Below are 288,358 nucleotides of genomic sequence, written 5' to 3' on the forward strand. Positions count from 1 at the left end.
TATTTCTAACCCATGATTTATAAGATATCTTTCCCAGTTCTAAAACTGAAATTCTGAGGTGTGTTATAATATTTAAGGAAAGTCAAATTCATAGCTAAGATCTACTTAAATTTCCTGTGAGTATAAAGCCAAAGAAAGATAGTAGTTGTCCGCAGTTAGAGGTAAGCACAGGATCTATTTAATAGAGGAGGAGTAGCATGAAACAATTCTTTAGGGAACTGGAATTATTCAGTATCAGCGGTAAATCCAAGAATCTGGTCATGTGTAAAACTCATAGGACTACAAGTAAGTACATAAACAAATATGTTCACAGCAGAACCATTCACAAAAATAAAAAAGTAGAAAATAGTCTAAATTTTTGTCAGTGAATGAACATATACACACATAATATAATGGATCAGTACTCAGTTAAAAAGTCTTCTATGCTTTTAGCCACAAAACTGCTCCCTGACATCCACATCTGCTTTCTCTCTATGAATTTCTCTGTTTTGGAAATTTTATATAAATAGAATCATACAACATTTGACTTTTTCTATCTGGCTTCTCTTAATATATTTTCAGGGTTCATCCATGTTGTTCCATGATCAGTACTCATTTCTTTTTATAGCTGCTAGTCTAAACAGTGTTGTGGGTAAAAGCAATAGAAGACTTTTTAATAGTCTCCAGCCTCAGGAAACTTAGAAACTACCGGCAGAGATTATGCATATATCAAAAAAGAATATACATATTTGATATGTGAGAAGGACCATATTCTAATTCTCATTTGCCAGTAGTTCTCAGAACCATGTGTGGACCTCTTTAAAAAAATCTTCAGGTTATCCTACATGGAGTTCATTCTCAATCTTCTATGATAGGTTTTTGGATGTATGAATCTTCTGGTTTGTTTTAAAGCTCTACAAGGTGATTTTGAGGTACAGCTTTAGTTACCAAAACACTGATTAGTTCTCTTATTTTCACATTTGACTTTTCAAAAGTCCTTTGCAGTTTGGGGTTGTAATGAGAAAAGCTGTTATGAACATTTTTTGTGCAAGTGTTTTGGAGAAGATATGTACATATTTCTGTTGAAATATATATCAGATTGAATTTATACATCATAAGATGGGGATATGTAGCTTTATTAGATTCTGTCACATTATTTTATAAAGTGATTGTAACAATTTTCACCCTAAAAGCTACATAGGAATGGTTAACCACTGAGCCCCATCCCCAGCCCATATTTTTATATTTTATTTAGAGACAGAGTTTTGCAGAATTGCTAAGTCCCTTATTAAGTTGCTGAGGTTGGCCTTGAACTTGAAATCCTCCTGCCTCAGCTTCTAGAGCCACTGAGATTAAGGCATGCCCCACTGTGCCTGAAAAATAATTAAATTTTTAAATGGGCAAAAGAGTTGGGCCCTTTACACTTTTACAGAAGATATATAAATGGCAAATAAAAAATAAATCAACTCAACACTAGGCATCAAGGAACAGCAAATGAAAATTACAATGAGATGCCATTTCACACCCAAAGGACTCACTAAAATTAAAAGACGGATAATAAGTGATAATTGAATTTTCATAAATACTGCTCACAGCAGCATTAGTCATTACAACACCAAACTAAAAAGGATACAAATATTCATCAATGATAGTGTGGGTAGGTGAACTATACATAATAGTAGGTAAATATATACATAATATGTGTTCTGTAAGACATAATAGTCTCCCAAACTGGAAATAATCCAGACAACCAACTGATACAGGGATAAACACATTTTGCTATATCAATATAATGAAATAAAAAGCAATGAGCTGGGGCTGGAGTTGTGACTCAGTGATAGAGCACCTGCCTAGTATGTGTGAGGCCTTGGGTTCAATTCTCAGCACTGAATATAAAAATGAATAAAATAAAGGTTTGTCAACACCTAAAAAAAAATTTTTTTTTTTTTTTTAAAAAGCAATGAGGGCGCCCTTGGGGAGGGGTAAGGAATTCAGTGATGTTCTCGTGACTGGAAACTCAATTTCAGCAGGGAGTCTCCCATACACCCAACACAGGATGTTGCCCAGGCTGGCCTCAGATTTGCCATCCTCCTGCCTCAGCCTCCCTAGTAACTGGGATTACAGATAGGTACCACTGTGCTCTGTGATTCTTTCTTTTTTTTTTTCCTTTACCCCTTTGATAAACTATCTCCAAATAATGTTACAATCTGAGGTACCTGGAGTTAAGTTGCCAACATGTTTGTTTGTTTATGCCAGAAATTGAACCCAGGGGCACTGGACTACTGAGCCACATCCCTAGGCTGTTTTATTTTTTTATTCTTAGGGTCTTAGGATCTTGCTAAGTTGCTGAGGCTGGCTTTGAACTTGCAATCCTCCTGCCTCACCCTCCTGAGCTGCTGGGATTACAGGCATATGCCTGATTCAACATATGTTTTTGAGAGATATAATTCAGTCCATGACAAGGATGTTCTAGTCACTATTAGTGTGAGTAGATTACCTCAAAATTTACTGACTTAAATCCACCATTTTAACATGTTGACACATTCAACATGTAATTCAGGAACTCAGACAAGGCATGGTGAGGATCTTGTCCTGCCTCGTGATGTCTTGGGCATTATTTGATGCTGAAGATGACTAGACGCTCGGGGCTGGAATCATCTGGTTGCATTTTTCACTCAGATGTCTGGTTGCGGATGATGCTGATGTCAGCTGGGACTTCAGTCAGGGCTGTAGATAGGGCAACTACTTGTGGGCCTTTCCTTGTGGTCAGGCTCCAGGCAGCCTCAGGCCATTGGGACTTATTATGTGTCAGCTTTGCTTCCAAAGGGAATGTTTTGGCAAGCAGGGGGTGGAAGCTAGACCACCTCTCATGACCAAGCACTGGGAGTTGTTGTTTTACTTCCTCTTCTTGCTTTTTTTTTTTTTTTTTTTGTACTGGAAATTGAACCCAGGGGTGTTTTTTAACCACAGAGCTACACCCCTTGCCCTTTTTAATTTTTTGAGACAGAGTCTTGCTACATTGTTGAGGCTGCCCTTGAATTTTCAATCCTCCTGCCTCAGCCTCCTGAGTCACTGAGATTGCAGGTGTGCACCACCACTCCTGGCCAAACTACTTCTACCACCTTCCACTGGCTAGAAGGGCAAAGGGGACAGGAACTTAACTCTACCTCTTGAAAGTGTAGTAAATGGTCTAGAAGAGTATGTCAAGTGGAAGATATCACAGCCATCTTCAGAAAAAGCAATCTGTCTCAAGTGATGGGCCTGACTTCATTACAAATCAAACTATTTCAGATCAGACTCCTTAGCTTTGACTCCCATTACCAAACGATCCATTCCTCACAGCTTCTGTTCCTATTGAGGGTGAAGTAAAGTAGAAACTTTGTTATCATCCCCGATGACAGCATGCTGTACCAGCATGCATCAGCGTACGGTTGTAGATTAAAAACCACTACTTAATGAAGCACTGGAGAGACTGTGAGGAAAACAAGAAGCAGAATACATCCTTCCTAAGGAGCAGAGGATCCAGAGCTTTAGTGTCCAGGGATTTGTTGGACATTTACTCTGCACCAGGACAATCATTTGTTGAGAATTCAAAGTTGAAGAATGCAGTGTGAATAGTGGCTAAAACCATGAGGGTTTGTCAGCTTTGATCACCATCAAGATCGTATCATTCCCTAGAATTGGTTCCTGCTTTATAGTTTAAGGCTAAAAATATGACCATGGCACTCTTGACAATGAATTTGGCAGTTTCTGAGAAAGTTAAAGAAGCATCACTACCAATCCCATTCCTAGATGTATCCAGGTGAAGCAAAAACCTGTGTCCACACAAATGCCTGCTTGTAAGTATTTATTAAAGTTTTATTAATAATCTTCATGAACTGGAAACAACCCTAATGTCCCACAGATAAGGAATGGATAAACAAATAGTGGTGCATACACACAGTGAAATACTATTCAGCAGCAAGAATGAGGAAGTACTGACATATGCACAATGGTTGATCATGCATGTGCTAAGTGAACATATATGACATTATAAGATGAAACCTTAAGGACATAAAACTGATCAGTGGTTGCAGGGGCTGGGTGTGGAGTAAGAGCTCATTTCCAATGGTCATTGGGGGAAATTTTGTGGGTGACAAGGTAAATTCTGTACCTTGATTTGTATGGCTGCACACACCTGTCGACATTTGTCAAAAGTTGCAGAAATACACAATAAAAATGATAAATTAAAAAAAAAAAGCAATGAGCTGCTAAAACAAGCAGTAACATGGATGAATCTCAAAAAAATGCTGATGAGTGAAATAAACAGTCATAAAAGAGTATTTAAGATTTCATTTACATGAAATTTTAGAATAGGCAAAATTAATCCATAATGACAGAAAACAGACCAGAGATTTTCTGCAGGGTGGAAGGGTAGTCAGGGTGGTAACTGACTATAAATGGGTATACAGGAACTTTTGGGAGTGACACAAAGTTCTATATTACCCATTACAGTAGTCATTATACAGCTGTACACAGTGATCAACAATTCATATAAGTATATTGCTTTAAAATGTACCAGGGATTTGTCTCAGGTAAGGTCATAAATGCAGATGCAGACACACAGAAATGATCATAAGGAAGGAAGACATTTAAACTCAAATTTCTCTAGAAAGAAGAGGCATATCACCCCATACTTAGCCACATAGGGAAGTACCACAGTAGGTTAGGAAGAGTCAGGTAAATGTGGCAAGGCCCTCTACTTTGGTTTTCATGGGAAAGAATGGACAGGGCAAGTAAGAAAACTGAGCAGGTTTAGGATTGGCTAGCTTGAATAATTTCAGTGGTCACCAGGGTATACAGATTACCTGGTTGCTTGATATCTGGCCTAGCAGTGACTACAGGAGCAGGGCAGTGGCCCAGACATGTAAGGAGATATAGTTGGGGGACAGGGCTCTAGATAGGTTGTTTGCATGTGAAAGGCATCTTTTGCTATCTCTAGGAATTAGCTTGTAGAAGGAACAGTCTCCAGGACAGGCAAGGCTCCAGATGTCAAAACATTGGAAAAGCAGAAAATAAGAGGGCATGATTAATACATATGTTCTTAAAAAGTTACAGCTTGTCAAATGTATTGTATTTTAATAAAGTTGATTTAAAAAGAAAAATAAATTTTAAGAACAAAGATATATCAAAAACTAATTAACTAAAAAAGGTAACCAGGACACCCCACCCTGCCCCCAAAAATTACTAGTTTTTTTTTAAAGAGAGAGAGAGAGAGAGAGAGAGAGAGAATTTTTTTAATTTTTTTTTTTTTTTTTAGTTTTCGGCAGACCCAATATATGTGGTGCTGAGGATCGAACCCGGGCCCCACGCATGCCAGGTGAGCGCGCTACCGCTTGAGCCACATCCTCAGCCCTAAAATTTCTAGTTTTAAAAGGAAAAGAACCAAAAACAGTTCTAATTTTCTAAAATGGAAACATGAGTTAAATCTGCAATTACTGCAGGATATGAATTTTACTAATTAAAAACTCAAAAGTGGTCAGTAAGATTTGGTTTTTCTTTTCAGGTGCTTTTCTACATTTTATGCAATTATCAATGGGCCCTGTACTCCTAGAGCATCTAGCTGAAGGTGTCATCTTTCCTCTTATTTTCTTGTCCAGTCATTCTAATCCCCAGCTGCACATTCAAGTGTGATATAAATGGTCTGGAGGAAGGCCCAGGCATCAGAATATTTTAAAGCTTCCTGATCGGTTTGTTTTGGTTTGTTTTATTGTGTTTTTTGTTGGTTTGTCTGTTTTTTTGTTTTTCTGTTTTTGGTGCTGGGGATTCGTACATGCTAATCACCTGCTCTATAACTGAGTTCACTCCTAGCCCCTTTACATTTTTATAAGGCACACTAGTTTCCATAGACCCACGACAAAAGTTAAAAAAAAAAAAAAGAATTAAAAAACTAGAGGTCTTAAAATGAATAACCAAATATTTCCCTCTTATAGAAAAGTATATAATTCAAAGCACAAGTGATAGGCTTCCAGCCAACTGATCTGAAAAGAAATTACTTGGCCCAAACTATTAATACCATTGGACTGGCTTCTAAGACTCTGAAGACAATGAATTTCCCTCCTACTCTGGAGCCTTGAAACTACAACCCAGAAAACACATCATGTAAGCTCCTATTATAATCTCTCATATATATCCCTTGTCACATATGGAAGAGTTTCTCTACTAGAATACATATAAGGGAACATGTATGAGTCAGAATAGACTAGGATATACTATGGTAAAGACAGGAAGAAAAAGAAGGAAAGTGAAAGGAAGGGTAATAAGGAAAGAAAGAATCCAAACAGTAGCTGAACACATAAAATTTCCTTCCCACCTCAGGTCTAATTTAATAAGCCCAGTTGCTGCAGCATCCTTCTAAAAGGTGAGTTAAGAATGTGGGCTGTTTTTTTCTTTTTTCTTTTCTTTTTTTTGAGAGAGAGAATATCTTTTTCGTAGATGGACACAACATAATGCCTTTTTATTTATTTTATTTTTTTATGTGGTGCTGAGAATCGAACCCGGGTCCTATGCGTGCTAGGCGAGTGGTCTACCGCTGAGCCACAATCCCAGCCCAAGAATGTGGGCTGTTTTGATAGATGGTAGCATACCAAGCTTCAGTCCAGAAAAAATACAGGTAAATGTTATTTATAGCTAACCAGCCACAATAGTAACATGGTCATGTCTGAATATAAGAGGTGGGAAATAGGGAAAGGAACATGAAAATTCATTGAGAAGTTAACTGCCTTCGAATTGGAACTGGTGGGCCACAGGATATGGGCATTTTCTATTTCATTAAGTGATGCCAGTTTACTTTCCAAAAAGGCTGTCCCATGAAGATTTTAAGAGGGTTCTCACTGTTCCACATTCAAGTTAAAATCTGGTACCATCCAAATTTGGTGCCTTTGACAAACTTACATCAATTTGTTTGCATGTTTCTCTTTCCCTAACTATGTTGGCTGTGGTTTTAATAGATACTCTTATCTATCAAACATGACCTAAACATTACAAGATTAAGGAAATTCCATAATTTTATCATAAATGGGAGCTGAATTTTATCAAATGAATCTGCATCAATCAACTAATCTGTTTTTTTCTTTTAATAAATAATAAAAGCAATTAATACACAATTCAATATGCCAGATATTAAAAGTGCTTTACTTATGCTAATTCACTTAATTCTTCCAACAAATTGGTGAAGTATTATTTCATTAACTAGATAAGGAAACTGAGATATACATATTTAATTACTTGCCCCAAGTTGTACCAGTTAACAAAACTAGCATTCAAGACAAATCAAGATGTAGGTTCTTAATTTTCTGTATTAATCCATTTTCTGTTGGTAATAACACAATATCATAGTCTGAGTACATTATAAAGAGAAAAGGCTTACTTGTTCAAGGTTCTGGACAAAGGGCAAGGGGCTGAATTTAGTGCTGGCCTGCTTGGTGACAGAGTCGCAAGGCAGTGAAGGCCATCCTCAAGATAAGAGATAGGGAGCACACAAGTGAGTCTTCTCTCTTTTATAAAGTCATCAGTATTCAAAATGGCTCCTTGTTAACTTTATCTAATCCTAAATTACCAAATGCCATAACTCTAAACACCACATTTAGATTACGTTGCCATCCTCTAATATCTCAAAGTGGGGATTAAACTCCACTATCAATCTGAAGAGACAAAATACATTCAAACCACAGCAGGTTCCATCTCTCGCTACCCATCAGGCTTTCAGAAATTGCTCAGTTCCCTCATCTGTTTTATAGGGATAATATTACCTACCTTTTAGAGTTGTTTTAAAAATTAAATGAATTAACATACCTGAAGTCCTTAAAGTTCTTCCCAACACATAAGCAATAAATAGTTTGCTATGAAAATTAATAGCATTCTTTTATCTTTTCATTTTGGCTTATCTGTAAAAATGTTCCATTTTTATTCTTAATATTATTTATCTAAACTCCATTTCTTTTTCTTTATAGTTTTTTATCAGGTTCAATATATCTCAAAGAAAGTTTTCAGTTTTTTATTCTCTCTACTGTATACTTGTTTTTTATTTGGTTAATTTTGGCTCTTAGCTCTACCACTTCTATTTTTGAGCAGTTTTATTCTGTTTTCCCTTTTCTAACTCCTTAAGTAGAACACTCAACTCACTGAACTTAGAACCCTTCCACTTCTTTTAATAAACAGTACAAAAATTTCACTGTCAGTAAGATTTCAGCTACACATCAAGTTTTGCAACATTATAATTATTATAATTTAATTCTAATTGTTTCTGAATTCCATTTACTGTTTCTTCTCCTTTAATTCATATGCTATTTTTCCAACTGTTCTATGAAAAGGAAGAAAAAGATCCAAGTTTCTGCCAACTGCCAAGGTCAGATTTCTATATATGTTAATTATGTCAAATAAGTGTGTTGTTTTGTTTTTAAAATATTTTTTATTCATAAATAGTTCTCCTTTTTGATCTTCAATAGTTAAGAGAGATAAAACCCCCTACAATAATAGTGGGCATGAATACAATTTTTGCTTTACATATTTTTAAAACAGTTACATATTTGTAACTTTATGGTGAATTATACCTTTTGTCATTTCATTTACCATTAATAATTTTTTTGGTTTTAAATCTGTTTTATTTGATATGAGTGGAGGTAGACTCAGCTTTCTTTTGGTTATTTGTATAGGTATCTTCTCCTAATCTTTTGTTTTCAATCTTTCCATACTTGCATTTGTATATCCTAGGGATTTATGTATTTTTTTAACAGCAGCTATGCAGCAGTTTATTTTTTCCAGCCTACCAACTTAGTGTTAATATGATTTTTACTATGCTGAAATTTATTTCTACTATCTTCTTCTGCTGCTTTGCCCTTGTTCTGTGACTTCTATTTCTATATTCTTTTGACTAATATTTCTCTAGTCCATTCTCCTCTATTCATATCATTGCAAAGTTCATATCATTGCCCCTTGGTACTCACAGAGAATTGATCCAGGGTCCCCTTCAGATACCAAAATCCAAGGATACTTAAGTCCCTTTGTAAAAGGATACAGAATTTGCATGTAACCTACTGCACATTCTCTTATATACTTTAAATCATCTCTAGACTACATAAAATACCTAATAAATATAAATATTATGGAAATAATTAAAATACTGAAAAAAGTCTATACATGATCAGTACAGACATTTTTTTTCAAATATTTTCAATCCATGATTGGTTGAATCCATAAATGTGGAACACATAGATATGAAGGACTGACTGTAGGTACTCTTCCCCCTACCTGCACCCCCGATACTGGGGAGTGAACCCAAAAGCTCTTAACCACTGAGCAGCCCTTTAATTTGAGACAAGTCTCACTAAATGCTAAGGCTGGCTTTGAACTTGAGATCCTCCTGCCTCAGCCTCCAGAGCCACTAAGATTACAGGCATGCACCACTGTGCCCAGCTGACTGTACTGTAACCTTGAAAATTTTAATGTGCAGACTTTATGCTTTTAAGTTAATATTCTTATCTTCCTATCTATCAAAAGATAAAGAAACTTTAGAATGGTTTAATTCTACTTCATTCGCTCCACCTCAGCCTCATACATGTTCTTTACCATTTCTTTTTGTATCTCAAACATTTTTCTAATAATACATTCCCTCTCCTTCTGTCTTAAGAACATACATGAGGGCATGCATGTATATATACATACACACACAAGCTATTTTTTCCTAACTCTCAAATAAGCTCCACTAGATATCAATTCTAGGTTGACTGTGGTTGTCTAAGGCTAGGAGAAGATGGATGACAGAAAATAGGGTTATTGGGAGTTACTACTGATCAGTATAATTGCTGAGTTATATGGTAGCTCCATGTTTAAAAATTTGAATAAATACCAAGTTATTTTCCAAAGAATCCACTGAATATCGTTGTGGTGCTAAGAAAAAATATCAACCTAAAATTGGCATCTAGTAAAACCTGTTTCCTTTTTAGATGATGAAAATGCTCTAAAATCGATTGGGGTGTTGTTGGTTTGCACAACTTTGTGAACAACTAAAAACAACTGAATTAAACACTTTGGAAGAATTGTATGGTATGTGAATTATATCACAATAAAGCTTTGTTTATTTTTAAAGCAGGCATGTTTTGTTTTCATTCTTTCCATACCTGCATTTATGTATCTTAGGGATTTATTTATTTTTTTAACAGCAGCTATATAGCTGAAGTTTATTTTTTCCAGCCTACCAAATTAGTGCAGGCATAAGAAATGAATGATACCACTTATACTAACTGCAGTTTTATTAGCTACTTTTAAAATTGAAGGTCACAGAGCTAAAATTATAGTCAACAGAATCACAATAGCTTGCAAACATCATTACTTCCCAAACTTCCAGGCACTATCTATTGTTTCAAAAATTTCTTAATATTGTATTCTCTACTATGTGGACCTAACTAATTTTTCACAAATACTATATTCATGCCAATCTATATTCCCAAAATTCCTTGAATGTACCTATGATTTTCCACCTTTATACTCTGCTCATATTGTTCCCAACCACTGCTGTTCTTTCCTTATCTGAATGTCTAAATCATAACTTTTCTCCCTCTAGCTAAAAAAAATCTATCCTGATTTGACTATAGCACTTCATACTTTTTTTTTTTTTTTTTTTTTTTGGTACCAAGAACTGAACGCAGAGGCACTTTGCCACTGAGCTACATCCAGCCCTTTTTATATTTTATTTTGAGACAAGGTCTTACTAAGTTTCTTAGGGCCTTTGAACTTGAGATCCTCCTGCCTCAGGTTCTCCAGCCTCTGGGATTACATGCAGGCTTCACTGCACCCAGCAGCAGTTCACACATTCTGACACTTCAGTTTCTTTACCATAATACATTTTACCTCATGTATTAGGCTTTGAGTTTCTTAGCATCTATCTTTTTTCATCTTCATATCTAAGTTTGACAAAATGCTTTTAAAATGGTAAATCTGAGACTGGGGTAGTGGCTCAGTGGTAAAGTGCTCACCTAGCATGTGTGAGGTACTGGGTTTGATCCTCAGCACCACATTAAAAAAATAAATAAAGGTATTTAGTTGTTCATCTACAACTAAAAAAATTGTTAAAAATATGAAAAAGAAAATGGTAAATCTGTAAAATTGCACTATTTACTGCAGTCAAAGCAAAACTGATGTCACGGCATACTTTTGCATGGTTTACATAAAAAGGTCTGGTTTCATTTATATTCTCTACATGGTTGAGGATAAATATATTGGAATTAAATGTGGAATTTGACATACATACAATCTGTATTACATAATATACTGAAGAAGGTAATCTGTATATAGCTTGGGAACTATCACATAGCATACACTCCTCCTAACATAGAAATGTTGAAGAGAAACTATCAAAGTATTTAATACTTGACTACCATAATACAAATATACAGGAGGGCTGGGGTTGTAGCTCAGTGGTTGAATGCTTGCCTTGCATATGTGAGGCACTGGGTTTGATCCTCAGCACCACATAAATAAATAAAACAGATATTGTGTCCATCTACAACTAAAAAAATATTTAAAATAAAGAATACTCATAGGAGCCCTCTTCTTACAGGAAACAGTTAAAAATAACCTTTAAATTGGAAGTAATTCCCAATCAATAACAGAATACATTTTTGTATATTCCCACAACAAACCATCACACAGCAACAATTACTATGGACAAATTTGAAACACATGGAAGAGGGCAAACACAAGAGGAAGTACATGATTATAATATGATCTCATTTACACAGTTAAACAGAAAAAACTAACCTACAGTGTTAAGAAGTCATGAGCTGGGGTTGTGGTTCAGTGATAGAGCACTCGCCTAGCACATGCAAGGCTCTGGGTTTGATCCTCAGCACCACATAAAAATAAATAAATAAAATAAAGGTATAAAAAATCGCAAAAGAAATACATGCTTTTGGGGAAAAAATAAAAAAATAAATTTAAAAAAAAGAAGTCAAGATAATGGTTGCCTTGGAGAGAGGTGAGGGAAGGCTAAAAAAGGAATGAGATAGGCTTCTAGGATACTGGCAATGTTTCTACATCTGGGTACTGATTACATAAGTGTTTTTACTTTGAGAAAATACACTGAGGAATATGTTTATGATTATACACTTTCTTGAATACATGTTTATATTTTAACAAAGTATACTTTAAAAAGAGGAGGAGCTGGGGCTGGGGCTCCAAGGTAGAGCACTCGTCTACCATGTGCGAGGCCCTGGGTCAATCCTCAGCACCACATAAAAATAAGCAAAATAAAGGCATTGTATTAAAAAGAAAAAAAAAAAAGAGGAGGAATCAAATAACAGCAATGGGATAAATTAAAGAAAAAATAAACTATTATAAAATATTTGGAACCTGCTGCTGTTTCCTCTTACAATTGTCAGTTGAACTTGCTAATTTGCATCCCCTTTGAATTCTTTCTAGGCCTTGAAAGGCTCTGTAGCTCAAAACCAAAGCAACCATCTCTGCAATCCAGTTTTTATGATATTGGAAAGATTACATTATGTTGGCTTAAGTTTCATGAGGTAAATGCAGAATAGAGAATAAAGGACAATTCAATTAATTATTTAAAAATACACTAATTCAAAATTACCATTAAGTCTTACGTAAAATGGAGGAGGGAATATTCAGGTAGAAAGATATATAAATGGCTATTCATTGTAGTATTATTTTTTAACAGCTTACGCATGGAAAACAACCAAATTATCAATTAAAAGTTTGTTAAAAAACTATTATACCCATGCAATAGATTACTCTTGTAGCTGTTAAAAAGAATGAAGAAGGGCTAAGGGTAGAGCTCAGGGCTAAAGTGTGCAAGGCCTTGGGTTCAATCTCTAGCACTGAATAAAAAAAAAAAAAGTGAAGATTATCTCTATATATTGATAGAGTGATCTCTATTATCTATTAAATTAAAAAAAGGAAAGTATAAAATAATTTTAATGAATACTATCTTTTCCATAAGAATGGGGAGATGATAATATTTACTAACATTTTCAAAAAGAAATAATGAAAATGAAAATTAAATAAAAATGGTTAGTACGGTGAGGAAGAAAACGAGAGGAGACAGGAATAGAGGCTAGAATTACTAGGTTTATTTTGATTCAAAGTTTTGATGTTAGAATTATATATGTTTTAAAAATTAAAACAAAAAGCTGTCACAGAAAAAATTACAAAATATTATATATTCTATTCATTTGATGACTTAACTACACAGGAAAGAATTATTTCAAGAGGCTTTAGAACAAAGGATAGAAACTAAAACCAAAAAAGCATTTCAATGATACAAACTACATCCAATGGTTTTACAGCAAGTAATAACACTGGTAGTGTTATTCTGAAACTATTACATATGTTATAAAATACACCAGTAAGTAAGTACAGTGCTGTTAGAAAACAAGATTTTTAGCAGAGGAAACAGAAATAAGACGTTTTAAAAGTCAAATTTAATCACTATAAAATTTAATTGGAATTGAAAATATCAGTAGTTGCTTTTTAATTTTTAGAACAATAAAAATATGTCTTAGCTTTGTCCTCTGAAAAGACCTAGGAATAATGATAACCAGTGACAATAATGAAAACCTCTAGAATATAGGGAATGGTCACTAAGTACTACTAGTGCCAAAAGGAGGTGGGATCATTGGGGAAAAAAAACAAAACAAAAATAAACATCTGGGCTAGGGAGATAGCTCAATTGGTAGAGTGCTTGCCTCGCATGCACAAGATCCTGCATTCAATCCCCAGAACCACAAAAAAATAAATAAATAAATAAACATCAACCAAAAAAAAAAATCTCACTGGTAATCTCTAAAGGTTGCTAGAACACCAAGTCATTATTTTGAAAAATTGGTAAATAAAAATACTGCCTCTCCTTCAAAAACTAATTTTAGAAAAAGACAATTAGCAAATAATTTGCTTACCCTAATGAAATACTATAATAGAGATCTCAAAGTTTAGCCCCCACACAAGCAACATTAGCACTAACTAAAAAACTTGTCAGACATACAAGTTCTTAGGGATGGAGCCAATCATTCTGAGGTTTTCCAGACCTCTAGCTAATTCTGATGCATACTAAAGTTTGAAAATCACTGACAGAATTAATTTAATAATTATCAGTGGTGGCTAAAACGATTAAGTGAAAGGATGATGGCCAACCTTACAATGAAGGGGATCAGGATACCATCACCTGAACCTATTCCTACCGATCAATCTTAGAACCACTAAAAATGGGACAACCTGAGATTATGTGCTTCCTGTTGAAATGTAATACCAACTTAAAAGCACCAACAATGAAGCAGTCTTGGGAAAAAACAACAAACAAAACTATCTGAATACAATCAAGCCTCTAAATCTAACTTCCAATGAAAACAATAATAATGATGATGATGATGATGAAGAAAAGATGAAGAGAGAACATACCATGAGGAGGAAATAATAGCCAAATCCAAATTATAGAACATTTTACAGTCAAATGAATATGATAAACCTTATTAGGATCCTACTTGAAACATCCAACTATAAAGAAATATTTCTAACACAATCTGGGAAAACTTGGCATGAACTAATTATTAAATATTAAACAATGTTCATTTTTAAACATTTTTTAGAGACTCATAGTCACATAGTTAAAAGTGAAAAGACAGAGGATGTTTACAATTTGCTTTAACACACTTCAACAACAACAAAACAAACCCATAAATGGTATTCATATTTTGAATAAAGTGGGGAAATGAATTAAACAAAAATCAAAAAATGCTGATGTTTGTGATATCTGGCTAATGGTAAATGTTATTGTATACTTCCTTTACTTTTCTACTTGAAACTTTTTATAATAAAAAGCATTCAAGATTTTCAGGAAATCAACATTAAAGTGCACTGATTCAAATCCCACTGAAATGACAGAAAATGATATACATCTATATGTCTTTTTAAAAAAAATGAGTGTAGAATATACAATTCCAATAAATATTTGAAAGATGAAAACTAGCAACTGATTTTTCAAAAACAAAACTAACAAACTAAATGTCTATATGGGAGCATCAATGCTGAACCAAAGGATTCCTCCCCTCAGAACACTTGGGAAGCAAAGACCTTGGAATGTGGAGGAGCCGCACAACTACAAAAGTTTACATATTATTAAACAACAGGTTAAACTAGAATTTAATCCTTAAAAGGAATTTGAGGAAGCTACGCAGTATTACTGAAAAGTGTCTTTCCACCTAATGAGATAATCTGGCAATTTCTTAGTTTTGTATCTTTGGTTCAATAAAAATATCTCAAAATATTATGTGACCACTTGATACTGAGTCTGGATTTCTATATAATAAATCCTTCTGCCAAATGCAGGAGTTGCAGACTTCACCAGTGGAAAACATGAAGCAAATAAGTAAGTAAAACAGTCCTGGTGTGGGAGCATTTTTGTATAGGAGTTCTGTCTTAATGAAAGTGTCAGAATAGTAACTATACTCCTAGTTATAGTATCTTCCCTTCAAAAAAAAAAATGTATATACACGTGTGTGTGTGTGTATATATATATGTGTGTGTTTATATATACATTATACACACACATTTATTTATTTTAGTTGTTGATGGATTTTTAAATTCATTTATTTACATGCTGTGCTGAGGATTGAAACCAGTGCCTCATACACGCTAGGCAAATGTTCTACCACTGAGCCACAATCCCAGCCCCCTATAGTATCTTCTGAGAGAACCTGCCAACTGCTTCTGAGCAATAATTTTGGCATTATTTGCTATCTGCCTTCTGATATATCTCCTCAACCAAAAAAGAAGAGGCTACATGATTAAACAAAACAAGAGATTGTTGGTTATACTGGAGTCTTAATCTGGGAGCCAAAACCTTAACAAGTAATCTCTTGATCATTAAACTACATGTTTTCCCTAAAAAGTATGTAGTTTTTCCAACAAAATTTTATTGGGAGTTACGTTATTGTGGATTAAACTGAAATGAATAGGTGGAGATGTTATTTAATGCCATGCTGTACTAGATATGGAAAGACTTGCAGATTTAAATTACAGTTCTTGTTATAACTTCTAAAAAATACTGTGAATTTATCAAACTGCATATGAATTAAGTTTTGTTTTTTTAAATTTTTTGTTTGTTTTTTAGTTACTAGGGATTAAACCCAGGGTTCTCTGCCACTGAAATATACCCCAAGCCTTTTTTATTTTTTAAGACAGGTTGTTGAACTTGGCCTCAAATTTGCAATCCTCCTGCCTCAGTCTCCTGAGAACCTGGTATTACAGGTATGTGCCACCACAACCAGCTCAGGTTTTAATATAATTTGTAATGGATGGATGAGGCTGCCCATTGTAGCACTTCCTTCTTTGGATTCTCAGGCATGGTTTGGCAGTGCAAGAAATCTACCTTACAAACTGAATAAAAAGTAAACGCATGGGCAAAGTCCATATACTATGAAGTTTGCCTTCTCTGTTTTCTCCATCAACCCTCCCTTTACACAAAATAGAAGTGTTTTCTCTTTGGAAAGTGCCCAACACCAGAATCAAGCTTTAAAATTTCTGAGAAAAAGGTTGAGACACAGTTTGAAAATGAGAGATGATTAATTGAGGAGAGAGGGAGAGAGAAACTTGAAGGATGACAGTGGACTGAATCTGACATAACTTTCTTACGTACATATATGAATACACCACAGTGAATCTCTACATCATGTTCAACTACAAGACTGGGATCTTAATTAGAATAATATATAATCCAAGTTTGTACAAACATGTCAAAAAATACTTTACTGCCCTTGCTCTTGGATAGGCAGAATTAATATTATCAAAATGACCACATTACCAAAAGCACTATACAGATTTTAATGCAATTCCGATGACATTCCTCATAGAAATAGAAAAAGCAATCATGAAATTCATCTGGAAAAATAAGAGACCCAGAATAGCTAAAGCAATCCTTAGAAGGAAGAGTGCAGCAGGTGGCATCACTATACTAGACCTTAAACTATAGCATAATAGTAACATGGTATTGGCATGATACTGGCACCAAAACAGACTGGTAGACCAATGGTACAGAATAGAGGACACAGAGACTAACCCACAAAACTACAGTTATCTTATATTAGACAAAGATGCCAAGAACATGCATTGGAGAAAAGATAGCCTCTATAACAAATGGTGCTGGGAAAACTGGAAATCCATAAGCAACAAAATGAGATTAAACTCCTATCTTTCACCATGCACAAAACTCAACTCAAAATGGATCAAGGACTTAGGAATACAACCAGAGACCCTGCGTCTAATAGAAGAAAAAGTAGGCCCTAATCTCTATCTTGTGAGATTAAGCACCAACTTCCTTATTAAGACTCCTGTGGCACAAGAATTAAAATCAGAATCAATAAATGGGATGGGCTCAAACTAAAAAGCTTCTTCTCAGCAAAAGAAAACAATCTGTGAGGTGAATAGAGAGCCTACATCTTGGGAGCAAATCTTTACCCCTCACACATCAGATAGAGCACTAATCACTAGGGTATATAAAGAACTCAAAAAGCTAAACACCAAAAAAACAAATAACCCAATCAATAAATGGGCCTGAAGAGACACTTCTCAGAAGATGATGTACAATCAATCAACAAACACATGAAAAAAATGTTTATTATAACTAGCAATGAGAGAAATGCAAATTAAAACCACTCTAAGATTTCAACTCAAGTCAGAATGGCAGCTATTATGCACACAAACAACAATGGATGCAGGGAAAAAGGTACACTCATACACTGCTGGTTGGACTGCAAATTGGTGCAGCCAATATGGAAAGCAATATGGAGATTTCTTGGAAAATTGGGAATGGAACAACCATTTGAGCCAGCTGTCCCTCTCCTCGATCTATACCTAAAGGACTTAAAAACAGCATACTATAAGGATACAGCCACATCAATGTTTATAGCAGCACAATTCACAATAGCTAAACTGTGGAACCAACTTAGATGCCCTTCAATAGATGAATGGAGAAAAAAAATGTGGCATATATACACAATGAAATATTACTCAGCAATAAAAGAGAATAAAATCATGGCATTTGCAGGTAATAGATGGAGTTAGAGAAGATAATGCTAAGTGAAGTTAGCCAATCCCAAAAAACGAAATGCCGAATTTTTCTTTGATATAAGGAGGCTGATTCATAGTGGGATAGGGAGCAGGAGCATGGGAAGAATAGATGAACTCTAGATAGGGCAGAGGAGTTGGAGGGGAAGGGACGGGGCATGGGGTAATTAATGATGGTGGAATGTGATGATCATTACTATCCAAAGTACATGTATGAAGACATGAATTGGTGTGAATATACTATGTATACAACCAGAGATAGGAAAAAACTGTGCTCTACATATGTAATAAGAATTATAATGCATTCTGCTGTCATATATAAATAAAAAAATTTACATAAAAAGAATATACTTTACTGACATGTACAACTAAAAAGAATAAATTTTTAAAAAAGAGAAGCTTAAAGGATCAATTTAAGAGGCTAGCCCTGAAATCTCTTAAATAATATAAGTTCCAGAAAGGAGATGAAATTAAATCATGTAAGAAAATTTCCCAGAACTAAAGTATCTTCAGATTGAAAGGCCCAGCAAGGATCAGCAAATGAATTTTAAAAACAAACAAACAAAAAAGCCCTCCAACAACAAAATATGCACATGAGGGGGGGGGGGTGTGGCTCAGTGGTAGGGTGCTCGCCTAGCACATATGAGGCCCTGGGTTCGATCCTCAACACCACAAAAAAATAAAATTAAATTAAAATAAAGGTCTTGTGTCCAACTACAACTAAAAAATAATTTTAAAAAATGCATACCACTCTGAAATTCCAAATAAAGATAAAAAGAAAACAGAAAATTCCAAAAAGCTTCTTGGGATGTAGAGCTGTATCTTTGCACTTCTCCAATACAATCCTGGAAGCAAGAAGACAATGGAACAATTTCTTCAAATTTCTGAGTTAAAACGATTCTTAATCTAGAATTCTGTAACTACCAGACTGTCAACCAAGCACAAAAATAGAATAAAGACACTTTTAGACTTGCAAAATCAGTTTTAAGAACAGAGGAGGTTTCCAGATGCTGTGGATTTCTTTTCATTTTGAACACTCTGGGTCCTTGGATCTTATAAGTGGACCTTATGGGGAACTGGAGTAACAACTTAATCTAGCTTTTTATATAATATAAATATAATATTACAAGAATTAGTATAAAAATCATACTTTTGAAGTTCCATCAACACTCTTATTTGACTCACCTCATTAATTTCATAATCTGTAGTTTTTTTGTTAAAAAGGAAATCTTTAAAGATTATATAACAGACCACAAAAGGGTAGGAAAACAGGTCAAAAAGCCTCAGAGAACCTAAAAGCTGCATCCTCCAAATGCAACCATAACTGTACAAACTGAAATGGTTCATTATCCACATGTTCTTTTTTTAAAAAAAAGAATTTATATGTATTTATTTATGAATATATTATTTGTAGATGGACACAATACCTTCATTTATTTATTTATTTTCATGGTGTGGAGGATTGAACCCATGTCTCACACCTGCAAGGCAAGTGCTCTACCACTGAGCCAAAAGCCCGATCCACATGTTCTTGACACCAGTTCTGCCATTGTAACTACTAGGATTACACTAGAGAGAAACATGAAAGGAGACAACCACATTTGGAGAGACATGGAATAAAATGCTATTATGATCAGAGACACTCAATGTTGTTTTCACGTAAGCAGGTCCTTAGGGCTCTGGCTATGTCCCTAAGGAGGTCCGTTAAAATACTGTTCCAGTTCCCTATAAGGTCCTCTTAATCACACAAGACCTAAGGACCCAGAATGTTCAAAAGGAAAAGAGATCCCACAGCACCTGGCAAACTCCTGTGTTCTTAAAACTGTCATTATCAAAAACAATCCATTATTTTTTTTAAAAAATTATTTTTAGTTGTGGTTATACACAACACCTTTTATTTATTTTTTTTATGTGGTGCTAAGGATTGAACCCAGGGCCTTGCACGTGCTAGACAAGTGCTCTACCACTGAGCCACAACCCCAGCCCAACAATCCATTATTTATTCATTCTTTTTGGCAAATAAACAATATGTCAGGGAAGATAACGACTCATGCACATACCCACTAATTATACTAAGTATTAAGAGGGTATAAATGGAGAATACAACTTATTCTGGAAAACGAGGCCATCCTTGCAATCTTAAAAAAAGAAAAATTAAGATAATGAAATTATCCTTTACATTGGCAAACGATGTTTTTTAAAAATCCTGCTTAAATTAGTCATTAAATGAATAGTTTTAGGAAAATAACCCCAAACAGGTTTGTTAAATCAACTTCTTCAATTTAGTGAACTGTTTTTATTTGTCCATTCTTCAAATATTTAGCTACTGTCTTCTTTGAGCCAGGCACCAGAAACACAACACTGAACAAATTAGATAGAGGCTCTGCCCTTATGGAACTTAAAACCTACTGAAAGAATATGAATACATAAAATTGCAGTGGCATACACCTGTAATCCCAGCCACTTGGCAGATTGAGGCATGAAGACTGAAAATTCAAGGTCAACCTGGGCAATTTATCGCAATCCTGTCTCGAAAGAAAATTAAAAAGTTGGGGATATAACTCAGTGGTAAAGCACTTGCCTAGCATATGTAAGGCCATGGGTTCAATTCCCAGTATGGGGAAATAGATGTGACAGGTTGGGGATGTGGCTCAGTGGTACACTGCTTGCCTAGGATACATGATGTCCGAGCCTCTTTTCCCACTGCCACACACCCCAAAAACAAAACAAAAACTGCCACAGCAAGGAAATACTGAAAAAATACAGGTTATATTAGAGTTTTAAAGAAAAGACATATTGTAGCCATAGCATTCCAGATAAACACATATTCCTGCAAATACATGGACCAGACTGTTTTCATGAAACAAATCATCCAAATCAGACTCCACATCCAAAAGAAAACTAGAACAAGGAGAACCCAGAGGATGAGAGAGGATAGGAATTCTAACACCCATCATCCCATTTAGTTTTCAAAACAACTCTGTGAAGATAGATGCAATAAATACTAGGACTATCTTTCCAGTATTTAGCACCCAACTCAAACCAGCATTTTGTAAGAGATTACCCTCACACTCAGAGCTAGGGTATATTACCACAATCAGAGTAACTCCAACCCCCTTGCCACACTAACTTAGGCCTAAACCAATCAGTGATCATGAGTAAATTCAGTGCTGAAGTGGGTTATGAACCACTTCAATCTAATGTATGAAATATGATATGTCAAGAGCTTTGTAATGTTGTGAACAACCAATAAAAAAAAAAAATAAAAAAAATAAAAGCCAAGGAAAAAAAAAGAAAAAAAATTCAGTGCTGATACAAGCAGCACAGAAATTGGGGCTTTTGTTGGAAATCCTGGAGTAGTCTCCTGAATGAAATGATATGACAAAGGAGATCTAGATGTACTATATCTAGAATTTCAAAATAAGAGAATAAAGCCTGAGGACTCAGTTGAGTGCCAGAACTCAGTTTTGAAAATCAAACAGTCTAATTTCAGAACCAAGAGGCACAAACACCCCCCACTCTGTACTGCACCCTCCACTACATAATGCTTCCCAAAGTTATATATAAACACTGCTAAGACAAGAATCTGAACACATGTCCAACATATCATCTACAACTTTACAGAACGATGATATGTCAAGCTGAGGAGTTTAGACTCTGTTAAGAATTTGACTTTTTTTTTTTCAAGTATGAAGTGTTTGGGGTGTTTGGTAAAGATCAATTTAAAGGTTGTTACAACAGATTAAGAATCCCGCCTTTATGTAAAATTGTGGATGTGTAACTGACGTGATTCTGCAATCTGCATTTGGGGTAAAATTGGGGGTTCATAACCCACTTCAATCTAATGTATGAAGTATGATATGTCAAGAGCTTTGTAATGTTGTGAACAACCAATAAAAATAAAAAAAAATAAAAGAATCCCGCCTACAGCCAGGCACTGGTGCATGCCCGTAATCCCAGGTGCATGGGACTCTGAGGTAAAAGGATGGCCAGCTTTAGCAATTTAGCAAGGAGTGACTGTCTCAAAATAAAAATTTAAAAGGGGCTGGGGATGTGGCTCAATAGAAGAGCACACCCCTGGGGTTCAATCCTCAGACCCACACATGCACACACTCACAGAGACCAAAAAAAAACACACATAAAAATTCTCTCTTACAGACACTATGAACAGATATTTCTAAAGAATATAACAAAAATACAGAAATCGTTTTTGAACAAAACATGAATTTCAAAAAAAATTTTCAAAAAAATTTTAAACAATCCTTTTCATACATACTGCACTTATTACATTTACACAATCATTTCCATTGGAAAGCAACCTAACAGAAAAAGCATAGCTTCTCCTAGAAAGCACCTTCTTTGCCAAATTATTTAAATGACAAATAAATTACTATTTCAATTCTATAAGTACTTGAAAAAACATCCTTCCTATGATATCTTTCAAATTCATTTCTCTCTCCAGAAGCTTAGGTAAGACAAGTCCATAGATATCCGTGAGGTAAGAGTTCTAAGAGTGAAGAAAGGTGTGGGGACTGGGGACATAGCTCAGTTGGCAGAGTGCTTGCCTTGCATGCACAAGGCCCTGGGTTCAATCTCCAGTACCACCAAAAAAAAGAAAGAAAAGAAAGAAAGGTGTGGTCCTTGGACATCTTTTCTAATGGAATAACCATGAAAGGATATATTGAAAGGTCCCTATGTGACTTCTTTATCAAAACTATCTCCCTCCTAGAATCCGAATAGGGCTTATCACCAATGGGTCTCCTTGATTACTGCAGGAAATGCCTTCTTTTAAAAACAAATTTTTGTAGTTGTAGATGAATAGCATGACTTTGTTTTGTTTATTTTTATGTGATGCTAAGAATTGAACCCAGTGCCTCAAACATGTTAGGCAAGTGCTCGGCCACTGAGCTATAGCCCCAGCCCCCAGGAAGTGCCTCTTAAGAGACTGAGTTAAGTTTGTTGTCAATGTCTTAACTGTGCCCATACCTGATTTAACAACTTAACCTGACTAGAACAAAACAAACAAAAATGAAAGAAAACCATGGTAACCTGGAATAAAAAGTAAATTTTAGTCTATTCAAAAACCTTGGTTAGCCTGTAATTCTAGAGGCTTGGGAGAATGAGGCAGGAGGATTGCAAGTTCAAAGCCAGCCCCAGCAATTTAGCAAAGCATTAAGCAACTTGGTGAGAACTTGTCTCAAAAAAAAAAAAAAAAAAAAAGGAGGGGGGGGGGCAGTGGCAGTGGTTAAGTATCCCTGGGTTCAATCCCTGATACAAAAAAACAAAATAAAACAAAAGGGGCTGGAGCTGGAGTTCAGTGGCAAAGCACTTGCCTAGCACGTGTGAGGCGCTGGGTTCCATCCTTGGCACCACATAAAAATAAACAAAGGTATATTGTCCATCTACAACTACAGAAAAAAAATTAAAACAACCCCCCCCCCCAAAACCAAAAGCAAACAAACAAAAAAACCTGGATTACTTTCAAAGATGCTGAACATAACCATAGGCAAATGTAAATTAAAGCCACAGGAAAATACCACTATAGCCCCTCTAATGGCTATAATCAAGACTCAAAAATGATTAAAATAGTAAATGTTATATTACATGTTTCTTACCACAATAAAAATTTTATTTAATCTTTTTAAAAGACCAATAAAATACTGGAGAGACTATGGAGCAACTGTAAGTTTTATACACCAGGAATATAAAATAGAACAACTATTGTGGAAGAGTTTGATAATTTTTTTTAAAAAGTCAGACACAATACCTAGTATATGATCCTGAAATCTTATTCCTAGCTATCTGCCCAAAAGAAATAAGAATATATATTTCCAAAGAAATATTTGTACACAAATATTCACAGAATTGATAATAATAGACCAAATATGAAAACAAATATGCTCCAACAAATGAATGCACAAACAATTTTGGATATATTAACACAATTAAATACAGTGGAATACCATTCAACAATAAAAGGGGTGGGTGGGCCCACTAATAAATGCAATAATGTGGAAAAACTTCAAAATCATCATTTTGGAGGGGAAATAAATCAGACACATAACAGAAGATTATACTCATATATAATTCTAGAAAAGACAAAACTAATAACAGAAAGCAGGTAAGTTATTAAGCTGGGTGAATAAGGATTAAAGGCTGACTGAAAAGAAGGATGAGGAACCTAGCATGGCCCTATGTATAAAGGTGGCTGTATAACCAATGTGATCCTGCAATCTGTACAGGTGGGAAAAATAAGATTACGTACCCCATTTGAATCAAATGTATGATATGTCAAGATCATTGTAATGTTTTGAGCAACTAATAAAAAATTTTAAAAAAAGAAGGATGAGGGAACAATCTGAGTGATAGAAGTGAGCTAAAACTCACTGGGGTAGTAGGTACAATAAAACCTCACAAAATTGTACTCATAAAATGTATTTATATTCTATTGTATATGAATTATAGCTCATTGAAATAAATAAAAAAGATCTGGTTGATAAGAAGTCACTGTCTATGTGATGTTAACCAGTGTTCTCATTTTTTCCACATGTGCACATCTTATTTTTATAACAATTGCTTCTATGAGGTACTGCAGTAATTGGGCTTCCATGAAAAAGGCTTATGTATTAGCTATACTGCTACTTGCCCTATCTCACATGGTTGTTGTGAAACATCAGATGAGAAAGTTTTTTGGCAACTGTAAAGTATTACACAACTATACAGCAGACTTTACATTTAAAAAAACAGACACAAAATGTTTTCACATCAGTGATTTGAGACCCTTGTAAACCTGGGTATCCAAAGTCAGTCTTTGCTCTGAAACAGGAAACAATTGCCTATTTAAATGTGAACTTTTAAGTATCCCGGTAGAACCTGCTTCCTATTGTCTCATGAGTTACTGGATATCTGTGTAGTAGACTGCACTTTATTATCTAGATTGCACTTTCATTTTTCAAAAGAAAAACTCTAAAGAAATGTTTAACGAAAGGCAGGTGAGTATGGCAAGACATTCACTTTCCAGTGGAAAAGATCAAAACCTAAGAAAACTGTCTTTGACTAAGTAAACACTTTCCAAAATGTTTGCAATAGGAATTTTTCTTCCTCTAAAAGTCAGTTAAATTTCTTTCCATTTAATATTACAATTACACATATTTATTGAATGGTTCCTGATGTGAGCTGCATTAAGAGGATGAATAGGAGTATTAAACCTTTAAAACCATTGTGGTACACAATCATTGCAACTTTTACCTGTTGTAAAATTTGACAGATTCTCTTTTTTCCTATTACTATTGGACAACTGGGCTTTTTGCTATCCTTCCAATTAAGTGATAGCTGACATTTGGCCTAGTTCTGTTTGCAAGTTTCCACACTGCAATAAGCATGAAGGCATTTTGGAAGACATACAATTATCTTCTTCAAATGTAGTTTCACCGCTAAATTTTACCTTGAATCCGACCATCCTAAAAAGTTATTCTGCCAGCAACAGGTACAGCAACCAAAATTTAACAAAGTCTATATATCACAAAATATTTCGCTATCGTTTTCAATTTTTAAAGACTCCTTTTCGGTTAAGAGTTTCAAGGGTTTGTAAAATTCCACCAATTCTAACGCCAGACTTCACTTGATTTAGTCCTACTTCAGTCTTGTCAGTAGTAACTCTAAACTCTTAGGTTTCACATTTCTCCTTCGATAACATTAAGGTCGCTCAGTCCGCTCCAATTTTAGTTTCCAAGAAACCTGAAAGAACGGCACCTTGCCCACTCGCGCCTCCAGTCCTTTCTATACTCCGAAGGTTGGCCAAACGTGCTGCTCACTCCACAAAGCCAACCGAGCTGGAAGACAGCTGCCAGAGGGCGACTGGTCACGGGGAGGAGGGGAGAAAACTCCTCGGCCCGGAGGACCACGGCTGAGGTCCAATCCAGCCCGCGCCCAACTCTCCTCGCAGCCAGGAAGGCGTGTGGACCCAATAGCTCAGGCCGCGGAGCTCAGCCCGAAGCTGGAGAGCCGCGCGTGGCTGCGGGCAAGAAGTAAACAAACCACCCGAGAAAGGGGGAAGGGGCAACGACTAGGGGTGCGGTAAGGGGGTAGGACCTCCAACACCCGCGTACAAGTCAGCAACTGACCCCACCCCACCACGGACCAGGACCCGACTCAGCGCGAAGCTGCCGCATCGGCCTGAACACCAAAGGCCCCAACACCCATAGAACCCACAAGCCAACGCTCCGCGCCCCCCACCCCGCAGCCCTACCTGAACGCGCAATCCGAGTCCCGGGCGTCTCGGCCGGGCGCGCCCAGCCCGTTCCTCTTACTGAAAAGCTTCTGGAACAGAGTAGGGGCCATGCTAGCCACCACCAGGCCGGGGTCGCTAGGCTGGGTGCTTGCTAGGCCCCCGATCCTAGAGCTGCCCCGCCACCCCCATGGGTGCCTCAGTCATATGACAGAAATTAGTCACTTCAAACGGCCACGGCGCGCGGGGCGGGGCGCGAAGCAAAGCCGGCGTTCATTGGCTGGCAGTGAGCCGCATCACGTGGCGGAGCGCGGAACGGGGGGGAGACGGGGGCAGGGGGCGGAGCCGGTTCCGATAGGCTAGCTGGCGGATCCCATCACGCGGCAGCTTAGGGGGCGGGGCGTGCGCTGTGGGGGGGGGAGAGGACCCCAAGGTGGTTGGAATGCGGGGAGAAAGCGCTTCAGGTTCAGATCCCCGACGAAGCTGTCAGCAACTAGGGCTACGGCGGGAACGCGCAGGATCGATGCCAGTGACAAAGACGCACCCAGGACATGGGCGCTTAGGGAACCACATTCAACCGACCGTCCCCAGCCCGACCCTGGTTCTACGACATCACACCTTTATCCGGTGGCCTGTAGAGCAGAGAAGGCGCCGTGACCTGAGCGAACCCAGGACCCTAGGCTCGCCCATAGTCAACCCGGTGGCCATTAGAGATTTAGACTGAGCGGGATTCCGCAGAGCCGGGCTTAGGGGCACTGGGGAGGATCCTGCCAGGACTGCCGTCCCAGTCATGGCTAACAGAAAAGAAGTCCAGGGACTCCCGCAGCCGCTCTAGTTTCCTTTACAGAGTCTAGAACTCTCACTGGAAATTAGCCTCTGAAAAGAGAGAGTGATTGGAGTCTCAGGAGTTAGGCTACGTTTCACTAGTAACCAACAAAATCACAAGGAAAACCAACGGAGGCAAGAAGCCTGTAGAAGACATCTATGTATGAATATCTAAACCCTTAGGTTAACTATTTAGAATTTTAGGAGCTTGCAACGCTTGCTCGAAGGGCCTGGGTTTGATCCCCAGCACTGAAAACAACAACAACAACATATTTGGGCAGAGTAGGGAGGAACAGTCAGATTAGAACTTCACAAAATTAAAAGTATATCTTAATGTCTTAATGTCTCCGTGTGGGGAAAGGAGGAACTATAGAATTGAAACAAATGACAGGGGAGAAAATTGCTCCCCCCCACCGCCAAAAAAAAAAAAAAAAGGAGTCGTCTTATTAAACCCCGAGAGTTAAAATATATCAGGGTTCAAATCGAACGAGTCTTACACATTGTTAGCACCCCATCCATTTACCTACTCCCTGCTTTGGCACAGGAATTTGGTACAATGGGATGCAATTCCAATGGGATGCAATGTGAATGTCTGGAAAAGTACTGGTATGTGTTTGGAAGGCTGGATAAACATGCTTTTCTAAGAATTTCATTTAACCAGGCATATAAACCTAATTTTCTTTAAGCGTCTGATTTGCAGCTAAAATTTAAGCTATTAAAAAAATGGCTCTAACATAAAAAACTAATTGGCAAAATTTATATCTCAATGATGAATTGAGGTAAAATGTTAAGATTTTTTTTAAAAGCACTAACTATAGTTGATTAAGAAGTGAGTGTTGTGTTTTTATTCCACAAACATTAAGTTCTAGACACTAGGGATCCAAAGTAAATAACAACAACAACCAAAAAAAAAAAAAAAACCCTAACTTTCTAGGTGAGAAGACAGTAAGTAAGGTAATTTCACATAGTGATTAGTGCTGTGAAATTAATAAAAACTATGCAGTGAAATAAGAGCTTGGAAGGCGGGGTTGGTAGCACAAGTCTGTAATCCCAGTGGATTGGGAGGCTAAAGCAAAAGGATCGCCAAGTTCAAAGCCAGCCTCAGCAACTTAGTGAGACCCTGTCTCAAAATTTAAAAATGAAACAGTCTGGGGATGTGGCTCCAGGAGTTCAATCCTTGCAGGGGAAGGGGAAGGGAAGGTTTTTCTGAGGTAGGGAAGTTAAAATTCATTCAAAGGTCCTCCATAGGTTGCCTAAATTTCAAGGTAATGCAGGCTCAAAATAGCAGAATTACATTGCTTATACATTTCAGATAATCCTCTGGACTCTGATGTCAAAGCTGAAAAAATTTTTAATAAGGTAAAATAACTACATTTTTTCACAAAATGTTTGAATATGAAATGAAAATTTTATAAACAATAAAGTCCATGAAGTTTTTAAAAACAAAAAATTATACATCCTATCAATGAAGCAATCATGGGGAAATTTTGTTTTCACACTAGCACATTCCTCTAAGTGAGTACAAGTAGAAATAGGTTAAAGCTTTCTTATATAGGGGGCAAAACAATAAGTACTAATGGCTGTCCATTGGCTGGGACAAAGAAGGTTACTTCCAGGTCTCCTTAGAAGGAAGTTTGCAAATAACAACAACCTTGTGTATTTTCATCTTGGGAAAAAATTACTTCATGGGTAATAATTGATATTAATAGTCAGGGAAAGAACATCACTGCTTGCATAAGAGTTACTTTAATATTTTCTAATCATGTAATAGTTGCTTTTCTGTAGTCTCAGTCTTGGAAGGTACAGAGAGAAACAAATTCATTTAACATTCATCACATTTTCCCTATATTGCAGAATATTACTAAAATCACAGAATTCGCTGAAATGATACAAAGTTATAACAAAAAACAACTACACTTAAAATTTTATATATTTTCAAGTTCAGTATCAATGTATATTATCTCTTTTTCCCTTCTACTTAGTATATTTCACAAAGAAGCTGAGGTGTCTTGAAGTTTAAGGCATCAGCCAGGAGAAAATTAAGAAAGACAAAAAATTGTTGTCTACTCATTAATGTTGTTATATGAATGTGAAACAGTTGAGTTACAAATAGACATAAGGCCTGCACTATCACTCAAGAACAGAAGATTTAGTCTTCCCCAATCCCCAACAGCATATGGTCTCTTTCACCTACTTCAAAGATCATCCTCCTGAAAATATAAAAGTTGGATGACTGAACCACATCACCAGCCCTTTTATTTTTTTATATTTTGAGACAGAGTCTCACTAAGTTGTTTAGGGCCTTACTAAGTTGATGAGGCTAGCCTTGAATTTTCAATCCTCCTGCCTCAGCATCCCAGGTTGCTGGGATTATAGGTGTGCACCATGGTACCCAGCTGTCAGTGAGTTTAAAATAGGACAAAGACATGATCCAATTTATGATTTTACTCTGGCTATTCTGTAGAAAGGAATTATAACAGATTAAGAATGGAAGCAGAGAAACCAAATTGGTAGTCCCCTATATCTTAAGGGAGAATAGTGGCTAATGAGTTAGAGATATAATTCTAATTGGAAAGAAAAAAACAAGTATGATTCCTATGTTTTTGCCTTCAGCAGTTTATGCCATTTACAGATTTTAAAAAAGAGAGAGAGACTAGGGAAGGGGCTGGGGTTATGGTTCAGTGGTAAAGTGTTTGCCTCACATATATGAAGCAGTGGGTTCGATCCTCAGCACCAATTAAAAATTAATTAAGTAATTAATTACGGACTATTCCCTGAGGACCTTAAAAGAGCGCACTATAGGGATACGGCTGCATCAATGATTATAGCGGCACAATTCACAATAGCTAGACTGTGGAACCAACCTAGATGCCCTTCAATAGATGAATGGATAAAAAAAATGTGGCATCTATACACAATGGAATATTATGCAGCACTAAGAAATGACAAAATCATAGAATTTGCAGGGAAATGGATGGCATTAGAGCAGATTATGCTAAGTGAAGCTAGCCAAGCCCTAAAAAACAAATGCCAAATGTCTGCTTTGATATAAAGAGAACAACTAAGAACAGAACAGGAAGGAAGAGCATGTGGAAAAGACTACAGTAAACAAAGACGAATGGGGGGAGAGAAACGGAGAGAGAAGGGAAAGCATATGGAAATGGTAGGAGACCTTCAAGGATACATAAAATTATAAGAGGCTATGAGGGGCAAGGGGGAGAGAAAAAAAAGGGAGAGAATTGAACAACAGCAGGGGAGATAGAGAGGGAAGATGGGAGGGGAGGGGAGGGGAGGGGGGATAGTAGGGGATAGGAAAGGTAGCAGAATACAACAGACACTAATATGGCATTATGTAAAAATGTGAATATGTAACAGATGTGATTCTGCAATCTATATTTGGGGTGAAAATGGGAGTTCAAAACACAATTTGAGTCTAATGTATGAAAGATGATATATCATGAGCTATGTAATGCTTTAAATAATCAATAAAAAATTTTAAAAAAAGTAATTAATTAATTAACAGTATGGTGTCATTCTACAACTAAAAATATATTTTAAAAAGGACTAAGGAAAATACAGGTTTAAAAAGGAAATTTTTAATTTTCCATACTGTGTATGGAAAAATTAAATTTGTATTGTCTATTAAATATCTGATGTGGAGATTTCAAGTAGAGTATATGGAGGAAGCCAGAATTGGAAAGAGGAATTTGAGAGGCATCACTCATATATATAATTTAAAATAATGCAATGGATCATTTCCTAAAGAGAATATATGTATATAGAAAACAATCAAGGATTACAACTCAAGAGGACAATACTTATAGGACTAGAAGGACTCAAAACAGAAGAATGAGAGGGCGCAGCAGTATGATTTAAAAAAAAAAAAATGACCCTGAAAGGATGAATGGGTTAACCATGTTGAATGCTGCTGAAAATTTAAGTGTTCATTACATTTGTCAATATGGAAATCTTGACAACAGTTTCAATGAAGTGATTAGAGCAAAAGGTATTGTGACCATCTACAACTAAAAAGAAAAAAAGTCTTTAAAAAATACTAAATGAACTGTAGATAGGGCAAAGGGAAAAGGGGAGGGAGAGGAAGTGAGGGGGAATAGGGGTAGGAAAGATGGTGGAATGCAATGGTCATCATTACCCTAGGTACATGTGTGAAGACACGAAGGATGTGCCTCTACTTTGTGTACAACCAGAGATATGAAAAATTGTGTTCTATATGTGTAATATGAATTGTAATGCATTTTGGTGTACTATATAACAAAATAAAAATTTTTTAAAAGGCAGAAAGGAAATGGTAACGCAAGCGTAGAAAATGTGTCTGCTGAGTTGAAGCGCAAAGAAGAAACAGGAAAAGGGAAATGTTCTTTTTTTTGAAGATTTTTTTTTAGTTGTAGATGGATACAATACTTTTATTTTATTTAGTTATTTATTTAATGTGGTGCTGAGAATTGAACTCAGTGCCTCACATATGCGGTGATACCAGAGAATTTTAAAAAAATATTTATTCTTAAGGATTAGGGGGATACAATATCTTTATTTTACATTTATGTGGTGCTGAGGATCGAACCCAGTGCCTTGTGCATGCTAGGCAAGCACTCTACCATTGAGCCACAACCCCAGCCCGATACCAGAGAATTTTGTATACTAATAGAAATCATCTAACAGAGACTGAAAATTAGCTACCTACTATGTTCCAGGTTCTAAGAATACAATAATTAATAATACAATAATTAACAAGACAGTCCTTGCCCTTAAGGAACAACAAATCAATAACAAGTTATTGCAAGTTATTAAAAGGTTATAAAAGAAGGTCTTTTATATAATGGCACACTTCTATGACAAACCCTCTTTTAAAAATATTTTTTAAACAGTATGCTTAATGTGTGTGTCTCAGCTGTGCAAGAATCTGGAAATACAATAAAGAAGAGATATAATTTCTGCATTCAAGGAGCTAACAGTCTAGGAAGATAAATAAAACAAGATTTACGCAAGACACGGTGGTGTATGCCTATAATCCCAGCAGTCAGGAGGCTGAGGGAGAAGGATCACAGGTTCAAAGCTTTCAGCAACCTAGCAAGGCTCTAAGGAACTTAACAAGACCCTGTCTCAAAATAAAAAATAAAAAGGTTGGGGAAGTGGCTCAGTGGTTAAGATCCCCTGGGTTCAATCCCTGGTACCAAAACAACAACAACAGCAAAAACAAACAAACAAACAAAAAACAAACAGGATTTATATATATATATATATATATATATATATATATATATATATATATATATATATATATATATTCCCATATATCTCACCCTGTCCAGGTAAATACTTGGACAGCGTGATATAATTAAGAAAGTGATATAGCTAGGATTGGAAGGTAGAACTATTTTAGTATTTTTGTTTCATAGAGTTGGAATTGGCACTCAAAGTTTAGAGGTGGAGGATATAAATTCAGTATGACTAAGAGGAGGAAAAGTAGAAGCCTGCTAGCTGGCAGACATTAGAAGTCCAAAGAGGATACCTGTTGGCAAATCCTAGGAGGTTGTACTCTTTAGACCTGAGAGTAGGCCTCAGAAGTCTTAAAGTAAACCTCTCTAGATAAGCATAAAAAAGGGGCTTATCTCTCTGGAGAGAGGATCTTCACAGTTTCCATCACATTTTCTAAGTGTACTCCTTTATTATGGCCTATAACAAATGAAACTTAATTTTTAAGCATTTAAAATTATATTTTCAAATTATGCCTTATAAAAATAATCTCAGATGTCCTCTCTTAAAAATCCAGTTCAAAAATGCATGAAAGGTTTGTCATTTCCATTTTTAAAATTTTAAATAGAGTGGGTCTCTCTCATCATGGTTTGTTCAATTATGAATAGCCTCAGAGGTCTTAGGCTATTAACAGTAAGCTGTTTGTGACTCGGTGATTTCGTCTAGCATATTATATATGAAGAATTATGTGTTTATATAAACAATAAAAGGGTGTGATACCCAGAGTTTCTAGTTTATCTTCAACCTGTCCTGCTCTGCTATTTGTTTCTAACTTGCATTTAAAATATTTAATCAGCTTACATCTTAAATCCTTCTAAGAATCCAGATAAGCTATCATTCTTTACCTGCTTATGGACATGTTTTCTATAAGAAAGACTTATGGGAAAGACTATGTTTTATGCTTTGTCACCCTCCCCCATCAACACACACCTACATACATGTATGTACATGCACACATACAGCCAGGCTTCAACTTTTCTTCTCCATTGACACTGTCCTGAAGGCTACCAACAACCTTCTACCCTGCTGCCCTAAGGGTACTCTGCCACTGAGCTACATCCCCAGCCCTTTTTTATCTTTTGAGACAGTTCTCACCAAGTTTTCCAGGCTGGTCTCAAACTTGTGATCCTCTTGCCTCAGCCTTCCAAGTTGCAGGGATTATAGGCATGCATCACCACCACACCTGGACGTTAGCAACCTTCTGGTTTCTTTCTCTTTTTTTGTACCAGGGATTGAACACTGAGCTATATATACTCAGTCTATTTTTTATTTTGAGACAGGGTGTCTCTAAGTTGCTTAGGGCCTTGCTAAGTTGCTGAGGCTGGCTTTGAACTTGCAATTCTCCTGCCTCAGCCTCCCAAATTGCTGGGATTATAGGCATGTGCCACAATGCCAGCTCCACCAACCTTCTTGACATTAATCTAAGAGGTATTTTTCAGTTTTCATCTTGCCCAACTTCTTCCAGCTAATGATATTGCAAACTTCCTGAAAGCCTCCAGGAAGGAGTAATGTCTCTGAAATTGTTTTTCAGGCTTTTATCTCATCTCTAGTACTCTCTTCCATTTCTTTCTGAAGACTACTTTTTCTCTCAGTCTTGATACTTCTTGGGATTCTGTTCTAGGGATTCTTCTAGTGCAATGAAAACTTGCCCTGTGTGATTTCATAAACCTGTGGCTTTAGTTACCACCTCTGTGCAAAGTGATTCCAAATTTTTGTCTCTAACTATCATGGTTACTGGTCATAGACGTGTGGGATGACTTCTCCTACATCCTTCCATTACCTTCTAAATCCATCCTGTATGGATTTTAAATATTCAGGCCATATGATTTAGGATCAATCTTACTATTAGTAGGTTAAGTCAGTTAACGTTAGCCCTCCCAAGGTTGTCATATTGGTTGTTTCAGGGATGGGTCCAAGACCTAAAATTATGCTATTAGTTTAATTATCAGAGCTTTTTCTTAGAATGCCGGTACATAGACTTTTTCCTTATTCTTTTGGAGGATAAAGAAAGTCATCTTTTGTCCACAGTTGAAGGTTCTGCCTAGGCATAGAATCTACACAGAGAAATTAGAGATGGGATAAGCAACTGAATTCTTAGACTTTGAGTCAGAGCTCATGCTTAGCATGCACAAGGCCCTGGGTTCAATCCTTAGCACCAAAAAACAAAAGAAACTAAGTTTTTGATACCATTGGTGTTGTAGTCCCTAGGTAACTATTCGTTTACTTTGTCTAGTTATGAGAACTGATTTCATTCTTTGTTTTTGCAATCAAGACATTTCTAAAATTTCCTACATCATAGTTACAATGCCTTATAATTGCCTAGGGAATAAGAAATGAAATAAATAAATAAATATATATGAAATGAAATAAATAAATAAATATATTTATTTATTTATTTATTTATTTCATTTCTTATTCCCTTACTGCTTATCACAGTTCTGCCTGCAACCAAGAGTTGCTGACTTAATTGAGTACTAATTTATAATATAGGTCTAAACTTTATACTAGTTTATAATATAGGTCTAAACTTTATACTAGTCTGAACCGTTAATCTTCTCTTCTACATTTCCTCACAATGTTTCCATATTTCACTGCTAGATGAAATCACAGAGTCACAAACAGCTTACTGTTAATGGCCTAAAGTCTTGTCAAATCACTTACAAGAATATCTTGCTAGGACTCCTGTTTTTAAAAAATACTGTATAGGTTAGTTAACCTTAATTAATTCATATATTTTATGATTTTCTTTGATACTGACATAGCTTTGAAAATTTGATTCTTATTTATTTTTTTATGTATAATAATATTAGTAAAATGATCAGAGTTAAAGTCTCACCAACAGCTAGTTATACCATTGTATTCTGATCACTATGTAAGATTGCTGAAGTCTAGGAAGGCATTGTTGAGATGCCACAAACTGTGTTACCAGAAAAATAATAATGGTAATCTTACAGATAGTACTAGCTAAGGAAGGTTGTTTGGGAGTGAGCTAAAATATAACTTAGTGTATGACTGGCTGTATATATTATATATTCACTGCTTCAGCAAATTTTGAGTATAGAGTTTCTTTCAGTCAGACCTGAAATTAAGTCTCTCACTCATGTGGTTTCAATTAAGTTCTGTTAAAAATAGCTTGTAAAATAAGCATTTTCATTTTTAGCACTTTAACAACTTTACTACTTTTAATCCATAGGAAGGATAAACTTTGGAGAGAAAACAGTCAAAGGAAGCTACATAATTCCTTGGTGCTGGTTCTTCATAAATAGTAAATTTGTCTATTTTAGTGTACAGTCTTCAAATATCAGCTCTTTGATTCTTCTTTTACAATACAAATAAAAATATTTAAGAAACATATGGGAAGAATGTTTCTTTTCTTAACTGACTAAAAGCAAACAACAAGAACCACAATAGAATTTCTACACAGAGATATACCACAAATAATTAGAGAATTTAAAAAATTTAATTTCATATTTCAGGTAGGCATTCTGCTTTTATTGACTTTGACTTCACATTCATATCTTCAGAGTAGTGAAAATTCAGCCGCAGCTATTATATCCTGCCATTTGTTTTTATTATAATATCTAGAGAGAAAATATAACAATAGATTACTTCATTAGGAATCAAGTGTCCAGTAGTTATTTGTAACCAATTCCTGGGGTGCAAGCTCTTGAAGTCTAGGTGGCTCTAGTTTCACCCCATCAAGCCTTAGGAAACAAATGAAAAGATCATTAACAACAACAGAAAGAATAATATCTGGCTATCTCTTCCTGGGTATAATGGGGGAAGTTCTCTTTGGAGACACAAGGAGATCTACTCAATAACATTTGGAAGAAAGCCCAATAAAGATTGCTCTCAATAGCCATCATAGGTTCTCAACCCTAATCCCTAAACTGGAAGAACTGACCCAGCTGTGCTTCTCATTTCATCCTCCTCAGCCACCACATTCTCCCATGTACCCTTCCTTTGCATTTCCCCACTCTTTTGCAATTGAACCCAGATTTTCCCCATACATAGGACTCTAGGGCCTATTTCCCCATATCTTATATCAGGAACTCCAGGATGGAGCAGCTTTATCTATTTCCCATTGCCACTTTTACATTATGATACACTTCATCCCCTGACCTAACCAGTACATATCAATGGTTCTGAAATTTGGTTATATCTTAGAATTAAATTTTAAAAATTTGGATATTTAGGACATACTCCATACCAATTACATAAGAATCTCTGGGTAAGGGAACCAAATATCAAGACAATCAGGAAATTTTAATGGGCAGCTAAGTTGTGGACCTATTTATCTTTGCTACTCAAAGTGGGGTTCAGGGACCAGTAACATTAACATCATCCTGAATATTGTTAGAAATATTGACTCTTAAGTGTCCTATTCTAAAGCTACTACACCAAAATCTCCATCTTAAGATCTTCCAGTGAATAACAAGTCAGTTAAAATTGAAAGAAGAAAAGTAAAAAGAAAAAAGAACTATTTCAAAAAAACAAAACTAAATAAAAATTTAAAAAACTTTTAAAAAGTTGGACTCTGCTACCCTTTGCTCCTTCTAGTTATTTTTAATAACATTAGACACTGTCTATTCACTTATTAAAGGCTTTGTTCATAGTCATCATCTCCATACCAGTTTCTGGGTTACTTATCAATAGTAATCAACTCACCCAACATTCTAATCTCACCTACTTTTCACCTTCCCAAACTTTACTTATATAACCAAGGCTATGAACTTTATTCTCTCCTGTCATAATCTAGAATGTATCATTTCTGAAACTTTACAATACTAGAGACCTGGGGATCATCTTTTAATTATCCTTCTTCCTTACTACCCCACTTCAGTGCCTAAGTCACTAAGCCCTGTTATTTTTATGAACAATTTTTTTAAGTTTAGATTGTTTCTCAAACTTCAACTCCTGAATAAGGTTGCTGAAGCAATGACATGAAAATGTGCATTATTTATATATTTCTTATGTGATCTGAGTACTACCCTTTGAAATATGCTAGCTCAGATTTTTATTTTCTCAACTTTGTTCATGAAAATCTTTGTAAAATTTTCACCTGGACTTTCTATTTCCTGGTCATTTCTTTCTAAATCACCTCCACATTTCTTGCCATAATAATCAAATAAAAAAGTAAATTTGACCAAGATAAAAAGAAAAAATCAACATGGCATAGAGCATTCTCCATCATCTGCCCCTGATTTCTACTCAAGACTCATTTCTCAGAAAGTACAGTGTCCACCTGGGCCAAACATAACTAATTTCCACCTTTTATCTGAGGATGCTTTAAGTCACCATTCCTTTTTTTCTTTTCCTTGGTCCTTCTTCTAAGAAGGCCTATGCTCAGGATGTCCCTGTGGTCCTCAGTTCATCTTTTTTTTAATATTTTTTCTTTTTTAGTTCTTGGCGGACACAACATCTTTGTTTGTATGTGGTGCTGAGGATCGAACCCAGGCCACACGCATGCCAGGCAAGCGCGCTACCGCTTGAGCCACATCCCCAGACCCTCAGTTCATCTTCTAGAGGATTTCTCATCTTTCATGTGTATCCCAGCAGAGTCCACATATATCTCTATTAAAGCACATATACTTCATTGAACTTGTTTAAACATCTGTTTCCTCAATAGAATTATAAAGTTTCTGAAGAGAATAACTATATAATTAATTCAAAATGACCAACAAGTAAATGCATCTAGTTCAGGATTTAATAAATGTTAGCTGAATGAATGAACCAACTACAGAACTTCATCTTTTCATTCATTACCTACCTAACAACAAAACACCAGGCTTAAAAGCCTCCATCCATGATGTCAAACTAGTTGGATTTTCTTTCCTCCAAGGAACTAACTAGCACATTTCATTGTATTTGTACTAGATCAAGGTTCTATGTCAAACTATACACACTTACCTGATGTAGTCTTTATATGAGATAGCATAACCAAATTTGCCATGAAGTACAATAACCACTCAACATATTTTAAGCTTTTAACTATCTAATAAAAGCCAAGGAACAGTTTTCAAAAGAGAAAGTATGATAGATTTGAGGAATCAACCTCACCAATAGAAGCAAATCATAATTATTGAATAATTAGTGGTTATTATATTTTACATAGACTATCTCTAATCCTCACAACAATTCTATAAGAACTACCATTGTATTAATTTAACAGGTAGCAAGCTAAAATTAAAAATATTTCAGTAATTTGCTCATGTTATAGATCTACGATTTAAATTAGGGATGCCCTATTAAGTGATTTCTACTACTATCTCCCAGATATTTGACTGGAACTATTCTCACTTCATTTGTCCTGTTCCTATGTGATTATTTCTGTCTGGTATTATTATCTAAAAGTCAACCTTCTATCTAAAAATACATGTTTCTAGTTAAAGGATAAAGGTGTCCTCCCCTGGGTTCCTATAGTATCTAATTCTGATTTTGTCATCCAATTACTGGCAGGCTCAGAATTTGGGCAAATAACTTATCAACTTGGTCATTTTGTTATGTATAATGAAAAAAACAGAGTAGATAATTATTATAATTAATAGTTCTCAAATTTTAATAACTATTTGAATCACTTTGAGTTCCACATATTTTAGAATCCTGTACCTTATCTTTAGATATTGTAGTTTATCAAGTCTGCAATTCTCGATACAGGTAGTCAGAGGACCGCACATTGAGATATCTAGTATTGGGTTGATTATATTTGACATTTTCTAAGGCCTCTTCTATCTGGCTGTCACCATTTTCATACTCCTTCTTACCACACCACCTCCTCTATCACCTCTCTTGTTTTACTCTCACCAATTTTTTTCTTTAATTAGCACAATGTCAGCCATTAATGAATAAGTGGCATACTGAACAGGGTCCTAGACCATCACAAGTGAGCTGCAGTCCTGATTAGATTACTGCCAAACTAGCTAAAACTTTAAATGCCAGTACTAAAAATAGGCCATTGCATATTTAAAATAACATGATCACAAGGTAGCTTGGGGCTTTGCTATTTTTACTAAAGGAAAGGCACAAACAAGTGGTCAAAGGTTGAAAGGGAATTACTTAAGTGAGGAGGCTGCTGTTACAGAGAAAGCCTAGAGAGAAGCCAAGGGGTGGCAGCATTAGTTCAACATTCTTCAGGGGGGTCTCTATGTGAATTACATTAAAAACTTTGATTGGAACACTCTAAAGAACCTCCCAGATCCTTTTTGGTATTGATTTTTTACATAATTATACCAAGAATACTGACAATATCTGATGTCATAAATAAGTATGACAGGTCAAAAAGATGAAATTAAAAGTTTTCTACTTTTAACTTTTATTAACATATTACATCTATAAAAAAGTACACATATGTGTACTATTAAAGGATTTTCACAAATGTTACACATCTATATAACCAGCACCCAGATAATGAAACAGAACATTACCAACACCCTGAAATCCCCCCTAATAATTTCTTCCAGTTAATACTCACTTCAACTCTCACTTCAACCACAATCCTGGTTTCTGTTATAGTTTAGTTTTGCCTTGTTTACACTACATAAATATAAATAATATTAAATGCACTCTTACTGTGACTGGCATCTTATATAAAATTCATATGAGTCAACATTTAACAGATGCATTTAACAGTTTATTGTTGATTCACACTGCTATATAGCACTCCAATATATGAATATAAAGTTTATCCATTTTACTTGATGTACTTGTAGATAGTTTTCAGATTGGGACTATCAATGCATAGTGAACATTCTAGTATATACCTGTTGTTGAACATATGTACACATTATTTCTAGGTATATTCCTAGAAGTAGAATTGCCAGGTCACTGAGGGGCAGTATTGCATCTTAGTGAAATTTCTAGGGGTCTGTGGTATAAGAGATACCTTCTACAGTAAAGGATAAATTCTTTTTTTAAAAACCTTTATTTATTTTTTTAATCTGGTGCTGAGGATTGAACCTAGTGCCTCACACATGTTAGGCAGGCACTCTTACCACTGAACCACAACCCCAGCCCAAGGATATATTTTTGCATCTGGCCCTTCCTAAAATCAAAAAAGAGGCATAATACCTAGTTGGTTTTATAGATTTTAGAGCCAACAGCTATCTCATTTGAGTGTGCTACTTCAGCCCATTTACTAAGTAACCTGAAAAGCTGCTAGATTTCACAGGAGGCTCAGGACAAGAGAAGGTTCCACAACTGGTCCAGACTATTGTTTAAGACTCTGGCACTTGCACTATATGGTCCAACAGATCCAATGATGCTTGAAGTGTCTGTGACAGATAGAGATGTTATTTGGAGTCTTTGTCAGGTCTCTATAGTTGAGTCACATCTATAGAGTGTGGATTCTAAGGATTTTGGAATAAAGTCCTGCCAACCTAATTGGGTAACTACTCTCCTTTTGAGAAACAGTGTTTGACATATTAGTTGGCCTTAACCATGGGCCACCAAGTTACCATGTGACTACTATGTGCTACCTGACCCTCTAAGCCCTAAAGTTGGTATGAAGATCAGGACTTTGTTATCAAATGAAAGTGATATATATATATACAAACATTGGGGTTAAACATGTACTGAAGTAAGTTATGTGAAAAAGTAGCCTAAAGTGCCCAAGCCTGTGCTTTAGCTAGGTTACCTTCTCGCTCCCAGCCTGAATTTATGCTGACATGGGGAGTTCTCTAGGATCAGTTAACTAAGGAAGACAAAGCTCAGGTTTGGTTTACAGGTTTTTCTGCCCATCTCTGGGACATATCTCAAAGAAACTGGAGAAGAAAAATTCTCCCAGTGGGCAGAACATTGAGTAGTACATCTGATTATTTGCTTTGCTGGAAGGAGAAATGGCCAGATGTTAGGTTATATATTGATTTCAGAAATAGTAACCTATGGTTTGGTTGGATGACCAGGAGTTTAGAAGAAGCATGACTGGAAAATTAGTGACAAGAACATTTGAGAAGAGGCACTGGATAAACCTCTCTGAATGTTCAAAAAAAAAGTAAAGATAACTGTGTTCCATACATATGCACACCAAAAGGTGACCTCAGCAGAGGAGGGTTTAAAGAATCAAGTGGTTAGGATAGCCAGTTCTTGGGCTGCAGTTGTGGCTCAATGGTAGAGTGCTTGTCTTGAATGTGTGAGGCACTGGGTTCAATTCTCAGTACCACATATAAATAAAACAATAAAGGTCCATCAACAACTAAAATAAATAAATAAATAAAATTTTAAATTTAAAAAAAAGGATAGCCAGTTCTTTTGTCTACCAGTCTCTTTCCCCAGCAACTTCTGTCAGAATAAGGATAGTGAAAGAGACTGACTGATATCTTCTCTACTTCACAGCACATAAACTAAGTGGCCATGGTGGCAGGGATGGAAATTTTTTTATATGGCCTACAACACAGACTTCCATTTACCAAGGTCAACCTGGGTACAGTCACTACACAGTGCCCAATCTGACAGCAGCAGAGACCAACAATGAGTTCCTAATATGGGACTATTTCTTAGAGTGATCAGTCAGTAACCTGGTATCAGGTTGATTATATTTGATAGTTTCTATCATGGAAGGGGAAATATTTTGTTTTTACTACAATAAACACTCTGGATATGGATCCCTCCCACCCCAACAATGCTTCTACCAAAACTACCACCATGAATTTATGGAATGCCTTACCCACTCTTAGGGTATTACATACAATATTGATTCTGACCAATGAACTACACAGCAAAAGAAGTAAAGAAATGGGTCAATGTTCATGGTATTATCTAGTCTTACTATGTTCCTGAACATGCTAAAGCAGCTAGCCTAACAAGAGCTGTGGAATGGCCTTTCAAAGGTTTATTAAATAGCACATTTAGGTAGCAATAACTTGGAAGACTGGGGCAAAGTTCTCCAAGGGCTGTATTTTCTCATATGGTACACTTTCTCCCAAAGCCAGGAATAAAGGAGTGGACATAAAAGTGGTACCACTCATTATTACTCCTGATGACCACTAGAAAAACTTTCTTTCTGTTTCTGTGACTTTATACTTTTCTGGCTTAAAGGTCTTAGTTTCAAAGGGAAAATCCTTTCATCACGAGACATAGAACTGAAAGTTAAAGACATCTACCAGCCACTTTAGGCTCATAGTCAACAGGCCAATGTGGGATTTATACAATTGTATGGAGTAATTGATCTGGACAGTATGGGAAAATTTGATTACTACTTCACAATGGCAATAAGAAAGAACACGTCTGGAATATACGAGATCCTTTAGAGTGTCTCTTAAGATTACCATGCTCTGTGGTTAAGATTAATCCAATGTGGGCAGGACAACTAATGACCCAGACCCATCAAGAATGAAGGACCATAAAGCCCAATCACCTGAGGCAGTGGGAATATGGAATGGGTAGTGGGAGAAATTAGTTAATACCAATTATAATCACATGACTAGTTAAGCAAATATGTTTGTTTTCTTTTTCCTCTTACCATCTTAACATATAACATAAATATATTACCAATGACTTTTAATCACAGTTTTAAAATCATAGGATAGTATAGGGTTATCAAAGAGAAAAATAAACATCACCCAGTGACTTTGGATTCTCTTCTGGGGAAAGAACTATGTAAGGCAGCTGTATCATGTTAGGCAGAAGTATGAGTAAAGTCTTTGTTACTGAAAATTGAATATGGTTAAGATGTATATGAATGCATATTTGACAAGGGTTGAATTGCAATGGTTACTTGTATAAGACAACTTGGCTAGTCTATTTTATACAACTACTCAATAAAATAATAATTTAAATATTGCTATGAAGGTATGTTATAGATATGGTTAGCATCTATAATATTGATAATGGGGGTAGACCTCATCCAATCAGCTTAAAGGCCTTAAGAGCAAAAGCAAAATTGAGGTTCTTCTGTAAAAGAAATCTGCTTAAAGAATACACCATCAGTTTCTGCAGAAGTTCCAATCTGCCAGCCTATCCTATAATTTTCAGGTTTGTCCAGATATACTCCATAACTATGTAAGTCAATTCTTTAAAATAAATCTCTTTATATAAACATGTACATTTCTATGTATATATATAAATAAATATGTATATGTGATATACAGAGATGTGTGTGTGTGTGTGTGTGTGTGTGTGTGTGTGTGTGTGTTGAGAGTCAGAACACAACAAAAATACAGAAGAAAGGTAAATTCACTCTCTTACGGAGGTGGGATCCCCATCTATTCCTGGCCTCAGATACCAGAACTCTATGTTCACAGACTTTGGGATTTGTACCTGCAGCCCTCAGCTTTTCATGTTTTTGGCTGAGAGTTATACCATTGATTCCCTTAGCTGGCAGAACTTCAGACTTTGACTCAGCTACACCACTGGCTTCCCTGACTTTCCAGCCTGCTCTCAAAAGCATGTAAAACAATTCCCATAAATATCCCCTCCCATATACCTATATATTTCTCTATGTATCTATTTCTGTATCTTTCTCTACCTCTATCTATCTACTTACCTATCTCCTATTAGTTCTGTTTTTTTTTTTGAGAACCCTAACTAATACAAGTGTATTAAGGGTTCAATGAGTAGAACTGAATTAAGTATCCAAGGAACTTATTAAAAAAGAGAGGTCTGGGCTGGGCACAGTGGTGCATGCCTGTAATCCCAGTGACTCAGAAGGCTGAGAGAGGAGGATTGCAAGTTCAAACCCAGCCTCAGCAAGTTAGTGAGGCCCTAGGCAACTCAGTGAGACCCTATCTCTAATAAAATATAAAAAAGGGCTAGGGATGCAACTCAGTGGATAAGTACCCCGGGTTTGATCCCTGGTACCGAGAGAGAGAGAGAGAGAGAGAGAGAGAGAGAGAGAGAGAGAGAGAGAGCGCGCGCGCGCGCGAGCGATCTCTGTGGACTTAGAAAATGCTCAAAGCAGGTACCGTGGAGGAAATGAGGACAAAAATAAAGAGTGGACAGCTTGGATGAATTGAAGTTCTACATAATACATTAAATTCCATTTGCTTCACTGGCTGCTTGCTCACAAAAGTTTCCAAAGTTCCATTGAGTAGACACATTCAGGAGAATACAACAAACAAACAAACAAATTTGAAGTTTAAATGCTGCGAAGGATTGAATTCCTCTTCACCAATTGGTAGATCTTAAAACAAATTGCAAACACTTTTAATCTCAGAGTCTTAAATAAGGTAACAGTACATATCCTATCAAACCTGAAATAGTGAAAAATAAATGAGATGATAAAGTTCTTAGTATAGTGCCTTTCACAGAGGAAATATTCAACCAATGTTAGGTGAATGTAAAAACTTTTTCATATGCTACTAAAATGAAACCTAAACAACATGAAATTCCAAATTGTTACAAGAGGAAGTAGCCTAGATAAGTCAATGTCATAAGCTAACTTTTTCAAATGTTAAATTATTTGCCTTTAAAAAATATTTTAATCAAGTACCTGACCAGGCTTTTATAATTTTACCATTTGCCTTTTGTTTAAGAACATTCTGATTACAATTTATAACCAATGAAAAAACAATGAAAAATTTTTTATGTAATCCAGATTATTATATATGCTTTGCAATCATAGTACAGTACCTTGAGTAATATCTTTAGGAGGAGAATGTTTCTTATTTACAGTAACACCTTTATTTTTCATTTGTCTAGTTCCTGGTGATGCCCTAATAATACAACAAATTTCTGATGTATCTGAAGGAATCTGAAAAGGAAAAAAAACAGTTATTACATAATTAATCCAGGTACCTTTCTTTTATGTTACTTTATTTCAAATACAAATAGTCTCAATATCCATATTCCATAGATATTAATAATAGCAAGCATTTATTTAATGTTTACTCCAGACACTAATTGTTTCGAAAATATTTGCTCATTTAATACAAGACCTAAGCAAGACAGATTGTTATTCCTCTTTTACAATGAAGAAATTTAATTTCAGAGAGACTGGATGACTTATGCAATATAGAGAATAAGTAAAGGTGGAGTTGAAATTCAAGCACTCAAAATGGGAAAGTCTGCATGATTTAATGAGTTAAAATACAACTTTAAATTTAATTCTGAGTCAAACACTAGATTCCTTGACCTTTCAATTCGGGCAGTTTTGACAATTTCCCATCAAGAAGTCTATGGAATAAATAAATACCATATTTTTTAGAAGTGGCATATCTTATTTGTTAGAACTCAGAAGAAAATATATATATATATATATATATATATATATATATATATATAATCAAAGTTTTCTCTTATTTTAATTAAAGTCTATTTTAACTAAAGCACTTCGATTATAAAATTTATTCTGTGGTAGATATCTGGTGTTTTCCTGCTTATTTCCCATTGTCTGGCATTTAGAAGAATCTACCCGGTCTACCAAGCTGCACTCTACCCCTTTCTTATAAATCAGGTGAAGTTGATAATACTTCTGAGTTTCACAGTGCCTGCAAGACCCAACCTAGCCAATGAACATATTCCATGCCCCTGAGAGTTTGGGGCTCAGACAAGAGCACTATAAATGGACCAGTAGGAAGACTGAGATTCTGGCACCGAGCAAGAATACTTAAGATGGCTAAAGTGCTTCCAGATTGATATCCAGCCCTTGCTATAGCTATTGTAGTAGAAACAGACACATCCTATTAGCAGGACGGGATCCCCAATTTAGGTTGACAGGATTCTAACCAAATAAGTTCACATAAGTAAATAAGTAGGGTTAGGGTCAGGGTCAGAATTGGATTCATCTCCTCCAAAATTTTATTACAATGACAATAAAAGAAGCACCAAACTTATGAGAACTCAAGCTACCAAGTATAAGACTGTATATCAAACAATGGATTTCAGCCCATAGAATATCAGTTGTTGGAACTATCAAATTAGAATAGAACAGCAATGTATGAAACTAAAAAATCAACAACTGAGATATCTAGGATGAATAACCAACAAGAGACTATCAGGAATTAAAAGCAGATTTGAGGACTGGAATTGTGGTTCAGTGGTAGAGCGCTTGCCTAGCATGTGTGAGGCACTGGGTTCAATCCTCAGCACCACATAAAAAAATAAATTAAATAAAGGTATTGTATCCATCTACAACTAAAAAAACACTTAACAAAAGCAGATTTGAAGAAGAAACAATGAGAAATATTTGAAATGAAAAACAAAATTATTGAAATAAAAAATTCAATGGAAGACTTAAGCAGCAGAATGAACACAATGAAGAGAGAATTATTGAAAAAAATACCCAGAAGATGATAAATAAATAAAAAATGTTAAATAAAGGGTAAAAAGATGTAGATAATGGAATTAGGCCTAACCTATGCTAACTAGCATTTCAGAGAAAATAAAATAGATCATACAGAAGCTGGAAAGAAGGATCTGACTTAAAAAATGTTCTAAGGTCCTTGTACTTTTCAGCAACAAAAGTGAGTTACTGTTTAATTCTTTAGACTTTACTAACTTAAATATAGCTAGTAAATTTTCAAGAGTAATCATGATGTAAAACAAAATGGAGAGTTTAAATTCCAAACCCATAGGGGGAGAAGTGGAATAAAGAATACTGAAAACTTTTTTTAGTGTACCAAAAATTGTTAAGGAAAAGGAGTTATACCAAAAAAAAAAAGACAAAAAACAAATAAAAAACAAAGACGATAGAAACAAGTCCAAATACAGCAACAATCACAATACATGTCAGTGGACTAAACTTTAGAGTTAAAAGACGGAGATTGTAAGACTAGAGTGAAAATCCAGCTATTTACAAGAGACTGACCCAAAACAAAAGGAGGTGATAAAGTTAAAAATAAAAGAACAGAAAAAATATATACCAAGAAAATACAAAGAGAAAAGTAGGGTAACGATATTTGTTCAAGACAAAAAACAGAATTGAAAACAAAAGAAAACATTATTAGGAACAAAGAGGCTTGCTAAAGAATAAAAAGAAGGACAAGTCACAAGAAAACTATAACTGTTTAAAATGAACCTGGAGCCAATAAAATAGCTTCAAAATATACAAAGCAAAAATTTAAAGGCCCACAGAAGGAATCTAACAAATCTCCCATCATTATAGTGCTTAATTTCAACACATTACTCTTTCTTATTGATCACTTAAATAGATGAAATAAAGAAAATATTTTAAAAATTGGAAAACAGAATTAACAAGTTTAATTCAGAGAAACTTCACACATCAACAATTATAAAATAAATATTATTTTCAAATATAGTAAACATTTAATAAAAATCAATCAAGAAATAGGCCATAATACACCTGTCAAAAATTTCAAAGGACCCCTCCTCCCATGTACAGACCACCTGCTCTGATCACAATGTAATTAAATTAGAAGTGAACAATAAGCATAAATAAAAAGTTTTCATATACTTAGAATTTTTAAAAGTTCACATTTCTAAGGAATTCTTTGGTTAAAAATGAAATCATAATGGAATTTAAAAATACTTAAGTAGTACAGAAATGATAACATATCAAACTTGTTGGTTACAATTAAATAAGCATTGAAAGACATGTAAGGTAAATCCAATGAAAATATAAGAAGTCAGTAAAGGTAAGGGCAGGAATCAATAAAATACAAGGTAAAGATATAAAGGATATTAATAATCCCATAGATTTATTCTTTGAAAAAGACTAAGAAAATGAACAAAACTATGATAAGACTAATTTTTAAAGACAGGAGAAATATTTAGAATGAAAAGAGGTCATGGATATGAGATACACTAAGATTAAAAATAGAAGACTATAGACAACTTTTATTAATTGATTTGAATACATTTTATAAAATGTATCAATTCCTAGGAATAATTAACTTTCTAAAATTGAAGAAGAAACAGAGATTTGATAGAACACTACAGATAAATTAAATATAGGATTACAAATCTTCCCACAAATAAAACACCAGGCCCAGATGGACATGTACTAATAAACTTTAAATTATAGATAATTTTGATCTTACATAGATTTTTCTTAAGAATAGAAATAGACAATAGTTCTAACTTCATTCCATAAACCCAATACCTGTAATCCTAAAACCAGACAAGAAAATCACTGGGAATAATCATTTAGAAACATAGATAGAAAAATTTTGAGCAAGATAATAATTAACTAAATCTACTAATTATATCTTCCTACCTAGGTAGGTAGATATCATGACCAACACTAAAAAATCACCAGGCATGGTAGTGCAAACTTATAACCCAGCTGTTCAGGAAGCTGAGGAAGAAGGTTTGCAAGTTCAAGGCCAGCATGGGCAATTTAGCAAAACCCAATCTCAAAATAAAAAAGGGCTGAGGATGTAGTTCTATGGTAGAGTGACCCTGGGTTTACTTCCCGGTATTGCAAATTTTTTAATCAGCTAATTTATTTCACCTCATTAATAGGTTAAAAGATGAAAAGTAATTTTAATTATCTTAATAGATATAGAAAATCATTTAATTTAAAAAATAATATTTTTTTGATTATTCACTTCATAGAAAACTAGAAAAATAGAGAAAGTTCTTAATCTAGTAAAGGTGGGAGATAACAATGCACTCCTTGATCTTGCCATTTCAGTGAGGCCAATGTGACTTTTCTTCTGAGTAAGTAATGAATGTCATTCCCAGGCAGGAATATTTAATTACCAAGGTAAAAAGGCCTTTCAGTACTAGCTAGCTTGCTTGCTTTTTCCTTTTTCTTTCCCTTTCTCTCTTGGCAATATTTAAGATTGAACCCAGGAGCACTCTACCACTGAGCAACATTTGTAGCCCCTCCAGCCACCACCACCCCCATTTACTTACTAACTTACTTATTTATTTTGAGAAACAAGGTCTCACTAAACTGCCGAGGATGGCTTTGAATTTGTGATTCTCATCCCTCAGCCTCTCGAGTGGTTTACAAAATGATTTCTGGTAACATTCAAAATGGTAGCTATTCTGTCAGATACAGCAAGTTGGGGTCTTAGTCCACTCAATGGAAGGACAGTATAAGAAAGAAATTCTGTTGGTTTAGACACTAAAAATTTTCAAGTTGTTTACTACCATAGCTTAATGTAAGTTGTAATTTGCAAAGACTTTAATCTTAATGGTGAAACTTTGTAAATAATTTCACTTATGATCCCAAATAAGAACTATTTTACACTAGAGGTCCCATCCAGGACAATAAGGCACAAATCTCATGGAAGAAACAAACTTGCCATTATTTATAGATGATATGACTGTCTACACAGAAGATCCAAAGGAATATATAGACAAATATTGGCAATATTGAAAAGTAGCAGGGTTGCTGGCTATGCACAAATACATACAAATTGATTGTATCTCTACCCCATCAACAAACACTTAGAAAATAGAATTTATAAAAAGGAATAATTTATAAAAGCATCAAATAATATAAAGTTCCTTGAAATATACCTAACAAAAATTTTAAGATCATTCTAGTTAAAATGATAGAACTCTATTGAAAAATATTAATAAACACCCAAACAAATGAGGATATATATATCCACAATCTTAAATATGAATATATATCCATATGTTATATATATAACATATTTATAAATATTACACATATTATATATATATATATATATATATATATATATATATATATATATATATATATACACACACACACACACACACACACACCATGTTCACAGATTTAGTAATTATGTTAAATTTGAAAAATAAAAAGTGAAGTAGAGGAATCAATGACACAAGCGTCAGGATGGTAGTTACTTATTGGGTAGGATAAATGGAATCATGTGAAGTTCTTTGGATTTTTTAGGGGGGTTATTTTTAATGTACTGTTAAATGGTCTAAGTGGTAGGCATAAAGGTGTTCATCTATTTTTTTCATTAAGCTATGAAAATTCTCTTTTGTATGAATGCTATACTTATATAAATAGAAAGCCATCATATTCTAAGTTCTTCTTTCTTGCAATGGTTCCATCTCAAGCAAAAGACTACAGGATTTTTCTCAGGGAAAGGTATATAACAGATCATTTCCTCTCTGAAGAACTTCCAGCAGTTGAAGGTGGACGTTTCATGAAAAAATAGTTGGATTAAGTGAAACTGTATGTTTATTGGACACTGAGACTCCCAGCCCTAAGAGACCTTTATCCTCCAGGCAAGGGACTAAAACATTCTGCTCTCAATAGTCCAAAGATCTAATGTTGCTAACAAAAGTAAAAGTTTCAGCCTTATTATTCCACAGTGAATCTAACAGTTGACAAGCCCTACTAATTATCTAGACTGTCCAGTCAGCCTTTTACATCCACAATCTTAAATATGAATATATCCATATAAGTTATATATATATATATATATATATATATATATGTATATATGTATATATATAACATATTTATAAGTATTACTATATATTCATATATGTTTATATATATATAGGAGGAATATTTGGAATGAAAATAAAATTCATATAATGGAGAAAATATATGTGAGAAGAAAGGTGGGGAAGAATAAGAAGAAAAAAGAGGAGAAAGAGAAGAAGGAAATGGAGGAAGAAGTGGGTAAGGGAAGAAAGAAGGGAGAGAAGGATGAAAGGAAGAATAGATCTTGGAGGAAACAGATACTACTCTAGCAAAGAAAAGAGCAAGATTAACTGTATTAAATTAAAAGATAGTTACATTAAGACAACCAGAAAACAAACAAAAGAACAAAAAGAAGATAAAAGAACAAGAAGCATAATATCCAAATAATAGGTGATGAAAGGAGTGAACACAGGAGTAGAAGAGGGAGAGGAAAAGAAATTATTGATGAAAAAATATCATCAGGGGCAGGAAGATGGTGAAATAGAGGAGGTCCTGTTTCTGGCTCCTCTGTGGATGAAACCAAGAAAGCAGACAGGCAGTTTCTCCACAAGGTCTCCCCTAGACAGAACATAACATCTCAGAGAGTGTGAGAAGACCCCTATACAGTGGATTCTTGCAGAAATCACCAGCGCTGCAACAACCCGTGCAGAATATCAGAGCCTCTGGGATCGAATAAGTCTCCAGACTCTGGACCCAAAGCCTGCAGTTCTAGCTCACCCACGGCTCACAAGCGGCTTAGCAGAACCACCTATCAGCACCTCTGCAGAACTCCAGACTGCGCTCTGGTCCCACATAGGTCACTCGGTTGTTGTATATCCACAGCACAAGGCCATCGCCCAGCTCCCCCCACCCCACCAGACACCCTGGCACTGGAAGCAGACCAACTACATCTTGGAAAACCTTCCTCGCCATTTTTTGGTGGGTGTGGCTATCAGATCAGATCACCATCTGAGCAGGTACCTGATTTCCAATTCTTCCCCCTCCCCAACAGCATTAACTTGGCACAGTGACCACCCAACACAAAAACAGCTCTCAGCTGGACAGGAGTACAGTGCGAACAGGGTGGGGTCCACCTGGTGTGAGTCTGGGGATGAGAGGTTGCACAGTTGGAACCTGATAAGTAAAAGAGGGGAGGGGACTAAAGTCTGGAGCATAACAGAGAGATTAGGATCTGGGAAATCTCCAGACAAGAGAGGGAGATGATACTGGGGGCTCAAGTCAGACTAGTGGTCTCAAAAAAAGACCGGAGAGGTGCTATTTCCCTGCTGGGACTGGTGGGTGGCACTTCCCACTTCCAGACCCTCCACAACAGGTCTAGTCTTCTCACCCTGGTTACCTACACCATCCTGAGGGCATAGTCACCAGCTTAAAACAGACAACTCCACCTACTGGATGAGAAGAGAAGCAGGAAAGAAACGAGAATTTTTTTTTTCTCTTCTTCCTCTTCAATCCTTCTATCCTCTGGCCCTCACATCCTCAACATATGTAAAACCAAGAACTTTGTATGAAATAGGACTTAGAGGACTGAGTCATCTGACTAATATAATATAGAGGAATTGCATAAGCCCTTTTAATTTTCTTTTTTTCTTTCTTTCGTTTTTCTTTCTTCTTTCTTCACCCTCCAAATTATACTATTTTTACATCCTGAATTTTTCTAAATACATATGTGTGTTTGTTTTATGTACTCTACTGTTTTATGTACTCTTACTGGGATAGAGGAAGGCATAGAGATACAAACCGTAATTATCTACCCCAAATTACTTCCTATCTATTCTCCTGCTACTAATCCTTATCACCAGATTTCTCTTTCACATTTCCTATGATATATTAACTCTATACCCTCACATCTTTTCCCCTCAGCATATTGTCCTATGCCTGACCCGCAGTTCATTGTCCACTGCCGGAAACTGTAAACCTTTTTTATGAAACTACTTATTATATTTTAAATAATAATTGAATCCAACATTTCTGGACATTGAGACTAAACTGCAAATGTCTTAATAACAACAATGTATTCGTAGGAGATGGATTGTTGATTTTGGGATCTGTTAACATTGTCCTTCCCCACAAAAGAGAGATCTTGGAACCCTACAAAAGCACTAAAAATCTATAGGGTAAAAACAATAACACACCACATCCACAGAGCTAGAATCCTTTCACATGAGCAACATGAAAAAATAAGGGAAGAAAGTACCACAAATCAAGACACCACATCATTAGAAGCATTGGCAGCTATAGCAGGAAACATGACAGAGAAAGATTTCAGGATATACATGGTTAAAATATTTTGAGATCTGAAAAACATAAAAGAACAAATACAGGCAATGAAAGATTACTTTGACAATGAGCTACATAAACAAATCCAAAAAGCAAAAGATCACCTCAACAGGGAGATAGAGGCTCTACAAAAACAAAAACAAAACAGAAATCCTTGAAATGAAAGAAATAATAAACCAAATTAAAAACTCAAATGAAAGCATCACCACCACAGTAGACCACTTAGAAGACAGGACATCAGACAATGAGGATAAAGTAAATCATCTTGAAAAAAACATAGAACACACAGTGAAAATGATAAGAAATGACAAGCAGAACATTCAAGAAATATGGGATAACATAAAAAGATTTAAGAGTTACTGGGATAGAGGAAGGCATAGAGATATAAACCAAAGGAATGAACAATCTATTCAATGAAATGATGTCAGAAAACTTTCCAAACATAAGAATGAATTGGAAATCCAAATTCAAGAACCCTACAGGACGCCAAATGTACAAAATCACAACAGATCCACACCAAGGCACATTATAATAAAAATGCCCAATACAGACCAAGGAGAGAATTTTAAAAACCACAAGAGAAAGGAATCAGATTACATATAAGGGAAAACCAATTATGATAATGGCAGATTTTTCAACACAGACCCTGAAAGCTAGTAGAACCTGGAACAACATATATCAAGCTCTGAAAGATAATGGGTGCCAATCAAAAATCTTGTATCCAGCAAAATTAAGCTTTAGATTTGAAGATGAAATACAATTCTTCAACAACAAACAAAAGTTAAAAAGAATTTATAGCTAGAAAACCGGCACTATAAAACATCCTTGGCAAAATATTTCATGAAGAAAAAATAGGGCTGGGGATGTGGCTCAAGCGATAGCGTTCTTGCCTGGCATGTGCGCGGCGCTGGGTTTGATCCTCAGCACCACATACAAATAAAGATGTTGTGTCCGCCGAAAACTAAACAATAAATACTAAAAAATTTAAAAAAAGAAAAAATAGCAATGAAAATCAGCAGAGAGGTAGTACACTAAAGAAAAAACTATCAAAGAGGGAAGCCAATTCAAGTAAAATAACAAAAATGAACAAATATGGATGGAAATACAAACCATGTCTCAATAGTAACCCTAAATGTTAATGGTTTAAACTCACCAATCAAAAGACATAGGCTAGCAGATTTGATTAAAAAAAAAAAGACCCAACAATATGCTGCCTCCAGGAGACTCATCTGATAGGAAAAGACATCCACAGACTGAAGGTGAAAGGTTAGGAAAAATCATACCACTCACACGGAGTGTGGAAGTAAGCAGGGGTTTCCACACTCCATTAAAGTAGACTTCAAGCCAAGGTTAATCAAACGGGATAAAGACGGACATTACATACTGCTGAAGGAAAGCATACACCAACAAGACATAACAATCCTAAATATATATATGCCCCAAACAATGCTGCAGCTATATTCATCAAACAAACTCTTCTCAAGTTCAAGAGTCAAATTGACCAAAACCCAATTAATTGTCGGTGACTTTAACACACCTCTCTCACCACTGGATAGATCTTCCAAACAAAAGTTGAGTAAAGTGGGGCTGGAGTTGTGGCTCAGTGGTAGAGCGCTTGCCTAGCACACGCAAGGTCCTGAGTTCGATCCTCAGCACCATATAAAAATGAACAAATGAAGCAAAGACATTGTGTCCAACTACAACTAAAAAATAAATATTAAAAGTTGAGTAAAGAAACTATAGATCTCAATAACTAAAACTTAACTGACATATATATAGAATATTTCAACCTGCATCAAGTGGATACCATTTCTTCTCAGCAGCACATGGATCCTTCTCTAAAATAGACCATATACTCTGCCAAAAAGCAACTCTTAGCAAATACAAAAAAGTAGAGATACTACCATGCATTTTATCAGATCATAATGGAATGAAATTGGAAATCAATCACAAAATAAAAAATAAAAATTTCTACATCACCTGGAGACTAAACAATATGCTACAGAATGAACAATGGGTCACAAAAGACACCAAGGAGGAGATTAAAAAATTCTTAGATGTAAATGAGAACAAAGACACAACATATTGAAATCTCTGGGACACTATGAAAGCAGTACTAAGAGGAAAATTCATTGCATGGAGTTCATTCCTTAAAAAAAGAAAAAGTCAACAAATAAATGACCTCACACTACATCTCAAAGCCCTAGAAAAAGAAGAACAAGCCAGCAGCAAAAGCAGTAGAAGGCAAGAAATAATTAAAAATTAGAGCTGAAATCAATGAAATTGAAACAAAAGAAACAATTGAACAAATTGACAAAACTAAAAGTTGGTTCTTTAAAAAAATAAATAAAATTGACAGACCCTTAGCCACGCTAACGAAGAGAAGGAGAGAGAGAACTCAAATTACCAGCATTTGTGATGAAAAAGGTAATATCACAACAAACACTACAGAAATACAGAGGATAATTAGAAATTATTTTGAAATCTTATACTCCAATAAAATAGAAGACATTGAAGGCATCAACAAATTTCTTAAGCCATACGATTTGCCCAGACTGAGTCATGAAGATATACACAATTTAAACAGACCAATACCATGTGAAGATACACTTTATTCTCAGCAGCACATACATCCTTCTCTAAAATAGACCATATACTCTGCCACAAAGCAATTCTTAGCAAATACAAAAAAGTAGAGATACTACCATGCATTTTATCAGATCATAATGGAATAAAATTGGAAATCAATCACAAAATAAAAAAAGCCATCAAAAGCTTATCAACCAAGAAAAGCCCAGGACTGGATGGATACACAGCTGAGTTCTACAAGACCTTTAAAGAAGAACTAATACTCCTCAATTACTTTCAGGAAATAGAAAAAGAGGGAGTAATTCCAAACTCATTGTATGAGGCCAATATCACTCTGATCCCAAAACCAGGCAAAGACACATTAAAGAAAGAAAACTTCAGACCAATATCTCTAATGAACATAGATGCAAAAATTCTCAATAAAATTCTGGCAAATTGAATACAAAAACATATCAAAAAGATTATGCACCATGATCAAATGGGATTTATCCCATGAATGCAAGATTGGTTAAAAGTATGGAAATCAATAAAGGTAATTCATCACATCAATAGACTTAAAGATAATAATCATATGATCATCTCAATAGACACAGAAAAAGCATTTAACAAAATACAGCACCCCTTTATGTTCAAAACACTAGAAAAACTAGGGATAAAGGAACATATCTCAACATCATAAAGGCTATCTACACTAAGCCTCAGGCCAACATCATTCTAAATGGAGAAAAATTGAAGGCATTCCCTCTAAAAGCAGGAACAAGACAGGTATGCCCTCTTTCACCACTTCTATTCAACTTAGTTCTTGAAACACTGGCCAGAGCAATTAGACGGTCAAAAGAAATCAAAGGGACATATATAGCAAAAGAAGAACTTAAATTAGCACTATTTGCTGACAATGATTCTATACCTAGAAGACCCAAAAAACTCCACCAGAAAACTTCTAGAACTAGTAAATGAATTCAGCAAAGTAGCAGGATATAAAAAACACCCATAAAAAAGGCATTTCTGTATATCAGTGACAAAGCCTCTGAGAAGGAAATGAGGAAAACTACCCCAATTCACATAATCTCAAAAAAAATAAGATACTTGGCAATCAACTTAATGAAAGAAGTGAAATATCTATACAATGAAAACTACAGAACCCTAAATAGAGAAAAGATGAAAAGATCTACCTTGCTCTTGGATAGGCAGAATTGATATTATCAAAATTACCATACTACCAAACGCATTGTACAGATTTAATGCAATTCCGATCAAAATCCCAATAGAAATAGAAAAAGCAATCACGAAATTCATCTGGAAAAATAAGAGACCCAGAATAGCTAAAGCAATCCTTAGCAGGAAGAGAGAAGCAGGTGGCATCAGTGTATAAGAAGTTAAACTATACTACAGAGAAATAGTAACAAAAACAGCATGGTATTGGCACCAAAACAGACTGGTAGACCAATGGTACAGAATAGAGGACACTAACCCACAAAATTACAATTATCTTATATTAGACAAAGGTGCCAAAAACGTGCACTGGAGAAAAGACAGCATCTTCAACAAATGGTGCTGGGAAAACTGGAGATCCATATGCAACAAAAAGAAATTAAACCCCATGCACAAAACTTAACTCAAAATGGATCAAGGACCTAAGAATTAAACCAGAAACTCTGCATCTAATAGAAGAAAAGTAGGCCCTAATCTTCATCATGTGGGATTAGGCCCCAACTTCCTTAATAAGACTCCAATAGCATAAGAATTAAAACCAAGAATAAATGGGATGGAATTAAACTAAAAAGTTTCTTCTCAGCAAAAGAAACAATCTGTGAGGTGAACAGAGATCCTACCTCCTGGGAGCAAATTTTTATCCTTCACACATCAGATAGAGCACTAATCTCTAGGATATATAAAGAACTCACAAAGCTAAGCACCGAAAAAACAAATAACCCAGTCAACAAATGAGGCAAGGACCTGAACAGACACTTCTCAGAAGAGGATATACAATCAATCAACAAATATATGAAAAAATGCTCATCATCTCTAGCAATCAGAGAAATGCAAATCAAAACTACTCTAAGATATCATCTCACTCCAGTCAGAATGACAGCTATTATGAAGACAAACAACAATAAGTGTTGGTGAGGATATGGGGGAAAAGGTACACTCATACATTGCTGGTGGGACTGCAGATTGGTGCAGCCAATGTGAAAAGCAGTATGGAGATTTCTTGGAAATCTGGGAATGCAACAACCATTTGACCCAGCTATCCCTCTCCTCAGACTATACCGAAATGACTTAAAAACAAGCATACTATAGGGACACAGCCACATCAATGTTTACAGCAGCACAATTCACAATAGCTACACTGTGGAGCCAACCTAGATGCTCTTCAGTAGATGAATGGATTAAAAATGTGGCATATATACACAATGGAATTTTACTCAGTAATAAAAGATAATAAAATCATGGCAGTTTCAGGTAAATGAATGGCCTTGGAGAAGATATTGCTAAGTGAAGTTAGCCAATCCCAAAAAAACAAATGCGGAATGTTTTCCCTGATATAAGGAGGCTGACACATAGTGGGGTAGGGAGGGGAAAAATGGAAGGAATAGATGAATTCTAGATAGGAAAGAAGGGTTGGAGGGACAGGGAGGAGGCAGGGGAGTACCAAGGATGGTGGAATGTGATGGACATCATTATCCAAAGTACATGTATGAAGACATGAACTGGGTGTCAACCTACTTTATATACAGAGATATGAAAAAATGTGGTATATATGTGTAATAATAATTGTAATGCAAAAAAGTACATGTATAAAGACATGAATTGGCTTGAACATGCTTTATATACAAAGATATGAAAAACTGTGGTCTATATGTGTAATAAATTGTAATGCATTCTGCTGTCATGTACTTAAAAATAAAATCAATTAAACAAAAAACTAAAAAATAATATCAATTAAATGATCTGAAAAATTTTGTGAAACCTAAGTGCATATTTTTCCAGAATTAAAGAACTCACCGTATTCTAGAACAATACATGGAAAAAGATCCATATGAAGGCACATTATCATGAAATTTCAGAACACAAGGTCAAGGAGAAAATTCTTTTGTCTTCCACAGAGTAATAGTTTGTCATTAATTAAAGACTAGGAATTGGGGCTGGGGTTTTGGCTCAGTAGTAGATTGCTTGCCTGGTGTGGGTGAGGCCCTGGGTTTGATCCTCAGCACCACATAAAAATAAATAAATAAAATAAAGGTATTGTGTCCACCTAAACTAAAAAAATACTTAAAAAAAAAGACTAGGCATCAACATGACTTCTCAAAATACCACCACAAGAAGCTAGAACTACAATCAAGTTATGCTGGAAAAATTCTAAAGAAAATAATTTCTGCCTAAACTATCAACCAAATAGGAAGATGAAATAAAAACAGTTTCAGTAATGAAAGGTCTCAATTTCTATGTAAGGTACTCTTTCACGGGAAGCTAGTGGGAGTATTAGCTCCTCTAAAGTAAGGGAAAAATAAAAAGCTATAGGAGAAACAGGAGATTAGCAAAGGAAATCCCCAGGATGATGGGACAGGGAAATCCCAGGATGATAACTGTTCCTGAAGTACAGAGGGAAACAGTATACTCTATTAGATCTAGGCAGAAGATTCCAGGAGAAACTTCTTTAGTGTTCAATCCCTAGTACCAAAATGTAAATAAATTAGAAAAAAATATAAAATCAATCAATTAATCAGGAGTGTGGTATTTCCATCTTTGTTCTTCTTTCTCAACATTGCTTTAACTATTTGGAGGCTTTGGTGTTCCATGTGAATTTTAAGATTACTTTTTCTATTTCTGCAAAAATGCCATAGGAATTTATAAAGAATGTATGAAATCTTAGATTGCTTTGATATTTGGATATTTCAACAATATTAATTCTTCCAATCTATAAAATGTGATATCTTTCCATTTATATGTCTTCTTCAATTTCTTTCATGAATAGCTCATAACTTTCAGTGCATAGAGTTTTACTTCTTTGGTTTCGATTTATTTCTGAGAATTTTGTTCTTTTTGGTGCTATTATAAATGGAATTATCTTCATGATTTATTTTTCGAGTAGCTCACTGTTCATGTATTGAAGTATGACTGATTTTCAAACATTGATTTGACATCCTGTAATATTATTGCTGAATTAATTAGTTCTAACAGTTTTTTAGTGGAATCTCAGAAGTTTTTAATGTATAAGATCATGTTATCTGCAAACAGAAACAAGTTAACTCCTTCCTTTCCAACCTAGATATCTTTGATTTCTTTTTGCTTCCTCATTGCTCTGGTTAGGATTTCTGGCACTATGCTAAATAGAGGTACCAAGAGTGGGGCACACTTGTCTTATTCCTGATCTTAGAGGAAATACATCCAGTTTCCCCACTCAACATTAGGTTAGCTTGGGTTTAGCATATTTGCCCTTTCTGTTGTTATTGAGGTACATTCTAATTTATCAGCAATTTTTTTTATCAGGAAAGACTGTCAAATTTTGTCATATAGTTTTTGCTCTTCACTCTGTTGAAATATCACATTAATTGATTTTTTTTATAATGGCTCATCCTCCACCCCTGGCAAAAATTTCTTTTGATCATGGTATATTAAATGTGCTGTTGAACTTTGCTGGAATTATGTTGAGGATTTTTGCATCTATACCTCATCTTAAAAATTGGATTATAATTTATTTTCTCATAGTGTCTTTATGTGGCTTTAGTAGGAGAGTAATGTTGGCCTCAAAAAATGAGTTTGGAAGTGTGTCCTCCTCCACAATACTTTGGAATACTTTGATAAGGATTGACTTTGCTTCTTGGAAATATTCAGTTCAATTTATTCATGAAGACATCTAGTCCTGGACTTTTGTTTATAAGTATTAAATTACTGATTCAAACTCTGTATTTGTCATTGGTCTATTGAGATTTTCTATATCTTCATGATAGAGTCTTTGAAGGTTATAAATTTATAGAAATTATTTCTTCTAGGTTATCCAAATCATTGTACTTGTTGTCTTCTTATGCTGCTTTATATCTCTGAGCTATCAATTACAATGCCTCCATTTTATTTATAATTTTGAGTCCTTTCTCTTTTTTTCTCAGCCTAACTAAAGTTTGTGTAATTTTACCATTTAATTAAAACAAGTATTAGTTTATTGAACTTTCCTATTGTCTTATACTCTCCTTTTCATTTACTTCCATTCTAAACTCTATTTTTCTTCCCTTTTTCTAACTTTGGACTTAGTTCTTTTTTGAGTTCCTTGAAGTGTGGAGAAGGTTGTTAACTTGAGAATGTTCATTTTACCTCACGTAGACATATCACTATTATTTTCCACCTAGAATTATTTTACAGCATCTAATAAGTTTTGGTATGTTGTTTCCATTTTTGTTTGTCTAGCATAATTTTTAACTTTCTTTCTGTTTTTTTTTGTCCCATTGGTTGTTTAGGACTGCTCTGCTTAATTTCCATATATTTGTGAATATTCAAAAAATTCATTTCTAGTGATTTCTAGTTTTATACCACTGCTGTCAGAAAAGATATTTGAGATTATTCCAATCTTTTAAAATCTGTTGAGATTTATTTTGTAGTCTGACATGATCTATTCTGGAGTGTGCCCTTGTGAAGAATATGCTGCTGTTAGGCAAAAAGGTCCTGTATATATCTGTTAGTATTAAGTCCACTATATTTGCTTACTGATTTGTCTGGATGTTCTTCCATAGTTGAAAGTCAAGTCTACTATTATTGTACTGCTATTCCTCCCTTCAGTTCTTTTTAAAAAAATTTATTCTAATTAATTATGCATGACAGTGCAATGTATTTTGACACATTGTATACAAATGGAGCAGAACCTCTCATTTCTCTGGCAGAGTCACACTTGTCGTGCAATCATACATGTATAAAGGGCAATAATGACTATCTTATTCCACCAACCTTCCTACCCCTACACACCCTCCACTCCTCTCTGAGCACTCCAATGTTCCTCCATTATTCCCTACCCCCTGCAATTATGGATCAGCATCCTTTTATCAGAGATTTAGGGGTTTTAGGGGGTTGGCTTATTTCACTTAGCATGATATTCTCCAGCTCCATCTATTTACCTGCAAATGCCATAATTTCATTCTTTTTAAGGCTGAGTAATATTCCCTTGTGTATATGTACCACAGTTTCTTTATCCATTCATCTACTGAAGTGCACCTAGGTTGGTTCCATAGTTTAGCTATTGTGAATTGAGCTGCTGTAAACATTGATGTGGCTGCATCAATGTAGTATGCTGATTTTAAGTCCTTTGGATACAAACCAAGGAGTGGGATAGTTGGGTCAAATAGTGGTTCCTTTCCAAGTTTTATGAGGAATCTCCATACTGCTTTCCTGAGCAGTTGCACCAATTTGCCATCCCACCAGCAATGTATGAGTGTACTTTTCCCCCACATCCTTGCCAACACTTATTATTACTTGTATCTTGATAATTGCCTTTCTGACTGGAGTGATATGAAATCAGAGTAGTTTTGATTTGCATTTCTCTAATTGTTAGAGATAATTTTTTTCATATATTTATTAATTGATTGCATTTATTCTTTTGAGAAGTGTCTGTTCAGTTCCTTAGCCATTTATTGAATGGGTTTTTTTTGTTTGTTTGTTTTGGGGTTTTTTTGCTGTTAAGTTTTTTGAGTTCTTTATATATCCTGAAGATTAGCGCTCAGAGGTGTATGTGGTAAAAATTTTCTCCCATTCTATAGGCTTTCTCTTCATGTTGTTTTCTTTCGTGAGAAGTTTGAATCCATCCCATTTATTGATTTTTGATTTTAGTTCTTGCACTTTAGGAGTCTTGTTAAGGAAGTCAGACCCTTAGCCAACATGATGAAGATTTGGGCCTACTTTTTCTTCTGTTATTTTCCAACTTAGAATTATTTTACAGCATCTGATAAGTTTTGATATGTTGTTTCCATTTTTGAAACAGGGTATTATGTGATTACTTTTTATTTATCTTTTGTGTATCTACCTAATTTTTAAATACCTTTTTAAAAATTTATTTATACGTAGTGCTAAGGATCGAACCCAGTTCCTCACACATGCCAGGCAAGTGCTCTACCACTGAGCCACAACACCAGCCCCTCTCCTCTAATTTTTTTTTCTTTGTGGTTACCATGGGTCTTATATAAAACATCATATATGTATAATATTCTGTTTTAAAATTGGTAATAATATAACTTGAATCATTTTATAATTCTACAGTTTTCCTCCCTGCCTTCATAGCTTTTGATGTCACATTTTACAACTTTTTATATTGTGTATTCACTGATAAATTATTTCAATGATGCTTTTTTTTTAAAGAGAGAGTGAGAGAGGAGAGAGAGAGAGAGAGAGAGAGAGAGAGAGAGAGAGAGAGAGAGAGAGATTTTTAATATTTATTTTTTAGTTCTCGGCGGACACAACATCTTTGTTGGTATGTGGTGCTGAGGATCGAACCCGGGCCGCACGCATGCCAGGCGAGCGCACTACCGCTTGAGCTACATCCCCAGCCCAACGATGCTTATTTTTTAATAATCTTCTGTTTATACTGGAGTTAAGTGATTTATATACAATCCACATTAATAGAATATTTGGAATTTATCAGTGACTTTTACATTTTAGTATATATTCAGATTGTTAATTTGTCTCTATTTTAACTTGAAGAATTCATTTTAGCATTTCTGGTGGGAGCCTTGTGTTGAACTCCAACAATCTTTGACAGGAAATATTTTTGTCTTTACATTTCTAAATAACAGCTTTTCCAGATACAGTATTCTTAGTTGGCAGTTTTTTTTCTTCTTCTTCTTTCAGCATTTTGCTTACAACATCCCATTTCCTCTTGGCTTGCAAGGTTTCTTTTTTTTCTTTTATTGGTACATTATCATAATATGGTAATAGTTGGATTTATTTCGACAAACTAATACATGCACGGAATTTACTCCATTTCAGTCCACGGTGGACCCATGTTCCCTTCCTTCCTCCCTTCTCCTATTCTCCTTCCATTTTCTCAACTGGGTTCAATCCTGGTAGCAATGACACACATCCCCAGCCATTTTTATTATTTATTTTGAAATGGGGTCTTGCTAAGTTACTTAGGGCATCACTAAGTTGCTAAAGCTGGCTTTGAACATCTTCCTGCCTTAGCCTCCTGAACAAGGATATTATAGGTGTGCACCACTCTGCCTGGTAGTATTATGGCCATTGTGACAATATTAATTCTGCCTATCCAAGAGCACGGCAGGTCTTTGTATCTTCAAAGGTCTTCAATTTCTTTTTTCAGAACTCTATAATTCTCCTTGAATAGGTTACTCATTTCCTTGGTTAGATTAATTCCCAAGTATTTTTATTATTTTGAAGTTATTGTGAATGGAATAGTTCTCATGATTTCTTTCTTGACAGAATCACTATTAGAGTATAGGAAAGCTGTTGATTTTTGAATGTTGATCTTGTATTCTGCTACTTATCTCAAGTCAGTTATTGACTCTTCTAGTCTTCTAGTGTTTTTTTTTTCAGGCCCTTCTAGATAAAGTATCATGTTATCTCCAGAGATAATTTGACATCTTCTTTTCCTATTTGTATCCCTTTTTCTTCTCTTGCCTGATTGATCTGGCTTCATTTTCAAGAACTATGTTGAATCAGAATAGTGATTGTTGGGCTGGGGATGTGGCTCAAGTGGTAGCGCGCTTGCCTACCAGGTTCGATCCTCAGCACCACATACAAACAAAGATGTCCACCAAATACTAAAAAAAAATAAAATAAATATTAAAATTCTCTCTCTCTCTCTAAAAAAAAAAAGAATAGTGACTGTGTACATCCTTGTCTTCTTCCTGACTTCAGAGGAACTGCTTTCTGTTTTATTTATTATCTGTTGTTTTGGGTTTGTCATATATACCCTTTATAATGTTAAGGTAAGTTTCTTCTATTCCTAGTTTCTTTAGTATTTTTACATGAATGGATGACAGATTTTATCAAGGGCCTTTTCTGCATCTATTGAAATAAAATGATTGTATGATTCTTGTCCTTAATTCCATTTATTTGGCATATAATATTTATTGATTTGCATATGTTGAACCAACATTGCATCCCTGGAACAAAACCCACTTGATTTGGTGTATTATCTTCTTGATTTTTTTTTTTTTGGAAGCAGAGATTGAACCCAGGAATGCTTAACCACTGATCAACATCCCCAGCCTTTCTTATTTACTTATTTATTTATTTTAATTTTTTTAGTCGTAGTTGGACACAATACCTTTATTTTATTCATTTATTTTTATGTGGTGCTGAGGATCAAACCCAGTGCCTCACACATGCTAGCGAGTGCTCTACCACTGAGCCACAACCCCAGCCCTTTATTTTTTATTTTAAGACAGGGTCTTGCTAAGTGCTTACAGCCTCACCAAGTTGCTTACAGCCTTGCCAAATTGCTGAGGCTGGCTTTGAACTTGTGATCCTCCTACTTCAGCCTCCTAAGACACTGGAATTACAGGTGTTACACCACTGTGCCCAGCTCTTGATGTGTTTTTGAATGCAGTTTGCTAATAATTATTTTTTATTCTAATTAGTTATATGATATCAGAATGCAATTCAATTCATATTACACAAAGGGCACAATTTTTCATGTCTCTGGTTGAACACAAAGTAGAGTCATACTATTTGTGTTTTCATACATGTACTCAGGGTAATGATGTCTGTCTCATTATACTGTCTTTCCAATCCCCATGCTCCCTCCCTTCGCCTCCCTCCCCCTTTGCCCTATCTAAAGTTTGTCTATTCCTCCCATGATATCCTCCATTCCCATTGTGAATCAGCATCCTTATATCAGAGAAGACATTCAGCATTTTTTTGGGGGGATTGGCTTACTTCACTTGGCATTATATTCTCCAACTCCATCCATTTATCTGCAAATGCCATGATTTTATTCTCTTTTAATGCTGAGTAATATTCCATTGTGTATATATACCACATTTTCTTTATACATTCATCTACTGAAGGGCATCTAGGTTGGATCCACAATTTAGCTATTGTGAATTGTACTGCTATAAACATTGATGTGGCTGTGTCTTGGTAGTATGCTTTTTAAAAGTCCTTTGGATATAAACTGAGGAGTGGGATAGCTGGGTCAAATGGTGGTTCCATTCCTAGCTTTCCAAGGAATCTCTATAATTCTTTCCATATTGGTTGCACCAATTTGAAGTCCCACCAGCAATATAAGAGTGTGCCCTTTTCCCCACACCCTTGCCTTGTTTGTATTCTTAATACTACTATTCTGACTGGAGTGAGAGGAAATCTTGAATAGTTTTGATTTGCATTTCTCTAATTGCTAGAGATGTTGAACATTTGCATATATTTGTTGATTGATTGTACATCATCTTCTGAGAAATGTCTGTTCAGTTCCTTGGCCCATTTACTTATTGGGTTATTTGGATTTTTGGTGTTAAGATTTTTGAGTTCTTTATATATCTTAGAGATTAGTACTCTATTTGATGTGCATGTGATAAAAATTTGCTTCCAAAATGTATGCTCTCTATTCATCTCACTGATTCTTTCTTTTGCTGAGAAGCTTTTGAGTTTGAATCCACCCCATTTATTGATTCTTAATTTTAATTCTTGAGTTACAGGAATCTTATTAAGGAAGTAGAGGCCTAAACCAACATGATGTAGATCTGGCCCTTTTTCTTTTATTAGATGCAGGGTCTCTGGTTTATTTCCTAGGTTACTGATCCACTTTGAATTGAGTTTTGTGCATGATGAGAGATAGGGGTTTAATTTCATTTTGTTGCATATGGATTTCCAGTTTTCATAGCACCATTTGTTGAAGAGGCTATCTTTTCTCCAATATATGTTTTTGGAGACTTTGTCTAATATAAGATAACTGTATTTATGTGGGTTTGTCTCTATGTTCTCTATTCTGTACCACTGGTCTACCAGTCTATTTTGATGCCAGTACCATGTCGTTTTTGTTATTATAGCTCTGTGTTATCATTTAAGGTCTGGTATAGTGATGCCACCTGCTTCATTCTTCTTGCTAAGGATTTTGGTTTTGCTAATAATTATTAAGAATTTTGACATCTATGTTCATCATGGATATTGGTTTGTGGGGATTTTTCCCCTTGATATGTCTTTGTCTGGTTTTGATATCAGGTTTATACTGGCTTTACAGAATGTATTTGGGATGTCCTTTTCCTTTCAATTTCATGGAATAATTTGAGAAAGACTGGGGTTAGTTCTTTTAAGGTCTGGTAGAATTCAGCTGAGAATCCATCTATCCTGGGCTTTTCTTTGTTGGAAGGCTTTTAGTTGCTGTTTCAATTTCATTGCTTGATATTGGTCTGTTTAGAATTTCTATATCTTCCTAGTTCAATTTGGACAAGTCATATGTTTCTAGAAATTTGTCAATGAGTGGGGCTAGTTTGTGTGTGGAGTGAGTTTCACTGCTCTTGGCTTAGTTCCGAGTGATGCTTAGCAACAGGATCTCTATTCTGTGAATCTTAAGTGTCTCAATCACTTCCCAGCCTCTCACAGAGAATGTTGAAGCTGGGGGTGGAGGTATGAGTGCAAGGAATAGTAATAATATTAGCAACCAATGTACAACCTTAAAATAAATGTCCAGTGTCTACTTTGACTTTTATAACACTAATTACCACCTGTATAGGAGTAGTAGGGTCAGTGTTTAACAACAAGACCAAAAATAAACAACCATAAACTTGTTAAGACATTAAATAGAAGGTGTTTACTATGCTACCCACTGTATTAATAAACACAACAACATGAATGAGACAGGAATTACGTAAACTATATAATTTCTTAAGTGAATTGTGAATAAGGTGGGAAAGCAAGCAAAAGTTAGATATATTTAAAAAGTGAACACAGGATAAGCAGGAGTTAAGTAACAGATGATGGCTATAAAGAAGGAGAAGTAACAAATAATTAAAAATAATATAAGAAAGAGAGGAAGAAGGAACAAGAACATTTGGCCATTATTTTGCCCCAAAGCAAGGTAAAATAAATAAACAACCAAGGCTAAATAATAAACCAGAGAAGAAGGAAGCAATTAAAATGAAAGTGAAATTATGTGAAAAAAGGGGCTGGGGTTTTGGCTCAGCCTTAGAGTGCTTGTCTAGCACATGTGAGCCCTGAGTTCAATCCTCAGCACCACATAAAAATAAATTATAAAATGAAGGTTAAGAAAAACTATGTGAAAAAAATGTGTAGAGAAATACATGGAAGTCTGATGTCTTTGTGTTTTTCATCAACCTGCCAGCCACTGTGGCCAGAAACCAAAGCTGGTTGTTGTAGCTCTCAGCTTCCCATCTCCCAGTATAGGATCGTATAGACTTCAGAATGCTGAAAAATGATGTATTTCCACAGTGGGGCTGGTGCAGAGTTCTAAATTGTGAATTCCAGCAGTTGGAATTTAGTCTTGGTTGACCTTTGGAACTCTGTCAGTGAATATTTAAGGTTTGATTCACACACCCCTGTTGCTGAGGATCTCTACTGGACATTTGGGTTACAGCGGTCTTCTGAAAATTCCACTATTAGGGTGAGGAGTCTAAACCTCCACAGGTCTCACGTTCACTGCCATGGATGTGAACTACTCAGGATCAGACTTGGAGTGCAGACATATCTGTCTGGCCAGTTATTGGAGTCTTCCCCGTAGCCATATGGGATACCAGCAATAAAAGACAGTTTTCTTTCTGTCCAGTATTCCACTGTCCTTGGCACAAATTTCTCTGTCTGTTTCAATCATGCTGGCCCAGTTCCACTCTGGACCCCATATTGGGGACTGCTGTGTCAGGCTGGCACTTTCTTTATGAATTCCCTGTCTCCCACTTCTGTTCACTGTTGTGTGGTCACTTAAAAATTGTTCCCACTGCTGTGGTGACTCTGGTTCCTAATGGACTATCTGATGTGGGACGAGTGATTATTGTTGCTTTTTATTCAACAACTTCCCCTATCATCTCTGGGTCCATTAAGATCAGCCTCCCTCTCTGTTCCACAGGTTCCCCCAAACCAATTTTATTTGTATGCTTTTCTCTCTTTCTGCCTGTGCTATCCCTCCGCTCTGCTGTGGGTTGGTGGCTCTGCTGGTGCTGCTGCCACTGGTGCATCTCTAACACATTATTTCTTTCAAAGCTTCCAACTTTCTGTGTCTTTATAATTTTTCTATTGTCTAACATTTAATTTCAGTGAATTTCCTCAGTTATCCACCTCACTGAGAAGCAGTCTTCCTGCTTTTAAAATACTGAGCTGAGGACCATATGGGAAGTGCATTCTTCCTCTAATACACGATCTTCTCCAACTCCTGTCTTGCAAGATTTCTGTTGAGAAGTTCAGTGATAGGCTTGTGAGGGTTTCCTTGTATACAAAAAGTCTGTTTTCTCTTTCTGCTTTCAACATTCTCTCTGTTGACAACTTGACTGCAATGTATCTTGGGGAATTCTACCTTGGGTTGGTCTTTTTTCTGGGATCCTTTGATAATAGACACTAATGCACAGATACACAGATAACAAAGAATAAGGCAAACACGATACTACCAAAGTAATCTAATAAAACTCCAGTAACTGACCCCACAAAAATGAAGATCTATGAAATGCCTGGAAAATAATTAAAAATAATTATTTTTAAGGAGGCCCAATGAGATGCAATAAAGCACAGATGAATAATTAAACAAAATTAGTAAAACAAAGCATAAACAATATTAGAAGTTTAATAAAGAAACAGAAAGCATAAAAGTGAAATTCTGGAAATGGAGAATATAAAAATGGAGCTGAAGAATTCTATATAGAGCTTAAATCATGCAAAAAAAAGGATTCATGAGTCCAGGACAGGTTATTTGAAATTAGCCAATTAGAGGAAAAAAAGAAATAAAGAATGAAAAAAATGAAGACAGCTTGAGGAAACACCATTAAGTCATATAAATACTTAAATTTTGGGAGTCCTAGAGGATGAGAGAGAAAGATTGGGGGGTAGGCCAGAAACCTCATATAAAGAAATTCTGACTAAAAACCCCATCCTGAGGAGGGATCTAGACATCCAGATTTCTGAAGCTCAAAAGATCCAAAAGAAGATCAATCCAAAGAATTCTCTGAAATACAAATTAGTACTCTTTGAGATAGCTGACATGACGTTATATCATAAAATACTACGTAACTAAAATATTTTTAAAATTATTGAAAATTTAAAATATCACTGCCAAAATACAAAATTCAGAAAAAGATAATTCTCAAAGGAGAGTATCTTCTTTCACAGATGGTATAAAAGGAAAATAAAGATCAAGTCATTTCTTAAGTTCCTTGTTCCTTCTTCTAGGCCCATCAGCTCAGTACTGTTGGGGTAAGTAAAATTTATCTCTCAAAAATTTTGTACTTCTGTCTTCAAATTAATACTTGTGCTGTTTTACTGCATCACCCTCAAATATTTGTTATAATTTTCACCTAAAGGATTTTATATTCATTTTATTGAATTCAGGGAATACTTCAGTTTTTGGCACCTCAATGTCCTCTGTTATTCTGGGCAACATTAATACCCATGTAAACACCTCTCTTTTCAGCTGTTTGGCCACCTTCAATTTCATCGAGGTTAATTTGAATTTCACTTGAGCTATTCCTTTCCATGGTCACATTCTGCTTTTGTCACTAGTCAGAAGTGCTTTAACTTAAGAAAAATAAAATTAAATTATTTCAGTCTCTGATATTTCTAGCTTTTTCACTCTTTCACCTGGCTTTCATATCTGTCCTTTGATCTCCTAAGTATTAACTGCTTTACACATCAGTCCCCTATCCTACCTATGCTTTTTTCTCTTTCCAATTTAGATAATGTGGTTCATAATTTTAAGCACTCTCTTGTCAGTAACCTCAATTATTTTTACCTTTTGTCCTCCAAACCAACCTGAAGCCAAAATATTATTACAGATCCAAACAGTTCTCCTTTCCTCATGTGTTCATGACTACTGAGGGTTACTAGAAAAAAAATTAACAGATTCAAAATTTTCTGCTTCTGCCAAGATAAAATAAAAAGGAATAGATTTATCCTTTTGATTGAGGCAATCAAAATAAACCAGACAAAATATATAAAACAACAATTTTCAAGAAACTGAATATCAGACAATTAAGGACAATAATCTCAAAGAGTTAGAAAACAAAGTGGGCCTTACAGCTGCTCCAACATTGCCTTAAGAGAATTTCCAGGCTATAGTCTAATGAGGGTGAATTAAGGCAGAGACAAACAGACTCCATGCCTTGAGAAAATGGAGCCCATGGGCTGGGTAAACTAAGGCAGCTTGGATTATAGGACAGAATAATACGGGAAAGAGCTGAGCAGAGAGAGAAGGTCAGCAACATGTAGAGGGTTCCCTTTTATGGATCAGGGCATGCTTTATGGGACAACCTGAGGACAGGAAAAAAGCCATCTGAAAAGATTTGGAAGATTAGCACTGGTGCTGACACAGGAGGGAGAAAAGTGCTTATTCCCACAAGCCAGACTGGGAAACCTCGTAATTCATAAAATATTGAGTTGAAAATTCTCAGGAAGGTCATACTTTAGTCATGGGGAATAACTGTTGTAGATTGAACAACTGCAGATCTAATAAACCTTAAAGGAAAAACCTGAAAGAATTAAATAGTTTTAAACTTTCTTTCAGAACAAAGCTCAAAAAGATATGAATAAATACAAAATTATCCATTAATGATTAGAATCTAATCAAAGATTGCCATGCAGGAAAAGAAGCAGAAAAACATGACCAAAAATCAATTAATAATTGACCTCAGAGTAGACATGAATGATAAAATGATCATAGAAGGACATTAAAACAGCTAGTTTAATATTCTGTGTGTTTGAAAAGTTAAATAGAGACGTGAAAGACAAAAAAGACTTAAAATTATTTTCTGGGACTGAAAACTATAAGATGAAAAATACACTGAAAGGGTTTGACATCATACTGAACACTATAAAAGAAATTATTTGTGAACTTTAAAACTATCCAAAATAAAAAACATGAGAGAAAATATATTTTTTAAGTGAAAAGAATATCAATATCAGAAAAGACATTTTAATTTTAAGGTAGAGTTGCTGAAAACTTCCCAAACTTGACTGTAAGGAAGCGGGGGGGGGGGGAAGGAGGGGGGGGAGGGAGAGAGGAGGGAGATACTAGTAGCTAAAGAAACTGAAGTATAAAAAATATGCAGAAAGTTACACCAAGATGTATCATAATCAAATTACTCAAAAGTACTAAAAAAGGAAAAATCTTAAAATCAGAGAAAAAAAATAAATGTTTATGTGCTAGGGAACAAAGATAAGGATGATGCTAGATTTCTTGGGCAACATTTTTTTTTTGGAAGTAGGGATTGAACACAGGGGTGCTTAACCACTGAGCCACACCTCCTGCCCTTTTTATATTTTATTTAGAGACAGGTTCTCACCAAGTTGCTTAGGGCCTTGCTAAATTGCTGAGGCTGGCTTTGAAGCTGCAACCCTCCTGCCTCAGCCTCCCGATTACAGGCATGTGCCCTTGAACCTCACTAGGGCAACATTTTTTAAGTATTTTTTTTTAATTATCAGCCTGGAAATCTACATCTAGTACAACTGTATTAGTTGGCTTTTCATTGCTGAGACCAAAATACACAACAAGAACAACTTGGAGAAGAAGGTTATTTTGGGCTTATGGGTTGAGGAGGTTCTTTCTGTCAATTGACTCTTGAAAAAAAAAAAAGAGAGAGAGAGGAGAGATAGACAGATAGGGGGAGAGAGAGAGAATTTTTTTAATATTTATTTTTTAGTTTTCGGTGAACAAAACATCTTTGTTTGTGTGTGGTGCTGAGGATGGAACCTGGGCCGCACGCATGCCAGGCGAGCTCACTACTGCTTGAGCCACATCCCCAGCCCCTGTCAATTGACTCTTATTGTTCTGGGCCCAAGGTAACTCAGGACATCATGACAGAAGGGCATTGAGGAGAAAAGCTACTCAGCTCCTGACAGCCAGGAAGGGGAGGAGAGGAGAGGAGAAAAGGAAAGAAAGAAAAAAGTAGAGAGAGGAGACGAGGGGAGGGGAGAGTAGGGGAATGAAGGGAGGGGGAAGGGGAAGAAGACAGAAAGTGTGTGCAAGAGAAAATGCAAGGAGCCAGAAACAAAATAATCCTCAAGGATACACTCCCAGTGACCTATTTCCTCCAGTCATACTCTACCTGCCTGCCATTACCATACAGTAGTTCTTTCAAATTATTACCAATCAAATGGATTAATCCACTGTGAGGTTACTGTGCTTGTAATCTAATCACTTTACCTCTGAACATTTCTGCACTGCTCAACACATCATCTTTTGGGCAGACGCCTTGTATTCAAAACATAACAACAATAATTTTCAAAGATGAAAGCAAAACCAAAGACTTTTTAGTTATAAAAAGCAGAAAGAACTAGCTATTAGTGTAGCCAAAGTATAAGAAATGTTAAAGAAAGTCCCTTAGGGAGAAAAAAAATAATACCAAATAAAAATCTGGGTCTACAGAGAGGAATAAAGAATACTACAAAAGTAATTACTAAGGTAAATACATAGTTTTTTTCATATTAAAAACTTTTAAAAATTTAGTTCTTTAATCAGAATAACAACAATGTTTTGTGGTGTTTATTACATATATAAAATTGGGCTGGGGATGTGGTTCAAGCGGTAGCGTGCTCACCTGGCATGCATGGGGCGCTGGGTTCGATCCTCAGCTCCCTGCGCATGCCAGGTGAATGCACTATCGCTAAAAAAAAAATATCTCTCTCCCTCTCTCTCTAAAAAAAAAAAAGTAAAATTATCTCTGTTCACACTTGATATAATTCATATGTTGAAATTCTAAAGATTCCATTAAAAATCTGTTAGAATAAACACATTTAGCAACATAGCAGGCTATAAAGTCACCATAAAAATTAGTTGCACTTCAAAACATACTACAAAACTACAAAAGTATTATTAGAATTAACCAAAGAAGTTATACAAAGACTTACATAATGAAAACAACAAAACATTAGTGAAAGAAACCTGAGATGATAATAAATGGAAACACATTCCATGTTCATGGATTAGAAGACTTAATATTGTTAAAGTGTCATTATTATCCAAAGTGATCTACAGATTCAATGTAATTCCTATTAAAATCCAAAAGCATTTTTTGTAGAAACAGAAAAATTCATTCTAAAATTCATATGGAACCTCAAGGGACCCCCAAAAGCCAAAACAATTCTGAGAAAGAACAAAAAAGCAAGAGGACTTCAAAACATACTACAAAACTACAATAACCCAAACAGTATGGTGCTGGCATAAAGACAGACATATAGTCATGCCTGTAATTGCAGTAACTAGGGAGACTGAGGCAGGAGGATTGCAAGTTTGAGACCAGTCTAAGCAACTTAGTGAGACTCTGCTCAAAATAAAAAAGAGCTCAGTATGTAGGTGAATGACAAAGAGCCCGTGGGTTCAATCTCCAATACATCCCCCTCAAAAAAAGATACACACACAGACCTATGAAATAGGGAAGACTGGAAATAAGCCTTGCATTTATGTTTGAGTGATGTTTGTTTGTTTCTTGGTTTGTTGATTTGTTTTGGTACTGGGGAGTGAACCCAGGAGCACTGGGGAATGAACCCACTAAGCCACATTCTTAGATCTTTTTTATTCTAAGACACAGTCTTGCTAAATTGCTGAAGGCCTTGCTAAGTTGCTGAGGCTATCTTTGAAACTGAGAGTTCTACCTCAGCTTCCTGAGTCACTGGGATTACAGGTGTGCACCACCACACCCAGCTGTTTGAATGATTTTTTAATAGACCTTTATTTTATTTTATATGTGATCCTGAGAATTGAACCCAGGGCCGCACATGTCTTAGGCAAGTGCTCTACCACTGAGCCACATCTCCAGCCCTGTTTGAATGATTTTTGACAAGGGTACCAAGTCTACTCAATGGAAAAAATAATCTCTTCATAAACAGCTAGTAAAATTGAATATCCATATGTAAAATAATTAAGTCAGACTAACATCATACACAAAAATTAATTCAAATAGATCAAATACTTAAATGTAAGTCTTAAAAACAACAAAACTGAAGAGACAAGGAAAAGACTTTATGACATTTGATTTAGCAATGATTTCCTGCATATGACACCAAAGGCACAAACTACAAAAGAAAAAATAAACAAATTAGACTTCAAGAAATTTAAAACCTTTTGCTCATCAAAAGATTCTGTCAGCAAAATAAAAAGGAAACACACAGAACTAAAGAAATGTTCGGAAATTTGATAAGGGGTTCTTTCTTCTTTAGACACATGTAAATGATGTTACCCTTAACTGAATTAATAGATTCCTCCAAGTAACTCATATACAAAATATCTCATATACAAAATAGAACAATAATTTTTTCAGTAATTGCAGAAAAAATTGAAAATGTTACCTCATTTGAAGAATTTGACACAGGAACAATTTCATCTGAGTTTACATAATTGCTGATATTTGGAAAGAGTTCTTCAAAAGGTGCCTTTTGTACTGAAGACAAATTAATCTATAAAAGATTATGTTACTGTTTCAGAGAGGTTTCAAAAACAATTATTTCTAAGCAATTAAAATAAAGTTATAAATACTATCTTATTGGAAGCATTTTCTTATGAACTTAACAAATGAACAATTTTATCTGAATGAATATAATTACCAACTTTTGGCATGCTTAAGATTATGTTACTCTTGATTTAAACTTATTTTCAAACAAGAATCTTTATTTGCTATACTATACTTTTCCCCATTAATTTGTTCAATAAATATTCATCAAACGCTTACTAAGTGAAATTTGATGACCTGGCAACAGTACCTTATGGACACTTCTACTCCTAGGTATATATACCAAAGAGAAATAAAAAGATGTCCACACAAAAGCTTTTACACAAGTATTTATAAAAACATTATTTTTAATAGTCATAGATGGAAACAACTAAAAACTAAAACTTCCATTAACACAATTTTTATCAATACAATGGAATATTACTCAGTCAGGAAAAGGAATGAAATACTGAAACATGCCGGTATATGGATGAAACCTAAAAATATTATGCTAAATGAATTAGTCACAAAAGATAATATATTATATAATTCCATTTATATGAAATGTCCAGAACAAGGAAACCTACAAATACAGAGGGCAGAGAAATGGTGTGGGAAAGCAAGGGGATGTTACGTAAAGGAAATGAGGTGTCTTTTTTGAGGTGATAAAAAATGTTCTAAAAGTGATTGTGGGAATGATAGCACATATCTATACATATACTAAAATCTACTGAATAACAAATTTAAAAAAATATTTATTTTTTAGTTATAGGTGGACACCTTATCTTTATTTTATATTTATGTGGTGCTGAGGATCGAGCCCAGTGCCTCACGCACGTTAGGCGAGCGCTCTACCTCTGAGCCACAATCCTAGCCCTGAATAACACATTTTAAATAAGTGAATTGTAGTTTGTGCATTATTGCTCAAACTGATTTTCTTAAATATTTTTTAGCTGTAGTTGGACATAATACCTTTATTTACTTATTTATTTTTTAATGTGGTGCTGAGGATCAAACCCAGTGCCTCGCATGTGATAGGCAAGCACTATACTGCTGAGATACCACCCCAGCCCCTGCTTTTTTAAAGAGCCCACTAAAAAAAGTGTTAAACATACAGTTATCATATGAGCTAGCAATTCTATGACTTCCAGATATATACTCAACACAAATGAAAACATATACTCATAAAACATACATAAATGTTCATAACAATATTATTCATGATAGATAATAAGTTAAAATAGCCGAAATGCCCATAAACTAAATCAGTAAAAAAAATGTGATATATATCCAGAGACTGTGATATTATTTGATGAAAGAAAAGGAATGAAGTACTGAAAAATGCCATAATATAGATGAATTTTAAAACATTATGCCAAGTAAAAGTGGCCAGGCATAAAAGGCCACATTTTCCATGACTCCATGAATTAATATCTAGAAAGGGCAAATGTATAAAAGACAATAAATTAGAAGCTTCTAGACAGTCCCTAGCAGCTAAAGGGAAAGATGGGGGAATAAGGAGTAACTGCTAAAATGTGGTAATAAAATGAATTACATTGAATTATATTATAGGGATGGTTGTATCACAACTATGCTTAAAAACACAATTATATACATTATAGCATGGTAAATTTCATAAAATGTGAATTATAGTTTTTAAAGATTTTGGCATTTATAAAATTGACACTAATTTAGTCTTATAAGGAAAATTCATTTTGGGTACATTTATTCCTCATCTACACATTCTCTCTCTCCCTCCCCCTGTTCCTCTCTCTCTCTTTCTCGTTGATACTGGGGATCTAACCCAGGTGTACTTTACCACTAAGCTGTATTCCCAGCCCTTTTTAAATTTTTTTATTTTGAGACAGGGTCTCACTAAGTTGCTGAGGCTGGCCTTGAACTTTGCAATCCTTCTGTCTCAGCTTCCCAAGTCACTAGGATTACAGGAGTGGGCCACCATGCCTGGCTCACGTACACATTTTTTTTTATTTTTTATTTTTATTTTTTTTTTTTTTAAAGAGAGAGGGGAGAGAGAGAGAGAGAATTTTTAATATTTATTTTTCAGTTCTCGGCGGACACAACATCTTTGTTGGTATGTGGTGCTGAGGATCGAACCCGGGCCACACGCATGCCAGGCGAGCGCGCTACCGCTTGAGCCACATCCCCAGCCCCACATTTTTTTTTTTAAGTTGTAGATGGATACAATACCTTTATTTTATTTATTTATTTTTATGTGGTGTTGAGGATCTCACCCAGTGCCTCACACATGGTAGGCAAGTACTTTATCACTGAATATCAACCAAGAATAAATTTTAAAAATAAAACACTCATTTTCTGAAAAACAAATTACTTTTTAGAACATTAGAAAAACTGTGAGCAGAGTATTATCAAAACCCTTTCCTCTAGCATGATCTTTAACTATGTTCCCCTAGGAGCCTGTTAAGAGTAAGAATGTCAACTCTGTTACTAGGCAGCATTACTTATGGTAAAAATGATATCTGATCATGAACTTGTATGTCTGAGACAAACTACAGATGCAGTACGAATAATAAATACTATAAAAGATGCCATGGGTTTTTCTGGGAGCTGCAACTCTTATAATTAGGCATGTCTCTGTGGAGACCTGAGAAGCTACCCATGTATTTTGTTATAAAAGATACTGTCTCATTCCCTTGACCAGAGCTGTCCCCATACTGCTATATAAACTGCTACATCAAATTTTTGGTGGTTATTTTACTATTGAAGATTGAACTCAGGGGCACTCAACCACTGAGCCACATCCCCAGCGTTTGTTTTTTCTTTGTATTTTATTTAGAGACAGGGTCTCACTGAGTTACTTAGTGCCTTGCTAAGTTGCTAAGGCTGGCTTTGAACTTGCAATCCTCCTGCCTTAGCTTCCCAAGCCACTGGGATTAAAGACGTACGCCATCACTCCCAGCTTTACTCAGACTTTGGTTAGGACTGCTACCATTGTGGAGAAACACCTGCTGCTGCCCTGCTAGCAAGCTGTATTTCTATTGCTCAGTTGTACCTAAGAAGAACATATTAGGTAATAGCTAAATTTATAAAACTGTTAGAGGTAAACATAGGATAAAGACTTCATGACATTAAATTTGGTAATTTTTCCGATAGAACACCCAAAACACAGGCCAACAAAGGACAAAGTTGATTAATTGGACTGCATCAAAATGAAAAATATTTGTGCATCAAAGAACACTATCAACAGAATAAAAAGGCAACTCATGCAATGAGAAAAATATTTTCAAACCATATATCCAATAATGGGTAAAATCCAAAATATACAAAGAATTCCTACAACTGAACAATGAACAACCTGATTTAAAAATAAACAAAGGATTTTCTTCTGTTTTGTTTTTTAAATTTTTTGTAGTTGTAGATGGACAGCATGCCTTTATTGTATTTGTTTTATGTGGTGCTAGGGATCAAACCCAGTGTTTCACACGTGCTAGGCAAACGCTCTGCCACTGAGCCACTATCCCAGCCCATGACAAGAGAGTTGAACAGATATTTCTTCAAAGAAGATATACAAATGATCAATAAACAAATGAAAAGATGCTAAATATTAATAATCTTTAGGAAAATGCAAATCCAAAGCAGAATGAAATTCTATCTCATACCCATAAGGTTAGCTATTATAAAACACACACACACACATACATACACACACACACAGCAGGAAAAAAGAAGTGTTGGTAGGAATGTGGAGAAATTAGAACCCTTGTGTACCAGTAATGGAATTGTAAAATAATATAGACATATGGAAAACAGTGTGGTTGATACTCAAAATATTAAAAATCAAATTACTACATAATCCAGAAATATTCCTTCTGAACAGGTACCCAAATGGGACTCAAATGGATATATGTACATTCAGGTTCATAGTAGCATTATTGACAATAGCCAAGGGCAGAAGCAAAACAAGTGTTCATTGATGCATGAATGGATAAACAAAATGTGATATGTATATACAATGGAATATTACTCAGCTTTAAGTAGGGAAAAATTTCTGACATAGTCTACCACACAGGTGAACCTGAAGACATTATGCTAAGTAAAATAATTCAGTCACATAAGGACAAATATTGATGGGTACAGTGGCACATGCCTATAGTTCTATAGAGTTGAGGTAGAAGGATCACCTGAGCCTAGAAGTTTGAGGCCAGCCTGGGCAACATAGCAAGACCCCATCTCCAAAATCAAACAAGAGAACAAATAGTTTATGAATCCTATATGAGGTACTAGAGTAGTCAAGTTTATATAGACAAAAAGTAGAATGGTGGTTGCCAGGGGCCAAGCAAGAAACAGGGAATTACTGTGTAATTGGTATGAAGTTTCAGTTTTGCAAGATGAAAAAGGTTCTAGAGATGGATGGTGGCAATTACTGTACAACAATGTGAACTTACTTGAACTATTTACTTAATCATTCTTATCAGCTCAATTCACAATAGCTAAGCTATGGAACCAACCTAGGTGCCCTTCAGCAGATAAATGAATAAAGAAAATGTAGTACATATATACAATGGAATATTACTCAGTCATAAAGTATGATATTATGGCATTTGCCAGTAAATGGATGGAACTAGAGACAATCATGTTAAGTGAAATAAGCCAATCCCAAAAAACAAAGGCCAAATGTTCTCTTTGATATGCAGATGCTAACTCTCAACAGGTGGGGAGGTTCACTGGATTGGATAGGGGGCGTGTAGGGAGAAGGGATGGGGAATGGGAAAGGGAAAGATAGTAGAATGAATTGAACATTACATTCCTATGTTCATACATGAATACACAACCATTGTAAATCCATATCATGTATAACCACAAAAATGTGAAGTTGTACTTTATGTATATATGATATATCAAAACACATTCTACTGTCATGTATAACTAAAAAGAATTAAAAAATTAATAAAATAAATCATGCTTAAAATTCTAAATTTTATGTTACATATAGTTTACAATAGAAAGTATAATTCTGGTTGATAATATAGCATTCTAAGCTTTCTCCTTTACATATATAAGCAGGATATAGAGCATTTTCAATGAAAGCATGTTTTGCAACAGAATAATATAGATATTATTCTCTATAGGTAATATTCCTCTGGTGTGACAAAAATAGAAGAATGGGGAGAGGAGGAGCCAGAAAATTGATTCCACAAGTGCCAAATGCTAATACTTACCATGAAATCAGCTGTCTCTGAAGATGGAGTACTTGTTAACAGGCCTCTGCTTTTCTTATCAGGAGTACTTGAATTTGTTTTCTATAAATGTTTATAAAATAGGGGATTGAATAGTAAAAAACAAAACCAAACCATTTTAGTATAGTAAAATCAAAATTTAAAGTTAGTAGACTAGATCATAATGTGTAATACCAATAAAATCTTTAATTTGCTAATTAAATTTTAAACCATTTGAAGGAAACAAAAGAATTTCCTGGCTTGAGCTAGGTTGTTCAATTTCCAAGAGAACTCTATATGGCATGACAACCATATGGGAATACTTTAGTTGGGATTACTATTAATTTAGGAAGAGAAGCTAATTAGAGTGGTGAATTAGTAAACAGTCCTTTGGTTACCTTTGTTAACTGCTGAAAAAGTATTTCACATTCAGTGAAATTTGTTTAATTTCTAGTATATTATTATATTTTTTGTGAAAAAATATTATAAATTATTCCTGAAACTGTTAAAACATTTAAGTAGTAGCAAGGATAATTGGTTTAAAATATATGTTTAAATGTAAATAGATACTTTCATTGATAGAACATCAAAGTTAAAAAAATTATAAAATACTATGCAGATTCATTTTCTATTTCTTAAAGATGCAAAGGCAGACAAACAGGTGAACCAAGTAAAAAAGTCTAAAAGAGCAAGGAAAGAAAGGAAGACATTAAGATTCAAGAGCTAAAGAGAGTGAGAAGAGGAGGGAGGGCCTGAGAATAAGAGAGGGAGGAGAAGAGGGAAGTGGTGAGAGGGAAGGAAGAGAGGAAAGGAGGAGGAAATGGAAAAGACAGAAAGATTGAAAGAAAGAAGGAGGGAAAGAGAAGAGACAGACACCAACAGACTGGGATCAGAAAGAGATGAAGAGACAGCCCCAGATGGAGGGCAGCAGGGAGAATACCTAGACTATGGATAGGAAGGAGAGAGGGAGCTCGAAGCTGAAAGAGAACACAGGACATCAGACACAAAGAAGCAAGCATGAAGGCAGAGCTGAAACAGGAAGTTTTATTTCTAGCAATCAACTGCTTTTCCAACCTTCGAGTTCCAAGAAACAATCAAGTCCTGATAAATCTCACTTTTGGGGTTCGTGACTATTATTTGATGCCAAGTCTGGAACCCAAACTCAGAGATAAAACTTGAAAATCGTAAGATTTTGTGATAGGTTTCCCTTTCCTTATCTTTTCTATCACTCTTCTGTCTTAAAATCTCTTAAACTAGTTGTCAGTTCCAAACATAACCAAGAATAGAATATAGGGAAAGTTTTTATGAAAAAAATTTAACAATATGGGCTGGGGATGTGGCTCAAGCGGTAGCGCGCTCGCCTGGCATGCGTGCGGCCCAGGTTCGATCCTCAGCACCACATACAAACAAAGATGTTGTGTCCGCCGAAAACTAAAAGAATAAATAAATATTAAAAATTCTCTCTCACTCTCTCTCCTCTCTCACTCTCTCTTTAAAAAAAAAAAAATTAACAATATATTTACCTGGAGAATATGCCAGCTTTCTAATTTAGCAGCTATGTAATATTTAATTTATTCATCTAAACTATGAAGATTACTCTGAGATTTGTGAACAAGTATCATAAATAATATATGTAAAGAGAACTTGTGGGGTTTAGAGAGTAAGAGAGACTCAGTGATAGCTATCATCATCATTGCAGCAAACTTGGAGGTGCTTTGCTCAGATCTCCTTGAACATAGAACCTGCTGTTACAATGCAAGAAGTGCATTTGGCTGATATCCTCCAGCTGCAATATCTTAGGATCTATTTCACTTGCAAGCTGAGGCCCCCATTTTCTCTGGCCATCTCCAGCCAGTGTCTAGCAGCCAATACATACTTTTGTAATGCAAAATCTTTGCTCCAGAATTCTTCATTGGGTGAGCTTTTATCACATTTGCATTGAGGACAAAGGCTATCACTGCCCAATCCTGATTCCTCCTGCTTTTTTTCCTTAGGTATTACCCTCTCCAATAAGCCACTTGAATGCTTAATTCTGTCTCAGTATCAGTTTCCCATTGGTCTCTATGACACAACTGTCAACTGTCAGTTCAATCTCAAAAATATCAGCCTGTATATAGCTGTAACTATACAGCTTTCTTATATTTCTCTCTCAGTTTGTTTTAAAACTATGCATTTCTAAATCTTCACAATCAAATTTTTTCTTTTTTAGTCTTCTTAACAATTATGAATTAATAAAACATTAGTAAACTCAACTCAAAGTGAATCTAGGACCTAAGCATTAGATCAGAGACCCTGCACCCAACAGAAGAAAATGTAGGCCCAAATCTACATCATGTTGGCTTAGGAACTGACCTCCTTAAAAGGTTCCTAAAGCACGGAGTAAAATCAAGAATGAACAAAGGGGATAAAATCAAACTAAAAAGCTTCTTCATAGCAAAGGAAACAAGTATGTGAAGAGAGGACTGGGGTTGTGGCTCAGTGATGGAGCTCTTGCCTGACACATGTGAGGCACTGGGTGTGACCCTCAGCACCACATGGAGACAAATAAGTAGAATAAAGGTATTTTGTCCATCTACAATTAAAAAAAAAAAGGTTGTAAAGAGAGACCCTACAGAATGAGAGAAAATCTTTGCCTTCTGCACCTTAGATACAGCATTAATCTCCAAGAACTCAAAAAACTTAACACCAAAAAAACAAATAACCCCATCAATAAATGGGCTAAGGAACTGAACAGACACTTCACAGAAAAATAAATATGATCCATCAACAAATATATGAAAAAATGTTCAACATCTCTAGCAATTAGAGAAATACAAATTAAAACTATACTGAGATTTCATCTCACTCCAATCAGAATGGGAATGATCAAGAATACAAGTAACTATGGGCTGGGGATGTGGCTCAAGCGGTAGCTCTCTCTCTCTATTTTAATTTTTTTTAAAGAGAGAGTGAGAGAGGAGAGTGAGTGAGAGAGAGAATTTTTAATATTTATTTTTTCTTTTAGTTCTCGGCGGACACAACATCTTTGTTGGTATGTGGTGCTGAGGATCGAACCCAGGCCGCACGCATGCCAGGCGAGCGCGCTACCGCTTGAGCCACATCCTCAGCCCCTCTGTCTCTTAAAAAAAAAAAAAGAATACAAGTAACTCAGCTGGGGTTGTGGCTCAGTGGTAGAGTGCTCGCCTAACACATGTGGGGCACTGGGTTAGATCCTCAGCACCACATAAAAATGAAATAAGGATATTGTGTCTACCACCTACAATTAAAAACTAAATATTAAAAAAAAGAATACAAATAACAAATGTTGATGAGGATGTGGGAAAAAGGATTCACTCATATACTGCTAGTGGCACTGCAAATTGGTGCAACCACTATGGAAAGTAGTATCGAGATTCCTCAGAAAACTTGGAATAGAACCACCATTTGACCCATTTACCCCATTCCTCAATTTATACCCCCAAATCAGCATACTAAAATGATGCTGCCACATCAATGTTTATAGCAGCTCAATTCACAATATATAAATATGGAACCAACCTAGGTGCCCCTTCAAAAGATGAATGAATAAAGAAAATGTGGTATATATACACAATGGAATATTAAATAATATTAAAGAGGAATGAAATTATGGTATTTGTGGTAAATGGATGGAACTAGAGACCATCATGCTAAGTCAAATAAGCCAATCTCAAAAAACCAAAGGCCTAATGTTCACTGATATATGGATGCTAACTCACAATAAGGTTGGGGGGAGGGAAGAATAGAAATACTTTGGATTAGACAAAGGGTAATGAAAGGAAGGGAGGAGGAATGGGAATAGGAAGGATAGTAAAAGGTATCAGATGTGACTTTCCTATGTTCATATATGAAGACATGACTAATGTAATTCCATATCGTACAACCAAAAGAATGGGAAGTTTTACTTCATATATGTATGTCAAAATATATTCTACTGTCATGTATAACTAAAAAGAACAAATTTTTAAAAAATACTAGTGCTTACCAGTATGGGCTCCAGGGGCTTCGGCAGCAGAACTCTAGTAACTGATCTACTTTCACTGCTTTCAGGAACAGACCTATGGTGGGATAATGGAACCTTGTTTTTTAGATGATGAGCGTTTAACTTTGTTTGAATATTTTTATCTCTATCTTCAGAATCGTTTTCAGCCTGAAAAAAAATTCATAATTATGAAATACATTTCACAGAGCTCTAAAAACGTTTCTAGTACCTCTAAGGTGTCCTATTATTCCTTCAAATTGAAAAATAAAGATTTAAACTTAAAGACTGTTTTAGTTAGTTTTTTAGCCACTATGACTAAAAGACTGGGTAAAAACCATTTCAGAGGAGAAAAAGTTTATTTGGCACTAAAGGTTTCAGAGGCCTCAATCATAGACAGCTGACTCCATTGCTTTGGGCATAAGGGAAGGAAGAACATCACAGTGGCAGGGAGCAGAGGAGGAAAGCAGCTAAAGACATGGCAATCATGTCACTCAATCAGAGCACTCTGCTTACCAGGGACAAAAATATAATTCCAAAGTCATGCCCTCAGTGACCTACCTCCTACATGCATACCCTACCTGCCTCCAATTACCACTAGTTAATTCATATCAATGGTTTGATCCATTGATTAGGTTACAACTCTCACAATCCAAACATTCCACCTCTGAACAATCCTTGGATTGTCTCATACATGAGCTTTTGGGGGACACCTCATACCTAAACCATAAGAAAGATAAATGATTTTCCAGGAAAAATGATTTATTCTATATATTTGAGTAAAAAAATCTGTTGAAAGACAAACTAATTTGAAATACTCAGCTCTAAAAATTTCCCTACCATTTTAAGAAAACATTTCCCAACAGTGTTATATGGAAATAAAACAAATGATATTGAGCTCTGTTTATCCATATTTAAAATTAAACTTTGGTGAAAATACTAAATGTATTTTATTATATAAAACTCAGCATTTAAGAAAACAAAAGTCCACTTAACGTCAGGAAACTGCAACTATAACAAAGTATGTTGTTTTGTTAACTCATACCTGCACTGAAAACCGGAGACTGTTCAATGACTGCTCATCCTTTGTAACTTGTCTTTTGTTTTCAAGATATATTTTTAATATTATTCAAAATTTAGGGGGCAATTAGTGAAGTATTCAATGGCTTCAACTAACTTCTTAAAGATTTCACAACTTGAAAACAGATTTTTTTCTCTCATTTCTGCCATTGTTCCAAGCAACTCCATCCACTAAGTATGAAACATATCCAATTGGCCTCTCAATTCCTTGACTTCTTTACTTCAAATAACCTATTCCCCTCATGCCACTTCAGTCACTTTATGATCAAACCTCAATCCTTACCTTCAACAGATACTAAAGAATCACAAATTCAAATAACTTCCTATATACTTCCAATCCTGTTCAAGTGTCTTTATGGAACATTTACCCCTCATTAAAATCTCCAACTCACTGATCTTATTATTCAGTCTGCACCCATTGGCCTTCTCTCGTCTTCTTTCCTGACGAGCTACCACTATCTATCATTATAATTATATGTTATCCTCCATCTATCACATAAAACTAACAAATATTCAACCCACAATGCACCCTAACATCTATAACCTCTATACCTTCAGTACAACAGAGTGTTAGGGAAAGCTGTACAATTTGGACCATCAATATAACCACAAATTCAAAAAGCCACAGACAAGTAATTCTATTGCACTTTCCTAGCTTCTTTTTACTTAAACCTCTGCCTTCTTTCCTATGTCACTCTCAGCAGACAATCTTGGCCCATACTTTCCTGAAATAATAGTAGCTAATCAAGAGGAAACCATCACTCAGGACTTAAAATTTTCAGGGCTTGGCACAAAATGTGTGGCCCTTATTAAAATTTATTAAGAATTACCAGAAAGTAACAGTAGAGTATTAAATTAAGCATGAAGTCCTGCTAAATGCAAAGTTAGTCCCTCCATCTGCAAAATCACCACAATGAAAATATCTCCCTTCTTTTAAAGGCCAGTTCCTATGTATGTATTCTGGATCCATGTCTCCTTATCTTTTCAAGGTCTTTTCCATATAATAATAAAGGGAAGTTTTGTGATCTTTAAAAACTATTTTATATATCATAAAATTCATCAATTTAAAGTATAAAATTCAGTGTCATTAAGATATGTACAGGGTTATACAACCATTACTACAATCTAATTATAGAACATTTCTGTCCCATGAAAGAAGCCTCAGATAAATAGCAGTCAATTCCCATTCTGCTACTAACAGCCTTAATAAATGTGGACTAACATTTTTTAAAATTTATTTATTTATTTTAAATATTTATTTTTCAGTTTTCGGTGGACACAACATCTTTGTTTGTATGTGGTGCTGAGGATCGAACCCAGGCCGCACGCATGCCAGGCGAGAGCGCCACCGCTTGAGCCACATCCCCAGCCCGACTAACATTTTTAAAGTTCAGACATATTATAGCATGTATTGATGCTTCATTTGTTTTACTTGCAGAATAATATCTTATTGCATGACATACTTTATTTATCTACTTATCAGGAGATGGGCATTTGAGTTGTTTCTACTTTGGGCTATTATGAATAATGCTTCTGTGAACATTTACATACAAGTTTTTGTGATGATATATGTTTTTATTCCTCTTGGATTGGAAGCTTAACAAATAGAATTGCTGGATCAATATTTAAGATATTGAAGAACTGCCAAACTGTTTTCCAAACTGGCTATGCTATTTCACATTCACAGTAAGATGTATGAAGATTCCAATTTCTCCACATTCTTGCTAATATTTGTTATTATGTCTTTTTATCATGCTCATCTTAGTGGACATGAAGTAATATATCATTGGGTTTGATTTGCATTTCCTAATGTCTAATGACATGATATTGAACATCATTTCATGTGCTTGTTTGGCCACTGGAGAATACCAGGGCAGTATATATACATCAAAATCCCATGGATAGGGCTGGGGTTGTACCTCACTGCTAGAGCACTTGCCTCACATGTGTGAGGCACTGGGTTTGAACCTCAGCACCAGATAAAATAAATAAATAAATAAAATAAAGACATTTTGTCCATCTACAACTAAAAAAATATATTTTTTAAAATCCCATGGATAGGCAGGTATGGTGGTGTATAACTTTAATCTTAGCAACTAGGGAGGCAGAGACAGGAGGATCACATGTTTGAGGCCAGACTCAGCAATTTAGTGAGGCCCTAAACAACTTAGCAAGTCCCTGTCTCAAAATAAAACACAAAGGGCTGGGATTGTGGCTCAGCGGTAGAGGGCTCGCCTCACATGTGTGAGACCCTGGGTTCGGTCCCCAGCACCACATAAAAATAAATAAATAAAATAAAGGTATTGTGTCCAACTACAACTAAAAAATAAATATTTTAAAAAAATAAAAAATAAAACACAAAAAGGGCTGAGGATGTAGTTCAGTTTAAAATGCCTTTTGGGGGCTGGGTTTGTGTCTGAGTGGTAGAATGCTCGCCTAGCACATGTGAGGCTCTGGGTTTGATCCTCAGCAACACATAAAAATAAATAAATAAAATAAAGGTCCATCAACATCTAAAAACAAAATTAAATTTTCAAAAGTTCCCTTGGGTTCCATCCCCAGTACCAAAAAAAAAAAAAAAAAAAAAAAATCCCAGGTATATCCAAGAAGAGTCATCTACTCTGAGTCTAGCTTTTTTTTGGCAGGAGTATACTGGGGATTAAACTCAGGGGCACTTGGCCACTGAGCCACATCCTTGGCCCTATTTTGTATTTTATTTAGAGACAAGGTCTCATGAGTTGCTTAGTGCTTCACTTTTGCTGAGGCTGGCTTTGAACACGTGATCCTCCAGTCTCAGCCTCCCAAGCTGTTGGGATATCAAGCGTGCACCACCATACCCGGCTGTAAGTCTAGCTTTTGAGAAGAGGCAGAACACACATGGCATAAATATGGCACAAATGCAAGATGTGAGTTTAAATTACAATATGTTTGATTTATATAGAAGTAAGTGTGTGTGTGTGTGTGTGTGTGTGTGTGTGTGTGTGTGTGAGAGAGAGAGAGAGAGAGAGAGAGAGAGAGAGAGAGAGAGCATGAGCGAGAGAACAAGGCAGGGAGAAAGGGAGGAGCAGGAGAATGCAGGGGCAAGAGAAAGAGAGACAGAGAAATATATATTAGTACAGGTTGAAATTAAGTATGTGTGGAAATAGAACAAAGACAGGTGACCATAAGGAAGTCAGGAAAAAAGAATGTAGAAAGTATGGGGAAGATTCTTAAAAATTACTCTATGCTAAAGAAGTAGAATTTAGGCTAAGTTAACTAGATCTCTAAACTATGGGGAGCACCAGTTGCCTACTAGGTTGGGTTAATCCAACTATGCCCTCTTCCTCCTTTCCATCATTCTCATTAGCCCTGAAAAATGATCTATATATGCCATCTTAAAAAGTAAAACTTCCTGTGACTCTGCCGTTCCATCCAGTTACTGTTCTTTTTCTCTAATTCCCTTCAGAGTCAAGCTTCATACATAACTGTTACTTGCCTGTCTTTTCTAACTCTTTAACCTAATCCAGTATTGTTTGGCCCCATTAGTCCACTAAAATTGTTCTTGCTAATGTCATCATTTTCCTTTACGATTCTAAATGAAATTGATCATTCTTTTAAATTAGTGAACTTTGGGACTTAGGAAGATGGCAGAAGAGAGCTAGGTAGCTGGTTCTCATCTCCTCATAACACAGAAAGGAGGAAATGAAGGAAAAGCAGAATTAGGATGTGAGTGACAAAATAAATGCTCTGTTTATTTTTGTAATATTACAAAGTCTGAAATCTGTAGACATTGGGAGATAAGTTTAACAGAGTAGAAAATAAACTGAGTTCCCTAACCCTGAACCTAAAACTGAGGATGAGAAGAGGGGAGCAGACATTCTCTTAAGCTCACCCACTTAAAAACAGTTGGAAAGTCAGACAAAATTTAAAGCCTGACAGTAACAGAAGAGTCCTTAAAACAGTGCAGACAGCTTAAAACAAAGTTATGAAAAAAAAAAACCTGAGCAAAGGGTCCATAGTCACCTTGTGGGGCCCTCAATCAACCACTTATCCCCTTAAATCAAAACCGTGTCTTCCAGCACTCAGACAGCTGCAAATCAAACCACAAGAAAGTCCCCTGCAGTGGGACCTCTTAAGAATCAGGCCAGAAAGAACTTCTACAAGGATCACTACTAGCTGAAAATGACTGAAACCCCCTCGCCATCTGGCTCACTATGAACCAAGGAAACTAATGGGCTAGCATGGGACTGTGTGGGGAAGTATGCCGAGCCCCACTCAGCTCTGCAACTCAGTCAAGGGGGGAAAACTCTGTGCAGTGTCCACTTGACATAGGAAGAGTCAGTGATGAAGCAGTTTTGGCCCTCAACAAAGTAAAGCAAAGTTATCAGGTCCTGACCACTGATTCTGGGGGGAAGCACCTTGGGAAGCCTAGGGACAGTCCCCAGACCCATGGGGCTGTAACCAGAGGGAAGATGCCTGAATGTCCAGTGATAGAGACCCAGTGGGAAGGGGCTGATCCTGGCCTTAACTGGTACACAGCCTGACCCATGATCACAACTGGCAAGTGACAGGGCACTATTTGTATACCTGCATCAGAATTAGTAAACAGAGGGAATCAATGCCCACCATTCACAACCTGGGACAATGGAAACTAGAGTTCAGGTGAATGACCTGAGACCTTTCACTACAGTACTTCAGAGAGAAGCAAAGGCCAGGGGAATTCTTCTGTATCACAGAACGCCCACAGAAACCCACAACCAGAATTCCTGTACTCACAGACAGCTACCAGGATTTTCACCCCCTTGAAAAGAATTCTCTAGAGGAGAGCAGGTACACAGTGACCCTCAATAATCACAGGGACACTTCAGACCCTGAATCCTGAACTCCTGGACACTATAAAAACTGCCAACCCACAACACTGTATCCTTCAAGCAGTCAGCTGCAATCCCCTGAGCTGACAAACCAGAAGCTGCTGGTAAGAGGTTCATAGCGACTAAGGAATTGGCTCCTGTGACCCTGCAACTCAGGAGAGATCCAAAACCAAAGGATGGACATCTGCTAAATATCCAAACCCCAATGAAATAAAAACTAAGATTCAACAAGAATTTTCTTCACCTTGACATGGTTTTCTATAAACAACTCCAATGTCAACTTTGATCATACAAATAACTATAACTTGAACAATAATTCTTATTCCAATAGCCAAAGTTGTAACTTCAACCCATTTGAATGTAAGTCATCTAATGGTTTAAAACATTAATTAGAATCAATCTTATCTTTGTTTTCCTAGCTCTAGTTTACACTTGCTCCTCTTATCCCCATGCATCCTCTTGCATTACCCACTATTACCTCAAATAACAAACATTGATCTATTTCTCCTTCTACCTTGGTGTAAATTATCTTTTTAAATCTTCCCTCCCCCACTTTCTCTCTTTTTCCCCTCTCTTTTTTGTTCAGTCTTTCTTTCTCCCACTTTCAGCCCTCACTTAAGGTTATAATAAGTTTACTAAATTTAACAACTAATTTTTTGACCTATTCCAAAACTTTAATATAGGTTTATATCTGAATTTGAGGAACTGTAGGGAACAAATGCAACATGTTTTTGTTTCTTATAAGGTTGAATAGAATGAGGCTTGGCTCTGAAGTAACTATAATAAACAAGGCTCAGTGGCATCTCTTAAAGCAGTGCTGATACTGGAATCAGCAGAGGTCACATATTGACTTAAAATATCATTATCTAGAGATTCACCCAACACAGAGCTCCTAAGAAAAAGAAGCTCATAAAGTAGTCCTTTATTTAAAAGAAGTCAGAACTATACAGATAGATGGATAGATATACAAACAAAATGAAAAAGCAAGGGAACAAACCATCTCAAACAGCCCATAATGCTCAAAAACAGACTTCATTGATACCACAGTGGAGGAAATGTCAGAGAAGAAATTTAGAAAGTTCATAGTCAAACTGTTCTATGAACTAAAAGAAGATGTAAGGAGTGAAATCAGAGAGTAAATACAGGAAGGGAAAGATCACTTCAATGAAGAGAGATTATGAAAAAGAACCAAATGAAATACTTGAAATGAAAGAATCAATAAACCAAATTAAAAATTTAATAGAAAGCACCATTGATAGATTAGACAAATTTGAAGACAGATTTTTTTAGGCCTTTAAGACAAAGTATATAACCTTGAAATAAAACTGACCAGTAGAAAAGATGTTAAGAGACGATGAACAGAATATTCAAGAAATCTGGGATAATATTAAAAGGTAAAATTTTGGTGAAATTTGGGATAGATAATAGTTCTGAAATACAAACTAAAGGAATGCACAATCTTTTCAGTGAAATAATATCAGAAAAATTGCCAAATCTTAAGAATGAAATGGAAATTTCATACAGGACTCCAAATACACAAAATCACAGTAGATCCACCCAAGAAACATTATTATAAAAATGCCTAACATAGAGATTCAGGATAGAATTTTAAAAGATGCAAGAGAAAAACAACTGGTCACATTTAGAGGCAAATTAATCTGGATTTCAACTGATTTCTCAATCCAGACCCTAAAAGCCAGGAAGGCTTAGAATAATATATAATAAGCTCTGACAGAAAATGGATGCAAACCAAGAATACTATATGCAGCAAAATTAAGCTTCAGAATTGAAGATGAAATAAAAACCTTCCATGAAAACAAAGCTAAAAGAGTTCATAACAGAAAGGCTGAACTATAAAACAGACTCAATAAAATATTTCATGAAGAACAAATGAAAAATTAAAATTAAAATCATCATAGGGAAAAATTACAACAGAATAATAGTCAATTAAAGGAGAAAAAAGTCCAACATTAGAAATAAAATGGCAGAAAATATAAATTATTTCTCAATAACGTTGAATGTAAATTGTCTAAACTCTTCAATCAAAAGACAAAAGTTCTTTCAATCATGAAGTTGGCAGATGGGATTAAAAAATAAGACCAAACAATATACATCTGCAAGAGACTCACCTCACAAGCAAAGTCATCCACAGATTCAAGATGAAAGAATGAATAGGAACAAATATACCTTTCATATGGGTCTCATAAACAAGCAGAGAATGGTATTCTCATATAACATAATGTAGACTTCAAGGCAAGATTAATTGGAAGAGGCAAATAAGATCATTTCTTACTGCTCAAGAGAACCATACATCAATAAGTTATAATGATCATAAATATGCCCCAAATAATAGAGCATCTATGTACATCAAACAAACCTTTCTCTATATTATGAATCAAGCAGACCGCAATAGAATTATACTGGGAACTTTAACATGCCTCTCTTACCACTGGATAGATCATCAAAACAAAAACTAAGTAAATATTCCACAGAACTAAAAAATACAATTAATAACATGGTCCCACCAGACATCTATAGAATATTTCTTCCATCAAAACTGAATTCACATTCTTCTTAACAGCACATTGAACATTTTCTAAAATAGACCATACTTCAGGTTACAAAGCAAATCTTAGCAAATATAAAAATAGAGATAAAACCTTGTATTCTATCACATCATAATAAAATGGAATTAGAAATCAACAATAAGATAAATTACAGAAACTAACACCTAGAGATTAAACAACACAGTTTTGAATGATGAATGAGTTGCAGAAGAAATCAGGAGATAAATTAAAAAATTCTTAAAGGTAAATAAGAATAGTGATACAACACATAAAAACCTCTGAGACAGTATGAAGAAAGTTTTAGAGGAAAGTTCATAGCACTGAGTTCATACATTAAAAGAATAGAAAGATTTCAAATAAATAATCTAACATTACATCTCAAGGCCCAAAAAAGGAAGAACAAACCAACACCAAAATAATAGAAAATAGGAAATAATTAAAATCAGAGCCAAAATCAATGAAATTGAGATTTAAGAACATAACAAAATATCAACAAAACATAGTTGGCTTTTTTGAAAGGATAAAACAAAGCTGATAAACCCTTAGCCAAACTAACCAAAAGAAACAGGGGAAAAAAACTAACATTATCAAAATCTTAGATGGAAAAAGTGAACATCACCACAGACACTACAGAAATCCAGAGGATCATCAAAAACTATTTTGAAAATTTATACTCCAATAAGCTAGAAAATCTTGAAGATATTCCAAGAGGAATATGACCTGCCTAAATTTAACCAAGAGGATCTATAAAATTTAAACAGATCAATTTCAAGTAATGAAATTAAAACAGCTATCAAAAGTCTTCCAACGAAGAAAAGCCCAGGATAGGATGGATTCTCAGCCGAGTTCTACCAAAATCTCAAGGAAGAATTAATACCAATCTTCCTCAAATTATTCCATGAAATAGAAGAAGAGAGAACACTGCCAGACTCATTCTATGAAGCCAGTATCACCCTCATTCTAAAATCAGACAAAGACATCAAGGAAAGAAAGCTTCATATCCTTGATGAAAATAGATGTAAAATTTCTTAATATTGGCAAATTGCATAGAAAACAAAACATTAAAAAGATAGTGCACCATAATCAAATTGGTTTCATCCCAGGGATGCAAGGTTGGTTCAACATATGGAAATCAATAAATGTAATTCTCCACATAACTGGACTTGAAGACAAGAATTACATGATTATATCAATAGATGCAGAAAAAGCATTTGATGCTTAGCTTTTTTAGTTCTTTATATACCCCAGAGATTAGTGCTCTATCTGATGTGTGAGGGATAAAAATTTGGTCCCAAGATGTAGGCTCTCTATTCACCTCACAGATTGTTTATTTTGCTGAGAAGAAACTTTTCAGTGTGAGTCCATCCCATTTATTGAATTTTGGTTTTAATTCTTGCGCTATAGGAGACTTATTAAGGAGTATTATTAAGTCTCACATGATGAAGATTAAGGCCTATTTTTTCTTTCTATTAGACGCAGAGTCTCTAGTTTAATTCCTTGATCCTGATCATGGCATTTGCCGGTAAATGGATAGAGTTGGAGAAGATACTGCTAAGTGAAGTTAGCCAATCCCAAAAAACAAATGTCAAATGTTTTCTCTGATATAAGGAGGCTGATTCATAGTGGGGTAGGGAGGGAGAGCATGGGAGGAATAGATGAACTCTAGAAAGGGCAGAGAAGTGGGAGGGGAAGGGATGGGGCAGGGGATTAGCAAGAATGGTGGAATGTGATAGACATCATTATCCAAAGAACATGTATGAAGACATAAATTGGTATGAACATACTTTATAAGATATGAAAAATGTTCTCTCTATATATGTGTGTAATAAGAATTGTAATGCATTCTGCTGTCATTTATTTTTTTTAAATCAATTAAAAATCTTAAAAAAAGAAAAGAGCTGGGTGAAAAACATTACCAGCCACTGAATCAAGGGAAAATCTGGCTTTTTCAAATTGAAAAGGATTCTCAATGTAAGATAAATATTGAAAATATGTTCCCTGAATTCATATTTAAAGAAAAAGCATTTGACAAGGTTCAACATCAATTCATGTTTAAAACAGTAGAAAAGCTGGTGATAGAAGGAACTTACCTCAACATTGTAAAGGCTACATATTACAAACCCAAGGCCAACATCATTCTGAATGGAGACAAACTGAAATCATTTCCTCTAAAAATAGGAACAAAACAGGTATTCCCACTTTCACCATTCTTATTCAACATAGTTCTTGAAACTCTATCCATAGCAATTAGGCAAGAGAAGGTAATTAAAGGGATACAAATAGGAAAAGAAGAGCTCAAATGATGGATGTTTGCCAATGACATGATCCTATATTTAGAAGACTCCAAAAACTTCACCTGAAGACTTCTGGAGCTCATAAATTATTTCAGCAAAGTATCAGGATACAATATAACACACACAAATTAACTGTATTCCTATACTCTAGTGATGAATCTGCTAAAAAATAAATTAGACACACCATAACATTAACAATAGCTTCACAGAAAGTGAAGAATCAATCTAACAACTATCAATTTAACAATCTAATCAACTTAGGAATCAATCTAACAAAAGATGTGAAGGGCCTCTACAATGAAAACTATAGAACACTAAAGAAAGAAATTGAAAAAGACCTTAGAAGATGGAAAGATCTCCCATGTTCTTGGATAGGCAAAAATTAATATTGCCAAAATGCCCATACTATTAAAGTGCTATACAGATTTAATACTCTTCCTATCGAAATGATATAAAAATCAGATATGATATTCATTTGGAAAAAAAATAAGAGACCCCAGAATAGCCAAAGCAATCTGTAGCAAGAAAAAGCAAAGCAGGAGGCATCATAATGCCAGACCTCAAATTATACTACAGAGCTACAATAACAAAAAACAGAATGGTACTTGCACCAAAGCAGGCATGAAGACCAGTGGAATAAAGTAGAAGACACAGAGAAACACCCACATAAATATAGCTGATACTAGACAAAGGTGTCAAAAACATATGTTGGAGAAAAGATAGCCTTTTAAACAAATAGTGCAGAGAAAACTGGAAATCCATATGTAAAAGAGTGAAATTTAACCCCTATCTCTCACCCTGCAAAAAACTCATTTCAAAGTAGATCAAATAACTAGGAATCAGATCAGAAATTCTACATCCACTAGAAGAAAATGTAGACTCAATATTCTAACATGTTGGCTCAGAAACCAACTTCCTCAACAAGACTCCTAAAGTATAAGAAGTAAAATCAAAACCCAATAAATGGGATGGCATCAAATTAAAAAGCTTCTTCACAGCAAGAGAAACAATTAAGAGCATGAAGACAAAGCCAATAGAATGGTAGAATATCTTTGCTCCCTGCTCCTCAGATAGGGCATTAATATCCAGGATATACAAAGACCTCAAAAAAAAAAAACTTAACAAAAAAACCCCAAATAATCCAATCCATAAATGGATAAAGGAACTAAACAAATGCTTAACAAAAGAAGAAATACAAATGGTCAACAAATATATGAAAAGATGTTCAACATCTCTTGCAATTAGAGAAATGCAAATTAAAACTATACTGAGATTTCATCTTACTCCACTCAGAATGGCAATTATCAGGAATACAGCTATCAATAAATGTTGGCAAGGATGTGAGAGAAAATGTACAATCATTCTTTTTTGATGGGACTGCAAATTGGGAGTTCAACCAGTCTGAAAAGCAATATGCTGATTGCTCAAAAAAACAGAAATGGAGCTACCATATGACCCAGCTATCCCACTCCTCAGCATCTATCCAAAGGATTTTAAATCAACATACTACCATGATGCAGCCATATCAATATTTATCACAGCACAATTCACAATAGCCAAGCTATGGAGCCAACCTAGGTGCCTTTCAACGGATGAATGAATAAAGAAATGTGGTGTATATATACAAAATGGAGTATTGCTCAGCCATAAAAAAAAAAAGAACGACTTTATGGCATTTGCCGGCAAGTGGATGGAACTTGAAACTATCTTGCTGTGTGAAATAAGCCAATCCCCAAAAGTCAAAGGTAGAAAGTTTTCTGTGATATGTAGAACCTAATCCAAAAGAAGGGGGAAGGATCAAAAAAAGAGAATAGAAGAAAAATCAGTAGAGTACACAAAGGGTAATGAAGGGAAGAGAGGAGGGAGGTGATAAAGACAGTAGAATGAATCTGACCTAAATTTCCATATACCCTATATGAATACACCACAGTAAATCCGATTGTGATGCCAATCCACAAGACACTAATTTAAAAAAAACTGTAAGTAAAATAGAAGAAAGATAAGTAGAGTACAAGGAAAGAAGCAGGAGGAGAAAGGAGGAAGGGAAGGAGGAATACTGGGGACTGAATTAGAACACATTATATTCTGTGTTTTTATAATTATGTCAAAATGAATTCTATTGTCATAAATAACTAAATAGAACCAATTAAAAATATTTGAGTGTGGGCTGGGGTTATGGCTCAGTGGTAGAGTGCTTGCCTAGCATGTGCAAGGTGCTGGGTTCAATCCTCAGCACCACATAAAAATAAATAAAATAAAGGTATTATATCCAACCACAACTAAAAATATATTGTAAAAAAAATATTTGAGGGTGAGGAGGGGATACGGGGGCAGGAGAGATGGTGGAATGAGATGGACATCATTACCCTAGGTACATGTATGATTACACATATGGTGCGACACTACATCACGTAAAACCAGAGAAATGAAAAGTTGTGCTGCAATTGTGTACAATAAATCAAAATGCATTCTGCTGTCATATACTAATTAAAATAAATAAATTAATGAAAAATTTGAAAAGACATTTCATAACAGAAGATACATAAATGACCAATAAGTATATGAAAAATGTTTACCATTTCCAGTTGTCAGAAAAATGCATAGTCAAGCCACAGTGAGGGATTACCTCAACTTACTTGAATGGCAAAAGTTAAAAAGACGAACAGTGTCAAGTGTTGGTAAGGATGGCAAGCAGCTGGAATCCTTGGATGCTGATGATGGGAATGCAGAGTGGAACACATTATGGTAATGTCTATAAGATGAATATAATTTTGCCATGCAACTTAGCAATCCAAGACACAAATTCTTGGTGTCTGTTGAGGAGCTATGAAATGTCCATACATGCTTTTATGTGCATGTTCTCATTAGTCTCATTAGTACTATTCATAGTATTTCCAACCAAACACAACCTGATCGAGGTGTATCTGTGTTATGGAATACTACTCAACAATAACAAGAACAAAATATTAATACATGAAAACATCTGTTGAATTTAAGAAAACTTTGAAAAGTCAAACTGTAGTAAAGAGGTCAAACTCCAAAGACTAAAGGCTGCCTGAATCATTTAATGAAATTTTATAATTGGTAAAAACTAGTGATAGGAAGAAAATCAATGACTCCCTAACCTTGGAGTTCGTTGATTGCATTAATTACAAAGGAGTCCCAGAAAAATTTGCCAGTGTGGTGGTGATGTTTTTTAAGTAATGAAGGTGGGCTGGGATTGTGGCTCAAAGGTAGAGCACTTGCCTAGCATGTGCGGGGGCCCTATGTTCGATCCTCAGCACCACATAAAAATAAATGAATGGAATAAAGGTATAAAAAAAAGTAATGAAGGTAACAAGGTTTATGCAGTTACAAAACTTAATCACTCGACAGCTATATGACCCATAAATTATTGTAATTAGTTTGTAAAAAAAGTATACATTGTACTGTAATAAAGTAAAAATGTTTAAAAAACAAAAAATTAATGCATTTTATTTTTAGGAATAGTTTTGGATTCATAGCAAAACTGAGCAGAAGTTTAGAGTTCTCACATATTTGTTCCCATGTATGTAAACCCCTTTCACTGTCCACATCTTGCACAACAGCAATATGACAGTTATAATCAGTACTCTGAGATATCATTATTATCTAAAGTTCATAATTTACCTTAAGGTTCATTCTTAGTGTTTGTTCTCTTGGTTTTGACAAATGTATAACATGTGTTCGCCATATAGCATCATACAGAATAGTTTGCCCTAAAAAATCTTCTATATATCTATTCAACCCTACCTTCTCCAACCATTGTCAACCATTAATATTTTTATTGTCTCCATAGTTTTGCCTTTTCAAGAATATCATATAGGATTGGAGGAAGATGGCGGCGAAAAGAATGCATCACCCCCGTGTACCGTGTCACTGCGCAGGTGAATAACGAGTTAGAACGGCCAAAAGCTATCTTGTTAGGAATTTCCAGCAAAATTGGGGTGCACCGAAACCTAGAGGAAGGATTTCCAGCACCCGAGGATCAATTATTGGGGCTCAGTCGCAAGTGAATAGTGCGCCTGGAGATTCAGGCTGATTGATCATCGGCCCGCCCTGCAGCTAGAAACTGCGGCGCGCTGAGAAACTGCGTGCCAGCAACACAGAGAAATGGTGCTTCGGATTCTGTGGGGACCTGCCAACTGTGCCCTCACTGTACTTCAGGCTGAGTTCTGGGTTTGAGACCGGGGAGAGAAATAGTCCAGGGTCTGTCCTTCACACTGGACAACCCACCAAGGAAGCCAGCAGCCACCATCTTGGAGAGCTGACGACACCATCACCAGTTTCCAACAGATCGAAACAAGTTCAGCGATAGAACAGGTGTGTGGCATTTAGCCCTTCTCACATACAGCAGGGAAATCGCATAAAATCTCTCCCCGGCTTTTCGGGGGCATGAATATCAGAGTGAGCATGAATAGAGGCGTGGGGAGAGGTAAAGGCACCTGACCTCCAACTCCCCCCTCCCACCAGCAGCGAAAATGAAACCTGTCTCACCAGCTCTTGGAGGAGGGGCTATCGGAGGGAATCAAAACAATAAGGGGCCGGTTCCCAATAGCCTCGCTCCACATCCAGGAAACTGCAGGTCCAGAGTGTAGCTTGAACTGCAGAGAGGTATCACACTGGGGAAGGCCTGTCTGGCAGGAGAAGCGAGGAGACTAGAGTCCAGGAATAAACCTAAGCTAACAGGTTTTAAGAGACACCAGAGGGGGAAGGAGGGAGCGGCCTCACACGGATTGTTTCCTATGCCAGAGGGCAAAATCTTGGCCCGGAAGGCACAGCACAACTGACTGGAAGTGAAGAAAATAGAAACCTAACAGTGCCTTTTTTTTTTTTAATTTTAATTTTTTTCTTTTTTTAATTGTAATTTTTATTTTATTGCATTTTATTGTTTTTTATCATTTCTTTTTCTTTTCTATTCTTTTCTCTTTCTTTCTTCTCTCCCTCTTTCTTTCTTGGTTTGCTTCCTTACCTTTTTCCCATCTTTACTCTTAAGCATGACCACCCAGACTACGTATAATTTACTAAATGCAAATAGATGAATACTACGAGTCGGTCTATAGTCCGCCTAAGCCCTTAACTACCCCCAACTACTCCTGTCTATTCTCTTGTTAATATCCGCCTGCATTTGAGCAACCCCCCAAAGAAGCTAACATATACCTCCATACCATCAAATAGCCCAACCTTAACATAAAATCCTAAGTTCAAACCTCAATTCTCTATATGCCATCAAAATCTGTAGGCCCTTAATGAAACTAGTGAATTTACCTTAAATCACAATTAAATCCAACATCTCTAAACATTGTCTCCCAACACAAAGGAGAGATATTGGAACTATAAAAACCAAAATAAATTTAAATGAGAAAACAGAAACACAGCAGTCAAACGAAGATGGAAAGTAACGTGAGCACCATAAAAAACAAGGGAAAAAAGGATTACAAACAATGCAGGACAACTTAAATTCACAGGAGAACCTAGAGGCATCAGAAAAATGGACAAAGAAAGAACTCAAGGCATACCTAACTAAGATGGAACGGAATCTTAGAAAAGACATAAGACAGCAAGTCCAATCAATGAAAGTATACTTTGAAAACGAATTACATAAGCAAATTCAAATGGCAAAGAATGAGCTCTACCAGGAGATAGAGATTTTTAAAAAAATCAAACAGTAATCCTAGAAATGCAGGAAACCATAAACCAAATTAAAAACTCAAACGAGAATATTACAAATAGACTAGATCAAATACAAGTCAGAACATCAGATAATGAAGACAAAGTTTATCAACTTGAAAAGAATATAGTCAACACAGAAAGGATGCTAAGAAATCACCAGCAATCCATCCAAGAGATATGGGATATCATAAAAAAACCAAACGTGACAGTCATTGGGATAGAAGAAGGTGTAGAGGTTCAAACAAAAGGAATGAACAATCTATTGAATGAAATAAACTTAGAAAACTTCCCAGATATGAAAGATGGAATGGATTGCCAAATCCTGGAAGCCTACAAGACCCCAAACATACAAAACTGTAATAGACCAACTCCAAGACACAAAATTATGAAGATATCCAACATACAGAACAAGGAGAGAATATTAAAAGCTACGAGAGAAAGGAGGCAGATTACATTTAGGGGTAAACCAATTAGGTTAACGGCTGATTTTTCATCACCAGACGTTGAAAGCGAGAAGATCCTGGAACAACGCATTTCAAACACTGAAAAATAATGGATTCCAACCAAGAATACTGTATCCAGCAAAATTAAGCTTCATATTTGACAATGAAATTAAAATATTTCATGATAAACAAAAGTTAAAAGAATTCGCAGCCAGAAAACCAGCAATGCAAGGGATTTTGAGCAAAATACTACAAGAAGAGGAATGGAAAAACAGCACCCAAAACTAACAGTGGGAGGTAACTCAGTAAAGGGGAAAAAATAAAATAACCAAAGAGGAAAAACTATCCATATTAAAATAAATAAGCATGACTGGAAGTACAAACCATATATCAATAGTAACCCTACATGTTAATGGCTTAAATTCACCAATCAAGAGACACAGGCTAGTAACCTGGATTAAAAAAACAGATCCAACAATATGCTGCCTTCAGGAAACTCATATGATAGGAAAAGACATACACAGGCTAAAGATGAAAGGTTGGGAAAAATCATACCACTTACGTGGTCCTTTGAAGCAAGCAGGAGTGGCCATACTCATGTCGAATAAAATCAACTTCAAACCTAAGTTAATCAAAAGGGATAAAAAAGGACACTATATACTGTTAAAAGGAACCATCCACCAACAAGACATAACAATTATCAATATGTATGCACCAAACAATGGTGCTACAACGTTCATAAAACAAATTCTCCTCAAGTTCAAGAGTCAAATAGACCACAACACAATAATTATGGGTGACTTCAACACACCGCGCTCTCCATTGGACAGATCCTCCAGACAAAAGCTGAATAAAGAAACTATAGAACTCAATAACAGAATCAATAACCTAGATTTAACCGACATATATAGAATATATCAATCATCATCAAGTGGATACACATTCTTCTCAGCAGCACACGGATCCTTCTCAAAGATAGACCATATATTATGCCATAGGGCAACTCTTAGTAAATATAAAGGTGTGGTGATAATACCATGCATCTTATCTGATCATAATGGAATGAAACTGGAAATCAATGATAAAAGAAGGAAGGAAAAATCCTGCATCACCTGGAAAATGAACAATATGTTACCGAATGATCAATGGGTTACAGAAGACATAAAGGAGGAAATCAAAAAATTCTTAGATATAAATGAAAATACAGACACAACATATCAGAATCTATGGGACACAATGAAAGCAGCTTTAAAAGCAAAATTCATTGCCTGGAGTTCATTCCTCAAAAAAAGAAAAAACCAACAAATAAATGAACTCACACTTCATCTCAAAAGCCTAGAAAAGGAAGAGCAAAACAACAGCAAATGTAGTAGAAGGCAAGAAATAATTAAAATCAGAGCGGAAATCAATGAAATTGAAACAAAACCATTGAAAAAATTGATAAAACTAAAAGTTGTTTGTTCGAAAAAATAAATAAGATAGACAGACCCTTAGCCATGCTAACGAAGAGAAGAAGAGAGAGAACTCAAATTACTAACATACGGGATGAAAAAAGGCAATATCACAACGGACACTACAGAAATACAGAAGATAATTAGAAATTACTTTGAAACCCTATATTCCAATAAAATAGAAGATAGTGAAGACATCGATAAATTTCTTAAGTCATATGATTTGCCCAGATTGAGTCAGGAAGATACACACAATTTAAACAGACCAATAACAAACGAGGCAATAGAAGAAGCCATCAAAAGACTACCAACGAGATGGGGAAGATGGCGGCTAAGGGAGTGCAACTCCCCAGTGCGCTGCGCCACTGTGAGGGATAAAGACGTGGTGAAACGGCTGAAGGCTACCTTGGTGGGAATCCCCAGTGAAATTGAGGTGCTCCAGAATCTAGAGAACAGACTTCCAGCGCGCGGGATTCGGCTGCAGGGGCTTGGTCACAGGCGATTTCCCCCGCACGGAGAGAAGCAGTGCCTGACGGCGGCCGCCCCGCAGATGAAGTCTGGGACGCGCCCTGGATGATCGGCGGCGAGGTTCCAGAGCGGGATTGCAGCGAAGCGGATTCTGGGGCTCCTGCCAGTGGCGCACTGGCCGCGCTGAGTGCTGAGTTCCAGCCTTGAAACAGAGGAGAGAACCGGTCCAGTTCGATACCAGACACCGGTCGGAAAACGGAGGAAGACAGCAGCCGCCAACATGGAGAGCTGATGCAATCATCCCTGTTTTCTACTGATCTCAGCTCATTCAACTACGGAACAGGTGATTCCAGGCTGGTATTTGCCTGCGTCGCGCAGACAGATCGCCCAGGCTTGGGACGGGAATACCTAAGGAGAATACTCTTCGGGCTTCACCCATGGCAAGGCGGGCGCCGGACTTTGAGCGGCCAGATTCTAGTTCCCCGGGTTGCTTTGGTCCAGGGCGGGAGATCCGTCGGGGACTCCGGGCGGAGGCCAGTTACAGGGGGACTGTGCGCTGAGGGGCGGCGTGGCTCGGGCTACCGGAACAGTTTGGCCCGAGGCTAGGGAGCCCGAGGGAACTGTGTCTTTGACCCTGCCCCTGGCTCAGCGTACACTGAGCTGGGAGAGATTGGAGCTGCCAAGCTCGGGCTCCCGGGGCCGTCTGGGCCTGAGGCTGGGGTTCCTCTGTGGAGCCTGCACCTAGCAGAGTGAGGCAGGGATCGGAGAGGCTGGGTTCTGGCTCCCGTGGCGGTTTGAGCCCAGGGCCGCGGAGCCTGCGGGGACCGCGAGCTGAGGCCAGCCTCAAGTGAAACTTGTGACGAGGGGCAGCGAGACTCTGTCTCCTGGAACAGTTTTGGCCTGAAGCTGGGGAACCCGTGGGAAGTGCGTCTTAGACTCTGCCCACAGCGGAGCGTGCACCGAGCAGGGAGAGTCTGGTGCGGCCAGGCTTGGGCTCCCGGGACTGCTTTGGCCTGGGTTTGGGGAACCCGCGGCGGTTGCTCTGAGGAGCCTACGCCTAGCAGAACGTGGCGGGGATCGGAGAGACCGGCTCCTGGCTCCCGAAGCGGCTCAGGCTCAGGGTTGGAGATCCTACAGGGTCTGCCTCTTGGTCCGGGTCCTGCTGGGTGCTGCGGGGGCCCGGGGGGCAGAGTGGAGCTGCCTCCTGCGCCCAGAGCAGGCTAAGGGTCCCGCCGGTGTGGTATCACGACACCCCAACTGCAGCTGGGGCCGAGGAGAGTAGCCGCCCACGCCTGGAACAGGACCAGCGACCAGACGGCAGGGTAGCCAAGTCAACCCACTTGGAGTGGAGGCAGTGAAGAGCTGCCGTCTGATCCTGCAGGGTAGGCAGTCCTACGTCCCACTGGCAGGACAGGCTCGGCAGCCTGCCAGTGTGGTGGACGAGTAGCATCAAGGCAGTCACGTCACACTGGTTGGAGTGGGGGTTGAACAGAGCCGCCGTCAGCGTCCGGAAGGAGCCCAGAGACCCGTTGGAGAGGCAGTTAGGTACCCCCACTGGGAGTGGGGGTTGAGCAGAACTGCCGCCCAGGCCCGCAGGGTGGGCAGATCTGAGACCCACCGGCGGAACAGGTTTGGAGGCCGACCAGCGTGGTAGACACGTCGCATCAATTGGAGTAGGGGTGGAGAAGAGCTGCTGCCCACGTCCGGATCAGGACCAACGATCCGAGGACGTGGTAGGAACGTCACCGCAATTGGAGTGGGAGAAGAGTAGAGCAGCCACCCGTGCCCGCAGGGCGGGCAGACCTACGACCAACCAGCGTAGTGGATAGATCACCCTGATTAGAGGAGGAGCACAACCACTACCCGCCCTACAAGAGAGATATCCCAACTATACAAGAGCAATATAAATAAACAGGGGGAAAAATTTCAAAAACACAACAGTTCCACCAAGCAGAAAGAAACGCAAGCAATATGAAAAGACAAGGAAAGAAAGGACCACAAGCATTGCAGGTCAACTCAACTCTAGAAGAGGTAATAGCTGCAACAGATGGAATGTCAGATAAAGAGTTCAGGATATACATGCTTCAGATGATCTGGACTCTCAAGGAAGACATGAGACAGCAAAATCAGACAATGAAAGATCATATTGACAAGGAACTACAGAAACAAATCCAGGAAGTAAAAGATCAATTTCACAGGGAGTTAGAAGTAATAAAAAACAAACAAATAGAAATCCTAGAAATGCAGGAAGCAATAAACCAACTTAAAACCTCAATTGACAATACTACCAGCAGAATAGATCACTTAGAAGATAGAACATCAGACAATGAAGACAAAGTATTTCAACTTGAGAAGAACATAGACAATTCAGCAAGAATGCTAAGAAACCATGAACAGAACATTCAAGAATTATGGGATAATATTAAAAGACCAAACTTAAGAGTCATTGGGATACAGGAGGGCACAGAGCTCCAAACCAGAGGAATGAACAATCTATTCAATGAAATAATTCGAGAAAACTTCCCAGACTTGAAGAATGAAACAGAATCCCATATCCTAGAAGCCTACAGGACGCCGAAAGTGCAAAATCATAAGAGATCCACACCTAGACACATTATAATGAAGATGCCCAACATACAGAATAAGGAGAGAATTTTAAAAGCTACAAGAGAAAGAAAGCAGATTACATTTAGGGGCAAACCAATCAGGATAACAGCTGATCTCTCAACACAGACTCTGAAAGCTAGAAGATCCTGGAATAACATTTTTCAAACACTGAAAGAAAATGGGCTCCAACCAAGAATCGTGTATCCGGCGAAATTAAGCTTCAGGATGGAAGATGAAATTAAAACCTTTCACGATAAACAAAAGTTAAAAGAATTCGCAGCTAGAAAACCAGCTCTCCAAAAAATCCTTGGCAAAACATTACAGGAAGAGGAAACTGAAAATAACATTGACAACCATCAGTGGGAGGTAGGACAGTAAAGGGGGGAAAGTAATCAAGGAGGAAAACTATCAGGTTTAGTAACATAAATAAACAAATATGACTGGAGGAACAAACCAAATCTCAATAATAACCCTAAATGTTAATGGCTTAAACTCACCAATTAAGAGACACAGGCTAGTCGAATGGATCACAAAACAAGATCCAACAATATGTTGCCTACAGGAGACGCATTTGATAGGAAAAGATATACATAGACTGAAAGTGAAAGGCTGGGAAAAATCATTCCACTCATATGGACTGCGGAAACAAGCAGGAGTGTCCATACTCATATCAAACAAAATAGATTTCAAGCCAAAGTTAATCAAAAAGGATAAAGAGGGACACTGCATACTGCTCAAGGGAACCATACACCAACAAGACATAACAATCATAAATATATATGCCCCAAACAACGGTGCAGCTATGTTCATCAAGCAAACTCTTCTCAAGTACAAGAGTCTAATAGACCACCATACAATAATCATGGGAGACTTCAACACACCTCTCTCACCACTGGACAGATCTTCCAAACAAAAGTTAAATAAGGAAACTATAGAACTCAACAACACAATTAACAACTTAGACCTAATTGACATATATAGAATATACCACCCAACATCAAGTAGTTACACTTTTTTCTCAGCAGCACATGGATCCTTCACAAAAATAGATCATATATTATGTCACAGGGCAACTCTTAGACAATATAAAGGAGTAGAAATAATACCATGCATCGTATCTTATCATAATGGAATGAAACTGAAAATCAACGATAAAAGAAGGAAGGAAAAATCATGCATCACTTGGAGAATGAACAATAGGTTACTGAATGATCAATGGGTTATAGAAGACATTAAAGAGGAAATTAAAAACTTCTTAGAGTTAAATGAAATCACAGACACAACATATCGGAATCTATGGGACACATTGAAAGCAGTTCTAAGAGGAAAATTCATTGCTTGGAGCGCATTCCTTAAAAAAAGAAAAAACCAACAAATAAACGATCTCATATATCATCTCAAAATCCTAGAAAAAGAAGAGCAAAACAACAGCAAAAGAAGTAGAAGGCAAGAAATAATTAAAATCAGAGCTGAAATTAATGAAATCGAAACAAAAGAAACAATTGAAAAAATTGACAAAACCAAAAGCTGGTTCTTTGAAAAAATAAATAAGATCGACAGACCCTTAGCCATGCTAACGAAGAGAAGAAGAGAGAGAACCCAAATTACTAGCATACGGGATGAAAAAGGCAATATCACAACAGACACTTCAGAAATACAGAAGATAATCAGAAATTACTTTGAATCCTTATACTCCAACAAAATAGAAGATAGTGAAGGTATCGATAAATTTCTTAAGTCATATGATCTGCCCAGATTGAGTCAGGAAGATATAGACAGCCTAAACAGACCAATAACAATAGAGGAAATAGAAGAAACCATCAAAAGACTACCAACTAAGAAAAGCCCAGGACCGGACGGGTATACAGCAGAGTTTTACAAAACCTTTAAAGGGGAACTAACACCAATACTTTTCAAGCTATTTCAGGAAATAGAAAAAGAGGGAGAACTTCCAAAGACATTCTACGAGGCCAACATCACCCTGATACCTAAACCAGACAGAGACACTTCAAGGAAAGAAAACTACAGACCAATATCTCTAATGAACCTAGATGCAAAAATCCTCAATAAAATTCTGGCGAATCGGATTCAAAATCGCATCAAAAAAATTATACACCATGATCAAGTAGGATTCATCCCTGGGATGCAAGGCTGGTTCAATATACGAAAATCAATAAATGTTATACACCACATCAATAGACTTAAAAATAAGAACCATATGATCATCTCGATAGATGCAGAAAAAGCATTCGACAAAGTACAGCATCCCTTTATGTTCAAAACTCTAGAAAAATTAGGGATAACAGGATCATACCTCAACATTGTTAAAGCAATCTATGATAAGCCACAGGCCAGCATCATTCTGAATGGAGAAAAATTGAAGGCATTCCCTCTAAGATCTGGTACAAGACAGGGATGCCCTCTCTCACCACTTCTGTTCAACATAGTCCTCGAAACACTGGCCAGAGCAATTAGACAGACGAAAGAAATTAAAGGCATAAAAATAGGAAAAGAAGAACTTAAATTATCACTATTTGCAGATGATATGATTCTATACCTAACAGACCCAAAAGGGTCTAAAAAGAAACTATTAGAGTTAATAAATGAATTCAGCAAAGTGGCAGGATATAAAATCAACACACATAAATCAAATGCATTCCTGTATATCAGCGACAAATCCTCTGAAACGGAAATGAGGACAACTACTCCATTCACAATATCCCCCCAAAAAATAAAATACCTGGGAATCAACCTAACAAAAGAGGTGAAAGACCTATACAAGGAAAACTACAGAACCCTAAAAAGAGACATAGAAGAAGACCTCAGAAGATGGAAAAATATACCCTGTTCATGGATAGGCAGAACTAACATCATCAAAATGGCGATATTACCAAAAGTTCTCTATAAGTTCAATGCTATCCCAATCAGAATCCCAACAGCATTTCTTGTAGAAATAGATAAAAGAATCATGAAATTCATATGGAATAATAAAAGACCCAGAATAGCAAAAACAATGCTAAGCAGGAAGTGTGAATCAGGTGGTATAGCGATACCAGACTTCAAACTATACTACAGAGCAATAGTCGCAAAAACAGCATGGTACTGGTACCAAAACAGGCGAGTGGACCAATGGTACAGAATAGAAGACACAGTAACCAATCCACAAAACTACAACTATCTTATATTTGATAAAGGGGCTAAAAGCATGCAATGGAGGAAGGATAGCATCTTCAACAAATGGTGCTGGGAAAACTGGAAATCCATTTGCATCAAAATGAATCTGAATCCCTTTCTCTCGCCATGCACAAAAGTTAACTCAAAATGGATTAAGGAGCTCGATATTAAATCAGAGACACGGCGTCTGATAGAAGAGAAAGTCGGCTATGATCTACATACTGTGGGGTCAGGCTCCAAATTCCTCAATAGGACACCCATAGCGCAAGAGTTAACAACCAGAATCAACAAATGGGACTTACTCAAACTAAAAAGTTTTTTCTCAACAAAAGAAACAATAAGAGAGATAAACAGGGAGCCTACATCCTGGGAACAAATCTTTACCCCACACACTTCAGATAGAGCCCTAATATCCAGAGTATACAAAGAACTCAAAAAATTAGATAATAAGATAACAAATAACCCAATCAACAAATGGGCCAAGGACCTGAACAGACACTTCTCAGAGGAGGACATACAATCAATCAACAAGTACATGAAAAAAATGCTCACCATCGCTAGCAGTCAGAGAAATGCAAATCAAAACCACCCTAAGATACCATCTCACTCCAGTAAGATTGGCAGCCATTAAGAAGTCCAACAACAACAAGTGCTGGCGAGGATGCGGGGAAATGGGTACACTTGTTCATTGTTGGTGGGACTGCAAAATGGTGCAGCCAATTTGGAAAACAGTGTGGAGATTTCTTGGAAAGCTGGGAATGGAACCACCATTTGACCCTGCTATTCCCCTTCTCGGTCTATTCCCTAAAGACCTAACAAGAGCATGCTACAGGGATACTGCTACATCGATGTTCATAGCAGCACAATTCACGATAGCAAGATTGTGGAACCAACCTAGAAGCCCTTCAATAGATGAATGGATTAAAAAAATGTGGCATCTATACACAATGGAGTATTACTCTGCATTAAGAAATGACAAAATCATAGAATTTGGAGGGAAATGGATGGCATTAGAGCAGATTATGCTAAGTGAAGCTAGCCAATCCTTAAAAAACAAATGCCAAATGTCTTCTTTGATATAAGGGGAGTAACCAAGGACAGGGTAGAGAGGAAGAGCTGGAGAAGAAGATTAACATTAAACAGGGATGATAGGCGGCAGGGAAAGGGAGAGTTAAGGGAAATTGCATGGAATTGGAAGGTGAGCCTCAGGGTTATACACAATTACATATAAGAGGAAAGGAGGAGTAGGATAAAAATTATATAAGTGGAAGAAACGATTTTTAGTAGAGGGGGTGGAGAGAGAGAAGGGGAGGGGAGGGGAGGGGAGGGGAGGGGAGGGGAGGGGGGATAGTGGAGAATGGGATAGACAGCAGAATACATCAGTCACTAGAAAGGCAATTTATAAATCAATGGAAATGTAACTGATGTGACACAGCAATCTGTATACGGGGTAAAAATGGGAGTTCATAACCCACTTGAATCAATCTGTGAAATATGGTATATTAAGAACTATGTAATGTTTTGAACAACCAACAATAAAATATTATAAAAAAAAAAAAAAAAGACTACCAACCAAGAAAAGCCCTGGACTGGATGGATATACACCTAAGTTTTACAAAACCTTCAAAGAAGAATTAATACCAATACTTTTCAAGTTATTTCAAGAAATAGAAAAAGAAGGAGCTCTTCCAAATTCATTCTATGAGGCCAACATCACCCTGATCCCGAAACCAGACAAAGACACTTCAAAGAAAGAAAACTACAGACCAATATCTCTAATGAACTTAGATGCAAAAATCCTCAATAAAATCCTGGCAAATCTTATACAAAAGCATATCAAAAAAGTTGTGCACGATGATCAAGTAGGATTCATCCCTGGGATGCAAGGCTGGTTCAATATACGGAAATCAATAAATGTTATTCACCACATCAATAGACTTAACGATAAGAACCACATGATCATCTCGATAGATGCAGAAAAAGCATTCGACAAAGTACAGCATCGTTTTTATGTTCAAAACACTTGAAAAACTAGGGATAACAGGAACTTACCTCAACATTGTAAAAGCAATCTATGCTAAGCCTCAGGCTACCATCATTCTGAATGGAGAAAAACTGAAGGCATTCCTTCTAAAATCCGGAACAAGACAGGGATGCCCTCTCTCACCACTTCTATTCAATTTAGTTCTCGAAATACTAGCCAGAGCAATTAGACAGACAAAAGAAATTAAAGGAATAAAATAGGAAAGAAGAACTTAAATTATCACTATTTGCGGATGATATGATCCTATACCTAGAAGACACAAAAGGGTCTACAAAGAAACTACTAGAGCTAATAAATGAATTCAGCAAAGTGGCAGGATATAAAATCAACACATATAAATCAAGGCATTCCTGTATATCAGCGACAAATCTTCTGAACTGGAAATGAGGAAAACCACCCCATTCACAATATCCTCACAAAAAATAAAATACTTGGGAATCAACCTAACAAAAGAGGTGAAAGATTTATACAATGAAAACTACAGAACCCTAAAGAGAGAAATAGAAGAGGATCTTAGAAGATGGAAAAATATACCCTGTTCATGGATAGGCAGAACTAACATCATCAAAATGGCAATATTACCAAAAGTCCTCTATAGGTTTAATGCAATGCCAATCAAAATCCCAACCGCATTTCTTGTAGAAGTAGATAAAGCAATCATGAAATTCATATGGAAAAATAAAAGACCCAGAATAGCAAAAGCAATTCTAAGCAGGAAGTGTGAATCAGGAGGTGTAGCGATACCAGATTTCAAACTGTACTACAGAGCAATAGTAACAAAAACAGCATGGTACTGGTACCAAAACAGGCGGGTGGACCAATAGTACAGAATAGAGGACACAGAAACCAATCCACAAAATTACAACTATCTTATATTCGATAAAGGGGCTAAAAGCATGCAATGGAAAAGGATAGCATCTTCAACAAATGGTGCTGGGAAAACTGGAAATCCATATGCAACAAAATGAAACTGAATCCCCTTCTCTCGCCATGCACAAAAGTTGACGCAAAATGGAGCAAGGAGCTTGATATCAAATCAGAGACTCTGCGTCTGATAGAAGAAAAAGTTGGCTCCAATCTACATATTGTGGGGTCGGGCTCCAAATTCCTTAATAGGACACCCATAGCACAAGAGTTAATAACAAGAATAAACAAATAGGACTTACTTAAATTAAAAAGTTTTTTTCTCAGCAAGAGAAACAATAAGAGAGGTAAATAGGGAGCCTACATCATGGGAACATATTTTTACTCCTCACACTTCAGATAGAGCCCTAATATCCAGAGTATACAAAGAACTCAAAAAATTAAACAATAAGAAAACAAATAACCCAATCAACAAATGGGCCAAGGACCTGAACAGACACTTCTCAGAGGAGGACATACAATAAATCAACAAGTACATGAAAAAATGCTCACCATCTCTAGCAGTCAGAGAAATGCAAATCAAAACCACCCTAAGATACCATCTCACTCCAGTAAGATTGGCAGCCATTATGAAGTCAAACAACAAGTGCTGGCAAGGATGTGGGGAAAAGGGTACTCTTGTACATTGCTAGTAGGACTGCAAATTGGTGCGGCCAATTTGGAAAGCAGTATGGAGATTCCTGGGAAAGTTGGGAATGGAACCACCATTTGACCCAGCTATTGCCCTTCTTGGACTATTCCCTGAAGACCTTAAAAGAGCGTACTACAGGGATACTGCCACATCGATGTTCATAGCAGCACAATTCACAATAGCTAGACTGTGGAACCAACCCAGATGCCCTTCAATAGATGAATGGATTAAAAAAATGTGGCATTTATACACAATGGAGTATTACACAGCACTAAAAAATGACAAAATCATGGAATTTGCAGGGAAATGGATGGCATTAGAGCAGATTATGCTAAGTGAAGCTAGCCAAGCCCTAAAAAACAAATGCCAAATGTCTTCTTTGATATAATGAGAGCAACTAAGAACAGAGCAGGGAGGAAGAGCATGAGGAAAAGATTAACATTAAACAGAGACATGAGGTGGGAGGGAAAGGGAGAGAGAAGGGAAATTGCATGGAAATGGAAGGAGACCCTCACTGTTATACAAAATTACATATAAGAGGTTGTGAGGGGAAAGGGAAAAAAATAAGGGAGAGAAATTATAGCAGATGGGGGAGAGAGAGAAGATGGGAGGGGAAGGGAGGGGGGATAGTAGAGGATAGGAAAGGTAGCAGAATACAACAGTTACTAATATAGCATTACGTAAAAATGTGGATGTGTAACCAATGTGATTCTGCAATCTGTATTTGGGGTAAAAATGGGAGTTCATAACCCACTTGAATCTAATGTATGAAATATGATATGTCAAGAGCTTTGTAATGTTTTGAACAACCAATAAAAAAGAAAGAAAAAAAAGAATATCATATACTTGGATCAAATATTACAAAGCCTTCTCAGATTGGCTTTACCAGCCAAAATGATTTAAGTTCCCTCTCTGCGTTTTCATCATGTGACACCTCATTTATTTTTCACGCTAATCAGTATTACATTGTCTGGATATCCCACAGTTTATTTGTATATTTATCTATTGAAAGACATTTTGCTTACAAGTTTTTGGAAATTATGAATAAAGTTGCTATCAACATCCATGTGAAGGTTTTTGTGTGGATCTAAGTTTTCAATTCATTTGGGTAAATACTAAGGAGCATGGTTGCAGGATCATAGGAAGAATATGTTTAATTTTGAAAAAATTTTAAAAATGTTTTCCAAAGTGTCTGTATCATTTTGTATTTCCACCAATAATGAATAAGAGTTCCTTTTGCTCTACATCCTCACCAGTATTTGGTATTGCCTATAATTTGAATTTGGGTAATTAAAAAAAAATGTTTGTAGCAGTAACTCATTGTTGTTAATTAATATAAAATTCCCTAGTGACATAAGATTTTTATGTCAAACAACATTCAATATACTTATTGCCATTATATATCTCCTTTTATTCAAGTCTTTTGCCCATTTTCCCACTGTGCTTTTAATTTTCATGTTGTTGAGTTTTAAGAGTTCTTTGTATATTTTGAACAACAACCCATTAGCAGATGTTTCTTTTGCAAATATTTTTCTCCAATTTGTAGCTTTCTTATTCTCTTGACATTTTCTTCACAGATCAGAAGTTTATGATTTTAATAAAATTCAGCTATCAGTTATTTCTTTCATGGATTATGCATTTGGTGTTGTACTCCCAAATTTATCATCATACCCAAGGTCTAGATTTTCTTCTATGCTATTATTCTAGAAGTTTTATGGTTTTGCATTTTATATTTAGTTCTATAACCCATTTTAATTCTTATAAAAGGGTGTAAAGTCTCTGTCCAGGTACATGTTTTTCTTTTTCCAGGTGGATATTCAGTCATTCTAACTTTCCTGCATCATACTGCGTTTTTTCCTTTGTCAAAAAGATCTGCTGCTATGTTTATGTGGGTTTATTTCTGGGCTATTTTGTTTCACTTATCTACTGTCTATTCTTTCACCAAATTCACACTGTCTTGATTACTGTGGTATTTTAGACAGGTTTTTCACTCCTGCAAACAAAGGACCTGACAAGAATAATTTTATTTATTTATTTATATTTATTTTTTATTCTAATTTGTTACATATGACAGCAGAATGCATTACAATTCATATTACAAATATAGAGCACAATTTTTCACATCTCTGGTTGTATACAAAGTATATTCACACCATTCGTGTTCTCATCCATGTTCTTAGGGTAATAATTTTAGAGGAGGAAATTTTATTTGGTATTCACTGTTTCAGAGGCTTTAGTCCACAGATAGCTGGCTCCATAATTCTGGGCCCCAGGTGTGGCACAACATTGTAGTAGAAAGGTATGGTAGATGAACGCAGCTCAGGACACAGCACCAGGAAGCAGACAGAGATTCCCTTCACTACTGACAAAATATATACCCCAAAGGCACACCTCCAAAGACCCACCTTATTTATCCATACCCTAACTACAGTGAACACACAGTTAACCCTTATCAGTGGATTAACTCACTGATTAGGTTAAAGCTCTCAAAACCCAATCATTTTACCTCTAAACTTTCTTGCATTGCCTCACACGTGAGTTTTTGGAGGATACCTAGTATCAAAACCATAACATGGTTTATAGTAAGTCTTAAAGATGGGTAGTGTTAGCTCTCTGACTTTTTTCTTCAATTAAGAATTAGTTATTCTTGGTATTTTTCCTCTCCAAATGAACTTGAATAATTTCTTTTAATATCCACAAAATAACCTGCTCAGATTTTTGACTGAAATTGCACTGAATCTATAGATCATACTGGGGAAAACTAACCTCTTGATAATGTTGAGTCTTCCTATCCACAAACATTAAATATGTCTCCATTTATTTATTTCTTCTTTGCTATCTTTTATCTGAATTTTCTAGTTTTCCTCATATAGACCTTATATTTTTTTTAGAGTTATACCTCATTATTTAATTTTTAGGGGGCAAATGTAAATCATAATGTACTTTTATTTTCAAATCCCACTTGTTTATTGCTAAGTAAAAAAAAAGCATTTAATTCTGTATGTTAACTTTTTACAACCTTACTATAATTGCTTATTTGTTTCAGGAGGGTTTCTGTAAATCCTTCAAATTGTCTTTTTTCCTTTCCAAACTATATACCTTTTATTTCCTTTTCTCTTCTTATTGCACTAGATAGGACCTTCTTCAGTATGATGCTAAAAAGCAGTAATGAGAAAAGATGTCTTTGCTTTGTTGCTGATCTTAGGGGAAAAACTTAGAGTTCCTTTACCAGTAAGTATAATGTTAGGTGAAGTATAATGTCCTTTATCAAGGTGAGAAATTTTCTCTCTGATCCCAGTTTGCTAAGAATTTCATGAATGGGTGTTAAATTCTGTCAAATGCTTTTCCTCCATCTACAGAAAAGATCATGTGATTTTTTTCTGATGTGATGAATTACATTAATTTCAACTGTTGAACCGATTTGGCATACTTCGGGTCAATCCTACTTAGTTTGTTATATGTGGTCTTTTTTAGGTATTGTTCAATTTGCTAATATTTTGTTGAACATTTGTGTCTATGTTCATGAGAAATACTGTTCTGTAATTTTCTTTTCTTGTAATGCCTTCATCTGATTTTGGCATTAGATTTTGGTCTATAATAACCTCATAGAATGAGTTAGGAAATACACACACACACACACCTATATCCATTCCCTCTTGTGTGAATTTTGGCAGAGTGTACCTATCAAGAAATTGGTCCATTTCATCTACATTGTCAAATTTATGTAGTTGTTCATAATATTCCTTCACTACTTTTTAAAAAAATATTGTTTTAGTTGTTGATAGACCTTTATTTTATTCATTTATTTATATGCGGTGCTGAGAATTGAATCCAGTGCCTCACACATGCAAGGCAAATGCTCTACCACTAAGCCACAACCTCAGCCCCTCCTTCACTTCTCTTTAATGATCACAGGCTCCATAGTGATGTCTCCTCAATCATTTCTGATATTGGTAATTTGTATAATCCTTTTCTTTGTCCTAGTTAGCTTTGCTAAAAACATTAATTATATTGATTTTTTTAAATGGTTTTTGATTTTGGTTTATTTTCTCTATTCATTTCCTGTTTTCAATTTCACAGATTTTTTACTTTAATTTTATTATTTCTTTTCTTCTGCTTACTTCAAATTTAATCTTCTTTTTCTAGTTTTCTAAAGGGGAAGCTTTGAATACTGATTTAGACTTTGCTACTTTTCCAATTCATGCATTCAATGCCATAAAGTTCCTTCTAAGCACTGCTTTTCCTATATATTACAAATTTTAGTAAACTGTATTTTTGTTCAGTTCAAAATATCTTGAAATTTATTTGGTGATTTCTTCTTTGATCTATGTGCTATTTAGAAGCAAAACACTGTCTCAAAAATTAAAAAAAAATAAATTACAAAGAAATAAAGTGGCTGGAGTATATAGTAAAGCACCCTGAGGTTTTACCTCCTGTAAAAATAATATGAACAATGAAAGTTTTTATTTTGTTTTCACTTATTCATTCTTGATGCTCTTCCTTTCTTTACATAGATCTAAGTTCTGACCTATATTATTTTCCTTCTCTCTGAAGAACATCTTTTAACATTTTTGCAAGGAAGGCCTACTGGCAATGAATTTGTTCAATTTTGTTGGAGAAAGTATTTCTTTTACACTTTTAAAAGATAAATTTGTAGGATATAGCAGTCTATGCTGAATTCTCTCTTTCAATACTTTAAATATTTTACTTCATTCTCTTCTTGCATGGTTTCTAAGAGGTCTGTAATTTATATCTTTGCTTATATATGGATAAGGTGGGTTTTCCCCCCATGGCTTCTTTCAAGATCTTTTTCTTTATCTTTGGTTTTCTGAAGTTTGAATATGATATAACTAGTGTTGTTTTTTGTACATTTATTCTGCTCAGTTTTCTCTGAGCTTCCTGGATCTTGGGGTTTGGTATCTGATATTAATCTTGGGGAAATTCTCAATCATTGTTTCAAATATCAGGGTAGATCCTTCTTCTCCTTTTACTATCTTTATTTTATTATGCGTACATGACATATTTTGTAGCTGTCCTAGAGCTCTAGGATGTTATGATCTGTTTTTCCCCCAATCTCTTTTCTCTTTGCTTTTCAGTTTTTGAAGTCTTTTTTATCGAATCTTCAAGCTCACAATTCTTTCTTTGGCTGTGTCAAGTCTACTATGAGCCCACCAAGGATATTCTTCATTTTGGTTATAGTGTTTTCAATCTTTGGCATTTATTATTATTATTTCTTAGAATTTTCACTTCTCTGCTATCAGTAGCCATCAGTTCTTTCATGTTGTCTACTTTTTGTCCATTGAAGCCATTAGAATATTAGTCATTTTTATAATTCTAACATTTTTGCCATAGCTGACTATGATTGTGATATTTTTTCAGTCTCTTCAAACTGTTTTTTTATTACTTTTAGTATATCTTGTAATTTTTTATTGAAAGAAGAACATGCTATGAAAACATCATAAATCAGCCTTTTCTAATGTAATGATAAGTTGTGGGAGAGGGGAAACATTCTGTAGTCCTAAGATAATAGGACTTTTGGTGCATCTGTAACCCTAGACTGTGAACTTCACCAGTTCTTCTTGTTTGGTTTTCTTTCTCCCCTTAGGTAGGGTAGAAAGGCTGGAGCAGGGCAGGTAGAATTGGGCATTTCCCATCCCCCAGGTTGGTTAAGCCAGAAGTACAAGGGAATTTTACTTCATTATTCACTATGAAGACCTGGTAGAGAGTTTTTAGAGATAAAACTCATAAAAATAGGGGAAACCTATGACTGGGTTTTACTGACATTTTTAACTATCAGATTTGTCCACATTGAGCCTCCAGAAATTCATAAATACAGTTTAGGTTTTCCTATCTGGCAATGGTTCCCATTGGTTTATGCTTGTGGGTTTATATTCTGGAAGGCTGTCTCTCAATGCTTGATAAAGCAGTTTGCCTTGTGACTTCACTTTTTTGACAGACCTAAGAAAGCTGAAAATCTTTTAGTTTGTTCAGTTTTTTTTTACTTGTTAGGACAGAGTGGCAATTTTTAAGATTTCAAGATTCTTACATGGTAGATCTGAAAGTAGAAATTCTGCAACTGATTTTTTGTTTTGTTTTATTTTGTTTTAGATGTAGTTGGACACAATACCTTGATTTTATTTTTATGTGGTGCTGAGGATCGAACCCAGTGTCCCCACATGTGCTTGGCGAGTGCTCACAATCCCAGCCCCTCTGCAACTGATTTTTAATAATTTTGTATAATACTGGACCTCTAAGCAGCATTCAACATTGTTGACCAATTCCCTTTTGGGGCCTGAAATGCTCTGCTTTCTTGATTTCTATGACACCATATTCTGTTTATTTTCTTCCTTCTCTGGCCATTCTTCTTATCTATTTGTTTGTGGAGTTTTCTGTGATTAATCCTGGACCTCCATTCTCTTCTTTACTCTAGATATTCCTTCCCAGGTGACTGCATACATTTCCATGATTTTAGAAATTATTATAAAATAGTACATCTCTTATGTTTTTTCCTGTCCTACAGATTGACAGCCAGTAGCCTTCCATTTCAAGTATCCTCAGACTTCCTATTTTTCCTATCACATTAAATAGCGCCTTTATCTACCCAAAGCTGCTCAAGGTTTTTCATAAAACCTCTCAGTCCTTCATTCAGTATATCAATCCATCAATTCTATAGGTAAAAAATTATCTTGAATCTATGCATATATCCCATCTCTCCTATAAAATCCTCCAATCAAAACCACCACAATCTCTCACCAATATGCTTTTAACTTCTTACAAATGGGTCTTCCTTCTAGCACCTTTGTTCTTTTTAAATTTGCACTCTGATCTATGCAATGGTTGGTATAGTATAATGGAAAGAGTAAAGGTTTTATATCAGGAAGATTTGCTACAAAACTCCTTGAAAAAATTAATACAAATCCAAAACTCAGTTTTCTCAGCTATACAATATGTATAACAAAATAAATAAAAAACTACTTACCTTATCAGACTGATAAAACGAAAATATAAAACTAGTGAAAAGTCACTCAAAGTTATTACTACATACAAAATAAAGCCCAAATTCTTCCCCTAATACCCTTAAATTCCAATCTAACATCCTGGCTTACAAATAATTTTCAGCAGAAAACATTAATATGCCTTATTTTTAACTTAATCACTAATGGACATCCAAATAGTAAAAGGAAATTTTAGGAAAAAAGCAAAATACATTTTAATTTTCTTTTACTAAACTTATATAGAGTACATATTCATGTATATGTTACATAGGTTTTTCACAATATTAAATAATCTAATTGTTAAACTCCAAAAAAATGCTTTTGATATTGCCTTAAATAGCTGAAGTACATTTCCTATAAAAGTGTTACTTAAAAAAATTATGATTTAAGTAGTTATTCTAATTCAATACTTGCTTTCTTCTTTGATTTTTCAGGAGTTGAAGGGCAAGTTTTTTCAGCAAGTAAAACCTCACAAGCTGTATTATCTGTAAATAAATACACAGTTTAATACTCTATTTAACCATTAACTTTTTTTTCTTTACTCCTATTTTCTCTTCTGCCATTAACTTTAAATATGGAGGACAGAGACTTCAAATTCAAAACAAACTAAGAAAAAAGCCTCTGATTTTAATTACTGTGCCTTTGTAATAATTTAAGAAGAAAAACTTACTGTATGTTGTATAGTCTGATTTGCCTCAGGAGAATATAATCATACAAATATCTTTATCTCAAGAGCTCTAGGTTTCATAGCAGTAAACAATGTATAGGAGATTTTCCTTTCAGTTAGTGACAAATGTGTATGTAATTAAAATTCTTTTTTTTAAGAATTTTTAATATTTATTTTTTAGTTTTCGGCAGACACAACATCTTTGTATGTGGTGCTGAGGATCGAACCCGGGCCGCACGCATACCAGGCGAGTGCGCTACCGCTTGAGCCACATCCCCAGCCCCCAAAAATTCTTTATTCATTGTTGTACCATTTCCACCTGACTGTATTTTCAGGGTCCCCCTTTCTATTGCAATTTTTCTATAAGTATTTATTTATTTAAACAGGATCTTGCTGTGTTGCCCAGTCTGGTCTTGAACTCCTGGGCTCAAGGGTTTCTCCTGTTTTAGCTTTATGAGCAGCTGGGATTAAGGGTATATATCAGCATTTAAAACAAACTCAAGTCTTGTTATCTTTTTTTAAAAATATTTTTTAGTTGTTGATGTACCTTTATTTTTCATATATTTATCTGTGGTGCTGAGGATCAAACTCAGTGCCTCACACATGTCAAGCAAGTGCTCTGCCACTGAGCTACAACCTCAGCCCCAAGTCTTGCTTATCTTATCAAAAACTTTCCCTGTATCCCATATCCTATGTCCCACTAAGAGCAGAAACCTTTCCTGACACTGGCCCTCAATACAAACAGGTATGAACTTGTCCCTTCTCTGGCCCTCTTGACGGCTTTTCTTCAGTCTTCCCTTTTCCTTACTCTCCAGACTCAACCCCAAACAACAATATATATTGAATGTCTATCTATAACATCCCAATTTTAACATATGTACTTAATATAGCATATTATCTTTCTTTATAATTTACAGCATAAATTTGATTTAAGGCACCAAGAGATTTGTCTTTAGATTATTCCAGTAGCTTTTCAATTCACCTCCCTCTGTAGTCAGTCCATTGTCTTCCATGTATACCTAAACTACAACTTATTATCATTTGTTTAAAACTCTCCAAAGTTTTTCCACTATCCTTAAGTTAAAATGCAAACTCCTTAATTTGGCATACAAAGTTTTTCTTTTTTGTGCTTTATAGATTGCTTACATATTCCTCAGCTCATCACAGAGGCTAACAATGTTGCCAAAAAAAAAAAAAACAAGCTGACAAGTTAAATCTGAATTTCAGATAAACATATTGTGTATCCCATGTAATAGTATAAGCATCTGCAATACTTGCGTCATACTTATATTAAAGTATTTATTATTTGCTATTTATCTGAATTCATATTTGACTGGGCATTCTACATTTTTATTTGCCAAATCCAGCAAGTCTGGTGGCTGATATTCATGCCATCTTCATCACCCATGGTAAAAAGTAGGTGGGTTTGAGAGTTCTATAGGAGATAAAACTGGTGCCAGCTTTTTACAATTGGATAGATAGAAAAGTAACAAAAGGGAGTGTTGAGGATCACCCCAGGTTTCTGGCTAATTTGCTCAAATTGGGACCAGATTACTGATGTGACAATTCTCAGTCCTCAATTCTCATTTTATGTAATCTCTTGATTACTTTTGTCACAGCTGGGATCACTCCCTCCTGAGGTACTCCTCTCATGGCCTCTGAGCTACCATTATTTCCTTTTTCTTACTACTGCCACTAACCAGTAACTTTGCTAGTAGATACTTCACTCTTTACTCACTTCTAAATGTTGAAGGGTCCTATTTACATTTTTACATGTTTCTTTTCTATTTATTTTTACTTCCTACATGATTCATCTAATCCTATGGCCTTAAACATCTAAATACTAATTCTAAATATATATCTACAGTCTTAGTTTCTAAATTCCAGGCTCCTGTGTCACAAACTGCCTTCATGCTATCTCAACTTAGAGGCTAATAAACCTCTCAAATTTTAAATATTTTATCAAGCTATATCATATATACTGTAACAGTCAGTATATGTATTGTATTCATAAATGTCACCACCATCCACATCAATATATAAAACATTTCTAGAACCCTAGAAATTTTCCATGCATTATTTCCCAGTTGGCACCCCTTTTCCAAAGATTACCAATATTCTGACTTCTATAATCTTGCCTGTTCTTAAACTTAAAGTAAGTGGAATTACAAAAGTAATCAGAGATTAAATAAAGTGAGAATTGAGGACTGAGAATTGTCACATCCCTAATCTGGTCCCGATTTTAGCAAATTAGCCAAAAACCTGGGAGTGATCCTCAACACTCCCTTTTGTTACTTTTCTATCTATCCAATTGTAAAATCCTGGCACCAGTTTTATCTCCCATAAAACTCTCAAACCCACCTACTTCTTTTTACCATGGGTGATGAAGATGGCATGAATGATTAGCCACCAGACTTGCTGGATTTGGGAAACAAAGATGTAGAATTACACATATGTACATATTTGTGCCAATATTCTTTCATGCAAATATGTGAGTAAGCTAAGAGAGATCAAATTTAATATGTCTAAAAAAAGCTCTCTTCATCATTCTCCCAACTTACTCTGCCCTATATTGATCCCATCTCAATAAATAGTAACACCATTCATCTAGTGGCTAGTTGCTCAAGCCAAGACTTTAATATTTACCTTATATTTCTATTTTTCTCTTTTACCTGATATCCAGATTAATCAGAAAATCCTGGCACATCTGTTTTTAAAATAGATTTCAAATGATTACTACCACTATATTAGTATGAGACTATTATCTGACCAGGGCAATAGTTTAACAAGCTCTCCTTGTTTACATTCTTCCCCTTTGCCTGTTCTCTATGTGGAAGCCAGAGTGATAATTCTAACATATGTCTAAGTATTTAGAACATCGAATAATAATACCACTTTAAACATCAAGACCATAGAAACATTTAACATAGGTGCATAGGACCCAAAGGCTGTTGGAAACTTGGGAGTTTTTTCAGCTTGGAGTTTTCTCCCCTGAGGAGGTGGTTTTAACAGTTAGATCAGTGAGAAACAGCAGTCTTCCAGATATTTAGATTATTTCTCACCTCATCACAAGATATATACCCTAGAATGGTGGTTTACAATGTGGTAGGCACCAGTCTCATGAGGCTATTTAAATTTAAATTAATTAAAATGAGATGTGACTTAAAATTAAAAATTAAAATATATCCTGATCACATCCTCCTGTTTCACTAATATGGTTTAACACACATTCACAATAAAATCCTTAGTCTTTATCACAGCATGTGAGATTTTACATTATACTACTTGACTAATTCTCTGACCACAATTTTAACTATTCATCTTCTTACTCTACTTCTGCCACATTAATCTCTTTCCTCTTCCTCAAGCATGCCAAGCACATCCCACATCTCATGGTCTTTTTGCCCCTAGATTTGCACATGGCCCACTCTTTCTTTATTTAGCTCTGCATAAATGCTACTTCCTCAAATAGGCCTATCCTGATTACCTAAAATAGCACACTAGTTACTTTCTTTATCTTGACTTATTTTCACTTATTACTCTATTTATACCTGATGATCTAAATTTATTAGTTTATCTTTTTTTTTATCTTTCTCCCACTACTATACATGAGCTCTATTTGGGCAAGAACCTTGTCATGTTTCCCAGCAGCTAAAATAGTTTGTGTCACATTGTAGGTACTTAATATTTGCTGAGGGAACTGAATGGTGAGTTGAGATGCCTCTGAAACAACCAAGAGGATATATCCAGAAGGCAGCTGCATAAAAGGGTCTGAACCTCAGAGGAGAGTTAGGCTGAGGGAATACTTAGAAAGCCTGCCTATAGGCCAGAATGTCTATATTTACACATCATGTGGTAAGTTAAAAAGAGATGGAGCTAGCTATGAAAATTTTCCATACTTAAAGACTAACAGCAATAGATAAGATTGCAAAGGAGCCTCAGCAGGAGTTGCCTGGGAAGTAATTTTTTGTTTGTCTCTGTTACTAGACTACAGGTTCTTAGGGGAAGGAATACAATAATTTCTCAGTTTCCTAACACTTAATAAAGAGCCATTAAAAAAATGAAACCTATTTGGATTTGTTGAATTAAGGAATGTGTAAAAAATGTCTATGAAGCAAGATGTGATTTATTTAATTGCAAATTTCAAGTTAATCAACACTTAAAAGTAAATACAAAAGCATACATTATTCCAGAATCACTACTCTGCCTTATCCCCATGCTTTATAAACAATATTTTCTACTGCCAAAGCAATATATTTGATTTGCCAAGACCAAGGAAAAATCATGGTTGTATTGGTATCTATCATTTTCCCTTTCATTACTTCTATTATTCACACATCCCCTTACACTTAAATCTATAAAACAAAGTCTCTTTTTTAAAATGTATTTTTAGTTGTCGATTGACCTTTATTTTTTATTTATTTATATGCGGTGCAGAGAATTGAACCCAGTTCCTCACACATGACAGGCAAGCACTCTGCCACTGATCCACAACCCCCAGCCCAACAAAGTCTCTTAATATTTACCCTTACTATTACTCCTTTCAGGATCTGTACTTTTACAAGTTTAGTTTTTATTACTAGACTAATTTTGCTAACAACAGAAATGATCTTAATCATTTTTATACTTAGAATATAAATTTTAAATATAAGAGAAAACTTACTAAAATCAATATCCTTTTCTCTTTTTACACTTCCACAAATGACACTGTCCTCAGTTCTAGCTAAATATTCCTAAAATAATGAGTGGCATTTAGTAAATTCTCATTAAAACAACTTCTTAAAGTGAAGACTATACAAATAAAAATATATTTTTAGTCCATACAAGAACTTACATCCATCAAAAGTACAACCAGCATTTCTTATATGCATACTCTCAATGAGACACAATAAAACTTGTTACAGGAAAAAATTATAATACAAACCTAATATATAGCAGAAGTTAATAGGATGTAAATGTCATGCTATGTTTATTCTAATAATAAAATAAATAACAAAGTGCCAAATATGCAAAACACTTTGTTGATCCCATTATTTTTCAATCATCTCATATAACCACAATATATCAGTTTTCTTATTGTCCTTTTTTAGTACTGAAACTTACATAGGCAGGAAAAGCATGTCACTTCCCACTAGTATACATAATAATGCCTTAGAGGACATAATCAGTAAATATTTATTAAATGGATAAATGATGGATGTTGTAGGGAGAGTCAAGACCCTACATATCTTTATTTCTTAAATACAACCATGCTAAAAAGCCCTCAATTTCCTGGGGTAACTATTTTGTTAGTATAAGTTATACTCTAACAAAATAAAAGACATGAAAATAATTCATTTCACTATTACCTGATTTTGAATTTGAAGTAAACTTTGGTTTTGGAGAAATACATTGGTCTGCTAATGTCATCACTCTGTAATAAGAACAAATTTAGTAGTATTTTCCTTATCATTCAGTAACTTTGAAGACTCCTCAGATATCACTTAAAATAAAGACATTCATATGTAATTAATTATTTTGTAGAAAAAAATTGGTTAGAAAAAATATCATCACATCTATAGGAACAAATAATTTCATAAGAAAAGGCAATATGTTTACACATTTATCAGTGTGAGGACAATTAATTGTGTTTGAAATCAGACAGAACTGGGTTTTGCTACCTATAATTGTGTGGCCTTGAGAAAGCTGCTTAACCTGTCTTAAGTCTTGTTTACCTCATCTATGCAAAAGGGATATCAATCCTGTTTCCCAGGATTCTTATGGTTAGGATTTCAAATATGATAAATCCTTTTTTCTTTTCTATTTCCAGAAATAAGACCATGCTTAATTCTACCTAAACATGTAGGAGAAGACTAGCCATTATAAGAGGAATATAAAAACATCAACAATGGATTCCTACTAAGAAAGTTGAAAACCAAATTAAAGAAGATAATTTTCCAAACTCCTACTATCAGTTAACTGAAAAGTTAAATCCATCAGAAAATAGTCTCATTCTTTTTAAAAAATTTTTTAGTTGTAGATGGACACAATATTTTTCTTTCTTTCTTTCTTTTTATGTGATGCTGAGGATCAAACTCAGTGCTTCACACCTGCAAGGCAAGCACTCTACCACTGAGCTACAGCCACAGCCCCCTCTTATTCCCCTCTTATATCCCTTTAAGCTCATTGTCAGCTCTGAATGAACTATCAAGTGGATTTTTTTATACTAATACTTTTTGGGTATTTTCTTGTAAAAAAAACTTTTTTAAGGTAATTAAAAAAAAAAACAATACAACATCACACTCAGAACATGCAGTGGAGAAAGCAACATGGTTGGTTTCTTTTTCTTTCCCCTCTGCTTTTTTTGGTTCCTCTGGCATTGAATTAGAAGAAAAGAGTTGTAGAAAGGGTTTGTTGCTCTTGACTGATACTGTTATAAAATGCCATTGGTATCCTTTGGGTGTGAGAGATAACCAAATGCCAATTCTTTCCAACTTTTAAGTATTTCAAGGGGTTTGTAGGAGAATTCCCTACCAATGGGGCTTTTACACTTGTTGCTGTTTCTGATCTCTGTTTTTTCCTTTGATGATAGACCAGTCAGCCTCCTTAGATTGAGGTTGTTACCTTACCCTTTGCATTAAGGCATACTGGACATGATCTCTTTCAAAGAGGTCCAAAATTGGCCCCCTTCTTTAGAATTCATGCCTGACCTATAGGTATTGTGCACAAATCTTTGTTGTGACAAACTCTGAAAGTACCTCTAACTTCCTATTCTTCCATTTCAAAGAATCTAACTCTTGCCTTTAGATTTTTCAGGTGTGAGTCAACTACTAAATTCCAAAGGATATAGGTTGACTGTTCTAAATGGTCCTCTTGTAGCTTCTTACTTGTGTTGAGATGAGGAAAAAAATCTCCACACTCCTTGTACATGACACAAATAACTAGTATTAAAGAAACAGGCATTCTTGAGGTCTTTTAATATATATTCCATATACTCTTAGCCTCTTCTGAAATAGCTTGGAGAGAGGTGATAGGCTAATGCTGGCAGAACTAGGTTTTAACAACTGGGTTTTGACCTTATCTTTCACAAATTCTGCACAGAAGCGGGAGGGGTGGGGATACTTGTCATTTATTTTGTTTTCCTCCATGAGGCCACTGTCCAAATCTAAGACAAAAATAAAAGCCACAATTAACATTCCTGACAACATATATGTTAAGACACATCCACAAAGTTTTACTCTTGCTGTGTGTGTGTGTGTGTATGAGAGAGAGAGAGAGTGAGGGAGAGAAAAAGAGAGATCCTTCCTCCATGACCCCCAGGATAAGGGATTATAGATTTGCAATTAAACAATAGAAACTGACTTCTTCAAATTCAAAATCTGTAAATGGGCCAGGTGTGGTGGCACATGCCTGTAACCCTAGCAGCTCGGGAGGCTGAGGCAGGAGGATTACAAGTTCCAGGCCAGCCTTGGCAACTTAGTAAGGTCCTAAGCAATTTAGTGAGACCCTGTCTCAAAATAAAAAATAAAAAGGGCTGGGGATGTGCCTCAGCCTCCCGAGTTTCTGGGATTACTGGTAGGTGCCATCACGACTGGCTCCAACCCACTCTTACATTACCATTTATGTTTCCTTACCTAGTGAATAAGTCATCATCTCTCCTGAACCAATCAGTCATTAAAAACTATTGATTATTCCTTATAAATTGTTCTCAAATTATTTCTTCTGTGGTTGCTGCTAAATAAAATTCAGGTCTTACTTGGAATGCTATAATAGTCACCTCTTCAATCTAATCATTTCTTCTAATACATCTTTTTCTTTGCATCTTTTTATTGCTTTAAGACAGAAATCTGATTAGGCACATTTCTGTGAAGAGGCAGGAATTCTGGTTAGGTACTGCAAAAATGCCACAAAAATCTACACTCAATGGGACTGAGGTTGTGGTTCAGCGGTAGAGTGCTCGCCTCCTACTTGCGAAGTCCTGAGTTCGATCCTCAGTACCACATAAAAATAAATAAATAAAATAAAAAGGTATTGTGTCCAACTACCACTAAAAAATAATAATAAAAAAATCTACACTCAAGGATACCCTTGCCAGGTGTAGTACACATTTGTAATCCCAATGACTCAGGAGGCTCAAACAGGAAGACAGCAAATTTAAGGTCAGCCTCAACAATTTAGCAAGAACCTGTCTCAAAATTAAAAAATTTAAAAATGACTAGAGCATGCTGGGTTAATTTCCTCATATCAGAAAAAAAAGTTAATTTATCTTCACTACCACACTTGTGTCAGCACAGAATACTTGCACTTTAGACTCCAACAGAAGACAACATTATTCATTTTGCCATTTAAATCTGGGGGGAAAAAATCTAATTATAAGACAGTAAAAGTTTTACACAACAATTTGAAAGACACAAAATCTATCAAATAGCTCTAGACTTTTTCATTGTATCTTAAGAAATTCAGAGCCAAAATCTGACACAATTAAAGCATCTGACTTTTAACTCTTATGGCTTATTTATTTTTGTTCTAACTCCCTTTCCATATATATATATATATATATATATATATATATATATATATATATATCTCCTATAAAGAACTAATTTCTTTGATCATCTTTTTTACAGCTTAATTGAGATATAATTCATACATAATACAATTCATTAATTTAATGTGTAAACTTCAATAGTTTTTAGAATATGCATAGTGTTATGTATCCATCATAATCACAACCAATTTTTGATCATTTTCATCACCCCCAAACAAAACATTATACCTATTTTCATTAGCAGTTAATCACCATTTCTTTCCAAACCTCTCAGCTTTAGGCAATTACTAACCAACTTTCTGTCTGTATTTATTTGTGTATTATGGACACCTCAGATGAATATAATCATAAAATATGTGGTCTTGTGTGACTGTCTTTTTTCATTTAGCATAATAATTTCAGGGTTGATTCATGTTGAGGCCTATATCAGTATTTCATTCATTTTTATTGCTGAACAATATTTCATTATATGGATATACCATATAATATTTACTCATTCATAAGTAAATCGACAGCTGGGCTGTTTCTACTTTTTTGGGAATTATGTATAAAGTTGCTATGAACATTCATGTGTAAGTTTTTGTGTAGGCGTATGTTTTTATTTCTCTTAGGTTTGTGTATCTAGAAGTACATTGCTGAATCATATGGTAACTACATGTTTCACATTTTGAGAAACTGCCAAATTTTTTCAAAGCTGCTTTGCTATTTAAAATTCCTACCAGCAATGTCTGAGGAAGAATACATTTCAATTTCTCCACATCCAATAATTCCATCTGTTACCACCTGTCTTTTTTTTATATTTATTTTTTAGATGTAGGTGGACACAATATCTTTATTTCATTTTTAAATTATGCTGAGGTTTGAATGCCGTGCCTCATGTGAGCTAGGCAAGCACTCTACACCTGAGCCACAATCACAGCCTCTACCATCTGTCTTTTTGATTTTAGCTTTCTTAGAAAGTGTGAAGTGGTATCTGGTAGTTTTGGTTTTCATTTCCCTAATGGTTAATGATACTGAAAATTTTTTCATGTTCAGATCCTTTGTCCATGGTTAAACTGGCTTATTTGTCCTTTTATTGTTATATGAGTTCTTTATATATATTATGGATATAAGTCCCTTATCAGATATAGAATCTGAAAACATTTTCTCCCATTCTGTGGTTTGTCTTTTTCATCTACCTGATGGTGTCTCCTATCTTTGTTTTTAAACTTATATGAATTTTCTGTAAGTCCTTTCAAATTCTTTGAGGGTTAACACATTTTAAAAATTTCATAATGCGCTACAGTCCTACTGAAAATTGGTCAGAGGCTGTCAACACATTCAGGATAAAATAAAAAAATCCCAGGCCTTAAGGTCATACATGATCCAGACTGTGACTCCTTCAATCTACATCCTGTCTCTCTCATGAAGCACCCTCTACCATTTAGTCCACATGCCACAAATAAAACTCTTTCTCTACTAATATGCCTGTCCTCAGTGTTCCCCGTCTTAATAATTGGTAACTCCATTCTTTTCTTTTTTCCTTGAAGGAGCTCCCAAAGCAAGAAATATTGACATCATTTTTTGAATAATAATAGTAATTCCATCTGGTACAGGCTTGTTTGAATTAAATCCTAATAGATATAATGTCTTTAAGTTCATTACATGCATAATTCATCATTATTTGTTCCCAGGAGCCAACAAAAGTCAATCTTTTCTTAAGCTTTAACAAAGCTACAGTGTGTATTTTGTGAAAATTCCTAAGGCAGTACTGAACACTACACTGGGATGGCAGGTCCTTTTTGGCAATTTACAATGAACAGATTATTTTTCAGACTACTAAGAATATTAAGAATTATAAGTCAAAATCAATTTAGTAAAAATGATACAATTATTTGTAATCCATAGTATTGATTATTTTCCCACAATAGTGCATTTCATACAATATGAATTTAGCAAAGAAAATGTGCCTTGCCACCATAAACATACATTGGAGAAAAGATAGCCTCTTCAACAAATGGTGCTGGGAAAACTGGAAATCCGTATGTAGCAGAATGAAATTGAACCCCTATTTCTCACCCTACATAAAAATCAACTCAAAGTGTGGATTGAAGACGTAGACATTGGACCAGAGACTCTGTGCCTACTAGAAGAAAATGTAGGCCCAACTCTCTCTCCATCATGTTGGCTTAGGAACCGACTTCCTCAACAAGACTCCTAAAGTACAAGAAGTAAAATCAAGAATCAATAAATGGGATAGTATCAAACTAAAAAGCTCTTCACAACAAAGGAAACAATCAAGAATGTGAAGAGAGAGCCTACAGAATGGGAGAAATTGTTTATCACCTGTACCTCAGAGCATTAATCTCCAGGATATACAAAGAACTCAAAAAATTTAACACACACACACACACACACACACACACACACACACAAAAACCACCCAAATAACCCAATCAATAAAGGGGAAAAATAACTGAATAGGCACTTCACAGAAGAAGAAATTTGAATGGCCAACAAATATATGAAAAAATGTTCAACATTTCTTTGCAATTAGAGAAATGCAAATTAAAACTATACTGAGACTGCCATTTCACTCCAATCAGAATGGCAATTATCCAAGGATACAAGTAACAATAAATGTCGATGAGGATGTGGGGAAAAATGTTCACTCATATATTGCTGGTGGAAATGCAAATTGGTGCAATCACTAGGGAAAGCAGTATGGAGATTTCTTAAGAAATCTGGAATGGAACCACCATTTATCCCAGTTATTCCACTCCTTGGTATACATTCAAAGGACTTAAAATCAGCATATTACAGTGATTCAGCCACATCCATGTTTACAGCAGCTCAATTCACAATAGCTAAACTATGGAACCAAACTAGACACCCTTCAAAAGATAAATGGATAAGAAAATGTGATACATATACACAATGGAATATTACTCAACCATAAAGAAGAATGAAATTATGGCATTTGCCTGTAATGGATGGAACTGGAAACTATCATGCGAAGTGAAATAAGGCAGTCCCAAAAAACCAAAGGCTGAATGTTCTCTCTGATATGTGGATGTTGACACACAACAAGGCAGGGTGGAGAATAGAAGTTCTCTGAATTAGACAAAGGGGAATGAAGGGAAGGGAGGGGAAATGGAAATATAAAAGAGTAAAATAAACTGGACATAACTTTTCTGTGTTCATATATGAATACACAATCACTGAAACTTCACCTCATGTTCAGCCACAAGAAAGGGATCCTAATTAGAATAAGTTATACTCCATGTATGTATAATATGTCAAAATACACTCTACTGTTATTTGTATCTAAAAATAACAAAAAAACTTAATTGCAAAAAAATGTGCTTTGCAGTCTTCTTTTTATTAACTTTATTTTATTTACTTATTTTTATGTGGTGCTGAGGATTGAACTCAGGGCCTCACACATGCTAGGCAAGCACTCTACTGCTGAGCCACAACCCAAGCCCTGCAGTCTTCTTGCTTTAAGAGCAAAGGAGAAATAATTTTGGAAATTCAGCAAGGACTAGAATAGAATGTTAACTTTATAATTTTGCAGAAAGCAAAACTAACAGAAAAACAAGGAAGGAAAGAACAAGATTGGAATTATTACAATTAGTACATTAAAGCAAAATCAAATTTGCTTATTAATGGCAAATGTGAATAAATAAACACTTGACTAATTTCTACAAATGACGCTTAGACATGCTATTTGAGTTTAAACCAAATAACTTCAATGAGATAAAAAGCATATCAAAAGAGTTTTGTAAAATGCTATTTTATAGATCTATTAAGTTGAAATTGTGGAATCAGCTTAACTATATCTTCCCATACCTCCCCATTCGGTCCACTACCAGATCTTGTTAATTTCACTTTCAAAATACATTCAAAATCTAACCATAGGGCTTGAGCTGTGGCTCAGTGGTAGAGTGCTTGCCTTGCATGTGTGAGGCCCTGGGTTCAATCCTCAGCACCACATAAAAATAAATAAAGATATTGTGCCTAAAAAAAAAAAAATCTAACCATAACTCACCACCTCTGCTCTTCTCATTCTAGTCCAACTCTAATATCCCTTGTTTAGATTAGTGCAATAGCCTCTTATCATCTCCCTAATTCCTTGCCTCCTCATAATCTATTTTGATTGACAGCAGCTAGAGCAATTCCTCTAAAACATGTCATGTTGTGCCATTTTTCAAAGGTTTCCCAGTTCACTTCCGTTGACCTACAATGTAACAATAACTCACCTGGCCGCCTGCTGCTTCTCTTACTTCATTTTCTCTTTCCACTCCAGAAGCTCAGGCCTTCTTGTCTTACGGCCCTCTTCTGGCTTTTCTTTCTCCTGGAATGTGCTTTCCTCAATTTACAATATCTCTTTCTTTAATATCTGCCCCAAAGCTGCCTTTTCAATGACAATTTCCCTGACCATACTATTTAAAATATCAAATTTCCACCTCAAAATTCCCTGGTCCCCATCTTGCTTTATTTTTCTCCATATCATTCAATACAATATAACAGTATAAATCCATTTGCTTATTTGTTTACTGTCCATCTCTTTCAACTAGAATTAAAACCAAAAGTTTTTAATAAATTTTGTGTACTACTGTATGTCCAACAACTAGAACAATCCAGTTACTAGTGAGGCCTCAACAAATACTGAATGAATAAATTTCTGAGTTTGTAGACTGACCAACATACTTGCCATATAACTGTTAAAATACAGGGGTTTAAAAAGCACAACTTTAGGGGCTGAGGTTGTGATTCAGTGGTAGAGCGCTTGCTTAGCATGTGTGAGGCACTGGGTTCAATCCTTAGCACCACATAAACAACAAATAAATAAAATAAAGTATAAAAAAAAGAACAACTTTAAAATTTTTAGTTCTTACTTTTTTCTGTGGCATTTTTGATAGTTTTCTAAAGAGGTGTCTAGGAAAGAAAAAAGTCAATATTAGAAATATATAAAAATTCTAAGACAAACCAGAAGCTAAAATTACTCTAGGTAAAAATACATATTTCTCCAACCACAGATAGATATAATGCAGTTTATTTTTTAATAATTATATTGTTTTTCATACCTTCCAGTTAAATTAGATAAAAGTATTTTTAAATTATCAAAGTAAAACAAAAATGTTACAAAATTCTATGAGATACAGGAATCATGTCACTTTGTATTGGGATGGTTTTTAAAAAGTAATTTTGGTCTTTTTACATCTTAGGATTTTTACAATAATTCTATCAGTCAAATATACAATTTTATTATGCTAATTTTACATATAAGAAAATAATAACTGGCCAGGTTACAAAACTAACAGCTAGATACCTGAAATTTAAACTCTGGCTTCACAGTTCTTAGCCCCATATCAAATTCTAGAGATGCATTCTAGTAAATTAATTAATCACAAGCCTGATTCTCAACCAACATATTACTGCCTCAACCAACATATTACTGTTCCTAGGAATATAATTAGTTAGTCTACAGATGTTAGAGAATTTGCAGAACTTAAAAATAAGAACTTTTAAGGAGAGATGACTCACTTCCTTGAGAGGGAGGGTCCTCAACACATAGAGTGGTCATTTAATCTTTCAGCATCTACTCTTTTTTTCCTGATTTTTCTTTTTTGATTGTCCAGCCATAGTCTATACCTTGCATCTCCCTGGCCAAAGTTACTGGGTCCGGGATAGGAATATATAACAATTTAAGTCAACGTGGAAGGGTTGGGGCTTCTGTTCAAACAGTCAGAAAAGAGAAGCACTTTTTACATTGAATTTGAGGCTGTGAGCATATAAGTCTGGGGCTAGAAAGAATTACTACATGAAGGGACTTGGCTGAGAGTGTAACTAACACAAATGAATCCTGAGCTAAGAGATGGAGAAGAATCTGTTCTACTGATACACTTGAAATCCTGGATCAAACTGTATATACAATTAGATTTTTTGTGTATTTTTATTTATTTAAAATTTGATTGCATTTTCCACATCATTAGATTTACTACTGGGTTTTTCAGGTACATGTGGCAATAAATTCTCTTTTTAACTGAATATAGTTTGAGTTAGGGAATTTGTTTTTTCATCAGCAATGGACAAAAAAACTCTATAACCAAAACACTTGCTAAAGTGACAGGTTGTTTCTTTGAATAATTTATATCAGCAAAGAAGTTGCCAAACTAAACAGAAGAAGAGGCTTTCAGTGTAAGAAATACTGTCACCCAGGAAACTATAGACTTTCCCATAAGAACCCCTAACCCAGCATTTAGTTCTTACACTGATATTCTTCTACCTAGTGCAACTCTAACAAGTGGGCTCACGACATCCATTCCTACTCCCCCTCTCCATTTTTTTTCCATTTTCCCAATGGCTTCTACCACTACAGAAGTTAGAAAACAGAATACTTAGTTTCAGCCTCCATAGTAGTAGGTAGATACATGATCCAGTTCTGGCCAATAAGTCTGCGCGAGAATTTCTGGGATTGGTTTTGCTTGTCTGGAGATAGGCATGGCTACTACTGCCCTTTCACATTCCTTTTGCCAGCAGCATGGCTGTAAAGCCTAGAGATTTAGTAGCTATCTTTATAGCTATGGAGTAACAAGCTGACATACTTGGTAGCTGAAAGATATTAAGAGCCTAGTATCTTGATCCCATTAGTGAGGGGCTAAACAAGCTCTGGACTGGTATACAAGAAAAGTAAACTCAATATAAACATTTTTTTTTTGCATAGCAAAAAGTACCATAAACAAAAAGAAAAACTAGGAGAAAAGACTCACAAATTTATTGAAATATACCAATTTATTACCTGCATTTATACCACAGATAAAAGGTTAATATCCTTAATATATAAAGAACTGTTAAAACTGTGGCTAAGGGTTGAGTGTATGTCACTCAGTGGTAGAGCCCTTGCCTAGGATACTTGGGGCCCTAGATCCAGTAATGAATAAAAAATATTGACGATAAAGGATTTTTAAAAAGGTTAAAAATGGGGAAAATGAATGAAGAGAAAACTTATACATGAAAATTTTAAAACTCAAAATGGACCTCAAACATGAAAAATTTTAAACTCACATAAAATCAGAAAAATGCAAATTTAAGTAATAGAGATATCACTTATCACACATTCAGGTAGCATAATTTTAAAGTATGACAATACATCCTGTTGGCAAGTATATGAGAGACACGCCCTTTCATACATTGCTAGTGGGAAAGCAAGCTGATATGACCCTTCTGGAGAAAAGTTTGGCAATATCCAACAAATCTATATATCCACTTATCTTTCAAACTTGCCATCTGCCTCTGGGCTAACAATAAGAAAATCCATATCATAGTTTATTAATCACAGCATTTTTTTTGTGGTGGAAAAATATTGGGAAAAAATTAAATACCCAATTCACAAGAGGGTGGTTAACAAAAAAAAAAAAAAAGGAATAGGCACACAGAGTACTATTGTGAGAAAGAGTTCTATAAACTGTTCTATAACCTTTAGGGAATGATTTCTAGTATAGACTGTTAAGTGGAGAATATAAAGTAAACAGGAGTACCTATATAGTGTAAATCCTTCATGTAAACAACAGCAACATGTAAAGAAATATACCAGTATTTACTCATTTGTACAAAAGAAATACAGGAAGGATACACCAGAAACCAAACAGATTGATTACTTATAAGGAGCAAGTGTAAGTGGGTAAAAAGAAGAGAATGGGATAAGGGTGGAAAGGAGAAGTGATAAATTTCTAATAACTTTTTTTTTGTACTGAGGATTCCCAGAAGCATCTCTGTGGAATTCTTACCAAAAATTGCATAACTTAATTACAATCATGAGAGAACATAAAGAAAAATCCAGAGTGAGGGAACTTCTACAAAATAATAACCTAGTCAGTTATCTTCAAAACTATTCAGATTATGAAAAAAACAAAAACAAACTATTCAGATTATGGAAGATTGAGAACTGTTACAAAATGCAGGAAACTAAGAAGACTTAATAAATGCAAAGGGGATCCTAATAAGGATCCTGAAACAGAGTAAGAGATGTCAGTGGAAAAACCAGGGAAATTTGAATAAGGTCTGTTATTTAGTCAATAGTTATATCAGTGTTAAAATCCTGGTTCTAATCATTGTACTACCATTATAATAAGATAACATAAGAGGCTGGGCACAGTGGCACATGACTGTCATACCAGTGGCTCAAGAGTCTGAGGCAGGAGTATTGCAAGTTCAAGGCCAGTCTCAGCAATTTAGCAAGGCCCTAAGCAACTTAGTGAGACCCTATCTCAAAAAAAAAAAAAAAAAAAAAGGCTGGGTAAAGTAAAAAAAAGAAAGGAAGAAAGATAGATAATACTAGGTGAGAGACATAGGGGAATCCCCATACCATTTTTCTACAAATTATTCTGTAAGTCTGAAATTAGTTCAAAATAAAAAGTTATAAAAAGTAAACTCATGAATACTTATACTACTATTATTATTTGTAGCTAAAGTTAATCCAAATTGGTAAGTTCATCTTAGAAATATTCAGGAGAAAAATATGCTGTTTTTCCAGTATAGACGAGGGATTTTCACCCTGTAACATGAGATAAATGAATTTTAAAACTCACTCAGAATTGCAGAGAAGTCTGAAAACTGTGGCACCTTCTCTATTGTTACTGCTTTACTGTTATCCAGAAGAGTAGAGTTCTTGCATTGCTTTTGTTCTTTCATCTTGGGATACTCCCAATCTAATAAAGCAGGGGTGAAATGATTAAAAACTTTCAATGACAGATGACAAAGTGGCAGGTTATTTCCCCTCCTCAAGTTAGAGCCCCACTCCACAACAAAGTCCGGTAATTAAAGGTTTTGGAAGAAACAGAACAAAAGACAAGCCTTGACACCATCAAGGTAAGAAATAATCTATGGTTTGTTGCAGTTCTCTGTCTTTGTCTTCCTTCCTAGATTTTTGCTCCACAAAGATTACTGATCTGAGAAACAGACAGCATACATGCAACCATCTGATTCTCATATTTTATGTATGTTATGCCTATATATCCCATTAAATATCATTTAACTAAGCAACATACCTATACTGCTATTCCTTGATATCAGTTTTAAGCTCTCAATTGACTTCCCATTATGGAGGAAAGAAGCTATTCTCCTCTTACAGTTCCCTGTTCCCACTGTTTCCATTGTCCATATACCGTCACATCTTACAGTTAGATCAAAATTCAATCTAGATATTATGTTGGTAAAATATTACTAAAATGCTCTTTACTCTTGGGGTGTACCATGACGATCTTTTCTTTTCCCTAAAGTCAGTCTTTTTTCTCTCATTGCTTTAAGTTTCTGGGTGTTTTTCATCTATTTAATCTCAAACTCTTCCAAACTGTACAAATCCATTCCATTAATTTCATTCCCTGGTATTCTGAAGTTCGTAATGCTGTGCCTTATTTCATAATGAGTACTAGCACACTATACTCCTTTTAACCCACAAACTAATGTTCTTTAGCTCTAGAAAATATTCTTGAGTTATTTCCTTGATATTTAATTATCTTCTCTCTGTGTTTTCATTAACTTTTTCTGGAACTCCTATTTATTTGAAGCTGGACTTCATATATGGTTCCTCCAACATTTGTTCTTCCAAATTTCTATCTCTTTGTTTCCCCCTTTTCCCATTTCAATTTTTTTTTATTTTTAGTTGTAGATGGACATGATACCTTTATTTTATTTACTTATGTGGTGCTGAGGAACAAACCCAGTGCTCCATGCATCCAAGGCAAGCGCTATACCCCTGAGCCACAACCCCAGCCCCATTTCAATTCTTTTTTATGGGAAATCTATTCAACTTTATATTTTAATCCTTTAACTCGGTTTTCCATTCTGTTATTGCATTTAACTACTGGCAATATTCTATTTTTATAGCATCCTATTCTTATTTAATGAACACAACAAATTAGGGAAAATCTTTCATCATTGACAACTTTAAAAAAATATTTTCTTATTATTATTTTTATTTCTGCTTGGCTCCCTTATACAATCTACTTTCTTGGCAAATTTTTAAATATTGTTCACTATAGGCACAGTGTTATATACAAGATATGATGGTAAAAAAATTTCTATTCGGGGCTGGGGATGTGGCTCAAGCAGTAGCGTGCTCGGCTGGCATGCGTGCGGCCCCGGTTCGATCCTCAGCACCACATACCAACAAAGATGTTGTGTCCGCCAAGAACTAAAAAATAAATATTAAAGATCCTCTCTCTCTCTCTCTCTCTCTCTCTCACTCTCTTTAAAAAAAAAATTTCTATTCAACTTATTACCTGTTGAATAGAAACTCCTCATTTTCCTCTCCTACACCTCCTATCAAGCACCATTCTGCTCCTATGATTTTATCTAGCTTAGATACCTCATATACATAGAATTATAGAATATTTGTTCTTCTATGACTGGATTATTTCACTCAGCATAATGTCCTCAAGGTTCACCCATGTTGCCACAAATGAAGTATTTCTTTTTTTTTTTTTTAAGGCTGAACAGTATTCCATTGTATGTGTATATCAAACTTTTCTTTATCCATTCATCTGTCCATGGACCTCTAGGTTGTTTCCATATCTTGAATATTGTGAACAATGCTTCAAGAACATGGAAGTACCAATAATTCTTTGAGATCTTGACTTCAACACAGAAAGAGATTGCTAGATCATTCTAAATCATTCTAATTCTATTTTTAATTTTTAGAGAAACTTTTATAGTTTTTCATAGCTACTGCACCACTTTACATCTCCAACAACAGTGTACAAGGGTTATAGCTTATTCCCATGCCTGCCAATATGTTATTTTTTGTTTTTTGATAACAGTCATTTTAACAGATGTGAGGTGTTATCTCATTATGATTTGGATTTGCATGTTGCTGATTATTAGTGATGCTGAGCATTTCTTTTTTGTTTACCTGCTAGCTATTTCTGTGCGTTCTTTGAAGAAATGTCTATCAAGGTTTTTTGCCCATTTTACTGTTTTGTTTTGTTATTGAGTTGTAGAAGTTCCTTATATATTTTAGATGTTAACCCCTTTATCAGATATATGGTTTACAAACATCTTCTCCCATTCTTCAGGCTGCCTTTTCACTGTTGTTTCTTTTACCGTGAAGATGTTTTATAGTTTTATGTACTATTATCTGTCTACTTTTGTTTCTATTTTCTGTACTATTGAGTCACATTGAAGAAATCCTTACTAAGAAAATTATTATGAAGCTTTTCCTGTGTTTTATTCTGGGAATTCTACAGTTTTAGTTCTTATGTTTAAGTCTTTAATCCATTTTGAGTTGATTTTTTGTGTGTAGCATAAAGGTCCAATTTCATTCTTTTCCATATGAATAGCTAGCTGTACCAACGGTATTTGTTGAAGAGATTATCTTTTGTTTATTGTATACTTTGTCAAAGATCAATTGACCACACACACACACACACACACACACACACACACACACACACACACACATGGGTTGATTTATGGGTTCTTCATCCTACTAGTCTATGTTTCTGCCATACTGTCTTGATGACAGTATGATGGTAACATATTATTTTAATTATTATAGATTTGCAATATATTTGAAAGCAAGAAGTCTGGTTTTCCTATTTTATTTGCATTTCTCAAGATTGTTTTGCCTACTTGGGGTCCTTTGTGGTTCCATAGGAATTTTAGGGTTTATTTTGTATTTCTATAAAAAGAGCCATTGAGATTTTGATAGGGATTACATTGGATTTGTAAGGTTGTTTTGGATACATGAACATTTTATCAATAGTAAATCTGTGAATCTATGAGTACCTGATGTTTTTCTACTTGTATTTTAATTTCTTTCACTATTTTAGAATTTACAGTGTTTTGGAATTTAACCCTATAAGTTTATTCTTAAATATTTTATTCTTTTAAAAATATTTTTTAGTTATAGGTGGACTCAATACCTTTATTTTTATTTATTGTTTTTTGTGTGGTGCTGAGAATCGAACCCAGTGCCTCACATGTGCTAGGCAAGCACTCTACCACTGAGCCACAACTCCAGCCCCAAATATTTTATTCTTTTTGATGTCATTGTAAATAGGATTATTTTATCAATTTACTTTTTTTTCTTTTTCTTTTTTTTTATTGTTGGTCGTTCAAAACGTTACATAGTTCTTAATATATCATATTTCACAGTTTGATTCAAGTGGGTTATGAACTCCCATTTTTACCCCGTATACAGATTGCTGTATCACATCAGTTACACTTCCATTGATTTACATATTGCCATTCTAGTGTCTGATGTATTCTGCTGTCTATCCTATTCTCTACTATCCCCCCTCCCCTCCCCTCCCCATTTCTCTCTCTACCCCCTCTACTGTAAATCATTTCTTCCACTTGTATTATTCTTCTCTTACCCCTCATTTCCGCTTATATGCAATTTTGTAAAACCCTGAGGATCACCTTCGATTTCCATGCGATTTCCCTTCTCACTCCCTTTCCCTCCAACCTCTCATCCCTGTTTAATGTTAATCTTCTTCTCAAGCTCTTCGTCCCTACCCTGTCCTTGGTTACTCCCCTTATATCAAAGCAGTCATTTGGCATTTGTTTTTTAAGGACTGGCTAGCTTCACTTAGCATAATCTGCTCTAATGCCATCCATTTCCCTGCAAATTCTATGATTTTGTCATTTTTTAATGCAGAGTAATACTCCATTGTGTATAAATGCCACATTTTTTTTTATCCATTCATCTATTGAAGGGCATCTAGGTTGGTTCCACAATCTTGCTATCATGAATTGTGCTGCTATGAACATCGATGTAGCAGTGTCCCTGTAGCATGCTCTTATTAGGTCTTTAGGGAATAGACCGAGAAGGGGAATAGCTGGGTCAAATGGTGGTTCCATTCCCAGCTTTCCAAGAAATCTCCATATTGCTTTCCAAATTGGCTGCACCAATTTGCAGTCCCACCAACAATGAACAAGTGTACCCTTTTCCCCGCATCCTCTCCAGCACTTGTTGTTGTTGGACTTCATAATGGCTGCCAATCTTACTGGAGTGAGATGGTAACTTAGGGTGGTTTTGATTTGCATTTCTCTGACTGCTAGCGATGGTGAGCATTTTTTCATGTACTTATTGATTGATTGTATGTCCTCCTCTGAGAAGTGTCTGTTCAGGTCCTTGGCCCATTTGTTGATTGGGTTATTTGTTATCTTATTGTCTAATTTTTTGAGTTCTTTGTATACTCTGGATATTAGGGCTCTATCTGAAGTGTGTGGAGTAAAGATTTCTTCCCAGGAGGTAGGCTCCCTGTTTACGTCTCTTATTGTTTCTTTTGCTGAGAAAAAACTTTTTAGTTTGAGTAAGTCCCATTTGTTGATTCTAGTTGTTAACTCTTGTGCTATGGGTGTCCTATTGAGGAATTTGGAGCCCGACCCCACAATATGTAGATCATAGCCAACTTTTTCTTCTATCAGATGCCGTGTCTCTGATTTAATATCAAGCTCCTTGATCCATTTTGAGTTAACTTTTGTGCATGGCGAGAGAAAGGGATTCAGTTTCATTTTGATGCAAATGGATTTCCAGTTTTCCCAGCACCATTTGTTGAAGATGCTATCCTTCCTCCATTGCATGCTTTTAGCCCCTTTATCAAATATAAGATAGTTGTAGTTTTGTGGATTGGTTACTGTGTCCTCTATTCTGTACCATTGGTCCACCCGCCTGTTTTGGTACCAGTACCATGCTGTTTTTGTTACTATTGCTCTGTAGTATAGTTTGAAGTCTGGTATCGCTATACCACCTGATTCACACTTCCTGCTTAGCATTGTTTTTGCTATTCTGGGTCTTTTATTATTCCATATGAATTTCATGATTCTTTTATCTATTTCTACAAGAAGTGCTGTTGGGAGTTTGATTGGCATTGCATTGAACTTATAGAGAACTTTTGGTAATATCGCCATTTTGATGATGTTAGTTCTGCCTATCCATGAACAGGGTATATTTTTCCATCTTCTAAAGTCTTCTTCTATATCTCTCTTTAGGGTTCTGTAGTTTTCATTGTATAAGTCTTTCACCTCTTTTGTTAGGTTGATTCCCAAGTATTTTATTTTTGGGGGGGATATTGTGAATGGAGTAGTTGTCCTCATTTCCGTTTCAGAGGATTTGTCGCTGATATACAGGAATGCATTTGATTTATGCGTGTTGATTTTATATCCTGCCACTTTGCTGAATTCATTTATTAGCTCTAATAGTTTCTTTGTAGACCCTTTTGGGTCTGCTAGGTATAGAATCATATCATCTGCAAATAGTGATAATTTAAGTTCTTCTTTTCCTATTTTTATGCCTTTAATTTCTTTCGTCTGTCTAATTGCTCTGGCCAGTGTTTCGAGGACTATGTTGAACAGAAGTGGTGAGAGAGGGCATCCCTGTCTTGTACCAGATCTTAGAGGGAATGCCTTCAACTTTTCTCCATTCAGAATGATGCTGGCCTGTGGCTTATCATAGATTGCTTTTACAGTGTTGAGGTATGATCCTGTTATCCCTAATTTTTCTAGAGTTTTGAACATAAAGGGATGCTGTACTTTGTCGAATGCTTTTTCTGCATCTATCGAGATGATCATATGGTTCTTATTTTTAAGTCTATTGATGTGGTGAATAACATTTATTGATTTCCATATATTGAACCAGCCTTGCATCCCAGGGATGAATCCTACTTGATCATGGTGTATAATTTTTTTGATATGTTTTTGAATCCGATTCGCCAGAATTTTATTGAGGATTTTTGCATCTAGGTTCATTAGAGATATTGGTCTGTAGTTTTCTTTCTTTGAAGAGTCTTTGTCTGGTTTAGGCATCAGGGTGATGTTGGCCTCGTAGAATGTCTTTGGAAGTTCTCCCTCTTTTTCTATTTCCTGAAATAGCTTGAAAAGTATTGGTGTTAGTTCCTCTTGAAAGGTTTTGTAAAACTCTGCTGTATACCCATCAGGTCCTGGGCTTTTCTTAGTTGGTAGTCTTTTGATGGTTTCTTCTATTTCCTCTATTGTTATTGGTCTGTTTAGGTTATCTATATCCTCCTGACTCAATCTGGGCAGATCATATGACTTAAGAAATTTATCTATGCTTTCACTATCTTCTATTTTATTGGAGTATAAGGATTCAAAATAATTTCTGATTATCTTCTGTATTTCTGAAGTGTCTGTTGTGATATTGCCTTTTTCATCCTGTATGCTAGTAATTTGAGTTCTCTCTCTTCTTCTCTTCATTAGCATGGCTAAGGGTCTGTCGATTTTATTTATTTTTTCAAAGAACCAACTTTTAGTTTTGTCAATTTTTTCAATTGTTTCTTTTGTTTCAATTTCATTACTTTCAGCTCTGATTTTAATTATTTCTTGCCTTCTACTTCTTTTGCTGTTGTTTTGCTCTTCTTTTTCTAGGATTTTGAGATGAAGTATGAGATCATTTATTTGTTGGTTTTTTCTTTTTTTAAGGAATGAACTCCAAGCAATGAATTTTCCTCTTAGAACTGCTTTCAATGTGTCCCATAGATTCCGATATGTTGTGTCTGTGTTTTCATTTAACTCTAAGAAGTTTTTAATTTCCTCCTTGATGTCTTCTAAAACCCATTGATCATTCAGTAACCTATTGTTCATTCTCCAAGTGATGCATGATTTTTCCTTCCTTCTTTTATCGTTGATTTTCAGTTTCATTCCATTATGATAAGATACGATGCATGGTATTATCTCTACTCCTTTATATTGTCTAAGAGTTGCCCTGTGACATAATATATGATCTATTTTTGAGAAGGATCCATGTGCTGCTGAGAAAAAAGTGTAACTGCTTGATGTTGGGTGGTATATTCTAAATATGTCAATTAAATCTAGGTTGTTAATTGTGTTATTGAGTTCTATATTTAACTTTTGTTTGGAAGATCTGTCCAGTGGTGAGAGAGGTGTGTTGAAGTCTCCCATGATTATTGTATGGTGGTCTATTAGACTCTTGAACTTGAGAAGAGTTTGCTTGACGAACATAGCTGCACCATTGTTTGGGGCATATATATTTATGATTGTTATGTCTTGTTGGTGTATGGTTCCCTTGAGCAGTATGCAGTGTCCCTCTTTATCCCTTTTGATTAACTTTGGCTTGAAATCTATTTTATTATATATGAGTATGGACACTCCTGCTTGTTTCCGCAGTCCATATAAGTGGTATGATTTTTCCCAATCTTTCACCTTCAGTCTATGTATATCTTTTCCTATCAAATGCGTCTCCTGTAGGCAGCATATTGTTGGGTCTTGTTTTGTGATCCATTCAACTAGCCTGTGTCTCTTAATTGGTGAGTTTAAGCCATTAACATTTAGGGTTATTATTGAGATATGGTTTGTTCTTCCAGCCATATTTGTTTATTAATGTTACTAAACCTGATTTGTTTTCCTCTTTGATTACTTTCCCCCCTTTACTGTCCTACCTCCCACTGTTGGTTTTCATTGTTATTTTCCATTTCCTCTTCCTGTAATGTTTTGCCAAGGATTTTTTGAAGAGATGGTTTTCTAGCTGTGAATTCTTTTAACTTTTGTTTATCGTGGAAGGTTTCAATTTCATCTTCCATCCTGAAGCTTAATTTTGCCGGATACACGATTCTTGGTTGGAACCCATTTTCTTTCAGTGTTTGAAATATGTTATTCCAGGATCTTCTAGCTTTCAGAGTCTGTGTTGAGAGATCAGCTGTTATCCTGATTGGTTTACCCCTAAATGTAATCTGCTTCCTTTCTCTTGTAGCTTTTAAAATTCTCTCCTTATTCTGTATATTGGGCATCTTCATTATAATGTGTCTAGGTGTGGATCTCTTATGATTTTGCACATTCGGTGTCCTGTAGGCTTCTAGGATTTGGGATTCTGTCTCATTCTTCAAGTCTGGGAAGTTTTCTCGTATTATTTTATTGAATAGATTGTTTATTCCTTTGGTTTGTAGCTCTGTGCCTTCCTGTATCCCAATGACTCTTAAGTTTGGTCTCTTTATGTTATCCCATATGTCTTGGATGTTCTGATCATGGTTTCTTAGCAGTCTTGCTGAGCTATCTAAGTTCTTTTCAAGTTGAAATACTTTGTCTTCATTGTCTGATGTTCTATCTTCTAAGTGATCTACTCTGCTGGTAGTATTCTCAATTGAGTTTTTAAGTTGGTTTATTGCTTCCTGCATTTCTAGGATTTCTATTTGTTTGTTTTTTATTACCTCTATCTCCCTGTGTAATTGATCTTTTACTTCCTGGATTTGTTTATGTAGTTCCTTGTCAAAGTGATCTTTCATTGTCTGATTTTGCTGTCTCATGTCTTCCTTGAGACTCCAGATCATCTGAAGCATGTATATCCTGAACTCTTTTTCTGACATTCCATCTGTTGCAGCTATTACCTCTTCTAAAGTTGAGTTGACCTGCATTGCTTGTGGTCCTTTCTTTCCTTGTCTTTTCATACTGCTCACGTTTCTTTCTGCTTGGTGAAACTGTTATGTTTTTGAAATTTTCCCCCTATTTATTTATATTGCTCTTGTATAGTTGGAAAATCTCCCTTGCAGGGCGGGTAGTGGCTGTGCTCCTCCTCTAATTAGGGTGATCTGTCTACCACTCTGGTCGGTCGCAGGTATGCCCACCCTGCGGGCGCGGGTGGCGGCTCTGCTCTGCCCGCACTCCAATTGTGGTGACGTAACTACCATGCCCTCAGGTCGTTGGTCCTGATCCGGATGTGGGCGGCGGCTCTGCTCGGCCCCTACTCCAATTGGTGTGACGTGTCTACCATGCTGGCAGGCCTCTAGGCCTGTTCCGCCGGTGGGTCGCAGGTCTGCCTACCTTGTGGGCTCAGGCGGCAGTTCTGCTCAGCCCCCACTCCCAATGGGGGTACCTGACTGCCTCTCCAACAGGTCGCTGGGCGCTGGGCCTTTTCCGGACACGGGCGGCGGCTCTACTCCACCCCCGCTCCAACCAGTGTGACATGACTGCCTCGGTGCTACGTGTGCACCACGCTGGCAGGCTACCGGGCCTGTCCTGCCAGTGGGACGCAGGTCTGCCTACCTTGCAGGCTCAGACGGCGGCTCTGCACAGCCCCTACTCCAAATGGGGTGACTTGGCTACCACGCCATCGGGTCGCTGGTCCTGTTCTAGGCGTGGGCGGCTACTCTCTTCGGCCCCAGCTGCAGTTGGGGTGTCGTGATAGCACGCCGGCGGGTCACTGGGCCTGCTCTGGGCGCAGGCGGCAGCTCCACTCTGCCCCCCTGGCCCCAACAGCACCCAGCAGGACCCGAACTGAGAAGCAGTCACCGCAGGTTCCCCAACCCTGGGCCAAAGCAGCTTCAGGAGCCAGAACCCGGCCTCTCTGATCCTGGCTCACACTCCACTAGGAGCAGGCTCCAAGGAGTGACCCCCGCGGGTTCCCCTGCCCCAGGCCAAAGCAGCTCCGGGAGCCAGAGCCCGGCCGCTCCAAGCTCTCCGAGCTCAGTGCACACTCCGCTGGGAGCAGGCTCAAAGACGCAGTCCCCGCGGGCTCCCCAGCCCCGGGCCAAAACTGTTCCGGGAGTCAGAACACAGCCGCCCTGAGCTCAGCGCACGCTCCACTTGGAGCTGGCCTCAACACACAGTCTCCGCAGGTTCCCCAGCCCTGGGCCAAAGCAGCCCTGGGAACCAGATTCCGGCCGCTCAGAGCCCGGCGCACGCCTTGCCAGGAGCGAGCCCCTAGGAGTATTCTCCACTGGTTCTCCAGCCCCGAGCCTGAGCGATCTGTCTGCGAGACGCAGGCAAATACCAGCCTGAAATCACCTGTTCCGTAGCTGAATGAGCTGAGATCAGTAGAAAACAGGGATGATTACATCAGCTCTCCAAGATGGCGGCTGCTGTCCTCCTCCGTGGTCCCACCGGTGTCGAGAACCGAACTGGACTGCTTCTCTCCTCTGTCTCAAAGCCAGAACTCAGCACTAAGCACGGCCATTGCACCACTGGCAGGAGCCCCCAGAATCCGCATCGCTGCACCCCCACTCCGGCACCTCGCTGCTTCCTAGCGCGCGCCGCTGACTCTAGCTGCGGGGCACGACCCTCCGTGCGGAGAAATCGCCTGCGTCCGAGCCCCCGCAGCCGAACCTCGTGCGATGGAAATCCATCCACTAGATTCTGGAGCACCTCAATTTCACTGGAAATTCCCAACAAGATAGCCTTCAGCTGTTTCACCTCGTCTTTCTCCCGCACAGTGACGCGGCGCACTGGGGTGATGCACTCCCTTCGCCACCATCTTCTCTCCCCTCTTCAATTTACTTTTTTAAAAAAATTCTTTATAGTTGTAGATGGACAGCATGCCTTCATTTTATTTATTTTTTAATGTGGTACTGAGGATCTAACCTAGTTCCTCACACTCTTATCACTGAGCTACAGCTATAGCCCTCAATTTACTTTTTATTTAGTTTGTTATTAATGTAAAGAAATACAACTGACTTTTGTGTTGATTGTGTATCTTGCAACATTACTAAATTTGTTTATTCAAATAAGTTTTTGTGGAATCTTAAGGGTTTTTTAACATATAAGATCAAAGTTCATATATTTTGAAAATAGAGGTAATTTTATTTCTGCCTTTTCAATTTGGATGCTTTTAATTGTTTTTGTTGCATAATTGATCAACACTATACTAAACAGAAGTGGTAAAAGGAAAATATATCAGTTCTTTTTTTAAATCATTCAGTATGTTAGCTGTGAGATTTTCTTATATAGTCTCTTTTATGTTGAGGTAATTGACTTCTCTTTCTCATTTGTTAAGTTTTTACCATAAAAGCATTCTGTCAAATATCTTGCATCTATTGAAATGATTATACAATTTTTATCCTTCATTCTATATGATGTATTACATTTATTTGTAATCGAAACATCCCTGCATTTCAGGGATGAATGCCTCTTGGTCATGGTGTAGGATCCTACTAATATGCTGTTGAATACAGAGTGCTAATATTTTGTTAGAATTTTTGCATCTATTTTCATCAGGGATATTGATCTATAGTTATCTTTTCTTGTAATATTAGTTTGGCTTTGGCATGAAGTTAATGCTGATCTTGTAAAATGAATTTGGAAATGTACCCTTCTCTAATTTTTTTTTGAAGAAATGGCATTACTTTTTAAAAACTGTTTGGTGGGATTTGCTCATGAAGCCATGTAGTCCTGGACTTTTCTTTGTTGGGAGGTTTTTTGATTACTGATTCAATTGTCCTTTCTTATCATTGGTCTGTTGAGACTTTCTATTTCTTCATGATTCAGTCTTGGTATGTTATATTTCTAGGAATTTATTCATTTCTTGTAGGTTTTTCATATGTTGTCACATAATTATCCAGTTGTTTTTTGTGATTCTTTTTATTTCTGTGGCATCAGTTGTAATGTTTTGTCATTCACTTATAATTTTATGAACCTGTATCTCCTTTTTTTCTTGGTAAGTCTAGCTAAAGGTTTGTAATGCTGTTCATCTTTTCAAAAACTCTTAGTCTTTTTTTCCATTGTTTTTCTATTCTCTATTTCATTTCTGTTCTAATTTTTATTATAGCTTCCCTTCTGCTAACTTTGGGATTTGTTTGTTCTTTTTCTAGGTCCTTTATGAGTAATTTTACCTTGTTTGAGATTGTTCTTTTTTATTGTAGTTATTGCTACAAAACTCCAAGTACTGCTTTGGCTATATTCCATGATTGAGTATGTTGACTTTTTTATAATATTTTTTAGATGTTAATGGATCTTTATTTACTCATTTATATGGAGCTCCAAACTGAACCCAGTGCTTCACACATGCTAGGCAAGAACTCTATCTCTGAGCTGCAACCCAGCTCTTCCATTAATTCTTTTTTTCATATTTTTTTTAGTTGTCAATGGATTTTTAAACTTTATTTATTTATTTATTTATATGTGCTGCTAAAGATGGAACCAAGGGCCTCACACATGCCAGACAAGCACTCTACCACCGAGCCATAGTCACTGAGCCCCACTGATTCTTTTTTTTATATATAATTTTTTTAAAAAAGAGAGAGAGAGAGAGAGAGAGAGAGAGAGAGAGAGAGAGAAGAGAGAGAGAGAGAGAGAATATTTATTTTTAATATTTATTTTTTAGTTTTCGGCAGACACAATATCTTTGTTTGTATGTGGTGCTGAGGATCGCAAGCATGCCAGGCGAGCGCGCTACTGCTTGAGCCACATTCCCAGCCCCAGCCCCACGGATTCTTTATTCTTGAACCACTGTATTGAATTTTTAAGTTCAGTTATTATGTTATTTTGCTCCAAGATTTATTTGGCTCTTTTAAAATTTTTTCTCTTAGCCAAGCACAGAGGCACATGCCTATAATCCCAACAGCTTGGAAGGCTGAGACAGGAGGATCATGAGTTCAAAGCCATCCTCAGCAAAAGTGAGGCACTAAGCAAACTCAGTGAGACCCTGTCTCTAAATAAAAATACAAAATAGGGCTAGGGATGTGGCTCAGTGGTCGAGTGTCCCTGAGTTTAATCCCCGGTAACCCACGCCCCCATACCAATTTTTTTTTCTTTGTTCAAATTTTTACTTTGTTCATGTCAATTTTAATTTCATATATTTAGGTGCTCTGATGTTAGGTATACATATACATTGTATATGCTATATCTCCCTAGTGAGTTGACCCTTTTATCATTACACATTGTCCTTCCATATCTCTCATTTCTATGTCTCATATTAATATAGCCTGGCCTGAATAAACAGTTCTCTGGAGCTTCATTTGGCATCTTTATGATTAATATTTTGAATTAGTTGTCAGATAATTTATTGTTTTAATAAGTTTTATATTTCTGTGACCAAAAGACATTTGTTGTCTACTTAGAACTACTTAGAGGAGGAAAAGTATATTTTGGCTTGGGGTTTCAGAGTTTCAGTCAATGGTTGGTCAACTTCATTCTTTGGGCCCGAGGTAAGGCAAAACATCATGGCAGAAAGGCATGGTGGAAGCAAGATGCACAGTTCATGACAGTAAGGAAGTAGAGAGACCACTGTTCACTGGGGACAAAGTAAACCCCAGAAGCATATCCCCAGTGACCTACTTACTGTTTCCAGTCCCACCTGTACCTGTCTACAGTTACCACTCAGTTAATCCATGTTGTTGAAAAGTACATGAGATAATAGATAATCTATAAAGTTCAGGAGAACAAGTATACATTCATTACATACAAAATTGATTAATAATAAAATGTGTATGTAAGTGCTAAATGACATTTCTCCATTCTTCCCTGACCTGAGGGCTCTTGCTGTATATTCCTATGTGACTAAGCATGAAACACAATGGTAGTAGTCAGGGTATAGATGAGTTGGTATGGAAGAGAAGTATGCCTTCTCAAAAGGAACATTCATTCACTGGAAGATTTGTAGATAAAGGAATAATTTCTACAGTGCAGCAAATTAAGGTTGAAATTATATTCTCACCAAAAAAATCTGATCCTCTGAACAGTTCAGGTGATGAGAAACTATCTAATTCCTCTTCAATACTCTTGTGTTCTGTATAAGACTCTGTGGTTGAACAGCTCAGGAGAGAACTGGAAACATCACATGGCAAACTTAGTCCTACAGAATCAAATACAAACAAAAGGGTAAACTGTTTTAATAGAAAACAGACTTGAAATCCTAAGAATTCAAATTCATAAAAAGTACATGCAGTGTATACTATGAATATAAGACTGCTTCTACAAACAAATTAAAAGCCAAATATTAAAATCCACTTTAATTTGATTATATATATAATTGAATTCAGAGGCACTTAACCACTGAGCAACATTCCCAGACATTTTTGTTTTTTTATTTTTAATTTTTATTTTTAAAAATTTTTAAATTGTTGACAGAGCTTTATTTTATTCATTCATTTGTATATAGTGCTGAGAATAGAACCCAGTGCCTCACACATTCGAGGCAACTGCTCTACCTCTGAGCCACAGCTCCAGCCCAGTCCTTTTTATCTTTATTTTGAGACAGATCCTTGCTAAATTCCTGACTAGCTTTCAACTTGCAATCCTCCTGTTTTAGCCTACTGAGCTGCTGGGAATACAGGTGTGTGCCACTGCACCTGGTAAAATAATTATTTTTGATATTAACAAAATCATTATAATCTGTTGTTTTTCAAATTTTAGTTTGATGACTTACTCCTTTTCCAATTTTGATTCTTGATTAAAAATTCAAGTTTACATACAAGTAATTCATCAATTGTAAGCTAACTAGCTAAGGAGGGAAAAGGGTAAATCTCGTTATTTCATCTAAAAAACAGTGAGTCTACATATAGACAAACAGATCAAATAAACTGAATAGATAGTCCAGGAATAGACTCACATATATATATAAGCAACTGGTTATTTTTGATTTATAGAAAATACCATTTATTCCATACAAAATGAAGTACACATTATAAAAAGTAAGAACCTGCTACATGAGGACAGTAGTAAAATCCCAACTATTAGTAAAAATTCATTTTGGAAACTTATTTTTAATCAATTTTTAAAAGGAATTTAGTGGCAAAATGTTACTCTTTTAAACAAATTGCACCAGAAAACTGGATATCTATATGCTTAAATAAAATAAAACAAAAAACTTCACATTCACAGTATCCGTCATCATATAAAAATTAACTCTAAATGGATCTCAGACCTAAAAGTAAATCCTAAAACTATAAAATATCTAGAAAAATATGGAAAAAAAATATGAGACTGGATTACATAAAGATTTCTTTGATAAATCACTAGAGGATGGATGATTCATAAGACAATAGCAATGATAAATTGGACTTAATCAAATTTAAAAACTTCAAAGGAAACTTAAAAAGAAAAGAAAAGCTATAGATAGGGAGACATTTGCAAATAAAATGAAATCTCAGCATATACAGAACTTTGATAACTCAATAATCAGAAACAAACTTCCCAATAAAAATGGGTGAAGTATCTGAACAAAGACTCTCCCAGACCAAAAGGCCTCAAATAAATTCTATGATAGTGAACTAGACTGAAGAACTTTCCAATGAAGATAGAAAACAATATGCGGAGCTTAGGAAAACCAGAGGGTTTAATAGGAATAGGGAAAATATACTGTTAAATTTAGTCAGCATTCATTAAACAACTCCAACAGGACAAGATAGATGTCAACATTGATAGAAACTGGTGAGGTGAAGAGGTTAAGGATCAAAAGGGAACACTGCTCTGAATACCTGTTGTTTCCTGTCACAGAACTCACTTACGTCCATCACATGTCTTATATCTTTCTAGTACCTTTCTGAGACAACTAACTCTTTGCCCTTCATCCCTCATTTTTTTCTCCTATTCCAACCTTTTTGTTCAAGATGGAAAATGTTTTTTATCTTTTCCAACCACACCCACTGCAACACTTAAATTGATTGACCCAATCTACCATCCTTCTTTATAGCTTCAACTGTTGCAGGTAGGTTATCCCTCACTACTCCAAATGTCCTAGAGTGACCTGCCCCTGTCCTTGCTACCGTTCACACTCTTCTTGCTCTGTCTTCATCCACTCATATGTTATATCTGTCTTGCCTTCTACTGCTCAAAATTTCATGAATACTTCTCAGCAGAGCTATTCCTTCCACCAAACCCTAAAACTCAAGTGAGGTTCAGATATAAGGAAAGCCCTGTACTCACCATCTGGGTAGTTGGGTAAAGAAAATAATAAATGTTCATGCTGTATCAGTGGGAGGTTGTTCCTTGTGTCACAAGTTAGAATTTTTTTATTAAATTACTTATTTATTTTAATTTGTTATACATGATGGCAGAATGCAATTCATTTCATATAGACACATATAGAACACAATTTTTCAAGTCACAGATTGTACAAAGTATTTTCACACCATTCATGTCTTCATACATGTACTTAGGGTAATGACATCTAACTCATTCCACCATCATTCTGACATCCTTGACCGTTCCCTTCCCTTCCCTTTGCCCTATCTAAAGTTCCTCCATTCCTCCCATGCACCCTCACCACTGCATTTATGAGTCAGCATCCTCATATCAAAGAAAACATGCAACCTTTGGTTTTGGGGGGATTGGCTTACTTCACTTAGCATTATATTCCCAATTCTATCCACTTACCTGCAAATGCCATGATTTTATTCTCTTTTATTGCTGAGTAATATTCCATGGTGTATATATACCACATTTTCTTTATCCATTCATCTACTGAAGGGCATTTAGGTTGGTTCCACAGTTTAGCTATTGTGAATTGTGCTGCTATAAACATTGATGTGGCTGTGTCCCTGTAATATGCTATTTTTAAGTCCTTTGGCTATAGACCAAGGAGTGCATAGTTGGGTCAAATAGTGGTTCCATTCCCAGTTTTCCAAGGATTCTCCATACTGCTTTCCGTTTTGGCTGTACCAATTTGCAGTCCCACCAGCAATGAATGAGTGTGCCTTTTTTCCCACATTCTCACCAACACTTATTGTTGTTGTATCCTTTTTTTAATACCTTTATTTTATTTATTTATTTTCATGTGGTGCTAAAGATGGAACCCAGGGCCTTGCACATCTTAGGTGAGCTTCCTACCACTGAGCCACAACCGCAGCGCCTGTTGTTTGTATTCTTTTTTATTTATATATAACAGTGGAATGCATTATAATTCTTATTACATATGTAGAGTACAATTTTTCATATCTCTGGTTGTATACATAGTATATTCACACCAATTCGTGTTTTCATACATGTACTTTGGATAATGATCATCACATTCAACCATCATTAATTACCCCTTGCCCCCTCCCTTCCCCTCCCACCTCTCTGCCTTACCTAGAGCTCATCTATTCCTCCTATGCTCCCTCTCTCTATCCCACTGTGAATCAGCCTCCTTATATCAAAGAAAACATTTGGCATTTGTTTTTTTGGGATTGGTTAACTTCACTCAGCATTATCTTCTTTAACTCTATTTACCTGCAAATGCCATGATTTTATTCTCTTATTGTGGAGTAATATTCCATTGTGTATATATGCCACATTTTTTTATCCATTCATCTATCTAGGTTGGTTCCACAGTTTAGCTATTGTGAATTGTGCTGCTATAAACATTGATGTGGCTGTGTCCCTGTAGTATGCTGTTTTTAATTTCTTTGGGTATAGACTGAGGAGAGGGATAGGTAGGTCAAATGGTGGTATCATTCCCAATTTTCCAAGAAATCTCCATACTGCTTTCCATATTGGCTGCACCAATTTGCAGCCCCACAAGTAATGTATGAGTGTACCTTTTTCCCCACATCCTCACCAACACTTATTGTTGTTTGTTTGCATAATAGCTGCCATTCTGACCGGAGTGAGATGAAATCTTAGTTTTGATTTGCATTTCTCTAATTGCTAGACATGTTGAACACTTTTTCATATATTTGTTGATTGATTATATATCATCTTCTGAGAAAAGTCTGTTCAGTTCCTTGGCACATTTATTGATTGGGTTATTTGTTTTTCTGGTGTTAAGATTTTTATATATTCTAGAGATTGGTGCTCTGACATGTGTGTGGTATGAATTTGTTTCCAATTAAAAGGCTTTCTATTCACCTCACTGATTGTTTCTTTTGCTGAGAAGAAGCTTTTTAGTTTGAATCCATCCCATTTATTGATTCTTGATATTAATTCTTGTCCTATAGAAGTCTTATTTGAGGAAGTTGGGGCCTAATCCCACATGATGGAGATTTGGGCTGACTTTTTCTTCTAATAGACGCAGTGTCTCTGGTTTAATTCCTAGGTGCTTAATCCACTTTGAGTTGAACAAGTTAGATATTTAAATGCATTTAAAATTACAGGTTTATCAAATTATACTACATTTTTTAAAAGCCAAGTAATTCTAAAAACCTTATAAAAAAAAGCTGCAATCTTATCTCATAGCTCTCAACTATAATCCCCTACTTTCTAGTAACCTCTATTATCTACTCTTGTTTCTTTGATAGTCACATTCTTTATATTTCTAAATTAAATGTATTTAATGTTTCTATTATTGACTGTCAAAATATATTCACAGTGGAGCCATCTATAAACTATATTCACAACCTATTGCCACACAGTTTTGTCCTTTGAGTAATTTTACCTAATTTAAAAATTAGTTTTCTAAGTACTTACCACTATTTCATCCCAACTTTCTTCAGAAGCATAAATTTCCTTCCAATATTTTTAAAAACACCAGGTTGTTATTTTTTCCCTTCCTTTTATTTCTCTCTCCTTCCTTCCTTCTACTTTTTTTTTTAAATATTTTTTTAAGAGAGAGTGAGAGAGGAGAAAGAGAGAGAGAGAGAGAGAGAGAATTTTTAATATTTATCCTTTAGTTCTCGGCAGACACAACATCTTTGTTTGTATGTGGTGCTGAGGATCGAACCCGGGCCACACGCATGCCAGGCGAGCGCGCTACCGCTTGAGCCACATCCCCAGCCCATACTTTTTTAATTAATTAATTTTAATTAGGTATATATGACAGCAAAATGCATTTTGATTCATTGTACACAACTGTAGCTCAACTTCTGATTTCTCTTGTAGTACACTGCTAAGAGCCACAGCCAAGTAATATGATGCATGGCATTTTTGGTTGAAAGGTGATGCCAGCAAGCCATTGAGATGATATGATTATGTTAAGATCTGCATTCATATGGATATTGGACTCCTGCTGTCCACCTTGGCCTGCTACAGGACTCCTGGAGAGTTCCCATTGGTTGGGGAAGTGCGGTAGGCGGGAATTCCGGAGGAGGGACTTCCTGTTGGTGTCCGGAAGAACGCTGCATGGGTTCGGTGGGCAATTGTCCCTAATTGTCCTGGGAGCATATGGGGCATTGGTGGCAGTTTCAAAAATAAAGTTTGTTCCTGCTTGAGTGGCTCATGATTTTGTGCCCAGCCAGACTGCGGCAGTACACGATGTAGCATCACACCATATAGGCATCATACATGAACCTAGGGTAATGATGTCCATTTCATTCCACCGTCTTTCCTGCCCCCAGACCCTAACCTCTCCCCACCCTCCCCTTTGCCCAATCAAAGTTCCTCCATTTTTCCCATGCCCCCATTATGGATCAGCATCCACATATCAGAGAGAATATTCGGACTTTGGTTTTTTGGGATTGGCTTACTTTGCTTAGAATTATATTCTCCAACTCCATCCATTTACCTGCAAATGCCATAATTTTATTCTCTTTTAATGCTGAATAATAATCCATTGTGTATATATACCACAGTTTCTTTATCCATTTATCTATTGAAGGGCCTCTGGGTTGGTTCCACAATTTAGCTATTGTGAATTGAGCTGCTATCAATATTGATGTGGCTGCATTACTATAGTATGCTGATTTTAAGTCCTTTGGGTATAGACGGAGGACTGGGTCAAATAGTGGTTCCATTCCAAGTTTTCTAAGGAATGTCCATACTGCTTAAAGATTGGTTGCACCAATTTGCAGTCCCACCAACAATGTATGAGTGTGCCTTTTCCCCTATATCCTCACCGACAGTTATTGTTTGTATTCTTGGTAACTGCCATTCTGACTGGCGTGAGATGAAATCTGAAAGTAGTTTTGATTTGTATTTCTTTAATTGCTAGAGATGTTGAACATTTTTTCATATATTTATTGATCAATTGCATATCTTCTTCTGAGAAGTGTCTGTTCAGCTCCTTAGCCCATTTATTGATTAGGTTTGTTTGTTTGTTTGGTGTTAAGATTTTTGAGTTCTTTATATATACTGGAGATTAGTGCTGTATCTGATGTGCGGGTGGCAAAAATTTGTTCCCAATTAATAAGGTCTCTATTCACCTCACTGATTGCTTCTTTTTCTGAGAAAAAGCTAGCTGAAATTTGTACTGGTTTTCCTCTAGACAGGTATCTACTTCAGATTTTCCTTTATCGTTATCCTAAGAAACTCATTTACATGTTTCCTGTATTAAAGGCTTTAATTTGTGGGTCCTGTGATTTCTGTATTAATTTACTGATTTTATTAGAAAATTTCCTTCATTTCCTGAGAAGAGGTGCCTAGAAGACCCATCTAAAATTTTCTTCAAGCTATCTTCACATTTGAGCGACAGTGTGGCTGGGTACAGAAATCGAGATTTGTATATTCAAGAGTACATTTGAATATACAAGATTAGTACATTCAATTAATACATTTTTGATATATGACAACTTTTAAATCATATCGTTCCCTCTTCCCCTTCTGCCTCACATCTGGACAAGGTGACAACAAAGTCTGGTATTCATCATTTGAAAAAGTTCAAACTACACATGGGAAATCTCATTTTGGTCACTCTTTTACCACTATAAAAATCCCAGACCAGTCTCCTTTCCCTGCCTACTCAACCCATTTTCAGTCTTGTTTGGGAGCCACATTTCTCTCCAGAAAGACTCATTATATGAATAAAAACCAACTGTCTTGTGTAGATGGCATCATGGGTCTTGAAATCCAAATAAAATTTTGGGTGAGTCTTCATTCTACCCTTGCAAAATCAGTTCTCTTCAGAATTGTAAATGCACTTTCCCCACCATGTTCTAGTTTCTTTTTGGAGTTGCTCTTCAGAAGTCCAGTGTCATCAAACTATTGACCACTTACTTCCAACTGCTTTTATTTTTCCTCTGGATGACTAAAACACTTTTTTTTCTTTATTCTCAGGGTTATAAAACTATTTAATGTTGTATCTTGGTGTGGGTCTTTATTTCATTTATTGTGATAGCATACTTTATACTATCTGAAATTTGTTCTTGACATATCTGTTCATACTGTTTAGAATCTGAAAGGTGCTTTCAACATGTGTCCTTATGACCATGTTTAATTCTCAAAATATTTCTAGTCTTATGTGTTTAATAATTTCTTTTGAGTTTACTCTATAATATTAGAAATCATGATTTTTCAGATATTATAATTCTTGGTCTCACCCTCTAATTATTTTTAATTACAGTGCTCATTCAGATACCATAAGGTTCATTGTTTTCAAGGGTATTATTCAGTGGTTTTGCTCTCCTCACAGAATTATGCCATCATTATCACTATTTTTATCATCTTTTTGATTTCTTCTATTCTCCCAAATGTTTCCTTACATTTATTTTATATTTCTATAGGATGTTTTATTTCTGATTTTATATTTTTAAAATTACTTTTTTCTTTATTAAAGAGAGAGTGATAGAGGAGAGAGAGAGAATTTTTAATATTTATTTTTTAGTTCTCGGAGGACACAACATCTTTGTTGGTATGTGGTGCTGAGGATCTAACCCGGGCCGCACGCATGCCAGACGAGCGAACTACCGCCTGAGCCACATTCCCAGCCCTTAAAATTATTTTTGTTCTATGAATTCTCCTTTTTTATGGTCTCCTGCACTTGTTTTTTGGAAATATTTTTCATGACCCTAAGTATATTAATGAAACTTTTTTTTAAAAATGGTCTCTTTCCTTTTCATTATCTGTGTCATTCAAATTTATTTTTATTTGTATCTTTTAAGTCAACGCTTGTGATTGTGACTGTGTGCCCACTCAGGCCAGTTTGCTGTAAAGTTCATAGGATAGAACAATTTCTGACTAGTACCACAAAGTCTCCTTTTTCTACTATGAAAACCTGGTGATAAGAATAATCCAGAAAAAGCAGACATGAAGAGAAAACATACAGTTTGGGATTCTATTTTTTTTTTTAACCATAGCTAAACCATGAACTAATGGGTTTTTAACAGAAAGGTCTTATCTTTGCATAATTAGCCTTGTCAAATTATTGCTCAGTGTTTTGCCATTAATCACCTCTTTTGAATTTAAGATACATAATTGTAATTAAAACTGAGTCAAAGTTGACACTGCCTTATAATTTAGTTTCTAAACTATAATTTAGTTAGATGTCTGGTTATTGATCACAATAACTGCTTAATATAACAATAAAGTTTTTTATTAACCCAAAAAAAAAAAAAGATTTTCTTCAAATGCCTGATAATTCTTCAATGATCGAGGATGAAGCATTAAAAAAGCATTATAAAGGGGTTTAAGAAGAAGTAGGTTTTACTAAAAGGTATTTAGACATGGACCAGGCTATTACTGCCAGAATATACGTCATCTCCTCTGCAGAGAAGGAGGAACCCTCTAATCTCCTTCTTGGGGTGTATTTGCCTGAGTAGGATAAGGAGTTCAAGGGTTTTACCACTGAGTATAGAGACTTTCACTTAATTCCCTTCCCTAATTTTCAGTATAGCACCTTTCACTTGAGCAGCACCTAATATCTCTTAGTCAAGTCTCTCTGCTTCAATCTATCTGAACTGTCAGGGTGGGCAGAAGGATAGTTACCTTCACAAGCATGGATCAAAGAATCTGCTACCTTAAAAGTTTTCCATATGTCCCAACACTAACTATACCCATTCATTCAGGAATATGTGATGCCTCCAATTCCTGAAACTAGAGCCTGAGTCAGTTTGCTTCTTGGTTTATACTTACTCTAGGAACCAAGCATTAAGCCTTTTGTTTTAGGTCATTAATTCAACTATAATTCATTCATCTATCTTCCAGGTACCAACCATTTTTGATTATCTCTTACCTGCTGCAGTGTATTCTTTTTTTCACCTAGTGGCTTCACACCTCTTTTATGCCTTTATTGGTATTTTAGTACTGTTTCAGAAGGGAAAAATAGATGTGTATGTTCAATCTCCCTCATTAAATATGCAATTCTGAATTGATTTTTCAAGACGTACAAAGTTACTAGATTGTACTCTGCTTGGAAGTAGTTCTCAGGGTTTTATCCTGGCAGCAGGGACTAGTAATTGCCAGTGTTTCCAATATAATTAGGAGATAAGGGGAAGGATATCAGGTATTTCAAATGTAGTTTTTTTGGGGGGAGGGGTACCAGGGAATGAACATGGGGGTACTTGACAACAGAGTCACATCCACAGCCCTATTTTGTAATTTTATATAGAGACAAAGTCTCTCTGCTTAGTGCCTCACTTTTGCTGAGGTTGGCCTTGAACTCTCGATTCTCCTGTCTCAGCCTCCTGAGCTGCTGGGATTACAGGCATGTGTCACCACGCCAGGCTCAAATGTAGTTCTTAATCTATCACCTTGACAATTCTTTCAGGATCCCTTCATTACAGTTTTGGAGGATTTTTTTTTTTTTGCATGTATTGGTCAAGCTGGAATGTCTCTAGAGCTATTTTTACCTCTGCAGTGGTTTGTTTCCACTTTTGATATATTCACCAATTTGATCTCATTTGCTTTTAAGAATTCCTCTGTATTTCTGGTGTGCCAAAAAACATCCTTTTTTTCTTTTCAAAAATAACTTGAATTATATCAGTATGTAGATGAATCAGATTTCTACCACCAGCCCTGCATGTCCATCTGCCCATTTGACATTGCTGGTCATCTTAAAGGCATTCATAACTTACAGTTAAAGTGATCATATCATTCCTATTTTAAAACTTTAATGGCTTCCTGCTGCTGCAAAGATAAACATCAATATCTTTGACATGGACTACAAAGCTATACAAAGTCTGTAGTTGTCCTACAGTCTTGTAATCACATTTCCATCTACTGACCATCTTTCAGTTCACTGAACACATAATGGTCAGTCCCATGGTAAGGTCTTTGCAAATGCTGTTCCTTTTGCCTTGATTTCTCTTTACTCATCACTTTGCATAATAAATTTCTACCCTCCTTCCTTTAGATCTCAATTCAATTGCCATTCCCTCAAGGAAACATTCCCTAATTTAACTAAATTCAATTAATTACACTCAAGTCAATCTCCCTTTTGTAACACTAATCACAATAACAATTTCATATTCACTGGTATGTGCTTGTAGGCTTTGGGGATGAGGTATAGAGTACAATCAGAAGGATTTACACTGGGCAAGGGGAAAGATATGTTCCCCTGAAATAGAAAGCTGAAGAGAGATACAAATGAATGTTGATTAGGAGGAAAGACAGAAAGCACTAATAATCTTACCTGATATTAGTTCACTATTAGATGAACTACTATCAACCTGGAGGTCCTCAGTCACTGAGTCCTATGTGGAATAAGAATAAAAGAGCATTAATTATGTGACTCAATATTTTCACATCATATTGATTTGGTTATTTTAAACATGAAAAACTAATGTCAATTTTGTATATCAGTTTCATATGTATAACAGATTCAGCTTACTGATCACAAATGTAATCCTTTATTTAATATTGTATCTAAAAATAAATATTAAACTATAATACTATGGACATATATATAGGTAATCAACAATATAGGAATCCACTTACTACTGTGAGATAAACCAGTAAATAGAAGTCAAAGGTGAATATTTTTCTGATCCCCTAAGGAGGAAAGGCTTTTTTCTCTAAATATAAAGGCAAACAAATATATTAAAAGAAAAAAATTAATAGATAAGTCTAAAATTCTATATCTAAAATTAAATACATAAACAAACATGGTAATATTTGTCATATAGGTATAAAACTATCATCAATATGTTATAAATAGATATTACACATACCAAAAAAAAAAAACAAATGGTGAGTAACTTGAGGAAAAAGAGTACCAACTCACTAGCATTCAAAGATATGGAAAACAACTACACACACACACACACACACACACACACACACACACACATTCAGTTTGAGTAATATGGCGCCAATTTGCCAACATGATTAAAAAAAACTGTAAATACAATCCACTCTTTGACCTATTGCAAAGTATTTATTTTAGTGTAAGAATTTGAGATATGTAAAAAAAAACCTTCTGTACCAGGATGTCCACTAATATCTACAATAGCAAAACCTTAGAAATAATCTCAATCTCCAACAAATTACAGTATATGTATCTATCCATAAGACAAAACACTAAGACATTAAAAATCATTTTTGAAGACTATTTAATGTTAAGGGAATATATACAAAAGCATAAAAATTTGTAAAATGTTTAAAAACACACAGAATAAAAGCATAAAAATATAAAATTTTGAAGAAACTTTAAAATATTTTTTCATAGTATAAATCATCTACAAGGAACACTTTGTTTTATGCTGTTAAAATATGAGGTAAAAGAGTTTAAAAAAGAAAAAAGCCTTAGGTAGAAGCTGACATCCCCAAGTCATGCTACAGAGAAATATGTAAGCTAAAAATATGGGATTTGATAATCACGTTTAATGCGAATGTCAGATAAGTCACAATTCATTTTTAAAAGTCGAGTTTCCCCCAAACTACTGCTATACAACTATAAAATATTGTACAGAATCCACATTAAGTACACCAAGAGTTTATATAGTTTATGAATGAATGTTAGACTGCTCTGTAACATATTGAACTCTTGGTAATAAATCATATTTCTAATGGTTAATAGAAAGTCAAATGGAAACCATGAAAATGGCTTTAAAATGTCAAAGTGCTACCCAAACATAAAGAAATCATTAAACAACATTTTGAATCTGTCACACAGAAAATGAGCCATAAATACATTTCGCCAATACTTGTTAAAGAAAAAAAATGAAAGTGAACAGTTATGAATCTACCTGAGTCAGAAATTTAAGGTCTTCTTATCTAAAAACCACACCACTCTTGATAAAAAACTAGAAAGCAATGCAGTTTCTACTGAACAAAGACCATTTTATTCTTTCATTCGGAAGGGCATTAACTACTACATGTGTCTACACTAAGTGTACCCTCCCACCATAGGAGAAACATACATACACTCAATGGAGCCATCTTCTCATCCTGGGTCTCTTCTCCAGTGCTATTTTCTTTCAGGCTTGTCTCTCCTGTAATGCTTAACTGAGTGCTAACAAATAAACAACACAATTAGTTTGCACCATGTGGATTTGACTCTACCTGTCTCTCTCTTCATATTGTTCTGAACCTGAAAGGCTCTTTAGAAGCATCTTCAGGAAGAAGTAAGGACCAGGAGATTTGCACCAATACCCAAATGGCACCACAAATACTTTCCTAGAGGTTTTACATTTCACTTGCTTTAGATAACTTGGCAAGATTTCAGCTTTTTTTTTTTTAACAAAATTCTTTGTGAAGTCAAATTTCTCCATCTAAGTAAAACAATATTAGAGTATTCCATTTATTCTCTTTGTTGAGTCTTAGAATGGCAGGCTACTTTGCAAAAAAAAAAAAAAAAAAAAAAAAAAGAACTTAGGTTTTCTAAGAAGCCAGGCGGCCTGGACTGCACCCAGACTACCCACCTTGGCAATGCAGAGCTGCTAGCTCCCTGCCTGCTCTGCTCGGTCTCTGCTATCTTCGGCAAACCGTGCTGTTTGCCTTTCCCCTTCAGGCCTGCAAGAGGGCAGCACATTTCAGGGAAAGAGCTTGGCTGCCCACTCAACGGCCTGGGGGAACCCTGGGCTGGGGGCTCAGGCCTGCCGCCCTGCCGCCCTGCCCCCCACCTCCCGGGGACGCGCCGCAGCTTCCCCACCCCCGGGTTCCATGGAAAGGACAAGCCTTGAGCCCAAACCTGGCCGGGCCTGTGTCCTCAGGGGCAGGCCTTGGTTAGGAGTCGGAGTTACATTGAGCCTCTGGCCTGCCCGCTTCTTGTAGGTGTAGACCCGTAAAGACCACAAGGCCACCCCACTCCTAGGCCTTGGGAGCCCTGGGGCCCTCGACATCCTGTCCTGCCTCGTCCTTTCCTGAGGAATCGAGCTACAGTCAGAAGCACAGACCAGGCCTGCAGACCAACACTCCAAAGCCAGAGCCAAGGAGTCTCCTCCAGCCTTTTTATCTCGTTGAGGCCTGGCAGGGGCTTCTGGGAAGACGGAGGATTCGGAGGCCCCGCCCCCGGAAGGAAGCGCTGGGTCTCCTCGGGTCTCACTGACAGCGGAACCTGAGTTTGTTGGGAAAGGCTTTTTTTTTTTTTTTTTTTTTTTAATCCGTGTAGGAGGTCACTCTTTTACTTTTCATTTACTCATTAGTCAGTTAGGCCCAACACGGGCTACCCATGCTTCCGCCACTCTCCTTAGCACTGCATAAGGCCTTAGTAATGGGGTTTTAGGTCTCTGGGCACATGAAGTCCAGCTAGGGATCTGCCCCCATCTCAGTGCAGGAACTTCAGAGAGGAATGAGTGCACAATAAGGCGTTAAGGAGCATCTATTTGGCACTTGAGAGTCTAACCAAGCCTTCTAGCATACTGGATTCTCAAGGACAGAGACCCTTAGTCTGTGCCCAGAAGCTACCTCTTGGACATCTGGGCATCTTGTGGTCAAGGCAGAAGACTCCTCAGGGGCTCCCCGACCCTTGGGGCTCAACTCAATGAGCTTCCCTTGTCTCCATAAACCCAGGTTGAACCATCTGGCTGCATCCAATAAGCATATTGCACACACAACTATAACAAGTCAACTTTTTTCTTAATTTTTTTTCTTCACAGCATTGGAAAATGCAGTCTGCAGAGATAAAATTAGGAAAAGCTCAAAGATTTTTTCTGGGATTATAAGCACATATATACCCGGTGTATCCATAATAAAGTTACTCTTAAGTTTTGTATTTAAAATTTTCTCATAGAAACATTGATGACAGTTGATTTAATATATAATTACTCATCAAAATACAATAACAAAAGAAGAAAGAACAGAGGGTAGTGTTAGGTGCAGGACAGGCTGAGTAAGCTGTCTGCAGGGCATGCCAAACAAGTTAGCTGCAGGATGACCTGGCCACTCAAACCCCCTGTCTGGTTCTTTATCACCTGTTTGCTTCAAGCCCAAACACCCAAGCCCCGCTCAAGGCTGAGCGCTTTGCCCCCCTGCTCAAGGCTGAACACTCAGCCTGCCGCTCAAGGCCGAACACTTAACCCCCTTGTGTGCCAACAAGGCCGCTTGCAGACCCAGAGACCCCATTAGATTTGGGCTATAAAAACTCCCTCCTGCTGGGCCTGTCTCTCTTGCTCTCCATCTCTCTTACTCTCTCTCTCTCTTGCTCTTTCTTTCTTGTGTGCTCTCTCTCTCTCTCTTGCTCTTTCTCTCTCTCTCTCTCTCTCTCTCTCTCTCTCTCTCTCTCTCTCTCTCCTTCTCTTTCTCTCTTTTCTCCTCTGTTGGATTGCTTCAATAAAGCTCTCTTGGTCACTCTGAGTGTTGTGATCACTTTTCTTTCATTGGTGCCAAAACCCAGGAGAGGGTTAAAACCCACTTTTGGGTCCCTCTTCCTTCAGAAGTGCCACTCGCCGGACAACCTGAACCCATTTTCTCAATCGCCAGAACTCCATCCACCACTGGCCTTTGATTGGTGAGTTTCCCCTTCCTGGAGTCCTAAACCCAATGGTGGTGTCAGGAGGATTTGACCTTTGATCGTCCAACAAACCTCTTTGCCCACCTGCGGGGAGGAAAACACCCCACCACAGCCTTCAAGGCCACAGTGGCCCTCAGGGACTCCTTCCTTGGGCAGATTAGACTCTTGGGTTCAAAATTATTCCCCTTCCCAGCTGGTAGTTTACCAGCATAGGCTTTGTAGGTCTCCCTTAAAGGACTGTGTAACCTCCAGGGACACATAACAGAGAACCAAACATCACACCCCACCCAGACCTTCATGGTTTTGGTGGGTCTCATAAAGTCCTAGTTCTCACCTTCAAGACTCGGCCGCTAGAGAGATGCTTACCCTCCCCTTCCTCCCTCTTCCCCTGTCTCTCTCTTTCCCCTCTTTCTGGCCCTGGGAGTATCTGGCCTCTCCAGGAGGGGTCCCGAAAAGCCTTGGCCAAGGTCTCCCCAAGGCTCTGGCTCTGGCCAGGATGAGAGCTTCGACTGTCAGGATTCGGTGACGACCAATCTCTGCAGCTCGAACCTGCCACTAAGGCACTCCTGATTTTTGGCTCTAGCGGGGACGCCCCTTTTGCCAATAAATCAGTTTCCTCCTTCTCTCCTATACTATCTTTGCGTCTCCTTCCCTCTCCCTTATACTACGTTTGCGATCTCTTCCCTCCTCCTTATACTACCTTTGTGACATGGGTAATGTGTCCTCTCTGCCGGTCGACTCTCCCCTACAATGACTCTTGGATAACCTCAAAACCCTCTCCTTGACACCAAACATCAAACCCAAAAAATTGATCAAATGTAGCACCCAGGCCTGGCCCACTTATCCCTTAGACAACCAAAGCAGATGGCCCCCTTTTGGGTCCCTGGATCCCTCCATTCTAAGTGGTCTCTACAATTACCGTGAGTGTTCAGAAAAATGGGGTAGTGATTGCTTATGTCCAAGCTTTCTTCTTGCTTGTGCTCTCTGCACCTCTTGCAAACCTCTGCAAATTTTTCTAGCTTGCAAACCAACACCCACAACCACTGATCCCCAACTTTCTCCTCCTCCGGACTCATCCACTACTTTTGATCCTGCTGATGAACCTCCACCCTATCACCTGGCTCCAATAGATCCTCACCCTCAGCCTTCTGCTCCAGCCCCTCCACCATCTCCCCAGCCTCAATAACCTGCTTTCTCCCCTCCAATTACTAAATCAAAAACCTACAGGACTTCCTTTCCTCAGACTGTTGCCCCATTGCATGAGGTAGCAGGTACTAAAGGTATAAATCCCTCCACCCACTCACTCCTCTCTTCTACTGTTAGCGCCCACACTGGGTCCCACCAGGTCCTCTTACCAGCTAACCCAAAGCTCAAACGAGCTGAGGAGAGCCCTCAGACCCCTATCCAAGATCTAATGAAAATAGCCTTTAAAGTTGCTTTGTCATCACTGAAAACAGGTTACTAAGAATTTAAAGTCCCTTACAGGCTTTTTGGGATACTCACTCCCGTCTTCTTCTTCTTCCCCTCTGCTCTGTTCTACTGCTTAAGTTTTCCTTGCTAGAGAAAATCCCAAACCCCTTTCCCATTATTTTTTTACATCTCCTTCCTCATTCTCAGAGGAAGCTGCTCTCAGCCCCACCTTCCTGTCTTCCCCCCCTCCCACCAGAGTAAGAGTCTCTCTTACTCTATCTCTCTTGCTCTCTCTCTCTCTCTCTCTCTCTCTCTCTCTCTTCTCCTCTGTTGGATTGCTTCAGTAAAGCTCTCTTGGTCGCTCTGAGTGTTGTGGTCACTTTTCTTTCAGGTAGGCATTCTTTCCTGGTTAGACATACTAGTGCTTTGAGACACTGAATCAGTGTTTACTGAGCATCGTACTCAGTGTTAGGTATTGTAGTAGATGGGATACAAAGGTAAATCAGAAATAGTCATTCAGGCAAAATCTCACAGTTGTGCTACAATATAAAGTGATTATCTTATTCCAATATCCTTTCTTTAGTCTCATTCATAATATGCTAATAGCCTCTAGTCTACAAGCCAAGTTTTGTAGCTCCCCTTTCTCCTTTAGGGGCTCTTGTGAAACTTTAAAGTTTTTAAATGACCTTTGGGAGGTCTGGACCCTGAGAGGGACTAGGTCCAGAAATGGAAGAAACACTGAAAAATGGAAAACAATTTAAATCAAAAGTTGATCATCCCTAGAACTCTGGTACTCATCCCTAGAACTCATCCCTAGAACTCTGCCTTACTACATTGAATCAGTCACTAAAGTGTCATCAAGTAAAGATTTATGGGGATTAATACATAATTTTAAAATTGGAATAAATTCTAGCATGGTTTCTTTAGCCAAAAGAATCCTTATGTTACCTAAGTCATTAGTCAAAGGCCCCAGCTCTGGTTGTTCCAACAGACCAGGCTCTGTCACCTGTTCCAAGATGCCAATCACCAGCAATGGTAAAGGGCAAGAAAGGAGCTTTTAATCAAAGTGGCCACACAGGGAAGAACACATGTAGGAAAATAGTGACCAGAGATCTGCCTTCAAAGGAATGAAAGCAACTGAGATTTTATAGAAAAAGGGAACAAAGGCAAGGATTGGGTGTTTGCATAGCTGGGAGATTTACATAGTTATCAGAATAAATTATCCTGGTCAGGTAGTCTGATTAATAACATTATCTCAGGACTGGTTTTTGTGAAGCTCTGGGACACTCATCATCACTTGAGGGGGCAATTTGGTTCCCAACATGAGAACATCGTGCAGGGAGGTGCTTTGGTTTCATCATGGGGTAAACAGTCCCAGTTAGTAGGGGCAATCTCATTATGGGGTAATCTGTTCTGTGAGGCTTGGCAGTTGCTTGGAGGTAGTTAGTCCTTTGTTATAAAGATGATTGTCCTGGGATCCAAGAAAACTGCAGAAGAAAATGACTCCGAGGGAAAAAAGTTAAAAAGACAGAGTCAAAAAGGGACAAAATGGAGTTTGTTAAGAAGGTGACTGAGCCCTCCTTCACTTAGAAACGATCTAGCTGTTCCTCGTTTTGCAGCTGAGGAAACCACAGCCTAGGGAAGTTCCTTACAAGGGATGGTTAACATTGGGTCCATGACTGTCCTGGTATTTGACTAGTATTCTCAACCTGTTCCCATTCCTTCTAACATGTGTTGGGAAAGAGGTAGGCGAGCAAGGCCAGGCGTTTGAAGCTCTCAGAAGCCAGGGAGGGGAGGGACTAGAGACAGAAGTAATCTGCTTACAACTTCACCTAAAGCCAGCCTAAAAAATGGAAAAAAAGAAACCTATGTCATTATAGCACAAACCAAGGTTGGGTTCTTGTCTCATGAATTTGAAGAATAAAATCCATGGCACAAGGGTGAGAGCAAAGTAACAGAATTATTAGAGTAATAGAAATCAGAGTTCCTGAAGAGGGAGGAGTCCTAAGAGATACTGAAGAGTGACTATTGTCTGGGACTTTATATAGATCTATAGGTTTAAAGAAGTCAGCCTTCTGCTCAATCCTGAGTAAAACACTCAATGTCCACAAGATATCCATGCACCCTTTATTCCAATTAAAATATCAATTAGGTGTGTTTCCTTTTTTGGAAAGGCATAAACCCCAGTGACACAGGTTCTGATTTTAAAATAGCCTTTTTATAAATTTCTTAGCAAATACCTATAGGTGCTGTTTGTGCTCTACTGCTCAGAAAGTTACTCACGGGCCCATCTCCCTATCTGCCCAGCCTTATCTTTTCCTCCTGACTTAACTATAAGAGGGTGAGGTAGGGCGGAGGCATCTCAACTCAGTCATCTGTCTCCCCTGATTCCAACCCCAAATACATAGACACCGGTACAAGACACAGGAACTTCCATATCCCCATTGTAGTGCTCCCAGACATAGACCTATGTCTATACTGATGGTATTTAGTTCATCAAATGATGGGTTTGAGTAGACTGGAAACAGTCATGGATAGACTAACTTCTATGGGCAAACAAATTCCAATTTTTGATGAGATTTCTGAAGAAAGCATTCTGAAAACAGCCACTGGGTTTGACATTGCTTAAAGCCCAAAGGAGGTCTTTCTGCTTAATGGTTTATTATGGCGTAATCCACAGAAGAGCCTTGTGGGTTTTTAGGAGTCCATCTGAAAACCAGTTTATTTTTGCTTAGTTTACAAGAATGAAATAAATCATAGCAATGGATCAAATGTACTTTCAGATATTGCAGTGTTAATATTCTGCAACATATAAAAGGGGACCAAGAAGATTTTCCATCAGTAGGTATTTCTTCAACATCCACTATGGGCCATATCTTCTGCACTGGGGCTAAAACTTGAAGCAACTCAGTCTGGGGGTAGGGACAGAGAGAACATCAATCAATCAACCACATGGGAAGCTTCTAAGTTGAAGTTGAGTTTTAAGAGACGAATGGTAGGAGTTGAGAGATTAAAGGAAAGGGATTCTAGGGAAAGGGGACTGTATGTGCAAAGGCACAGAAGCACAGGATAGCTTAATGCTTTAAGGGCACTACCAAAAGTAATTGGCGATTAGAGCTGAGCCTCCATGGGGAAGGGTCAGGATAAGAGATGCTAGACCTTGTATGCTGAACCAGGGAGTGTGAACGTGATCCTGAAAACTATGGAAGGTCATCAAAGGAGCATTAGGCAGGAAAGTGACATGACCAGATGGCCATGGCTGAAATGTGGATGGTAAAATTTGAGGAAGCAGAGCTGGGAATATGAGGACTACTTAAGGAAACAACTGTACCATCCAGATGAGAGATGAGGGTGACCCAAACTTCATAATAATTGTGAGAATAGAGAGAAGTGGTTGATATCACATATATAGAGAAGACAATCTGCATAATTTACATATGACAGAATGTGCCATCTTAAGAAACTTTAATTTGAATATGATTAAAGAACATTATGGAAATATTGTTTGAAAAAACAGTATTTTTGAAAATTTCAATATGGCTTTATTTGTTCTTTTAGAATAAAAATGATTTAAATACAGGTGGTGTAGTGGCACATGCCTGTAATCTCAGCCTATACCCAAAGACAGATGCAAGAGGATCGCAAGTTTGAGGCTAGCCTCAGCAACTTAATGAGGCCCTAAACAATTTGGCAAGACTCTGTCTCTAATAAATAAATAAAAAAGTTTGGGGATGTGGGTCAATGGTTAAAGCACCTCTGGGTTCAATTCCTGGTACAAAACAAACAAACAAACAAACAAAAAAACAAAAAAAAACACATTTAAAACCAGGACACAATTGATGATAGTAGGAGTTGCAGCAAAGGCAAAAGAGAGTGTCCCTGGGTGCACCATAAGATTTTGGAATTTGGGGAACCTTATAGAGGATGCAGACAATGTAGAATATTCTGGTTGGCAATGGAGCTTGATCCACTGATGCCATAAGCACTGTGATTGAAGATTACCAAATACACTCTCATCAGGGAATCTGTTATATAAATATATAAAATAGTAATTGTAAGCAACTTTGAGAAATGAAGTCTTTATTTTTTTACAAAAGTTTTCATAAATGCATTTTATAGTTGGATGCATGCTATAACAAAGCAAATGAAAATATAATTGGTTAAGATACTTTTATGCATATTTAAAAAGTAATATTTTAATCCCCTCAGTTTTCAAAAATTGAAAGTAGAATAAGCCAGTCTTCAAAAAATATCCATTTCCACCCCCCATGCAGTTACTGCAATGATTTAACAAGGAAAAGTAAAATAATCAGTCCAATGAATGTTTAAAAGCCATTGTCACTTTGTGAAAACACTTTCTTGGGACCAAGTTTAGAAGTGCTTGCATTTCAAGTATTTACCTATTGCCTCTGTGTTACAACCATTAAAGTGATCTCACTGAAGAGTTTCCCATTTGGAGTTTGGTCCTCATCCTCATTTGGATGCTAATCCCATCCTGATTGTAGTTAATTATAGATTCACAGGATTATATAGCATATTTGAGAGAAAATTTAGATTACTAGGATCCTTTTTTCTTTTCATTTAAATGTCCTTAAAATAAAAACTGGCAAGAAAACACAGCCAACTTATAGTTTACCAATTTCATACATGATTAGCCATTCTTTTTTTTCCTGAGATATTAAACAAGTTTCTAAGTAGTTGGTTTTCATGCAAAAATGCATTTTCCCATTCTTCACATTCATTTTTATAATATTTTGTATTTTAAATAACTACACACATTTGTGCTTTGTACATTTGGAGCAGAAAAGATAATTCACATTTTTTAGAGCAGAAAAATAAAATATAATCAATTTTTTGATGGGTGACATAATCAAATTAAGTGCTAACTTCAGGTTGCTAAAACATTACCTGATTACAAAAATTCCAATGGAAACTTGTTTTTCTCATGCTTCTAATTTTACCTAAATTTAGAATGTAAGAGTGACTTGTGTAATCCTTGAACTTCTGAGTTACTAATACATGGAGCTAGGCCTAGGTACTATACCTGGCCACAGTCTCCTTTCCCACCTGGAGGGGAAGCCTCAATACTATATAAGGACATTTTTATGGCAACAGGAAAAAAATGGTGCATATTTCATGTTATAATATATACAACAGGATTGGTTTGTAAAACGAGAAACAGGTCCAAAAGGCCAAACATTTAGGAATATATTTATGCTTAAGCAACTGATTCTCTGTTACACCTCTAGTCTTAAACAGGATCCAATGGCCAAAGTGAGCATGACTCTTAAGTACATAGTTTGTTTTTTTTTTTTTTTCTGTATTGGTTAAAGAAAAACACAAACTTTTTCTCTACAAAATAAGGTTGAAAAATCTGAAGCAAGAAATATTTTTTCATTAGTACATATTGTTTCATTTGTCATTTATTACAAACTTAAATGGAATTATAAGAATAGATGAGTACATGCAATGTATTTAAGGCCCAGTGTTTACTTTTCTCAGCACATCTGCACTAACCCTAACCAATGGGCCCAACTATGATAATTTAACTAGAGATCAGGAAGTCTTTTAGAATACAGGATCTTTTGAGTGACCAAAAAAAAAAAAAAGAAAGAAATCTTAAGCTGTCCATAAGTAATTATATCAACTGCTATAAGGTGTAAATAGAATCAAAATAAGTTTCAAATGCTTAAATTACATTACTTGCCCTTAAAATAGTATGAATTTCCAATTTAGGTAATGATTTTCACCTTTAATTGATAAAATATATATTAAATATTTTTAAAAGCCAGTGCTGTACAGATATGGTTTTGGACATATTAAGTATTTGTTCAGTTAGAAATGCCTTTGAAAATTAATATTAATTATGAAGATTAGGCATGGTGGCACACACCTGTATTCCCAGTGACTCAGTAGGCTGAGGCAGGAGAACTGCAAGTTTGAAGCCAGCCCCAGCAACTTAGCAAGACTGGGTACAGTGGTGCATGCCTGCAATCCCAATCACTTGGGAGGCTGAGGCAGGAGGATCACAAGTTTGAGGCCAGTTTAGCAAGTGAGCAAGGCCTAAGCATCTTAGTGAGACCCTGTTTCAAAAATAAAAAATAAAGAGGTAAAGGGCCCCTGGGTTCAATCCCCAGTAACAAGAAAAAAAAAAAAAAACAATAACAATGTGCACAGAACTAACTCATTTATTAAATGCCAAATTTGCATGTCTTCAGAAAGACTATGCCCAAGAAATATGTAAAAAAAACTGAATAAATACATCAAATGATGCCGTTGTCTACTTTTGACAAGACTTAAATGTAAGTGTACAAGCACTGATGTGGATTCATCCAGTAGACCCATATGATTATGCAGTTTTTAACTGACAGCATTCATTCAGAGTTTGGACTTCCTCCAGGGGAAGGAGTTTCTGCCCTGAAACACTAAGCACATATTTTGAATTAACACACATAAATTGCATATGAATTGTTTGTACATTTTTCAGAGTACTATCCCTACTGAAGAAAAACACTTTCCTAGGAACAGTGCCTTTTTTCAGATGTGCACTCCATAGTTTGGAACTGATGTGCTACCCAGGAAATCAGGGTTTTTGTCATATGGATTCTTGGCACCTAGGTACAGGGTGTATCCAAATACATAATTCAAGAAAACAAGTTTTATGGTTAAACTAAGGAGCATTCAAAGATTCGGGGAATGGAATCGTGCCACTAGCAGTGGCAATTATGATGGACCTAAGGTATTCTAAGGGCATTTTAAAGAGGTTCTTCAAAATTGTTATTAAGAAATTATTTTCTTTGGAAATAATATCCACTTCTCCCCATATCATACCTTGATAGTCTTATTGAAAGAAAGTGAAACTGTTCAGAATTGCAGCCATATTTGGTTTCCCAGGCCTGGTAAATGGAAGAGGGAAAGGCCCCAGCAGCAAGAAGTATTAGGTATATTACTGTTCCTCACTCTGAAAAAGAAACTCCATGTTTCTTTTTAAGTCTTCCCCAAGGGTCTGTTCATCATAGAGTCAACAGATTTTAGAATTCATTATGGTAAGAAATCCCCAAATATGTGGAAACTATATTTGATTAGTTTTACATTACATTTTTTATAGGTAGTTCTTAAATATCTTAATGACATTAATAAATGAGAAAACATTGAAAGACTTTTGTAAGTTGTTCTATGATTATCATATTCTAGAATATCTGAATTTGAATTTTTCATGAATAAAAGTAAAAATCAGAGATAAAACTTCCACCTCAATAAGGATTGTCATGTTGTCATGTTTAACAAATCTGAAATCATGAATAATGAGTTATCATGTTTTAGTGTGATTCTATACACATCATTTTAATTTTTAAGTCTGACTTGATTGTAGTTTTGATAATCAGTTGTTGAATGAGGTAGACATTGCCTAGATATTTGCTGTATCTGGTTATTATTCCACAAATAATTAAGTACAATATCAGTTATGCTTTTCCTTTATGTTTAATAGTTCTGTGAACATTGAGAATATATTACTTTTAGTGGTACACAGTTCTTGAGAAAATGTCTTAATTTTTACATTGCCATTTGCAATATTTTTAGCAGCTTGCTACAATATAATTTTAATAAAAATAAAGTGTACTCAGTGATGATAGAGAAAATATTGTTAAAGACCTCTTGGGACAGGAAAAGGCTCAGTCATAAAATCAGGTGCTTATTCTTTCCCAGCTGTGTCATTTCCCAGCTGTGTCATTTTTACTCATTAACTTTCAAGAATTACTATAATATTGCTGCACAGTCCATTATACTGAGAAGAACTTTCCTTGAACTTCACATGGAGGTTGAGTAAAGCTCTTCTATTTGTTTTTTGAAGTACTCTCTCAGCTCAGGTCTCTTAGCCTTTAGTGTTGGTGTCAGCAAGCCATTTTGAACTGAGAACATGTCAGAATGGATGTAAATGGCTTTAACCTAAAAATCAAATGCAGAATACATCTTAAACAAGAACAAAACAGAGCATTAAGAGCATACATGGTGAAAGTAAACAGGTATATAGGAACAGACAGATGTGTTGATAAACACTATGCTCAGTCAAAAAATTTCAGCCCACTTGATGTGTCTGAAAGCCATTTCCCCCCTTCCTTCTTATTTTGCCAGTCAACAGAAGTGAATTGGTTGCTTACTCTGTGCCAGGTACTGAGGATACAAAGAGGTATTATGAACATACCCACCCACAGGGAGCACACATTTGCATACAGCAGAGCAGACAGAGAGATGCTGGGCAATTATTAGCATGGTATACATGGGATGAAGGACCTTCAGAGTTCAGTAAATGGTAGGTAAGAGGGAGGAGCATCAGGGAAGACTTCCATTTCAGTGAGGATTAGAAAAATGAGTAATAGTCAACCAGCAAAGGGGAAGAGGTGGGTAGAGAAGGCCATAATAGGTAGAGGCAGCCTCAAGAAAAAAGCTGGGGGCGGGGGTTGCGGGATGGTTAGAAATGGCAGAGCATAAGAAGGGAAATCCAAGAGGTTTCTTGGTCTTGTATAAAATAGGTAAAGTGAGGGATGAAGCTGAAATGGTAGATGGGCCACCTTATGCAGGAGCCCAACCTTACTCTATAGAGTGGTACTGAAGTGGTACATGGAGGTTGAGTAAAGCTCTATTTGTTTTTTGAAGTACTCTCTCAGGTCGGGTCTTTCACAAAGAGCAATGGCAGGGCTGAACACACACCTTAGAACCATTTCTCTTGGAGAAATTTCTCTTGAAGAAATGGGAAGGTGGCTTGTGAGAAAGTGCAGACTGGAAGCAGGGCAACTCTTCAGAAGGACTAGGCAATTCATGGGAGAGGAGTGAAAGGCCTACAGAGATGAGTAAGCAATTCTAACCACTCAGAGATGAACTGGCGAGAAGAGTCGAGAGGAAGGCAACCTCTGGGATTCCTAGGTTTCTGTTTTCGATGGCTGCCTAAAAACAGATGCTATTCACAGGAGGAATATAAAGTCTGGGGGGATATGATAAGGTCAAGTGAAAAACAAGCTTCACCATGGAATTTTATTTCACCAGAGGGGAGGCATGGAGAGATCACAGTGTCTACATTACCTACTCTAATGGAGTAGAACCCAAGCCTCCTCATTCAGTCTCCTTGTGAAGCAGAATGAGGACTGGACAGGATGGAAGGGACTGATCTAGGGGAGCATGGTTAGGCTCCTCTCATGTGCAGCTCCAGCAGGAAGGCTCATGGTCAGTTCTTTGAAAGTCTTATGTTCTGGGCTTGGGTAGGCTAAACCCTGAAGTGACATCATCACTAAGTAGTTACGTCTTGACAACTGGACCCAAATTCAGTAATTTTGTTAAGATGATACACTCATATCATTAAATAGTGATGATATTTAATCAAGGCTGCAAACTGCGGTACTGCAGACTTCAAAGAATTAAATAAAAATATATGTTCTAAATGCACACTTACATTCATTCGTCATTTTGTGTAATTGATAATTATTGAGCAACTACTATGTGTCAGGTACCATGTTAGGCTTTGGGAATACAAAGAAGACTAAGTAACAATCCCTGCCCACATGTAGTTTATAATCTAATGAGAGATACTGCAGTATGATACAACTACTGTGGGCACAGCACAGAGAGGGATACTGATGGCAAGCAGATGGTTGCTTCCACATACCCATTCCCCACTCCTTCCACAATAATAGAACCATGACTTGGTTTGGGACCAAAACAAGCTATGTCAATCATTACAGTCCTGTTCCCTGATTTCTTAGCTCTACTTTCATCTAAGAGAGCCATGAGATCTGTTTTTGGCTATTGAAAAAGCCATTAAAGTGGCTATCTACACCAATTTTCCTTCTTTTCTTGAAGGTGGACAATGTCCAAACCTATAGCTTCCACTTTGTAACCATGAGGTAATAAACCAATGTGGAGATAAACCAGAATGGAGAGTAGAATGACAGATGAGTCTAGGTCTTTGAGGATCTGCACCTACCTGGGACAACCTGTCTTTCAACTTCTTGTGTGTATGTGTGGAACCAAACCCAGTGTGTTACAGTTGATTGCATTTCTCATTTTTTTTTTTTTTGTACTGGAGATGAATCCAGGGTTACTCTTATCACTGAGCTAAATCCCCAGCCCTTTTATTTTTTATTTTGAGACAAGGTCTCACCAGTTGCCCAGGTAGACCTTGAACTTGAAATCCTTCTGCTTCAGTATCCTGAGTTGATGGGACCACAGGAGTCTACCATGCCTGAAGTGACTGCATTTCTGATATACCACCTAAGCCATGTATGGGTGGGATTCACTGAAAAGGGATGCCTGAGTTAAACTCTGAAGGATAAGTAGGCTTTAGACAGATGAAGATAGCCAGGGGAAAGGGTGCCTGCTATATGGTCCGTGGTTAAGCAAGGTACTCAGAGAGGCAATATGGGCCAACACATATCTGGAACACTCTCAGTGCAGACTGAGGCATAGGAATAGGGTTTGTGAGGTTAACTGGTCAAATCATAAAGGAGCAATGCAACTAGCTAGGGAGTTTGGACATGACTCTTTAAACAATTTTAAGTATTAAGAAACGGGATCAGAAGGGCTCTTTGGAAAGATTACTCTGTTAAGAAAGAAGTAGGGGAAGAGTGGAAGACGGAAGACCAGCCAACAGGCAAGACAGATTGTGGTTTGGGCTGTGAAGTTGGTGGTGGGGGTAGAAGTCAGCTTTGAAGTAGCATTTGCAATTGGTTTATTGGTTTGGGTAAGTAGTAAAGAAAGAGAGGTCAGAATAACTTTAGATCTCTGCTTGAGAAAATACTACAATGTTAAAAACTGGAGGAGGAATAGAGAGAGGTGGGTAGATCAAGTGTTCACATTAAGATTTACATGCTTCTGAGATAAAATGGACTTTGAACATTTGAACATGTTTTAGAGACGCAGCCTGGGCTTGAGAGAGTGAAGGAGTGACTTACGGAGCAGAGAGGAATCAAAATGTGTAGAAGCCATGGGAAGAAGAGTGAGAGGTCACTGTGTCCAAAGCCACTGTCCTATGAGAACAGTTCAAAAAGTCCAAAGACACAATTCAGAAAAGAGCTTATTTAAAAAAAAATCAATGTATATGCAAGGAATTTCAATAACTGTTTTCAAACTCTCTGATGCTAACAGTCTGCTACCCCGGCAGGTAGGTATTTAAAGATAACAAAGCATTTTTTTGCTCAGAAAACTCTTCAATACATTCATTAATTTAATTTTAATTTTTGGTACTAGGGATTGAATCTTGGGTTGCTTGGCTTCTAAGCCTCATTCCCAGCCCTTTTAAAAAAATTTTTTATTGTATCATAATTGTACATAGTAGTGGGATTCATTATGCCATAGTCATACATGCACCTGACAAAATTTGATCAATCTCATTCCTAGTACCTTTCCTTTCCCTCCTCCTCCTTCTCCACCTGCTTGCTTTACTAATCTCCCATCTATTATTATTATTATAAATTATTATTATTTTTGTAGGGGTCTTGCTAAGTTGTCCAGGCTTGCCTTGAACTTGTGATCCTCCATAAAAAATTCTAACAGATTCTGCCATTTTTACCCCTATTTGTACCTAAAGAATGTGAAAGTTTTCAGATGAGTACAGCATTAATAAATCAGATTCATCTTTATCTCTTAAGATATTTGTTCAAACGAAGGATACATGTTTGTCTTAGAGTAGCATACTTCAGTAAAACAGCATTTGGAGCCTTTTAAGTCAGGAGTTGAACAAACATTATGCTAAAAATTCAGCTAACATTACAGGCAGCCAACTAACTTCACCTCACTTGTGGAAAGGATTCCTGCTTGGATTTCCAACTTTAATAGCTGTAAATCTGAGGCTATTGGCTAAAGTTTGGTATTGTGAAGAATTTCGAAATTAATTAAAGTTCTTATAAAGAACATTTTGTTTGCAAACTCTCCCTGTGCTTTTTACTCAAAGAAGCAAGCATTTATTCAGGAATAGGGATGTTATTTTTTGGACCCTTGTTGTTATCAGGCATAAATCATCCTAGGACATGTGCAATTCTTTGGAAATAGGTCCCAAGAGAGAAGTTTGGTATACTGAGAAGGATGGAGTCTACAGAGGTCATCCTGGGGGGAAGTGATGTGGGTTTAGAGAGGTAGCAGGTATGGACATGGAGAAGGGTGGTGGATGAGGTGGGGGAGAGGCAGAGACAGTGGAGGTAGCATGGAGGAGGGAAGAGGCAAGGTGGTTAAGTGGTTAGGGAGAAGCAGGGTATGGAGCGCCAATCCAACAATGGCAGTACTGCTCAACTTTTGTACAAGATGTCATTTAACTTCTACTTTTAAAAGTCTGGAAATCACCATTTGGTGAAAAAATTAATTAGCTTGCAGAAAACATTAACATAATCTAAAGTAATTTAGAGGCTTTCAAGTAACTTTTAATTCTATATAAATTGATGTAATGTAGTATAATAGCTCATATTTACTGTCAATATGTAAAATGAACAGTCCAAAAGTTCTCTTTTGATAGAAACAATATCACAAAAAGACCTTAGTAGATGTAAAGCATCTCCCCTCCTTCTTTTGCTCATCAATTAATAATATAATTTTTAAAAGGAGACACACAAGTCAAGATATAATTTCTACAGTCTCCATGCAGCCTGGATTTCAGCTAATCTGCATTCCCAATAGGATGTGAAAAGCACTCTGTCAATGGGACAAGGATCTATGCTCATTACTGGGATTTAGGGTAAACACCTCTGAAAATATGGCAGTGACAATCTATAAAATACACAGAACAGGGAAGATGAATTTTGTAGGGAGAGCTACACAATGCTATTTAGATGGTGAGTAGACTATAAAATAAAACATGAGGGCTGGGGATGTGGCTCAAGCGATAGCGCGCTCGCCTGGCATGCGTGCGGCCCGGGTTCGATCCTCAGCACCACATACCAACAAAGATGTTGTGTCTGCCGATAACTAAAAAATAAATATTAAAAATTCTCTCTCTCTCTCCATCACTCTCTCTTTAAAAAAAAATAAATAAAACATGATCTTAGGACTTTTTCTTACTTAAGCAGATTTTATAGGTATTTTTATAGAAGAATGGAAACAAGTACACTTTGAAAATCTGCCAAACCAGCTCTCTGCAGCAAATATTGGTACAGGGATTGAGTGGGATATCTGCAATTCAACCTGTCTGCCTGAAAAATAGCTCTGCCTGAGAACAGACTATATCATCAAATACAACCTTGCAAAGTCCAAGCAAACAAGCAGCCTAAACTCAGCTCCCCTTTCAGTCCTTCGGTGAGCAGATTAGAACAGCCCTGCTGCCAGGATGCCAGTCCTTGCTTGAGTCTGACCTACACTCGAGTCCATTTCAATTCTTCTATAAAAATACCTATAAAATCTGCTTAAGTAAGAAAAAGTCTGGTCAGTAAGTGGAGGGAAAAATGAGTTGAACCAGTCATTTAACTGACCTTAACTGTGGGCCTCAACAATAGTTTTTTTTTCAGATGTAAATCAATTTTCTATAATAAGAACCAAACTGCCCAATTGTGAACCTGTAAAAAAAAGCATGAGAATCCTTCTTCTCCTGTAATGCTACACATGCTATGAAAGAGACTTCCCAATTTTTATGTCAACTCATAAAAGCATGAGCTTTTCACAATTTTGAAGGAATATAATATTTTAATTTTTTCAAAGGTATCACTCAATGAAAACTTTAACGCAACATGGCTAGTAGATAATAAACAGAGTGAATAATTTAGGACAGAAGCAATAAAGAAAAAAGATAAAACATTTAAATGAATTAGGAAAATGATCATTTCTGAGTTAAAGGCAAATTGCCTAGGTAAGTAATCAATTCAGTGGGAGGAAATATAGTAAAATATTCCCAGTGAGAGCTTCACTAGTTAGAATTCAAGAAATCTATTACTCACCGATAGTTCATATTGCCTATGCAAATTCATAAGGCACATAAATATCAAGAAAATTATTAATCATGATGTTAAATATGCTCAAATATTTCCCAGTCACCTACATATTTTAATTACTGATACAATAATTATAAGTTGATACAATTATCATAAATGCTTCCTATCTACTCATTAAAATATATCTTCCAAAGCTCTCTATAAATTAATAATGATTGGCTTAATTTGAGGAATTGCACGGTTTTGGAAGTGATTCTTACAGTATATCAAAAAAAAATTTTTTTTGGTAGTTTAAAGTTGAATGGAAATTAACCTCTCTCAGAAAATCTGAACTTCTAAAAGCTTTTAATAAATTATTTAAACTCTGGACTTGGCTGTTTGCATGTGTATGTTTAGAGTTAAGCCTTCACTGACCATTCATTTTTGAGGAGGGAAAAGTCCTAGGACAGGCTGACAATGGATTATGGATTAACTGAAACAATTTGGGCTGAGCTTTGGCTCTCCACCGGGAGCATGCCCTCCTCAGGCCTGAGGCCTGGTGCTTGCTCTCCTACAGTCAGCTGAGAGTGCACACTCTGGTGGGAAGGAAGCCGAGGAACAAGGAGAAGGGGAACAGAAAAAATCTGGAGGTGACAACCTTGGCAATATAACTAAAGACCCTCAAGGATGCCACATGGCAGCTCTGTATTTGAGGTTACCATGGTGAAGACAGATGAAACTGTATAAGGCATGTGGAAAGCCAAGAACACGTCTCCTCTCAGTAAAGGACCTAACCAAGCAATAATTAACACTGGAAACTTAATCAAAGGTCCCTTTTAAGCACAATCTTAAGAGATAGTTGATTGATTTTCTGTGAAAAGGAATCTGGATGGCCTGGGAGGGTTCTTATGTAGCGGGGAAGTCATGCATCTTAATGCCAGCAGAGGGCGTGCAGGCCTTATTAATGTGGAAGGATGCCTACTAAAGAGAGTTTCTAGAGGGCTTACAGCCTGCCCTTCAAATTATGACAGAGGCCCAGACCAACTGGGTCTGGGACCACTCACTCCTTTGTGGCCCATGGACTACATGGTCACATGTGATCCAGTAACACAACTCCCCATCAAGGTAGGGCAATGAAATTAGTTCTATAAAATTTGTAAATTTAAATTATTATTATGTACCCCAAATTGACCTTTCATTTTAGAAAAATAAATGTAACTTGCCTGAAAGCCTCAAGATTTACTTATCCAGGATTTAATTGTTCTAAAAACATACTGACAGATGTTTACATTCATCCATTTAGAGAGAAATAGCAATATTCTTAGATCCTAAAAATGTTTAGATTCCCTCAGTTTGAAATTAAGACACTAAAATCTTGATTGGTGGAAATGCTTTTTTAAAAATGTTTTTTAGTTGTAGATGGACACAATACCTTTATTTTATTTCTTTCTTTTTATGTGGTGCTGAGCATCAAACCTAGTGCCTCACATGTGCTAGGCAAGCACTCTACCACTGAGCTATAATCCCAGCCTGGTGAAAATGTCTTTTAACTGCAAATCAATACATTACAAGAATTTTATATTTAAAACTCATTTTTAAAATGTTTCTAGGTTATCATCAAATAAACAGACAAAAATTTAAAATTTTCATAAACCTTGCAGACCCCCCCACAATATATGAGGAAACAAAACTTCATAAAAAATTCTTACAGGATGTTCATTTTTGTGAAAAATAATTACTTTAAATACAAAGAACAATTTTAAATCAAGATGTTATGATTTTAGAGAATTTTTCTCCTTGAATTTTTGACAAAGGAGGTTGTATAAATGGTACATGTAAGTACTTACATGTACCATGTACATGTATCATGTACATGCTTATGAGCTCAGTTATAGTAAGAACACTGCAAAGAGTAAATGTCTTAGAGAATTGCCTGTCCTCTCTTTAAACATTCTTCCTCTTTGTAGAAAGCACAGTTAGATGACATATATCAATGGCCTGAGGGAAGACCCAAATCTATCCAATGTCTTAGCAAGTAAGCGTACCCATTGTAGCCAAGAAGACAGTCCCCATAAAATTAAAAATAATATAGGACTCTGGTCTTTAGTATTACAGGCATCTTGGGATACAGACCAGGTACACATGAACTACCAGTGACAGTGGGGGTAATATTTCAGCCTTATGAATGCATGAGATTATGAGGACAAGCACTGTCTCACTTATCCAATGACTTATTTTAATTCAGGAAGCGGCTATTGTAGTCAACCCAAACAGGCCTTCAGGGGTCCATTGGTACACAGCCTGCTGGCTTCCACACCATAAAGGGCAAGGAAATCTAGGTCAGAGTTGCCACTGGGTTAATTTAATTTTCATCACTAACTAAAGGGCTATAAAGAGTGTAGGGAGGGTAATAGTTACCTGTTCAAAAGAATGGAGGCCACTTTCTTTTCCTAACCTTACCATGTCTTCCAAAATGGCTTTCTTCAGCTCCTGAATTAAAAATCACAGAAATAAAATTATAAGAACATATTTTGAAATGGGCATAGAGGAAACAACATATTTTGAGTAAAAAGCAACTAGTGATGGTGCAGACATCTGATCCCTTGCACCTGCCCATCTGGAGGTGTTGCTCCCTGGCAGCGTCTCAATCACTACTTTGCACCAGACAAAAAGGGGCTGCAAATGGCCAGAGGAGTGGCCATAAACAGGCTCAGTGATCAAAAAAGAAAAAGGAATTTTTTTTTTTTAATTTAAAAGCAGCCTGTTGGTCAGCCTGGTGAGTCCTGCTGCCTCTAGATGAGCCCAGGGCCTGGGGTGGGGTGGGGGGTATATGGCTGCTGCTCAGAAATAGACCAAGAGACTTGAAGGGCTAATGCTAAGGTTAGAGAGCAGCAGTCCTCCTCTAACATGTGCTATGAGAAGGTTTCAGGAAGGTGGGAATGGCCAATGCTCTAAGCAGAAAGAACTGTGTTCCTGTTTCAATTCCACGACTATCTCTATAAACCCAGAACATACAAAATCACATTTGGAGAGTGCATGTTCAGTGAGTCAGAAAGCCTGGGCTTGCATCTGACTCTGCTGTTTGCCAGCTTTGTGGCCTTGGGAGAGTCACCTCTTCCCTGGCCTGTCCTGCGGGCTGTAACACAACAGGGCTGGATAAGCGATGTCTCTTGATTCTAAAATCCAATAGCTGGTCAAATTTCCAACAAGAAACATGAACTTCTTCAATAGTAACTAAAAGACAAACCTCTGGTTTAGGATTTCCACTGTATATAAAGTAATATTAGAAATTCCCTCTGTGTTCAAATTTCACTGGTCCAACAGTTTTTCTGTCCTTTTCTTATGTGGCATCATAAAACACTCAACAGCCTTTGAGGAAATAGCCCTAAGATACTGACCTTATTTATGCAGAGATCTGTATATAGTCCTTCAATTCCTCTCTTCAGAGCCCAGCAGGGCATGACTTCAGGGTCAGGCACTACTATGCCCACCAAAAAGGCCTACAATGCCCACCAAAGGAAAACATAATCATGACAAAAGCTTTTAAAGTGGTTATTTGTGATCCAGCATTAAAAATAATCTCTTGGTATCCTCAGACTCCACCCTTTTCTAAAAATAAGCATATGCTTATGAAACATTCTCTCATGTTACGAAACATTTTCTCTAATATATCACGCATTCTTGACTGTTCATTTCCTGATATATCCCCCTACATTTGATATGGTGGGTATTTAAGGACATCAAGAATCAGTAAAATTAGACTGATATCCCAATGTTGATTCTCATGCCAATCTTAAACCTGCATATTTTTTGATGTTAATCAAAGAACTCTATATCCAAATTCTATGATCCAAAATTCGTTTCCCATGGTTAAGACCATTTAGAAATTTTTACACTAATGAAACTTCATTCATAAAAAACTTAAATTCGAATGGTATTTTCTTCAAAAATAATTTAATATTTAATTATATTCATGCAATGACAACATAGAATACATTTGATAATTTTGATATCATAGAATGTTAATGATCTAAATAATAATAATGGAAAAATAAGTATAACCCCCCCAAATAATTTAATCTTAATAAACTATATTATCATCAGAACCATTATTTGTGTGTAATACTATACCCATTTATCTATAAAATTTTGTCTTTGCATCTCATCTCAAAAATCTCTCTTGGAAGTAAGCGGAACATAAGTTAAAAGTAGTGGGCATGTTTATGATTGCTACTTCAAACAATTTACTTGACCTAACTGCAGTTAACCAAAATACAAGTAATCAAGATTTCTTCTTTAGAAAGGACTTGTTTAGGTGGATCCTGGTGTCTGATTGGAAACTAAAATTTAATTAAGATTTTTCAGCAGTCTTGTGCTTGCAGAAGGGATGGAGCATGGGTAGCCTTACCTTTAAGCTGTCTCCATGGACATAGATTTGTGCCACAGGTTCACTACGGATATAGATATTCTCGATCTTCTCAGGTGCAACGTATTCTCCCTGAGCAAGTTTAAATATGTGCTTTTTCCGATCAATAATTTTAAGAGTTCCCTCCTGTGGAGTTGGACAAACAGCTTCCTAAGATAATACCCTCAAGACAGAGTTCCTCAACTCTGCCCTTCCCTACCCTGCATACCCCCTCCCCAAGTTGCTCCTTCCTGCTGTGCATCACAGGTCAGTGACTTTCGAGCTCTGTTGAGTCCTGAGTACTCACTATCCTATCTTCTTCCTTGGCTACTCCCACATCTGTCTAAGATCTCCACTTCTTTTTCACAGACCTCCCAGAACCTCACTATTCTCAAAATGCTGCAAAAATTAGGCTGTTTTTCCAGCAGGATGCAACACACCCTACATGAAGCTCCTCAAAACTGTTCCAGCCACCAAGCCCCAAACCTGGACCTGTCCTTGATGTTTGCCTCTCCTGGATCTTTAGCTGTCAGGCTCATCCATCCTTACTCATAAATCCCTTTCTTCTCTACTGCCTCCTCCCATCAAAACCACATCCTGACCAGACTTCTGCATATACTCTGTCCCCACTCGATCTGTTTGAGCTAACAGAGCCAGAGCAACCTCTATAAGACAAAAAATAAGCAGGCCCTGTTTTGCTCAAAACCCTGGTGGACATCAATTGCTTTTCCTATACTGGTTTCTTTGGTTCTCATTACATCCCATGAGCTGGGAGTTGTCACCCTTGTTTCACAGGTGAGATGAGGATCAGACAGTTCAGGTAACTTTCCCAAAGCAATTAGGAAGCAGGGGGATCAGGACTTGAATTCAGGTCTTTCTAAATTAGAAAACTATACCTCTTCCTTGATCTATCTAATGCTATAAAATAATAATGATTTCTGAAAGCAAATGTCTTTTTTAAAAAATGTTTCAGAACTTGTATTTGTTTATTTTTATGTGATGCTAAGGATTGAACCCAGTGCCTTACTCAAGCTAGTCAAGTGCTCTGCCACTAAGCTACAGCCTCACCCCAAAGCAAATGTCTTTATAGATAATTTCTACCTAAATTTCAAGAATGGCACATTCAAACCTTGCATATACTCTTCCAAAACACAGGAAAAGGGATGTATCAAAATACTCATCAACTCATAATAGAATAGTACATAAAAAGAAATTACAGGCTACTCTCAAAAACCATAATAGAGTTGTATAAAAGGAAAACTGCAGACCAATCAAATGTATAAGTAGAAAGGCCAAACATAATTTTTAGAAAAACAATATGAAGAAAATCATATCACGGTTAACTGGAACTTATGCCAGGAAGGCATGGTTGTCTTACATGAGAAATTTAGAAAGAATACATATTTATTTCAATTGTTATAGTAACAATTTTAATTAAAATTCAGCCATCATTTAAAAATAAAAACTTTAGAAACTGACTTCACAGGCCTCCTGCCTGCTGTTTTAGGCTGTGTTGGAGTGCATGGAGCTTCACATGAACTGATTCACTTGCTTCTCACCATGCCCTGTGGGGTGGGTGGTTTCATTCAAGTTCAGGACATCAGCAGCATATCTAAGTTTTGTGGGACTTTGAACTTTTACAATTTTGAGAGCCTTCTAATATAAAATAAAGTGTAGGGCTTTGGAAGGTGTGGATGCAAGCGAGAGCTGATGAGACAGTCTGCCCTCTGCAGGTGAACAGGACCCCATAACTGTGGGCCTTCAATTGGGACTGCTTGCCTTATACCCCTCCTCATATCTCTACTCTAGCCTGTGCTTCTCAATCTTTCCTTTCCTCTTAGATCAAGGCTTATTCTGAGACTTGGGTCCAATAGGCACCTGTCCTCTCCCACCTTTCCCCAGGTGTATGTTCCCCTGCTCATGCCCATCACATCGGGCTGGATAGTGCTGAAAAATATATGTGTTCCTGAACAGAGTCCCTGGCCCAGAGCATACCCTGAGCATAAATTCCTGTCTTCCCCAGGCATGAGGGTTTCTTAAGGGAAGCATATAGATCCAAGCAAGGGCAAACTGGCCTGCCAGTCCACAGGGTCCAGACAGGAATCTATATCATTCATATGCCTGATAAATTTAATGCCTCTCAATGTCTAGTTCAAACCTTAGCAAAACTTTCCAGACACTGAAGAGCCTTCCAGACTGGGCTGCACCAAGCAAGGGCTCTCCATGTTGGCAGCAGAGCCTTCTACTAGTCAAAGCATCCATCAAAGTATCTCCTATGTACCAGGTATTGTCCTAAGTGCTTTATGGATATTTTCATTTGTTCCTCAGAACAGCAAATAATGTTACTATTCCAGTTTAAACAATGAAACAACAAGGCAAATTTGACTTGGATAGAAGTTGTGGACCATGACCAAAGAATGCTATGAAGGCTTGCTCTCTTTTTCTATAAGTGTGTCATTGTGGAGCCCAAGAGAGGGATGGGGCTTTGCTCAAGGTGACAAGAGCAACTGCTGGCAGAATCAGAGGAACTGAAGCATCCTCCCTCTCCGCTCCAAGCACTTCTCAGATCTCCCAGACATCTCCCTTCTTCTACTCCAGAAGATTTCTGCCTCAAGGTTCCAGATCACATAACCTCCCACCACCAGAACATTTGGAGCGCCATGATTTTAAACACACATACCGGCAGCCATTTCCCAATGTCTCCAGTGTGAAGCCAGCCGTCACTGTCCAGGGCCTCCTTTGTCCTGTCCTGATCTTTTAAGTAGCCTTTGAACACATTTGGTCCTCTCACACAGATCTGTGGGGTGAAACACCATGGCTTCTCTCAGCCACAGTATGATGAATGCCAACAATGAGAAGCCGTCACCAGGCATAGGGAGAATGAGGAATGCTACCCACCAGGAAAACCACTGTATAAACCACAGTGATGGGAACATTGGACACCAAACACTTGCCAGCTCTGTCTGTCTTTTAAACTGTTCCTTGTCTTCTCTCAAGCAGGGTCCTCCCCATGTTCCCCCCTGTTCTGGTTACTCTTCTCCCTCTGCCATCTCTTCTGCAAGAGCCCCATTGGCCCTGACCATAGGCTGCTTTGTGACACTCAGTGGGGTGTCATCACAGATATTGATGATTGGCTGGTTCTGCCAAAGATGCTTGCTTCATTACCAGGCAGTCAGCTCTCCCACCCCTCCCATGGAATGAGCAAGCACAGAGCTCAACCCACCCCATCTGGTCTATTTGTACATGGCCATTCTTCTGGGGACAGATTACACAGAAGTAGGCCACGCCACAGTTAGGAAAAAAAACAGGGGATTTTAAAACAAATTTTGGGAGTTCAAAATATTGATTTAGACCTACTCATTCCCGGCAAGAGGGCCTGTTTGAAGTCAAATTAATCAATTACAATGACTGTATATACAAGGTGAAAGGAAAATAATTTCATTCCTACTGTTTTTATTTGCTTGTTTTTACTCACAGACATGAATGGCTATATCCTTAAGTTTACCTCTCCCTCTCCTTTGCAGGTCCAATAGTTCAGCTCCTCCACATCAACAAGCTTGATATGATTGCAGGGCAGAGGTGCCCCCACATGCCCTAGAACACCAGAGTAAGATGGCACTAATCAGTGTTCAGATCTGATTCAGCACTGAAAATGCTCCATTTGGCTGTAAACTCCTAAGTGGTCAAAGTGGGGAATTATGGATCGAAACAAAGCAGCTTTAGAAAGGTATTTGTCACAGGCAAGCACTGATGATAAAACAAAGTTCTGGAGAAAGCAAAGGCCAACCTCCACCTGGAACTTCATTTTACATTTGATTCTTAAAAGAGAGAGACAGGCACACCTGGTCTAGCACCAACCTGCACAGGAGCCTGGGAACAGAGGGAGTCAGGAGCTTTTACAATAGTGTCCACATTAAAACATTGTCCACATTGTCAGATCACGCATCTTGGTTTGGGGATTATACACTACAACTATCATTGTTTTTCCTCTAGCCACTAACCTGTTTATTGGTGCATAGAAAGGACCTAGCAATTTTGTTAAATTGTGGGTTCTGACTCAGTAGGTCTGGGTTGAGGCATGAGACTCTACAACTCTTAAAGGCACCATGGTGAGTGATGTTGCTGCTGCTGGTCTACACATGATGCTTTGAAAAAAAAGGGAAGAGACAACTGGAATGTGGTAACACCCTCTTAGGGTGGGGAGATACCAGATTTTCTGGTCTTATATATACACCAATCACCTAATTGTATCTGTTATTTTCTAGTCATTGTTTGTGGTTTTAAGTTGAAGGATTTTTACAGCAGGTGCTAGCCAAGGTCCTGAAAGAAAAGTAAACTAGTCTATGAAAAACAAGCAGTGACACTTTGGTTTCTCTTTTAAAAGAAAGGCCGCTGAACCTTTTACAGTACTATACAAAGATATCAAACTCCCTCATATCCAATAGCTTTATTGATTTTTAAGGTACAAAAGAATAAAAATCAAACATTTTGGCTAGGTGCGGTGGTGCATGCCTGTAATCCCAACAGCTTCAGAGGCTGAGGCAGGAGGATAGTAAGTTCAAAGCCAGCCTCAGCAACTTAGTGAGGCCTTAAGTAACTTAGCAAGATCCTGTCTCTAAATAAAATATAAAAAGGGGCTGAAAATGTGGTTCACTGGTTAAGCGCCACTGGGTTCATTCCCCAGTACAAAATATGTGTCCAAAAGGAAGGGGATATGTGAGAGTGATTTGCCAATATGATGGCAGCAATAAGAAAAAAAAATTAGTGAGCCAGGACCTCTAAAGATGATTCCTGAAGATTTGTCAGTGACAGAATGATTAAGGAACAACCATAAAAAATGAGCTTTGGGGTTGGGGTTGTGGCTCAGCAGTAGAGCGCTCGCCTAGCATGTGTGAGGTGCTGGGTTCGATCCTCGGCACCATATAAAAATAAATAAAATAAAGGTATTGTGTCCAACTACAACGAATAAAAATATTTTTTGTAAATGGGCTTTATCTGGCTAGAGTTTAAAGAGACAGAATTTAAAAATATATAAAACTTCCATACTTGGACTGGCTACATATGATTTTGTTTAGGATCCTCCTGTCATGTTTCTACAGACTATCTCAAGGTACTCTGAAAATAATGTTGTATTTATAAGCATATTTTTCTTGCATGTACATCATCCCCAATTTTCCAGTTTGGAGTTGAGCAAACTCAGGCACAAACAGTGGCCTAGGCTCACAGAAAAGTTGTTATCCTGAAGATTTGTTGTTTTTCAGCTTCTTCCAGTATCTGGTCTAAATCTGGTGAAGGATAGATGGGCTACCTATCACAGACCTACTACCCACACACCTGAGGGACAAATCTCCTCAGAATGGGAGTGTGGAGGGGAACTGCTCCTTATCAAGGTACCACTGCCTCCTAGGAGACCATATTTCCCAAAAGGACTCTTAAGAAACAGTTCTCGCTCAGAAGAATAGAGGGGAGGCCAATAGAGCAGAGGAAGGAGGTTGAGAAGAAGGGAAGGCAGATGGGGAAATACTGGGGAACAAAATCTCTACCAAATTATGCTATGTCCATGTTTAATTATGTCACAAGGAATTTTACTTTTTTATATAATTGTAATGCACCAATTAAAATATTAATAAGCTATGCGGCTATGGCTGTGGCTCAGTGGTAGAACACTTGCCTAGCATGTGTGAGGTACTGGGTTCAATCCCTGGCACCACATAAAACTAAAAACAAATAATAAAGGTATTGTGTCCATCTACAACTAAAAAACATTTTAAAACATAAAATATTAATAAGCTATGTACAGTGGCACATGCCTATAATCTCAATGAGCTGGGAGGCTAAGGCAGGAGGATCACACATTTGAGACCAGCCTCAGGAACTTAGCAAGACCCTCAGCAACTTTGTGAGACCCTGTCTCAAAAAATAAAAAGAACTGGTAATGTCACTCAGTGATATAGTGCCTCTGGGTTCAATCCATGTGTGTGTGTGTGTGTGTCTGTACACACACACACACAATAGAAGGGAGATCAGTAGAATAGAACAAGCAATAAGAAGAAGGGAGGAGGAGGAGAGAAGGAAAGGGAATTTACTGGGGAATGTGATTGATGGATTTATGGTATGTATATTATAAATGACAAGTGAATTCTGTAATTACGAATACTTATAATGTACCAGAAAAAGATTATATATATATATATATATATATATATATATATACACACAGAGAGAGAGAGAGAGAGAGAGAGAGATAGAAAGCATGTTCACTATAAACATGCTTCTCCTTTACAAGTTATATCCAATTCATAGCCTTCTTTCATTCTAAAACCTAGTTCTGAAATGACTACAAGCAAGGCTGTGTGATATTTAGAATTCATAAAATCAAATACAATGATACTATAAGCATTTTTCCACCTAGAATCTTAATCTTCTGGTCTACTATGAAGGAAATGGGAAAATATAAAAACAATAGGAAAACACAAAAAAAAATTCACAACAAAGAAAACAGACCCATAACATCACAACTTGTACATAACCATCATCAATGTTTTTCTTCTATTCCTTTTAATTTTTTCCCCTAAATGACTCATGCAAACTCAATTTCCAGGAGGGAGTTTTAGATCCTGCTGTTTTCGTAACAGTGGCCTGCAAGCTGTTCCCACACCTCTAGCCCATCCTACCTGAAGTCCAGTCCCCGGGTGTGGTGAAGGTGCATCCAGCAGTACACTCAGTTTGGCCATAACCTTCATAAACCTTCAAGAAAAACTTGAAAGTCACTTTGGGCACACACCCTCCCAGAACTGACTGGCTGACCTTTTTAGTCAGCTAACATCTATTGGGCTGCTTCCTGGTAAGGAAGGTCAAGGGAAGGTGCTCTGGAGGCAGGTAATTCCAGGGAAAGCTGAATACAGACAACAATCATAGCCTCATTTGCTTAAAAACAGTGCTACTTTTTTTCACAGACACTTAGTACTTAATGTTATGTAGACTGGGATAAAGATTTCTGGCCTGTTTCCAAATATTGACTCTATTTTTTATTTGGATAAATGGGCATTAGAGATACACATTTCAGAATTCACTCCATGTTCAATTTTGTCTTTGTAAGATCTTCACCTCCAGAGCCCTTCTTGTTTGTAAGAATACACCACATGGGAAAGCCTGCCTTTAGAACAGGTCCAATGTCATGTGGAATAGGAGGATAGTATAAGAACCGTGCGGCATCTAAAGCACAAGTATATAGTCATGCACAATTATGAAACAGACATATTTACTTGACTTGAAACCCATCAGTCACAATCATGTTACAATACCCTGAATATGTAATAAATTAATAAATACTAATCGAATGGACAAATGAAGAAGTAAATTTTTAGAGATAACAAAACCACTGAATCAAATAACATAAAATTGGGTTTTCGTCCCCACTCTTGTTGCTCCTTTTCTAAGACACTGGGAAGATATTTTGTGAGCTGGAGAATGCAGAGATGTGGTACAGGTGGGGTACAGCTTCCCTGGCTCATTGATTATTCATAACATAGTTTATCTGATTCCTTTGTCCTTTGCAAAAACCTTCCAAGGGCTCAGGGAAAGGAATTTTTCAGAGTGCATACATATGTGTTTTCAGAATGGGGCAAGGGTATCCTGGTTTTAAATGGCTCTGGGATTTTTTTGCATCCTTGGAAAAGGGAGATCTATCCCACAAATCTTGTTCCTGGGATTTTTTTCTGTATAGTAGAGGGTAAAATAGATCTCATCCCTGATGCACATCCCTCTGCCCCCATGTAAGGACATGAAAGGCAATACCTGGCACCCGAGAGCTGCCCGGAGAAATCCCAGGACTGTTGGTGATGCAGGGGCTGCTCCAGTAACAATCATCCGAACATGTCCACCAAGACTGGCCTGTGGGAAGAGGGAAGAATCTGCCAACATTTGTGATACCTGAGATGGTGTCCTGCCCATGTGGACCTCATTCAGGTCCAATATTCAACTGGATGCTAAGATTTTGAACAAAGAGAAGACCATGAACTGATGAAGTCCCTTCCCCTTGCAAATGATAAACCCAATCAATTACACAACTTAAGCCATGAATAAAACCAAACATTTTTTTTTTTTTTGGCAGAGGACTAAGGATGGAACCCAGAGTCTTGCATATGCTAGGCAACAACTCTAACACTGTGCTAAACCTGTAGGTCCTTGATCAACTCTTTTGTTTATTAAGATAAGTGTTACTAGTCTGTGTGGCATTCTATGATACTGGTTCTCCTTTCCTTAAAATATACAGCTGCTCTCTCACTCTTCCATCATTCATAAGCAACCAAAACAATTACTTAGGGCAATTTCTTCCAACATCCATTTTAATGACATTATCTTTTTTTCATGTATAAATCAATACAATGCTTTATTTACTATGCACTACAGAGGACAAAAAACACTTGAAACACTTTGTTTCTGTAAGTTGAGCCAAGAGAATTTAAATATTAATTTTCATAGCTAAAAATAGAATAGCAAGAAAAAAATGAGTAATTCTACTAATTAGCTAGAGATTCCTTGGGTAATACAGAGCTTGAAGGCTTCATACAAACATACAAAAATGTGCAATTCTGGATTGGACTGGTTTGGAGAGGATGAAGGGACACGAAACAGGAAAGGAAAAGAATATTCCTGAGCATCTAGCTAGAAGCTGGTGCTGCTGAAAAACCCATGGGACCAGGGTGACACTGAAAGGCAAGAGAATCTTCAGACTCTAGAAGCATCTTGATGGAGCAGTATCAAGCAGTACTAGACTATCCAAGGGCAAGGTCACCCTGATGCCTGTGGAGGTCAAGAGAACTACTTAACCATGGGTCGTTTAAAATTTTAATTGTAAGATAAACTTTTATTTCATGAGTTATTATTCTATAAGATTATAGGTTACTGGAATGAACTTCTCAAGTTCTCTTGTAAGATCACCCACTGGACACAGGTGTCATTCTTGCTCACTTCTTACCTGAATCTTATTAAAGAAGAGTTCATCCCAGATACTATTATTCCTGATGATTCCACTCCGGACTTCCGCCTGCTTGCGTCTGGCTGCAAACTCCAGCAGCCAACGCTTCAATGGAGTGTCTGCCTGGCTGAAGATCTGAGGAACACACATTGCAAACATCTGTCAGGGTCTGAAGGCCTTTCCTTAGACATGTCCCCAGACTGGCCATCAGAAAGAAGGCCCAGACTGGCCATCAGAAAAGCCACGCTCCATGATACTCCTGCAGAAGGTCACTGACATCAAGCTGAAGGTTAACTCTGCCAAAGTCTGGGCATCTTGTGGAAATGGAATTTCCTAAAATAATGCCTCCCAACCAAGATTTTAGAGAAGAGGAAGAAAATTAAAGAAGGAAAAGCAAAAAAAGAGTTGGGGAATACATGCAAAGAAGCAACTTCTTTCAGGACAGACTGTCTAGATAAGCAGATAAGCAGCACCTCAGCCTGGCTCCCCCAGGGCTCACCTTGTCATACATCCGGTTCAGCAGTCGTGGGACCACAGGGAAGATGGTGGGCCGTAGAGCCTTCATGTCATCTGAGAGAAGGCGGATGTCTCCCTGAAAGAAGCCAACGCGCCCTCCGTGGCAGTAGACAACAGACTGGAAGGAGAGGACAGGAGTCCATTAGGATGGGCCGGTCACTCCTGGCCGCAATCCAGAGCATCCCAAACTCCATAAAGGGCACCCATAACCCAAACCCAGCTCTGGCTGCTGCCACAAGACACAAAGAATGCTATCTGAATGACTTCCCCATCCCATATCTTCACACTAAGTCCCACTCAGATGCAGGGAGAAGGCACAGGAGGTGGAGTGGGATTCTGAGCTTTGGGGAGACGCCAAAATAGCCATTTTCATGGATGCCTACCCCCACACCCACTGCCCCATGCTGGAAACTAGGTCTTTTTGAGATATGTATAGCTTATTAATGGGTCTATTTCAGGTCCTGGACTATGCGGATTTTCCCAGGGATATCTCAGCAATGATGGAAGGACTTGTTATCCCCACAGGTACTAGAGCTACTGCTAGAGTTGGCTGTGGATGCTGTTTGGTGAGAGGGTAAAGAGGGAGTCTGACTATTTCTTAGTGGGACTAAGAGCACATCAGGGTCCTTATATGTGCTCCTGTCTTTAATGCTTATAGCAACCCTACAAGTGAGGTAATATTCCTAACCACCCCCTTTACAGGTTAAGAATGCATAGCTCACTTTACCCGGGGTTAAAAAACTACTTGACAGTAATTAATGGCATTCTAATTCAGGCCAAGAAAGCTGGAAAGCTTGCCTTATTATGCCAGATCTCTCTCAAGGCAAAATCGGAAAGGATTAAAAGATGCAGTTTATTTATAGGCTGGAACCTTGAGTGACACATGCATGGAGAATTCTTTGTCCCCAAATCACATATGGATTCCTCCCCTCACTCTCTTTACCCCTACAGGCCTGACTCAGACTCAAGCTAATACCAGTCCCCATCTGCAGCCTGAGGAGCTGTGACAGTTTGATTCTTTACAGCTTGTTCTCTCTTTTAGGAATCTGTGAGTTATGAGAGTCGTGAAACAGGAGTGTGCTGGCCATACATGGACACAGAGCTTGGATGGTAAAGCAAATGTCTGCAAAGTTGCAACGCTCTCAGAGCAGATGTTATGAGCTTGGGTCTTCCCTAGAGAACTGATGGGGTGACCAAGGTCCTTGGACCCTTCTGACCCCTGTGGTACCTTCCGAGCATAGGGCTTTTTGGTCCTACTTCATAACACCAGTGACCAATGACATCCTGCTAGGGTTATGGGTTCTAGGCATGGGTTGTGCCTCTCTAATGCCAGGGCCTTACCTGCACCATTCGCTCAAACATGTGTGCTAAAGGCAAATAGGAAAAGTGCACATCCGCACAAGTGGGAGCCCACTGACTCTGCAAGAAAACAGAAGGAGCCCAGGCAAATCCCAGTCAGTCAGGTGGGCGTCTTACCTGGATTACTCTCTCAAACATGTGAGCCAGAGGCAGGAAGGAGATGAGCACATCGTCCTGTCTCGGAAAGATCACTTTCTGCAGGTGACGGGCATGGGAGACAGAAAGGAAAGAAACACTGACAGGAAGACAACAAGAGAGTCATAAAACATTAAAGAGAAATGGTCCTGGAGGGGCGAACAGGGAGGGAGGGAAGGGAAGGGAATGGAGGGTGTGAAGACAGAGTGATGTGAGAGAGAGAAAATGAGAGGGTGTGGGGGGAGGGAGGAAAGGTGCAGAGAGAAAAGAGAGAGAGAGAGATAGGGCAGCATAGGAAGCGAAGTGTTAGGTCGCAGCGCCAGTGGGTCTAGGTTATCTGCAGAAGCAAAGAGCCAAATGAAGCACACATAAACCAGCAGAGTTGGGCTCCGCAGGGAAGGGCCTGCATCTCACTTGCAGTCAGTCGGCGCCAGCCTGGGTCTCTCCCTTTCCTCCCCACAACTGTGGGATCTGCCTCAGACCCCATTTACCCAGTCTCCCTGGGGCTTGGCTTGTCAGCACTTCCTAGTCCTTTTTCAGAGAAAGGGGCCCAGAGAGCCCAGGACAGAGGAGGAGACAAGGCCAAGTCCAAACCAGATGGCGGAAACTGGCTTCTCAAGCCACAGCCAGGGATGGAGGCCTTAAAGGGGAAAGCTGACAGGGAGTCCTGCTGCAGCCCTCCAACACAGGTGAGACTAAGGGTAGGGACAGGGGCTGCTCTGGCCAGGTGGGGGCCTGAACAAGAAGAGTTTCCTTTGCTGGACTGCTTGGCTCTTCTGGGCTGCCTTTTTGGACCAGTTTGGACAAACCCTGGGAATGTGGCTCAGTCACCAACCGTCTCTCACAGTTGTCTATCAAAGTATGTGATTGGGGCATAGGCAGGCTCCATACTATTACCTGGAGAGAGATGTCTCCACAGTGGAGACAAGGCCTAACTTCTATGAAAAGGCACCATCCTTTCTCCTGAAGGAAACTGCAGAGCATACTCACCATGCTGGGGATTCTCCTTTCTTAGCTGGTTATAAAACACTAACATGCTTTTGTCAGGCCAAGGTCTCAAGGTTTTATGATTTTAGGTTTACCTTTAAGTACAGCCTTATAAATTGGCAGTTGTGGTTGTTTCTCAGACTCTAGTAGTCCTTAAACACAAAATGACTGAATTAAACCCTGACCTACTTGAAAACCAAGTTAATACGGGCTACTTGCTGAATAAAGGTACACATTCAAAAGCACAGCTATCTCAATTTTTGAGGTTAAAAATGCAAAATAGGTTTGCAAACTTTTCTTTCCAGTATCTTAGTGCTCTTAGAAATCAATTAAGGGCTGGGGTTGTGGCTCAGTGGTAGGGCACTTGCCTAGCATGTGTGAGGCACTAGGTTCGAGTGTGGCTCACAAACATATAAACAAATAAATAAATAAAGGTCCATCAATAAGTAATAGAAATTAAAAAAAGAAATCAATTAAGTGTTTGTCAGGTATGGATTGATTCAGTGTTTGAAAGGGATTTTAAAAGTGGGGTTGAAAGGGGCTTTAAAAGTGGGTTTGCTCTATTGAGAACAGAAACTCATGCCTGGGAATGGCAGGAAGCCCAGATTGTATCAGGGGGGCGGGGGGCAGGGGGGAGAAAACAATGCAACTGATTTGAGGATGTCCTCAAGAGACACCTGTATAGTAAATTTACTTTATTCACCTCTGTCACTTTCAGAAAGCCTGAGAAATCAGCCACCACGTTCCCATGGGTGAGCATCGCACCTTTGGGGTTCCCTGAAAATAGAAGGCAAGAAGAGGAGTTAGTTGGGAGTTCAAGGGCCACTCCTTGAAAATAGTGCCCATGTTAGCGGTCCCGGACACCACCTGTCCACCCAAGCCTCTGGCCCTCATCCTCAGCCACCTCAGAGTTTGAGGAAGATGAATGCTGCTCCAGGCACCTCCATCCTATAGACCTTCAGAGCCCGCTATGAGGCATAGCACCAGGAGGCAGGTGACACGCCTGCACAGATGGAGTGCCTCAGCCTGAAGGGCTTACTACTTCAGGCTCTGTATCTTCTCCTGTTTCCCTCTGGGAGCACAGGCTCTGCGCCTCTCCTGTCCCCTCACAGACTTCCAGTGCTCAATACTGCTCTCTAGGCCTGACCTGTCTCTGCTGGCAGAGGACTTCCTGCTGCAGCTGGTACCTGGCTCAGGCCAGGCTGGAGGTCTCTGGGGTTTGGGCAGCCCCTGCCTCCTGCTCATCAGCAAAGATGGGACATAGATGTTCTTACTTTGTCTTCAGATAACCTTCCACTATGATTTGTGAGACTTGGTCCTGGGGGCCCTTGAGGAAATCAGGTACTGCTAGAATAATTCAGGGGGTAGAGGTAGGTGGGGACTCAGCAAAGAGCACGCGGGGAGGAAGGCCATTGTGGCCACCATTTCATATCAATGTGGATGCAACCCTGATGTCGCTACTGGACAGATCTGACAGAGCTTAAATCCTAGCCAGCATGACATCACTAAGCCACTTCTCCTCTCATAGTTTCCTTGCCTGTATAAGAGGGACAATAGTTCCCATCTCACAGGGCTTTTATAAGGTCACAGGGCTTTTATAAGGTCACAGGACATAATCCATGAACAAAAGATGTTAATTAGATGTTTTCACTGAGGCAGCACATGTAATAGCCATGAAATGCCAAATGTGTGGGGCCAGACCACATGCAGAAGTTACACAGGAAATGTCAAATAAACCAATGTTAATCTTGAAACCCTTGTCAAGAAGGAGGAAATAAAAGAGCTAAATGAGGAGAGACTAAGAGAATACTGTATTAAACGTCCCTGAATTATCCGCTTAAAAAATGGTTACTTTTGGTAGTGGAGATTGAGCCCAGGGGGCACTTTACACTGAGCTAATTCCCCAGCCCCCCCCCCTTTTTAAATTTTTGATAGGTCTCATTAAGTTACTTAGGGCCTCACTAAGTTGATAAGGCTCACTTTGAATCTGTAATCCTGCTGCCTCAGCCTCCAGAGTGGGGATTATAGGCATGCATCACGGAGCCTGCAAAGGAGCGTTTCTTTGATGAGAGCCATACGAAGTTGTATAGTAGCCTATCAAAAGGGGAGGAAAGAAGGGACCTCCCTGCCCATCCCAACCTGAAAGCCGAGAAAACTCAGACCCTAACAGGATCACTTGAAGAGACCAAATGTGCTGCCTAGACCGAGGAAACCAGTGGTTGCAAATCATGATCATCATGATCATGCCAGGGATTGGATATGGAGTCCACAGAAGGAACATCTTCTGAGCAGATAGTGGGTACAGATGGTGTGTTAGGAGGAATCTGCCCACAATTCCCGTTTGCTAGGGTAAAAGGCTTGTCCCCCCTCCACCGCTCCACCCTCAACAAAAGAGGTAGGAATTGCAGCAGAGGATGGAGCAGATAGCCCAAGAGGTGGGCAGGGAGGTACTGCCTACATCAGGAGAACTCAGGGAAATGCCCAAAGAAAGAGTAAGTTTTAGATATTTGCCCCAAACCATCTCCAAATGTTCATTAACCACTTACTCATTCTCCATCCCTACTTTGTACCTGGTGGGAGAGGGCAGAAGCCTCTATTAGAGGGGAGGAGAAACAGCAGAGAGGAAAAGAGGAAAGAAGGGACCATACCGCGCCGCTCCACCCCCCCACCCCCGGCTCACAGCAAACCCTGCTGAGGAGGGGGAGGAGTCTCAATGAAGGAGAGGATTCCTAGTTTAGACTGATACTTGTAATTTTGAATTAAGATTTTGACTGTGACTTGCAATGGCCATGATTCTTTTTATTACCTGAAAATGTCCAGAAAAGGCACAAGATACCTGAGCTTTTATTTAGGAGCAAAAGAAAAAATACCAACACTGGCTCTCATAATTACAGCCCATGAGACCTGCTTGTTCAACTTGTTGGTGACCCATTTGACAGAGACAAAAGCATCAGTAACAGCCCCATGTATGCATTCAAGAGGTGTGGTAGGCAGGTTTTGACCAGTGATCCAGCACTTTGACCATATTGTGAACAACAGAGGTGATTTAAAAGTTACAAAAACAAAAAGAGCCATGGGATCTGAATCACCTCCACCTGTCCTTCTTGTATCCCTGCTCCTTTCCTCAAACCCATGTCCACATGAAGAACCCCTACCCCCACCCCGTAGTTGTTTCTTAGATACAAATCCTACAGTCCTGGGACCTAGAAAGCAGTCTGAGTTTCATCTGGCAAATTTCATGTGTGTGGGCTGGGGATGTGGCTCAAGTGGTAGCGACTCACCTAGCATGCCTGAGGCACTGGGTTCTATTCTCAGGACCACATAAAAACAAAATAAAGATATTGTGTCTACCTAAAACTAAAAAATAAATTTAAAAAATCTCACGTGTGAACTCTCAGGTCCTGCAAATTTCTAAGAAATACCCTACCAAAAGAATGTTGGCAACAAATTCTGGGAGCAGATTGGAAGGCTCAGTTAGGACGTGAGAGAGAACAAGCTTTCGGAATTCTCTGCTTGCTTCTCTGATTTGGGAAAATATATACCTCTGACAGCATTTCCTTTAAACATGATATAGAGGTTTTTCCAAGTTGCTGGTATGGAGAAACAGCAATAAATCTTCCAACATGGATCTAAGCACAATCAAATTTGCAGAATCCAGGGGCAGATTTTCCTGTTTCTCTCTTTTTCTTGTGTGAAGTCAGTGACAGGGACTGCCACTCAGGCCTCACATTTCTTAGCACTTTGTCTTAGCACTACTGTCCATTTCTGCCTTCTACTCATAAGCATTAAATGTATTTGCTTAATACCCAAGAAAACCAAGGCTTAAGAGAGGTCAGGTAATTCTAAAGTTACACAGCATGAGTGCTAGGAAGTACCAGGAGCACCAACAGATGGTTTTATGACAACATCCTCTGAGTAAATCAGCCACAGACAACGCTGACAGAATTTCTTCTCTGGCTCTTCAGCTGCTCTTTCATTTGGAAAGCCTATGTCATCATACCTCCAACTCCAGTGTCCCCAGGCCTTGCTCCAGGCCCCCTCCACCTTCCCTCAAAGCAACATTTTCCATCTTGCTCCTGATCCTCTGTGCATGCTGGGTCCTTTGCTGGGACCACCCTTCCCTCTCTTCTTCTTCAGCTATCAATCTTTTAGAACTTGCTTAGATCTGAGAATCCTCTGTGTCCTGCTATCCTGATGACTCGAAAGTTGGGTACCCTATATAGCCTAGGATGCAGACCCTTGGGCACATGGTACTGGAACTGCCTGCTGATATGCATTGTGAGTTTATGAGTGCAGGGCTATGTCCCATGTCCTCAGCCCCCAATAATAGGTCTGATGCACAGTGGGTTTTCAAAAAATGATTCAATTAATATGCATAAATAAGAAAATAGTACCAAAGACACATAGACTGAGAAGGGTATGTTTCCTAAGGCTATTATATTTTCTTCTCTGGGAAGAGAAGTTATATTAACTCATAAAAATATAACTATCATTCAAGGGTAGTTTTACCCACATATTATCTTTTTTTTTTTTAATTTGCAGAGTCAGATTTCTGTCCAGTTGGTGGTTGTTTTAAAATGAACAACCAACCACATACTCACCCATCAGACTTTGCTAGATAAAATAAGCATAATCTCTCACTTCCTTTCAGGCTGTCCAGGCCTGACTATGGGCTCCAAGCACTGGCTGATTCTACAGGGTGTCCACCATGAGGTGGAAGGAAATAATTCCTGGAATTATTCCACCAGAGGAATAAGGGCCAAATATCAGGTTTAGATCATATTTCCCACCTTTCCCCACTCAAAGAACAATGTAGCCCTGGCTGAGGCTGAGCCAGGACACTGAGCATGCAAGGGAAGCTGTAGCTGGGCTGTGACACTGAGGACACACGTGGCTGATGTGCTGACAAGAGGATGGATACAAGAAGCATAGCATGGGCTTAGCCTGAAGTCTAAGGAATCCAAGTATGCGGCCAGTCTGGGTGCTATCAGGCCAAAGGTCTGCTTACTGCTTCAGCTGTGCCCTGGAACCAGCCATAGATTTGAGTAGGAGGGGACACTAACTCACAGCCCATTTTTCTAGGCCCCATACATTCTGCTTCCACCAGAGAGCTTGAGTAGGGTGCCTTGGCTTTAGACAGTGAATGCACAGTCTGGAAAGCACTGGACATGAGGTGAGCCCTCTCCAGGGGGCAACAGCACTGTTCTGCATCATGAAGTACTTTCTAGGTATGGGGCAATACCTGTGACCAAGTATCCATTGAAAGCCTGAAGGCACACTTAGAAGGCAGGGGTCCAAAGCCAGAGGTCACAGCAGTGACCTGCTCTTCAAAATCATGTCACCAAAAATTCATGCTGTAAAACTCATGTCAAAAAGACCTCAGAAAGCTCTATTTAAAAAGCAACATAAACCTTAAGGGCATTTTTGAGTTCTGGGGTTGGCTCTGGATGTCAGCTTCTGAAGAGTAAGGGCTCTATTTCTTTTCTGAAAAGATTTAGTAGAGTACAATGGAAAACCTTTAAGCCCACTTAAACGAATGGTAAACATCCATCTCTTTTAGTAAAACCAATTTCTCATGATCCAATGACGTGGATAATCCTGCAAAGGTCTGCCAAATGCCTTAGAGGTTGTTCCTGTGGAAGGTGTGGGAAGCCTCAGTTCACTGTCCCCTAAGAACTGTCATCAAGGTAAGCCAGTCCATCAGATGAGATGGAGTGACAGCAATGAGAACAACTCAGGATAGGGAGCAGGGCACAAGTCCTGGCACCTCCTCTTGCTGGTAGTATCCCCTGGGAGCAGGCCTGGTGTTCACTTGTTTGATTCACCAACTGTACTGAGGCCACATCAGCACAGTGACAGGGTGGACAAGGGCACTATAAACTGCAAAGAGCCATGTCTTTGCCGTGGTCCTCATGTGTATTCTGTCTCTCCCAGGAAGCCTTCCTTGACTACTTCTGCCCCATGCTGATACATGTGCCACTCTGTCAGTGCCAGGCATAGACTGTGTCCTCTTCCTGACAGTCTTACGGAGCATTTGCCCTTTCACATGCCACCCCCATCTCCTACTTGGCACTATTAACGACCCTCTTCACAGATGAGAAACTGGGAACGGTAATGGCAGAGAAGTAGCTGGTTCATAGTACTCTAGGAAAGTGGTGGGGATGGGACTCACACTCAGCCTCTTAGACATCCTTTGATGGAGTCTTAGACATCCTCAGACTCCTTCTTCAGTCCCTGATACATAGACCAAGTGGGGGTAGGAAGCAGAGGAGTAAGAGCTATTTCCCATGAAGAAACGAAACTATGACAAAAGTCCTTTCCCCAGCACATAATCCAGCTGTCCCAGTCTTCACTGGCTCAGCTATGGGAAATTCCAAGGACCCCATCTACACCTCCCAGTCCACACTATCTCTCCATTTGGCCACTCCTGACTCGTCTGGTGCTGGATACCAGCAACAGGAGGAGGGACCAACATCTGGAACCACCCACAAGACAATGTTCAGCCCATCTAACAGAGGGCACCAAAATTCCTAAAATCACCTGCCAGGCTGCCAATATAGGGTGCAGGAGGCCATGGCTGGTAATCTGGGTACCACTGCTTACCTGTTGTGCCACTTGTGAAACACACAATGGAGAGGTCATCAGGTTGTGGGGGCTGCAGGAATGAGAAGAGATGTGTTTTAGGGAGACCCGAGTGTGAACTACCAGGGACCAAGACGCCTGGATCCCTCCACCACCTAGCCTCACATGTGTGCTGTGTATGTGGGTTATATAGGTGGGGGTATGTGTTGGGTACGTGTGAGTGCCCCCATGTGCTACAGTTAGAAAGGTAGGCAATTGAGCTCCCAGGAGAGGGGAAAAGAAGCTACATGGTGAACATGGATCTCTCCCACCAACCTCACAGCTGATCTGCTGTTTCCCAGCTCTCTTAGACGGAGTGGGGTACAGTGGTCACATTCAGGTCTCTACCAAATACCCCTCATTTTTTTAGTGGGTATGACCCAGTTCTCTTCTTCCTTCTCATTTTCTCCCAGATACCTGCAATTAGTCTTGGGAATACAACATGTGGCTCAGGAATTGAGTTACCCATTAAATCCCCAGGACTACTCTGCATTAGGTGCTTCCCTGGCAATGGGCACATGGTTCTGGGATCACCAGCAGGAGCTCATCTAGTCTGTTTGCACAGAGAGATGGCTTCCCAGAGGAGGTGATATATATAAGTTAAGATGGAAGGACAAACAGAGTTTCTCCAGATAAAGTAAGACCATGTATTCTGGGAGAAAAACTAGCTGGGAACAAGTACAGAGACATAAGAGACAGGGTACGTGGAAGGACTGGGGAGCCTGGTGCATGGGAGATGAGCAAAGACCCAGGGCCACCTGTGCAGGGTCCTGGGAAGCAGGGCTATGATCTGTTCAGGACTCCCTCTCCCTCTCTCTCTCTCTCACTGTGGCTTGAGGAGTAGGAAGGACTGAGCTAGAGGGAGAGGCCTGGAACCTGAAACCCTGAAAACTTCCTGATAGCCCAGCCCAGAGGGCACTGGGCTATGATCTAACCCCAGGCAGGACCATTTGGAGATGGCACACAGAAAAGTTCACAAGGGAAAGATGAGCAAAGACAGTAGATGCCACAGGTCACTTGACCCAGGGGTTCACTTTCAGTTTTGTTGCTACTTCTGCCCATTCATTCTCTGGTGTGTTCACTACATTCAAAGGGAAAAAAAATAAGACTTCCCCAAGAAAAACTCACCAGAGAGCCACAGGTACCCAGGCCTGGCTGCCCTTTTGTCTCCCTCCCCAAACATTGGACTTCTTCCAGGTCCTTCCCTGGGCCCTCAGCCTACAGAAGTCCTGGACCTCCAAGGAGGCGTTCCTGAGTTATGCACAAGATTTGCATATTAACATGGAGGTGCTTCTCTGGCCTCTCTACTCTAGGCTCTGTGAAGACAGACCATACCCACCATCTTGCTCAACAAAGGCCTGCTTATAGATTAGCTTACCATAGGAGCATGGTGATTTGCTTGGCCACAGTCCTGAAAAAAGAAAACACTGTTTAAATACATATCAAGTTCTCATCAATTAAAAACAGAACAAAATAAATTCAGCATCTGGGCTTGCTCTTGCACCAAGCCCAGAGTTTTAGATCCTGTACTTAAACATGGGCTGCTGTGGAAGATGCCACCTGAGTTGCCTCTCCTCAGACATATGTCTAGCCTGGAACTCATTGGAGAGAGGCAGACTGCCTAGAGGTTCTAGGCCCACCCCATACAATACAGACAGGGAGCCCAAGATCTGGGGAGAGGCTAGGCATTATGAACATGACAATGAGTTTGGACATGTTGGGCTTAATATGCTCACAGTACATCTAGGAACACAGATGTGAGACAGAGTGGCTGGGTGGTATAGGCTTCTGAATGAGCATTCAATGCTGGGCAACAGGTGGGAGTTGCCAATGCAACTGTGGCTGCTAAAGTCATGAAGGAGTTCAAGTGCACAGGCATTATGGATACAGGGAGCAGCAGACAAGAAAGGTAGGACTGGAGGCCCCGGGGCCCTGGATCCAAGAGCACAGTAGAAGTCAGTTGAGCAGTGACTGAGATCCTGGAGGCCAGTTCTGAAAGCTGCTGAGAATCTGGGTCCCACTGAGTCCTGGAACTCAAGTCTATCCTCAGACACATACAGGCTGACACTAGCTAGAAGTGAGGAAGCTCCAGAGCCTGTGCAAGTGCTTCTCATGTTGGCGACCATCATCCACCTGGTGGTGCCTGGTGACATTAACTGTGCCAGCCATCGTGTCTTCTCTGTGGCTTATCCAGGCCTCCCTCTACCAGCCCTTGCAAAGCCCGGCGTGTCTCAGCACACACCTAAAACAGCCACCCAGCACGTGAAAGGGGCAGATGACCAGCAGCTCTGATTCAGTGACTAGCCAACTATGGCTCAGCAAACAACCAGAAGCAGATTCTCACCTCCACAGCTTGCATGGGCTTGATGACCACCCCGCACTTCTGCCCTCTCTCTTTCAGGGCTTCCTCAAACGGCTCCATCAGGATGATCAACTTTAGCCCTGGAGTATCCTTCCTCTCCACATGCTCTAGTAGAAGCACAGCTTTCTGAGGTTTATCCACGATCACGGTGCTGATGTCCGCTGTGGGGACCATCAAGGAGAGTCAGGCTATGGGGGTGCAAACTATGACTATGAGCAACACATGCCAAACAGCAGCACCATGGGCTGTATATACCACAGCTTGTATAAATAAATATTCAAGACAGGCTGTGGGGGCCATGTGTTGTGTGCAAAGGAACATGCCATGGGTCCTGAGTATAACCAAGGGAAGAAGGCCCAGGAATCTCCAGACGTCCCAACTGGCAGACTCCAAGCTTTCCTTTGCTTCAGACTCAGCCCCCATCATCCCAGGTCTACTGTGTTTTTTACCCTACCCCCATTCCTGCAACCATGTCAAGCTGCCATGAACCTAAAATGGTTGTAGCCTTGTGTAGAGGCTGGTTCAGAGGCTCCTTATTGACATTCCATCCCTGTGCAAGGAACCTTTAGGTGAAGCCCAGCTGGGGCCAGCTGAGACTCAGGAAGCCAACTCAGGGGCCAAAGTATAAGCCCCTATTGTTTTCTGAGAGCAGAAGCAAGGACCTCCTATGAATGTGAAACAATTGGCATAACCTGAGAGACTGGGGACAGGCTGCCTATGGTGGAAGTGGGTGGCAGTGCGGCTCACCTGTATTGATGATGTAGCGGATAGCACCAGGGCCTAAGGTGTCATAAAGTGGCACCACCACCATGGAATATGTGTAGCAAGCCAGCTCTGCAATGATCCACTATGGAAACAAAAGGTCAGGATGGGGGAAAGGAGCTAAGAGGGCGGTACTGCCTTCCAATCAGGCAGCCAGAGTGCCTGCTCTAGGCCCTATACCTGACACTCTGAACAGCAAGGAGTCCACAAGGCTGAGAGGTTGTGGTTGCCCACCCACAGCCTTCTAGACCATGCTTGACCCATGGAATTCTATTAACTCCTGGATTTCATGTCCAAACAGCCCAAGGTCCATTTCCAGGACATGCATGCACCTTTTCACCATGACTTTCCTCCCCCCTTGGTTCAAGGGACAGCTGTTTATGGGTTTGATGTGGTATGGATGAAGTTCTGCTGGGTAGCTGCTCCTGATAAGGAACAGAGCTAGGGGTGGGGTAGAGAGGATGGTGTTAAGGTCTCCCTTTTATTTTCTTGTCCCCAGTCGTAAAAATTGTGAGAGAATTATTCCATGTAGTGCCCAACTCCTACTCCGCTAAGACTTTCTAAGACCAGTCAGGACAGATACTCACCTCTGGCCGATTTTGTGCAAAAACACCAATAAACTGATCTGTACTTGCTTTACAGTTGTGCTGGAGAAGTCCGGATCCCAGAAATTCAGCCCTATTAGCCACCTGCACACAGATGCGGAGAGGACATGGGCAAACGAAGGCTCTTCCAATCAAGGAGACCCCCAGGTGGGATTCCTATAGGTCTAACAGACCTCCCTGACTCCCTGCCCAGGTAGACCCAAAGTCCCTCAAGGCTATTACAGGCCAGAGAAATAAAAAATGACCCTAAAGAACCCAGCAAAGTGCCCACAAGCCCCTCCCTCCAAGTGCCAGTTCTGCATGAAGACAGGGTGGGGCCTGTCTTTTGTCACTCACCTCCTGGTAGGATAGCCACTGGTAAGGCTGCTTGGGTTTCCTGAAGCCGAGGCAGGGTCCATTCCCTACAGAGACAAGCAGGTCTTGTGCAAGGGCGGAGGCAGGGTGGGTATACTACCCCTGCCTGTCAGGCACCTGGATGGACATCCCACACTGTGGGTATCCACGGGCCATGAATGTCCCCCTAGCTTCCTAACCCAGAAGGACATAAAGCATGTGAGCATGGCATCTCAGAGATCAGGGAGGCCCAGGAATGGGACTGATACAATAACTGTTCCTACCATAACTTGTGTGACCGTCTGTACTACAGATCCAGAAAGACCCAGATACCTGGGGCAAGGAAAAGGTGGCAGGCTGCCTCTCTGTGACAGTATCTCTTTGCTTCAAACCCTTGTGTCACCCAGACATCTCAGAGGCTCACAAGAGGCTGACAATATGGTGTATACAGTGTGGAGCCTAAAATCAGGGAATCCTAAGGGCTGAAAAAAGCTAAGGTCAGCCCTTGGCCATGTAATGCAGTTGCTTTTCTGACTGGTAAAGGAGGGCTAGGAATGGCTTCTCTGATGAACCTGGGCCCTGCTGACCTGCCCAGATGCCTGTTACCATGGTTCCTTGTCCACTTTTATACCCACCCAATGCCTGCCACAGCCCTTCTCACCTGAGATACTAAGCCCACGGCGAAACACCTGGTACATGGTCCGGGCATCATCATAGTAGTGGGTAAGCAATTGAGGGCTCCCTCCAATCACAGATCTCCGGGCCCCGCCACTGTCCTACAAACCAAACATAGGCCAGAGAAGCTGGCTGAGGCAGGCAAGGCTGTCACAAAACTGTATACAGTTGGCATGCACAAAGCTGAATACAACTTGGATGCACAACTGGTTTACACCGTAGGGCTGGGAGATGCTGTGTGAGCACACCTGTACTATATACTCTCAATCTGTGTGTATCCATACTCAATCATAATTGGCCAGTGAACACAGGCCAGTACACTGATATGTGACTCTCCCCCTCACTTTCTCTCACACACACATGCATGCGCGCACACACACACACACACACACAATACTGCATTCATACACCAAGTCAGCACACATGAAAAGTCCAGAATTTTCAGTAACTTTTCATATATACCCATATAATGGAACAGGAAGCATTGGCTGGAGCCAAGTCTTTCCTGGAATAACCTCCCAAGGTATCCCCCACCCCATCAACTGCTCTTAGGCCCCTAGGTTAAGAATCATTTAGGTGTAGTCTTTAGATAAGAAGGCTGCCACCCATCATTCACATAATAGTGTAAATTAGTTGAGGACTGTACTGAATAGTTTTCCAGGAACTGAAGCCTAGGACGGAGGACAGGCTGAGTTACACTAATGTCCAATGGGGATGGGCAGGGCAGTGGGACACTGGACCCTCAGCAGTACAGACCCAGAGTAAGAAGGAAGGAATATCTCTGCACTGGGGTAAGGGAAAGGAGCTGGGTATCTTTCCTTGCTTCTTCCTTTCTACCCCACCCAGGCTCTCCAAACCAGGACTCTTTTATACCACAGCTTTGCCTGTTCTCTAAGCATTATTCGGGCCTACCACTTCTTAGAATACTAGGTCTGAGGAAATACTGTGAGCAACACAGAGCAAACAGGCAAACTTAAAACCACAGCAGGTCTCCACTGTTTTGAAGTGGAAAGTTCTGTTTGGCCAGTGCTTCTGAATTTCCAGGCCCAGCAAAGACCTGTGTGGGAAGCTGGAGGCACATATTTGGACCTGGTTAGCACTGGGTGACAGATACAATATAGCAGGGGATGGTGTGCTAGGGACAGAGGAGGCTCCAGCAGTTATGTGTGTTGGGGTGTGGCTGCCAGGCCAGATTTTGGAAATGCATAAGTATTTGCAGAGCAGAATAAGGAGCAGGGAATGGCACTCTGGGCACAGGCAATAGCAAATGCAGATGTGGGGCAGGAGCAAAGGTACATCTGGGGACTGGAGAGCAATTCATGGAGCTCTAGATGGATATGGTAGGACGGCAAGCCAGAAAGGGCTGCAGATCAAAACAAGGAGTCTGGACTTTGGCTTGAGGGCCATGGGCAGCCAGGGAAAGTGACACAATCTGATTTGTGTTTCTCACCAAGCAGCATATGGAGTAAGTCTACCAGGCCCTGTATGTTGCGCTTGCCTCTCTCCCTCCTTTCCTGCCTCTGTTCTTTGCCTCCTTTACTCCAGCCACTCTGACTTTCTACTCTCCTAGGTAGAGAGGCCAGCTCAATCTTCCTTAGAAGGGAAGACTTGACTTTGTCCCATGTCCTGTCCTCTCAGCTAGACTCACCAGCTGACTCTTTCTGTGGTCCCCAGACACTGAGCTAGGCCATCCCTGTTGCCACCAGACCCCACCCAGATCACTGTATCACCTGCAACCCAGACACCTGCTGGTGCCTCCTCATACATGCCCCTGTCATGGCCACCCTTCCATAGCATGAATTGGCCCTGTCTGTCTATATTGAAAACCCAGAATAAATCCATGCTGCCCATACTATGCATCCCTTCCTAGTTCATGGGCTTCTGTCCAGGCTGACCTCTCTAAGAAAGTTATAATTATAAGCTTAACCAAAAACAACTGTTCTCAGTGCTCTCTCTGTACCACTCTCAAAATCCTTACTACACCATAAAAAACAGGTGCTCTTTTTATTACCCACTTTACAACTGAGGACACTGATGCTGAGAGAGTAAAGAAACTGCCAAGAACCATACAACGTGAGGCACTTCCAGGCTCCAAGCCCAGGACTGCTGGTCATCAAAGGCCATTCTTATTTTTTAAAAAATATTTTTAGTTGTAGATGAAAATAATACCTTTTAGTTAGTTTTATGTGGTGCTGGAGATTAAACCCAGGGCTTTGTGCATCTGAGGCAAGCACTCTACTGACGGAGCTATACCCCCAGCCCTCAAAGGCCATTTTTATTAACACTCTGCTAGTCCCAATCTAGCTCCACTACATTGCCTAGCACTCAACCATGTGCTTTATCACACATCTGAGCTTTGCACACATCACTCCTTCTCTGGAAAAATGTCCTTAGGATCCAGACGCCTATCTTGATCTATGTCCTCCCCTACCAGGCAAAACATTTCCATGTTTAAGATCACCAAGATGTACCATCAAGAGCAAAAAAATCACAACAATGTATGTATCATGATATAATTTAAAAGCTGGGGGACAGGGGTGCTATCTATACATATTCTCAAGGCTAAGAAAGAATCATTAACACAAGTTGCCTCAGGGTAGGAAAACTGAGAGACCAGGGGAAGAAGGTAGAAGCTTTTCAGTATATGTTCTTTTGTTTCTTGCAAATTGTGTGAATGTATTACCTGTTCAAAATGAACAGAATTAAAGTTTAGAAAAATGGCAATTGTAAAAGGGCAAAATAAATTCCATAGTTGTAGGTGGACAAAATACCTTTATTTGTTTTTATTTTTATGTGCCGGGGATCTAACCCAGTGCCTCAAGCATGCTAGGCAAGCACTCTACCTCTGAGCCACAACCCTGGCCCCAAATTCCATAAACTTAATAAAGATGCCTGGAACATATTTGTGTTTGTGTGCTGGGCCACTGTACCCTCTTCTCCACAGAGGCTCTACATATAAAGGGCCATGTGCTCTGAGAGGGCAGGGCCCTGGGGTAGGCTCAGGTCTGGATCCCTACACTAACCAGGACTAGGCATAGAAAGAGTTTAGGAGGGAATTTACCTGAAGTTCACAGGACCTGCTTAGCCTACTGAAGCATAGATGAACCAAGGTCCCCTATTTGAGAAGCTAGCAAACAAGATGCCCAATGCAAGGTCAAGGTCAATCTCTGCCATGGGACAGTTACTAGGAGAGGAGCATCTGGCAGGAGATGCTGCCCAAGGCTCCTGTAGAGCATGCTGGCTGGTTGGCAGGGAAAACTGGAATTTTCTGGGCCACTTGAGGTCAAATGAGCCACAAGTTTGGCTTCTACCTTCAAGATGCATGTCCTCTTCCCGCTACTTTCCACAGCCAGACTGCTCCCACCCTGCTCACCTCCACTTCTTCTGACTGCATCAGGAGGTTGCATGGTGGTCTCAGGGCCTTTGGCCGGTGAGTGAACCAGTAGGCAAGGATGGCAGCCAATGCACCCATGCTCACAAGGGTGGTGGCTGAGAGACTGCGGAAAAACTGGCCCAAGTCGCCCAACTCGGGCAGCCGCAGTATCCTCAGGATCTCCTGTGTCTGCATCTTCTCCAGAATTGAGAGGACAAACTCTGTAGGAGACAAGAGATAGATGAGGGAGGAGACCCAGTAGACAGGCTGGGGAGGGATCCTGGATCACAAGTGGCACACTGACCATGGCCAGGCTCTGGTTCAATATACTGAAGAGCAGACTATGGGCTAGTTAGGGTGTACAGTTCAGGTGCACATTCAGAAGGCCTTTTCCCATGAGAAGCTAGAGCTCTCAGTACTCATACCAGACAGTCATATAATCTGACCCAGTTTTCCTGAGAACCACATGTTCAGGCCCTGGGCCATGGCTGACAGCTGCTTCCACATCTTCCAGGGGCCAGGATCTTCCAGGGTCATGGAGCTGCTCAGGCCCTAGGACCTGGGTACTCTGCCTTTCCTGTGTGACTCTGCTCACAGGGCTGTGTTTATCATTGCTCCTGGGGTGTGGAGAAAATGTAAAGGCAACAGAAGTACTCAGAACACTGCAGGATGAATGGGATCGAGAGATATAAGCTCTACCTGCTCCACCTCTAAGCTCTCAAGTCCAGGCCCTGATTCTGAGGGAGAGTTCAGCAGTGCTCAGGTATCTGCAGGTCTGATGACACAAAGACAGTGACCTAGCTGACTATGTGAGCTCTATAGCCCTGTGCTGCCACACACTGAGTACAAGAGGCATTGCTGGCCCCACCATTGACTGGGCTCTGTGCTGTCCTTCCTGACTCCTTCAGTTAATGTCCGGAGGAAACAGGAGGCAGAAAGTATTAAACTGGCAGGAAGAGAAACAAACCAAGGCCCAGCAAGAGAGGGATCAGAAAAGTGCTATGTGTATTCCTAAAGGTAACCAGTACCTCTTGGGATGTCATGGGTGCTGGCCAGGGTGCCACCATCACCCACTGCAGCCCAAGGGGTATGGTGGGCCTTTCAGGGAGACATGGGGATGGACAATGTGATTTCCATGAGAAGCATTGGTAAGCAATTTTGGTTCCAAGAGAGCAGGTCCCAGGGTGATCCTGGGTCTTCCTGTTAGCCACTAAGTAAATAAGTACTGACAGAACAGATGCACAACTAGGCTGGGCTCAGGGTGAGCCAGACATCAGATGCTGGCATCCACATTGAGATCCCTTCATGTCATTATCCCAGTGGGACCTGAATCTAAGAAGCTCCCCAGAACACCTATAGGTCTACCACCCCAATGATGGCAGACTGGGCCCCCACAGGTACCCTCCTCATGGGCCCTCGGTCCTTGGAAGAGGTTCCTGTGATTTCCTTTCTTGGGAAACAAGAAGAAATGCAACAGTGGCTACTCTGCAGCCCTGGGATATGAGCCAAACAATTGCTTGACCCTTGAGGGAGGAGAGATCTGCTAAAATTTCAATAGATGAAATTTGTGCTAAACTGTAACATTACCACATGGACTATGAGGTCAGTGTTGTGCAAGTCATCGCAGAGGGGGAGGGGAGGGGGAGAGAGAGAGAGAAAAAAGAGAGATGGGGGAGGGAGAAAGGGAGGGAGGGAGGGAGGGAGGGAGGGAGAGAGAGAGAGAGAGAGAGAAGCTCCTTGGATAAAGTCCATTCTCATTTACTTATAAGCTGTTGATAGTTGAGCATATTCCACCTCTTTGAACCTCCACTCCTCAGTCTTTAAAATGGGATAGTATTAGGCATGTAAAGCTCCTTGTACTGCATTTAGTAGAGTCAGAGGACCAAAGAAATGGCTAAAGGATATGCTTGTCAGACAAGCTGCTGCTCAGCCTAGGAAACAGAAAAGGGTTCAGAGGCAGGGCTGGCCCATGCTGGTCCAAATGGCTGGCAAAGGCCATTGGGTCCAGGTCCTGCAGCCCCACAGAAGGAACTGATGATCTAGAGGTGTACAACAGGCTGAGTCCTGGGAACACTCACCAACCTCCCACAGGCTTGGGTGCTCCAAGCACCCAATGAAAGTGAACCCCCAGCCAGGCAGAGCATTCTCCCTGAGCTCTCCTGAGTCTGAAGTCTGATTTTGTCAGCAGCTTTTTTAAGCTGAGTCAGTTATGACTGCACCCCACAGGAAGGACCTACTCCTGGCAGAGCAATCAAATTAAGGTTCTGCATCATCAAAACAGAGGCCTAGCTGTGGATTACAATGATTCGTAAGGAAAACCTCTATGGGGGCTCTGTCCTAGCTGGCATTCTTGGGAGATTGACTTCCCTGTATAGCAGATGGGAAGATCAAGTCACGGCCAGGCCTATGAGATAAATGACTCATTACTTTGGAAAATCTAGACATGCTCTGTAGCTCTTGGGTGAGCTGAAAGACAGACAGATGACTAAGTGGAGGCAATGGGCCTGAGAAGTCCCTGCCCAGCCTCTGAGGCCTCAGCTATATGGACCCAAAAGTTTTAAAGAGAACTTGGGAGGATATCTCATGAACACAAGTCCCTGGCCCTTGGAAGTTGCTCACAGACCCTAAACTGCCCCAGAGAGTGGGTATTTGTGGCACTGGGTGCAATATTGGAGTTGTCACAGCATACAACAGAATGGACATGCCATCCATCCATCCTTCCATCCATCCATCAGACCCCCACGCGGCCCTTGCTCTCCACAGATCAGTGCTGGGCCTGCTCTCAGTCCCATGGCAAGAAGACATGAGGGAGTGGGCAGAGTCAGGAAGTGTGGTCCAAGCTGTGATCATACAGAGGGAGTGAGAGAAGGTGCCTGACTCTAGCATGGCGAGTCTGAGCAGGCTTCTGACAGGAAGTGATGCTGATGCTGAGACCGAAGGATGAAGAGGAAAGTGTCCCAGGCAGAGGGCATCGACTACACAAAGGCTGGAGCTGAAAGAGCACACAGAGTGCTTAGGAAACTGAATCTTCTGTTCAAGATAATAAAAGTTTTGAGCCTGTGGAAACTTGTACAAAGGTCAGCACTGAAGTCTGGGAGGCCGGCCTTGCAGATTTGCTGAACTCTGGGTTGTTACAGTATCATAGTTCTCACAGAGGTGAAGTGCAGGACTTGTCTTAACTTCCTGAATTCCTGATGCCTGAGAAGCCCTTTCCGTCACACTGCACTGTGTGATCCTCCACGTACTCACTGTGAGGAAGTAGAATACAGGGCTCCTTCTTCGCTGAGAGAGGAACATGGTAGGTGCCAAAAGAACCAGGACTCAAACCTCAAATCATTCCTTTGTCTTGTGTGGCCACCCCACACCTTCCAATATTGGATCCAGTTTCACAATGCATCCTCTCCTTCAACTTGGTATTGAACCCACAGAAAGCCAGCTGCAGCCTGCTCAGAAGAGCCAAGGTCCAGTTTCTAGGAGGTAAGGTCAAGTGTAAGGCTGAGACATCCTGGACATGGGGATCAGCCTATCAGATCAGTCACGTGCTGTTGTCTTCCCTGCATACACCATGTGTAAGCTTCTTCTTGGCCTCACATGAAAAACCCATCATCTTCTCCTGGCTGGGTTCTTGTCCTCCCCCTGGGGTTACAGAGTCCAGTGGGCAAAAGGCTTGGCTGTCTGCTCCTCCTCAGGTGAGGTGCCCACCCTTTAGGAGGCATCTGCAGTGGCTGTAACTCCTCTGTCCCTGAGGCTGGGCCTGCACCTTTTCGTGGCTGGACAGCAACCAGGGGGTCTCATTCTTCCAGGTGCGCTGGCTTTCTCAGATAGTAAAAATTGCTTGCATTTATTCTGAGATTCCATTCAGATCTGGGAGCCACTGAAAAGCAGAACTGTTAAGTCCAGTTCCTCTAAGGACACTGGCCTCAAAGCCAAGCCACACCATCAAGACCTTGGCATGTAGGAGGATAAGAACTAGGTTTGAAAGTCTGGACTCCTCTCATTACTTCAGGGGGCCTTGGCCTCCTTTGACCTCCTCTCTCTGTCAACATGAGCTGAGGCTTGGTGATCCCTGGGGTTCCAGCCATGCCTGCCTCCTTCTATGCCCCAAGAGGTTCTGCAGATTGCAGCAGCTGTGAGGGGGGATGGTGTGTGGACAGCACCCATGGGGATCAGTGGTGCTGGTGTTGCCAGGTGAGAGACTGTGTTTGTAAATATTCACCTGGCAAGAGGACCCAGCCCTCAGCAAGAGCTAGCCTCCTTTTGCCCCCAACCCCAGCACATCCCATGCCTTTTTCTCCAGTATAGACCCATTCAGAATACCAAGTAGTGACACAGTCTGGAGCACTGGGACTTCCTCCCACCTTACCATGTCCTCTGCTGACTCAGGACACATGGTGAAAGCAATAGCTCTTGTGATCCAGGATGGGAAAGAACAGGAAGAAAGGGGCCATAGAGGGTGGCATGTTGGCTCCAAGGTGGGAGGGTGGCAGAGGCAAAGCTCTGGAACATAACCCCTGTGGCAATGGCCCTGAGGCCAGTGGTTTGACTCCAAGAACCTTCTGCTAGTACAGCTCTCTGCCCCCCACCCCAGCACTCTACGCCATCAGTTTAGTTGGATGACTCTGCAAGGAAGGACCACTTCCTAAACATCTCTGAAGCCTGAGTACTCCTCTCCACCTACCCAGTCCTGGGCCTGGTCCAGCCACTACCAAGGGCAGCCCAGAATGGTATACCAGACTTCTCATGGTTCTCCTTGCTCTCGCCTGTGCTTACACTGATGCCAAAGTTATTTTCCTGATAAACCAATGTGTCTATGTCATGCCACTGCTCCAAAACTTTATCTGGTTCCCTATTGCCTTAGTCTAAATGCCAAACTCATGTTGGCCCTCCATGCTCCTCATATTCTTCCCTTCCCTTAGACTCACACCAGTTTGTTTCTGTATCAGAAAGAAATAATAGAATTCTGGGTCTCTGCAAACCCCCAAGAACTTCAGAAATAGTGGGGAGCTATGGTATCAAAGAATATCCTCAATTCCCAGTAAAAACTCCAAAAAGAAAATTACAACCTCTCCCAGGGCTTAGGCTCCAGGACCCCCAGCAAGCAAGCTTGGGAAAGGGCCCAAAGGGGTTTCCAGTGCTAGACTGACCTTGGTCCAAATCCTAGCTCAGACTCTTCATAGCTGTGTAGCCTTGGGCAAATCACTGCACCCCTCTGGGCCTCACCTCAAACAATCTCATGGACAGAAAGTGGGATGCCAGGTACATAACAGAGGAAACACTGGGTAGACAGGAGCTAGCTGAAGCAGTTTACTCCCTTTCTTTGCCAGCCAAAGGAGCTCAAAGACAACTTGCAAAAGCAGATGCATTCACACCCTACCTTTCCAGCGGGCTCCTGGCACTGAGAAGGTAGCTTAGCTGGTCCCACTAGAACCAGCGTCCCTTTACAGGGCCTGTGGGGCCCAGGGAAAGAGGTTACCACATCTTGATCAAAGCACGAAAGTGGCGAAGGCCCTGTCCCTGGGAACAGCTGATGGTAACAGCCGCCTGCTCTCAGAAGCCGGGGAGTGGAGAGGTGTTAGCCATGGAGGCAGTGGCTCCCGGGTGGCTGTGGGAGCAGGTCTGGCAGGAACCAGGGTACAGAGCAGCTCTGTGAGGAGCTACTGGCCCCTCAAGGCCCCCGCTGCCCCCCCTTCATCTGTACATGGGGCGGTGCTGGCTCTGATCAGCTGGAGCTAAGCAACCCAGCCTTAACCCTCACTCTGCCAGCGTGCCAGAGCCTCCGCCCACACCCCTCTGCACCTCCACTCACCCCACCTTGTCTTCAGTCCTGGAGGGGAGTCTACGGGGGGGTGGGGTGGTGGTGGTTATCATCAAAGGACAAAACCTCCTTACACATCCATCTGAGACACTGATTAGGGGCCAGGAGCTTTGTGCACGGACTGGTGACCTACCCTGAGCATGAGCGGCAGGAGTGGTAGGAAGTCATGGGGAGTGAGGGAGTGGGGATACCAGATCTCTGATGTTGAAGGAGGGTGGCGCCATCCACCAGGCACTCTGCCTCCAGCCTCTCCTAGGGGCCACCTCCACTCCACCCCCACAAGGTCACAACCAATCTTGGGAGAGAAAAGAAACTGGGCATAGTTTCAGATACAAACAATATCTACTCAGGGATGCTCTGGGGAGTATGGTCAGAAGGTGGAGGATAGTTCATCTTCTCTACAGGACCCCAGGGCAGCACATCAGCCCCTCCCTATTGCTCCCTAAGAGGCATTCAGGGATGACCACCCTGGAGCTAGAACCCACACCCTCCCCTGCTGGAACCAAAGCCAAGTTCTCCGCAGGTTTGCCAGACTGGGGCACCTAGGTACCAGGCCTCCCAGGGAGAACCTCACTCTTTTGAGGTCAGTCTCCACAGAGTGTGGGGAGGGGGCTGGCTACTTCTGTAGCTCTTTCACTCTGTCCTTTGCAGCTTTTCATTCCTACTTCCCTGGCTAACATGTAGCTGGCTGGGAACACAAGGCACACAGATGTGCCTGCTAGTGAGGAAGACACACGCAGGCCACAGGGCCCAGTTCAACACCAACCCCAGGCCCTACCCTGACACCAGGTGCTTCTGGGCACTTCCCAGTCTGTTACTGATACTTCCCAGCCTACTGTTCCTCCAAATCCAGTCCACCTCCCTGCAACATGGCCCAGTGCTCCAAGCTCCCTCTTGAGACCTGTTTGCTCAACCTGCCTGGGAAATCCAAATCCCAGGCTTGTAATACCTTCCAAGGGGCTGAAAAAACTTTCCATTGCTCACCCCATCATCGGGGACAAGACATACAGACACCTTCTGCCTCAGAAGCCCACACCTGGAACTAGGCCCCCCATCTCCAGTCCTCCCTAATTAAAACTCACAGATACCTGAGGACCAAATTTTGACCCATGCAGCCCTTCTCCTTCCTCTTCGCAGGACCCTACTTTTCTCCTCCAGACACTGTTAAATCTTCGTTTAGTGCTTCCCAGGAAATTTAGTGGTCACAACAAAGTCCCGGCTGATGGAAAGCCATGGAGGATGCCGGGCTTGAAGTTGGGACAGCAGTTCTTTCCTAGGAAGCATGTGTTCCTATTGCCAGGTCAAGAACTGCATAGACCTTGCCAGGTGTGGTGGTGCACACCTGTAATCCCAAGCAGGAAGGCTGAGGTAGGAGGATTGTAAGCTCAAGAGCAGTCTCAGCAATTTAGCGAGGCCTTGTCTCAAAAAAAAAAAAAAAAAAAAAAAAAAAAAGCCAGGAATGTAGCTCAGTGGTAAAGCACCCCTGGGTTCAATTTCCAGTACTAAAAAACAACAACAAAAAAACACCTCTCACATGCACCCTGTAGCCACTGACCTGTGGAGACGCACATACAACAGACCGCACTCAGCCCAACAACCACCCCATCTGCACAGGGATTCAAGCTCCTGTGGGTGAGGGGCTTTCTCTCCACTTTCCTCTTGGGTTTTAATTACAATCAAAGAACCACAGACGATTGGGGCAGAGATGGAACCTAGGGCATCCACGACTCTGGAACCGTCAGGGGATACCCACTGCACATACCCCGAGAGAAAAAAAAGGGCCCATGATACTGGGTTGCTGAGTTACAATCTGAGCCTCCCTGTGGAGCCCAATTATAGCTCTGAAAGTGGAAGTAAGCCCCTGGACATGGAAAGGCCTAAAGTGTCCCAGCTTCCCAAACTCACAGAGAACATAGCCCCTTTTAGCAGCCTTCACTACCCCTTTGCCCCCATCCTCACAACAGAACTTCTCAAAAATCTCACTCACCCAAGCCCTGGCCAGGGAACATGGACCCACATTCCTGATGACAACAACAGAAAGCCAGGCTCAAGCAGCACTTTCAGGAACTCAGAAAGATGAGTAACCTTGAGAAGAGAGGAGCAGACAGAAACACAGTATCTTTTCCAAGCTCTGAGATAAAGCTTGTCCCTACCATGAATCAGGCATAGCAAAATTCTCAGAACAGAGGGTTAAGAGAAGCTAAAACAATGGCAGCAGCTCTTTGGAAATATTTTCAGGGAATGATGACCAGGACTGATGGTCCTTGGATGAGCCAAGGTCCCAATTTCTTTCATTCCAAGACCCGGGAGAGCAGGCATAACCCCAGGGATACTGGTGGGGACCCTGGACACCACACAGGCAGGGGGACACCGCCTGGCCAGGCCCTACTGTACAGGAAGCCAAATCCTGTGGTTGCAACATGATCCTTTCCCTTCCCAGTTGTGTCCACATTAGGACTGCCGGTGTCCTGGCCTCCGAAGCAGTGACCCAGTTCCCTCACTGGCACAAACTGTGGACACACCACTGGCCTCCAGTGAAGGACACATCTGCCAGGAGAGATGAGCTCTCAGAGTTCACCTGCACGTGGGCAGGGTACAGGTGGGATAGAGTGTAACTTCCTGCAGTTAGGAGGAAGTTCCTTGAGGTAGGAGGATCCTGGCAAGATATGGTTGGAGTTACTGAGGTGGGAGGAGCAAGAGAGGAATTTGCTCACCTACTTTTTCACTTCTGGTCTGCTGGGAACACCTGCTCAGGAGGAAATTCATGAGACAGAATCCGAGGCACATACTCCCATCCAGAGAGTGAGAGCAAGGTAACAGTGGAGACACGGTGGGAAGGGAAGGAGAGCCAGGTGAGGACAGAGTGACACGGTGGGTTGGCAAGGCACAGGAAGAGCCTGTAAGTTGTTGGGGCACCTGACAAGAGCATTTACACAGTAGAGGGAAAGAGGCACAGCATGGCATTTAGCTGTAGAAGGCAAAAGATTGTGGTTGGTACTGTGTGTATGCCTAATTCCTTCTAAGCCACAGCCCACAAGCTAATGATGCCCACCAGCTCACCTGACCTAGCATCCTGGGAACTGGGGATACGAAAGCACCCCAGGCAAGCTGTGTCCCTCTATCTCTGCCAAAGGACTACCACTATAGCCAGGAGCCTGCCTGGCTCTTTTACCCACCATTCCAGGTGTATTGTCCCTCTGTGTGCATTGACAATGAGCAAAACAGTTTTGCCTTTGGTTGAGGGTACATTTCCTGGAAAAATATGATACATAGCTTAATTTTCTGGCGAATTTGATAAATAGCTTAATTTTCTTGGCTGTCCCATACACTGGCAAAATTCTTCTCAATTGCCTCAGGAAGGAATAAATTTGAATTTCTCTTCAGTTTAGCAAATCTGCACCCACCTGAGTCACCCCTCTGTGGCTCAGGGCTGAAGGGGGCAGTTGCAGTCTCAAATGGTCCTCCTGCCAGCAACCACCAAGTCCTATGGTACCCCTATGACAGCAACCACAGGGTTAACACCAGGCTCCAGCAGCCCAGCCCTTAGCCGGGCAGGGAGTACTGGGAACTCAGGCCTCCTTTTCAAGGCCAGGATGAATGGGGGATATGCAAATGGCTGCCTCCCGAGGAGCGAGGAGCTAGGAGGGCAGGGGAGGGCTTGTGGCTGGCAGGCCTGCAGCACTCCACTTGGCCTGTCACATGAAAGGGTTTGTACTCCTGCTGCTGGCTCTGGTGCCCAGCCAGGCTAGGGCTGTTCTCACCAGAAAACAAAAATCTCTTTCAGACCAAAGCAAAACGAGGCCCCAGCTGGCCCAGGAAGGCCATTGGACATTGTTCACACTGACCCAAGGAGAGCACCCATCACTTGAATTCTCACTTTTCACCCACTGAAAAGAAACCCACCATCTTTCCAGAGGGAGCTGGAGGAGCTCTATGGCCATAGAGAAGAGCACCATGTAAGGTCAGGGTGGGTGGAACCAAGAAATAGGGTCACCCCTTCTGAGGCTCTCTGTGGGTATTATCCTTTTCAAAAATATGAATGGCTGAGACTGAGGTAGCAGACTTTTTTGGAGAAGGACATTTCAGTGATTCTTGTGAAGCTCATGGTAAACACAGAGAAAGAAATGGAAAAAAAAAAGTGCTGCTAAACAAGAACACCTTGGAGTGTACAGAGGACTTTTAAGAATGGAGACCTCATGTATACCCTGCCAGGCACCCACAGCACTGCTGACACCATGCCCTCAAGCTGTGGGAGGAGTTTATGGTAACCCAGAGCCCAGTGTATGGGATCACCAGCTTCCAGGACAGTCCAGGGCCCAGATACCTTCTTCAATAGAAGCACCACAGCAAGGTCAGTCTCCAATCTTTTTCAGACTTTTAGCTGCTAGAAATGCTGTTTTTCTGCCACTCTAGGGTCACCAGGAGCTGTCCAATAATTGCTGCACAAATCTTGTACCCCAGGAGCACAGATGCGACTTGGACTAAGGGGAGACAATGACACAGCAAGATCATTTAGCCTGAGAGCACATCAAGGCAAAACCACTTAGGAAAGAATTCAGAACCAACAGGAAGGCTAGTGGGTGCTTGAATAGATGTCCCACGATTCAAGGGAGATAGGACTTGTCAGCTCCTCCGCCCAAATAAAAGGCCCAGCTCTGAAAGGTTGACGGTCCACTGTCGCCTCCCTCCTTGGGTCTTTCTGCTTTTAGTTGGGAACACATAGCGTGCATGTGAAGCTATGATGCAGACATGTCTGTGAGAGTTCAGGGAGCCATTCAGGGAGGAAAATTAAGAGGCAGCAGGGGGACAGAGAGAGGACACTTCAGAACAGATATTTTTTTCTTAAGTGGGCTTCACAGGTAACCACCTACCCTCTGTCTGGCCTGTGGCAAGGAGATCAGGGTCACATGTACCCAAATCCCCCACCAGCCCACAGGCTAAGGGAAGGCCTGCCTTCCCCTAGACAGATTCAAAATTTGGGAGGAGGTGCCCAGAGGCAGAGTGGGGCTGAGCATGGCAAGTTAAGGGTGTCCTCCAGAGAACCATATCCAGGTCTGGAAGGTAAAGTCACTCAACACTCAACAAGGTCTCTGACCACTAAGCAGGATCTGGGTCCTAAGTGACTTTAGGTAACCTTAGCACTAGAAGCAGAACACAAAGGCCAGAAGTGCTGACTCTTTCGAAAGGGTCTCAGCTGTGTCCCCCTTCTCCATTCTGATAATTGTCCCCTCTCATAGACCTGGGAACATCACTGTCCAGCCTCCAGCCAACCTCCTTGTCCACTCTCACTGGCTGGCCACATCCTACCTTGCTGCTCTGTCTCAGCTCTAACTGTCCTTGCTGTGTGGCCTCTGTCTGACCTTTCTGTTCAATCTCTGGTTGACCTCACTATCAATTGGCTTTTCTACCTATTTGGTAGGATCTCTGATCAGGGTCCAGAGTGGTCTATAGCTAGGGCTGGATGGGTGGGCAGATAGAGCTCCACAGAAGAGCTTAAGGCTCAACAACAGTTCACACACTGCAGGGGAAAACGGGGCTTTGTAGCAGGGCAAGTCCTACTTAGTCCTTCAGGGTCCAATTTCTTTCTCTTTTTTTATACATTTATTTTGTTTATTTATTTTTATGTGGTGCTAAGGATCGAACCCAAGACCTCACATATGCTAGGTGAACGCTCTATCGCTGAGCCACAACCCCAGCCCCCAGGGTCCACTTTCTATATACTTGGGCCACACAGTTCTGGGAGTGCGGCAGGGTCCTAGGAACTGTTTAATGGGGACTGTCTCATAGGTGCCCATTCAACCTGGACTTGCCTGTGCTCTCTCTCTCATTCCTCCTATGCCAGTCCTAGAGATCTGTCCCTGGTCCGAACAGGTGCCAATCCAGATTTGTTTGTCCCAAGGTCTGCAAAATGTCCTAACTTTCTGCTCTAAAGCCCCAGAAGGCAACTATCTTGGAATATAGGCCTGAATGGGCAGATGGCAAGCCAGAAGTAGCTACCCCTAATTCTCCTTGGACACCACGACAAACTCTAGCTGAATGCCTGGACTAAGTGTGGGGAAAGGAAGGGTGTCTCTGGGAAAACTAGGTGAATAGTCAGGTAGGACTACTTGGAATATCAAATCTTTCAGACTCTTGAGACTACTGATTAGGTCTCCAAATAGCTCAAATTGGCTCAGACTTTCCCACCCTACTTCCCACTTTCCCACTTCTCTCTATCAAAGACTGCAAGCTTCACATGAATCAGGGGTTACACAAAGAACCTAAGCACACTGCCAGGGAGGTAACTGAACAGGTGAGTGAATGATGGGGAACACCCCTGGGCCTAAAGCAGCATGTCACCCACAGCATTCCCCTCCCCAACCAATTCTGGGCCCAATGACTGGTTGGTGGGAACTCCTGTGAGACCAACACAAGGAATGGGGCTATCATACCAGGCCATCCATGAGGTGAGGACCTTGACTGGACATTCCTTTTGGCTATGCTTGACAGAGTGGCCAGAACTCCAAGTTTGCCAGGAGGCTAGAACCTTGGAGCTCTAAGGAAACATCAGTTCTCAAAGAAGACTACCTTCCCCATAACAAGTTCCTCCTGAAGCTGTGAGTTGATTCGTTCATTCATTCTTTCATTCATCAAGCCCTTTCGGAGATCCTGCCACTGCTTCTGTTCCAGGCTGCACTCATTCTCAGCATTCAAGGTTATCCAGTGAAGGCTGACCTAGACCTGCCAACAAGGAATTCACACCTGCTTTTCCCTGTTGCTTTCACCATATTGACATCTTCCCCCAGCTTAGCATAGAGCTTGGCATTTTAATAGATGCACACTAAAAGTCTGTTGTCTGCTGATTGACTTATTGTGGTGAGAAAACAGCTTATAAAATGAATACATCTTGGGGCTGGGGATGTGGCTCAAGTGGTAGCGTGCTCGTCTGGCGTGCGTGCGTGCGGCCCGGGTTCGATCCTCAGCACCACATACCAACAAAGATGTTGTGTCCGCCAATAACTAAAAAATAAATATTAAAAAAATTCTCTCTCTCTCTCTCTCCCTCTATCACTCTCTCTTTTAAAAAAAAAAAAAAAGAAAGAAAGAAAGAAACAAAGATACATGTCCTGAATGGGAACTGTGGGATCTTGGTCTCTTCCTCTCTTTAAAAAAAATAAATAAATAAAATAAATAAATAAATGAATAAATACATCTTTACTTATAAATATATCATTATTAAAATAAATTATTCCCAGGGAATTCTTTATTTTTATTCATTTACACAATAAACTCTGGTGTACACTGCATGTCTACCCTGGGCTGGGGACACAGAGATAAGACATCCTGGCTCTGCCCTCAAGGAGATCATAGGACTTATGGAAAAGGTCAAGCACTGCTGTTCAGTGGAACATGTGTCACTAAGATATGCATATGGCTTGTCTAGCACAGGGATGGTATCATTCTGGCCATCCATATTCCCAGTTCCAGCCATATCTCCTGATGGCTACCATACAGAATAATGTCAACATGGTGTGGCGTGGCATTCTGGCCTATGGAGCCCAGCCTGGCAACCTCACTGGCAAGCAGAATTTGTCCCTCAACTTCATTCATTCCTGTTGACAATCTTTTCTCATACCCATCCCTCTGCCTGCTATGCCTTTTCTTTCCCTACTTCCTTTTTTGCATATTGAAATCCTGGAACGTCCATGGACTGGAAGTCTAAGGATGTGGGTATGACTCAGCTCTTGCAGGTTGTTTTCTCATTAAATCTCCCTGGGTCTCAGTGCTTCAAGGCTAACAATGCCACAGGGCTGTAGGAAGACTGAAGGATATCTTGAAGACTCATAGAATATGGTTATTAACAATATAGTAGCTGCTCAGTAAGAGTAGCTAAATCAGCCAGGACAGTGGCACACACCTGTAATCCCAGAGATAGGAGGATTGAGAGTTCAAAGTCAGCTTCAGCAACTTAGTGAGGCCTTAAACAACTCTGTGAGATCTTATCTCTAAATAAAATACCAAAAAAAGGGCTGGGATGTGGCTCAATGGTTGAGTGCTCTTGTGTTCGATCCCCAGAATCCCCCTCCAAAAGTAGCTAAGTTTTCAGCAATGCTCCCCACACATACACATATACACACCCAGAACTTCATTCAATGAACATCTGAGTGACTACATGTGTCAGTGTTGGCCAGATATACAGTATAGCTTCTGTTATTCAAAAGCCTAATTTTCACTTCTTTTTGCAAACATGTCAGAACCTCATCCTCACTCACCTCACCATATGCATGGGACACCCCTGGTTCTATCTGGTGCTGTAGCTGAGCCAAATTCAGCCTTCTGAAGGTCATCCTAAAAGCCCTTATACTCACAAGAGAAAAAAACAGCTAAAGAGCAGAATGGCTGGTTCTGCCGCCCCCTGGTGTCAGTGTGCTCTTGCAGGAGCATCCCACCACCACCAGGCTGTAGAGAGGAAATGTTTCTGAGGTCAGACTCTCCCACAGGGTGACAGACCCTGTGCCAATGCAGGCTTTCTTCTTTTGTGAGGCATATCCCTAGCTGACCAGACAGCTGTCTGTTCTGCCTGGAGTTCCAGCACCATCTGTCTCAATTTTTGGCTGCCTTCTTGGGCCTCCTTGAGTGGCTCTAGACCTCATTCTAGTTTTCCCTGCTAGTGGAAGCCTGGGGGGAGGGGTAGAATCTGATGGGGTTGAGCTGAGCAGGGTGTGCAATTCTGCACCTGCCCTGGCAACTGAAGCCAGATGCCTGCCTTTCCAGTCTTTGAACTGGTAGTTCTGCCTCTTCCCACCAGGGCCAGTTCCACTTCCCCTAGGGTAAGGACCAGGGCTGGGGCTTCATTCCTTCCCCTTTCTGGAGTCTAGCCTCAACTCACACCATTCTTAGGCCATATCTACTTTTACCCATAATATTATAACAGTCTCCTATCACATTTCTGGCCTCTACTCTCCTCCCCATGGCTCAACTTGGCCACTGTGGCTAAATAGAGGGTTCCTCTACCCATCTCTCACCCCAAATAAAACCCATTCCTCCATGACCTCCTTCTACAAATCAGGTTGCCCTGGCACAAGATGCTGGAGACATACAAACACACACACATACACACACACATACACACACACACCCCCACACACACAATGATACACTACCTTGGTTTTCTCTGCACACATTTGCTGGTCTGACTTTCTCTACTAGCCTCTGAAAAACACTCCATTATGCCACAGAAGCCTACTCAGACATTCCAGTGATCAGGTATGCAACTGAGCAGATTGGACCCTGTACAAGGGTATGGAACTATATCAGCTTAGGACACCCTAAGGATACCCTTTGAGAAATCTATCTACCAAGAATGATGCCTCTTTCTACTTTGTACAAAGGAGCCACATAGGAAACTAGAAATTCTAATCCATTTGCTCCCAGGTGTCCTCTGAGTGCTTATGGCACATTTTCTCATGACAGGAATAGTGTCTGACTTACACTGGACCTCTTTTATTTGTCTCATTGTTTACTACAAAACTCAGGTAAAATCCGGGCTGACCCAGGACTCAGTGTAGCCCAGTACACATTGTTGACAGCCCCTCTTCCAGGTGACTCCCCTCTCCTCCTTTACACCATTCTCTCCTTGAAGACCCTGAGGTCTTCTGTCTGCCCAACCGTGTTTCCATCCTTTCCAGATTGGGAAGTAAAAAAGCACAAAACTCTGTATTAAAGAGTGACATTGGCTTGGGGATCCCCGCCTATTGCTGGCTGAGTGGAAGGAATATCTTGCAGTTGCCACAGGACCCAGGATTACAAGGCATATGTTACAAGGCACAGTGCATTCTCAGGTGTGTTCACTAATCTACAGTTCTTACCCCCCGAGAAAGGCTGGGGTCCAGGTAAAGTTCCAAGGAATGTGGACACATGACCTAGGAAAGCCCCACTATGTCTGTGGGGTATTCCATCCAATGAGAACCATGCACCAGCACCAACCTCCTACTCTGCCTTGAAATGTTTGGTCTCTATTGAAGCAGCTATTATCTGCCCCCACTTTTAGGTCCACTTTTAGGACCACTTTTAGGTCCCTGGACAGTCCCATAGAAAGGCAAGTCCCCTCATTTTGTATCCAAGGAGATGTCTGGCCACTTTGGGAAATATTCCACAAGGAAGCAGGACAAAAGGCTAATTTAAGTTGTTGACGACTGATCTTGGCTTATAGACAAGAACCCCATACACTGAGGGGGTTTTTCTCACAAGCTGTTGATGACCCTTGTCACCAAGTGGTCTTGCAGCCCCCTAGACACCTCCCTGAATCCATAGAATACCAGATTTTTAGAGAGCTTCTTTTGAACCCATGGCTGGATTAGGCCTCCTGTGGGTAGGGCTAAGGAGTTTTAGCACAGGGGAGAAGCTCTGAGACCATCCATCACTCAGACAATAAATGGTGACTATTACTATCATCATCATCATCATCATCATCATCACCACTACCACCACTATCATGATTTTGATTATGCCTGACCCCAGTGCTAGCACTGTCCTTGCCTGTTGGGTGTGTATCAAGACCAGAGAGGCCGTGCACAGCCTGTCATCAGACACTGGCAGACAGAAGGAGCTTAGGGAGCTGAAGAGATTAGGGAGGTATTACTCCCAACACAGGAGGAGTATCCCTGTGGCCTAACCCAGGACAGCAGTGGGGGAGGGGGAAGTGATTACCTGGCCCATCAACCCTTCAGGTTCAGGCCAGTTACAATCAAACACCTGGCACTGGTTGATGAGTTCAAATCTCAGATCAAATCCCAGTCTACTAGATATTATTCATGTGACATTGGGCAAGTTGATTAACCTCTGAATCTCAATAAGAGATAAGACCAACCTCCTAGGATTTTCTGTAAATATTAAATAACATGCAAAATCATCGATAAGGATCTCTAATGGGTCAACTTCTTCCCCTTTTTTGGCTCAGTAAAAACTTCACCACCATCTCTGATAATGATGATGTTTAAATGTAAAATAATAATAAACACTGACATTCATAGGACATTTGCTCCAGGCTAGGTCAGGTTGAAGGCCAGTTTAAGGGTAAGTACTTCACATAAGTAATTGAGCAGAATCTGCACATGGGGGTGGGACTGTAGGTGAGGGTATTATACTCAGGAGGACCCAAAGGCTCAGTCAGAGAAAGGCCAGTACCCAGGTGTGGGTGTGTGGGGGTTGAAGGAAGCGCCTAGCAAAGATCCAACAGGGATACTCATAGACTGCTAAGAGGGTGCAGGGATAAGGAATGAGAGCAAAGAGAAGGGAGTGGAAGCAGTGAGGACATAGCCCCAGGCAGAGCCGGGGCAGATGAACCTAGTTTTATAGCAATCTTCTACTCTGGCAGGAGGGCAAGCAGGGAGTGATTGTAAGGAGGTCCCTGGCAGGGATTCAGAACCCTGATCAGTCCTGGCTACACACTGACCACCTACTGCGGGACCTAAGAGCCAACATCCTTGGTTTCTGGTCCCAATAAATGAACAAAGACGCAATAAGTCTGTCCCCACTTTGGCTCAAGGCCTAATCTGATCAGCAGGTCCTCACAATAAGAGGAGAGGGGCGCTAGAAGCCAATGGAGGTTGTTGTGGAGTCGCAATGAGCAAGCCCCCCCCCCCCCATCTCCGCAGACCCAGCTGCTTCCCAAACCCCGCCCAGAGCCCGCCGGAATTGGGGGCGACCTAGAGACCTTGAAGGGACAGCCAGCAGCCCGGGCGGGTGACTCCACAGCCGCGGGAGTGTAACACCCGCACCTTGGGCCAAGACAGCACAGCTTACGGGAGATGGAGGTCCGGGACCAACAAAGACGACGCAGGGACTTACCCACTAACAGCCAAAGGGAACCCCCCGACACCAGGAAGAAGGTCAGCATGTCGGTCAGCCGGGCCCACCCTGGCCCGGCACGGCCTCCTGGGCCCGCAGCCCCGCAGCTCCACTGTAGCGGCGCTGCCGCGCCGCCGCTGGGTATTTTTAGCCCCCGCCTCCTGGCTCCGCAGCTCCCCGCCTCCCTGCGCCGCTGCGGAGACTGAGCGGGAGGGGGAGGGCGCGGCGCGCGCTCCACACCAGAGCCCCACTCCCCGCCCGCAGCCTGGCCCGGTCGGGGCTCCTCCCGCGCCGCTGCCTCGGAACCGCCGAGCCCGGGCGGGGGAGGGGTCGCAGCGAGCACCAGCCCTCTCGGCCTCCGCCCCCCCCCCCCAACGTTCTGGGGAAACGGGCTGGAGTGGGGCGCACGGGCGACGAGCAGTCGTCACCCACCCCACCAACACGCAACCCTTACCTCCGCGCGACCCCGCGGTCTGGGTTTTATTGCTAGGCAGGCTGCGGTGGGAGCAAGTCGCATTTACTTGTCTGAGGGGTTGCAAAAGCTGATGGGCTGAGTGCCCACTGAGCGCCCACCCTCCATCGGACCTAGTTTGAAGAACTGACAGCCTGCGGGTGCCACATCTGCGATCCAGTGAGGGAGCCATAAGGGTCTACCTAGGTTCTGCAAAGTAGTGCCCAGATCTTTTGGGGATGCCCAAAGTCAGATCTGGGGCTGCACAAGGTCACAGAAGCTTCATGTGGTCCTGGGCTGCCAAATGTGGTCACCAGTTATAAGCATGCCACATAAAGTCACAGGCAGCCACATGGAATCACGGGTGTCCCATGAGGACAGAGACTTTCATGGTCTTCAGATACAACAGTGTGTAGCACATGAGGTCTTAAGCCCTTCATTAACTACTATGAAAGGCCATACAGCCACTCAGTCTCAAATGGTCCTACAGCTGACTGAGGTTTGGACATCATTTCAGTGCCTGAGACTAAAAGGAGGAAGCCCAGTTGCATAGTTTTTTTGAAATAAGAGCAGGCATCCCGATAGGGTCTCATAGACATTTACACCTCGATTTCAGGATCACCTCCTCCCAAAGGTCTTGCTTCTCAAACATGCTAAGTCTACTAAGCTTCCAGCACCGAGGACAGCGCTCAGGCAGCCCTGCCCTCTCCACATGCACCCTATCAACCCTGGAACCGGTTAAGAACCCAGGAAGAAAAAGGGTAGGAAACTAGAGAACAGAGATCAGAAAGCTGATGGTGGACAGATGAGACCACTTGCCCTGTGTGCATGTAAGCCCACAACTTAGCAGGTAGGTGTGGGGACCTATATCCATAGCATGAGTATCTGGCATGTGTGCACCCAGGTCTGTCCGTGTGCAATTTATAAAGGCACAAGTCTGCAGATGTGTCACTTTCAGTCTTTAAAATAGAATCTTTTCACAGGCTCTGGATCCTGGGAGAGCTGCTCTTGCTTGAACTCAGGCGCAGCCTGGCAAGGACTTTGCTGAAATCTCAAACTTGGCAGGGTTCCTCCAAGAGGTGTCAGAGGCTGTGTGACAGGATCCCTCCCAGCAGGTGACACAGTTGTCAGAATCCCTCCCCCGACACCACACTCCCACTGGCAGCAGACTAACTGAAGACCCAGAGGTTATTAGGACACTCAGGAGAAACCAGAAGACTGGGCAGAAAGAATGTATCTCCCCAAATCAGATTAGCCTAGGGATTTTGGCAGACAATTTCTCCTTAGGCCAGGGAACCAATAGAGTGTTTCTTCACAGAGTAAGGGGCCCAGGATCAGGCAGAAGTCACAGGCCCGGTCTTCCTCCACAGCACTGAGAACTGCAGGAGTGCTCCAAGCCCCTGGGTGGCTCCTGGCAGCCTCCTCTCCAGAGTGATGTCATGGGACACATTTAGCCTGGCCTCCTGCAGAATGTCGCATCCGGTTACTTTTCCTACAGATGTCTCTGCTCCTTGCGAATTTTTTTATTCAAAAACCTATGTAGGAGCTGTGACTGATTACAGCTTAACTGAGTATTTTTCTGTTTTCCTGAGTATGACTTGGCTTCTCCTGAGGGATGGAAACAGGAAGGTCCTGTGCCTGGCTGTGGGATCATGGCCAGGTCTCTCTCCTCTCCAGTGGGTAAGGAGATTTGTTCTTTTCTATCCTGGGTTCCCAAGGTCTCCTTCCTTCTTTGTGGGTGCTCCATTCATGGACCATCTATGGGCAGCTGTGACTCTGAGGCTTCTAGACTTCTTGAGTGCCACAGCCATGGAACCCAGCAGGAAGGAACCCAGAGTCATGCTGTAGGGTGGAGGGAGCTGGTGGCCTCTTAGACATTCCTCCTGGTCAGCAACAATGGTGGGCAACTCTGTTCACACTTATTTCCACCCACACTAGCATCTTTGAGGGCTAGCAATTGTTTTCAACCCTAGCTCAGGGTCTGGCCCAGTGAGTACAGAGAGCACTATCCCTTTTGGCAGGGCAGAACATCTGCTCAGACCACAGAGCAGTTCTGGCCTCCTCCTATCCATTCACTCTTTTAGCTTATGTCCACCTCTAGGTACCCTTTGTCTGGCCTCCTGCTGGAACTTGGAGGCAGGGGAGACAAATCAGAAACAACAATAGCAGTAGTCTAGCATGGTGAGCTTGGTGACAGAGGACTGATCCTATTCTAACCAGGGCAAGGTCTCCTAGTGGAGGAAATATTCAACTTGAACCATAAATCTTTGTGTGAGAGTTTGCCAGGCTTCAAAGTGGGGCAAAGTATACCATTTCTAGACCTGTGTCTGTTTCTGTCATGCCATGCAGCCCTGGGTAAGCTTCTGCCCCTTTCTGTGTTCATTGGTACAAGGAAGTGCTGATCCAGAGACTTCAAAACCCATTAGGCAAGACTCTGCTGCCTTTTTTATCATCACAGTTGAATGGTCACCCTCTAGGCCTGAAAGGCACAGTGTCCACTGCATTCTGTCTGTTAGTGGCTCTAAGAAACAGCCTAAGATGAGCTCAGCCATTATGGGTTCAGGTTTTCCTGCTCCTATGACATCTGGAATATTTTTCTTCTCTAACATTGTCGGGGGGCTCAGTTATTTGTATCTCCCAGGCCTTTTTGAACACTTATATTCTGTTAGTGTCTCACATTGTAATTATATCTTTCCAGTGAAGCTCAGAAAATTCTCTTTTTCAGCCTCTCTTAGGCTGGTCCTTCCTAAGGGTCTTAGAATTTTTCAGTGTGAGATGCCTCCATGAGTCTTTGATCCCAAAGCTAGTAATATAGTGCTATATATAGCAATATAGTGCTATATTCTATATTCAATATAGAAATAAGGGCAGCCATCTTATTAGCACAAGGATGGTAGCAGAAGCAATGGTTGACAGATGATTCTTGGAATTATTACTGAAAGATGAAATTTGAGGCTCTTTCTTTCTTTCAGTACCAGGGATTATTGAAACCAGGGGCACTTTACCACTGAGCCACATCTCCAGCCCTTTTTTATATTGTTATTTTGAGATAGGGTCTTACTAAGTTTCTTAGGACCTCATCAAGTTGCTAAGGTGGGCTTTGAATTTGTAATCCTCTTGCCTCAGCCTCTCTTATTGCGAGGATTACAGGCATGAGCCATCACACCTGGCTTGAGGCTGTTTCTTGAGCCTTCCCAAAATGCTGTGAACCACCTAGCACTCTTTATTTAGCATGCTCCTTTTCTGCTTTAAACAGTCATTTAATAGGATTTTGTTTTTTACAGTCCAGAACTCAGATTGACCTCCTCACTGTCTCACTGCTAAGCCCTCTAGAGGTTGTGGCTATAGGGTTAGGGACACAGCACAACACATCTCCTCTCCCCATAACTGCATACACTAATAATTGGAGGCTCTGGCTGGTGAAACCAGATCTTTGCTCTCCTTTATTTTGACAACCACAAATCTAGAGAACGGATCCCAAACCTTGAAATTCAGCAAAGAATCTACTCAAGATAGCTGCCCTGTCTAGAGCAAAGGCTTTGAAGACAAGATGAAATGGTTGGAGACTGGCAAACACTCAATGCATGGACCCCAACCAAAGATTAATAACATTTTTCAATTTGGAAAATATAGAAAAATATGAATTGAAATCACTTGTATTCTATCCCCCAAAGATAATAACCAGTACAATTTTGCATATTTTCTGATAACAATAGCATCTCACATTTATGTAGTGTTTAGTATATGCCAGGCATTATTTCTAGACACTTTACATGTTATGGACTGGCTTGTGTTCCCCTCAATTCATATATTGAAGCCCTAACCCTCAATGTGACTGTATTTAGAAATAGAGACTTTAAGGACACAATTAAGGTTAACTGAGTTCATAAAGGTGGAACACTAATACAAAAGGACTATTGTCCTGTTAAGAAGAGACATCAGGAATAAAAGTCATGTGAGGACACCAAGGGAAAGAGGTCATCAGCAAGCCCAGGAGAAAGGTCTCAAAAGAAACCAATTCTGACATCACACTGATTTTGAATTTCCATCCTCCAGATATGTGTGTAAATAATTTTTTTTTGTTTAAGCCACCCAGTCTGTGGTATTTTATTATTAAATTTCTAGCATAACAAGACAATATGCTAACACATTTAATGCATAAACATTGTTTTCTATCCTTGTATTGCACAATTTAATAAGTGTTTATTAAATGAATGAATGAATGGTAGATACTGTTATGGTTGAGATCTGGACTCTCCCCCAAAGACAGCTCATGTGTTGACAGCTTGGTCCCCAATGCAGCAATATTCAGAGGTAGCAATATGCAGAGCAGTATTTACTTGCTTTGGGCAAGTGACTGTATCTAACCTCTTCAATCTATTGATATATTCATAATTTATATGGATTTAGAAGGTAGTAGAAACTGTAGGAGGTGGGCCTAGTTAAAGGGAGTAGATCCTTGGAAACTATATCTTCTCCCCAGAACATTTCCTTCTCTCTCTCTCTCTCTCTCTCTCTCTCTCTCTCTCTCTTCCTGTTTCCAGGCAGCTTTGCTCTGCCACACCCTTGCCTCCATGCTATTCTGCCTCACTACAGACCCACAGTAATAGGATCAAGATACTATGGGCTAAAAACCTCTCAAACTGCAAGCCAAAATAAATCTTTCCTCCTTTAACTTGATTTTCTCAGGTATTTTGTCATAGTGACAAAAAGTTAACACAAATATTGTTTATTCAGTACCATATGCTTTTTAAAAACTTGACAATTAAGTATTTCTCCCATACTATTACTTAATTACATTTTTAAAATAGACATGTGATACTAACAGTAAATGTTGCGTCCCCACAGTACGCAAGGCACTGTTCTAGGTTCTGGGGATATAACAGTGAACAAACAAAAAATCTTGCCCACGTGGAATGCAGTTGTTCCATGGAAATGCCTTTGCCCAACTGTCAGACAGGAATTAGCCCACTTATTTGGGAATGTTTCTTTTAATGAAAATTCTCTGATGAGTAAACCAGAGAGTCACAATTAATAAGATCCTTTTCCTTTTAAAAGGCCAATTAACAACTGAAGGGGGCTGGGGATGTGGTTCAAGGGGCTGGGGATGTGGCTCAAGCGGTAGCGCGCTCGCCTGGCATGCGTGCGGCCCGGGTTCGATCCTCAGCACCACATACCAACAAAGATGTTGTGTCCGCCGAAAACTAAAAAATAAATATTAAAAAAATTCTCTCTCTCTCTCTCTCTCTCTCTCTCTCTCTCTTTAAAAAAAAAAACTGAAGGGCTTCTGATGCTTCTCTGAACCATGGAAAGACAAAGCATTTTGAAATTGTTCTTAGTCCACCAGGCTGGGAGTTAGTACTGGTCAAGCGGTCAGCACCTCCAGGTTCCTAAGGAAACACCTATGCATAGGTTCCCCATTCATGCAAGGTCAAGATTTGGTGCAAAATAAACTACATTTTAAAGATTTGGAAAATAAAACAAACTAGAAGAAAATAGAGTTGAATGTTATGCCATGTAAGGATGGTAAGGGCTTTTCCTGTACAACATAGAAAGCAGAAACCACAAAGGAAAAGAGGGGTAGATTTGAACGTCTGACTACATGCAAATTTAAAATGTCTGCAATTTAAAAACCACCATTTAAAAAATATAAAAGATAAATAGATAACTTGCAAAAAAATATTTATGCCACAAAAACACAGCCACGGGACAAAGTTTGATATCTAACCCAAATCAATAAAAACAACAACCGAGTTAAAAATGTGAACAGGCAATACAAGGAAGAAGAAATGATTTTCTTTTTTGCCTCACTGCTCACTAAGGTGAAATATAATGTAACTGTCTGAATGTTTGTTCTCCTTCTTCTAGAAACTATGGTAGGTTCTTCTTTCAGAGCCATGTCACAGGGCACTGACCCCACGGAGAAGAGGGAGAACCTGCATTCCATCAGCCCCTTCACTCATTTGGAAGTTGCCCTCACTATTCCCATATGCCCAGAATCCAGTTCCTTTCCCTCAGTGACCTCAGCCCCACCAGTCAGGCCAGTTGATTTCTCTTTTAATATTGTTTTAGTTGTAGATGGACAAAACATCTTTATTTGTTTATTTATTTTTATGTGGTGCTGAGGATCAAACCCAGGGCCTCACACCTGCAAGGCAAGCTCTCTACCATTGAGCTACAACTTCAACCCCTGGCCAGATATTTCTAACAATAAAATCAGGGTAGAGATGATGAGAGAGTGTGGGTGTATCTGAGGTTCTGATGTCTGCAAATCCTTATTGAGGACAGTTTGGCAAGAGGTGTCCTCCAAATACTCTTATCCTTTGATGACTACCAATGAGTTTGCTTAGAAATTAACACAAAGAGTGTGGAAATCAGGAATTATTTGTTCCTCAGAATTGTCATTGAAATATTATTTATAGTAATGCCAAGTTGGAAATTACCCTAATGCCCAATCACAAGGATGAAATTTTTTTTTGTACCTCTACAGTATGGTATACAAAACAGTGATGCAGAAGATTGCATAATGACACAGAGAGAGGTTCGTGGTATATATCCAATTGAAAAACAGCAGGTTATAGGAGAGGATTCAATATGGCAGATTAGAAGAAGGCTGCATTCCTAGTTGCCTGAGGCTTGAGATTCAAGCCTTAGGAGTACTGCTTCACAGAGACCTGGGTGAAAGAGGGATTTCACTAAAATTCAATATTGGAGATTCAGAGTGTCTTAGAGACTCAGGAATTTGGGTACATTTGCTCTGTTTCACAACTGGCTGCAGAGAGCTGAAGCAGGAGCTGTTTTAAGGTGGCCACAGCTACTTCTGTGGGAACCATGAGATCAGAGCAAACATTGCCATACTGTACCAATAAGTGCTTACCATGTGGCCTACGGGGCACATAGCAGAACATGAATAAAACAGGCAGAGAGAAGATTTTATCCAGGGAGACTAAAGCAAATGCAAGCCCAACTTGCTTCTCCTTGGACTCTGGTGGCTCATGTGACCAACTAAAATGGGTTAGGAATCTGAACAGATGGGTGTGAATACATTCAGAAATTAAGCCTGGGAAGACTGTATTCTTGGGTAGCAGAGTGTTTGGAGGATTGGCTCTCTTGCCCCATGAATAGAATTTTTGTGAGGTTCCTGAGAGCCAGACTTCTGGCAGAGATCTGAAATTGCCAGGTCTTAGAGATATGTTGATCTAATCTCTCCAGAGCAGATACTACCCAAAACCCCTTGGACTGATAAGTCCTAAGTCCCACCTACCAGAACTCCCTCCACATAACTGTTAAGCAGCCCCACACTGGAAGTCCATCCATCTGGTTCATGCAGACTAAACTCCAAGTGATAGTACTTCTCATTCCATTTATCTCATACTGGTTAAGAAAGGAAGCTGAAACTTATTTCGATAAATAATTCAATATTAAGCCATTCCAAATGGCAGCTCTGAGAGCAACACAAAAAGAGAAAGGGATTAACAACCCCCACTTATGCTCTTGTTGTCAGTAAAGAGTTAATTAAGAAATGAAAAGAGATTTGGGTAGAGAAGAGAGGCCCATACCTGTAATTCCAGTGGCTCTAGAGGCTGAGGCAGGAAGATCATGAGTTCAAAGCCATCCTCAGCAACTTAGCAAGGCCCTAAGCAACCTAGTGAGACCCTGTCTCAAAATAAAATACAAAAAGAAGGCTGGGGATGTGGCTCACTGGTTAAGCATACACTTGGATTCAATTCCTATTACCTAAACAATGAAACAAACAAACAATCAAAAAAGATTAACTAAAAAAGACTAAGACTCAACTATTTTATGTTGTTTTCAGGAGATTCACTTTCCACGTAAAGACAGCCACTGGCTGAAAGTGAAAGGATAGTAATTGATATACTATGAAAATGGAGTCCCCAAACAAGTAGGAGTAGCTGTTCTTATGTAAGACAAAGCAAACTTGAAATCAAAATTAAATCAAAAGAGACAAAGAAGGTAATTTCATACTGATAAGTGAAACAATCCAACAGGAAGATACAGCATCAATATTTATGTCTTAAACATGGGTTCAAGTAATGACATAAAAGAGACACTGCTCAAATTGAAGCTTCAGATAGACCTCACTACAATAGTGATGGGTGATTTCAACCTCTCTCACCATTGGATAGATTATCCAGACATGGTTAAGACTCTTGGAAGCTGGTTGCAGTGGTGCATGCTTGTAATCCCAGTGGCTTGGGAGGCTGAAGCAGGAGGATTGCAAGTTCAAAGCCGGCCTCAGCAACTTAGTGAGGCCCTAAATGACTCAGTGAGATCCTGTCTCTAAATAAAATACAAAAAGGGCTGGGATGTGGCTCAGTGGTTAAGTACCCATGGGTTCAATCCCTGGTGCAACAACAACAAAAAGACTCTTTGGACCTGAAAAATATTATAAATAAAATGGATTTAACAGCCATCTATAGGATATTTTGTGCAACAACAGCTGAATAAACTGTCTTCTCAGTGGCTCATGGAACCTTCTCCAAAGTAGATCACATTTTAGGCCACAAAGCAACTTTTAGAAAATATGAAAAAAAATGTTGATATAATTTCTTGCATCTGATCAGATCATAATGGAATAAAAGTAGAAATCAACACAACAAAACCCTACAGAATATATAGAAACACATGGGGATTGAACAATAATACATTTTTGAATGATGAATGAGTGATTGACAAAATTAAGGAAGAAATTTAAAAATTCTTTGACTTAAATGAGAATGGTGATATAACACAGCAGAACTTCTGAGACAATATGAAGGCAGTTCTAAGAGAAAAGTTTTTAACTTTGAGTGCCTACATAAGAAAATCAGGAAGATCCCAAATAAACAACCTAACGATGCATCTCAAGGCTCAAACTAACCAAAAGAAAAAGAAACCCCAGATTAATATCACAGAAATCCAGTGGGTCATTATAGACTATTTTGAAAATATATACTCCAATAAATTGGAAAACTTCGAAGAAATTGAAACATTTCTACTTGTATACAATACAAACTGACATAACTGAATCAGAGGACACAGAAAACCTAAACAGACCAAAAACTAATAATGACATAGAAGAAGTAATTAAAAACCTTCCAACAAAGGAAAGCCCAGGACCAGATGGATTCTCAGTTGAATTTTCCAAACCTTTAAAGAAGAACTAATGGCAACACTCCTCAAATTATTGCATGAAATAGAAAGGGATGGGACACTTTCAAATTCATTCTATGAATCCAGTATCACACTCATACCAGAACTAGATAAGGATATACCAAGGAAAGAAAACTACAGAGCAATATACCCAATGCGTTTAGATGCAAAAATACTTAATAAAATATTAGCAAATCATGCTCAACAACATATTAAGAAGAATGTACTCCATTCTCCAAGTTGGTTTTATTATAGAGATGCAAGGATGGCTTAATATATGCAAATCAATAAATGCAATTCATCACATAAATATATTTAAGGTAAAAAATTACTTAGTCATTATTAGATGTAAAGAAGGCCTTCAACAAAATTCAGCACTCATTTATGATAAAAACCCTGAAGACACTCTGATAGAAGGAACCTTCCAACATCATAAAGGCTATACATGAAAAACCCAAGGTCAACCTCATAGTAAATGAAGAAAAACTAAAAGTATTTCCTTTAAAACCCGGGACAAGATAGAGATATTCTTATTTAATACAATGCTATCATTGTATTGAATACATTTAATACATTGTTATCATTCCTAATTAATACAATGCTAGAAATTCTAGCCAGAGCAATTAGGCAAGAGAAGGTAATAAAAAGGATAAAAATAGAAAAGGAAAAATTCAAATTATCACTGTTTACAGATGATATAATCTTATACCTAGAAGATCCATAAAATTCCAAAGATTGCTAGAGCTAATAAATAAAGTTGGCAAAGTAGCAGGTTACAAAATCAACATACAAAACCAATAGCTTTTCTATATTCCAACAATGATCTGCTGAGAAAGAAATCAGGAAAATAATTTCATTCACAAAACCCTCAAAAACATACCTAGGGGGTCTGGGGTTGTGGCTCAGCAGTAGAGCACTTGCATAGCATGTGTGAGGCCGTGGGTTTGATCTTCAGCACCATGTAAAAATAAATAAAAAACCCAGAATAGCCAAAGCAACTTTAAGCCAAAAAAAAAAAAAAAAAAAAAAAAGAATGCTGGAGGCATCAAAATACCTGACTTCAAATTATTCTACATAGCTATAGTAACAAAAACTGCATGATACTGACATAAAAAACAGATACATAGACCAATAGTACAGAATAGAAGACACAGAGACAAACCTAAAAATTTACAGTTGTCTCAAAGATGCCAAAAACATACATTGGAGAAAAGACAGCCTTTTTACCAAATGGTGCTGGGACAATTGGTTAACTCAAAATGGATTATAAAGTCCTAGAAATCAGACCAGAAAACTATCCAACTCCTAGAAGATAATGTAGGGTCAACCCTCCAAAGTATAGGTATAGGCAATGACTTTTTCAACAGGACCCCTAAAGCTCGGGAAATAATGCCAAGATTAATAATAGGATGGCATCAAATTAAATTTAAAAACTTCCGCACAGCAAAGGAAACAATTAGGAATGTGAATAGAGAATCTACAGAATGGGAGAAAAATCTTTGCTAGCTACACTTATGACAGAGGATTAATATCAGAATATATAAAGAACTCAAAAAACTTTATACCCCCCAAATTAAATAACCCGATTAGTAAATGGGCAAATGATTTAAACATATACTTCTCAAAAGAATAAACACAAATGGCCAACAAATAAATGAAAAAAATGTTCAACATCATTAGTAATTAGGAAAATACAAATCAAAACTACACTGAGATTTCATCTCACATCAGTCAGAATGGCAGTCATCAAGAATACAAATAATAATAAATGCTGGAGAGGATGTGGAGACAAAAGAACACTTTTACACTGTTGGTAAAATTGTAAATTAGTGTAACTACTATGGCAAACAGTACTGAGGTTCCTCAAAAGCCTAGGCATGGGACCACCATATGACCCAATTATACCACTCCTTGGTATTTGTCCTAAAGAATTGAAGTCACCATACTGCAGTGATAAATGTATATCCACGTTTATAGGCGCACAATTCACAATAGCCAAACTATGGAATCATCCTAGGTGTCTATGAATGGAAAAATGGATAAAAGAATGTGGTAGATATACACAATGGAGTTCTATTTAGCTATGAAGAAAAGTAAAATTATATCATTTGCAGGAAAAAAGATAGACCTAGAGACCATTATATTAAGTGAAATAAGTTAAACTCAGAAGGTCAAGGGTTGTACGTTTTCTCTCACATATGGAAGCTACAGAGAAAAAAGGAAAAGTGTGGGGGGGAAATCTCATGAAATTCAAAGGGAGGTCAGTAGAGGAAAGGGACCAAGAGTTTGGAGGTGAGAACAAAGGGGAAGTGCTAGGGAGTGATATTGACCAAATTATATTATTATTGTGTGCATATCTGAATATGTAACAACAGATACCATTATTATGTTTGACTATAATGACCCATTCAAAAATGTGGGGAAAAAAAGAAAATTCAGCATTATCTCTATTATGTTTAAAAGTATTTACATACTTAGGGAGTTTTTTTTTTTTTTTTTCTCTAGGGAGTTTTGAATTAAAGAGACCGACTCTAATTACCTTTAAACCAGTTCCAGGAGGGCTCCTCCTAGCTCCAGCCTCCAGCTACTTATTCTGGTAGTGAGGTTTACGGAAGAGGAGAGAGAGAGAGAGAGAACACACCAGGGAGTGTACTTTTATTGGGGAACAAAAAATTCTGGGGAAAATCCCATCTAATGAAGATTAAGGGGGGAAGTGTCTCAATGTCAGGGACTTGAGTCTTGAGGGTAGTGGGCAGACACGCTTCCACAAGGACAAGCCCTCAGACCTGAGAAGGGTGGGGGAAGCTCTGGACATAAGATGTGCCTAAGCGCCTCTCACCCAGGGAGGCAACTCAAATCACGTGCGAGGATGGCCTCCAATACATACTCATGGAAAAAAAAATGGGAGGAAAGTTAATAGTGGTTATCAGTGAATCCTGGGATTATAATTTTTTTTTCTTTGAATTCGTATTTCCCAAACTGTCTTCAATGAATAGATATTTTTGTATCAAGGAAAAAAATGGTAAGTCTTTTCATAGTCCTCTCTTGGTTCAGGAAGGACTGGGATGCTGAAGAGGGAGAAGCAGGTTCTGAGAAGATCAGAGAAATCATAATGGAGTTGCCTGCCATGTGGCATGAGTAGCAACTGGGGCCTGCCACCTCCTGACCCTTGTCTCCTATCATCTGCCTAAGCCATCCCCTTCTGTTGTGCCATGTGAGGATGACGGTGAGTGGAGTTGAGTAGAGTCTTCTTATCACACTTATTAGCAGAAAAAAATGGCATGAATCAAGTATGGGGGAAAGGAGAAGAGAATTTCTCAAAGGTCCCCTAGAGGCTGACATCCCATTCTCAGACCCCTTATGGAGAACTAAGAGATCAATGCCTAACACACAGCCCACATGCACTCAGACTCCTGGGAAAACAAAAGTAGTGCTTCAACCCAAGGAAGAAACAGGGACACAGAGCCCTTCAAAGGTCAGGGAGAAACATTTGCAAGAAATCTGCTAGAGATTGGTATGGTGGAGCACGCCTCTAATTCTGATGACTCAGAAACCCAGGCAAAAGATCACAGCTCAAGGACAGCTTCAGCAACTCAGCAAGCTCCTGTCTCAAAATAAAAAGTGAAAATGGCTGGGGATGTAGCTCCATGGAAGAGCTACCCTGGGCTCAATCTTCAGTACCACATACACACACACACACACACACACACACACACACAGAAATCTCCTAGAGCTGCCACAAAGAAACACCCAAAGACCTCAGCCATCCATAAAACCTATCAACTGTCAAGGTGGGGCCCCAGAAACCATCTGAGCCACCTGTCCTTCCTTCCCTAACCCTATAGAGGCCCAGGGAGGGACAGGAACTCACCAAAAACCACACAGAAAATGAAGATTAACATCAAATCAAAACATGGGCTTTCCCTTCCTGCCTGAGGGACTACTCATCACCTCTAAGGGAGTTTTTCTTTTTTTAAATTTGAAAACATAAATAACCCTGGCATTTATATAAATGAAACAATATAAAATATTATTTATCACCAATTCAATTTGAGGTAAATATTGATATAATTTGATGTGACACCAAAATTTTAAACTAAAATAGGTCAAAATTGCATGTAAGGGAATATATCTCATTTGGTAGAGTGCTTGCCTTTCATTCACAAGGCCCTGTGTTCAATCCCCAGCACCACACACACACACACACACACACACACACACACACACAAATTGCACATAAATACAGGCATAGAAATCATATATGAAATTTTACAGATTAAATATATAAACTGAATTTCCATGAAAATAAAATAGAATCTCTCTCCAGAGTGCTGGCTGGTATGAAACCCAGCAGCTGGGGACAGGATCTAAGAAATTGCTTAAGCATCAGAGAGGTGTGACTGAGTGTATTATGAGTTCAGTCTCCTCCTAATAATTCTAAGACAAAGGGGGCTAGGATTATTTCTGCAACAACTTTTTCAGGAAATATCTGCAATCATGATTCCTGTCATTCCATTCCTAACTTTATGCCAGCAGCAGTCAGGTCCCCTGGTCACCAATGACTGGTCCTGGTGATTAATAATTGACCTAGTCACTGAGCCCACTGTAGTTCTTCCCTGGGAATTTGGATTAGGAACTTAAAATCATTTTCTGCAGAGAATATAAATAAATATGTAAAGAACATGAAAAATGAAGCAAATATATTCAGTGAAAAGATGAAAATCAGGGAGGATTGCATTGCTGAGTTTTCTATGGGACTGATGATAGTCAGGGAAATTGGTACAAAAAAATTTTTTTAAATTCCTACTAAAAGAGACCTCAGTCTCAACTATGCTACATCTCAAAAACAAACAATAACAAATCCCAGGTAAAGATTTTTCAGTCTATCCAGAATGAAGTGGGAATTTTGGTAGCCCCCATTTCCTATTCTGACCATAGGTCCCTGACTCTAGAAAGCCCAGTGACCCTCAGATCAATCCACTTTTAGTCTTTAGCTGGCTTGAGCAGGTTACTGTTGCTTGTTACTGTACTAGTTCATATATCTCACTTGACAGATGAGGAAGTTGAGGCTTAGAGAGCCCTACTCAGTTTCCCAAGGCCCACAGCTACATTGAGATTTTTTTTACATAGTACCTTTTTCATTTATTTTTATGTGGTGCTGAGGATCGAACCCAGGGTCTTGCACGTGAAGACGAGCGCTCTACTGCTGAGCCACAACCCCAGCCCCTACATTGAGATTTGAACCCCAAACTATCCAACTTCCAAGCCTGTGTTCTTATCATCACACTTATTAACAGAAAAACTGGCATAAATAATATAAGGTGGAATTCACAATTCAATGGGTTTTTTTTTAAATGTAAAAAAGGAAAAAACAAAACAATTAGAGTTAACTCCTTAGGAAGAGGCAAATTGAATTCAGGAGTCGCTCTGCTTCATAGTGGGAAATTATAGTAAGTATACCCCAAAAACTCCAGTAACCAGTCTTTTCTCTCATCCCCGAAACTACTACGGCCTTGATATGGTTTTTGTGGAGGCAAACCCCAGAGGAAAGGAAAGAGGATATCCCCTGCATCTGTAGAAACACAAGCACCAACCACCAGCTCCGATGACACAGCAGCAGGGAATCCAGCCCCCATACCAGTACACACAACACTCCTACGCCTTTCAAAATAATTTCCAAACCAAAAATTGAAATCTGCACAATGAAAACTCCCAAAGAAGCAATAGGTAACTGAATGCAAAACACCCAGGGTGAACATGTGGGGCTAAGCATGGTGAATTCCCAGAGGCAGTGAGATAGGAGCAAGGGAGGTGACTTGGCCACAAACAACTGTGGACAGTCAGATCGAAAGCTACAGGGCCATCCTCTCCTCATACCCTGTCGCCTCTGCCACTTAGCCCTCTGGCATTTAGGAGGCACTCAGTGAAGATTAATTTCTGTAGAATTTTAGAATGAAAGAGAAATTGTGAAGGAGATTCTGCTAAGACTTGTTATAATAGAGGTAGAAACAATTCATCCTGGGGCAGAACTTTATGAGCCCGTCAACATGGACCTTTTGGGTATGGGGATGATGATTTTCAAATGTACAGAAGGACTCAGAAGGATTACTCCAGTTGTGGAGGAACAGGCAGTCACTTAAAGGAAGAGGAGTATTGGGCAGACAAGCCCATACTCACCCTACTCTTCCTTCCAGTGTCTCTGTTCTTGGACCCCATTCCACAGACCCCTGCCCAACAACATACATATACACGTTCAGCTCCCCCTCTGCTCAAGTCCTGCCACTCCCATCACCATGCTTCTCAAGGGTGGTCCTCCTTGCCAGAGCATGAGGTTCAGAGCCTCCAGCCCACCCAAGCCCCCAAGGCCTGGTTCTGCCAAATCTCTGCCATATAAAACACACTCCCTCTGTGTGCTCTCTGCTCTTCCTGGGATGGGGACAACTGGATCCCTCCCGCCTCACCTTGGGTAATGCATTCACATCCTACTTACCTGTCCAGCACCGGTGATTCCACCAGGTGAAAGGTCACTCCGACTCTCCTAACGACAGGAATGCACACTCTCTGTTCATCTTTAGATTACTCAAATTTAATTCTGCATCCATATGTGGATGGAAGGGAGAAAGAGCAAAGACCCAAAGTGCTTAATTAGAGGATAGAAACTCCAAAAGAAGGAGTGACTGAACATTTATTAAGTATGAAATTATAAACAGACTATACAGAGGAAAAATATTTCATTTGAAAAGGACCAAAAAGTAGAAACTAACTGGGAATGAACTTAAGAGGTGTATAGAATCTAGATGAAGAAAAGTATATAAAAGAAGACTTTAATGCATGAAGAATTATACTCTTAGATTTAAAAATTAAGCATTACAAAAAAATCAGTCCTACCCCACTATATTTATTTATTTTTTTAAAACAAAAGTAAATTTAAATTTCATTTGGAGAATGTATGTGTACAATACTGAAACATTTGTGAAAGAATAGGCAGGCACAGTGATGTTTGCCTGTGATCCCAGCAGCTTGGAAGGATGAGGCAGGAGGATCGCAAGCTGACGGGCAGCCTCAGAAAGTTAACAAGACCCTGTCTCCAAGTAAAAAATAAAAAGGGCTGGGGAAGTAGGGCACCCCTATTCAATTCCCAGTAGAGTGCGTGCACGCGCACACACACACACACAGACATAAGAGAATAATAATGCCAAAAAATGGTTACCTTGCTTAAATGGAAACAGGTTATGAAATCCATTCTTCCAGTGAGCATTTATTGAGTGGCTACTATGAGTGATTAAAATTCTGTTGTCGTGGCATATAAATTCCATTATAAAAATTATAAACCAGTACATAAAGTATGGATCCAATTAATAGAAAGGTGTGATTAGAATGGAATCAGGAAAGACTCAGCTGATGTGTTAGGTAATTATCTTTGAACTGAGGACTGAGAGTAGTTTTGTATTCTTTTTCATGCTTCTCTGAGTTCTCAAAACATTCTTTTTTTCTTGTAATTCTGGGGATTGACCCAGGGCTTTGCACGTGCTAGAAGAGCACTCTACCATTGGTTACATTGTCAGCCCCAAACTTACGTTTTTTCTTTTTTTTTTTTTTGAACTCAGGGGTGCTTAACCACTGAGCCACATCCCCAGTTCATTTTTGTATTTTATTTAGAGACAGAATTGAATTGGTCACTGAATTGGTTAGGGCCTTGCTAAATTCATGAGGCTGGCCTTGAGCTCACATTCCTCCTGCCTCAGCCTCCTCTACAGACATGTGCCACCACTCCCAGCCCCAAACTTTTAATAACAAACATAATCACATTTATAGCCAGAATGAAAAAATCTTATTTAAAAAAAAGAATGCAAGCCAAAACATTCACTATAGTTAATTTTTCAAAATTGCAGGGTTTGTTTTTCTGTAAACCCATGGCTCCTGTTGTAGGGGAGACAGAGTGAATGGATGGGGGTTGGGAGCTGGTGCTTTTGGAGTGGAGGACAGTGAGAAAGGAGCACATCAGCAGAGGTGGGTGTGGGATCCTGATAACAGCATAAGAAGTAGGAGGTAAAGAAAAGTCAAGGCAAAGGAACATCTTATAGGTCTTTCTCTACTTTCTTCCCCCACAAAATCATTCTGATCCTGATTACAGCGTCTTTCCCATGAGTCAGTGTCATCTCATCCTAGGGCATGGCCAAGGCCAGGCCTCCACTGAGCAGCTGAGGCACAGGTTGTTGGCTTGACTCAATCCTTCCTAACTGGCCTTTTCTTTCTTTCCTTTCTTATGCCTCTATTGCCTTGGGAAATTGGGTTTCAGAATTGTTCATTATTTTATTACTTGTCTTCCCTTTTTATTCATCAAATACTTCTATTTGGGCTCCTTCTAGAATCCAGGTAATGGATGGCTGAGCTATCCCACACCTGAGATATTAGAGACTCCCTGACCCTTATGACAATCAATCCATCCTTGTCCAGAAAACCCTAAGGCCTTATTGTCCCACCTTTGTTTACCCTCAGGGGCATCAGGTAACCCCCTGGTAATAGTCTATAGCATCAACCCCTTAAGTCATTGACCCCACATGCTCCCCTATCAGTGACCCCTCTTCCCACCCAAACTCCCTTTCCATAAAACCTTCCCATGTTCTTTGGGTTCCAAGAAAAAATTCCCAAACTTTTAGGTAATTTTCGCAGACTTCCTCTACCACCTGCCCAGAGCTGTCCTAGGACCCCGCTTCCTTGACACCGCAGGTTTGCGGGGTAGGCAGAACAGCAGCAATTATAAATCACCTACTTCCATCTGTGTGTCCCCCTTTTCAGACCTTCTAGAGCAGCAGATGGTGGTCCTCCCTAGAATGGCATGCAGTTGGTCACTGGACCTCATGTGGCTCCTGGAGTCAGCCATGACCAGGTAGATCTGGGCCCCTGGCCTGGGTAGCTGACCATCCCCCACATGGCTTCTTTCACAGCTGCAGACTGATCACAGGGCTGGAGTTTAGTGTCACAACAAAGTTTAGGAGTTTAAAACTTCAAAATTTTATCATGCCACATGGGATGGCTTTGGCACCAGTTTATGGGGCTTCTCCCAGGCCAGACATTGTATCATCCTAAGGGAGCCTCTAAGGATGACACACACTCAGACCTGTACCTGCCCTTCCAGTCTGTCAATTCTGTGACTCTGGTTCTCCCCCTCCATCATCTGACTCTAGTACCCTACAAAACACAACCGATAGAGGACACCAAGGGACTGAGGGGCACAAGACAGGATCCTTGTTCCAGGCTGCACTAGTTCAAGTTCATCTTACAGAGAAGAAAGTGATTTTCCTGTGGCTTGACTGCACCTATGGTTAGGAGACCCATGGGCTCTGTTTCCAGCCATCATAGATGAACACACTTGCTTGACTCCAAGTCCCCTCCAAATACACTTTTTTCTCTTCCCCATTCACATGCTGAAAGTCATCTACACTCACCATTCCTACTTCCTCACCCCGTAGTTAATCACAGGCATCAATGGTCAAGGTTACTAATGACCACCATGTTGCCAAATCCAGGGTACATATGTTTCTCATCTTGCATTTTTGTTCCCCTGCTTTCAGCTCAGCTGAAGACAAACATTTTCTTTTCTTGCTTCTTTGGAACACGCCCATATTCTCCTCCACCTTGCTGGTTGCCCCTTTATATTCTCTGCTGCTTCTCCACCAGGGCAGCTGGAGCTCTCCAGGGATGAATCCTCTAACTGCTGTTTTGCTCACTTCTCAGGTACCCTCTTCTGGATTCATGGGAGTAAGTACTATTGTACACCAGTGACATAAAATAAAGTTTTATTTCTTATCCTGACTTCTGAGCGTCAGATGTCTATATTCCCCCTTTCTTCTAGGTAGTTCCTGTTGTATACCTAAAGTAGCTTCTCTAATGAGCCAGGGCCTTGTGGACATTAGTGGGGACATGCTTTCTGGTGTCCATTCCACTCTTCCTTCTTTGGTAAGCAGATACACCTACTGTGAAGACAATTAGTATGATACTCTTCCCATTGTCATGATGATTCGTGTTCTAAATTTGCCCAATCAAATTGAATACAAGTTCATTACTTTTGTTAAAGGTTGAGGAACAGAAGCTTCTACGGATGGATCTCAGAACTAGAATCAAAAAATCCATTTTTCTCCACTGAGAGAAGCCAGAGGACAAACAAACTGGATGGAGAAGCTCTAATCAAACCATGCCTAAATTCTGGACCATCTCTGGACTTGTCAGTTATTTGAGTCGGTACTTTAGGCCAGTCTTACTTACACTTTGTTAATTGCTGATGGTAGCATTACAAAAACAGAGCGCTTGCATTCCCACCATCCCATCAATCTCCTCTTCTGAGGTCTTCCCAATTTCAGTTCATGGTATCCCCATGTCTGCAGTGGTTCAGCCAAATCCTCCGATACACCCTTAATGCCTTTCCTCGTCTCATACCTCTCATCCCATCTGCCAGTAGCTCTATTTAAAAAATAGGGCACCATGTGCTGCCACTCCAGCCCAAACTTGATGGCCTTGCCACACACTACTAGGAAAAGCTCTTCCCTGGTCACCATGCTTCTACTCCTGTTGTAGGATCTAATACAGCACAAACACTAATCTTTGAAAAACCTAAGTTAAATCATGTCACCAGCTTGCCTAACACTCTGAATAGAATCCAGAGTCCTCACCAGGTCTCTGAAGCTGTGTGGGATCTATCCCCCCTTCCCTTTCAGATATACCCCCTCTCCATTGCCCCCTCCCATATTACACTGGCCTCATCTCCCTCAGATTCCCCAAATACTCCTGCAGGCCTTGCCACTCCTCTTGTGTAACCCCGTTCAGGTCTGAGCTCAGACATTATTTTCTCTCTTTTTTTTTTTTAGAGTGAGAAAGGAGAGAGAGAGAGAGAGAGAGAGAGAGAGAGAGAATTTTTTAATATTTATTTCTTAGTTCTCGGCGGACACAACATCTTTGCTTGTATGTGGTGCTGAGGATCGAACCCAGGCCGCACGCATGCCAGGCGAGCGCGCTACCGCTTGAGCCACATCCCCAGCCCCAGACATTCTTTTCTCAAAGAGGCCCTCCCTTACAACCCTCTCAAACTCTGTCATGGTCCATTGTGTTATTTATTAATAACACATCACTGTTTGAGATTCTTTTTTTTTAGAGAGAGAGAGAGAGAGAGAGAGAGAGAGAGAGAGAGAGAGAGAGAGAGAATTTTTTAATATTTATTTTTTAGTTCTCGGAGGACACAACATCTTTGTTTGTATGTGGTGCTGAGGATCGAACCCGGGCCGCACGCTCGCCAGGCGAGCGCGCTACCGCTTGAGCCACATCCCCAGCCCCTGAGATTCTTGTTTGTGCATGTCTTTACTTATTGTCTGTATCTCTCCCTCACCTGGACCTCTTGTTGGCAGGCCCAGTCTTGCTCATTGCTATATTTCAGTTCTTATCACTCACTGTGCTTAAAACGACAACGTGAATTCCAGCAATGCTCATGGCTGTCATAGCAGCAGGAGGTGGTTGCAGACTCACTAATGTAAGACTGTCTTCCACAACGCAATGGAAGCCAGAGTTCTCCGCCAGGCCTCAAGCTGGAGGAATAGTGCGGAGGTAGATGTGACAGGGGGTTCAAGGGAGAATCCGTGAATCTTCAGAGATTGGGGCTCCAAATGGTGGTTTACATCAGTTCCCAGCTGCTCTATGGAAAAAGCGTCAGAGAAAATGGCCCAAGAAACTTCTGTGGCTGTAGTCACAGGAAGCCCCAACTTAGAGATGCCATGGGGCCAGGGTGTATGTGGTGAGGTCTCAAGTCACCCTGAGGTATTTGGTCACAGATTCCATATCTGCTGAGGCCCAGAGTCCCAATACCGTAGTGACTACCTGGGCCACTGTGGGGGTGGTTGATGCCATTTGGAAGGGAGTGGTTAGTGCTGCTATGATGGGCCTTGGGGTCAGCCCCTGAACTCTGCTGGACTAAAGCCCCTCAGACCCAGGCCAGGGAGGGGCTGCCACACGTTTCCTGACATACACCTCCTTTCTCCCGTTTGATGAGCAAATGTTGTTGCCGAGACCTTGGCCGCAGCTTCCTGCTTCCTTCTGAGATCACAAGCCACAGCCACAGTCTCAGCGAAAGCCCCACTGATCTTGGCTGAGGGGACCAGAATACTTCAGAGATGGGATTAGACACATGATCTCAGACACACTCCCCACTGCCCTTACCTTTTCCAAGGCGGGTACTACAGGACTCAAGGGGCACACTCAGAGGCAGGTCAGCTGGATGTCTAGGTAAAGGGCAGTTCTGACACCAGATGGAGAAAGGTAGCTCTAGACAGAACTGCTCTCGATACAGGTATGGCAAGCATCCCCATAGTCTCTGAAGCCTCCACAGATCTTCTCTCCAAGGGGTCCAGGTATAGGCACAAGGAGCTGCCTGTGGTCTAACATCCCCAGCCTGAGGCCTTCACCCAGCCTCTCCCTCCCCCTACTATCTTGCCACTATGGCTTGCCTGTGGCTCTCCCTGGAGTCACTCTCTCTCTCACTTCCAGTAGTTACCCACACTGCTTCCTCTGCTGAAAACCATCCCTAGTGATTTCACTCAGCTGATATCTCATTTTTAACTCTTCAATAGTCAGCTTAAGGAGGGTCTGGGGCTGTGGCTCAGTGGTAGCGTGCTTGCCTTGCATGCATGGGGCACTGGGTTCAATCCTTGGTACCACATAAATAAAAATAATAAAGATACTGTGTCCATCTACAATTAAAAAAAAATTAAATAAGTCAGCTCATGGAGATCTCTTCCTGGAGTCTCTCCAAAAATCCCCACTATCCATGTGGGGGACACTCCTCTGCGCTCCCACAGCCCCTGAATATCGTAACTCTCTACATGGCTGCCACTGATCTCCCTGAGGGGCACCTTGACCTTTGAAAGAAACAGGAATAGATAATTAAAAGATAGCTTTGAAGACTCTGGATTCTATTCCAAATCAGATGGGATGTAAGGTGTGAGAGAATGAAAGGAGTCCAGGGTGTATCGAAGGATTCTGCTTGACCCCCATATTTCTCCCCACCTTTTCTCCAAACTTTCCTGGTTCCCTGATTCTGTTCTACTTTTTTTCCAAAGCATTTATCATCTTCTAACATATCATATAATTTTTTGTGTGTTTTTGTGTCCATTTCCATGCTAAGTTTTACAAAGTTCAGGGACCTCTGTCTGTTTTGTTCAATTATATATCCTAAGTCCTTAGGACAGTGTCTGGAGATTAGTAGTGATCAGTAAGTATTAGTGGAATGAATGAACCCTAGTTGTCTGTTTTCTTGGTGAGCTCTTTCAGGGCAGGGTCTGAAACTAAGTCATTCTTAGACTTAGCACTCAGTTTAGGATTGAGTACAGCCAGCAGCAATACATTATAGTCCTCAGCCTGGCTTTCAAGGTTCCTACCATCTACAAATAAGCCTCCTTTCCACCCTTATTCACAAAATACAGTGGGAAGAGGTTTTGGCTGAATGGGTGGCCACATGAGTTGGCCTTACCCTCCTCACTGTGGGTCACTCCTAGTAGCCTACCCTGCCAACCCTGAATCACTGCATGAATGGAACAACTGTTTTCAAAAATTAATGAGAAAGCTGGGTGTGGTAGCACTTTCCTGTAATTCTAGTGATTCTGGAGCCTGAGGCAGGAGGATCTCAAGTTTGAGGCCAGCCTAAGCAACTTAGTGAGACCCTGTCTGGAAATAGAAAAATTAAAAGAATGGGGATGTAGCTCAGTGGCAAAGCTCCCTAATCCCACTACTAATTAAAAAAGAAAAGAAAGAAAGAAAAAACAAAAAAGTACCTGGATTTTTAAAAAACTTGTAAATTAAAATGATCTTATATGAAATAACACACACACATGTACCACGTAAGTGAACTTTTAGAAATGTATGCACTTGTATAAGCAACACTTAGAACAAAATCTATAATTTTCTGGTACCCTAGAAAAAATTCCCTTATATCCTTTGCTTATTTAATATCCCCCAAACTTAACCAGAAAAAGTCCAAAAGGCCAGTATTTGCTAGCATAGAAATTTGAAACTACTATTTTGAAAATCACTATGAATTATATTAACTAGAGAAAATATTTTCCACAAATGTAATCAAGAATTTCTCATATAGTCATGCTGGGCACATGACTATAATCCCAGCTACTCAGGAGACTGAGGCAAGAGGATCGCAAGTTCCAGGTCAACCTTAGAAATTTAGTGAGACCCTGTCTCAAACAAACAAACAGACAAAAAATAAAAATAATAATAATAAAAAACTCTGGGGATGTAGCTCAGTGGTAAAGCACCCCTGGGTTCAATCCCCAGTACCAAAGGGGAAAAAAATGGTTTTTCTTACTTGTTTTGAAAAGCTCATTCATTAGGAAAACATTAGCGACTTCAATGGAAAAATAGGCAAAGGACTTGAATAAAGAAGGAAGGGAGGGAGGAAAGGAGGGAGACAATCAAGCACTCATTCAATTGGTAAGCATTTATGTAGGGACTGTCCAGGCCTAGACTACACGCAGAGATTAGAGAAGAAAATAATACACAGTTCTCACAGTGTAGTGAGAAAGGTGGGCAAATGGCCATTTAAAAAAGTTAAAGTCTACAACCTACCCAGGATGCAAAGGCACTGAGCCTAGAGCAGGTATCTGACCCAATCGTAGAGTCTTCCTGGGGAAAGAAGTGTCTGAATCGCAGGCTAAAAAGAGAAGGGGGGGGGGGGAGAGGAGAGGACCAGTATTCCAGAGTGAAAGAACAACTTGCATAAAGGCCCAAGGGGAGAGGAAGGAGAATGGGGTATAGTTGTTCAGGCTGGCTGAACCCAGGTGCAGTGGCATGGGGAGGTGAAAGTGGAGGACACCAAGGAGCCATAAGCTTGAATAGCAGACAACAGAGAAACTCAAAAGCACTTTGAGAAGCATTCCATGAGCTCCCTGGATGGATACCTGCTAAAAATGAATCTCCTCCACATCTTTAGTGATAGCAAGGACCTCAAGCAGTGCTCCCTTGAAGGCAGCCTCCTTGAGGAGTGGGCTAATAGCCCACCCTAGAGAAGAGGAAAAGGAAAGACGAGGGTGGGAGAAAAGAATTGCTACCCAGACCCCAGTCCCTCTCCTTGTCTCTTGTGGTCACAGGTTATGAACCTCATCACTTTCTTTGCTTCCCAAGAAGAAGGGAAAGAAGTCATGGTGGCAGTTTATATAAAAGGAGAATGTTGGGGAATATTAACCCCAGTGTGTTTTCCCAGTACATTTGTTATCTGCAAGGTTTCCCCAATTTCCAGGGTTGGAATTCGAAGCATCCAAGATTTCCAGAGAGGGAAGTTACCTCAGAAAGAGACAAAAACTCCTCAATTTCAAAAGCCTCTTAAGGGATTCAGGGATTCAGGATACAAGGAATGAATGCAAGACCCTTCAGGGCTAGGCTACCTGCCCAGCTCCATGGACTGGGTGAAAGGGAATATTTGGGGTGGAAGTAGCCAAGGGACAGTTAAGGTACCTGGGCAAAGGGAAGCCAACATTCTGTCTTTTCCTTAGCCAGAAAGATTAATGGGATCTCAGAGCAGGGTATATCCTTGTTTGGTGGAGCTAGAGATTAGTGAATCCCAGAGTGGGCTGATGGCCAGAGACCCTCAGAGTTCCCTGTTGGCCTCCAGTAATGGAACCATCTGTCCTCTGCTCCAGTGGAGGGGTGTCTGTGATGTGAAAGAGGGTCAGATGGAAGATGCAGGGGGTCAGGAATGAGAGAAGATTTTGCAATGACCTATGAAGGCTGATGTGTGAAGGCAGGTGAGGATCCATGATGACATAGTTTGTTGCCATCCCTGCCTTTCACTTCCCAGGTGCCTACAGAAGACCACAGAAGGTAACGCAACCCAGGAAATGGGGGAAACCCCAGATGAATTCATCAAGTGTCACAGAGGCTTACAATAGAGAGTAAGTTTAGTCATAAAAAGAAAATTACAGATTCATTTCCAGAAATAAAATGGGCAAGGTTATTTAGTTAAAAAAGAAAACAAAACTGAAAGTCAGGTCAGAAGATATTATTCCAATAATAGCACGGAGGGGGGAAAAAAGAAATATGATAAGGAAATTAGGATACATGAAGGACCAAATAAAAAGAATTAATATATATTTTATCAGAACTCCAGATGGAGGAGAAAGAGTAGAACAGAGATAATATTGAGAGACAAAATAGATCTGCCCCCCAAATTGATGAAAGATATTGATGGCCACATTTAAGAAACTTGATGAATCTCAATAATAAATAAATTTATACCAAGACATATGATAATTTTACTATGGACCATCAAAAACAAGAGAATGAAGACACTTATTTCAAAGAAGTAAGAAATTGACTGTCAACTGATTTCTCAATGGCTTTAATAAAACTAGGAGATAGGGGAATCATTTATTAAAGATGCTAAAGGAAATAACTACCAACCTAGAAGCAACTAAAAAACATTACGTTTTCAGAAACAAACAAAATTTGAAGGTGGTTTTTTTTGTTGTTGTTGTTGTTTGGTAACCATCTGATTCTCACTAAAGGATTTTCTAAAAGATGAATTCAAGACATTAGGAAAGGGTTCCAAATGGAAAGTGGATAAAGGAGAAGCAAGAAAGTGAAAACACAAGCAGGTAGAGCTACACAAACAGATTTTATAAAACAATCATCTCTGGTGGAGGAATAATAGACAAAAATCAGACCATGTAGTCAAGAAGTAGGTAAATGAAATTGGAGAGTTTCAAACTCCTTGTATTTCCCCAAAGGAAAGTAATGATTAACCTAAAACTTTGGTAAATTTGGGATGTTATCATTTCTGAGTTAACCACTCAAAGAATAGGAACAGACTATATAACTTCTAAACTAATAGAAGGGGAAAACAAAGAATGATAAGAAAATTAATGAATCCAAAAGAATAAAAGCAAAAAAAAAAAAAACAGAAAAGGCAGGACTAATGGAAATGACCTTTCTAGGTGATAAATTTCACAGAAAAATTACACTAATGACACTAAATTATAAAAGCAAAACAGAAACAAGTAATATCCCAGGAATATGATAAAGTTTAGATTAAAAAGCAAAATTCATAAATACATTGTTAATAAGATACTTGACTAAAATATGAGAGAAGTTGAAAGTAAAAGACTAGAGGAAAGGGCCAAGATTGTGGCTCAGAGGTAGAGCACTTGCCTAGCATGTGTGAGGCACTGGGTTCGATCCCCGGCACCACATACAATAATAAACAAATAAAATAAAGGTATTGTGTCCATCTATAACTAAAAGAAAATGTTAAAAAAAAAAGGACTAGAGAAAGATACCATGCAAGGAATAACTAAAAGAAAGTGAGAAATCCATAAAATACAAGACAAAGTAGACTTAAGCTTTCTAGAAACAAAGTCACTTAATAACAAAGAATCCTTTAACTCAAGAAGATACAGTAATTTAAGATTTACATGCATAACCTCAAAATATACCAAACTGATAGAACTACAAGTATAATAAGACAAATCCATGAGCATAGTGGAATATTTTTCACACTTTACTTTCTGACAGAATAAACACCAAAACCTTATAAGGATACAAAGATTTGAACAATACAGTGAGAAAATCTGACCAAAGGAACATGTACAAAATGCTACATCCTAACTAACAAATACAAATTATTTTAAAATGTACATAAAGATTTGTAAAAAATTGATGTACACTCAACAATAAAATGACTTGATAAATTTCAGCTGGGCACCATGGTGCACACATTTATAATCCCAATGACTCAATAGGCTGAGGCAGGAGGATCAGTTCAAGGTCAGCCTCAGAAATTTAAGGAGACTCAAAAAAAAAAAAAAAAAAAAAAAAAGAACTGAGGATGTAGTTCAATGGTAGAGTGTCCCTGGGTTTAACACCCAGCACCAAAAAGTAAAAAAGTAAATTTTTAAATTTCAAAGGATGACACTATCTACAGTAGCATGATAGCCACTGGGTACATGCTGAACACTTTAAATGTGACTTGTCCTAATTAAGATGTGTTGTACATGGAAAATACACTCTGTACTCTGAATATTCTGTCCTCAAAAATATACATGTCATTAACAATTTGTTATATTAATTGTATGTTGAAATGATATGTTAATGTTAATAAAATTCATTATAAAAATTAATGTCCATTTCTCTTTAATTTTTTTCAATATGGCTACTAGAAAATTTAAAATTATGTGTCTTGAATTATATTTCTATTGAATAAAACTAATATGGCACATATTCTCTGACCATAATGCAATTACATAATAATTAGTAGCAAAACTGACAAACTATGAATCTCTAAATACTTAGTCATTAAGAAACACACTTCAAAAATAACCTATGTTAGGCTGGGGTCATGGCTCAGTGGTAAAGTGCTTGCCTAGCATGCACAAGGCCCTGGGTTCAAACCCCAGTACTGAGGGGAAAAAAATTATCTATGTTGCTGGGCATGATGGCAGCAGGCTGAGGCAGAAGGATCACAATTTCAAGGCCACCATTAGAAACTTAGGGAGACCCTGTTTCAAAAAATAAAAAGTAGCCAGGCATGGTGGCATAGGCCTCTAATTCCAGCAACTTGGGAGGCTGAGACAGGGGGATCACAACTTCAAAGCCAGCCTCAGCAATTCATCAAGACCACTAGTAACTTATTTTATATTTTATTTTGAGACCTTGTCTGAAAATAAAATATAAAAAGAACTGGGAATGTGTGTCAGTGGTTAAGCTGGGTTCAATCTGTTATCAAAAAAAAAAAAAAAAAAGAAGAAGAAGAAGAAAAGAAATTTGACAAAGAACAGCAAAGTAAACCCAAAGATAATATATGAAAGAAAATAATAAAGAGGAAAAAGTAATGAAAGAGAAAATGGACAAACCGAGAGGACTACAAAAAAAATTTGAATTGATTGTTTTGGAAAAACTAAAACAATAACGAACCTCTAGCAAAATATAATAAGATCAAATAACCAAACCAATATTAGGACGATTGAAGCTGCAAGCATTCAAAAGCAGCTCATATTTTGAAAAGCCACAGGCTAACAAAAATCTACAAATAAACCTGATAAAATTGTATAAAATATAACCATAAATTGGCTCAAGGAGAAATTTTTTTTTTAAATGAATAAACCCTACAACTTCCAAAATAACAGAAGTCAGTAGGAAAACTCTGACAACCAAATGGCTGCAGCAGTGAATTCTATAAAATACTCAAGGAAGGTCATAGTCCAATCTTACTTCAACTCTCCTGGATGAGGAAACATGGCTGTGATACAAAAACTGGACAAAGATAATATGAGAAGGCTGTGTCACAGACCATTCTCACTAGAGTGACCATACATTTCGTCATCAAAACCATATGCTTTTAAAAGAGGGAATGGAAGAGCTACTAATGACAAAGTCAGGATAATAAGTGTCAGCTGGGATTGTCCCAGGCAAACTAGGATGTATGGTTCCCTCATGAACATATGGCAAAGAAATTCTTTTAAAACAAACTAGGAGGGCTGGGGTTGTGGCTCAGAGGTACAGCGCTCGCCTATCATGTGTGAGGTACTAGGTTCGATCCTCAGCACCACATAAAAATAAAATAAAGATATTGTGTCCACCTATAACTAAAAATTAAATATTAAAAAAACCTAGGATACACAAACTAGCAATACATGCCGGTTGGTTGTGGCATATGCCTGTAATCTCAGGGACATGGGAGGATGAGGCAGGAGGACTGCAAGTTTGAGGCCAGCCTCAGCAACCTATGTGACTCTGTCTCAAAACAAAGAAAAAAAGAAAAGGCAGGACTGGGGATGTGGCTCAGTGGTTAAGCACCCTCAGGTTTCAATCCACAGTACCAAAAATAAATAAATAAATAAAATAGTAATACATAAAAATGGTGGATTGAGGATAGAGGATATTAAAATGGTGAACTGGTATAGCACTTCCTAAGCACATGAGGCCCTGGGTTCAATCCCCAGAACTGCAAAAAAAGAAAAAAAAAACATACCTGCACACACCATAAATGGTAATAATACACAATAACCATGTTGGGTTTATCTGGAATACAGATTATTTTAACATTAGAAAATAAATGTATGTGATTGGCCATATGAAAAGATTGAAGAAGAAAACATGAGATCATCTCACTAAATGTGGGGAAAAACATTTGATAAAAATCAATATCCATTCATGATAACAACTCTTAGCAAACCTAGGAATTGAAGGGAACTTCCTTAATCTGATAAAACACATGTAATATACTGAGAGGAAACATCATTCTTAATGGTAAAATGACAAACACTTTTCCTCTGAGATCTGTCACAAGACAAGGATGGCTGGCCTTGCTGCTTTATTCATTATGGTACAGGATATCCTATTCTGTGTAATGAGGAAAGAAAAAGAAATGAAAGGCATAAAAATGAGAAAAGTAATGGCAAATTGTCATTTTTTGCATATGATATATATGGAGAAAATCCAAAAGAATTTATAGATAAGGTTTTTAGCATTGATAAGAGTTTAGCAAGTTTTCTAGATATGAAACCAATCTATAAAAATCAGTTGCATTTATCTATACCAGGAAAAGATGCTCACATCACATTCTTCAGAGATATAATTTTTTAAATATATATATTTTTAGTTGTAGGTGGATACAATGACTTTATTTTGTTTTTATGTGGTACTGAGAATCAATCCCAGTGGCTCATAATGCCAGGCAAGTGCTCTACCACTGAGCCACAGCCCCAATCCCAAGATATAATTTTTAATATTCAAAAAAATCAAGATCTAAATCTAACAAAAGAAGTTCTCCACTGAGAAACATTTAAACTTTATTGATATTAAAGAGGTGATAAAAATGTTTATTATGGATTATAAGTATTAATATTTTAAAAAACATTAAAAATTGATTTATAGAATCATTGCAGTCCCCAAATCCTAGCCTTCTGGGAGTTGAGCAAAAGATTTACAAGCTGATTTAAAATTGACATGGAAAAGAATAGCCAACCTGGGCATGGTGGCACACATCTGTAATCCCAGTGACTCGGGAGGCTAAGGCCAGAGGATAACAGGTTCAAAGCCAGCCTTAGCAACTGTGTGAGGTTGTAAAACAACCTAGTGAGACCCTGTCTCAATATAAAAAAATTAAAAGGGGGGCTGGGGTTGTGGCTCAGTGGTAGAGCACTTGCCTAGCATGTGTGAGACACTGGGTTCAATTCTCAGCACCACATATAAATAAAGGTCCATCAACAACTAATAAAAATACTTTAAAAAATAAAAATAAATAAAAAGGGATGGGGATGTGGCTCAGTGGCTAAGCACATTTGGGTTCAGTCCCTGGTACCAAAAAAAAAAAAAAAAAAGAAAAAGAAAGAAAGAAAGAATAGACAAGTCACTCTTGAGGAAAAAATACATGATGGGAGAACTATAATATTTAAGATGATGTGGTATTAGTTCAAGGAGAGAGAACAGAGCAATGGAACAGAATAGAGCACAGAAAAGACTCACGCCCACACACATATGAACTCTTGAAATGTGATGGAGGCAGCAATGCAAATTAACAAGGGCTGCCTCTTCAAATAATGATGCTGGAACAAATGAGTATTAACATGGAAACAATTAAATTAGAGCCTACAGCATACAATCCAAGATCAATTAAAATATCAATATGACAGGTGAAACCATAAAGCTTTTAGATAGTATAGAAAATCTCCCAGTCTTGAGGTAGAAAAGAAATTCCTAAACAAGATACAAAAGCACTATCCCTACGTAATAAATACTCAAGCCAGGTGTGGTGGTGCACACCTGTAATCCCAGCAGCTTGAGAGGCTGGGGCAGGAGGATTTCAAGTTCAAAACCAGCCTAAGCAATTTAGTGAGGACCTCAGCAGCTGAGTGAGACCCTGAGTGAGAGGGGCTGGGGATATGGCTCAGTGATAAAGCACCCCTGAGTTCAATCCCTGGTACCCCACCAAAATACCATAAAGTATAAAGATAAGAAAACAAAGTGGGAAAATATATATCCAGAATATAGCAATACAACTCTGACAAGTAAGAAAATTGCAGACTATTTCACAGGAGACTAGGCAAAAGATTGCAAACAATGGAAGAGCATCCAAGTAGTTTATAAATGCACAAAAGATTCTCAGCCTCATGGCAGTTGGGATGAATCAAATTTAAATGGCAGTGAGACATCATTTGTGCCATCAAATTGGTCTAAAAGCAATTTTACAATCTCAGACAATTTCACATGTTGACAGGGATGCGGAGTAGAGGAGTTCTCAAATACTGCTGCTAGGAGTTTGTGACATTGATTAACATTAGCCAGTAATCAAGATATTGGTAGGACAGCATTCCTTTTGGAAGAATATTTCTTTAAATTTTCCAGCTTCTAGAAGCCTCCTGCATTCCTTGGCCTATAGCCCTATATCATTTCCAAGTCTTTCTTTCCCTTCCTCCCTTTTCCCAACCTCTGCTTTTGTGGTCATGTCTTCTCTGGATCTGACCTTACTAATTCCCTTTTTTAAGGACACATGATTCCACTGGGCCCACCTAGATTATTCTGGACTGTCCATCTCAAAACCTAACTTAATCAAATCTTCAAGTCTCTTTTTTAAAAAATGTTTTATAGTTGGACATGGACACAATTCTTTTGTTTTATTTATTTACTTCTATGTGATCGGAACCCAGTGCCTCACACATGTAAGACAAGTGCTCTACCACTGAGCTACAACCCCAGCCCCTGCAAATCTTTTTTTAATGTAAGATAACAAATCAGATAATTTCTATGGATTAGGATTTAAACCCTTTGATGATGGGGCAGTATATGTAAGTATGTCCATATACATGTATACTAGAATGTTAATAACAGATTCTCTTGCAATAGAAACTGGAAACAACCATCTATTCAAAGCTTAAAAACAGGCAAAGCCAGACTATTTTGGAATGCACAGGTGGTAATAAAGCTACAAAGAAAATCAAAGAAGTAATCAACATAAAAGAGGTTAATAGGTCACCTCTAAATAGGAAAGATTCATGATAACAGGGAAAGCGTGAGGAGCATTCTGGATCTTTGTAAAATTCTATTTTTTTACTTGAGTGTTGGTTAAATAAGTGATTGCCTCATAATTATTTTCTAACTTGTGTATACATCTACTTCAGTGACATTCCTAAATGCCAAGTGCATAGAACACAAATTTCACGCCAAGGTTGGGGCTGCTCCAGCTCCTCCTACGAGCCGCGGTTTTCCAGCCTTAGAGCCATCTTAGCCTGGTACTTATCTGGTTGCCTAAATCCTAATGGTGTGGGGCTCCCACACTGCATCCCCAACCCCTCATCCAGACCCCCAAGGGCTAACAGAACTCTGACATGACCTCATCACAGAAACCTCCTTGCTTGGAACACATGCTCTTGTCAACTGAGAGGACTGGGAGTGCAGTGAGGACACAAGGAGGACAGGAACTGTCTCCCGGCTGGGTAGAGAGGCTGGGGGGACACTCAGACCATGAACTGAATCTCAAAATGAAGAGCAATTCATCAGAATGACAAGAGGCCAGGGGCTCACAGTCTGAGGAAGGACCAGGGTTTAGGGTAAAGACAACCTTGGGATTGGCCATTGCAGGGCCCTATCTTCTGTGCTGAGAGATTTGGTTGATGGGAAACCTAATCATCTCAGATTCTATTGAGTAAACAGGAGAGAGAGAGAGAGAGAGAGAGAGAGAGAGAATATGAGAAGTCAAATACACCCCAAATTCATCATTGTAACCATTTTTACATGTACAGCTGAATGTCATAAGTACCTTCACACTGCAGTGCAATTGCTTATCATCATCTCCAGAACTTTTTCATCTTCCCCATCTAAAACTCTGTACCCTCGGGCTGGGGATGTGGCTCAAGCAGTAGCGCGCTCGCCTGGCATGCGTGCGGCCCGGGTTGGATCCTCAGCACCACATACCAACAAAGATGTTGTGTCCGCCAATTAAAAAATAAATATTAAAAATTCTCTCTCTCTCTCTCTCCTCTCTCACTCTCTCTTTAAAAAAAATAAAATAAAATAAAAAAATAAAACTCTGTACCCATTAAACCTTTAGTTCCCATTTTCCCTCCCCCCCCAGCACCTGGTGACTACTCTTCTATTTTCTTTTTTTTTTTTTTTTTTTTTGAGAGAGGGGAGAGAGAGAGAGAGAGAGAGAGAGAGAGAGAGAGAGAGAGAGAGAGAGAGGAGAGAGAATTTTTAATATTTATTTTTTAGTTCTCGGCGGACACAACGTCTTTGTTTGTATGTGGTGCTGAGGATCGAACCCGGGCTGCCCGCATGCCAGGCCAGCGCGCTACCGCTTGAGCCACATCCCCAGCCCAACTCTTCTATTTTCTACCTCTGTGAATTTGTTCATTCTAGGTATTTCATAGAGAAGGAAGCATGTAATATTTGTCCTTTCTGTTGGTTTATTTCACTTAGCCCAAAGTCTTCAAGGTACATCCACATTGTATCAAGTGTCAGAATTTCCTTCCTTGAAGGCTGAAAAATATCCCATTGCAACATATACTGCATCTTGTCCATCTGTTCATCTGCTGATGAAAATGTGGGTTGCCTCCATTTTTGACTATTATGAATAATGCTTCTCTGCTACTACAGCCTGAATGTTTGTGTCACCCCAAAATCATATATTAAAATCTAATTCCCAATGTTATGGTATTTGGAGGTGGGGCTCTTGAGAGTTATTAGGTTATAAAAGCAGAGTCCTCGTGAATGAGATTGTGCCCTTAGAAAAGAAACCCCAAGGAACTCCATTGTTGTACAGAAAAGATGGCTATCTATGAAGCAGGAAGTGACCCTCACCAGACTGCAAATCTACTGGGGCCTTGATTTTGAACTTCCCAGCCTCTAGAACTGGGAGAAATAAACGATCTTTATTAGCCATCCAGTCTATGGTATTTTGTTATTACAGCTCAAACAGACTAAGGCAGTAGCTATGAACACTGGTGTCTAAATATAGTTTAGATGTTTTGAGGTGAGATAGTAAGATGACTTCAGTAAAGGAAGACAAACATTGGAGAAGCCAAGACAGATACAATGACCAAGACCAGAGAGACCTGGACTTGGATTCACTTCTCACTTGCTATTAGTGACCTCATGGCTCTGTTGACATTGGCATCTGGGCAGAAAAAAAGTGTGGTCATTCCAGGCCAGGGGCTCTTAACTGGAGCTAAAACCTCACCCAGGCATCAGTGGAATAATGGGGACATTCAGTGGAGTGATAAAAATTGTGACTTGGTAGTTAAGTCTGGAAGTTTTCAGAGTTGAAAAAGTCCATTAAAAATCCCTGAGACCCAGTGCATAAGGAAATGTTTGAAAAATGCTCAGAATGGTCCTTTGTACTGGGAACATGATCCCCAGCCACCACACACCTCCAGTCTTTAATGTTTGTGGAGGTGGTCCCTCCCACATCTCTGGGTCATCCCAGGGCCTGCAGAAGAGATGTCTTTGTTGATAGAAAGGATAACTTCTAATGTTCTGCAGCACATTAGGAAAACTATGGTGGACAACAATTAATGGTATATTTTTTAGTTAATACAGAGGATTTTAAATGTTCCCAACACAAAGAAGTGATAAATGTTCAAGGTAATATATACACCAATTACCTTGATTTGATCATTACAAATTGTTCACATGTATTGAAATATGACATGGTACCCCATAAATATGTACAATTATTATTTATAAATTAAAATTTTGAAAATTTTACAAGCCATGCCTGTAATCCCAGCAACTCAGGAGACTGAGACAGGAGAATCTCAAATTCAAAGCCAGCCTCAGCAACCTGGCAAGACCCTGTCTCAAAATACAAAATATAGGGCTGGGAATGTGTGGTTCAGTGATTAAGTGCCCCTGGGTTCAATTCCGTAAGAATGAATGAATGAATGAATGAATAAATAAATAAATAAAAATAAAAGGCTAGGGATGTAGCTCAGTGGTGAAGCAACCCTGGGTTCAATCCCCAATAATTAAAAAAAAAAATTGAAAAGGATGTCTCTCTTCTGTGCCTCTGGGTACCTACATGGGAAGCACGTACTGAGCAGAGTTAATTTCCATAATCAGACAGATAATAGAGCCATGTAAATAAACAAAGACAGCCTCTGCTCGTATAAAAGTTCCATGTGAGCAAGAAAAAGGTGCTGTTCTCCAGGCTGGGGTTCTGGCTCAGTGGTAGAGTGCTCGCCTGGCACGTTGAGGCTGGGTTCAATCAGCAACACATAAAAATAAATCAATAAATAAAATAAAGGTATTGTGTCCAACTACAACTAAAAATATGTATACATATTTAAAAAGATGCTGTTCTCAGTTGATTAATTATAGAAAGATACTTTTATCCCTGGCTGATGTACCCCTGTGCTCGGCTTGTGATTCAAGGCCTGGCTTTCTACCCTCACTTCCAAAAGTCAAGGCCCTTCTGGGAAACATCACATACTGATCATATAGGCAGTGTTCTCCCAGGGCTCCCAGCTGGGATTGAGAGAGCCAGTCCTGGAGCGCTTCTGAAACAGAGTCACAGTCATCTGGTCCCAGATTAGGAGTGGGGGCCCCAGGGTATTACTCCAGAGGTGAACACTGTCATAAAGTACAGCAACTATAGAAAACAGAACTCTCAGAAGGAGGCATGGTGATACCCATCCTGTGCAGTCAGGCCAGCACCCTGGAGTGCTGCATTCCCCAGATGTTGGGCACTCAGTTTTTCATGCCCAAATACACATAACCCAAGCCCTGCTGCCTACTGGGACCAGACAGTAGTGCCTCCATGATCCAAGGCTCTGTGGCCTCCCCTTTCTCTGACTGCTACTCAGAGCTCTTAGCATTTCTGCTCCAGCCTGCTCTTCCCACTTCCCTGGCTGTAGCAAATTGTAGTGACCTGCCTTATGGACTGGAAACCAAGGGGCAAGGGATGGGTTCCACTCCTGCCACCCACAAAGTCTGAGCCAGATCTCCAGGCCTGAGATAAATCTGAGCCCTCCCTGGGGATCTGAGGAAGTACCTACAGGCTCTGCAGAGGCAGAAACCCCTGGCACCTTCTTGAGCTGGCTCCTGGTGAAGGAGCAGGTCTGGGAGGACGGCTTTCTCTGAAGGTGGCAGTTTGAGAGAAGTCTAGGGGGGAGGGTGACAGTCTAGGAACTACAGGGCTCCCAAAAGAAGCCCTGGGCAAAGACAGAGAGAGGTGAAAATTTGTTTACACACTCCTCTCTGTCTCAGGGGTCTTCTGCCTCAGCAGGAATGGAATTTATCCACACCTGACAGGTCTCCTACAAAACGGATTAGTCAGGGTATGTGAATTGGGAGGTAAATGCATGGCAGTAACTGGCTGTGAGTGAAGACAACTTTGTCGGGTGTGGCACCCAGGGCCTTGGGTTACTGCACAGGGCTGTGGCACACCTGGGACCAGGTAGGACACAAAATACACTGCCTTTGTCTTTATCCCCTCCCCCATCACGGCATCTGTGTCCCTGCCTGTGTTTGCTTTCTGTCACAAAACACTTAAGAAAATCAACTTAAAAGAAGGAAAGATATATTTTGTCTTACGGTTTAAATCCATGGTCACTTGGTCCCATTGTTCTAGGCCTACGGCAAGGCAAACATCATGGCAGGGAGCACATGGAGGAGCAGAGATACTCACCTTCTGGAGGCTGGGAAGTAGAAGAGAGCGAGGAACCACCCAGGGTCCCAATTTCCCCTTCTAGTGCACACTTCCTATGACTTGGCTTCCTTATGAGGCCCCACCTCCCAAGGATTCCACCATCTCCCAACAATGCCTCTGGTTAGGGACCAAGCCTTCTGCCTGGGAGGCTCTGGGGGATGTTTTTTTTTTTTAATTGATTATTTAAAGCATTACATAGCTCATGATATATCATCTTTCATACATTTGACTCAAATTGTGTTTTGAACTCCCATTTTCACCCCAAATTATGCAATCTGTATCTGGGGGATGTTTAGGATCCAAACCATTAACACTTCCTGGTACTCATTCCTGACCTTGGCCAACTTCTTGGGCAGGTTCCCAACCTGGAGTCACTTGCAGTATAAGATCTGGCACATCTTAGAGCCCCAGTCTCTTTTCCAGTGTGGCACTCAACTTCTGGGACAGACCAGCTCTGCTATGGAGAGCTGAGATGATGGGGGTGGAAGAGGGTATGGGCTGCACTTTCTCTGTTCTCCTCTTTCTCCCTGGTAATTGGGGTGAGGATAGGGATGAAAGAGACCCAAGTCTCTTATATGGCAGGCATCATTGCCACCCTCTCATCTGTTGTTGCTCTGGGGGACAGGCATGTCCCACTGAGAGGTTCTCCACAGCAGGCAGGTCCCAAGGGGCATGTGTATACCCCCTTCAGGATTTCCGATAAGAACAGTGAGGGAACACCCTACTTCACAGTTCCCCATCCAGAGACACCCCTTGCACAACCTCTTCTGAGCCATCAAGCTGCTGTCCCTGTGGTCATCTACACCTGTTTCTGATGAGTCCCCTCACCTGGCAGGCAGCCTTCCTCATTAGCAGTTCAAGTCTTTCTGATGTCTAGGTGGCTGCTGAAGCCATGGGAAACCATTTGTCCTTTCTCTACCAAAAAAGATGTGAAAGGGTGGAATGTTTTAGAGCCGTCCATTTTACTGTCTTCTTGGTTGTGTCTCCCAGGATTGGATGCTGCTTTTTTTTTTTTTAGACTGGGGCAATAGGTCAGGTCCTACTCAGCATCCTGTTAAAATGCCATCTAAGGTGATAGTTTAGAACAAGGGGATAGTTTAGAACAAGCAGGTAGCTCCAGTTGACAGCCAACTAGGATGAAGGTCACATTAAAGTTGTTCTTGGCTCTGGGAATTCAAAGGCCTGGGAGACTTTATCAGAAGTTCAGGAGGATTTCAGGAAGTGATCTAGTCCATTGAAGTCACTTTATATGGAATATAATGAGAGGTTTTTGAACATTAAAAATTGGGAGCACAATTCAGGTCATGTGGTGTGGCCTCCCAGGAGTTGGATGTGTGGCCCCAGAGTATGGTGATGAGAGAGAATTGAAATCTTCAATATTGGTGAAGGAGTTTGGGGAGCCAGGATCCCAAAATAAAAAGGACCCATCATTCCCTAGAAGGGAATGAGGCCTCAGTGGGGATTTGCATTGGAAGAAAACTGGGTCGTGCTCCTTCTGGGGCCTGGTCTAAGTGGACCAAGCAGAAGTCACTGGAGGGGCAATAGCAGTGAGGTATCTAAGAAGGCCACTTGGACAGCTTTGAGCATCAGGGTCTGGGACCTGTGGTGGGAATTCAGGCCTGGGCCACTCTGGAGGTATCCACAGTAACAATGAGAAGAGTGTGGAGCAGAGAAACTCCAGGAGCCTGCTGTGGGCAGTGGGGAGAGGGACCACTGGGGGCATGGGGCTGAGGGTGGTGACTGAGCCAGGATCAGGGTCTAGGTGAGCCCACTCAGGGGATAGGACAGGGAAATACCAGGAAATGCCAAAAGACAGAGACCAGGGAGGAATCAAAACCATAGCATGAAAGAAATTAACTGTAGAACATGGAATTTATGACCCAAATCCAAATCAAACAGAGATACCATCTGGAAATGCAATGGCGGGGACTTAGGGACTCTTTACAAGGTGTATAACTTTCCCAGAGGAGAAATATGCGTATCTTTCTCTTTTTCAAACTGAGATGCAAACAAAATGACCTCATAAACCCCTAAGAGTTCAGATGCGCCTATGAGAGATTCATTACTAAAAATAAATATCTTAACAATAGGGCAAATAATAAATAAATAACTCTTACACAGATAGATAAAATCATCGCTAACCCTGAGACTAAACTTAAGCTACTCAGTTCTGGAGCCAGAGGTTCAACAGCTGCTGTCTGTAAACAGAGTGAGGAAGGAGAGTGGGTTCCAGTGGGCATGGCACTGGGACTTCAAAAGCCTGGCCCAAGTCCTGAGAGGTCAGGAGTTCAGAAGGACTTCAGGAAATCATCCAAAGTTATCAGGAAGGTATTCAACTTCCCCCAGAAATTAACATTTTTTCTAGTTCCTGCAGCCACTTTCCTTTCTTTGAAGACATCAGAAAACTGGTTCAGGAGTAGAGGAGGTGGAAGGGGGATTGGCAGATGCCATGCTCGGTCTCGGAAAGTGGTCATCCTGTTGGCAGCTTACCTGGGGTGTGGGTGTCGTGTACCTGACTCGAATGCACCTAAACCCAAGCAAGTGACCAATGACACAATGACAGTGACCTTCAGGGAGGCAGTGGGCCCTCAGGGAAGAACTCTCCCCATCAGGGTTATCTACTCCTTTTGGATTCTGTTTTCCTTCAGGGGAAAAGCAAGAAGCCTGGAGTGCTGCTGGCCTGGGGTTAAGTTGGGCATTCCTGTCCCATGCCCAGCATGGAACAGCTACTCACAGAGACATTGTTCAGGTGCCCTATGGATTTAGAGCATGAGGTACAGTCCTGAGGCAGGGGGATTTGGAGGCTGAGGGGAAGGAGGATGAGGAGGAGGGAGAGGCAGAAGGGTCTCCATGCGGCTGGAAGGTCATGGTCTTCCCTGACTCTATGGGATCTGTATTCTTTCTTATAGGAGCAGCAGAGGGGGTTGAGAATGATGGTGGGGAAAAGCCCCAGATGTACTGATACCCTTTTCTGCTACGGAATCTTCTTGACAACACATCGATTTATTCATCATTTTCTGGAACTCAAATCAGTAAAGCTTGAAAAGATGTTTGCAAATAATTTCTTCTCACCTCAGCAAGGAAGATAAACGGGCTGTCCACCAAGCAGAGTGGGTACAGGGGAGGGGGTGGCCCTTCACTCACCTGAGCCTGTCTGTGCTTGGGACAAGCTGCGTTCTGGTCCTACCATCCCCTGGATAGCTTTGGCTCTCTGCCTCCAGCCCTTCCCTCTCTGTCTGAGAGGCAGAGAAGAGTTTGCCTGGCCACATCATCCACACAGCTAATAAGCCGTGACCCAGGTGGCTCACCTACATAGAAAAGCATTTCCTGAGAGCCTGGAATGCTGGATTATTGGCATTTAAGCCTCATCTTTCGGTCACCTCATCCTTTGAGTGGCAAGTTCTTTGAGAATCGGGAATGTAGAGCTGAGCGCCTGTCCTTCCCCTGGCTCTTGGATTTGTCTGAAATAAATATGATAAACACAACAGAACTGCATCTTTCAAATCTTTGTATTCCAGGTGGGCAATAAGAGAATAACAGGCATTGAAGGCCCATATGCATATTTCTAACAGTAGGAATGGCTACTCCAGGTACCCAGATACTGGAACAGTAGATAGCATCTGCAGCCCCAAACCCAAGTCTGCTTAGAAGCACCCTTCTGTGGCCTGCCCTGCTCCAGATTATCCTTTAGGTCTGAGTTGTTCCTTTCCCTGTTTTCCGTAATACTCCAGTCTGGATTAGGTTACTTCATATCTGGGACACAATGGAAGTGACTGGCAGGAATGGAGTTCCTTGGGGCTGAGCTCCCCCGATCAGGAGATCAGGATCATCCACTCTTCCTGGATTTCATTTTCCTAAAAGGGAAGAGGAAGAACCCAAGAGCGCCACTGGCCTGGGGTTAAGCCCTGTTATCCTGTCCCTACCCTGCTCCCTCCAAGGTATATCATTCTAAAGTGTGAACTCCTCTATCTTCTCTTAGACTGCACCTGGGGAGGGGTGAACTCGGCACAGATTGGGTTCCCTGGAGGTTGTCCCTGCAGCATGGGATGGAAACCTGAGGGTGTACAGGTTAAAGCCCAGAGAAGGGCTGGGGAGCCTGATGGGGTAGGAGGTCAGGCCTCTCCATCTAAGCCCACCCAGGAGGCCTTTTTCTAAGCTTTTTGCTCAGGTGGGCTTGAGATACCTGATGGCACTGCTAAGTCAGCCAGAAGCCCTGAGCTGCTTTCTGTAGTGACAAAACCATGCGATGTGATCAGAGCCACCAGAGGAAGAATGACTGAGGTCATGGGCAGACACGATCTGACATGTGATATCATGGAAAGGGTAGCAGGGGATCTTGTTATAGTGACTGAGGCCTGAGTCCTGCCGGTAGTAGGTACCTCAGAAAATTCCACTAGGCCTATGGGGGCGAGTGACGAGAAGGAGCAGGTATGGGCCTCTAGTTGGATAGGACTCCAAGGTCTGGGACTTCCGACACTGGAGGGGCCCAGCCAGGCCCAAAGAAATCTGTCAGCCAAACCTCCAGGGCCTCTGTCCTGCAGACTCCAGGCAGCATTCTGGGCTGGCTATCCTGTCCTAGCTGGTAGGTCCTCCCTCATGGTTGCCCCAGGTGTGGGCACATGCGGCTCATTTGGCTTTCTGATAGCAATCAGCCCGCCTGCAGAGGTGGTTCCCTGGGCAGGGCTGACGCAAACACTTGGGTGGAATTACTATCTTACAAGGGGCCAGACCTTTCCTGGAGGTTCGGGCAGGACTGTGGAAGGGAAGGGAAGTGGGTTCCTGTGATTTCATCCAAAGTAACTCCTGTAGAATCGAGGCAAACCAGCCAGGTGCAGTGGGGTATGCCTGTAATTCCAGTGGCATAGGAGGCTGAGGCAGGAGAATTGCAAGTTCAACGACAGCCTCCACAATTTAGTGAGGCCCTGAAAAACTTAGCAAACCCTGTCTCAAAAAAATATACATAAAAAGGGCTGGGGATGTGGCTCAGTGGTTAAGTGCCCCTGGGTTCAATCCCTGGTACCAAAACAAAAATAACCTCGTGAACCTCAAAGAGACTCCCAGGAAGCCCAGGTTCAGCCCCATTCTAATGGGAGGTCACCAGAGTAGCGGGTACCCAATTGTCTTTAGTGTTGGCAGTTGGGCAGCCCTTTCTTAATAGTAACTTTTGTTTGGAACACCTCTCCAATCCTGCCTGTTTCCTTGACCAGTAGCAGGAGTTATGTTGCATTGAAAAGGCCTCTCTTTGGGATGGGCTTGGTGATGCATACCTGTAACCAGACTGAAGTAGAAAAAACACAAGTTCGAAGCCAGCTGGGCAAATTAGCAAGATCCTGTCTCAAAATAAGAAATAAAGAGATCTGAGGATGTAGCTCAGTGGCAGAGCGCTCCTACATTCAATCCCTAGTACCGAAAAAACAACAAAATCAAAACAAATCAAAGGCTTCTGCAGGGAGGCTGGGCCACCCAACTTCCTGCTTCCCTTCCTCTTGCCCTCTGCTCCCTCCAAGCCCATGGCTTCCTCCCATCACCCCTCAGGGGCCTTCTGTTCTCTTGCCCTTCAGAAGCATGGTTCTCTTAATCTTCTTGACCTCTGACCTCGGGTGGTTAGCTCCTCAAGGACACTCCCAGGCAATCAGCTAAAGCCACCCACCTTGATCCCATCTTCCCAAACCCTCAGGGGCTACCCTTGCCTCTTATCTCACAGGTAATGCAGAAGCCACCGTCCTCTAACCTCAGGGGGATAAGTAATGGAGACCCTCCCTGCACACGCCTGTGTCCCTGTCAGCTTTGCTGGTGCTGGGCCACCATCTGGACATCTTGCACACCCAAGCTGGTCTCTAGCAGACATATTTGGGCATCCCAACCAGGAAAGATCCTCTGACCCCCATGATTTCTCTCTTTTCCCTTGGGGGGGGGACCCTTTGAAGAATTTTCTACAGGGGTTTGGGTTGTGAGGGGGCTGGGGTTGTGGTTCAGAGGTAGAGTGCTTGCTTAGCATGCATGAGGCACTGGGTTCGATCCTCAGCACCACATTAAAAAAAAAAAAGGTATTGTGTAAATCTACAACTAAAAACTAAATGTTAAAAAAGAGAATATTCTACCATCGTTCTCATCCTCCCTCACTCTTCAGCCCAATGTCACTGATTCCTGTCCCCCCTACACACTGAATACTCCCCTAGAGGCCCCAGGGACCTCTTTGTCAATAATCCTAGTGGACATATGGCTTCACCCTCCTATCCCCTCCTGTCAGGGTGCATCATCCCCTAAGTCTATCCCTTTCCAGCGCTTTTGAGCATCAGACCTGTTGACATTCAATCCTGGTGATGTCACTTCCTAGCTCCACAAACTTAGCCTCTCTGAGCCTTGGTTTTGTCACTTGAAAAATAGAAATGATTTTAGAACCAGCCTCTTAGGCTGATTTTGAGGATTAAACAAATGAGTGAAATCATTGTAAGGGTCCGGCGAAACGTCGGAGAAGGAGAGACCACACGAGACTAGCTCCATGCAATGGCAAGGGGGATTTATTAGGGATCCGTTCCAGCGCACTGGGGCTCCATGCTCACTCAAGAAGGGAGAGCAGCCCAGAGCCCAGAGCAGAGGTCAAGCAGAGCTTAAGTACACTTTTTGGAGAGGGTGGGGGGCTTTGCATACATCAGAACAAATCATCATGAGGCGCGGGAAAATTGAACAACAACTCTGATACATGATTAGTCCATTCATTGGCGGGAACAGGCTGGGCAGGGGTGATTGGTCACTTCTAAACTGGGTACACATTCAAACTGATTGGTTCGGGCCCTGTGACAAACTGCACAGGGCCCTAGGCTGAATGGCCAGTAGGGTGTTGTCTTAACTATCTCAGGAATCTGGGTATAACAGAGGAACTTAATAATACTTAATCTTTTACATTTTAATTCAAGCTTTCCAGCTTAGAAACTTTACCCTTTCATTCCCCACTCCTTTTTTTTGACTACTTTTAATCTTAAAAGTAATGAATCATAATTATTGGGGAGTCTCATTTTTCATCTCTGTCAGTGGAGCATATTGCCTTCTGATTACCATGGGTTGTCCTGTGTTTCCTGGAATCATTTTTAGCATGGCCTCCATTTTAGATTTCACTCGGTATTAGACCCCGATTTATCTAACTACACTGACTACCTAACTTTAAATCTGGCTTCATTCCCCCCTCTAATTTGGGAACTCCTTACTGCTGTGAGGAAGGGGGACGAAGAGGATCTCTCTGGCTTCTTCAGGCTGAAAAGGGACGGTGTGGGGCAAGCAGTTTGGAGTCCCCCTTAAAAATATCGGGTCTATCGAGTGGTCCATGCTAATAGTCCAATTGAGAAGTAATAGGCTGGAGGGCCATTCGAGTGATAGGTGGTCTATAAGAGAAACAAGAGTTCATTAGTACTGGCACCAGATTGATACAGCAAGAAATGCCACAGCACAGAAATATGTCAATGAGTATAATGGCCAAGACAAAGATCAACAATGTTTTCTATCAGGCAGTACCAGGAACTAGGAGTTAAGATACTGTTTCCACGACAATATTGCTGAGGACATGGCTTCTATCTGAGCATGTAAATCTTTAAGGATATTTGCCACATTGCCAGAAATGTCAGGGATGTCAACACAACATTTAGGGTTACAGATGTCTTTTCCTTTAAGATATAGTCTAATAATTTAATGCCATCTGATCCTGCAAAATCCTTTTACTAGTATGACCTCTGTGTCTAATAGAAAAATCTTTAATTATGCTACTCAGGGCTGGATAACCATACTAGCAAACATCAAGCCTACCTGCGTTGGTTAGAAATAAAGGCCTTAGACTAAAACTACTCTAGCAGTCCCTTTGACAGTTATCAGGCATTTCTGTCTAAGAATCTCTTTTGTAGCCTCCAGTCTACTTATTTATGGAAGGTACATTTAACTATTATTATCATTTAAGATGTCCAGGAACAGCTGTGCTTTGGCTTTGACTGTCTTTGCTAAGTGTTTAAGATGAAGCAAGTCAAACTGACTTCTGTTTCTACCTATTGTTAACAGTCAGCTGAGTCTCTGGGAAGTCCTCGGGAACTTCACAGCAGCTTCTCAGTTCTGCTAGTGCCATTTGCGCTAGGATGGGTCCAGGCCTTGCTTAACCATGTGGCTTCCCTCGGAAGCATCAGGGATATCTCCCTTTTCTGATGACCCTCCTCTTTACAGCAAATGCACTGACTGGCTTCCTGTCCTCCACTGGTCTCATTAATCTCCCTGATCGGGAGGTTATGTGGCCTAGAGTTGCAGAGCCCTTTGAAGAAGTCCCCTATTCCCTGATTCAGACTGACTCAGAGGGCAAGAGCCAAATTTTTAATTTTAAAACTTAATCTTAAACATCCAGCAAAATAAGTTAACAGCCTTATATTAAGGGTACTGGGCTTTAATGTCTATCTCTCTATCCTGTAGGTGATAACTTCTTGTCTTAAGTTAACCCAGGTTGTGAGTTCTTAGAGCAGTACCTCTTTAAAACATTAACAGGCAATCCTTAGTCCATCTAAAAGCAAACTACAAAACAAGACTAACTAGGGTAAAAACATATTTAGTCTATGTAATAGCTACCTAGAATTTTGGCAGAGTACATCCCCTGTTTGATATCCTGGCAATCGTGACAAAAACCAACTTTTGGGCACAACTTTAAATGCACTAAAATCTGGCCTACTTTTTTTCATAGTCATTTTCACATGCAGTGAGATGGGACATAGAGCCTTATCTCAAGTAAGGCGGGGCTCATAAATCTCAAATACTATAGTTCTGAAGCTGATCTTTGCTTTTTAGACATCATCTTACAAAGCCTACATAAATTGTTGCTCAAGTTCACATGAATATTAGCTAACACAACATAATATCATATCTAAAACATGAATTAAAGAAAGGCTGAAAGCTTTTAACCTCTTGTAGGAAAGTAGCAAAGCACTTTTGTGTTTTACAATAAAACCTTTACCCAGATTAGGCTCTCATTAACTTAAAAATACATTTAAATTGTGTCTCAGTGTAGAAAGCAACATAGAACTTTACATATCTTACTGATAACAAGTCCAGTTATAGAACACAAATGATATAATTGAATCTCCAACATGTTTTTTTTTTCTTTGAACCTAAAATTACCATACAACTTTAGAACACCAGCTTGTAAAGCTTCTACCTTACAGACTTGTATACCTGGAAGATATGAACACATTAGTAACATCACAATTACATTGATGATTTTATGCTAACCAAGTTTGGCTTTTAAAGAAATAACAGAGCACAATTCTCTAAAACAATAGCACTTGTTTAACCAGCTGCTTAATTTCTTTAAGATTACTTGCTCAAAAACTTACTTATAACCAACTTGCATAGACCTTTTTTTATCACTTACTTAAACCCTCTTAATTACTTAATCACATAGACTCTCTTATCCAGAAACACATTTTCCCTCTATTAAATCCATACCTAGAACCTTCTAGTTTCTCTTTTCTATCTGTTAACCTCCCTCTGTTCACATCTTGAAATAATACTTGTAAACTTTTTAATTTAAGCAGAGTTAATATTTTATTAGGGCCTTTTTGAACACCTAGAGAAACTTATAAATTTAATTTTAAAGACATCTTTACTTTTATCTGTTTACCCAATCTAAATTGAACCATTTGAATCACGTGAATCAAAGATATTTGGATCCATTTTTAATTTTTTTTATGAGCGCTCCTCATCTGTTAATTGTCATATCACTGCAGGATATTTGGACATACACACATACAGACATACCGACATACAACACATAACAAGAGTAACACATAACACAAAAGGCCTTGCAGATTTCTCAGGTGAAATCTCATTGCAATGTTTGAAAAAGAACTCCAGTTGATCAAAAATAGAACTTATCAGAAAAACATTAACTTGTCTGTAGGATAAAAATCATGAGCTCAAAAAAAACACAGAGTCTAAGAAAAGGCAAAAGTCCTAGAAAAAATTGACCTGCCAGTAATTAGTAAATGCCATACAATTTACTCTTTGGTTTAATCTAGTTTGAGTTCAGGTAAAAGACACCTTTACTTTCTTTTTTTTTTCCCTTGGGCCTCAGATCTGTCTCCTACTGAGTGCTCCAGGCTTCTTCTATTTGCATATCAATTTAAGTCCTGGCTGAGGTCTGGAAGGAACTGGGAAAACTGGAATTTTGAGCAGAAACTTCATGTCTAAGGCATTTTAACCATAAGTCACAATTTTCAGGTTTGGAAGTTGAAAATATGGTAAAAGTTTAAGATACAATTTACAAAATTTCATCTTTATATCTTCCTACACTAGAAAAACTTGCTCACACAAAACTGAAAATAGGATCTTTCTTGATAATATAAAAGCCACCATCAGAAGAAGTTCCTTCAGGATCATTAAGCTACTTTCTTTGTTCTGAAGTTCCTAAAGTAGTATTAAGTTACATTAAATTTGCCCACACACTACCATGTATATCTGAAATTAAGCTTTTAAAAATTCCCAAGACTATTGCTAATTAATGTCATTTCAATAAGCCAGACCAACATTTTAATTTAACATGTTTTTTCTAAATCTTACACACTGAGAGAAACAGATACCAAATCATAATTTACTATCCTTGCCCAAATCAATGCACTGTATACCTAGTGAAATCTCCTTAGGCTACCCAGTTCAAAAATTGAAACTCTTTAGAACTATCTGAAATCAAACTAAACAATTGCTTAAACCCAACTTTTAACTGCAAGATAGTGCAATGCTTTAGAAACCCATTCAGATACCAGATTGTTACAATAAAAAAATTATTTTTTAGACACACATTTAACCTAGTTTATCTTTAAGAAACAATCAGACAACCAGATAAGAATATATCCCTCCAGGTTTTGAACTCTCATTTAATTATGACTCCCATCAGTGGCACCATAGACTTTCCCACAAGTGGACCAGATGTTTTCACGTAGGGGCAACTATAGGTATAAAATCAAGGGTCTCAGTGTGACTGGCTTTACTGCATTCAGTGTCCCTTCTTTTTAAGTAAACTAAGGTGGAGTAATCCTTAAGTGCAGGGAATTATGAGGAAATCTCCCCAAAGCGAAAATGGCTCTGGCAGCTGCTGGGAATTCCTCAGTTTCCCTTTCACTTGCAAGATTAGCTCCTCCAGTTTGGTTTGACCTTAGGCACTCGGCATTTTTTTTTCCTAACTTTTTAGTAGCCAGCTCCCAAAAAGCTCATCCTCTGCTTACAGTTGTTTTGAGTGCTAGGCTTCCCCAAGAAAGCTGAGTGGAGACTCCTTAGAAGTCTCCTCGGGAGTGTTAAAATTTGTGGCTGAAAATTTGGTTCCCATCTCTAAAGCCAATTAACACCAATTTAATAATGAGGACAGGGCTTTGAGAAAAGTCAAAGCGAGAGGTCAAAGTTGTTAAATCCCCAGCAGGCATCTCTATTTGCATTCAAGCCGATTACGGGAGGGAAAGAAAACATTGCTTTCCTAGTCTCAGTATTTAGCCTTAGATGGAATCTATCATCCGCCTTGGGCTTCATTTTCAAGCAGCCCGACTCGAGGAAGACCCGTTCGATTCTTTTGCCCCGGGATTTGGTGATCACTACAGCCGGGGAGGGCTGTAACACTCGGGGTGTTTGGGGACCCGGTCCCTTCTACCCCCACAAGGGAGGGAGAGGGCCGGGTGCCCCCGAGCCACTTTTTTCTGCTCGCCAGCTGGACGGGGGGGGGGGAACGCAGTCCCCTTCGGGCTCCTATTCCAACCCCACCCGCCCCACTGTGGTGGAAATACGCCTGGTGGCAGCTGGTTGCCGGCAGAGGAGGGAGAGGAGGGCGGTCCCCCGCCAACCTCACCCCCCCCATTCCGTCTGCCCGTCCACCGCGCCCGCTGGAGCACCCCTCTCCCGGGAGGGGAGACGGTCAGGGGGCGGAGAGAACAGGTGGGACAGGGACAGGACAGATCCACCATACCGCCGGGTGGAATCCTCCCAGCAGACTGTGTGGACCCCACCCATGCAGGAAGAGATTCCCAGAGGTCCTGAAAGGTTAGAAGCCATAATCTAGATGGCCATGCGGCCCCGGCTGAAATGGAGGGACTCTCCTGGGGGCCATTCAACTCCGAGGGTGGGCCACTCTGAAGTGCAGAGAGACAATACAAACGTGATGCAAACACGGACACACAGTAAACGTTTAACACAAATTCAGAAGCAAAAATTAAAGACAGACAGTGAGTTCAACAGAAAGAGTTGCCAGCAAAACCAGACGGGTTGGCAGCAAAATACACCGACGAGGGTTCATCTGCCCCTCTACCTGATGGGGGGCACCTCCGTCCCCCCGAGTCCCCCAAAGTGTCCCTTGGGGGCGTGGCCTGTGGCTCCCTAGACACGTCTGCCTACCACCGCCAGGGGGAGCTTACGCTCTCCACTGACAGCCACACACACACTGCCAACCCCACCCGAGGCTCTGAGAGCTTATGCCCTCTGGGGACTTACGCCCACCATTGAGCCGCCAGAGACCAAACCTGAGTGATCGCACCTGAGAGAAGAAGGAGGGGAGAGAGAGAGAGAAAGAGAGAGAAAAAGGCGCCTTACTTACCCCCAAAGCTGTTTGTTGGGTCTCCCTGTCCGGCGATGTGCAGTTCCCGGCCAACGCACCAAATGTAAGGGTCCGGCGAAACGTCGGAGAAGGAGAGACCACACGAGACTAGCTCCATGCAATGGCAAGGGGGATTTATTAGGGATCCGTTCCAGCGCACTGGGGCTCCATGCTCACTCAAGAAGGGAGAGCAGCCCAGAGCCCAGAGCAGAGGTCAAGCAGAGCTTAAGTACACTTTTTGGAGAGGGTGGGGGGCTTTGCATACATCAGAACAAATCATCATGAGGCGCGGGAAAATTGAACAACAACTCTGATACATGATTAGTCCATTCATTGGCGGGAACAGGCTGGGCAGGGGTGATTGGTCACTTCTAAACTGGGTACACATTCAAACTGATTGGTTCGGGCCCTGTGACAAACTGCACAGGGCCCTAGGCTGAATGGCCAGTAGGGCGTTGTCTTAACTATCTCAGGAATCTGGGTGTAACAGAGGAACTTAATAATACCTAATCTTTTACATTTTAATTCAAGCTTTCCAGCTTAGAAACTTTACCCTTTCATCATAAAGAATGTCACTCCTGGCACTTCTTAGAAGCTTAATAAGCTGGCTGGGAAGCCATGACTTCCATCCAGTTCTCTCCATTCACACCAGAATCAGCCTAGGACAGCCTCCCGCCACCTCCAGTCCATAGGACCTGATGTCCTGACCCTTCCCAGCTTTCTCAAGCCAGACTGAGCTTCCCCAGATCCACACTTCATCATACCCCTCGACCTCACTCAACCCAAATGGAAACCCCATGGGTCTTCCAATGTCCCCACTACAAAACTTCAGCCCCTTCTCCTTTAATAAACTTTGTAATTATTTGAAAAACAAGGGACAGGGCTGGGGATATACTTGGTGACAGAGCACTCGCCTAGCATGTGCAAGATCCTGGGTTTGATCCCTGGCGCTATAAAACACCAAGAAACAAACAAACAAAAAAACAACAATAGAGAGAGAAGGAGAGAAACGCCAACATTTCTAATACTATTGCTTAGGATTTTTTGCTATTATGATACAACATGAACTCTGAAGTTTTATTGATTTATTTTTACTTTATTATAATAATGTTTATCAATATTATAACAATTATGATATATAATTATATAAATATTACTTATATTATTAAATATAATATCAATTATTATTAACATATTAATGTTATATTAATATAGTAACAATATATAATATTGTATTAATACTAATTATATTATTATATATTAAATCTATTAACATAGTAATGTTATATTAATATGTAATATTACATAATAATAATAATTATTATTATTCTGGGGATGAAACCCCAGCCCTTTTTTAAAGACTTGAGACAAGTTTTCACTAAGTTGCACAGGACCCTGTCTCAAAATATAAAAATAAAAAGGGCTTGGAATGTGGCTCAGTGATAAAGTGCCTTTGAGTTCAATCCCTGGTACCAAATATATACCAAATATATATATATATATATTTAGTGGGATTATATGTATAATCCCACTTAGATTTAAAAAATGAAGTTTTTCTCTACAAGAGAGAGAGAGAAAAGAAATTACATTGTCAACAGATCCTCAAAACTTTTATAGAAAGTAACACCAAGCCACAGTAGAGCATTCAGGAAATAAGACCCATTCCCTGTGGGGAGGACACCAAACCACAGTGGAGCATTTAGGAAATAAGCCCTGTTCCCTGGGGGGAGCACAGGGGACCCTATTTAAAGTAAGGTTGCTTCTCAGATGTCATGTGAATCATTTGAGGATTTCGTCAAATGAAGTTTTTGATTCAGAAAATTTGGGGCACGGTCAGAGAGTCACCCCCTCTAGCGAGTGCCGAAGTGGTGTTGGTGCTGCAGGACTGAGCAAGGCTTTAAATCAGCCTCTCCCTCAAGACTGAGCTCTTATGGGAGGGGACCACATAGGCTTTACTCCGGGTGCCTACATACAGTAAGTACTTAACAAAAGTTCGTTGGATGGATGTGTCCCCTGGGCACCCAGATTGGTCCTAAGGCTCCTGTGTATTGCTCTGAGACTTCCCCTAGGTTTGTAAGAGGCTCTGGGTTCAGATGCCAGAATGCCTCTTGGTGCAGGACATTGCTTTGGGTCACAGCCTCTTCATCTTCTTTCTGTGTATTCGGAAGCACCTAAATTCCCCTGCGTAGCATGACCTTTCATCATTTCCCCATGCCAATCACATCATGCCGCTCCCAACCCATACCCTGGTTTCTCCTGCCTCTCAGCTTGCCCCTCCACAGCCCAGTCATCTCAAAGAACTCTTTCCCATACCCTGTCACACTTAGACCTTCGCAAAAACCACATTCCAGGCCTATGCCAGGGCCTGCCCATTATGCCCCATGGGCAGGGGGACCACCTCTTCTTTCAGGGACTGTCCCCTGGGCCATCACCCTCCTGGTTTCCTCTCTTTCTCTCTGGCTGTGGCTTCTCAGGTTCTCTGGACTTCCCCCATGGTCTGTCTCTGTTCTCTCCAAACTCTGCAACACTCCCCCCACCTCATCCCCCTTCTTCTCTATCCACCGAATCCATATTGCAGCACAGACAGGGATTCAGAGCCCCGCAATACAACTAGGCCCAGTCTGAAACCAGGGAGTTGTTTTCCTCTCCTCTCTTCTTTTGCCCTCACACCTCAAATCTTGCCAATTCTGCCTCCTGAATTTCCAAGGCCAGCCCTCTTCCCTGACTTCCCACGACAGTTTCCTCAAGGGCCACTACTGTCTTCAGGTCCCTGAATCCAGCTCTCCATGCTACCAAAGGGACAGCCCAGAGCCTGCAGCTAGGCCTCCATCAGGGGCTGAGCCTCCACAATGCAGGCAGAGGCAGGCTGTGCTGCTCTCAGACCAAAAAGAAAATGAAATGGGCTCCTAGTGCCTAGCTCCATCTGCCATCCACCAGGAAAAACAAGTGTCAAAGAGAAGCTGTCCAGAGCCCACAGGATAAATCACTGGGGGCTTGAACACTAGTAACTCAGCATTGGGAGGGTGTCAAGTTGACCATGTGACAGGTTCCCAAACTCTTGTTTCCAGTGGGCCTTCACCTGGCCATGCACCTGGATAATATAGTGCAAGGCAGAGTGGACAGTGAGGGTCAGACCTGTTCAGGGGATGGCAGGATGAGGCCCCATTGGACAAGAGGCCTGGTGAGCTCATGGTCAGGCCTCTCCCACCTGTCAGAGGGTCCTCTAAGCTGGCTCCACTCTGCCCATCTCTAAGCTCCTCAATAAGAGGAGGAGATACCCTGTATGTAATCTGTTTCCCCATTTTGCTGATCTGAGTACTAGAAAGTGATGAATAAGTCTGTGGTTTTCTAAGAAGGTTCCATGTCAGATAAAGATCCTTCCGATGCCCGCCCCCCTGCACACCCCTAGTCTGGGGTTGTGGGCACGCTGCTGCTGCACATATAAGACAGGAGGCTTCTGTGGACTCCTGAGAACCTCACGAAGGACCAGGACAAGACAGAATGCATCCTGCCAGCCCGAACATGAGCAGCCTCTCTACCCTGCTCCTGCTCCTGTTCCTGTTCTGCTCTGGGCCCCGAGCTAACAACGGGCAGCCCTTGAACCCTGGGAAGATCAATGTGATGGCCTGCAATGCGATGATCCAGGAAATTAGAAGGAACCTAGAGAATTCTGGGCCTTTGCGTTTAGTGAGTAGCTGGGACAAGGTTTTTCTGGGCAGTTTGGCTCAGGTGGGTGGCTCAGGCCAACAAGCCTCATGACCCTCTCTCCTTCTGTCCCTACAGAACTCCACCAACAGGGAAGACCGAAGGCTCTTGTGGGTAAGAGTTCAGCCCCGCACTTGGGCACACCAGATCCCAATCCACCCCTCCTCTGGGTGACCTCAGCTGTCACTCTCCCTGGTTTAGCATCAGTTTTTTTTTTTTAATCTGTAGAATAGAACCCATCTTGGTGGGGTGATTGTAAGAATCAAATAATGCAATGTATTTAATGTTCCCAGACCAGAGGATGGCCCTTAACGGGTGTTTACTATGTGGTCCCAGCCATGGCTTTAATAATGAAAGATTTTTTTTAAATTAGGAAATGAAAAGGAAGCTCTAGTTGAATAACACTAGGGGCCTTAAGCTCAGTTTTCAGCGGAGCAGCCACCAGGTTGTCAGACTAGTACTTCAGTACTATCTGTATTTGTATCTGCCACCAGGTTGGCAGACTAGAATTTCCCCTGGTCATGCACCTGTTTCCTTCCTTTCCCTTAAAAAATAGTGTTTGTGTTTTCTACTTTCACCAGCCTCAGGGATTATCATTTACAGCTACTTTTCATAGTTCCAATCAGCTGCAATGGTTATGTCTCACCTTTGTTTGTTTGGTATATTTTGGTTTGAACATGCAATTGAGGTCTTTCCCAAGTTTACTGGCCATTTATATTTCCCTTCTTTGGGAAAGTTCACCCATCTGCATGCTGTTGTCCTGGTGATTTTCTTGCTGATTTCTAGAAACCCTTAATTTGATTAAGGCATCAATCCTGATATCTGAGTTCTTGGGCACAAATACTTCTCTGGCCAACCCTCTGCTTTTTCTAAAGCTTCTGTTGGGAGTTGTTTTATCCCCAAGTGTAGAAAAATCTACCCAGGCTCTTTATGTAGCTCATATGGTACCAGGGTTTGGTGCTTGGGGGAAGGAGGCCTTGCTGAGATATGCATTTGTTTCAAGGATCATGCTTTTGAGGGCAGCTCAGGGACCCACCTGGGGCAAGGAGGGAACCAGGAGGAGGTTATCCAACGATACCCCTGACAGCAGGCTCAGAAGATTATGCAGTCTGGTCATGGGAAGGACATATCCCAACTCTCCAGCCCTTATATATATTCTTTGTCCCCATAGAATACCTCTCGGATGCAAAACCTTAATGTATTCTTGGAAGCTGCTAAGAATTTGACGAACAAAGGGAACATCAGTAGAGGACTAGAGGTATGTGAACCTGTAGAAGGTATTTGAGATCTCTGCCTTGACCCTGCCCAATCTCTGGGAAGGAGAATATCAGGGTCTACTCCTTTTCTGGGGGAGTCTCTGACTGTCTGCTTTGGTCTCTTCCACAGTTTCTTAAGACATGCTTGTCCAATGAAGAGCCCACAGTCGCACCCACGACCACATCCAGGGTAAGCTGTCCCTCCAGATGCCGCTGCAGGTGGTAACACTCAGCCTGCCATCCCCTTTTCAACCCAGGCTCTAATTCCATCTTCTTGGCTTCTTCACAGCCCATCCTTATCAGAAAGGGCAACTGGGATGACTTCCAGAAGAAACTTCAGTACTATCTGTACATCCTTGAGGACAGCTGGATTCAGCATTGAACCCCAGAGTCCCCCATCAGACATCTGGCTCTGTCCCTGGGTCTTCTCAGCATGAGACCTTGGGATGCGCAAAACAGCAGAGCATCTGAAGATTCTGGATATCTTTCACACAGTCCAGCACTGGAAGGATTACATTCTCTCCTGTAGCATCAGATAAATTGCTAATCATCTAATTTCTGGAATGTGCAGCTCCCTTTTGACCTTGCACAATTATGTTCTCAATTTCATCCCATCGAGTCTATTTATTTATGTATTTATTTATTTATTACCTTCTGTAATATGTATTTATTTTAGCAGAGGAGCCATGTCTTGCTTCTTTTGAAACAAAATTGAACTCCAGGAGGCCTGGGAGCATGTGTACCTCAGGTTTTAAACAGGTTTCTAGGCATGTGTGAAAATAAACCAGATTCCCTGAACTTTGTCGCCAGTGTCTCAGTTTGACTCGGGTCTTAGCATTCTAGATGTGTACCATGACTTTTCGGTGCTCTAGGCTGCAGTGTGGATGCTGTCCTAGTTCATACTAGTTCATACTCTCACCCCCATGCCCTGATAGGTGATAACCCTAGTAATGACGAGCGGCACAGAACTCTCAACATGAACCAGGCATGGATATGAGCATTTTTTCTATGCCAACTTAGTCCTCACCCTACCAGAAAATATGCTTTGCTTTATGGGAACCCTGAAGTTCAGAGCAGCTGAGCAACTTGCCTAAGTTCACACAGCAAGTGCCCTCAGGACTTGCTTGATTCAGGTGCTGCTCCTCCACAGTCCGTGGAATGGCTCCACCTAGTGGTCATTCAAAAAACTGCAGCAGCATCCCCAACTCCTCCCAGGGCAAGTCCAGCAATAAACACTCCCTAAGTCCCCACAATGCAGCAGGCTTGGGGATACAGACCACAACAAATGGGCCAAGGACCTGAACAGACACTTCTCAGAGGAGGACATACAATCAATCAACAAGTACATGAAAAAATGTTCAACATCGCTAGCAGTCAGAGAAATGCAAATCAAAACCACCCTAAGATACCATCTCACTCCAGTAAGATTGGCAGCCATTAAGAAGTCCAACAACAACAAGTGCTGGCGAGGATGCGGGGAAATGGGTACACTTGTTCATTGTTGGTGGGACTGCAAAATGGTGCAGCCAATTTGGAAAGCAGTATGGAGATTTCTTGGAAAGCTGGGAATGGAACCACCATTTGACCCAGCTATTCCCCTTCTCGGTCTATTCCCTAAAGACATAACAAGAGCATGCTACAGGGACACGGCTACATCGATGTTCATAGCAGCACAATTCACGATAGCAAGATTGTGGAACCAACCTAGAAGCCCTTCAATAGATGAATGGATTAAAAAAATGTGGCATTTATACACAATGGAGTATTACTCTGCATTAAGAAATGACAAAATCATAGAATTTGGAGGGAAATGGATGGCATTAGAGCAGATTATGCTAAGTGAAGCTAGCCAATCCTTAAAAAACAAATGCCAAATGTCTTCTTTGATATAAGGGGAGTAACCAAGGACAGGGTAGAGACGAGCTGGAGAAGAAGAATAACATTAAACAGGGATGATAGGCGGGAGGGAAAGGGAGAGTTAAGGGAAATTGCATGGAATTGGAAGGTGAGCCTCAGGGTTATACACAATTACATATAAGAGGAAAGGAGGAGTAGGAGAGAAGTTATATAAGTGTAAGAAACGATTTACAGTAGAGGGGGTGGAGAGAGAGAAGGGGAGGGGAGGGGAGGGGAGGGGAGGGGGGATAGTGGAGAATGGGATAGACAGCAGAATACATCAGTCACTAGAAAGGCAATTTGTAAATCAATGGAAATGCAACTGATGTGACACAGCAATCTGTATACGGGGTAAAGGTGGGAGTTCATAACCCACTTGAATCATTCTGTGAAATATGGTATATTAAGAACTATGTAATGTTTTGAACAACCAACAATAAAAAAAAAAAAAAAGATTCTCCAAGCCTGGAGTCTCCAGCCTCTCTTGTCTGATTTAGTAGATTCCTGCAGGCCTCCCTGCTTCAGACCAGCCCTAGAACACATTCATTAACAATCTGATCAACTGGGGAGCCAGATTGAGGTTTAGAAAATGCAAGCCTGACAATGTTGGTCTGACACTTAGTTCTTCAATTTGTGGGTGAGGCCAGTGGTCACCCTGAACTCCAACCTGGCCCCAGGCTGCAGGCTGGACTATTCCAGAAGAGGGGAAAGGATGAACATCTAAAAAGGCCCACTCTTGTCTCAAGTGTGACACCTGTACCAGTCACTCCTGCTCCTGCCATGGGTCTTGTCCATCTGACCACCCTCCCCAACACCTACCTGCTCATCTTCCTGCACCAGTTCTATGTCTGACCCGACCACTAACCCCCGCCTACTGCAGTCATTGCTCACTAACACAGAGCCTCCTCCCCACCCTGTACCCAGTGCCCCGCCCAGGCCTGGGGAGGGAAGGGAGAGAGACTGAGGGAGAGTTGTAGGCTTCTTATCAGAATCCACTCCAGGTCATCTTTCTGCTCCATGAATGCTCTCAGGTCATTTTTGGTCTCTGATTGTTATTCCCTCTGTCCAGAGCTCTTTTCCCTAGATTGTCACATTGCTGGCACTTTCTTGTCACTCAGTTCTCAACCCAAGAGAGGCCTTCCCAAACCACCCCATGAAAAGCAACCTCCTAGACCCTCCCCGCCGTCTGTCTATTTCACTGCCATATCGCCAGCATCCAATATAGGGTCTGCCACTTAGGTGCTCAGCCAATCAGTGCTGATTAAGAACTACCAGTGCCATGCAGCCTGGGGTGAGAATAGTGTGGCTCCAGGACCAAGGGCCAGGAGCTTCAGGAAAGTGGGAGGGGACAGCCAGGCAAGAGCAAAGAGCCAACAGAGTGCTGGCTCCCTGCCTTCACCTCAAGTGAGGGAGGCTCCAATCGCTGATGAAAGTTTAGCCGACTCCCAGGGGATAGAGTCTGCTTTGAGGTGTTTGCCAATTTCCATGGTGTAAATACTCTCCCTGTGGCCAATTTCAAGTTACTGATAATTTCATAACTAGCTGGCAATTTTTAAAAAATATTTAACAATTAATTATTTGAGCCAATAAAGCTCACTACTGGCCCTGGGTCCCCATTTCTTCAGTGAGCCAGGATAGGGAGAGGTGAGGCAGAGATAGAAGAAAGTGATCTATTTGAGAATATAAAGGTTTGT

At 39.3% G+C, this 288,358-nt stretch overlaps 4 protein-coding genes and 1 long non-coding RNA gene across 9 annotated transcripts in view; 2 read left to right on the forward strand and 3 right to left on the reverse strand.

Moving 5' to 3' along the window:
- FNIP1 (folliculin interacting protein 1) overlaps nt 1-26,524 on the reverse strand; it is a 100,232-nt gene extending 73,708 nt beyond the window's left edge. The window contains exon 1 of the mRNA XM_081298089.1: nt 26,339-26,524. Coding sequence (XP_081154215.1) covers nt 26,339-26,430 — 92 coding nt within the window. The 5' untranslated portion in view covers nt 26,431-26,524. The remainder of the gene's footprint in view (nt 1-26,338) is intronic.
- A 9,441-nt stretch (nt 26,525-35,965) lies between these two features.
- On the reverse strand, nt 35,966-164,263 carry MEIKIN (meiotic kinetochore factor; the record flags this gene model as incomplete). The annotated part of the gene is made up of 14 exons (XM_081298189.1): nt 35,966-35,997; nt 44,981-45,101; nt 75,003-75,110; nt 80,341-80,421; nt 84,341-84,505; nt 119,968-120,038; nt 125,569-125,633; nt 133,628-133,667; nt 137,321-137,440; nt 151,132-151,269; nt 161,614-161,674; nt 163,347-163,434; nt 163,844-163,934; nt 164,113-164,263. The coding sequence occupies 14 exons, from the start codon at nt 164,261-164,263 to the stop codon at nt 35,966-35,968; spliced, it is 1,332 nt and encodes a 443-aa protein (XP_081154315.1).
- A 9,346-nt stretch (nt 164,264-173,609) lies between these two features.
- ACSL6 (acyl-CoA synthetase long chain family member 6) lies at nt 173,610-230,245 on the reverse strand. Of its 5 annotated transcripts, XM_081271456.1 has the most exons (23): nt 229,921-230,243; nt 222,416-222,572; nt 221,496-221,586; nt 212,277-212,497; nt 208,890-209,004; nt 208,232-208,296; nt 207,878-207,979; nt 207,276-207,375; nt 206,511-206,689; nt 205,545-205,577; nt 204,149-204,200; nt 198,249-198,322; nt 196,541-196,618; nt 195,048-195,182; nt 194,549-194,683; nt 193,366-193,461; nt 192,243-192,315; nt 189,074-189,162; nt 188,249-188,365; nt 185,572-185,715; nt 184,562-184,663; nt 183,582-183,653; nt 173,610-175,230 (listed from the first exon to the last, which is right to left on the reverse strand). In XM_081271456.1, the coding sequence occupies exons 4-23, from the start codon at nt 212,469-212,471 to the stop codon at nt 175,093-175,095; spliced, it is 2,094 nt and encodes a 697-aa protein (XP_081127582.1). In that variant the 5' UTR covers nt 212,472-212,497; nt 221,496-221,586; nt 222,416-222,572; nt 229,921-230,243; the 3' UTR covers nt 173,610-175,092. The 5 variants fall into 5 exon arrangements, with proteins under 5 accessions (XP_081127582.1, XP_081127581.1, XP_081127580.1 ...); XM_081271455.1 differs by lacking the exon at nt 221,496-221,586; XM_081271454.1 differs by lacking the exons at nt 196,541-196,618; nt 221,496-221,586; nt 222,416-222,572 and adding an exon at nt 196,406-196,483.
- Nucleotides 230,246-231,016: 771 nt separating this feature from the next.
- LOC308636439 lies at nt 231,017-234,454 on the forward strand. The gene is made up of 3 exons (XR_014019410.1): nt 231,017-231,221; nt 231,355-232,051; nt 234,302-234,454. It is a non-coding gene; the product is annotated as an uncharacterized lncRNA (long non-coding RNA).
- Nucleotides 234,455-283,329: 48,875 nt separating this feature from the next.
- Nucleotides 283,330-285,150, forward strand: IL3 (interleukin 3; the record flags this gene model as incomplete). The annotated part of the gene is made up of 5 exons (XM_081298274.1): nt 283,330-283,494; nt 283,591-283,626; nt 284,684-284,770; nt 284,899-284,958; nt 285,058-285,150. The coding sequence occupies 5 exons, from the start codon at nt 283,330-283,332 to the stop codon at nt 285,148-285,150; spliced, it is 441 nt and encodes a 146-aa protein (XP_081154400.1).
- Between the last annotated feature and the right edge of the window lie 3,208 nt (nt 285,151-288,358).

This window comes from Spermophilus citellus (genome assembly GCF_964194105.1).
Source record: "Spermophilus citellus genome assembly, chromosome: 1".
NCBI classification, from domain to species: domain Eukaryota; kingdom Metazoa; phylum Chordata; class Mammalia; order Rodentia; family Sciuridae; genus Spermophilus; species Spermophilus citellus.

Excerpts from the sequence above, each read along its gene's own strand:
- ACSL6 (XM_081271454.1), bottom strand. The coding sequence starts at position 229,969 with ATGCTGACCTTCTTCCTGGTGTCGGGGGGTTCCCTTTGGCTGTTAGTG. Across the intron at positions 196,484-198,248 it reads GCTTTCTGAAAGTGACAGAG|AGTCAGTGGGCTCCCACTTG; the intron begins GTGAATAAAGTA and ends GTTTTCTTGCAG. Across the intron at positions 185,716-188,248 it reads ACATTGGGAAATGGCTGCCG|GAGGGAACTCTTAAAATTAT; the intron begins GTATGTGTGTTT and ends CCAACTCCACAG.